We start from the raw sequence: 281,231 nt of genomic DNA, 5'->3' as shown, positions 1-281,231 counted from the left end.
CCTAAGCTCGTCTAGCACTTGTCTTGCCAAATAACTCATTTGAAAAAAATATAAAGGTGAAGGGTAAGCAATAACCATCATCACCTATTGAGGAGAATATGTAATATGCAATCAAGCGTGTTGTCTTACCCACACTAGAAAATATGATCAATAATATCAAATCTCTATAGCATAGTGCCATATCACATCATCCCTTTACGTGTTATTATATTCTTCGTCAAATGTAACTCACCACGTGATCTCTAATGACCATTTCGCCCTAATGTTTCCATTTGCAGTTTACATTTATTCATCGGGCTAATGCAACACTAAATCTCTCATGCTCCATGAACAACCTCAGATAAATCCGTATATCACCATATATACTCATCAAAGCATTTACAGCAAAATCATACATGCTTGATTTGAAATAGATAGATATTTAAAATAGATAAATCACATGATATCTCATGATTTTCATAAATCAAAAAATAAAAATGTTTTGAAACACATTACATAAACCATTCACCTCGATCGATAGCTAAAACATTGGCAAGACAAGCCTACTAACAATTTTCCACATAATCAACTCACTAACCCTAAATTCTCTTTCCTTTTTCTCTCTCTCTCTCTATAAACTCTATATACATACATACATATATATATATATATATATATATATATTCATGCATGCAAAACTACTACAACAAATGCATGCAACGCGAGAAGTTGTAAAGAGATGGTATGAATAAAATTTGAAGTGGTGATGCTATTTATAGGAGACATAGGTCGGCCATGTTGGTGAATATGCACTTGAGGTGTCGAATGGCTAGAGCAAAGACATGAGGACATGACACTTAGGAAGGGAGGTAAAGCTGGACATAATTTGTAAGCAGGATGTGTCTAAATGCATGCAAATAAGATGGGGAAATTTACACGCACTTAAATTAAATGGATTACTACATATTTGTAATGAGATCAAATTAAGTTATGTAAGTGTTATGTAAAACGTTAGTTATCAAGATAACACGTCAAGGAATGAGAGTGTGGCTAATACATGTGTCTAAAATATCACAAAACTTTTTAATTAGAACTCCAAAGTAAATAAATATAATTTAAAATACGGGATTTCACATTTCTGTTATTTGGTCACGTTGCTGGCGGCGGAACAAGCAGTAGGCTGCTAGGTTTTCTGTTGTGTGTTCATTCTTACGGTTTGCAGTTTCTTTGTAATTGGGCTTTCGTTTATGTAAATTTATTGTGACGGTAATGAAGTTTACCTTTAACAGAGAAAAACAAAAAAAAAATCGAGATCAAAATTCCCCAAATGAAAATTGTCACACCAACAATCCCCAAATCTGATAAGCATACATGCATATCGGGGAAGCTAACCTGCAGGTTAGGCACCGACGACGACGAGACACCCCATCAAAATCCAGAGCCAGATATGAAAAAAATTGAGGTGTGCTTGAGGTTCGGTATTTGTTCACTCCCACCATGCAAAATCAATCCCTTTTTTTAAAGCTAGTTTAACCCAAGAAAATTACCCTTCAATTGATTTTTATTTTTTTTGGGATCTAATTACCCTTCTATTAATGTGTCAAATTTTACAGGAAGATTCATCAAAGGGAAAAAAATGTACCCAAAAAAATAAGGGAAGGCAACGAAGACTTTTCCGAAAACGAAAAAAATTATTTCCGGTGCTGGGAGTCGAACCCAGAAGATCAAATTATCCAAGATATTAATTTGCTACACCGGATGAGTTCGTTAATGCTAGAAATATAACATATTTAAAGATAATCGATTAGGGTAAAACTAGTACTTAGATATCCATAGGCAAGGAAAATTCTTCTACATGGCGGATTGTATGCGGCAACTAGACTTGACAAATGAGTCATGTTTGTCGTTTTCATGTCATATTCATTTGCTTAATAAATTGTGTCGTGTCAAATCTGTTATTTTAATAATTCTTTTACAAATAATCCGATAACGACTCGACTCATTAACGGATTGTGTCATTTTGTGTTGGGTTAATGGTTGAGTAAGAAATTTTCATGCCTAATGTCTAGGCTGGAAAACGGATCGTGTTCATGTTGTTTACGTGTAATACTCATTATCTTAACGAATGACTCAATAACGACTCGATTTGTTAACAGGTTTTTAATGGGTGACTCGATAACGATTTGATTCTTTAACGGGGTTCTTAATAGGTGACTCGATGCCAACCTCACTTATTAACGGGTTTATTCGAAACCTATTATTTTCATATTTTGTCAGGTTAATGGGTTGTGTAAGAAATTGGCAGTAACTCTCGTATCATTCTTTTTAGAATGCTAATAATAACATCTAAAGCCCCAGTTTGTGGTATAGATGAGATTGGGCCTTCAAGAGCTTTGGAGTTTTCTAGCTATTTCATTTTTCTTTTCGGTTGGAAGCTTGGGCGTTCTCATTCTCGAGCTTTGCTCATTTGTACATTTTTTTCCACATGTAAACAATTATCAATTAGTTAAATCTCAACTGTTCATTCGTGAAGAAAAATGTGCAGAGAAATATTTCCATTCTCATATATGGGATGAAATGAGATATCTTTTGTTTTCTTTTTGCTCCCAAATGTATTTTAACTATATTTATATATTAAACTTAACAACAGTCATCCGGTGCAGAAAACTAAAAACTTGGAATATTTGTTGACTTCTGGGTTGAACTCGGAGTGTTGGAAAATACTTCTTGTTTTTTACAAAATTTTAGGGCAATTTGATAAAATATTGTTTTTATTTTTCATTTTTTTTAAACTAAAACTTGCAAAAAAAAAAAAAAAAAAAAAAAACACGAAAATTGAGAACTAAAAAAAATTAGGCGCCTGTTTAGTTTGATTTCACAAAACAAGTTTTGAATGGCTGTTTTGTAAAATGGAAATGACAAACAGAATTTTGCCTTTTTATAATTTGCAAATGCATATGGTTGTTTAATCTAAGAATGATTTTTTTGAAAAAAGGAAACATTAAAAATATGTTCAGTACCAATATCTAAAATTTGAAGAAATGTAAGAAAAATTGACCATTTATAAAAGTTACGGGAGATTGATCATAATATCGACGATGAAGTACAAGTTCAAAGGAAAACCGACGGAAAGATCCTTTTGTAATCTAAATGATACTGGATAGCTTGAACTAAACTTCATACACCATTGAGAAAAGAAGTCGGAACTTTCGTGCTATAAGCCAAGAGAAGGTAAAGCCAAGCAGTCCCCCATTTGTGCAGAGACATCCCTCCCTTCGGCTTTTTCTCCACCACCAAAAGTAATCCGTCAATATCCAAACTATGGATGAGCATCGCCGCCTCCACCAACCCACTTCCGATTCCTGGCTTCTCACTTACATGCACCTCAACACGTTCCCCCTTACCTGTCCATCGAGCAGAACCCCCACCCCCACCACCTGCTCGTTTCCAACTAACCCAGTCGACTCCGCAAAGTCTCACATTTCCTCACCATTTCGTCCGCATTCGCACCCACGTGAAGACCAAGTTTGGATAAATCATCTCGAATCCTCCGCCCTTTGAATTTCACAAATTGGACACGTCAAGATTTTGCCATCGACACTAGTCACCTTGCATGTAATGTGCATGGACAAATGTACAAATTTACATGCACGCTCGGCCTTTAATCTTGTATAAATACGCGAACCCTTTGAGCCATTCAACCCACAGGAGCATAAAATTAAAGAAAATTAGCAAAAATGGTGATCAATTCGAAAGCTTGGCTTCCTTTCCTGTTGTTGGTTTCTTCTCTTTTCCTTGCTTTCTCTCCGTCTTTCACTCTTGCAGAGCAAGATACAGACCAGCAATGTCAAAGAGAATGTAAGGACTTCCAGAGCCTTCCAATCCAATCCACGTGTTTGTCCCGATGCAAGAATATGGGGCCCTGGTCGGGTCCTCCGGTTGCTGGCGAAATGGTGTGGTACAGCCAATCTCATGGTCAGGAATGCCGACAGGAGTGTGAGAAGCAGGGAGCTCGGGTTCCGCTGGAACATTGTCAAAGGCAGTGCATGCAGCAACGGAAATTCAAGCAGTGCCACGAACAATGCCAACAGACCATTCAATCGCCGGAGATATGCCAGAAGATTTGCCGCCAGCATATCGAGGGAGGACAAGGTGAGGAGTTACAAAGTTATGTTTCTAACCATCACGAGCTGCAGCAGTGTCAGCAGCGTTGCCAGTCACTGCGCGGCCGAAAGCAGCACCAGTGTTTACAAGAATGCCAAGATCAAATGAGGCAACATGGTCATCAGCAATGCCAGCAGCGCTGCCAATCACAGCGTGGCCAAAAGCAGCATCAGTGTCTGCAAGAGTGCCAAGATCAAATGAGGCAACAAGGGCAGCAAGGACAAGATCAAATGAGGCAACAAGGACAACAATATGGGCAACAGCAATGTCAGCAGCGTTGCCAGTCGCAGCGCGGCCAACAGCAGCACCTGTGTCTGCAAAAGTGTCAAGACCAAATGAGGCAACATGGACAACAAGGACAACAAGAACAAGAGCGCGAGCAGATGAAGAGAATATGCCAGCAACATTGTGAGATGCAGCAAGGGAGTGGTGGGGGGCAGCAATGCCAAAGACAGTGTGAGCAGCAAGTTGAACAGCTAGAGGAACAATTTGAACAATGCCACAAGCGGTGCCAGGGCCAAGAACATGGCCAAGAACAGCAATGTCTAAGTACGTGCATACAGGAGATCAAAGATCAGCAACGAAGGCAAGAACAAGGGCAAGGGAAAGGACAAGGCAGTGGAGACAACGGAGTAGAGGATGAAGACCTAAATGGCAAGTCCAGACAGCGTTACGATCAGTGCATGGAGAGTTGCAGCAGACAACAACAGGGTCAAGGAGAACAAGAGCAGTGCCCAAGGCAGTGCAGGGAACAATTTGAACAGGAGAAGGGGCAGTACCAGCAGTGCAAGCAGGGCTGTGAAAGGTCATCGCAACATGATGATGAAAGACGACAATGCAAAGAACAGTGCAAACAACAGAGAGAGCAGCAGCACCAAGGAGGAGGAGGAGGAGGTAATGAAGTAGAGGATGATGAGGAACTAAATGGCTCAGGTTATGGCGGTGCCAAAGAGCGATACGAGCAGTGCAAGCAAAGCTGCAAGAGTCAACAGCAGAGCCAGGGACAACAAGAGCAATGCCCAAAACAGTGCAAGAAACAATTTGAACAGGAGAAACAGCAATTCAAGCAGTGCAAGAAGGGTTGTGAAAAGCAAGCACAGGATGATGATCAGAAAAAACAATGTAAACTACAGTGCGCACAGCAAGGACAGCAGCAGCAGGGCGGCAGCACAGGAGGAGTTCGTCTGAACCGATATGGACAAGGAGAAGAGGAGCAGATGATGGGGGATCAGAGGAACAATCCCTTCTACTTTCCATCACAGATGTTTCAGTCGCGGTTCCAGTCCAATGAAGGCGGTCTTCAGGTACTTGAGAGGTTTGGAAAGAGTGAGCTTCTTCGTGGCATTAAGAACTACCGCTTGGCCATCTTTGAGGCAATGCCTAACACTTTTGTTCTCCCACACCATTGTGATGCTGAAGCGATTTTCGTTGTTCTCAATGGTGAGTTAGTCCTCCATTAACAATCATTTTTCTTATATGAAGCTATTTTATCATAAGCTCTAATTAACAATCATTTTTCTTATATGAATCTATTTTACCATAAGCTCTAAGATCCTCGTATTTTTCGTTGCTTTGCAATTTCAGGACAGTGTACCTGTACTCTTCTGTTGAAAGACAGAAGGGAGTCCTTCAACATGGAGCATGGAGATGTGATCAGAGTTCGTGCAGGGACTACTATTTACTTAACTAACAATAACAATGATGAACCTCTTCACATTGCAAAGCTCATCCGCTCTGTTAACAGTCCTGGACGATTTGAGGTAACCAAAATCCCCACTTCATTTCATCAAAATATTAGCTTTGGTAATTTTTATTTTTGCTTGTTTGAGCCATTAAATACCCCCAAACCCAATTAAAATTCAAACAAACACTTGAATTTTGTTTTGGTTTTAATATTTGGGGTTGGTAATTTATGTCATTGCTTTAACTTTCTTCAGGAATTCTTCCCTGCTGGTTCTGGAAATCCCGAGTCATACTTCAGCGTTTTTAGCAATGACATTCTTGAATCTGCCTTCAATGTAAGTTATAACTTGATTTAATTTGTTCACATAGATTAATTAGGCTCTAATTTACAACTATTAATTATTTGATTAGACCCCAAGAAAAGAGCTGGAGCAGGGCTTTAGACAACAAAGGGGCCAACAAGGGGGCCAAGGCATGGTCATGAGAGCCCCAAAGGAGCAAATTGAGGCATTGAGTCAGCGTGCTTCTTCGGCCAGGCGTGAAGGACGCCGACAGTCTGAGGCTCCGTTCAATCTGAGACAACTAAAACCTGTGCACTCCAACAACTACGGCCAGCTCTTTGAGGCTCGCCCTGAAGAGTTCAATCAGTTCCAGGACATGGACGTCTCAGTCAGTTGCATTGAGATGAACCAAGTAATTCACCATTAATCCCAAAAAAAATTAATTAAACGGAAATTAGCTGCAACGAAAAAAATACAAAATCTTAATTGTTTAAATGATTAATACTTTTTTTATGTGTCAACTATATCTAGCCTAATTTGATGATTTCAGCCATAATGATTTATAAAATTGTGATGTCAGCTAATTTGCTTCAGTATACTAATGTGGATTATTACCTGTGGGTAATGAAAATCTTATCAATTTTTTGCAGCAAACTATGATGGTGCCACACTTCAATTCAAAAGCTACATTCCTCATATATGTTGTGGAAGGAAATGTACGTGTCGAAATGGGGTGCCCCCACTTGGCAAGCCAAATGAAAGGCCAAGAGACGATGGAGCAACAGGAGCAGGGAGAACAAAGTGGAAGGTTCATGAAGGTCAATGCTCAACTATCACCTGGTGATGCTTTTGTTATCCCAGCTGGTCATCCTGTTGCCTTTGTTACCCAGAGCGGCAACCAAAACCAAAACATCCGAATCCTGGGATTCGGACTCAATGCCCAATACAGCATGAGGAACTTCCTTGCAGGTAAATTAATCAAGTCAGAAACAGTATATTTACACTAAAGGGTGTAGGAGTCACATAATAATTAGGCATCGAACTCGTCATCTACCTAAAACCTCTATTTTGGTGTATGAGTCAAACTGATTTGATAATTAAAACCATTGGGCATGTTTAACTGTATAGCTAATTGTGGTTTGTTGAAAATGCAGGGCAAAAGGACAACATAATGCAGCAGATGGATAGGGAGGCTAAGCAGCTGGCATTTGGGCAAGACATGGAAAAAATATTTGGGAAGCAGCAGGAATCGTACTTTGTGCCAGCTCATAAGGGAAGAAGAGGGAAAAGCCATCCTTTGGCTTCTATTTTGGAGTTTGCTGGCATAATCTAATTAACTTGTTTAATTAAGCTATCTCGGAATAATAGTACGGAAGGAGGTATGAATGGAGTGTGATATTTGAGCCATTTCAAAAAATAAAATAAATTAGAAGTTCTTTTTGTTTGGAGTAACACCGTTGAGTAGACCTAGCATTCGTGTCGTATTTTTTGTGTTCGTGTCATACTCGATAGCTTAACGGATCGTGTTGTGTAATACCTGTTTAAGTAAACATGTAATATGATTCGATCCGAAATCAACTCATTAATATTATCAAGTAATATGATATGATCCGTTATCCGTTAAAAAAAAAAATATTTTAAATCAATAAAAATGAAAATGAAAAACATAATTTGATCCAAAAAAATGTAAAACATAATACTAAATTAATGTATACATATTAAATTTCGGAGTTGATCCCTTCATGAAAGTTGTAAAGTTTTTCATTACAAGTGATTACATTTTTCACACTTCTACAATAATTTTATTAATTTTGCACTCAAATAAAAAATACTGTTCATGAGATTTGGAGGGTTTTAAAAATTTAAACGACCATGTAACCATCGTTTAAGCATTGAGGTTGCAATTATGAACGTTTATTATGCTTTCACATCTTTCATACTTATACATTTTGAACTCCCTTAAAAATACTATTTATGAGAGTTAAAAATACTATTCATGAGAGTTTGTATGGTTTTAAAAATTCAAACGATCATATACCCATTCTCAAAGCGTAGATGATGCGACTACAAGCGTTTGCATATTTTTTCATATTTTTCACACGTTTAAATTAATTATTATAATTTTTTTTAATGTGTTTGGTATTTTTAAATTACTCGATATTTTTATTTTTAATGTGTTTTATAATTTTTAATTTCAATATTTTCTTATACTATACCATAAAATAAATAAATAAATAAAAATTAAATTTTAAAATTTATATAGTGTAACAGCCCGTCCCGAGAATTTTAAAAACGTACGCGTGAAAAGACGATTTTGCCCCTAGTTCGATTTCTTTACGTTTTGTGTTATGTTTTTGAGTTTTGTTGGCATGTTTTGGGCCACACACATTCTCCCACACTCCACACCCTTTTCTCCCTATTCCTGCACCCTGTCCCGAGCCCCATTCCTTTCCCATTTTCCTTGAAACGTACGGACACACACACAAACACACTAAACCTCCACAGATCAAAGAAACCAAGCACATATCCAGGCTCGTGAGGCTTGTAGGAGTCCAACCATACCCATTTCAGGTAAGAATACCTTCGTTTTCACGTAGAACTCGGGATGTCCGATTTTGGTACTGTTCATGCACACGTAATTTCTCATGTTTTTGGGAATTTCAAGCTTGTAGGAAGCTTGGTGAGGTACCTAGGAGGCTCGGGGTGGTTCGTTTGAAGGTTTTGGACGTCGGGATAGTGAGTTTCGAGTTTGGCCGGAGTTAGGGGGATTTTCCAGGTGAGATTTCGTGGATTTTAGCACTTGAAAGTAGTATGATTTTGTTCCTCTCGTTGTAAGCTTCATTTTGGTACCAATTTTGTGAAATCTGGTTAAAAAACGAAGGAGATATCACGATTTGAAAATTTCCCGATTTTCCGGCGCCGGAGTCTCACCGGAGAAGACGACGGAATATTCCGTCAAAACTGACGGAATATTCCTAACGCCGTTGACGGAATCTGTTAGGGATAACAGAATATTCCTGACGGCGTCAATTGACGCCGTCAGCGTGCCAGGCACGTGCCTGCGAGTGGCCGTGCCTTGGCAGGCGCGTGGGGGCGCGTGCGGCGGTGAAAAATTATTTTAAAAATATGGGGATGATCCTGAGGTTGAGTAGATCACGTTGGTGTATTCATACACCCCATTTGAGCATTGTATGAGAAGTTATTTCTAAAGGTTGGTTATGTGTTTTAAAATTAACGTTTTTGTAGTTGTTTCGCATATAGGTAAATCCTATCCCGAGAACGAGCATGGTCACTCGAGGCAGGGGGGCTACGACCCTTCCACATACCAGTGAGTGGGCTTTTGGTTTTCCGTATATACCTATATACTTATATTTTTCCCAGAAAGTGATTTTAAGACGTTTATTCGTTATATGCCATATTTATATTGCCGGTTGTTATGCATGATTAGTTACATTGTAAATTGTTTACATATATGTATATTTGGTGCTGCGGACGCGCAGGTAAGTGCCAGGTAAGTATTATTCATGTTTATATTCAGTAGTGATTTGAGATGCTTAGAGAGCTCATAACCTGCACCCCCGGTGTTAGTGCTCCCACCCAGAGTTGGGCCCAGTCCCTCACGTGATGTTCACCTCCCGCACCACACGCTCAACTTGGATCCAAGTTAGGTGCACAGTCCTGTCGTACAGACCACTTTAGGTGGTTCCGACTCGTAGGTGACTCGCGATTATTCGCCCAGCCTTCACGTGATCGTAGCACTTGAGCGTATATATATGTATTACATCTAGGCCTGTCGTATAGACCACTTTAGGTGGTTCCGACTCGTGTGCAGGTCTAGTTAGTGAGATTGAGATTTGAGCTCTAGATTCAGCCATACAGGTCACGTTAGGTGACTCCGGCTGCCAGACTATATGATAGTGATATGATTATACCTGAGCACTTGCATTTCATTTTGAGGCTTTGGTATGGCATATTCTTGAGCATGATTGGTATATATATATATGTATATCTATTTTCTGGGAAGTATACAAGTTTTACGGCGAGGGGTTAGAACTTATGTATTAAATGGTTTTCGAAAAGCTTTGTTTTTGCCCATTCACGCTTTTGTTTTGCGCCCCTCCAGGTTCTAGTTGGCTAGCAGGTTTGGTGGTTTCCCAGAGGATTTTCCCGACATTTCTGACAGACGATCACCAGCGTAGGGCCACCTTTGGGTGTACTGTTGTTGCGTCTTTTTCTTTTGGACTACTTTAGGCTTTATGCTCTGAACTTAGCGTCACACTTACGCTTGCATTTGTTATTACTTTATGTAAAACCAGTTTTATTTATTCGTATTACTATTTCCATTATTATTTTATTAGCTTCCGCACTGTGCACATGGTTACGTCACTTCCACGTGACGGCCAGCATGCCCTGATCTAGGTCGGGGTGTGTCATATAGAATAATAATAGAAGAATAATTAATAAATAATATATACATATTCATTATATCTATTGCATTTTATAGTAAGTTTTTTTTAGTAGTTCAAAAATTAAAATCATCAAAATAACTTTTTTCTTATCGTGTAGAAACAGGTTACTCGCGTGTCACTCTCGTGTAAACCTGTTAAGGACCCGTTATTAACGGGTTGTTATCATGTGACCCGATAATGACTCGGTTAGCTATCTTGTTGACCCGAAGCCCGTTATTTTCATGTCGTTTACGTGTTGTGTTAATGGGTCGTGTAAGAAATTGTCAGTTCTACCATAGAGGTTAAATTTGTAGACAAAATTTTCAAACTAAATGGTGTATTATTAATAGGAAATGAGTATATTTATCAACGCTTAAGTAATAGTCAAATCATTAATTTTCATTTTGTTTAGTTTACAAATTTTGTCTACAAATTTAATGTTTAATATCGTTTAGTTTTCAAAATTTTGTCAACAAATTTAGTGTTCCTACCAATACATTTTGATTGAATTAAGCAGATCAAATTGTATCAAAGTGCTTTTGTGAAACAGGCCCTAAAGTTTAAAAGCAGATAGCATTTGGGTAGTGATTTTCACAACTCTTCTATTTTTTAATTCATTTTTCTGTCCGTTGGATTTTTTTTATTTATTTGGTCCAAAAATTAGAAAGGGAAAAGTGAAGAAAGAACGATTCTTTTTTATTTAGAGTGCTACTAACCCCATTCTATTGTCCTATTTTTCTACCCATATTTTAATAAAATAAAGGAGATGATACACCCACCCACAAACTGTGACATCCCGTCCCGGAAATACCGAAATGTACGTATGAAATTACAATTTTACCCCTAGTGTGCTTTCGTCACGTTTTGGTTGTTTGTTGTGTTGTGGCATGTGTTTGGAACCTCACACACTCCCACACACACGGGGACACTATCCTTCTCTCTCTCCCTCTGTCTTCTCTCTCTCCCGAGTCCTCTATCCTTCTTCTTCTTCCTAAAAGCGTACGGACCAACACACATACCCCTCAAACCGTGACAGATCGAGGAAACTAAGGACACCATTCAACTCGTGAGGTCGAGGCGAGCACAACCATACCATTTTCAGGTAGGAACCTCAACGTTTTCACGTCGAATTCACAAGCCCCGATTTATGTACTGTTCATGCAAAATTTATACGTTGAGTTTTTGGGATTTCTAAGCTCATAGGTAGCTTGGTGGTGTCCCAAGGAGCCTCGGAGTGCTTCGTTGGACGAAATTGGACGTCGGAATCGTCCTACTCGAAGTTGGCCGGTTTTGGTTGTTTGCACAGGTAAGATTTCGTAATTTTTAGCCTTTAAAAGTGGTCCAACGTGATTCTTCTAGTCTAGGGCTTTCTTTTGGTCCAAGAATCATAGAAAATGGTTGAGAAACGAAGGAGATTAGTAAGTTTAAAGTTTTTCCCAGTTTCCGGCGACCGGAGTCCGGCGAGGGTAGGCCGGAGAAGAAAGGGGAATATTCCGTCAAGTTTGACGGAATATTCCTAACGGCAGTGACGGTATCCGGTTAGATTTGACGGAATATTCCGTTAGTTTAACGGAATATTCCTGACGGCGTCTGTTGACACCGTCAGTGTGCCTGGCACGTGGCCGCGCGTGGGGGGCGCGTAGGTCCGTGCCTGTGCTGGCGCGTGGGGGCGCGTGCGGGGTCCAAAAATTATTTTAAAAATATGGTTGTGATCCTGAGGTTGTGTAGAGCACGTTGGTATATTCATTTGTCCATTTTGAGCAATGTATGAGAAGTTATTACGAGAAACGGGTTATGTGCTTTAAAGTTAACGTTTTTATAGTTGTTTCGCATTTAGGTGACACGTACCAAGAGGACGAGCGTGCACACGCGAGGCAGGGGGGCTACGACCCTTCTACATACCAGTGAGTGGGCTTTTGTTTTCCGTATATATACCTATATACATTTATATTCCCAGAAATTTATTTAAAAAGGGTTATTTGCCTTATGCCATGCATGTTATTATTATCGTTTATGCATCATCACATTTATTAGTAGTGGCATGCATATACATATTTATATGTGGGTGCTGTGGAGGCATAGGTAAGTGCCAGGTAAGCGTTAATTAACGATTGCATTAATTAGTGGTTAGAGATGCTTAGAGAGCTCATAACCTGCACCCCCGGTGTTAGTGCTCCCGCCCAGAGTAGGGCACAGTCATTCACGTGTTGTTCACCTCCCGCACCATACGCTCAGCTTGGATCCAAGCTAGGTGCATAGGCCTGTCGTACAGACCACTATAGGTGGTTCCGACTCGTAGGTGACCCGCGATTATTCGCACAGCCTTCACGTGATCGTAGCACTAGAGCGTATATATATGTTACACCCAGGCTTGTCGTACAGACCACTTTAGGTGGTTCCGACTCGTGGGCAGGTTTAGATATTGAGATTGAGATTTGAGCTCTAGATGCAGCCGTACAGGTCACGTTAGGTGACTCCGGCTGCCAGATTACATGATATTGATATGGTTATACCTGGGCACTTGCATATCACTTTGAGATTGTGGCATGGCATATCTTGAGCATGATTGGTATACCCTTGAGCATGTTTTGCATGTTTACACATACGTATATATGTTTATTTTCTGGGAAGTATACAGGTTTTACGGCGAGGGGTTAGAAAGTATTTTGTAAATGGTTTTAGAATGAATTGTTTTTGCCCACTCACGCTTTTGTTTTGCGCCCCTCCAGGTTCTAGTTGCTTAGCCGTTGCGGTGGTTTCCCTTGTGAGCTTTTCGGCGTTCTGACAGACACTCCACATTGTAGGGTCGCCTTCGGGCGTACTACTGTTGTCGTTTTATTTGGACTGCTATAGACCTGCTCTGAATTTGTATCGCACTAACTAGCACTCATTCTAGTACTTGTATGCTAGTTTTTAATTATTCGTACTTTTATATTACTACTTCTTAGCTTCCGCACGTGCACATGGCTACGTCACCTTTGTGTGACGGCCAGCACGCTCCGATCTCGGTCGGGGTGTGTCAGTTTGGTATCAGAGCCTAGGTTTGGCAGTCCTGTGTCCTTGTGAGTATTCTAATAATTTTGGTGTCTTCTGTCAGAACTATGCCGCCTCGTCGGGAACCCCGTCGCTCTTCTGAGCCTAGTTTCCCCGATATTACTCAGTTGGGGGAAGCTTTTGCTACAGCCCTTCAGGCAGTGATGCGCCCTCCCCAGAGGACTCCTCTGGAGACGATGTACAATCTGAAGTTGGATAAGTTTAAGGGCAGTGAGGGACCCGAGAGTGCAGAGCGCTGGCTAGAACACATAGAGAAGACTTTCCGGGTGCTACATAATCAGGGGAACTTGCCTATGGAGAGGTGGGTCGAGACGACCGCTTGGTTTCTGGATACGGAGTCGGCAGCTTGGTGGGAGCAGGAGCTTCGTAGGTTGACTCCGGATCAGAGGATTGATTGGAACGTGTGTACGGGGTTGTTTAGGAGAAGATATGTACCCCCTGAGTACATTGACCGCAAGAAGCAGGAGTTTTCCGAACTGAAACAGCGGAAGATGTCAGCGAATGAGTACTACCGTAAGTTTATGGACTTGTCCCGTTATCACCCTGATGTCGCTGGTAATCCGGCGGAGATGCTCCGTCTTTTCCGTCTGGGCACCAGGAAGAAGTGGCGTTCTATGGCGTCTACGGTCCACAGCGAGACTTATCGGGACTTCTATGAGATACTACTGAGGATCGAGGACTCCGAGAATATGTCGAGCGATACTGATGAAGAGAAGGACGGCAACCAGAAGAAAGATGACAAAGGCAAAGGTCAGGCATCGCTCGGGGCCCGTCAGACTCAGAGCTTCAAGAGAGGTGGAGCTAGTTCTAGTTCTTCGAGTGGTGGCTTCAGTGCCACTGGGCAGGGTCGTGGAGGTAGATTTTCTGGTGGCGCTAGAGGCCAGAGGCAGGGCGATGGTGGGCGAGGCAGAGCCCCTATTTGCCGCAGGTGTAACAACCGACATTTCGGTGAGTGTAGACGTGGTAGCAACGGTTGTTTCACATGTGGACAGGTGGGACATAGAGCGGCAAATTGTCCCCAGGGTCAGCAGCAGCAGAAACCACAGCAGACCTTTATGCCACCGCCTGCACCACTCCAGCAGATCCAGGGTCCTAGTAGTTACGGCCAGGCGGGTCGAGGTGGTGCTTACCACTATCAGGGTGATGCTGTCCCTTATGCTCCGGGGCAGTATCAATACCCTCAGGATCCCTATTCCCAGGGTGGCTATCCCCAGTATTCGGGCGGCTATATGCCGTATCCTCCAGCCCCAGCGGGTGGTTCACAGTGGTATCAGGGAGGACAGTATCAGCAGGGGGAGATTGCCACTAGCAGTGCAGGATCTTCGAGACAGTCAGGCCAGCCCAGCCAGGGGCGTGGTGCTCAGGGACGCGGTGTTCAGGCGAGCCGAGGCCGCGGCGGGCGTCAGCAGGGACAGGGGCGTCTTCACAATATTTCTCTGCAGGACGCTCAGAACAACCCAGACTTGATTATGGGTACGTTGAACATTCTTGGTTGTTTTGCTAGAGTCTTAATTGATTGTGGAGCTACCCATTCCGTAATTTCTCATACATTTGCTCAAGCGACGCAACCTCGCCCCACACCCCTAGGGTATGATTTAGAGTTTGTTATGCCTAGGGGAGAGAGTTGCGTTGTAGATTGTGTGTACCCGGGGTGTCCAGTGATCGTAGAGGGTGTTGCTTTGTCAGCCGATCTTATCCCGTTAGATATTGTGGACTTTGATGTGATTCTGGGCACGGATTGGTTGCACTTCTATCGTGCCAACATTGACTGTTATGGAAAAGTGGTTACGTTTCACCGACCTGGACTACCTGTGGTTACCTTCGTGGGTGAGCAGAGTGGGGTGAGATATGGCGTTATTTCGGCGCTACGAGCGAAAAAGTTGTTAACTAAGGGTTGTCAGGGGTATCTGGCTCATGTGGTGCTGGATGAGGTTGTTACTAGCAGAATAGAGGATGTGAGAGTGGTCAGACACTTCCCTGATGTATTTCCTGAGGATTTACCAGGGTTACCCCCAGATCGAGACGTAGAGTTCACCATTGAGTTGATTCCAGGTACCAATCCTATTTCTTTAACTCCTTATCGTATGGCTCATGCGGAGTTAAGGGAATTGAAAGTTCAGCTGCAAGAGTTAGTAGATAAGGGATTTATCCAGCCTAGTACTTCGCCTTGGGGTGCTCCAGTGTTGTTTGTGAGGAAGAAGGATGGAACTTAGAGACTGTGCATCGACTACAGGCAACTCAATCGGGTGACGATTAAAAACCGTTATCCATTGCCTCGTATCGATGATTTGTTCGATCAGCTGAGAGGTGCTTGCGTGTTCTCTAAGATAGACTTGAGGTCTGGTTACTATCAGCTGAAGATCAGTAGGGATGATGTCCCTAAGACGGCGTTCAAGACTCGTTACGGTCATTACGAGTTTCTGGTTATGCCATTTGGGTTGACGAATGCACCAGCCGCCTTTATGGATTTGATGAACCGAGTATTCCAGCCTTACTTGGATAGATTCGTCATTGTCTTCATTGACGATATTCTGGTGTATTCTAAGTCGAAAGCGGAGCATGTTCGACATCTTACTTTGGTGTTGAAAAGGTTGAGGGAACACCAGTTATATGCTAAGTTTAGCAAGTGCCAGTTCTGGTTAGACCAAGTTGCGTTCTTGGGACACGTCATTTCTGCTCAGGGTATTTTGGTTGACCCTCAGAAGGTTGCAGCGGTAGAGAGTTGGGAGCAACCGAGAACCGTCACCGAGGTGAGAAGTTTCCTTGGTTTGGCAGGGTATTATCGGAGATTCGTTAAGGATTTTTCGGTGATTGCCTTACCACTGACGAGGTTAACAAGGAAGGATGTCAAATTTGAGTGGGATGATAGGTGCGAGCGGAGTTTCCAACAGTTGAAGCATTGTCTCACTCATGCACCTGTTTTGGCACTCCCAGACGATAGCGGTGATTTCGAGGTTTATAGCGATGCTTCCTTGAATGGTTTGGGATGTGTGTTGATGCAGCATGGTAGGGTGATTGCTTATGCTTCGCGGCAGTTGAAACCTCATGAGAGGAATTACCCTACACATGATTTGGAGTTGGCTGCTATCATTTTTGCGTTAAAGTTGTGGAGGCACTATCTTTACGGAGAAAAGTGCAGGATCTTTACGGATCACAAGAGTCTCCAGTATCTCTTTACTCAGAAGGAACTCAATCTTCGTCAGCGGAGGTGGTTGGAGTTGCTCAGCGATTACGATTGCACGATTGATTATCATCCTGGTCGTGCGAACGTAGTGGCTGATGCACTTAGCAGGAAGTCACAGGGCCGTATTAATGCGTTGTACGCTAGTCGTGCTCCTCTTTTGGTGGACTTGCGTACTACGGGGGTAAGGCTAGAAGCCGAAGATCGAGATGTGGCATTACTTGCTAATTTCCAAGTTAGGCCGATACTTGTTGATCGGGTGCTTGAAGCCCAAGTAACTGATCAGGAGACTCAAGAACTTATTCAAGCTCGAGAGCAAGGAAGGAGGCGAGACCTCAGAGTTCGTGATTCGGATGGCATGTTGATGCTAGAAGGTAGAATGTTCGTGCCTAAGAGTGTGGAGTTGAAGAAGGAAATTCTCGATGAAGCACATATCTCGGCTTATGCCATGCATCCAGGAGCTACGAAAATGTATCATACCATTCGACCATTTTATTATTGGCCGGGTATGAAGAGGGAGATAGCCGAGTATGTGAGCAGATGTGCTGTTTGTCAGCAAGTTAAAGCAGAAAGGAAGAAGCCGTTTGGGTTGTTGCAGCCGCTTCCCGTTCCAGAGTGGAAATGGGAAAATATCACCATGGATTTTGTGTACAAGCTCCCGCGTACACATAATGGCTTTGACGGCATTTGGGTGATCGTCGATCGACTCACTAAGTCGGCTCATTTTATTCCTGTGAGAGAGAAGTATTCTCTGAGCCGTTTAGCGGAGTTGTTCATTTCGAAGGTTGTGAAGTACCACGGTGTCCCAGTGAGTATTGTTTCGGATCGAGATCCACGATTTACGTCGAAGTTTTGGGTAGCTTTCCAGGAAGCTTTGGGCACGAGATTACTTTACAGCACGGCGTACCATCCACAGACAGACGGACAGTCAGAAAGAACTATTCAGACCTTGGAGGATATGCTGCGAGCTTCGGTGTTGCAGTTTGGTGACGCTTGGCACCAAAGATTGGATTTGATGGAATTTGCCTACAACAACAGTTTTCATTCGAGCATTGGCATGGCGCCATTTGAGGCCTTGTATGGCAGAGCTTGTCGCACACCGTTATGTTGGTCAGAGGTTGGAGAAAGAGTTTTAGTGGGTCCAGAGATTGTCGAGGAGACTACTCAGAATGTTCAGGTGATTAAGTCTAACCTGAAAGCAGCTCAGGACAGGCAGAAGAGTCTAGCGGATCGGCATGCTACGGACAGAACATATGAGGTCGGAGATTGGGTATTTCTGAAGCTTTCACCGTGGAGAGGTGTTGTGCGGTTCGGAAAGAAGGGGAAACTGAGTCCTAGGTACATCGGACCATACATGGTCACCGAACGAGTTGGTGAGGTAGCTTACAGGTTGGAGTTGCCTCCGGAGTTGGCTAGAGTGCATAATGTTTTTCACGTGTCTATGCTCCGACACTATGTTGCTGATCCATCTCACGTGATACCTCCTCAACCGCTTGAGATTAACCCAGATCTGACGTATGATGAGGAACCGGTGACGATCATTGATTGGAAAGAGAAGGTTTTGAGGAACAAGACAGTGAATTTAGTGAAGGTTTTGTGGAGGAACCATTCAGTTGAGGAAGCTACGTGGGAGACAGAAGATCGGATGAGGGATTTGTATCCCCGGTTGTTCTTTGACCACTAGGGGTTGTTATTTGGTTGTTTTGAATTTCGGGACGAAATTCTTTTAAGGTGGGAAGGTTGTGACATCCCGTCCCGGAAATACCGAAATGTACGTATGAAATTACAATTTTACCCCTAGTGTGCTTTCGTCACGTTTTGGTTGTTTGTTGTGTTGTGGCATGTGTTTGGAACCTCACACACTCCCACACACACACGGACACTATCCTTCTCTCTCTCCCTCTGTCTTTTCTCTCTCCCGAGTCCTCTATCCTTCTTCTTCTTCCTAAAAACGTACGGACCAACACACATACCCCTCAAACCGTGACAGATCGAGGAAACTAAGGACACCATTCAACTCGTGAGGTCGAGGCGAGCACAACCATACCATTTTCAGGTAGGAACCTCAACGTTTTCACGTCGAATTCACAAGCCCCGATTTATGTACTGTTCATGCAAAATTTATACGTTGAGTTTTTGGGATTTCTAAGCTCATAGGTAGCTTGGTGGTGTCCCAAGGAGCCTCGGAGTGCTTCGTTGGACGAAATTGGACGTCGGAATCGTCCTACTCGAAGTTGGCCGGTTTTGGTTGTTTGCACAGGTAAGATTTCGTAATTTTTAGCCTTTAAAAGTGGTCCAACGTGATTCTTCTAGTCTAGGGCTTTCTTTTGGTCCAAGAATCATAGAAAATGGTTGAGAAACGAAGGAGATTAGTAAGTTTAAAGTTTTTCCCAGTTTCCGGCGACCGGAGTCCGGCGAGGGTAGGCCGGAGAAGAAAGGGGAATATTCCGTCAAGTTTGACGGAATATTCCTAACGGCAGTGACGGTATCCGGTTAGATTTGACGGAATATTCCGTTAGTTTAACGGAATATTCCTGACGGCGTCTGTTGACACCGTCAGTGTGCCTGGCACGTGGCCGCGCGTGGGGGGCGCGTAGGTCCGTGCCTGTGCTGGCGCGTGGGGGCGCGTGCGGGGTCCAAAAATTATTTTAAAAATATGGTTGTGATCCTGAGGTTGTGTAGAGCACGTTGGTATATTCATTTGTCCATTTTGAGCAATGTATGAGAAGTTATTACGAGAAACGGGTTATGTGCTTTAAAGTTAACGTTTTTATAGTTGTTTCGCATTTAGGTGACACGTACCCAGAGGACGAGCGTGCACACGCGAGGCAGGGGGGCTACGACCCTTCTACATACCAGTGAGTGGGCTTTTGTTTTCCGTATATATACCTATATACATTTATATTCCCAGAAATTTATTTAAAAAGGGTTATTTGCCTTATGCCATGCATGTTATTATTATCGTTTATGCATCATCACATTTATTAGTAGTGGCATGCATATACATATTTATATGTGGGTGCTGTGGAGGCATAGGTAAGTGCCAGGTAAGCGTTAATTAACGATTGCATTAATTAGTGGTTAGAGATGTTTAGAGAGCTCATAACCTGCACCCCCGGTGTTAGTGCTCCCGCCCAGAGTAGGGCACAGTCCTTCACGTGTTGTTCACCTCCCGCACCATACGCTCAGCTTGGATCCAAGCTAGGTGCATAGGCCTGTCGTACAGACCACTATAGGTGGTTCCGACTCGTAGGTGACCCGCGATTATTCGCACAGCCTTCACGTGATCGTAGCACTAGAGCGTATATATATGTTACACCCAGGCTTGTCGTACAGACCACTTTAGGTGGTTCCGACTCGTGGGCAGGTTTAGATATTGAGATTGAGATTTGAGCTCTAGATGCAGCCGTACAGGTCACGTTAGGTGACTCCGGCTGCCAGATTACATGATATTGATATGGTTATACCTGGGCACTTGCATATCACTTTGAGATTGTGGCATGGCATATCTTGAGCATGATTGGTATACCCTTGAGCATGTTTTGCATGTTTACACATACGTATATATGTTTATTTTCTGGGAAGTATACAGGTTTTACGGCGAGGGGTTAGAAAGTATTTTGTAAATGGTTTTAGAATGAATTGTTTTTGCCCACTCACGCTTTTGTTTTGCGCCCCTCCAGGTTCTAGTTGCTTAGCCGTTGCGGTGGTTTCCCTTGTGAGCTTTTCGGCGTTCTGACAGACACTCCACATTGTAGGGTCGCCTTCGGGCGTACTACTGTTGTCGTTTTATTTGGACTGCTATAGACCTGCTCTGAATTTGTATCGCACTAACTAGCACTCATTCTAGTACTTGTATGCTAGTTTTTAATTATTCGTACTTTTATATTACTACTTCTTAGCTTCCGCACGTGCACATGGCTACGTCACCTTTGTGTGACGGCCAGCACGCTCCGATCTCGGTCGGGGTGTGTCACAAACACTATTTCTCCACCCACTTTTTAATGATACTTTTAATGACAACTCTAACATTTTGCAAAATGACTTATAAGGCCATCTTTAACTATTTTATTCTTTTATTTTTGTATTAAATTCTAAAAAATAGAAGGAACAAAAACATGAGCTCATCAAGTTGAAACCACCGCACACAGCACCAACCAAGTTGAATCCACCGTTTTCCTCATCTTTTATGTCAATTCCTTCCCATCCATTCAAAATCTTCATCAAACACCATAGACCTATTACAATTACCTTAAGAAACCTTACTCCTTTTCTTTTTCTCTCATACCCATTTATAGTTTCGGCAATCCGTGTGGAACTGTGCTCAGTTCATCTAATTGATGTGGTTTTGATACCCATCTTCTATGATTAGTCATCTACTTGAGTTGTAATTGTAGAGATCGACTACGAGGTCGAATGAGGATGTTGCTCATCCTCATAGTCTTGATTAAATTAGAGATAGAGTTGGTTGACAGTGAGAAGGGGGTTCCTTGCTGTTGAGTGGGTGGATGTGTAGCGGTTGCTAATTTTCTTTGTAAGGGATAGTTTAGGAATATCAGTGAATGGGAAAGAGTGTTTTTCATTTTTACCTTTTGAGTGGGCTGGGGAAATAGGATTGTGGAGTGGACCTAGTAGCTCTCCTTATTTATTTAATACAAAAGTAAAAAAATAAAGAAGCGATCAATGTATAAATCAATTTCCTGAGCAGTTTACCACATTAGCAAACCCTAGCAAGAGTTCCACGTTAGCCCGTTTCATAACCAAGGCTCCTGCCCAAATTTTCACAACCCTGGTCACGAGTGTGCCGACGAGGACGTCGGGCCCCTAAGGGGGGTGGATTGTGACATCTCACATCACCCAAGGGAGTGATCCTTATATGTATATTCCCATCCCTACCTAGCACGAGGCTTTTTGGGAGCTCACTAACTTCGGGTTCCGTAGGAACTCCGAAGTTAAACGAGAAGGGGGCTAGAGCAATCCCATGATGGGTGACCCACTGGGAAGTTGCTTGTGAGTTCCCAAAAACAAAGCCGTGAGGGCGTGGTCGGGGCCCAAAACGGACAATATCGTGCTACGGTCTTAGAGCAGGCCCGGGAAGTGGTCCTTCCCGGGCCAGGATGTGAGGCTCTTTGGCTTCTTGCTTCATCATCTCTCCTTTTACGCTTCTCATCCTCTTCCTCTTCCATCTCATTTTTCCCCACCTGGAGATTGAACATTTCTTCCCCTTGCTTAAACAGTTCTTTCTCTTGCTCATCGATTTCCCACAACATCCTTGAAGAAGAGATTGTAAGAAGGAAGCAGAAACTATGAATAATAATAGAGATTTGATTTTGGTGTGTGATTTCTTAGGATGGATGGTGTTAAATGGAGGAAAAAGAAAGGATTAGGTTGTAGATAATGTCACGTGGCATGCCATCATTCATTAAAAATCTGATCGAAATCTATCCTTAAAGATTGTACACAGATCGTGACACGTGGCACGACGTGATTAGTTAAAAATCTTATCGGAAATCTATCCTCAACGATTCTGAAAAGATAACGACACGTGGCACAACGGCACTGGATAAAAATCTTATCGAAATCTGTCACCAAAAATTATCTTTTCGGATAATGACACGTAGCACAACGAAAATGATTAAAAATCTTATTTGAAATTACAAATAAAATTATTTAGTTAGAAATAGAGATACAAAAGGCAATTAATGTTTATTAAAGACAATTATTGTTCATTAAGGGGCATTCATACACTGGAGCTGCTCTTGTATGCCAACTGCCCTCTACAAATTAAATACTACTGTAAGTTCATCTACTCTCTCTCACGTGAGGATCAAGAGGTGTCACACGCCAATCACTTTCGTCAGATAGTTAGGACACTAGTCGCCTTGCATGTAATGTGCATAGCCAAATGTGCGAATATGCATGCATGCTCAGCCTCTCTTATATGCACTTGATGAACGCTCTTTCGACGTCATATGTGCTAGAGCAAGTAGCAACCATGTCGATCCTCAGAGCTAGGCAGTTCCCTTTGTTCTTGCTTCTAATTTCAACTCTTTTCCTAGCCTCCTCCTCAGTCAATGATCATGATCAGGAATGCCAGCGGTCAATTTGCAGAGGCATTTTCCGTAACTCGCTAAAATCCCGTCAGGAAGAAGATCCTCGAACGGAATACTTTTATTGCTGGCAAAGTTGCCAAACCAGTGAGGATACTGAAGAGTGTGAAGCGGCGTGTCGAGAGCGATTAGACGAGCAATTAGAGAAACAATCCCAAAAGGAACAAGGCGGAGAAGATCAGGATGAGAAGCCGACTAGTAATCCCAACCCTTACTACTTCCCTAAATCTACGTTATTGAATCGGTTTGGGGCTGAAGAAGGTGGCTATGTTGTCCTTAACAGCCTTACCAGGCTCTCTCCATTCCTTCGCGGCAGAATTAAAAACTACCGCTTGGCCTTGTTTCTGACTGCGCCTGGAACTTTTGTTCTCCCTTACCACATTGATGCTGAATCAGCCTTTGTTGTTTCCGCCGGTGAGTTCTTCTATATATCGTATGATCTACACAATTATTGTGGTATAATGCGACATAATATTGTTTTGGCATTTGCCCGATATTAATACGCAATGACAAGAGAGGTCACATTTTTATATCGTATTAGTGTATTATTTGATGTGGTAAGTGACTTGTTCATGTCAATTAATAGATTTGCCACAATCACATGGTATATCAATGTAGTCTAAATAAGTGGTATCGCTAGCATTAAGTCAAAAAAATAATCTATGAATCAAAATCCTAACAGTGAGCTGAACATTCTGAATGCTATAAAGCTACTATTATTTTTTAGTTCAATATATTCAACTCATAATAAATATGATGCCTATACAACAAAAGATAAGAGAGAGAAAGATGTAACTACTCATAAAATAAAGTAAAGAAACCGTAAACGAGTCTCATATTTAATATTTAAAACTCAAATATATGTGTCAAGTTCACAGTGTCTGATTTATATATAAATGTCAAATTCACCAAAATCACTGCAGAAATATACCACATTGATATATCATTCACTGTAATAAATTTATCAAGTATACGTCTGGCTTTTGTTCTGTTTAATTGTTTTGGAATCGCATTTAGGAAAGGGCACTCTCACTTTTGTTGTGAAGAACAAGAAAGAGTCGTTCAAGATTGAAGAAGGAGATGTGATTAGAGTTCCAGGTGGGGCTACCACCTACTTAATTAACGATCATAGTAGTGAACATCTTAGCCTCGTACAGCTCATTCGGCCAGTCAACATACCTGACCTATTTGAGGTAATATCAAATCATGCGCATCCCTTCGTTTTGTTTTTTTCCCCCTCCTTTTTTGAATTTCTAAGCTAGCTAGTTAGAAAACCATATGAAATTTAAAGTTTTTATACAGAAATTTAAATTTAAATTTTGTTCTATTCTCGTTTAGGAAGAAAAAAATTGTAACAGTAACTGCTGTGTATATTGGCGGCAGGAATTCTTCCCTGGTGGTTATAAAATTCGCAATCGAGAAGACTATAGCATTTTGGATGATGTCGAGTCATACTACAGCGTTTTCAGCAATGACATTCTTGAAGTGGCCTTTAATGTAATATAGAATGATCAATTCTCACAGTGACATGACCGTTTTCTGGTTTTCTAGTTTCCTTTTTATTTGAATTTGAAATTTGATTCATACTAATTTGTTAGTTCCAATTAATATATAAACGTTTGATTATGATTAGACTCCAAGAGAGCAGCTAGAGAAGGCCTTAGGACAGCAGAGGCCGGAGGGAATGATCATAAAAGCCTCAAAAGAGCAACTCAAGGCATTGAGTAAACAAGATCCATCATGGTGGCGCAAACTAGTCCCTTGGTGGTCATCTGAGGACACTGATTTAAAATTCAACCTGCAAAGGCAGAAGCCTTTGCATTCCAATAACTATGGCAAGTTCTATGAGGCTTCCCCTCAGGAGTTCAACCAGCTTCTAGACGTGAATGTCTCAGTCGTTATCGTTGATATCAACTCGGTAAAGCAAAATTTAAAAAAAAAAAAATCCCACTAGAAATTGAAATTTATATACGCATATGATATCATCATTAATTTAGAGTTTTTATTGAAAATATTTTTCGGTACCTTGGACCAGTGTCTCAACTCGGTACCTAAATTATAGTGTGTCCAAATTTAGTGCCCAAATTACCACTTCTAATTTTTGTTAGAACAGTTTACAGATCTTATCAGGGAATTTTGTGTATTTGTCCTCGTTGGTTATCCTTGAGGACATATGAGATACACTAAGGAAAAGTGTGTCAACAATGTGTCAAGTTTGTGCGTATAAATAGCAGTAGTGAAATTAAAATTCTATGAATTATTTTTGCAGGAAACTATGATGGTGCCACACTACAATTCCAAAGCAACATATTTGATGATGGTGGTAAGTGGAACGGGATGGTTTGAAATGGCATCCCCACAGTTCACACTCCCAGGGAGTGAAGAAGAGATTGAGTACCAAGAAGACCAGGGTGAACAGAGTGGAATGTACACCAAGGTGAGTGGAAAACTATCACTCGGTGATGTCTTTGTGGTTCCAGCAGGTCGTCCTGTTGTTTTTGTTTCCCGAAACAATGATGAGAGCAACAACCAAAATCAGAATCTGAGAATTGTGGGATTCGGAATCAATGCCCCAAACAACATTAGGAACTTCCTTGCAGGTAAACGAGTCGATACACAGCATTACTTGGGTGTGTGTATAATGCTTTTTGAAAAGTAGCCTAAGTTTTTAAATCTTATACACTTTGGGCCCATTTTTTCAACTGTTAGAATTTTAACCGGGGTTTTCGAGCACCCCCGAGACATGGATGCTTCGAGTGATTATATACCTAAATCTTGGAAAAAAGTGGCTATAAGTCTTTAGGCCTCGTTTGGCTGGTAGTATTTTACTAGATTCAATGCATGTTGAACGATAAATGGTCGTCAACTTAATTTCAATCTTGTCCAAGGTTCCGTCCTATTTAATTCTTTTTCTACCTTCAACTTGAACAAGGTTCGAAAAGTTGATAGCTGCGTTTTGAATCAACATATATTGAATTTAGTGGTTTATTTGGTCCAATCCAATATGCCACCAAATTAAACAAGGCCTTATATAATGTTCTAAAGAAAGGGTTAACTTTTCAAAAAGTCCCTTGTATGTACTCTGCTTGTACGTTAAACATGCAGGCCAAGAGGACAACATAATGAAAATGATGGAGAGTGAGGCCAAGCAGCTGACATTTGGGAAAGAGATGGAACAGTTATTGAGCAATCAGAAGCAATCTTATTTCGTGCCACTGTCAACCCAGAAGAGCGAAGAAGGAAGAAACCACTCCTCACCTGACTGGCTTCAATTCAAGACTAAGCAGTGATAGTAATTATAGTATCCACTTTGACGCAATCCAAATGTATGTAGAGCACCAGTACTAGTATGCTGAGCTAGGATTTTCAATTAGCTAGGCTCATGTGTGAGCCTCTTATTTAAAAAAAAAAAAATGCTAAATAAATAAATGTGACTAGCTCATAAACTACCATAAAAATAAGAGTGACGGCTCATGTTCTGTAGTGTTGGTTTTCATCAAAGGAAGAGGATCCTTGGATCCATTTTGTGGGGATCTTAGAGATTCCCACATCTTAGCTGTTCATTGGACATCGTCCGGTCAGTTTTCGTCAGATACTATTTGTGTTTAATTTTAAATAAAAAAAGTCAAATAATTTTTGACAGCACGATACATGATGAATGGATCCTCAAAAAGTGGATCCGGATGGAAGCTAATTCTTTCATCGAAGATTAATACGAGGTGGATGTTGTAGTACTTGGCCGTGTTACTTATTCTTGGTCTCTCAGTTTTTTGCGAAATCTCGAATTATCATGTTATGTAGTTTCAGATTTTTGTTTGCAAGTATCTTTCTATGGGTCATGTTCTTCATTTGTATTAAACCTTGTATTGGCCTCTTTTATTAATGAAATATAACGTGGGATGTTGGATTGGAGAGCCATCAGGGGTGCTCCTTGTAAAATTGGTTTATAGCTACTCCGAGGTTTAAGGGCAGTTTGGGAAATAGAGGGTGAAAAATTTAAATTTGAAAAGGTTTTTTAGCAAAATTGATCCATGAGATTTGCATAAATCCTAACTTTGGTTCATTAGATTTGAAATCAATAGAAATGGTCTTGAGTTTCTACCACCAACATTTTGGTATTTCCGTGAAAAATTCTATTAAATAAGAATCAAAATGACAAAAATACTCTCAATTTAATAAATAATAGGCTAAAATGATTTGTGAGAAATTGAGAGTATTTTTGTCATTTTGATCCTTATTTAATAGAGATTTTTCATGGAATGACAAAAATGATTCATGGTAGACAAACTCATGGACCACTTCTATCAATTTTAAATCTTAGGACTAAAGTGAGGAGTTATTCCAATCTTATAGACCATTTTGGCTAAAAAGCCATTTGAAAATAGAGTGTTGGTAGCATGCTAGATAAATTCTAGTTGATGAGCGAATCAGACAATATATATCTTCATCAATTAGTGTTTAAAATTGCTTACTTTACATTAATATAGGGCAGATCTTATCATTGGTGTTTTACTTATACAAACACACCAAAGTAGCACCAATGTTATTGAAAAGCACTGCCTTCGTTCTTCTTCCAATCCTCTTTCTAGTTGCTGTGCCGTCGCCAAGCATTTAGAAACGGCCAAGTTCTGTGCTTTCTTTTACTTGCTTCTGGCCCTTTTTCTATTCACCTCAGGAAATTGTGTACTTTTTTGTTATAAGTTTATAGGTAATAAACATGATTATAGATGAATGAGACAACATAATTTGTATTATCAATGGATCATCATTAAGCATATTGATCGTAATTAGTCGACCTTATAAAGTGTTCTGCTATCATATATAGTTCTCTCATATTAAACTATGAGTAAGAACTATCGATCCAGTAAAATCACATGATTTGTATTCATAGGTTTACATGTTTCATATCTAATCTGTGTGTACGTGCTCTCCCTATCTCTTTCTTCTAATGAATAAGATACAATACAACAGCAGCTGCAATAGCAACTGTGTATGCATAAACATATATATATATATATATATATATATATATAGGAAATGTTATTCGTGTTGTGCGGAAGCTTCAAATATGAAACCAAAGCTAATACGGTAAAATATGACAAGACAAATAATCCAAAAAAAACACAAGGATTTATACTGGTTCGGCGTAAGCCTACATCCAGTTCCGAGACGGCGAGGAAATTCCACTAATGTCAAAAGGAGATTACAAATAGAGTTTTAACTCTCAAACCCAATAGCCCACATACACCCAATAGCTCTCAGTCTCTCAAAAAACAAATGGAGAAGATGGAAACATATACCAAATTCCTTCTCTCCCAAAAGCCACAAAATGTAGCACAAATATCTTTGATTGAGTGATCACTAACAAAAGGGGATTACAAACAAATGGGGATTACAAACAAATGGGAAGGAGCAGCACTGTTTCAAATGAGAGAGCCGAATTCTCTCTCCTCTGCTCTCCTTGCTCTCTGTATTCAGCTCAAAACATAAAATGAGCTTCACTCTTTCTACTCACCTTCCTTAGCTTTCTATCTCTTTCTCTTCTCTATAATTAGGCTGCAAAGGCAACCACCAAAACATAAAGGACCAAAACCCACGGGTGTAGAAGAGAAAGAAAACCTTTTCCTTTTTTTCTTCCCTAAAACAAGGTAAGGTGTTGTCCACCTTTTTCGCCGAAAGTTATATTGTCTTGTTGTCCACTTGGTCACAAATCCAACAATTCGTACTTCAAAAATCTCGTTCTACACTCCTCACAAGTGTATTTTTCTTTGCTGATATAGAAAGTTTGGAGTATAGAATGAGATTTTTTTAGTGCTAATAACAATTCCCTTAATATAGAGAGAGAGAGAGAGAGAGAGAGAGAGAGAGAGAGAGAGAGAGAGAGAGAGAGAGGTGATTGTGTGGTGTTTTGCTTGAAAGAGGTGAAAGAGATAGGAAGCAACAGAGACATGGTTTTGGTTTTGTGGAATAGTGGGGAAACTAAGAGAATTAAGAAAGAGAGAGAGAGAGAGAGAGTCGGAGGGTTTGATTTTTTGAGCCATTTAGCTCTTAACCGTCATTAGAGATGACGTAAAATGAACGTAGGAAAATAATTAACACTCCTAACCTTGCTAGCCCGCATACCGGGCCATATAAGCGGATTTGGACACATAGATTAAAACTTGAGCCCGGCCCAATAACGGCCTCTGAATGAGTGAACTTGTTCCTCAAGTTGCCTCCACTGCTATTACCTCCAAATTTTTTAACCCAAGAGCAGAATACAGTGTACCCCAGCTCCAAAGAAATCAGAAAACCCAGAGAGAGAGATCGAAACTCGACAAGCCAGCAGATCAACAAGCAATGGAGTCCATCTTCGGTTTGGTAGGCGATGGCTTCGCTGTCGTGGCAGCGGACACTTCAGCCGTGCACAGCATACTGGTCCACAAGTCCAACGAAGACAAGATCATGGTGCTCGATTCCCACAAGCTCGTCGCTGCTAGCGGCGAGCCCGGCGACAGGTTCAAAATATTTTCTTTTTAATTTTCGTTTCTGGGATTCGGTTTGATTGTCGATTATCGTGTTCTGGAATCTGAATCCTGATTGAGATTTTTTTTTTTGAATATTTTGGGGAAATTAGGGTTCAGTTCACCGAATACATACAGAAGAACGTGGCATTGTACCAGTTCCGGAACGGGATTCCGTTGACCACCGCTGCTGCTGCCAATTTCACCCGCGGTGAGCTCGCCACTGCCTTGCGAAAGGTATGGGCTTTTTCTTGGATACGTTAAATAAACTTTTGGGGTATATGGTTTGGTTGATTGGATTTTTTACCAGTATTAGGGATCTGGTGTTTAGGTTAGTAATCTTATATTTTTTTTAGGGGTTTTCCCCTCCTGCAAGTTTAGGGTTTTTGTTGAGTTATGGTAATTGGGGTTTAGTTAGAATGAAACAAAGTGGAAGTTAACTACATGATGCGGGTTCAAACCGAAAAAAGATTAAATATGTGAATAGGGTAAATGTTTTATTTTGTGCACATTGTTTTGGTTTGATTGGGGTTTAGGTATAACTTGAGTAAATCTCGCAATGGTATGCTTTAATTGACAGTCACATAAGAGGTAATTTACCGAGTTAAAGTTATATTGCCAAGATAAGTGATCAGAGACTGAAAATTTGTGTGTCAAATAATCTGGTAGTGATGCATGTAGGTTCTGTAGATGCTAGTTATATGACGATACAATCTGGGTTGACAAGAGTTATGAATCTAATTAGGCATGCTAAAAAATACTAAAATTCCTGAATCAATACTAAAATTCTAGTGACTTCTTGCCTTCAAGTCCAACCCTATTAGTCTGCAGAATATCCTACCAATCCTTCTTCCCATATGTTTTATACATTAAACCTCCTTTTGAATTACTGCTTACGTATGAGTTCAAACAATATTGCATCTACATTCTAGAACTTTATCTCATGGATGTTCATACCTTTTCATCAAACGCTTGGAATGTTAAGGGCAAATCTGGAAGTTACAAGTAATTATGTATGCTTCTTATTTTTTTTAGGCTGTTCCTAGGCGAAAGTATTATTCAGGAAAAAGTGAATATGCTTACGTAATATTCCCAAAGTTATGTAGTCAACTTGTGTTCCTCAAGCAGGCTTTACCGGTGTTATAGGCACTACCAGTTCACTTCTCATGGGTAAGGTTGAAAGTGACATGGCTCTAACCTCATAAACAAGGGGGGTTGTGCTTAAAATCTCAAGGGTGATTACATCGTGCTATGATTTTCCTTATTGAGTCGCAAACCTTTGCTTTATTGATTTTGTGAATTGTAACAATTCATAGTTATCCATTTTCTTTGTCCGGTTCAAAGTCCACTTGGAATTTTCATGTACAATTAATTTATTTTGTTGTTCATCAAGAAGAAAACGGCTAAGTTTATCCTTAGAGGGATGTTTTTGACTTTACCTTCAGAGAGAATTCAGTTGTTATGAATGAGTGATAGATGCTGGGATGAGATTGTATTAGTAGATAGAGTTAAATAGTTGATAGTTGATATTTTCTTTCTTTTCTGGTTTTTAAAAATTTGATTTTGCAGAATCCATACATGGTGAACATCTTGATGGCTGGTTTTGACAAGGAGGCTGGGGCATCCCTTTACTACATCGATTACATTGCCACTCTTCACAAGGTTGAGAAGGGAGCCTTTGGATATGGGTCGTACTTTGCACTCTCGCTGATGGACAGGCACTACCACAGTGGCATGTCCGTGGAGGAAGCAATTGACTTGGTCGACAAGTGCATCATTGAGATCCGGTCAAGGCTGGTGGTGGCTCCCCCAAACTTTGTGATCAAGATTGTTGACAAGGACGGGGCAAGGGAATATGCATGGCGAGAGTCCATCAGGGATGCCGGTGTTGCTGCTGCATGATTGATCATTTAAAAGCATCACCTGACTTGTGTTTATTATACTTTTAAACTTTTGTTGGCTAAATTTTCCTTTGCTCTAGTAAGTGAATCTGATGCCCCTCCAGAACCTATCGAAAATGCTCACAGTAGCTGTCTTCTTTGAACTTGTGATGTGAATGCTGCTGGAATACTTGTATTTTGGAAGGAGAAATGGTCTTTTAAAAGTGAGTTTCATTTGTAATGACTGGTTATTTGTTATCATTTATTTACTTTTCCTTTTGACAAAATGACCAGTTCCGGGCCGTCTGGCTACAAATTATTTGCTACTTAGTGAAAACAAATTCTTTGCAAAGCAAGGATAAGACTACGGATGATGGACATTCTCCCGACCCTCAAGCAGAGAGTTTTGTTGGCTTTGGGGTCGTCCTTTACTATGAATCCCTAGAGGCTAGCTAGAACTATTCGAGCAGGATTTGTGATGCCAATTTCAAGTAGAACTACAATTTGTTCGTTGTTTATGCGGGAAAGACAAAAGTTGATTTTATAAGTTGTGCGGATGAAACTTAAATGAGAGTGGGTGAATTTCAGCACACTTCATTGCTCAACTAACACAGGTTGTCATCTCAAAATTTATATGTGAATGTACAATTTTTCATGAATGCCAATGTGACAGGGTAACTGCACAAGTTTCCTGATCAAGTCAGTACACGAAATGCCGAAAGGGCGTTGAAGTTTTCATGTAAAGTCTCAATGAATGTAGGAAGCATCAGATGAATGTCTGAACAAGAAAGCTCACAATGGCAGGTAGAATCCAAGAGTTGCTCAAGTACACTTGCTTCATTGCAGCTGAAATCCTTGCTGGTTCTACCGCTGAGCTTGGCGGAGTTGGCGATCTGTTTCCCCGCGGAATGCTTGAATTGTATGCTGGTTCTGGTGCTAAGTTCATGCGAGGAGATGAAGCATTGTCCACAGAATCAAAACCTGCAAAATAATAGTAAAAATGGGATTTTTAGGGTTCTTGCTAAATCAAAGGTTTCTGCATTGCATCTTTGACCAAAAAAAAAAAAAATCCAAGAAAATCATGGGGTGAGCGGGACTAAAACTACCTGAAGGAGGAGGACTTGAAATCACTGAAATTGTTGAGCTGCGGAGAGGAGGGAGTTCTGGTGATCCTGTTGCAGTTACGCAACAAAATTGGAATTTGAGAACCAAAATTTCTTTAAAATTCACATCATGGCGTCAAGAATTAAAATAAGTTTGGTAATTTCTGCATCGATATATAGAACCCTAATTTGGCCAGAAGAAAATGTTCAAGAAAATTGAAGAACCTGAGCAGAGAGACTCCAAATATTGTGCACTTGCGTTTGTGGAAATGTCTCTGAGAGGGCAAGTGGAAGACAGAGACAGAACGCGACTCCCGTTTACTGGAAACCCCAGCATCGGAGGATCCTGGACCAGGTAACAAAGGCAGAGCGCGCCGCCGGACTCCATCGACAGCGAGAACGCGTCGCAGCACTTGGGTGGGGGTGAGTCGGAGAGGTTGTTTGGCGGAGACGACACGTAAGGCAGGCACGGCGAGAATCTCACGAGCTCGTCGGCGCAACTAGGTGGCGGAGACGGCGGCGGTTCTGCTGATTCCAAGCCGAGAATGACGAGCGTCAAGGCTAGGAGGATGGCCATGAGAGGAGGAGGAGCAGTAGTGGTGGTCATCATGCTTGAGAGTTTGAGAGAGAAATGGCGGGAACAGAGGAATTCTGATAATTCCAGAAGTGCCCTTTTCTGGTTTGTGTGAATTGGGATTGAGTGAGTAGGCAGTTAATAACGAAGAGAGCGTGATCTATAACTGCCCAAGCTTAGCCTTTTGGCGGCATTTAGAATTTTTCTTTTAACAAACTGTGTAGCTAAACAACTCCAATCTATTAAAAGGAATTGACTTCCGGTTCATGAGACGGGCACATTGTCTTGGCCGACTGACATATATGCAGTAACACGATCTTTTTTAGCATTGCTCAACAAGAAATTGATAGAAGTATCAAACTACTCATTATTCGAAAAATTACAATATTCACCAATTTATTGTAGCGAAGGAAATGGAGAATTCATTAAAGCTTAATACAATGCTTGTTCCCCAGCTTTTATATAAATGCTTACAAATTCTCAAATTTGCAGATAACCACATGGTTACAGATTCGAACTTCGAATCCGTCTACTTAGAGTTCAACAGAAAGAAACCGAAATCATTTTTCATTACGGACAAGCGATAACCATATGAGTTATGACTCATTTCATCAAGCACTTCACTCTTCTCTCCGCACAGAACTTCAAGAACGTTGGAATCAATTGCATCTCAACATTCTTTCATTAAGGGCGGAGTGAGTAGTGAGTGATCGATGCAACCTCTCACACGAAAACAGAAAAAATTATGTCATCCGTTCATGAGTCTCCAAGTAATTTACTGAAACTGAATTTTTGAAAGGATCCCAAATAAAACGAAACAAATATCTATTTCACTAATACAATAAATAATCACCAATACATGGCTTACAATGATCTGAAGTAGCAAAAAACAAGAATCACACTCACAATCATACAACAATGTACGAAAGAATATGTATAGAGATGAACATAACATAATCAGCCTAGAAAAACTTGAAAGCTAGAACGCCGGATGCCAATAGCAGAAGAGAAGGCGAGTAAGAGGGCGTGGCAGCTGATGGAGTCAGAACCGGGCGGCTCCCAGTAGTTGCAGTTGGAGCTGCAGAGCCCCCTGTTGTAGATGGTGGAGTTAAACCTTGTGTGTTGTCGGATTCCGGTGACTCAGCTGATGAGGTGGGTTCTGGGACAGAGGAAGCTGCTCAACAGAAAGCATGTTGCGAGGCATATCAATATTAAGAACCGTCACCAATTTGAACGCTTTAACATTACAAAGCTTCTTCGAAAATGTACTCATTTAAGAAAATACCTGTTGGAGCAGATGGTGAAGCTCCAGGAGAAAGAGTTGGCGACAGGGAGCCTGCCAAATTCAATTAGACAGCATTAGTTCACCTACTAACAACCATACAATATATGAAAATGTTCACTCGTCAGACAGTCCAACATTGTTATGATATTACATTGTCAAGCTCAAACAATATCGTAACATGTCCGACTGACTGACAAGGCAATATTAACCTAAAATTACAAACCGTCAGACTAAATGGTACCTGGAGCAGGACTGGGTGCACCAGCGGCTGCACAAGCATCGTATGTTCATGTTAGTATTCATATAGAAAATTACACATAATTAAACATGTTGATAATACTGAAAAAGCATGTCAAAATTACAAGAGTTTTAAATTAACCTTGGCATTGGAGAGGGACACCGGGGATGTTGCAGGCACGAGGAAGAGAGAGGGCTAGAGTCCGGTTGATTGGCAACTGGAAGGGAACGCTTCCAGTCACAAGGAGGCACACACAGTCCCTGCTAGTACTTGTGACGGATTTTAGCGAATTGCAGCAGGATGCGGTTGGTGATGTACCATTGGCGCTGCTATTAGTGAGATAACTCATGCAAGGGGACAAGCTAGAAATCATGTTGGCGGTGCAAGGGGAGCTGACTTGGGCGGAGACTGGCAGAGCCAGGACCAGAGCCACTGCCATTGCCATAACTAGACGGGGGAACGGCATGAAAATCTCCATAGTATCTGATATTTTGTGTCGAAATCGGAAGGAAATTTGTGGTTCCGTAGGAGCTGGAAATGTGTACAACTTTATGGTGAATTGTGAATCATGAGTTGTGTTTGTAAGTGAGAAGGGTGAGAGAATTTATAAGGGATTAAGGAGAAGTGGAGGGAAGAAGGAAACGTGAATATTTGGAGTTGGTTTTTGGAGATCAACTACCTTAACGAACTATGTGGAAAAAATGGGGTTTTTGAGTAGGTGGGATTAGTATTATGTGGCATATTTATGAAGCATATTTTGACTTGCATTTGGGCAGAGACTTGTTGACTAAGAAACGTCCAAGCCTGGGTTTTATTATATGGCTTCATATGGTTGGTTCATAGCTCAAATCTGTTAGAAATAGAATCATACTAATAGGAACATAAAGAATGAAAGTGTGACCAAAATTAAGTAACACCAAGTGAAAAGAGGTGTGCATTGGATCCATGCAAAACAATCATTCCAAACCTTCCACTTTTAGAGAGATTCTCTCATATAATCGACGGTTATCAATATGTGTTTATTTCACGTAGTACATGGTCTAATCATGTGATTTGGGATATAGAACATAATAGGGTATTAAATTAATGGTAATTATTTTGCTCCAATTTCAATCATGTGGTGTGTGAGAGATTGACACATAATGATAAACAAGTTACATAAAAAATTTTGCCTCAATTTCAGTCATTGTTATTATCTGACTTCTCATTAATCATTAATACAAGGACTCCCGAAAATTGAGAGCCAAAACTAAGCCAATTATGCTACTTGTACACAATTAGGAATCAACAAAAGAATTACCTATGAACATGTTGCTATTTCGTTTAGCAGATTTTTAAATTTTCATGAAAAGAGAAGAATCATTTAATTATAAAAAAGGATATGTAAAAGAAATAATTTTTCACGCCCCGATTCCAATATAAGTCCAAGATTGACACGTGACGACAGGACAGTAATTGTAGCGATACAACAAATAATTGTCATATTCTGAAAATTTAATCTTGAAACATGACTAAATTTATGAGCTAGATTGCGTAGTACTAATAAATTCCTTTTATTGCATCGCTGCAACTAACCTTTAGGTTCGATTGCCTGCGTATCCTATGACGGGATCAAGCCATTCGTAGTGCACCCTTTTGTTAAAGCCCAAAACATCTTATATTTACAATGACTTCCAAAATTTATCATGGCCTTATCTAGCAGGAAAACTTAGAGTTCCAGAATCACTCAATGGAACTAAATGTATAAATCAATAGATTTTAGACTACTCAACATAACAGAAGTAGGATCTCGTACCAACTCAACAAAATCCATAGGAATATAGGGTTTTAGACCAATTCAATGGAACCGAATTAGAAGTGGAATTCTGGACCAACTCAAAAGAATTCAGAGGAATATAGGGTTCTGAACTAACTCAATGGAACCAGATCGAAAGTGCGATTCCGGTCCAACTCAATGGAATCCAAAGGAATATAGGGTTCTAGACCAACTCAACAAAATCAAATCGGAAGTGAGATTCCAGACCAACTCAATGGAATCGAATTGGAAGTGGATTTCTAAACCAACTCAACGGAATCTAGAGGAATATAGGTTTGCTAACCAACTCAACGGAATCAAATGGGAAGTGTGATTCTAGACCAACTCAACGGAATCCAAATGAATATAGGGTTGCAGACTAACTCAACGGAACTACCCCAAGAATGTGTATGGTCCCTCAATGCGGATTAACCAAGCAAAACCATATGCATAAAACTAATAGTGTGGCCCCCCAATACATATTAACAAAGTAGGACCATATCCAATAACACTAGGTAGTGATCCCCCAATACGGATTTACCAAGCAAAGTCACGCCTAGTATGCACATGGTTCCCAGTGCAAATTAACTAGGCAAAACCATGAGTGTCAACTAATAGTATGGTCTCCCAATGATGATTAACCAGGCAAGACCATCTATGTACCACACTGCTACATGGTATAGTCTCATTTTCACACATCATGCATCATATGTCATTCATTTCCATAGTGAACACATACCACTAATGGTTTCACGTATCAACCAAGTATGATCTAATCATAAGAAGTACAGTACACTGAATACTCATACATACTAGTTCTACTGAAATTCTAATAGATTTATTAACTCATCATCATATAGTAGCAATCACACATTATCAACTCTCTCTTGGAAGCATAATAAGCACGTAAATCTTAGTAAGGTGCCACTTGCACACGAATCAAGATGCATCTTTCAAGATGACACATTGATTAAGGTACGCCCATTAGGCTCTGATAGGTATCTAATAATACTAACTTCAACATTCAAGAATGTTTCGAAACATGTTGACTGAAAGTTAACCTTGAGTCAACGGGGTCAACGATACGATCAACAACCCTATGTAATCAATTTTGAAGGATTGGCACATTAGATTTTCGATCCATAAATTCCTAAAAGCATAAAATAATATGCACAATAACACACTAAAATTTCCTAACGATCCAACGGTCGAATCTTTGCCTACAACAAAGGTCAAGTGGAGGCCATTTACAAAAGTAGGCTCTACCAACTGAATCACATCCACCGGAAATTAAAAACTGATTAGAACATCGAAATTAGCCTTGGAAAGCAAAGTCGGGTTACTGGCCATGCAGCGTCGCTCGTGGCGGCCAAGCCTCATACCGCCGCCGTTGCTGCTCAACTGCATGATCAGGGGTGGGGATCTCTTCCTGGGCTTAAGAGCTATCAACTTGTGGTGATAGTTGGCATCGGGGTGGACGGCGACGACAAGTTCCAGTCGAGACAACTCGAAGCCGTCGAGCTCCACCTGTTGGAAACAGAGGCCAAACATGGTCGAATTGGGGTGAGTTGTGCTCGTGGTGATGAGAGGAGTCTAGTGGCCTAGTAAACTCGCCCAGGAGGCAGGTCGAGTTTGCTGCAATAGGGTGATCCCAGTCGACTCACGAGTCAATTCGCCAGAAATAGGAAGGCTCCCCAAAAAATATGGGGCCTTCTATAATTCTATTTACAGAGGTCTCAATGATCATTTTTGCCCCAACTTTAGTCATTTGTAAATTTATCGTTACAACTCCGTTTCACGAATGGTTTTAGCCTATATCTTCGTAGGATCGAGCTCTATCCAAAAATACTAAGAATGACCACGAGAGATCTACAAATGTTTATTGACTATTCACAAAAATTCAAACTTTGTAACTATGTAATTGAAACTCTATAATTATTGAAAAATAATAACTTTGAAATACAAAAAAAAAAAAGAGTAGAATTGGCTTCAACAATCATTTTCCTGTTACAGGCTTAGGAGAAGGACTTAGGGTTCACCAAAATGCTGTGCCCTCGTTCAATAAGACATTTCCTTTTATATGTATTATTGTATCACGAGGCCACAATAATAGGGAAATCGTTCCACATTTGCTATTCAAGCAAAGGGGTCGAATAATCGTATGACGAGTAACTTTTTACTGACCAGCATGCGAGCATAGATATGCTGTGAGAAGCATGCAAATACAGGATAAGAGTAATTCACCTTACCTCATCTCGTGGACAGGAGCAAATACAGGATAAGAGTAGTTCACCATACCTCATCTCATGGACAGGTGTTAAACTTTCTTCATTGTTCACAATCATAAGCTCAGATCAACTTTCCTTGTTCTACAAGCTACCAAAAATATCGTCATTGTCAAACAAATCATGCGCAATATTCTAAAAAGAAAAAGAAATGTAGTTACCATTGTCTCCAAAATCTCTTTCAAATATAGCATCTGGGCAATTTAAGAAGTAATTATCTTAACAAATTTCTCTTTCAAGGGCGAAGTAATTATGTTAACAAGTATTTATTTGAAGGGCTTGTTATCTTAACTTAAGAGTATATATCAGTTTTTAAGTTTGACGTGTTTTGCGATTCACTTTCCTAATATTACTCGTATAGAGAAAATAAAAGATAAAAGTACTTTAGCCAACAATGATTGATTGAGTTGGTAAATATTGTTCTCTTAGATAGAATAAAGTATGGCTTTGAGTTTCGCTATCGGCCATCTCTCTTGTGGTATGACCTTCTACGAGGCTCATTTGGTGCCTATTACTTGGATTTAATAAATTATAATTTAAGATCTATTTGAACGTAGAAGTAAATGAATATTTTTTATTTTGAAGGGATTAAAATGGATTAGACACAAAATAAACTTATTCTTCTAAAATTATGTGTGTGCCATTTGCGAGGATTGGAAGGAGAAGCTTTCTCATGTCACCAACTCACAATGTGTCAATGGTTCATTGTAATTTAATTTTTTCAAACACGTGGTAAGTATTTATTGGAGATAACGTCACTGAGACTAAAATTTGGTTGCATGAGAGGTATAAGTTTCTTTCATGTTTAATTCGACGTACTTTACAAATACAGTGAGTTATCCAGTAAATACAAAACAACTCATCCTTGAATATCTAAAAGTTGTAAGTTGGGATCTAATCTATGCCAAAAACGGTAGAAGTTGGTAACCCAATAACCGACCTTCGTACTATTCCATAGCCAGCTAAGCCATACAACAATTGAATCAAATTATTAAATCTAAAGCTTCATAACAAAATGAAGAACCTTTTGTGACATAATACAAGTATGAATAGTTAGGTTACCAATTAAGCCAACAATTTTTAGGTTACCAATTAGGCCAACATTTTTTAGGTTACCAATTAAGCCAACATTTTTGTCCTCTTTCTTCATCTCCCACACCCCCCCCCCCCCCCCCCCCCCCCCCCCCCCCCCCTACAAAAAGCCCCATACTTCTCCCCACCAAACAAATCAAAACACTCAAATCCCAGTTCAGATATACCACAGCTTCCCAATCACTTCCCACACAAACCCAAAAAAACTTATATTCCAATGGCACAAAAGTTTGAGATGTCTCTAGTCCTTGTTCTAGTGACCATGTTCTTGGCAAGGGCAGCAGCCCAGTCTAGTTGCACAAACGTGATCATCAGCATGTCACCCTGCCTCAATTACATTACTGGCAACTCCTCCACCCCTTCTTCCGGGTGCTGCTCGCAGCTCGCCAGCGTTGTCGCTTCCTCCCCACAGTGTTTGTGTGAGGTCCTTAATGGCGGTGGATCATCGCTAGGGATCAATGTGAACCAGACTCAGGCTCTGGCATTGCCTGGTGCTTGCAATGTCCAGACTCCACCACTCAGCAAGTGCAATGGTAAGCCTGCATATGATCAATGTCTTATGTCGGTGTTTTGAGTGAATCCTACATCAGAGAATTGAAGCTTTCCCTAATAGCATAAATGATCTTGGGCCTCTCACCCTATTAATTTCGGTTGGATGCTCACATTCTAATGATTGGTTTTAATCTTCTTCTAATAACTTGAATACCGCTATATTTGCGCAGCTGCTTCTCCGGCTGGCTCTCCAACAGGAGCAGCAGACTCTCCTAATGAAGGTCCTAGCACAAAACAGTTCATATGATTCTTTTAGTTGCGAATGAATCTGTTGAAATTTTGATCCTCTGCTCCATCTGTGAGGTTGACGCTAAATTTTTGTATTGGTGTTCATATCGTGCAGGAACCGGTTCAAAAACTGTACCATCGACTCAAGGCGGCATGTCGGACGGGTACTCCATCAAGATGTCCACTCCGACTCAACTCTTTCTTCTCTTGGCTACAGCATACGCTACCTTCACAATGTGCTGATTTTCTTTCTGTTGGTCTAACTTTTCGAGTAATACACATAATATGTTTCTGTTGGCCAAGCTTTTTGAGTTAAACGCATAATACCGTTTGTGATTATTAACGTATTGGAGTATTATTTTGAATTCAGTTGTTAGATTATAGATGTATCCATTGTAACCTCAGAGAGGTTGATATGGTATTTGTACTAGTCCCTTCTTTGATACTAAATGCTTTCTGGCTTTTGAGTGAAAAACAAAAAGAATAACTTTTAACAAAAAAACTTCCGATCACTTTAACGAAAAACCATATTTTTATATTAAAAAGTCAATCATGTACTATTCTTTTTACCTTTTATTTTGTCATTTTCATTAAAACTCAAAGTTTTCAAACCCTTTTCATTAGTTTTCCCAATCAAAAAACACTATCGACGATCTTCTGCTACAATCAACTGAATTAGAATTATGATCATAAACATCAATCACAATATACAAATAGGCTTTTCAATCTCCGTCCTCGCGGATATACACATCACTTCCACGACGAGCGTTTGCTGTATAACGCAGTTTGTCCCCCTAGATGGCTGGAGATGTTGGACCTGTATACCTTCCGACTAGTTTGCAAATATGTGAAGATACTGCATTCGATGAATGTCACCCAGAGTCTTGCACAACCTCAGATAAAGAAGGTTCAATAGCGCGGACCACTGTTTCTCAATCAGTTTTAGATGGACTGGGAAACCCTCTGCATATCTGCAATGGTCGGGCAAAGGTTTGCTTAACATTGCAAATATGTAAAACAACAAGTCCATCTTCAAGTATCTATCCTCAGCCATTCTCCTTGCCAACCCTGGATATTCAGCCAAGCATCTCCATGTACTCTTAGATTGATATAGTCTCATCACTCCTCAGAAAAAAAGTGAAACGTTACATATCCTAAAAAATCCTCAACATTTTGATAGCAAAACTTAAAAGTTGAAGGAGCACAAAAGCGCAACCTGCACCAACATGACTGCTATAATCTCTTTCTTCCGCAACTTGATGCACATCAAGAATGTGATCTTGACCGCACAAATTCTTCTAATCTGTCCCACACCTCCAATGCCGCAGCTCTATCTTGATGTCGTTTATTCTTGCTAATCTGCACATTTAGAAGACAGTTCAATATTGACCAACAACAAAACAAAAAACAAGAATGAAGTGGAACACTGATTCTAATGACAAAAGCAAGACCCTAACTAGCATAACTATCTAAAAACAAAGAAGCAAGGAAGCTCAAGATGGCAAAAATAGCTCACCGAGATGATCTTCACATTCCACTGCTTCACAATCTTTGCTGACTCCACGCTATCATCTTCGAACCGCATGAAAAACCCCATAACTGCATCACAACACCACATACACAAACAACACATGAAATCAGCTACAATGAACTTTCAAAGGTCACATAAAATAAATTCAGAAAGCTAAAATCTCAATGACCCAGATAACAATTTCTCAATGCAATTAAAATCAGAACTGAAAGTTTTCACTTACTCTTATTGAAAATCTCAACATGATCCTTGAAAGGCCAATCCTTGAACTGCCACTCCTTCCCCAACACGAAAACCGCCACAACCCGGTCCCAATCCTCTGCCTTCAACGCCGAGGGCTTATCCCTAACCTCATAAGCAGTCACCACCCGATCCCTATCCCTGCTAAACTTTTTCTGCACCGTCACGCAGTCCGGCTTCGCCCCTTTCATCTGCTTCACCTTCACATCAGTGGGTATATAAACCCCATCTTCCAAAAACTCCTTCACATTGTAAATCGTGATCAGCGTCTGAAAAGCACTGGGCACCAAAATTATGGGCACACCTTCCCCAATTTTACCCCCCTTGAGGTGCAATTTGGGCTTCGGGTTCGGGTCGTAACCCGATTCGTCTCCGAACCCGGTCATGCCCCTCTCGTCGGAACCCATTAGTCTACTCTTCGCCACCAGCCCATCCTTCCTCTGCTGGGACTCAATACGCTGTCGTTCCTCTTCTCGCTTCGTCGCCGAGGTCAAAACGGCGTAAAAGTTCCTACCTTTACACTCCAGCAATCCCTCCCGGTCCTTCAACGGGCGCTCGCTGGAGCAAATCAACGACATGCAGTCCACCGGCGTCTCGATTTGAGTAAAAACCCTAGAATCCGAGGCGTCGTAATCGCCGTTGTCGCTGCTGGCGGAATCGAGGGTGGTAGAGATTTTGGTGAGGTGGACGGCGTCGTTTTGGGGAGGGAGGAGGAACTCGATGGAGTCGGAGGAGGAGATCTTTCCGGTGAGGTAGTCGAGGAGGGGCTTGCGGTCGGGGAAAGTGACGGAGGGGATGCCCTGGGTGCGGGCGCACTGGATGTAGTCGGTGTGCTTGATATGGTGGTTGTTGACGTAATAAAGGAGGGTTTCGAGGGTGTAGAGATTGCCTTGCTTGGAGCGGTAGGCGGTCTCTGCGTGGCAGGGGAAGCTGTAGTCGGAGCCGAACCGGAACTCGTCGTTGATCCGGACGATCTTGTCGAGCTCACCGCGGATTGTGAAGTCCCGGAGGGCCGAGAGCGGGTCCATAGAGGATGATGCAGTTTGCTTGCTGCTGCTGTAGTGGAAAGTGATCTGAGTGATCACTGAAACACTCGACTCTATCGATGTCGGAGAGTAAACGAGAAGTTATCTGGTTTGGGATTTGAGGTTTGGGCTTCCCTTCGTGTATATAGGGCTTCTGTGTAGAGTGAGATTTTATGTATTGGGCCTTGGATTATATCCTATAGAGGAATGGATTTGGAAATATGGTGGTCGTGAACACTATAAATAAACAATTCCCTTCTCTTTTGCTTTTTCTTTTTCGATCGTATTACTTTATCAGAGTGTTAATAACGACTTTCTATTTTATTTTATTTTTTATAAAAGAAGTTTCCTCAAATGTTAGAATTTTTGTTGATATGCATATTTACCACTTCGAATTTTAAATTTTTTTTATTATCACTTAGACTTTGCATTATGTTGCAATGTACCACGTACTGTTAAATTTTTTTTATTAATTGATGATGTGGCCAACACAAAACCTACATCTTGGCTGTGTGGGATTGCTAAGTAACTGACGAAATAAATATATAAAGCAATGGAGCCATCATAGTATTTTTGAACTACTCCAAAAACAATAATAAGGGTGGTTATTAGATCATTTACCAACCTGAGTTGATAGACTCTATATTTAATTTAATTTATTTGATATTTAAGCAACGTAAAAACGAATTTCATTATAAAGCCGTATGCAATGCGTAAAAGATGCATGTACAGTTGTTCAATTATATATTTTATTATTCTTTATCTCTTCACCTTATCATCATGCGAGATAGAATTAACATTTATTATGTTATATCATCAGGGTAATGATCCATCAACCTGCTAGTTCTTTTTATAAGGCACATACAGAAGAATTTATCTTGGAAGCGGAAGATTTTTTGAAGCTGCGTGAAACTGTCAAAAGGATTATGTACAATGGACAGGCAAACCCTTATGGGTTGTATTCGAAGATATGGAAAGAGATGTTTTTATGTCATCAAAAGAAGCCCAAGGTCATGGAATTGTTGATCTTGTAGCAACTGAATAAAAAAGAAAAAATAACAAAAATTTCAAACAAATTGGTGATTTGAGATTTTATCTTCTTACCGGATTTAATATTCTATTCATTAATCTATTAATATAGAAATAAAACAATTCATAATCATCCGGTTAAGATCGAACTAAACTAGCCCATTATGTATATGATTCAATATACCAACTATTAAACAACTTATTAGAAACTCAAGACAACCAATCAGAAATCTCACGAAATCCCCCACTCTTGGGGGATGTCCACAATGACGAGGAACATGTACTATGATGTATGTGAGACTCGTTCAGAACATGGGTTAGGACAAAAGAAAGAAAACAATTGATCCAATATCAATGATTCGTACCAGTAAATAGACTAGAAGGGAAGAACTCCATTCAATATGTAAAAATTAAAAAAGATCTATCCTTCTATTGTGGAATCAAATGTATGTTTCCGTTGGTGCAAATCTAATCAACTTCGTTTTAAATTTAAGATGAGAAAGAATTCTCCATTGATAGCAAATGATATCCATTAAGCAGGGGGAACTATTTTAAAAAGCAAAAACATTATCCCTTACTCTTGCAAGAATGGACTAACAGAGTCAGCTACTCAACTAATCTTCATAATTAAATACCGTTACTGTATAAGTAGATCTCATTGTGAAAGACCTCGTACTGGATAATTATGCGTAGAGCTAAAAAGTGTGAACTGTACAATTTAACAATAACATTTATTAAATGAAAGAATGGCTCCGGAGTATAAAGAGGAACTCACCGTTTAAGAAGTAACCATATAAACGGTGGAAACCACTATATCCGTTTATATTTACTACTTTTATGTGTTTTTGATACCTAATATCAATACAATTTTTTTTCTAGGCATTTCACCTAGAAAATAAAAAATTGTGGTCGGGAAGGTTATAGTAGCAAAAGCCATTGGAATTTTAATTTTATACATTGGAAGAATCGTTTCGTTATTAATAGACTAGGATACGGGAAGGGAATAACTGAAAGAAAGGAAATTGATTAGTTATTCATTAAAGTTTCCTTTATTCAATGACTAGAATTAAACGAGGGTATATAGCTTGAAGATGTAGAACAAAAATTCGTTTATTTGCATCAACCTTTCGAGGGGCTCATTCAAGACATACTCGTACTATTACCCAACAAAAAATAAGAGCTTTGGTTTCAACTCATCGGGATAGAGGTAGACAAAAGAGAGATTTTTGTCAGTTGTGGATCACTCGAATAAATGCAGTAATTCGTAGAATAAAGTATACTTCGGTTATAATTAATTTATACACAATCTGTACAAGAGACGGTTACATTTTAATCGTAAAATACTTGCACAATTAGCTATATTAAATAAGAGTTGTCTTTATATAATTTCCAATGAGATCATAAAATAAAGAGATTGGAAGGGATCCGTTGGAAGAGTTTAAATGGAGTTCCCAGGAGAATGAAATCTAGGAAGGTAGAGTAGAAATTAGTATGATAAAATATGATAAGGTCATCAAAATGAAGAAAGATGTTAAATAAAAAAATATTTATTCCTCTTCTCTCATTTTTTTTTTCTTACGACAGGACAATTCGATTTTACAATTTTCCGAACAAAAAAAAAAGTCAATCCGCATTTGAGTTTGGATTGAAATTTTATTTTGATTCAATTCAATTGAAGAGTCAACGTTATTTTTTTTTTCTAGTTCTAAGATCAGCAGCTCTAGCGGTTGACTCGCTTCTTTCAAATTGTTTCTCATTATTAAGAAAAGGTAACTGAGATAAAATACAAGCTTGTTTTATAGCAATTGTACTTAATCGTTGTTGTTTTAAGGTCAATCTATTCACCCATCTAGATAATATTTTTTCTTGTCCGCTAATAAATTGATTAATTAAACTCCTGTTTATATAATCAATTCGAAAAGATCGCTTGGATTTATCCATGGTTTGTTTATTCCTTATATTGAAAATCCCAATCCTATTTCTTAATTCTACATTGTGGAGCCAAAAATAATCACAAAACTGTGGAGGTGACATGTGGATTTTTGGACAAGAAGGACAAAATTACTCTCGAGGCACCTTGGGATTCCCACACCCATGCAAAAGATAATAACAGCTCAATCAAGGAAGAGTCAAAAGTGATCAATGTGGTATTTATTTAAATCCCTCTCATCACTCCTCATCAATCCCTTATTGATTTTATTCAAAAGGTAACTCCCAAAAGTTTCTATTTAATTTAGGAATAATTACCATGTTAATTGCAATTTGCTACCCACCATATATGGTCGACCACTCATCATCCTAAGGGCCGGCCTCTCTCCTATAAATAGCCCTATTATCCCACTAAAAAGCTAAGTCATTTGCTACCCATAAACTCCCAAACACATTCTTTTCAGAACTCTAACTTTGGCATCGAAAATTCTTTGGCAAAAGCCCCTCCCCCCTCCCCTAATTTATTGTGGGCCCATGAGGCTTTTGGCCTTAATCTTAGGTGTTATTATTTTGCAGGTGCATTTTCGTCAAAGGAGATGATGGCAGAAATTTGCATCCACAAATTGGTGCTTTCATTGAGAGTTTAATTCACACGCTCGAAGAAAAATGGTATCAAAAGTCCCATAGCATAAAGAACAAGAGGAATTCACAGTCAGGTTTCTCTTGACCCCTTGCTCATTTTGCTTTTCTGTGCAGCGTTTCTTGCCATCAAAGTTTGGTCTAGACCCATCGCGTATGGGGCATGCACTTGAACCACAAACGTTGATGATCTCCATGGTTTGTTTAGTCACTCTTATGGATGAAGCTGATATCGCAACATACACGATCAAGACGATAGATGATCCACAAACGTTGAACAAAACATTGTACCTTCGTCCACCTGAAAACGCACTCACACAGAAACAATTGGTCGAAATGTGGGAGAACCTTCTCGGAAAGAAACTAGTAAAGATCACCATATCTAAACAAGACTTTCTTGCTTCTATAAAAGGTATCTAATCATTTGAAATCAGTTGTGTTCAAGAAAATTACTAACATATATTCATTCGTACGTGCTTAATTAATGTCTCTAGGGAAGAGTTGAAAATTATTACAATAATTTAAGGAAGATGAGAGTTTTGAACTCAAGACATATAAGTAAAAATCCAACATCTTATCCACTAGGATACTAAACTACATGCTTGATCGAAACATTAAAATAACCGACACCACTTAGTGCTAAGAATTTAGATTTGAACTCTCGGATTGTGTGATGTTCAAAATCAATGGTTTACAATCTAACACCATTTAGTTGGGGTACTTTTAGTTCTCAAAATTATAGGATGTTAATCTGTCAGCGACACTGAACGGGATCAATGAACATTCATAGCTACTTGTGGTTAGTCAGCATTTGAGAGTTTTATTTTTATGTACTAGTTTGATTTTGTTCTCTACCTGAAATATTATGTTTCAGGTATGGACTATGCAAGTAAGGTAGGTGTCGGGCATTTTTACCACATTTTCTATGAAAGCGATCTGACGAACTTTGAAATCAAGGGAGAAGGAGTAGAAGAAACTTCAAAGCTTTACCCAGAAGTGAAATATACACGCATTGATGAATACTTAAAAGTATATGCATGATACCAATCCAATGTGTTTAATAATAGTTTGTAAAAAAGTATAATATATATTGTACTTGTTGTGCTAGGATAGCACCAAAATCTTTTGGAACCAACTCAAGCTAGCCCACAGGAAATTTATCAAATGAAAATGCAAGAACAAAATATAAAAGACACAAAGATTTTAACGAGGTTCCTCCACAGTCAGTGTAACTGGAGTACGTCCTCGGAGCAGTAGGAGCTCACCCAATAATCCACTATCAACCAAATGGGAGTTTACAAAGTGTTGGCAATCTCACAACCCAAATAACCCAATACACCCAAAAGCTCTCACACACCAAAGAAACAAATAGAAAAAGAAATATAATGAATAATTTCTTCTCTAACCAAAGAGAGGAGCACTTTCTTCTTCTCTTCAAAGAGAGGCTGCGGCACCTCTATTTCTTCTTCTCTGTTTTTCTGGTGCACTCCTCTCTACTCTATGCCCTCTCTCTAAAAGTACAAGCTCTTATCAAGTTGCAAAAGAAGAAGCGGAATAAAAAACAATTCCAAACCAAAACTCACGGGTTTTGGAGACAACCAAAATATTTTTTCTTTTTACTTTTCCCCAAAACAAGGAAGGTGTTTCCCACCTTCTTTTGTTTATAATTTTTATAGCCAAAGTAGTTTGGATTGTTGTGTAGCCGAAAGCAATGCAAGTTGGCCACTATCCAACAATCTCCACCTTGGCCAAATTCCGAAAAACGCCATGACAAGCCAACCAACACAATTGATACACAACATTCCCAATCACTAGCAAGAGAACAACTAATGCCGAGCCAAATGCTCCAAAACTCCTACTGCTCAACGCCTTCTTTAAATAGGCAAAATGCGAGCCAAGTTCAAGCAATGAACAAACTTGGCTACACCAACAACCTTAGTCAACATATCAGCGGGGTTGTCTTTAGTTGGAATCTTTTGGAGAATGCTTTCTCCTTCACCAACAACTTCACGAACAAAGTGATAATGTACATCTATGTGCTTGGTCCTCGCATGATGAACCTGATACTTAGCCAAATAAATGGCACTCTGACTATCACAATGCACCTCCACCTGCTTCTGATCAACCCCCAAATCTCTAATCAGCCCATGTATCCAAATGGCCTCCTTTATAGCTTCAGCAACTGCCATATATTCAGCCTCTGTAGTAGACAAAGCAACAGACGACTGCAAAATGGACCTCCAACAAACTAGCCCTTTAGCCATAGTAAATATATAGCCTGTAGTAGACTTCCTTCCATCCAGATCACCTGCATAATCTGAATCAACATAACCAACTGCAAAATGACCAATACCAGAGTCATCTCTCTCAAAGCATAAACCAACGTCTCAAGTACCATGGAGATATCTCAATATCCATTTAGCTACTTGCCAATGCTCTTTACCTGGATTATGCATATATCGACTCACCATGCCAACTGCATGAGCAATATCCGGTCTAGAGCATACCATTGCATACATCAAACTACCAACCAAATTTGCATATGGTATATTTTTCATTTGCAGCTTCTCCTTATCAGCTTTAGGACAGTGTAGAGAACTCAATTTAAAATGAGGAGCCAAAGGGGTACTAACCGGTTTAGTTGAATCATGAACTCCAAACTTCCGAATTAACTTCTCAAGGTATTGTCTTTGATTCAAACAAACCAAACCCTTCTCTCTGTCTCTAGTGATCTCCATGCCAAGGATCTTTTTTGCTTCACCAAGATCCTTCATCTCGAACTCATTTTTCATTTGCTTCTTCAATTTCTCAATCTCTTCAACATTATTTGAGGCAATCAACATATCATCAACATATATCAACAAATAAATGAAAGACCCATCTTGCAACTTCTTGAAGTACACACAATGATCATATTGACTTCTAGAATAATTTTGGCCTCTCATAAATTTATCAAACCTCAAATACCATTGTCTTGGAGATTGCTTCAAGCCATAAAGTGATTTCTTCAACTTGCAAAACAAATTCTCTTTCCCTTTCACTTTATACCCATCCGGTTGACACATATAGATCTCTTCATTCAAATCACCATGTAGGAAAGCCGTCTTCACATCGAGTTGCACAAGTTCAAGATCATATTGTGCAACAAGAGCTAACATAATGCGAATTGAGGAGTGCTTCACAACTGGAGAAAAGATTTCATTGTAGTCAATGCCCTCCTTTTGTGCATACCCTTTAGCAACTAATCTTGCTTTGAATCTGACATTGCTTTTCTCAGCAACATCTTCCTTCTTGGCATACACCCATTTGCAACCAATAGCTTTCTTACCCTTAGGCAATTTAGCTAACTCCCAAGTCTTGTTTTTCATGAGAGAATTCATCTCGTCGCCCATGGCATTGCACCACTTCTCCTTTTCTTCACTCTCAATGGCTTCCTCAAAATTGGATGGAATCTCATTAGTGATAATAGGAAGAGCAAAAGCAACATAGTCACTATACCGAGCTGGCTTGGTAATTTGTCTTTTTCCTCTGTTCTTGGCAATAGACTCTTGAGATGAAACTTGCTCTTCAACTTGAATAGAATCTTCAAGTTCAACTTCTTCAACATCCTCATGGTCTCCCACTTCTTCACTTGTAGTGGCTTCGACATCAGCAGAAATAGGATTTGAAGTACTAGAGGCAACTTTCTCAAGCTCCACCTGTTGGACATCTTTCACATTCTTTTCAGAGTCTCTGAACATATTTTCTTCATCAAATGTCACATCTCTGCTGATTACAAGTTTCTTCATCTCCGGGCACCATAACCTGTAACCTTTGACACCACTACTAAAACCAAGAAAGATAGCCTTTTTGGCTCTAGGATCAAGTTTATTTTCAGTTACATGAAAATAAGCAGGTGAACCAAAAATACGAATATAATTATAATCATTAGAAGGTTTTCCAGTCCATACCTCCATTGGCGTCTTACCCTGAACAGCAGCTGAGGGTAATCGGTTGATGATGTGACATGCATAAGTAACTGCCTCTGCCCAAAACGACTTGCTCAAACCCGACTGAGACAACATGCATCTAACCTTCTCAAGCAAGGTTCGATTCAATCTTTCTGCAACTCCATTTTGTTGTGGAGTTCCACGGACACTAAAATGTCTCACAATCCCTTCCTCTTTGCAAACTTTAAAGAAAGGGTCGGATGTGTATTCACCACCATTATCCGATCTCAAAATCTTAATCTTTCTCCCAGTCTGGTTCTCAACCATTTTCTTCCAACCCAAGAAAATGCTCAACACCTCACTCTTGTGCTTCATAGTGTAGACCCAAGACCTTCTTGAATAATCATTAACAAAGGTCACGAACCAATGTCTACCACTCAAAGAGGGAGTCTTTGTAGGACCCCAAACATCTGAATGCACATAATCAAGAATGCCCTTCGTCTGATGTACAGCAGTACCAAACTTCACTCTAGTTTGCTTCCCCAAGACACAATGCTCACAGAAATCAAGCTTACAAGTCGTGGCACCTTTTAGAAGACCTTATTTCACAAGCCCTTGTAGAGCTTTCTCACCGGCATGGCCTAATCTCATATGCCACAATCTAGTAGTATCAGAATCGGATGTGCCCATATTTTCTGAGACTACAGATGCTTCACCTGTCACAGTGCTTCCTTGCAATAAATACAAATGGCCACATCGAGGAGCTTTCATCACAACAAGTGCACCATAAGTCACCTTCAATGTCTACCCATCTAAATGAAACCTGAAGCCCTTGGCTTCCAAAGTTCCCAAAGAAATAAGATTTTTCTTCAAATTCGGTACATACCGAACACCTGTCAACTCTTTAACCATGCCATCATGCAACTTCAAACGAACTGTACCAATCCCTTTTGTTGTGCAAGGATTGTCATCTCCCATGAATACAACACCGCCATCAAACTCTTTCAAGCTTGAAAACCAATCCTTGTGAGGAGTCATATGATGAGTACAACCCGTATCCAACACCCACTTAGTAGCACAATCAAATGATGAGGAAGTGGTTAAAGCAAAATTAGAAAAATCTGTTTCAACCTCAGCAACATTAGCTTCAGAACTTTCTTTGCCTTTGGTCTTCAATCTAGGACAATCTTTCTTCCAATGGCCCTTATTACGACAAAAGGCACATTCATCCATTTCCAAAGGTTTTCTACCTTTAGAGTTTCCTCTAGGTCGAGACTGTGATTTTTTCCTGCTAGAAGAGGATCTCCTCTCCGATGATCTACCTCTAACAAATAAAGCTTCAGAGGTACTATCATGATTTTTATCTCCATGCCTCATTTCATAATTCATCAAGGCATTTGACACATCTTCAAATTTCACAGTTTCTTTACCATGCATAATAGTGGTAACAAAATGCTCATAAGAGTCCGGCAAGGAATTCAACAATATTAAGGCCTTATCTTCATCCTTAATATCCTCATCTAAATTTAACAAGTCGGCAATCAACTTATTAAAAGCATCAAGGTGTCTAATCATTTTTGTACCTTCTTTGTATTGGAAGCGGTAGAGCTTTTTCTTCAAGTGTAGCCGGTTCTCTGCACTCTTCGTCATATACTTGTCTTCCAATTTTTGCCACAACACACTTGCCAAAGTCTCCCGCATCACAAAATACTTCTGAGTTTTTGCAAGGCACAACCGAATTGAAGAGCAAGCCCACAAATTTAATTTCTCCCATTCCGGCTTCGACATAGCTTCCGGCTTCTCTCCCAAAGCGGCAAGTAGATCTTGTTGAGCCAACACATCTTTGACCTCACATTGCCACATCCCAAAGTTGTTTGTGCCATCAAACTTTTCAACTTCGAACTTTGCATTTTGCACCGTAGTTCTTGCAAATCCGGAGCTGCTTCCAAAAGGATTCTCATCTTGCCCGTCTGACATTTTTGGCAATTAGACAGTACCCAAGAGCAACCAGTGCTCTGATACCATTTGTTGTGCTAGGATAGCACCAAAATCTTTTGGAACCAACTCAAGCTAGCCCACAGGAAATTTATCAAATGAAAATGCAAGAACAAAATATAAAAGACACAAAGATTTTAACGAGGTTCCTCCACAGTCAGTGTAACTGGAGTACGTCCTCGGAGCAGTAGGAGCTCACCTAATAATCCACTATCAACCAAATGGGAGTTTACAAAGTGTTGGCAATCTCACAACCCAAATAACCCAATACACCCAAAAGCTCTCACACACCAAAGAAACAAATAGAGAAAGAAATATAATGAATAATTTCTTCTCTAACCAAAGAGAGGAGCACTTTCTTCTTCTCTTCAAAGAGGGGCTGCGGCACCTCTATTTCTTCTTCTCTGTTTTTCTGGTGCACTCCTCTCTACTCTCTGCCCTCTCTCTAAAAGTACAAGCTCTTATCAAGTTGCAAAAAAAGAAGCCGAATAAAAAACAATTCCAAACCAAAACTCACGGGTTTTGGAGACAACCAAAATATTTTTTCTTTTTACTTTTCCCCAAAACAAGGAAGGTGTTTCCCACCTTCTTTTGTTTATAATTTTTATAGCCAAAGTAGTTTGGATTGTTGTGTAGCCGAAAGCAATGCAAGTTGGCCACTATCCAACAGTACTCTAATAGGATATTCCACTTTTTATGAAGCACGACTAGAAAGGGACGACACCCTTAGGACTAGTTTTGTATTGCTCTATTTAACATTAAAAAAAAAAAATGCATGTTTTTGCTTTGCTGTGAAAATTAATAAACCAGTTGAGTGTTTGATAAACTTTTTGTGTAAAATCAATTTTTCGAGTCTTTGGTAAAATTTTATATGAAATTGCTATAACTATAGTAAATGACTAAAAATGATATGATTTTGGATGGGGTAAATTAACATTTGACCTTTTGAACTAGTACTCTAGTTGAAATTGACCTTTGAACTATTTTTTTTAGTAAATTAACCCCCTAAACTATTTGAAATCAACTAATTGACCCCTTGTCGATAGATTTCATCCACTGTTTGGTGAAATTCAAGGGAAAATTAGTTTTTTCTTCATAAATTCTTACTTGTCAACTATAATTACCAATAACTTATGATATTTGAAAACAAAATAATGTATAATACCAATATGAGATGGTCTGTTATGTAAATGTTTCTTTTCTTTTTTTTTTTATGTTTTCTCATTATGCTATATGTTTTTGAATTATTCTGTGTCTATGTTTCAAAATTTTATTGATGGTTAGAGCTGTCAAGTAACAATTGATGATAAATGACTAATTTGCCCTTGAATTTGACTGAATTGATTCCGCAATCTAATGGCAAAAGGTTAATTGACTGATTTTAAATAGTTCAAGGGGATAATTTACCAAAAAACATAGTTTAAGGAGTCAATTTCAACAGAATTGATAATTCAAGAGGTCAAACCGTAATTTACTCTTTTGGATGTAAAAAGATAATTTATTTTATTGTTTATTCATAATTGTTTTAACTGTTATGACTATTTATAATCTTCACGTACATATTTAGAATCAAAATACCAAATCCCCTCCATCCAAATAAACACCCAGATCTCCTGGTCTACTTCGACAAGGGCACCACGCCCTCGACAGGAGGTTCAGCCCAGATGAATTATGCAACTTGTTGGGTCTCTGATAGAGGCTTTCACTCTCAAAGTTCAGCTGCACGCTCTTCCCATCACCCTCAGAAATTGTCACATTGGAATCCATACTCTACGTCACGCTCTGAGTCTTCATGTTTGCATAGGAGAGAGAGCTCTCACTTCAATAACTTCACACTGCTTCCCTGAGATCAAGGAAACCCTCGAAGGAAACGACACCGAGAAGATCAAATCCCTGAAGAATGCCATCATGCTCTTCCTCAACGGTCTGGGTCTGGGTTTTGCCTAGAGAAATTAGGCGAAGAAGACAAATTAAATCATGAAATTATAGCCTCTTAATTCATCCTTTGAGAATAATATGTCTGTGTTTCTCCACTTACGATTAATGAATCTTTATCGTCCAGACATAAGAATCAGAACTGTTCATTCTCTTCATCATTATTTGAAGATCATATCTGCAAAAAATTATTTAATTTGAAGTTTTTTTAATTATTCATATACATGAAATAAATCGACGATTCATCATGATAATGTTGTTTGTTACTAAAACCGTTAATTGGTTTAAGACATAATAGATGATTAAACGATCTCAAATTAAATAATTTTTTCTCTATGTAATTATTAAATAATGATAAGAAGAATGAACTATTCTGATTATAATGTTCGAACTATAAAAATTTGTTAAATCATAAATGTGGAAGGAGTGAAAACATGAACATTATCATTATAATATAAAAGGTGGATTCATGAAATACCATTACATTTTTACTAATTAAAATCATAAATACATATCAGATAGAACATTCATAATTGTCCTATTACTTTTATTGGGTACAAATACATCAAGTTTGCCAATCTGTAGAGAGAAGACTGAAAATCACCATGTCCCTACTCCTTCCCTTCAACATACAATATTTTCTCAGCACACCTTCTCTCCGAAAGCCCACCTTCTCAAGTAACCTTTGCGATCCCACATTGTCCACATCAACAAGAGCTTCAAGTCTATCCAAATGTGTCCACTCTTTGAATATTGTATCAGCCACCAATTTCACAGCCTGGGATGCAATTCCCTTGCCCCAGTACTGGGACCCCAAAACATATCCAAGTTCACCTCTGCACCGATTATTGCCCGGGAAAGCGGTAACCGAAATGGCACCGATTGGCCTGTTGTCAAGGCAGATTGCTCTAAACCAGGGGTGGGGGACGACAACATCCTTGATAAAGTTTAAGGCTTCTTCTTTGGAAGCATAGGGTTCCCAAGTGCAGAAAACTGTGACTTTCTCATCTGTGCCCCATACCATGAAATCATCAATATCCGCGAGATCCAACGGCCTCAGTGTTATCTTGGACAGGTCAATCTCAGTGCCTTCTCTTCCATTTGACATCGCAGAACTTCCCTCCATATGAACAATTCTCAATATATTTATTCACTTTTGAGCATTGTCTGAAGAGCATCTGGGTTTTAGTATGCATAAAAAGTGAGGGCACAAGAAGTTGCTTGGAGATAACGTTGGATTAAATGGAAGAGGGTCCAGCTGGGTTCCTTGCTGGTCAATTACCTTTGAGTGGCGAGCAAGAATTGGACGAACTGCCACAAATAGTACGGGTACTTGTGGCCGCCTTGGTTGACCAAGTAACAAGGCACCACTAGGCAAGTGGCTACACAAGTTGGGGCCACCTCTGGGTAATTGCTCATCTGTGGAGAAGACATTTTTGTTATTATTGTGTTATGCAAGATGGGATGGAATGCAGTGAGATGAAATAGTTAGCGTGACAAAATAGCGTGGCACATGTTGTTCTTGGAATGGATTTGGTCCAATTTTTTGTACCACACTCTCCTCCCATGGAACAAACCTGTTCCACTGTGAAACACAAAATTATAATTTTCTTGGACAAAATATCCGTTCTCTTTTGCAATAATTCTACCCCACAAATAAAAAAAAGATCCTCGCCGAATCCTTTTTCTAGGGATTCCAGAGATTCCATGATCATGTCTGTTCATTGTACATCAGCTGCATTGTCGTATAATTGTCGTATAATTGGGTACAGTGTTGACTTGCCTTCATGGGATTTACTGAAAAACAACTTCAGCTGCATTGGCCTTAATATTTCAGAATCATAAAATTAACAAACTATAGTGTGGCATAGGCCTTAACTATAGTATCATGGGATTTTACCCACTCACACCATGGGATCACCTTTTGTGGATTTTACCTATTCACAACATGGAATACCCTTTGTGGGATTTACCGTCAACAACTTCAACAAACTTAATCTTTTTAAGAAACATAAAACCGGACTTATAGTAGATACATGTTGCAATTAAGCTTGTTAAACTTGATATTATAGGTTGTTTGTGCATTGTCAGCAATTAACTTCGCTTACAGTGAGGCATGGAAATCTATGGTGGTATAGCTTCAACATAGAAAATATTACTGAGTAAGTCAATAACTGGACCAATTACAGATGGGAAGTGGATATCTTCCTCAAAAGACTAGTCTTAGCATACAACTGCTAATAAGCTATAAAATTTAATGAGGCAATGGACAACCAGGCAATTAGGTGAAATTCCTTTGCTTGTGGTTGGTGAAATTGGATATCTCAGAGGGAAAGATGTATGCACGGGATCACAATTGCCAAGTAATCACTTGAACAAGATTCCCCTGTTATAGTCTAAGTCACCAAAAATCTTGTTGCTTGAGCTTTCATTTTCTCTTGGGAGTTTTAACGAAAAGTCCATGGTACTGTTTACTTTAACGAAAAACCACATTTTTACACTAAAATGTCAATCCTGGTACTATTCATCTTACCCTTTATTTTGTCCTTATCATTAAAACTCAAAGTTTTCAAGCCATTTTCATTAGTTTTCTTTTTTCTTTTCATAAAAGCATTAAACTGTGTAACTATGTTTGCAGAAAAAGCAATACCAGTGTTTATGGTTCCTTGAAGATATCGAATAATTCTCTTGACAACCCCAAAATGGATATCAAAAAGGCAATATATGACCTAGTGAAGGTCATATATTGTAAGGAACCCAATATGCTTCTATAAGTAGTTAGATCCGTCAAAACTTATCCTTCTGAATGAAGCATTTGATGATGAGGTTTACAGGGAGTATTAGCAGGTTTACATGAGTCCATTCCTGCTTTGTGAACCAAATCCTTAATGTATTTGGACTGATTAACAAAAACAACATCTCCATTATTATCTTTATATTGAACCTGTGAACCCAAAGAATAGGTAAGCTGCCCCATGTGTTTTAACTCAAATACCTCAGAGAGCTCTTGAATCACCTTTTGTATCTTCATAGGATTGGAACCAGTTAAATTATATCATAAACATATAATAACAGTACGATGTTATCCAATTCATCCCTCTTTACAAACAGACTTGTGTCAGAAGCTGATGTATGAGATCCCAAAACTGCCAAATAGCTTGTAAATTTTGAATTTCAAGCCCTTGGGGCCTGTTTCAAGCCATATAATGACTTGATAATTTACAAACATGAGAAATGTGAGATGGATCAACAAACCTTTGTGGTTGCTTCATGTAGACCTCTTCTTGTAAATCTGCATGCAAAAAGGCATTCTTTATGTCTAATTGTCTAAGATTCCAATGATTCATGGCAGCTAAAGCTATAATAATTCTGACAGTGGTATGCCTCACAACAAGACTAAAGGTGTCCAAGTAGTCAATCCCATGTTCTTGAGAAAAACCTTGAGCTAAAAGTCTTGCTTTATACCTTGAAACACTGCCGTCTGAATTTTTCTTCACTTTGTACACCCATTTGCTTCCTACAATTACTTTATTTTCGGGAGGTGAGACCAATACCCAAGTCCTTTGAGCTCTAAATGAATCATACTCCTCCTGCATTTCTTTTTGCCATTGTGGTATAGTTGCAACTTTTCTAAATGTTGCAGGTTCTAATGCATGAATAATCTCATATCTAAAGAGTAACCTCAAGTGAAAGGTTCTTCTTCAATGATTTGAAGTGAAAGAAGTTCAGGACAATATGCTAATAATGCAGCATAATTTCTTCTCTCAATTGTACTACTCTTCAATCTAGTAACCATTGAATGACTAGATGGTGCATTATGTTGAATCAGATCAGACTAATATAAATTTGGAAGAATTACCTCAAGTTGAGAATATGAGTGGACATGCAGCAATGATTGTGAACTAGAGTGATGATTTATAGGAGAGTGATGATGTGAAGAACTCTGAGAATTATGCAAATGAGTGCTACTAGTTGAATTAACTTCCCTATCACTAATTGGAAGTCTATGTATACTGCTATTACTTAAAATATTCAAGGTATCAACCAAATTCTCACTTTCACCATTTCCATGAACATTGTGAATACTTGGATTTAAACCAGTATCATTATCTAATACATTTATAGAGCTAATTGCTTGAGAATTATTCTGTAACTCTGTAGCAAACATAACTCTTTCTCTTGGAACTTGTAATTGAACTAAACAAGTGAGTGAGGAGACCTGTGAACTATTAAAGGGTCCTTATGTTTTTTAACTTGTCTGAATGGATATATATCTTCATCATGTATTACATGCCATGACAAAATGAACTTTTTGGTCTTGATATCATAACAAATAACTCCCTTGTAGCCATGAGCAAAACCAAGAAACACACATGGAGTTAATCCTGGCTCTAGTTTATTCTTGTTAAATGGTCTCGGTAATAGATATACTGCAATACCAAAAACTTTAAGATGCTTAATCTCAGGTATACTACCAAACATAACTTGATAAAGAGACTGCATATTTAAATTTCTACATGGCATTCTGTTGATCCAGAATGCAGCATAAGAACATGCATGATACCAAAATACTGAAGAATTTTGTGCACTGATAACAAACTAATAGCTGTCTCAATTAAATGTATATGCTTCCTTTTAGCAAGACCATTTTGCTGGGGTGTATAAGGACAAGAAACTTGGTGTATAATCCATTTTATATCCAAAAATTGTCTAAACACATTGCTCATATACCCTCCTCCACCATTTGATTGAAAGTATTTAATTGACACATTAAACTGATTCTCAATAAAGGCATGACACTTGATAAAGATTGTAAAAGCATCTGATTTATTAACCATTGGAAAAATCCATACAAATTGAGAGCAATCATCAACAAAGCTTATGTAGTACCTATAACCCTCAATAGACTTCTATGGTGAAGGACCCCATACATCTGAGTGTATCCTTTCAAACACAACAATTGACCTATTTTGTCTTACATGAAATGGCAATTTACTCATTTTTCCTTGAATACAAGCAGTACATATAGATGGACACAAATCTACACTAGTTGATACTTCAGCATTATTCAACATGACACTAAGAACCTCTTCAGATGGATGACCCAACCTTTTATGCCAAACTGTAGTCTTTATGTTCTTTCCAACAAATGCTGCATACCTTCCAAAACTTGTAGCTTTTGACCTTGAGAACACTGTTATCGATATCTTGAATAGCTCCCCATCATCACTCTTTCCTTGGTACACAATCATTCGAGTTGCCTTGTCTTGTATAAAAAAAGATCAAGTCATCATATACAAACCAACAACCATTATCTCTACATAATTTCTTAACAGACAACAGGTTCATTGTAATTCTTGGCACATGTAACACATTATGTAGAATTAATGACTTTTGTTGAGTTTTGATAAAAGAAGAACCAATATTCTGAACATGCAAACCTTCTCCATTACCAACAATTATTTTGGCATCACCATTATAAGGATTAATTTGATTTAGGATCTATACTTAATGTCATATGGTGAGTTGCACATGTGTCAACTACCCATGTATCATCAGCTGAAAAACCATGGATATTTGGATCTTCAATTGTGTCAATTGAACCTTAGGCAGCCATATTAGCAAGAGAAGTTGGGGGTGCACTTCCTTGATATGATAAATTATTCCTGTGAAAGCATTCTAAAGCCCTATGTCCTCTTTTCCCACAAATTTAACAAACCAAGAAACCACCAGAAGATTGACTATATCAGCTTTGTGAAAGCAATTTGGTGCTATAAGACCTTTTTCTAAAGCAAATTTGACACTCATGAGGTACATATGTCTTATGATCATTGGTTGCCATATAATCACTGCCATGTCAGACGAAGTTGTTAGAATATTTGTTAGGCTGTTAAGGATTTGTTAGTTGGTTAATTAGTTATAAGTAAGTTTTTATTGTGTTCAATATATTAGGATTTGTAACTCACGAATGTAATTAGTTAGTCGTATTTTTAGAAATACGGAGCATCATTTCTCTCTAAACTTCTCTCTAGTTGTTCATCTTTCTCAATTCTTCAAATTTTTTTATTTTCCTCAATGACTAACATGGTATCTAGTTAACATGGTATCAGAGCCACCAGGCTCACACCATGGTATCTGGTGGTTCCACTTTTCATTAGTTTTCATCTTTTTGTAGTTTAGTTTCTCTCAGATCTTCATTGGGTATTCCGATAATTTCTTCAGTGTTTCCGCAATCGTTCTGTAACTTCTGGGTTAATTTTCCTTCTGGAATTTTCGAGTCTTGAATTCGGAATTTTTCAGATTTTCATCAAGGTATTATGGCTTGGGTTCTTGAAATTAAAGGGTCACGACTAGCTCCAAAGTCATCATAGTCCATCAATGGCTTCCATCTTCATCATGATACGAATTGTGTTCGTATGCCATCGTGCGTTATCTGTTAGGAATCAAGTTCTGTTCAGGGAAGAAAACTCAATCGACCAGCAATTTTCATTTCTTGCTCGTCTGGGTAACTGCTGCCATGTGATCTGAATGATGTTGGCTAATGGATTCTTGCATATCACATGTTAGATCTATGCGTCAATAAAATTTCAGAAAGGTGATAAATTTGGAGTTTTGGGTATGATTTCGTTGTGAATTCTTGGTTCAATTTCATGTTCTTGCTTTAATTTCTTGATCGAGCTATCAATAATGGATGAAGTTTTTAGACACAAAGCCTCTTCTTTGAAAAAGATTGAAGTTGTAGGCACGAAGTTATTCATAGTGTAATGGACTTTTGCTCTTTTCTGTGATAATCTTTTCATTGTACTTTCTCTGTCTCTTCTTCCAATTTTCTAGATCTACAGTTGGGTTATTGATGTAAGTAAATATTGATGGTATTTTCGCACACCAGGTGTTCGACGATTTGCTTCAGCAATGACTTATTGCATCTTCATCGTTATTCTTCATGATGCTACTTCAATTGGTTCAGTTTTTCTGTTGTATCTTGAATCTTGGTGAGATTGGATGTGGGCTTTATGATCTAAAGCACATCAAAGTTTTCAATTGTTTGTTAATTTTGAGGACATGAAATCCTTATGGAGCAATTAAGTTTTGTAGGCACCAAAGGTTTGATGACATTTGTTTCTAACTACGAACAACAATTTGGGTAGTTTTCGGTTCCACATTTTGAGACTTTTGGTGGTTATGGAGAATCAACTCTGTAAGTGTGCAGGATACGTCTTGTTTTATGTGTATGTTATGAACAAAATATGAGTGGAATGCTTTTGCAAAGGTGTCTGGTAGGACTTTATGCAATTGTGATTGCAGCACCATTTGCATTTACATTGGGCCTCTTGGCATCCTTATTCATCATCATCCTTGCAATCAGGGAGTATATAGGAACATATGCAGCTCTTGTTTTATGCTAAAGTTATACCACTACAAATTCCAAGCCTCTTCGGAAGTGAATTTAATCTCTAACAGAACACAAACTAGCCTATAAGATCAAGTCTAACAAGCTTAGTTACAGCATGTATCTACTGTAAGTCTGATTTTATGTTTCTTAAAAAGATGAAGTTTGTAGAAGTTGATGCTAAATCCCACGAAAGGTAATTTTGTGTTGTGATTCCGTGTTTGAATAGGTAAAAATCCACAAAGGGCGATCCCGTGGTGTGAGTGGGTAAAATCCCATGATACTATAGTTAAGGCCGATGCCACACTATAGTTTGTTAATTTTCAGATTTTGAAATATTAAGGTCAATGCCGTTGAAGTTGTTTTTCGGTAAATCCCACGAAGGGTAATTCCGCGTAGAAGTTGATATACCGGCATGTGGATGTGTTCCAACTCCTTTATAGAAGGCTGTTCTTTGTGAAGCTCATGTTAAAGGCAGAGAAGTACAAGGTTGGCAGAGGATTTCTTGTTTATGTGCATTTTAATTGTTTGGAGAATTGGTTCCTTTATTCAGTTTTGGAATTTTGAGAACCAAGGGTGGCAGAGATGCAAGGATAAGGCAAATAAATGAAATTGCTATTAACACGAATGCAATGATAGGGCGACATCAACACTCTGATGATAGCATCAAGGAACCAAAATAGCTATCATTGCACTTTGATGCAGGGGTATTCTGATGGGTGGTGTTCTTATGAAGGGTACTTTGAAGATTTTTGCACTTATGTTTCTTTAAACAGATGTCTCAAATTGCAAGAGTCAACAATTTATCTCAAGCTTGGTTCCTAGCCTAAGATTGAGGGGGGATGAAGACAGCTGTCTTATGATCATTGGTTGTCATATAATCACTGCCATGTCAGCCAAAGTTGTTAGAATATTTGTTAGGCTGTTAAGGATTTGTTAGTTGGTTAAATAATTACAAGTAAGCTTTTACTGTGTTCAATATATTAGGATTTGTAACTCACAAATGTAATTAATTAGTCTCATTTCTCTCGAAACTTCTCTTTAGTTATTCATCTTTCTCAATTCTTCATTGTTCTTTGATTTTCCTCAAAGTAGTTAACAAGTTGAGAATAAAGGGTCTCAAAGGGTTTTAGAGAAAGTTGGGTTTGTGAAAGAAGGTTTGTTAAGGAAGTAAGGTTATTCCAAATATGAGATTAGAGATATGTTTACCTACTGCTTCTTATCAACTGATAAGAATTTTTGTGATTGGTCTGTTTAAAATGTTTGAGAGCATCTTAATGATTATGTCTCTTACTTTGAGGAACATTTTGTTGCATTAAGAATCTTGCTGTATACATTGTGGTGGATCAAACTAATAATTGAATCAACCCCCTTGAAAAATGTTTACAGGATGAAAGTTTGAAAAATGGAAGAAAAGTTTCGGATGTTTTCTATGTGGGTTGAGGAGTTCGTGTGTTGTAGGTGTGTGTTCATCTGGGTTGTGAATGAAGGAAGGCCTTCATTTATACACAAATTGGTTTGCTAGGCTAAAAAAAAAAAAAAAATTAAAAAAAAAAAAAACTAATAAAAAGAGCTTGAAAACTTTGAGTTTTAATGATAAGGACAAAATAAAGGGTAAAGTGAATAGTACCATCATTGACTTTTTAGTGTAAAAATTTGATTTTTCGTTAAAATGAATAGTACCGTGAACTTTTTGTTAAAACTCCTAATAAAAATGCTTTTAAAACAGTGTGCAGTTATTTACAATTGTTTCTAAAAGTGGCTGTCAATGTTACTGTTTTTTAATGTAAAAATATAATCTTTGCGACCACATTCATATGATGCTTCCTAATTCGACCACTTCATACTTTTGTTTGATGTCATCTTTGGATGACAGACTTCATTTGATATTGATTGAATATTCTATATGATTATTTTGAGAATTATAAAATTTGTATATTCTGATGATTAAAAGTGTGTAATTTTGAATGTTTTTATTAGTTTCCAAAAAAAAAAAGAGGTGGAAAAACAGTAAATCCGAGGACAATTTTCTACTTGCAATGTTAATGTGGACAATAACCCTTTTGTTGGGTTTTCGTGTATATAGTTTCTGCTGGTGTCTCATCTTCATCGTATCATAATAACCTCTTACGTAGGGTTGATATATATGGACCCCCGAGCTTAGCTAGCCCTGTATATCATCATTCCTCGAATTAAATCGTCCACAAAGATGCTGACGTGAATGCAAATAATACGGATTAGGGACCATATCATCTCGTTGAATAATTATTACACAATCCACTCCTGTCCACTCTACGGACGATAATGTATTTGGTCATGTGGATTGTGGAGCTTGATCATACATTCAGAGTCTCAGACACAGAGAGAGAGATATATATATAAAATTTTGGATAAAAATGAGGACTAGTTATAATTTATAGGGCCCATTTTACGTCGAATCAACGGTACCTAAGTGTAATTAAGCTAATTAAAATTGTCACGATAAAATTATCCTCGTAAAAATTCAATTTAATCTGAAACCATTTGTCTATTTAATTATCACTGTGGAATTCTAATGTTTCTAAGAGAATTAAGTGTTCGTCAATTTTTTGTACTCAATTTGATGCCTTAAATATTTCTGATTTGACTAATATATCGCAAAGATGATATATGAGTTGCAACTTAAAAAATAAACAGTTCGGATTATTAAGGATCGGTGTGGTGTGGGTTCGACAACTAATCCTCATTTTTATTAAAAAAAAATTCAAAGATTTCTAAGAAACATTGAAATTTCATAGTGATAATTAAATAGACAAATGGTTTCGAATTGAATTGAATTTTTGCTATGATAATCTATGAATCGAAATTTACAAAATAGGTGGTTCAGATCCTTGAAGTTCAGAAAGGATTCCACAGTTATTTCCAATTTTTTTTTAAAAAATTTGGATCCCTGTACATCCTACCCTTGTTGAGTGGACAAGACAGTTACAGCATTAGGATTTAGGAAAAGAACTCTATCCCTGACAAGGAAACCCCACCCCTCCCAATCTCAGCAATAACTTTACTTAACAAGGATGTGATTTGGGTCCCCTTCCTTCATATCATATTTGTCTCTGTTTCGTCAAAAAGCACAATCAAACTTCTCAAGAATCTAACAAAAGTACCTAACTAGGGTTACTTCGTGAAGGGAAGTTTGAGGTACGTAACCCAAAAAGGAAGAAAGATGAAGTAATTGTGCTTATAGTCTGCCATTAAGTAAGGTTACGGTTGTTTAGTGACATGATATTCATTTTTCAGAATTATCACCTTTTTTTTTTCAATTTTAGTTAATTTTATTTGCATTTCAATTTTGGATAATGTTATTAGCATTTCTGATTTGGTTAATAGTACTATAAAACCTGACTATTCCACAAATTTTAGAGTGAAAACCATTTCTGTTTCAATTCTTTCATTTTGATTTTTATTTTTATTTTGCGCTAGAGATAGAAAATAAGTCTATATCAAAAAAAAGAAGAACAAAGAAGGGTATAGGAAGGTAAAAAGAAGAAACGAAAGATAATATATGAAACAAAAACTTGAGATTAAAAACAACTTATTCGTTTTCCGTTTTGTTTTGTGTACCATTGATTATTGGACAACCCTACTTAACCAATCCTATTGTACGTGATAAACATGATGTAAATGAGTTGACGAGGAAAGAAGGGGTTGTTGTTCTTTCACTTTCATTCTGCTTGTGAATTGATGAGATTGATCACTAAATGTTTGATCGTGCAAGTTGCATCATCGATCAAATTTTGCAAAGTCTAAGTTGTTAACTGTTTTTTTTTTTTTTTTTTTTTTGGTTTTAGTGGCAAACACACAAGATCAACAAAATCTAAGTGTCATTTGTGCAAATTTTTATATGATGCCATCCTTTTGTTTTTTAAGTAATCTTGATTAAGGACCAAGGATTGAATGTCCTACCAGTTGACGTGTTCTGATCATTGTTTGATTGTATTTTTATTTGTACAAGATTATTTGTGAGGATATGCTCCAAAAAAAAAAATATATATATATTTGTCAGGATTATTTACATTTATTTATTATAAAATTATTTCACTTCATCACGTGGTGAAGCTAATTCTGCATTAGATATTGTGACGAAAGCATAACAGATTTTTCCTTAGTCGAATTTCAAAAGTTTTCCTTCAGAAGGTCACTGTTCAAAATTTCAAATAAAATTTATGAACATTCGTTGTCTGTTGGCGTAAGGTCGTCTTGCTCAGCAAATAAGAAGAAAATAACATAAATATTTTCGTATTTATGTACCATTTCTCATAATTTGCACTAGATGAAAGTTTTTTATTTTTCTTTTAACATTACCTTTTACTTAATAATGAAGAAAAATAAGTAACTATGTTTCGTCAATTGTCATCATATGCACTCATTAATTAAGCAGCATCATTTCAAAGGGGGCCCACCAGTCTCGTTCTGCCCCCGTTTAATGAAGCAGGTAAGGTAAACTCTCTTTTCCTCTTTTTGTAAATGGGCCAATAGTATTAATCCAATCAATTCAATATCATTAATGGGCCAAACTATTGCCGGATAACAATACTTGATGAGGTGGAGGCCCATATCTGTGGGCCCAATCTAGGCTCTTTAACTTTAGTTAAGTGGGACCCGCATTGGGTTTACGTAGTTAGCTCAGCATTCGGCAGTCGGGACACTTGGGGTTCCGACTGTTCACAACTCCGCAGAACCTCCCGTGAACTCCCACACCGTTAATCCTCCCTCCTTAGAGCTGGTGAGTACCATAAGTCCCGGTATGCGATTCTTATTATTTATTTGTATCATTATTTATGGAAAATTATATAAAATGTGCGTCTTATTTTTATAGGGATGATATTGTAATCATAAATTGCTTGTAAAAATAACCAATAATGTAGGAAGTGATGAGTAAAATTGTTGGCCATAATAAAATGCGATTGGTGGTTTAAGAAAACCCACTGATTTTTACGAAAATATTTTCACTCACTATCTTATTTATTATTATTTTAACGATTTTAATTTTTAAAATCAATGTAAAAGGACACAAATTTTAAAATTTAAATATACCTAATAATAAGCAATGGATAGCAAAAATGTACCCACTATCCTGCATAGTATACCCACACGATTCTTTATATTCAAGCCCAACAACCCACAAATCCCACGAGCTCCCTCTCGCGCTCCCCACTCTCTCTCTCTCACTGACTTTCTCTCTCTAACTTTCTATCTGCAACTCCACTTCGATTTTTCAGGTTGATGATGGGAAACTGATTTAGTGCGCAAATATAGAGAGGAGAGAGAGAAGAACACACATAAGTTCTGGGTTTTATTCATCTGTCATTTGATTTTCTAATCCCGGATTGCTTCTCGTTTGCTTCCAAATCCTGAATCATTTCTTCTGATGCAAAAACCAATTATGCTGAGGCCAAAAATACCAACAAAAAATATATAAAAAGTAATAAAAAGCTGAGCAGCACCAACAAAAGAAGGAACAAAAATACAAACTTTCTTTGTTTTCTGATGCGGTGATGCATGCACGTCCTGTCCCTTGATCATGACTCTTGAGGGTCCGTTTGCATGTCGGTTCTGAGCTTTACGGGATTCCTTCTTTTTCCTTTCTTCTTTCTCTTCCGATTCACAGGGTGAAACTTTTGAGAGAATAAACGCAGGAAACTCGCTCAGGAAGTGAGCTTTTTTTGCTCTGTTTTCAGAGATATGGAGGTCACAGAGTTGTAGCAGCAGAGAGATAATAGTTTCATGAAATCTTTTCTGCAGTTGCTGGGTTCTGGGTTTTTTCATCCGTTCTCTAATACCACAGAGCTTAAAAGTCAGCAACTTTCTGCCATTTTCTAGAGCTTCAAATCTTGTGAGTGATTTACTTGGTAAAAATCATGTTAAAGTTGTAATTTTGGGGGCATTTTGTAATTACTATTTCATGTTTTGCAGAGGGATTTTTACAGGAATTTTGAAGAACCAGAGCAAGCAACCGAGCTCCAATGGCGGAAACCAGCTCTCTTCTTTCTCCCAGAGAAAAACATACGAAACCCACTTCCTCTCTCTTCGCGAATCCGAGATTGTTCACCAGCTTCACCTCGAAATCGGTCTCCGAAACTGACGCCGTGATGAGCCCAACCTCCATCCTCGAAACGAAGCCATTTTTGGGCCTCCGAAACCCCTTCTGGTCCGAATCGAACACCCCCAGAACCCCGGAGCCCGAATCCAGACGCATCCACTGGGACAAATTGGACTCCAAAGGCATCGGCCTCGCCATCGTCGACGCTCTCAACGACTCCGACCCGAAACCGTCAAAGCCCCAAACCCGAATGGTGATTTTCGGGTCGCAGCTCAAGATCCAAATCCCTCCTCTGCAACCCTACCCTTCCGAATCACCGAAGTATCCGGCCGATTTTGGCAACAAGACGGAGAATTCCCATCTGGGTTCTTCCTCCTCCGTCTCGTCTCAGTCGCCGGAGAAGACATCGCCGTTCGAATCAGCGAGTTCCGGGCTCGAGACGATGAATTCGACCCGGGTTTTCACTAGCTGTCTCACTGTCAGTGAAATGGAGCTCTCAGAGGATTACACGTGTGTGATTTCCCACGGTCCGAACCCGAAAACCACGCACATCTTTGACAATTGCATTGTGGAGAGCTCCGATGGCGTCCCGGAGTTTTCTCCCGGCAGGAAGTCAAACGGGTCAAGCTATCTGTCTGAGAGTTTTCTCAGCTTCTGTGACAATTGCAAGAAGAATCTTGGCCACGGCAAAGATATTTTCATGTACAGGTTGGTTCAATATTCTTTTCCCTTGTTCTTTGTTTTTTCGAGTATTCTTTTCGAAAACTGGTAAAAACCATCATTTTTTCAAATCTTACTGGTTGAAATAATTGATATTTCACATGTATGTAATATTTTATCGATGTGTTGCCAATATTTGATGAATACCTGCCGATCTTAATTTTGAATTTGATTTCTGATCGATTTTTCGTTTTTCTCTTTTGAATTTTATCATATGATTCATATTCTGTTAGATTTTCTCACAAAACGCTTAACAATTTTAATCCGTTAACGTTATTTTTTGTTTGAAAAAAATTATAAATTGATAATATAATACAAATTATGGATAGGTATGACTACCCATATTAGAAAAGCATTTACAGATCCAAATTATGCAGGGTATCTTCTGCTATAAAATAAAATAAAACCCATCTAATCCCTTTCAACCAACCATTAAATTTTCTCATTTTATATTCACTTCAATCATGCAATTCATTTCGGTATTCTGTAGCAAAAAGTCTTTAACCATTTTAATTATACGTACGATGTTCCACTCTAATCTAAACTACGAAAAAAGTGACTCAAAACTTGGCTCGAGCTGCACTAACTCGGGTGCAAAGGAAACACACTACATTAGCTAACTTGGCTACGCCGAGATTTGTGTGTCTACATCTACTATTTTCAAGCATTCCATTTAAGTGCTGAAATTGTGTTTGCAGGGGTGAGAAGGCGTTCTGCAGCCGTGAGTGCCGTTACCAGGAGATGTTGTTGGAGGAGGGAGCGGATAAACTGGAAGCTTGAACCTTTGAGTAGCTGATTGTAATGTCCATGGAATTGTTCCTGACACTTCGCTGAAAAAGCTTCAGCAGGGAGAGGGTCCCTTTTATTTTCTATTTTTATTATTTTCTATTTTTCTTTTGGAGATAAATAATAGGGAGGGAAAGAAAGTCTTTTGAGTCATCAAATATAGTCCATGAATTGAAGATACATGTAAGACAATATGGTACTTGAATTTTCTGGGAAAATGTATCTTTTCTTTTTCTCTTTTCACTTACTTTTTTGGTTTATTTTTAGGTGATGCTATTCACACAACTGTCTTTATTTTTTACACACTTATTTTAATTTTTAGCCTTCAGATTCAAAAAATTGAAGAAAATCAAATAAAATAAATTAATAAAAAAGTATTGAAGGTAATAAGGAGTACGAATAGCACCACCTTTTTTTCTAAGCTTTCCCCTAAATTTTCTTCTTTTTGGTACTTTGCTTTATGCTTCCTCTCCTTGTAGAGTTGTATAGGGAATGAATAAAAGATGTTGTAGAGCTGAATTTTGTTGAATTGTGATAGGATTTTTACCACAAGCAAATAGGGTTAAAATCACTGAAAATACTTGCAAGAATACAAGGTAATTGTAGTATAATTGCTCATGCAAGGTCGTTGTCCACAAAGATTGTTTGATTAATTCATAATTAAATCAACTCTTAATTAACTATTGAAACAGATTTTTATCAAAGATTTAAGATTTTTGAGTTTGAAAATGTTGAATTAACAATTAGAGAACCTCGAAGTTGGAAAATAAAGGTAGCAAACATAAAAACGTTTTTTAATTAAAACAATTTAGGGAAAAACTAGGGTTAAGCCGTCACCGTTACAATCCTATGCAATTCTATCAATTACTTATAAATTTCCACATCCATGCTTTGAAGGTTAGGTTTTCCTAACGCATATTTTCCTTGTGATGTTCAAGCGAAAACGTATATCTAACATGCAATCCATCTGTGATGTTCAGATTAAATATAAACATGCAAGACTCATTAAACTTCGTGAAAACCTTTTGAAAAACCATGCAACCCTTAAGAGCGTGATGTTCGCCTTAAGTGAACTTACAATTACTAATCACAAGAAGCCCTCCTCAATTTCAGGGTGATGTTCCAACAGAAATTGCATCAAATAACTTGTCTAAATACCCTAATGGTGATCAATCATTAAAATATATAGATAGATTTAATCGTGGTGATTAATAATTCAAAGCAAACATGCATCCATTCATAAGCAAATTAATAAAATTACATATTCATGCTACAGTTCATGGCCTAACCCTAACAAATGAATTAGTTACGCATATTCATAATAAAAATCAAAGGAAATATCATTCCAATGAGTCAAAGGAATGAAAACACCTTAAATTAGAAAATATCCACGAACCCTAGCAATCCTCCTTTGTCTCCTCTTTTCCTTTTTCTATTTCAGAACGGCCAAGCAATCTCCTTGCTGAGCCCCCTCCACAAACCCTAAAACATAGGTCTCTTATTCCAACTAGGAAAGTAAATAATAAAAATAAAATACTTAGAAAATAAAATCCTAATTAAACTAGGAAAACTGCAAGGGAACTGTCCAGCCACGTTTTAGCCTCAGAAATCCTCCAAATCCGGCCCATAATAGCTTGTTTTAAAGATCGGGACGTTCTGAACACATCTCCAGAAGGCCACGAACCCATCCGAGGTCATCTTGGACTTCAAAAATGCAATTCAAGCCCAAAACGTCACTATTCCAACACTGCACATTGCTCATTTATTTTATCGCCAGAAAATAACCGCTTGGTAGAAAATTCTGATATTTTGATACGATCAAGCCAAGTGACTCACGAACATCCTCCAACTAGAATTACTCCAAAATTCGTCCATTTAATTATGTTTTCCTCCAGAGGAAGTCGAAAGTCCTAAATTAGAAATACAATTCAAAGTATCAAAATTCTTTCAAAATATTAACCAAAATATACCAAGAATAGGGTTAAATATATACTATAAAATCTGCTCATCAAATTGTTAATATTCAATAATGTTGTTCGTTTAAGAAGTGGTATTCCTCTTCATATGTAAGTAAGAGGTCTTAAGTTCAATTCTCTCTAAATGTGAATTTGAACCACATATTGTTAGTCCATTATAAGGCTAAGCACATCCACTTTCTTTTTAGTGTAGATAATATCGTTTATTCAACAAAAAAATAATAATAATAAAAGAAGTGTTTGTCAAAAAGCACTTGAATTTTTAATAAACATTTTATTGTGTGTTAAATAAAAGCACTTTCAATAAAAGCTCTATGGATGAGGCGTTTTTGGCAAAAATGCAGGTCAAAGTGCTTTATCTATCTTGGCTCATTTGACAGTGATTTCTTGTGCATTGAACAAAAGTGCTTTTACTTGGAAGTACTTTTAAAATAACTGAAAGTGCTTTTAAAGAAAAGGTTTTTGGGTTTCAAATGCATGTGAAGTGATTCCTGGAAGAAGCACTAGTTATGTGCTTTCAAGAAGCACTTCAAGTGTTTTTCTGTGAGTCACTGGGATTTTTACTAAGGATTGGTTCAAAAAATATTTTTACTAAAAACGCTTTCAATCATTTTAAAAGCACTTCCAAAAGAAGTCAGAAACGTTTATAAAAAAAAGGTTACAAGTAGAAGTACTTTTTGTAATACCTTGAAAATTTAAATGTATGAATTGGATATTCATAATTATGAATATGTGGAGAAAATAAAAAATAAATCGATTTATGGTTATGAAAATTTAATTGAGAAATTTTAAAATTTTGTTTCCGGAAATTATTATAATTTACGTATTTGTATTATTGAGATTTTATATTATTTTTTTAAATTTTATATTAATTTATTGAATTTAGATTTTAATTAAACTAGTACCAAAGAGTGAAGTTTTGAAATTAATTACTTAAAATTCATAGACCATTCAAGGTCACAATTTATATTTCCAAATAGAGCTCGATCTCACGAACGTGTAGGCACAAACCGTTCATGAAACAGAGTCATAACGAAAGAGTTATTCACGTTTAAAGTTAGAGACATTTTTGTAATTTTGGCTTAATCTAGAAGGCTCTAGGTTTCTGAAGCCATTATCTGTGATGACACGTGGATGGTTGAGATGAAAAGAAAAGAAGAGAAAAAGAGAGAATGAAGAGAAAGGATGGGGGAGGAGGGACCAATCGGGAAAAGAAGAAAGGAGGGGAAATGAGGGAGGGGAGAAGGAGGGGAACTCGGACCCCTCTTCGACCCGGTTCCACCTTTCGACCAACCCGACCATATCTTATGATTTCAGCCACCGTTGACAACAAGACTGGTGCCAAAATGATCCTTACAAGACTAGTGCCAAAATGATCCTTACTTTGAACCCAGTCGTTCTCTCTCCCATTCCCACCCGAAAAACTGACGAAAATGGATCGATTTTAGGAGGACCCGCACAGTGGGGTGCGGCGAGTTTAGCCTCGAATCACCAAAACTTGGAGTTAACTCCATCCATCTCCACCACTATTAGAGTTCCCTTGAGGCCTAGAACAAAGCCCAAACAACTATAGGGATGGTGGAGCACCGGAGGTTACGGATTGAAGCCACCGATTCTTAGGGTTTCCGGCAGGTTTGAGTGAAATTGGGGTATTTCCCAGCCAAATTAGACTTAGCCATAGGTATGAAAATTTCTCCCCTCACTGAGATCTACTTGCTTGTAAAATTTGGTAATTTTTGGAAATAATTAAATTTTCCGGCAAGTCGGGGCGGCTGACTGCCACCTGCAGCAGCGAGTGGCCAATGAGCCGATGCTATTTTTTATTTTTTTTAATGTGAATTTTGATATTCCAATTATGTATTTGGTATCCATTTGATGTGTTTCGATTATTAACATGAATGTTGGATTTTTCAATTAATTAAATAATTTCGAAATTGGTTTGAAATTGAAATGTGAACTATGAAAGGCTTGATCTGGCTCAAGGGTATGTAGTTAGTCTAACAGGGTTAGATGCAGCCTTAAATAATTGAGAATTAATATTTAGTTGGAAAACTTGATCTAAGAGAAGAAAGTGGTGATAAATTGAAAATATAATTGTATGTGTTGGTAAGAGAATTATGGTATAGATCATGTGTGGGATTAAGGAATTTAATTAAAGAATCACGATTAATGGTAGTTAAATAAACAAGAGTTTAGTTTGGGCCTATCACCGATATTTTTTTCCGAAATAAATATTTCGAGGCAGGGCATTTCAAATGGTATTAGAGCAAATGATCCTACTTTACAATGTGAGATAATATTGATGGTTGTGGATATGAATTGTGAATTGTATTGATATTGCACTATTTCATAAGTTCTTGACTAATGATGAATTTATGTGAAATGCCTATATTGTGAATCACTATGAAGTGAATTGAATTGAGTAGGAGTAGAAAATTTTAAAATGTCATATTTTATGTATAGCTTTAAGAATGAGCATTTGGTTTAAAGTTCCGGATTAATCTTGAATGAAGTTGATATTATGTTATGTATTATGAAAAATTTGAATGTTAGGATGATTGTGAAATTAAGACAAGTATATGGAAAAGTCGTATTATACCTGTGCAATTGAGAAATATTGATTTGGGCAGAAATGGCCCAAGGATGATGAATTGGGTGAAAAGGCCTGTGGATGTTGATTAGGGCGGAAAAGGCCTGTAAATGTTGACTTGCGCGAGAAGGCCCATGGAATGGGAGGAATGTCTGATTGGGCAAAATGGCCCATGGCCCATGGATGTGGATTTGGGTGGAATGACCCATAGAATGTGGAAAAGTGGTTGAATGGGCATAAAGACCGAGTGTTTCTGTGAGAAAAGCTCCGTGTGTGGGCTATGAGAATGAGTTATCAATAGGATGTGTGGAAAGGCATAATTGTTGGGTATATTACGATTCTTTCTAGGCTGCTAGTCACTTGTTGGAACAGAAAGAAAATCGTGATAAAATCTTTGTTTGACCAATGATGATTATGCTTAGGAATTATTTATATTTGTATGGCCAATGATAATGATGGATGGAAATTTTAATATTTATGAAAGTCATGGTGGTTTATCGAATGGGAATGAAATTATAAACTGTGGTTATGGTTTGATCATTATAATTGGAACGGTGAAAAGATCATGAAGATTTTTTTTCATTTATTATTGGTGGACATGAATGAAAATATGGAATGAGCTTTTGAGTTCATTTAATATAAACGTTTTCCCAGTTGAGTTTTTATGTTTGATGAAAAGAATTGATGGGAAAGGTTTATAACTACAAATTCGATTGGTTTGGTTGCCATAGTTATGAGTTGTCATTGTTGGATTTGATATTGCAAACAAAACTGATGACGAGCACGTATTCTCGTGGCTTTGTGGTTAATAAGGTTTAGTTTTGTTGGCCAATAGAGTTGTAATATATTTAAATTTCTCTTCCTTGGTTGATGGAATGTGAATAGTACTCTGGAAGTTCAAGTCACTCGTTTATTCGATATGTGACTGCACTTTGAAACAATTTAAAAGAGAATCAATTGAAAGAAAGATTTGAAAAAAAAAAAAAAAAAAAATTCTGATGTTTGGTATCGCCCGTGAGTGCGGTTAGAAATTTTGAGGTAGAATCATTGTAACGGCGATGTATAGCCAGTGATGGTACGTGGTTTACCAATGATTGTGGTCATTATGCTAGTATTATCTAGCCAATGGTAGATATGGTTTGTGTGACATCCCGTCCCGGGATTATTAAAACGTACTAGTGAAATGACATTTTAGCCCCTAGTTCGTTTCGTTATTTTGTTGGTGGGTGGTGTGGTGTTGGCATGTGTTGGGCCACACACACACACACACACACACACACACATACACTGTCCCTATCTCCCTCTCCCTCTGTCTTCTCCCTGTCTCTCTCTCCCCCGAGCTCCCATTTCCACTGTAAACGTACGGACACACACCAAGAACCATTATACCGTAGCAGATCGAGGAAACCAAGGGTGCAGTTGTGATCGTGAGGTCGAGGGGAGCACGAATATACCCTTTTCAGGTAAGAACATCGACGTTTTCACGTCGATTTCTTAAACTCCGATTTGAGTACTGTTCATGCAACATTAATTTACTTAGTTTTTGGACATTTGAAGCTTGTAGATGTGTTGGTGAGGTCCCAAGGAGCTTGGGAGTGCATCGTTGGACGGATTTGGACGTCGAAATCACGAACTGTAAGTTTGGCCGAATTTTCATATTTTGGAAAGTTTGATTCCGTTGTTTTTAGGCTCTAAAACTAGTCCAACGTGGTAGTTGAGGTTTAGGGCTTCATTTTGGTATAAAATACGTGAAAAATGGATGAAAAACGACGGAGAATAGTGAGTTTTAAACTTTCCCAGTTTTCCGGTGGCTGGAGTCCGGCGAGGTTAGATCGGAGAAGAAAGAAGAATATTCCGTTAAGTTTAACGGAATATTCCTAACGGCAGTGACGGCGTCAGTTAGGTTTAACGGAATATTCTGTCAGTTTAACGGAATATTCCTGACGGCGTCTGTTGACACCGTCAGTGTGCATGGCACGTGGCCGCGCGTGGGGGGCGCGTAGGTCCGTGCCTTGGCCGGCGCGTGGGGGCGCGTGCGGCGGAGGAAAATTATTCTAAAAATATGGTTGTGATCCTGAGGTTGTGTAGAGCACGTTGGTATATTCATTTGTCCATTTTGAGCAATGTATGAGAAGTTATTACGAGAAGTTGGTTATGTGCTTTAAAGTTAACGTTTTTATAGTTGTTTCGCATCTAGGTGACACGTACCCCGAGGACGAGCGTGCACACGCGAGGCAGGGGGGCTACGACCCTTCTACATACCAGTGAGTGGGCTTTTGTTTTCCGTATATACCTATATACATTTATATTCCCAGAAATTGATTTAAAAAGGGTTATTTGCCTTATGCCAAGCATGTTATTATTATCGTTTATGCATCATTGCACGCATTAGTAGTGGCATACATATATATGCATATTGGGTGCTGTGGACGCACAGGTAAGTGGTATTCATATTTACTTTCAGCAGTAGTTTGAGAGACTTAGCGAGCTCATAACCTGCACCCCCGGTGTTAGTGCTCCCGCCCAGAGTAGGGCACAGTCCTTCACGTGATGTTCACCTCCCGCACCACACGCTCAGCTTGGATCCAAGTTAGGTGCATAGGCTTGTCGTACAGACCACATTAGGTGGTTCCGACTCGTAGGTGACTCGCGATTATTCGCACAGCCTTCACGTGATCGTAGCACTAGAGCGTATATATATGTTACACCCAGGCCTGTCGTACAGACCACCTTGAGTGGTTCCGACTCGTGGGCAGGTTCAGTTATAGAGTTGAGATTTGAGCTCTAGATGCAGCCGTACAGGTCACGTTAGGTGACTCCGGCTGCCAGATGTTATGATGTTGATATGATTTATACCTGGGCACTTACATTCATTATGAGGCTTTGGCATGGCATATCTTGAGCATGATTGGCATACCCTTGAGCATGTTTGGCATGTTTATACATACGTTTATATGTTTATTTTCTGGGAAGTATACAGGTTTTACGGCGAGGGGTTAGAATGTATTTTGCTAAATGGTTTTCAAAGAGCTTTGTTTTTGCCCACTCACGCTTTTGTTTTGCGCCCCTCCAGGTTCTAGTTGCTTAGCCGTTGCGGTGGTTTCCCCTGAGGGCTTTCCGGCGTTTCTGACAGACACTCCCCATTGTAGGGTCACCGTCGGGCGTACTACTGTTGTCTTTTTCGTTTGGGCTGCTATAGACCTGCTCTGAAATTGTATCTCACTTACTAGCACTTGTTTTAGTACCTTGTATGCTAGTTTTTAATTACTCGTACTTTTATATTACTACTTTATTAGCTTCCGCACGTGCACATGGCTACGTCACCTTTGTGTGACGGCCAGCACGCTCCGATCTCGGTCGGGGTGTGTCAGTTTGATTTATGGTATTTATTTAGCCAATGAGAATTATGGCTTGACGTTTGATATTATTTTTGCCAATGTGTATGGCTAGAAATTCTGATATTTATTCTGCCAATGAATGTGGGTGGGAATCTGAGAATGTGGGTGAGAATCACGATTATTATTCGTTGGTTTCTTATTTTTGAAGCCTGAATAAAATCGTAGACTGAGATTATGATTTTATTCACCATTAAAGGAATGGTGGGAATAGTTCTAATTCCTTTTCGTATCTTGATGGTTGAAATCTCGAGAACCAGATTTATTTTAACGGGAGGTGAATGTAATACCCTGAAAATTTAAATATATGAATATGGATATTCATAATTATGAATATGTGGAGAAAATAAAAAATAAATCGATTTATGGTTATTAAAATTTAATCGAGGAATTTTAAAATTTTGTTTCAAAAAATTATTATAATTTATATATTTGTATTATTGAGATTTTATATTATTTTTTCGAGAATTTATATTAATTTATTTGAATTTAGATTTTAATTAAACTAGTTACGAAGAGTGAAGTTTGGAAATTAATTATTTAAAATCCGTAGACCGTTCGAGGTCACAATTTATATTTTATAATAGAGCTCAATCTCGAACGCGTAGGCACAAACTGTTTATGAAACGGAGTTATAACGAAAGAGTTATTAACATTTATAGTTAGGGACATGTAATTTTGGCTTGATCTAAAAGGCTCCAGATTTCTGAAGCCATTATCTGTGATGGCACGTGGAAGGATGAGATGAAAAGAAAAGAAGAGAAAAGGAGAGCATGGAGAGAAGATGGGGGATGAGGGACCAATCGGGAAGAGAAGAAAAGAGGGGAAAAGAGGGAGGGTAGAAAGAGGGGAACTCGGCCCCCTTTCGACCCGCATGGTGGGGTGCAACGGGTTTGGCTTCGAATCACCAAAACTTGAAGCTAACTCCATCCATCTCCACCACCATTAGACTTCCCTTGAGGCTTGGAACAAAGCCCAAACAACTATAGGGACGGCAAAGCATCGGAGGTGACAGATTGAAGCCATCCATTCTTAGGGTTTTCTGGGGGGTTTGAGTGAAATTGGGGCCTTTCCCCGCCAAATTGGACTTGGCCACATGTATGAAAATTGCTACCCTCATTGAGATCTACTTGTGTGTAAAATATGGTAATTTTTGGAAACAGTTAAATTTTTCAGCGAGTCCAGGCGGCCGACCGCCACTCGCGGCGATGCGTGGCCACTGAGTTGACGTTGTTTTTTTTTTTTTTTTTTTTTGTGAATTTTGATATTCCAATTACGTATTTGGTATCCATTTGATGTGTTTCGATTACTAACACGAATGTTGAATTTTTTTATTAATTGAATAATTTTGGAATTGGTTTGAAATTGAAATGTGAACTACGAAAGGCTTGATCTCGCTCAAGGGTACGTAGGTAGTCTAACAAGGTTAGATGCAGCCTTAAATAATCGAGAATTAATCTTTTGTTTGAAAATTTGATCTAAGAGAAGAAAATGGTGATAAATTGAAAATATAATCATATTTGTTGGTATGAAAATTATGGTTATAGATCATGTGTGGGATTAAGGAATTTAATTAAAGAATTGCGATTAATGGTATTTAAAGAAACAAGAGTTTAGTTAGGGCCTATCACCAATATCATTTTTTGAAATAAATATTTCGGGACGGGGCGTTACACTTTTAACATAATGTTCATCAAATGCACCTATAGTTTGTTCGTGTTGGCCAGGATCATGATGTGTGACTAATTAGAGCTTACATGATCTCTTTTCACTATGTCCAAAGTGCTAATGATCTCGATTGAAGTAGATTATTTTCTAACTATAAACGGTGTCTGTTTCTACCAAAACGGTCTAGGCGGCCACCTAGGCACTGGGCAGGTAGGAACCGAGGCGATTTCGTGCAAAATGGATGGAAAAATCGGGGTGGCTCTAGGCGGCCGCCTAGGCAGTGCTAGGTGGCTGGGCGGTTTTTTTTTTTTGAAATTTAAAAAATAAAAAAAATAAAAAACTTAAGTTCTAAGTATCTTACATTACTATATTTCCTTATTTTTCTCCTATTTTGCATTTTATATTGTTTTAAATTGTGAACTTGTTGTACATGTGTCATCCTACATTACAATACTCCTCACTATGGCTATATGGCATATATGCACTTAATGCGTTTTTAAACTTCAGACTTCCTTGTTGGATACTCTTTTTTTATTTTATCATTCTTTTATTATCTTATTCATGGATTTCATACAAGTATAATTTTTTGTAAGTGTCAATATGCATTTATTTACAAGATATACAACAAATTTAATTAAATTAACCTAGGCCGCCTAGGCACCCGTCTAACCACCTAGGCGTTAGGCGCTAGCCCACTACCCGACTAGCGCCTAACGTTTTTTAGAACCTTGGTTTTTACACATACGATCACTTATTATCATTTTTTAATCACTTCGAACTTTATCGATTAGATACTTCCGGTGGCTTTGATTAGCGCACTAACGTAAGAGTGCATACTTTAGGGAAAAAGTAATGTGACTGATTTGAAGGGAATAATTCTGTATAAAACAAACTTTTATTTTAAAAAAAGTACCAAATTCAAGGGAAATTAGGCTTAGTAGCCCCTTTACAAATCTATCAACCAAAAATAGCACTGCTATTAAAATACAATTTCTTTTCGTTTTTTTTCAAGAAAATACTTTCAAGTTAAAAACATCGTGTTGATAATGTATTTTTTTTAAGGTAATAAAGGATTTCATTGATAATAGATGGAAAAAAAAAAAACAATATAGAGACCATGAAAAAGAATGTGACTCGAAAAAAACTTCATGCCATTTAAACCACATGGTAAAACCCTCGAGGGAGAAAAAAGAGCCACCTATGCTAATAACAAAACATATAACGTTCCAATATTATTATCAGACAACAAACACATTAATCATGAAGAATCTACATCATTCCAAAAAGATACACCTCAATGATTAAGACTATAGCGAGCCACTCCATGTGCCACTGTGTTTGCCTGTTGATAATGAGAAATATGTGTTTCGACGACTCTACCGCTTAGTCAATTTTGTTCCACTTAATCCCTGTTTCATGGCCACATATCTTTCTGGCTAAAGAATAGGAAACCTTTCTCTTGTTACATGAATCCAATTTTCATTTCATCCGGAAAAAAATCATCTTTTTCTCAACAATGTCTCATTTGATCCAATATCGTTCCTTTAGATAGGAACAATTTTGATGAATACTGATAACTCCTGGATGGAGTAATAGAACAAAAAAATACATTAGATAATTTGTGTCTAGAACGCATTTTGAGAGCATAATTAACTTCGGTTGTTGTATTTGTAAAAGAGCTAATAAGCACACTTTTCCCTAAATTCAAAGCATAACAATAAGACACTAGGCAACTACCTTTCTAGGTAAGACTTTTGTATTTATTTGCAAAATAGGCTTGATTTTGATTTTATATCACGACTCTTGATACCCCTTCACATGTATTGCAACTCTTCATCACAACACTTCATTTTAGTCACATTTCTTATTAAATTCAAGTTGCCTTGTCTAAATCATGACAATTGGTTCACATTTCTTAACCAACAACATTATTTTATATAAACCAAAAAACCAAAAAATGGAAATAATGTTTTATATTGGGTAATTATACCTATAAATTAAGGATATTAAAGATCCTTTCAGGACACGAGATAAGCACTAAATATTGTTTAAGATCATCTATTTATGTTTTTATCGCTTATATTTTTCTTATATTTAAATTATATCGTTTCAAAATCTTATTTTGAACAATATTCTAAATTCTCAAAAATTAAACTCAAAATGCTTAATCCTCACATCCAACGAGGACAACATCCCCTTGGACATATGAGACAAAAAAAAAAAAAAAAAAAAAAGAGGATCATATTTCCTTAAAAACTTATCAAAGTGCTCTCTCTTATATTATTTAGGTGGGATATGAACGTGGGTGTATTATTTCTATATTTTAATTTTAAGATTCTTTACCAAAATAAATATACAATATATAAAGATGAAATTATTATTTCTTATGTTAAAATCTAGAAGCCAAGACTATGTTGGTTGTATATTGAAAACGAGAGTCGGGGCAATTTTGCTTGCTTCATCACTCATCACATCTCCAACACCAATCAATATGAATAACCAATTACTTTATACTTTATGTAATGTCACATAAAACGAGAGTGTGACATTTCGGAGAAAAACAAATAAAGTTGACAATGAGCTTATAGCAAACGACTCCCCATGTATAACTTGAGGTAGTAAAACCTTCCATATTTGAATCAGTATATAAACGTACACGTAACGAGTGTTATACTTTCTCTCGTGTGACTTTCTAGCATGCGAATAATTACTATGTGAGGGAGGTCGGTGTATTCACTGCCATGAATTCATAATGCTAAAAGCATTACCTTACCTCCCTCACTTTTTAACCTACCCTAGGCTTGTTACTAATAACTAATAAGTTTTACATGTTCGTCATCATATTCTTTCTTTACCAACGCAAGTGTCCATTTGGTATGTAGCTCACAAGGATAGTATGTAGCTCATTTGGTATGAAAGTGTCCATTTGGTATCTAGCTCACAAGGATAGTCTCGACCAACGCAAGTTTCTCGCTTAGGTCTAAGGCTTTAAACCCTCAAGTTGTACCCAAAATTAAAACATATGGTGATTTTACACCCGATTATGATCAACTTTGTAAAAAAAAAAAAAAAAAGAGATCTAAAATGAAGAAAAATTATCATAATCAACGAGAGTTGTGACTAGCAGCCTAATACCTAATAAATCGGTCAATCAACGTCAATAACTCCATGATAAGAGAATGCAATTTAATTGGGCCTGGATCCGGAACTTTTAATAATTATTGGGTCAAGGTGGCCCAAAGGAATTTTGTTTGGGCCGTGGCTGATCTACTGAAGCACTCGTGGCGGGAAAGTAAAGCCGAACGTGTACATTTGTTGGCCGGAAAAACCCAATCATAGGGGTAATTACGTCATTCCAAATATCCAAATAAATAAAAAAAATTAAAATCATAACCGGAAGAAAGAGCGTATGAAAGTAGACTTTAATGGAGTCACCAACCTTTTGTTCAATCTCAATCTTGCCCTCGGGAAGTTCAGTTTTGTCCTCGCACTCTTTCGCTTCACCTCCTCCACTCTGCTTCGTCCCTCGGATCCGCCGGAGGCCCTGCACTCTCCTGTCCGGCGCCCACAGAAGAGCTCGCCACCGACGTAGAGCCCGCCGGAAGCTTCCTCCGGAGAACGACATGTCCGTCGCCGTCCCCATGCCCTCGCCCACTCGCCGGCTCGACTTGGACGACGAGCCGTTCCTCAATTCCAGGATTAGTATGTCTCTCTGTTTCTTAAAATTTAATTCCGTTTATTGAAACGTTACAGTGATTATTCATCAATTAAAGTGTAATTATGAATAGATGTGTATGTTTTTACAATTGGGTTTTAGCTAAATGTGATAAAAATTGAAGCTTTACTTAGTTTTGGTTCAATACGATGAGGTGCAGGAGAAAGGGATGTGTTGATAACTGATAGGGAAAGGGCGGCAATCATGTCTTCTCCAAGCAAGAACAAACATAGAAAGAGCAGTGTGAAATTTTTCGGGGTTGAATTGTGCCCTGACAATGTGGCTGTTGCCATGGTGTACTTTGTTCAAGGTGTTCTAGGACTTTCAAGGCTTGCTGTCAGTTTTTATTTAAAAGACGATTTGCATCTCGACCCGGCTGAGGTACATTTACAATCACACTTTCCGTTGTTTTTTGGAACTGGTTTGCTTTACATTTGTAGCTGTAGTTATTAAAAGTGGCATGCTTGATTAACTGTGAACGTAAGAGGACATTGGGATGCACTGATTGGTAAAGAATTTATTTTGAGGATTCTGATTAGTATGAAAAGGGTGCTAACCCTGTTACGGATAATGGGATTCTAGTATGTCTCTGGTGTTTATAGTTTTGGTTTTTGACAAATTTATATGGGTTTGACTAGACAGCTGTGATTAGCGGCTTTTCTGCGTTGCCATGGCTGATTAAACCTGTATACGGTTTTATTAGGTGTGAATCTATTTGCTATCTCTATCTCATTTTGTGATCCCTTAGTTAACTTACTGCATTCTGCTATTGTTGTTTTTGAACAATTTTTCGGTCCTGGCAGCGATTCTGTGCCACTATTTGGCTACCGAAGGAGGTCGTACTTGATTTTGTCAGGGCTTCTTGGTGCAGTATCCTGGAGCTTGATGGCCACTGTTGTTGATAGCAAATTCAGCGTTGCTTTCTGCATAATTCTTGGATCACTTTCTGTTGCCTTCTCAGACGTGGTAAGTATCTACTAGCTAGTGTCGTATTAGGTTTGATGTGATGGAAGGTATATCTTCTTACGTGTCACAATACGTGCCTAACTTAGTTTTTCTGCCAGAATTTGAAGTTGACCATTTATTTAGATTGTTTTCTACATGGAACCTCTGACAAAAATTAGATTATGTTTTGAAATTAAAAAAATTAAAAAATTAAAATCTATATATATGTATGTATATATAAAATATAGAGAGCGAATTAGAGATATTAGGAAATAAAAACATTAAAATGCTCCCCAAGTGAATATATTTTAGGAGGTTTTGATCCTTAGTTCTCTCCTTTGAGATACAAATAAGAGAACATTTTTAAAATTGGGGAGAAAAAAAATCCTTAAAATGATTCCAGAGGAAGAAAGAGTCAAGACTCAAGAGTAACTGGTTTAATTTTAGGAATGAATTTAGGTGAATTGTTTTCATTTTTCAAAAGTTTCAATTTCAGAATCACAACCTCTAGTTTGAAATAATGATTGCCTCTTTGTTTAGTTCAGTTTCTTGATTCTGTGACATACTTTATAAACCATGTCAAAACTGATGTATGGTGTAGGTTGTAGATTCCATGGTTGTGGAGAGGGCTCGTGGTGAGTCACAAAGCATGTCAGGTTCTCTTCAGTCTTTGTGTTGGGGATCTTCTGCTTTTGGTGGAATTGTGAGTTCTTATTTTAGCGGCTCCTTGGTGGATGCTTATGGTGTAAGGTACACAAAGTTTCTGTTGAGAATGCAGTTTCCTATTGCTGATAATCATCTGAAGCAGTCTTTTGTTTCTTTTTTCAATTTTTTATATTTCAGATTTGTTTTTGGTGTCACGGCTTTGCTACCACTGATGACATCTGCAGTTGCTATTATTGTGAATGAGCAGCCTGTAATTGATGCAGCAAAGGGGCAAAATTTTCCTCTGGCTGGTCAAAGCTTGCTTGAAAGCTGGAAACAGAATGTTCTTCAGTTAAGGGATGCTGTTAGGCAACCCAATGTATTTTTTCCGACGCTGTTTATTTTCCTTTGGCAGGCAACCCCTCACTCAGAGTCTGCCATGTTTTACTTCACGTACGTGCAACTTATGAGCGCAGTCATTATTCTTTATTTTGTAAAGGTGTGGGTGTTTCATGGTTGCTTGCAATTTGTTTCAATAAATGCTAACAAGGGTTTTTCTCTGTTTGTTTTCAGCACAAATAAACTTGGTTTTACTCCAGAATTCCTTGGACGTGTCAAGCTTGTTACCTCAATAGCGTCATTGCTTGGTGTTGGACTGTATAATGGATTTTTGAAAACTGTTTCACTGCAGAAGACTTTTCTAGTAACAACTGTTTTTGGTTCAGCTATTGGGTTGACTCAGGTTTGTTATACGAGTTAATTTCTTTAGACTTCCTGCATTAACTGCGCCTAATGTAATTAATGTGTAATTGTTATTGATCTTATGTCTCAGGTTCTCCTTGTTACGGGATTAAACCAAAAATTTGGTATAAGTAATGAGTGGTTTGCAATGGGGGATTCATTGGTTATAACAGTTCTTAGTCAGGTACACTATCGAAACAGGTGTAGTGGTGATTTTTTCAGTGCCCTGTAATTTGTTAGAAATTGTTTCATTTCCTTGGATGCTTGCATTCTGATTATAGCATGACAATTTGGTCGAATGCAGCTTCAAGCCTTGGAAATAGATAGACAAATAAATCAAACTGATGAAATCACTCTTAGAAAGATTTAAGCCTGCAACTTCTATACGTGGTTCCGTTGTCTTTAACAATGTTTCATTCTTGATATATTCAATCTAATTGTAACGACATGCATGATAGGAGATATATTTATTTCTCATTGTGTGCAGAACTGATTTTGATATATTCAAACTAATCACAATATTTCGTTGCAGGCTTCTTTCATGCCTGTTCTTGTGCTGGCTGCTAGATTATGTCCAGAGGGAGTGGAAGCAACACTTTTCGCAACCCTCATGTCCATATCAAATGCAGGCAGTGTTTTTGGGGGGCTGATGGGTGCTGGTCTGACCCAACTCTTGGGTGTAACCAAGGACCAATATGATAACTTGTCCCTTTTGATCATCTTGTGCAATCTCAGCTCCTTGTTGCCTTTACCACTCCTTGGCCTCCTTCCGAGGGATCATCCTGAGGTGAAGCCAGAGGAGAGTGGATCGGATATTGAGATGAAATCTAGTTGAGTTTTGGTTGTTTGCCGCAACCTCATCCTGTCAGTGGTTGCATTTCCCCTTTGATGTGTTCCTTGATCCCAAGCTAACTTGTAAGTTTTTGCCTCGTATCTTAGCGTACACATAAACAAGAAAAAAACTATAGGGTTTTGTAAATATGACATGTTAGTAGTATAGATCGATCATTGCTTCTCTGTTTGAAATGATTTAATTCGTGCTAAGCGCTCGTATAATTTTTCAATCGAATTGGTTAGTTGAATTCTGTTTTCTCGAATCTAAAATCGTAAGCAGAAATATTCTTATCAGGGTTGGAGTTTAGATAGCATCCTTATGTAAGACTCACAAGGCAGCAGAATAAAACAGAAACTCAAGTGGAGTTCGCACAGACCTGTTAATCGATTACTCAAAAGTTTAAGAAGAAAACTGTAGCAAAAAGTGAACGGTTTCGCTATCTCAAGTGTATGAATCTAATGGTCTTTGCCAAATGGAGTGCAGGTTTAGTTGGAATAATGTTCCAAATGAGATAGGGGTCAGGATTGAAGATCAAGTAGTACCAAAAAGTGAACGAATTTGCTATCTTCCATTTATTTTGCAAATGAACGGAGAATTAATTGAAGATCTCAACCATAAATACAAATTTGATGAACGCTAAAATTTGAGAAAGACAAACAAGGGAATGATTCTGATGATAAGAGGAGAGGCATAAATTAGTTTGGTATTCTGTTTGGGTTCTTAATTATATGAACCACTAAAGAATTAATGTAACGACCTGTCCCTACTTTTCACTGTGATTTCTTTTATGTTGGTGTGAGTTGATGATTTTATCCTTTTTGAACAAAAGTGGAATTTGACGTGGACGTTGTTTTCGGCTTTCAGTTTCATTTTCCTGGTTTAGTACTTGATTAGTACTCGTCGTCACGAATGCGTAGACGCGAGTTAGACTCGAATTAGATTTGTAACGAAAAAGTTATGTTCCGTTAAAGTACTTTAATTATGGGTATTTTTGTACGCGCGCGTACAAATTTATCAATGCTTGAAACATTGTAGGGAGGTAGATTTTGTACATTAAAAATTGTACAAAATCCACCAATCCCTTCCTTAATTGGTGGATCTGGTTCCCTGCACCAATCAAATCCCTCCAATCCCTCTCCACCACTCACATCTCTTCCATCTCTTACCTCACCAATCAGGAACTCCCTCTCACTGTCATTTTCAGAAAGCAACTCTCTCTCTTATCTCTCTCTCCCTGAACCATCTTCATCTCTGCAACAAGGATGAACCACCCTCAAACCTTATCAACGTGATCTTAAAACCATACCTTCGAACTCATCTCACCATCACGAACACAATCATACCCTTGGATCGTGGTTTTACTGAGTTTTGGACGTCGAACTCGGAAGGTCCGACTCGACTCAGTTTTCCCCTAACGAGTTGTGAACAAGTTACGAGTTTTTAGGAAGTCTAAGGGTCTCCACTCAACTCCCTAAGGTCTTTAGTGAAGGTTTGGGGAAGCTTTGACGTGAAACAACCCAGTTTCAAGAAGTTGAGTTTTTGGCCAAACCTTTCGAGCCAATTTCAGTCCTTTTCCCATCCATTGTTTGGACTTCCAAAAGGTATAAACCGATTCTACACTTCATAAGCTTCATTTCCATATAAATTTTGTGAAAAATAGTTGAGAAATGAAGAAGATATGAAGGTTTGAAATTTTACCCAGAAACTGGCAAAAATTTCCAGATTCCGGCGAGTTTGGACAGTGGTGATTGGCGATGACCACCGGAGAAGACAACGAAATATTCCATCAAAGTTGACGGAATATTCTAACTGCGTTAGGTAACGCCGTTAAACTCTGTTAGTTATTTAACGGTATATTCCATCAAGCTGACGGAATATTCCTGACGGACGTTAGGGCCTTGCTTGCGCGTGGTGGCGTGTATGGCCGTGCCTTAGCAAGCGTGTAGCGACGCATCCGGCCTTCGATTGACCTTTTGTCAATTTCTGTAGGTTCATGACATGGAGTATATCGATTTTGTATATTCAAACCCTATGTTTGAGCAATCTACGGAGGTTTTATTTAAGTTTCCGTTTATGTGTTATTAAACTAATTAAATTAGTAATTTCACATTTAGGGGAAACGTATCCTGAGAGTGTACGGGGTCAAGTAAGGCTCGAAGGCTTCGTTTCGACTGCATAACTGTGAGTGGGCAATTTGTTTTTGTACCTATATATAGTTATAGTTTCCATAAATGCGTATTTATTCCATTTTTACGCTTATATTGCCAAGTATCGTTATTGTGATATTAAATTTGATAAATGCTGCTATATGGTTAGGATATTACTATCATGACATTCATACATATTTGTACATGCTCATCTTGTTGCACCCCGGTGTTAGTACTCTGCCTAGGGCCAGGGTTAGTCCTTCACGTGTATGTTCACATCTGCACCATTCATTCGCCTTGGATCCAAGTTAGGTGCCAGTCATGTCGTACAGATTGCATTAGGCAATTCCAACTCGTATGTGACCGCGCCTTAGCACCAGTCTTCACGTGATCATAGTACTAAAGCGTATTGATTACACCCAGTCCTGTGGTACAGGTTGCATTATGCAATTCTGACTCGTGTGCTAGCATAGATAGATGAGCAATTGATTATACTTGATTATCACACGATTATATTATTGTGGCATTTGATATATCAAGACTTGGCATATTTATTGTTATATTGTTGTTGTACTGTTGTTACATACTTACGTAGTATGTTTTAAGAAAATTATACTTATTTTACAGCAAGGGGTTACTATATTCGAAAATAAAGGTTTTCTTACAAACGTTGTTTTGCTGACCCACTCAACTTTGTTTTTCGCCCCTCTAGGTTTAGTATCTGTGCTTACGTGTAAACAAGGATTCCGGAAAATCTCAGGAGATGGTTATCTTCAATGGTATAACCCTTATCCTATTTACTATACTGTCTTATACTCTGACATCACATGTGAAATGGGTTCAATCCCGCTCACCCGTGCACTCTTTTGATTAGGCACTTTTATGTTTAAATTTATTCACATCTTTTTTCTTTTTTTTTTTCCACTACACTACACTTTATGATTTCGTCACCCTCAAGGTGTCGGCCAGCACAACTCGATTTGGAGTCTAAGTGGACATTCCGGATCAGGGTGTGTCAATTAAAAATAATTATGACTATATGATCAAATATAATATATATAAGTTTGAAATATGAAATTTGAATAATATATGGCTTATGCATTTGGAGTGTCTCATAAAATTGAAGGGTAAGAAGTAGGTTGTTTGGCCTAAAAAACTAGAGCTGCAAGTGCCTTTACCAGAAAAAGAATTGCAATTGCCAAATTATTGATTTGATGAGGCATTGGGTGAGCAGACAAGAATTCTAGGTATAAATGTGACTGCCATGTGAAGCAAATTAATTTTTTAACTAAACTCCACCTCCCCCTATGAAATATATACATAACCATATATATAGAGGGCTTTCAGGCAAGGGATATCCATTTAAAAAAAAAAATTGAGGATTATTTGTGAGTCTCACATTACATCAAACTTCAACGATCTGAACCATTTATTTTTCAAGCTGTACCTCTTAGATCATCTTTACAAAATATTAGGCAAATTGAAAATATCTTAGACATCTAATTGAGTTCGAAGAAATTGATGAACACCTTGTTCTATAAGAAACAATAAAATTTCATTGTAATAATTAAATAGGAAAATGGTTTTAGATTGAATTGAATTTTTGCAAAGATGATCTAGGTATCAAGATTTACAAAATAGACGGTTCAAATTGTTAAAGTTTATTAAGTACTAGGTCTAATATTTGGCTTCCCTTGTCAAAAATTGTAAATGTTACCACACATGCTCATAATTTAGAGTTAGGATATAATGTTGATTTGAGATTTTTACTAGGATTGAACTTGTCAAGGCACTAGCCTTATACACTACAAAAGGTTTGAATCATACATTTGCATTTGCATATCAAGCTTATTTTTCCAGATTCTTTTTGTTTAGTGCAGTTGTCTAGTTAGAAATTTTGTCTATTATCCAGATGTATAGGCACGCAAATTAAGATAGCTCACATGGGCCATCTGACACTTTTTCCCGAAAATGGATTTTCAGCCCTAGATCTTTCTATATTGATTTTGCACTTGACACGTGACTTTTCATCCCCTATCTTTGTTTGAAAATCAACCCTCTTTATAATGCCATGCTAAGGTTCATTTGTTGTTGGGGTTTGAGATTGGAAAAGTTTTTGAGAGTTTTATTTTCATCTCCATCTCATATCTCCTAGGAGCATCAAACATATTTTATGAGTAATGTTCTTCACTAAATATTTCTAAACCTATCTTCGAATTTGCTTGCTTAAATTTATTTTATATGCTCATTTGTTTTGGCTAGGAGTTTTACAATTTAGAAAAAGTTGATTTTAGCTTTGAGCTACCTCTTGTATTCTTACTTGAAAACCCTAGCCACAAAATCACACTCATGCACTAAATACCCACATCCTTGCATATTTGTAACATCCCACATTGCCCAGGGAAGTGGATCCCCTAAGCCTTATGTGTATATTCTCATCTCTACCTAGCACGAGACTTTTTGGGAGAACACTGGCTTCAGATTCCATAGGAACTCGGAAGTTAAGTGCGTTCGCGCGAGAGCAATCGTAAGATGGGTGACCCATTGGGAAGTTGCTCATGAGTTCCCATAAACAAAACCGTGAGGGTGTGGTCAGTGCCCAAAGCGGACAATATCGTGCTATGGTGGAGTCGAGTCCGGGATGTAACAATTTGGTATCAGAGCCAATCCTTGGCCGGAAGTGTGTCAACGAGGACGTTGGGCCCCGAAGGGGGGTGGATTGTAACATCCCACATCTCCCAAGGGAGTGGATCCTCTAAGCCTTATATGTATATTCCCATTTCTACCTAGCACAAGGCCTTTTGGGAGCTCACTGGCTTCGGATTCCATAGGAACTTCAAAGTTAAGCGAGTTCGCGCGAGAGTAATCCCATGATGGGTGACCCGTTGGGAAGTTGCTCGTGAGTTCCTAGAAACAAAATCGTGAGGGCATGGTCGGGGTCCAAAGCGGACAATATCGTGCTACAGTGGAGTCAAGTCTGGGATGTGGTGGAGCTCGGGTCGGGATGTGACAATATTAGGGTAGCATTGTTTTGTGATTTTGATTTCTGTTTTAGGTCAAGTTTTTCTAAGTTTCAAATTTGTAAACTGACCTGTTTTGGATTCTCATCAGTTTCATCTTTCAAGTGTTTGACTAGTGAAACTAACAAGACATCGAATCCAGACTTGCATATCATTGTCATATCATCATATGCATAGTTTGTGTGTTGGTCTCGGTGCCACAAGGTGAAAAGTTTAGGATAAGCTGCCATTTTGTGAAAACTGGAGACAACACTATTTCAGTGCCACAAGGTGAAGAGCTCAGGAGGAGCTGCCACTTTATAAAGACAGAAGGAATCCATCTAGTGTAAGGCAAGGTTGCACAAAGGTAAAGTTGCTCCGTAGATGGGGATCTAGGAATTGAGCTTGTGTGGTCTTTGTGTGAACCTTGATTATACTAGTGGATTGGACTCAGTGGAGAGTCCCTGGTTTTGTAATCTAGAGGTGGGTTTTTCTGGCCAAAAAACTTCCTTGTATTCTATACTATACATAGCATTCTTTATGAACAAATAACCATTGCTAGAGATAAACGTTGAAAAGTTTGCTAGTATTGACACGTTGTTAACCAAGTAAACATAACTCAAGAATCAAGGTTAAAACATAACTGAAGATCACATTGTCTTGTTTTAGCTTTATAAGTTTGCTTGGTTTATATGCTTGTGGACACCTAACAATCTGTACTCAGTTGACTAGTACGTTTGACCAGTCAGTACAGTTGATTTCAAAGTTTACACTGCATATTATGAGCAATGAAATGAATTGTTGTTGACTAAGATAACTTTTAGTGAACTAAGTTTGATTCGTAGATTTGCATTTGTTTAACTGATACGAATCTATACTTAGTTGACTGGTGAGCTTGACTAGTCAATCCAACATGATTTAATTCATAATTGCTTTGTCATTGCTGTTTGCATAATGAACTGATATGTAAATGTGTTCAAGCATATGAATTATTGTCGTGAAACTAATTTGGGCAGACTTTGATTAGTTGAACTTATTGGCCAATTAGGTTTTACTCCTACAACCGCACTTTTTATCACCGACTAACCTGTAACTAGCTGACTAGCTCATTTGACTAGTCTACTATGAACAATTAAGTTTTTATTTGTAGGAGATTCCGCCTAATACCCGATTTCAAAGTTCGATGTAGAGTGGGTCTCACAATTAATCCTTAATTTTTTTTTTTCAAAAAATAGGCCACATTACATCGAACTTCAATAATCCGAATCATCTATTTCTTGAGTTGCACTTTATAGACCATCCTTACAAAATCTTAGCCGAATCGGAAATGTTTGAGACAACTACCTAAGTTCAAAGAAATTGACGAACACTATGTTCTAAGAAACATTGAGATTTCATTATGACAATCAAAGGAGTAAATGGTTTCGGATTGAATTGAATTGAATTTTTGCATAAATGATCTATGAATCGAGACTTATAAAATAGAAGGTTCAACTCGTTGAAGTTTGACGTATAATGGGTCCCACAACTAGTTCCTATTTTTAGCAAAAAATAAGGATCCTTTTGGATAAAGACAATGGGAAACCAAACAAGAACCCCCATGTGATTACTCATTGACCTCAAAACAATGTATAGATATAGGCATAAATAACCCCTAATTAAGTAGGAATATTTATACACGATAAGTTAATACAACTTGTTAAAATAATGTACTAAGGGTATCTAAAACCCAATACAAAGGACATGTTAAGGTTATGCCTTGAGATGAAGAAGACAAATTGATTAGGTAAAACATCCTCCACTCCTAAGTGGCTTGTCTACTTTGTCAAGCTAACACTTAGCCGAGAAGCCATGACTTACATTAGGATATCATACTAAAATGAAACCTTACGAAGAATCTAGGCCATCATTATTATATATTAATTGATGAAATACTCGTTGGAACGTATACATAAAAGGTTTTCAATTCATGGATCTCTCGGTTTGAGAAATTAAATTAATAGACCGGTCATAGTACACAATATAGCTTTCGGTCTTGCCTTCGTATATGTATACTCGAATTTGTCACAGTACTCCATGTCAAGCACTTCCTTTGACTCTTTTTCAAAGTTAAGGGATATTGTCTGATCACATATTATTAGAATCAATCGTACATTCATTAAAAAAAAAAACATTTAATTCGAGTGCATGCTCTTAATCATTCACTCAAAAATTTTGAGCTATAAGCTCTTTGTGTGCAGAGCAAAAATACTGATTTAGGACATTAACCAATCACTCCGCATATATTTGTATTACCTAAACTATATAAAGGTCACATTTAACTAATCTGAAACTCATGAATGAAGTGATCAGTTGGTCATATATGTGTTGGAAGTATGCCCACAAAACCACTCGTTTGATGTAATAGCTTTTGGAATACTTATTGTGTTAAACTATTATATGTTTAATGAAGGGCAAAGCTTATTGTTAATCATTATTTATTGTATTATGTGTTTAAGCAATAAGGGAATCCAAGGAATGTATTTAATCTAAAAGAGAAGTGATCTAAGTAAGTTAGATTAACGAGATCTTCCTTTTATGTTCATTCCTAAAACGTTCCTAGCCATAGGATTGTCAATTGGGCATTGACAATCCACTAAGGTTAGTATGTGTTATGTTAACTCAAGCGTGAGTATGACTAAGCTTAAGTCATTTAGTGTTGAACACTGAGACAAACACATAGGTACTCAAAAGATAATTGAGTACATTGAACAACGATAAAAAAGGAGTTCGAACATACATGTCATGTAAGAACTCTTAAGTTGCAATATGCAAAGTAGTCCTTTGACCTGAGGCATCATAGATGTCTAATGGTTAGGTCTTTGATCTTTGATCATGTCAAAGGCATTCCATCGAGAGTGTCCATGGCATTGTTGGGGTCAAGCTATCTAATCATGTAGGCATATGAATGCACAACAAGGGATCTCTAACTTTCCATGGTGGAGGGAAAATACTTTGAGATATGATTCGGGAGTCTTTGGCCAAAGCATACGAATATGACTTAGGATGTTTGTTCCAAATCATATTCAATTGAATCATATAGAGAAGTATCACATTGGATAGTAGACATAAAACAAACTTTCACTCAAACAATGTGATTAAGAGTATTATATTAGAGAAGGACCGTATTGTGTTGTAATTGTAACTGGATAGGTTCTCTAACCACTTCTACTTAGCTTGGGTAGCAATGGCATACTGCTAGGTGTCACTCATGGTTTGTGGAAGCCCTGAGGATTAGCAAACACTAATCTTCATCAAGGGGAGAATTGAAATGTAGTTTTAATTCATAATCGATCGTTAAGAGTAACAATCACCCACTGCCTCGCTAATTGAAACCTAATGGATCGTACACTGAGTAAGGATGAAAGTGAAGAAATATAAATGAGATGGATAAGCAATGAAATAGTTTAATTGAGAATGGTCAAAATTAATGAATTAGTTAATTAATCTTATGAAAGGTTCGTATTGGGCTTCTAAGTTGGTTTTGGGTTTCGGGGCCCAAAAAGGTTTTTGGTCCACAGGACCCATTGAGTTTAGGTTGTGTGACAACTAAAACTAAATGGAAATTAGCCCAATAACTAAGTCAAAAACCGGCCATAAAGTGAGTGGATGCAAACTTGGCTTAATTTCAAGTTTGCCACTCACATGTGAGGTGGTATAAAGGTAACTTTATAGCCATTCTCTCACTAGGGTTTTCTTGAGGCAAAGCAGAGAAACCTTTTCTCTCTTTTTCTATATAGAGGCCGGCCACTTAAGGGAAGGATAGCAAGCAATCTTTCTTCCTCTAAGTCATCCATTTCATCTTCACACCTCATCCTTGGTGTGGAGACTTAGGGCACGTTTGTTTGGCCGCCTTAAGTTTCGCTGGACTGGACTACTTAGCTAGAATCAGTAGTCCTATGTTTGGTGTAAATTGGGATTGTGTTTAATGGGATTAAGCCGGACTCGTGCCGACTAAATCCTTCGCTAGGTGGGCTTAGCGTGAACCACCAAAAACGAGGGGATTCGTAGTCCCGCTTCTGTTCTTCGCTTCACCTCATGTTGCTTTGCTTCGCCCCAGGCTTGAACGACAACTTGCCTTCCCTTTCTCTGACTCTCTCTCTCTCTCTCTCCTTCTCCCTTTTCTCTATCTCAGAAGATCTTCAAGTCTACAATATTGGGTTTGATAGAAATGAATCCAAGAAATCCAAGCCATCGCTGTCTCTTACTTCCCCGACTCCACAATCCCCGACTCCGCCGCTCCACATACTTACGGCTCCGATTGAATCCACGGACTTGGAAAGCTTTCTCCAGTTGGAATCTTGCACTTAACAAAAACTTGAAAAACCAAGCTCGATTCTTTGTTTTGCAGAAATTTTTTTGGCAATTATTGGAAAAAAGAGAGAAGGAAAGGAATGCGTGGGATGGAGAGAACGAGGGAGAAAATGATGGACGCTTCCAGAGAGAGGGAGAGTTTTATTAGAATAAAAAAGATAGAATTAATTAATATAATATTGTAGTTTGTTACTATCTTTCTTTTTAGTCCGACATTGCACCAAATGCTTCACTAAGTCAGTCCAGCTTAATCTAGTCTAAGCCAGTCCAGCTTAGTCCCTGAAGCTAATCCAGTCCGAGATAGTCCGATGTAACAAACGCACCCTTAGAGACACCAAACCTTTGGTGTTCTTGGAGATCCTTTCCTCACATCCTCATGGAGCAAAGGAGTATCAAAGGGAAGAAAATCACAAGGAAGATCTAAGGAGCTAAGAGGTGACTTGAAGGCCTTCCACTTAGGGTGAATCCCTTGTGTAAATAAGGATGAGCTTCAAGGGTAATGAATCTCAAAATCCTTCATTCTCTTTAATGTTGTTAAAGAGTCTTGTGGTTCACCATTAACTAGGCTTTGAAAGTCATGGGTTTGAGAATTGTTTTTTAATGCATGCCTACTTTAAAGTGTTATTAGTTTGCTTATGTATTCAAATGTTCTCACATGTTCTTAGCTAGGACAAAAAAATTTCCTTCAATATGTACAAAAAGAGTCAGTTATAACCCAAATGCATGGCTATATATATCTACTAATTCCTTCTTGCTCAAGCAACAATTAGGATATTCAGTACTAGAAATTATCATTTGCCCAACGAATTATATTTCGTTAGACAAAGTAATTTGATCTAACGGAGTAAAGTGGTTCATCGAGCAAAAGTGACCAATGTTTTAGTTTTTTAGAGCCCTTTCCCTGATGAACATAGTTCGATGGGAAAACTTTTCTTTGTTGGACAGTTTTTTCACACCAAGGGAAAAAATTAACGCGTAATATGCCACCATTTGTGCAACAAACCCTTCAAGGTTCGTCGCACAAAGGTATATTTTATGATTTAAGGTTTAGGGTTTACTTTTTGTCAGGCAAATGTGAGGGACATTTTGGCATATTCAATTCCTTTAATGATTTTCACAATCTGCAAAATCAATTTCAGCAATCCAACTGCCAATGTAGTTGGTATACACTCTGAGATGGCATACGCCAAAGATACCTAAATGCAGGTTTTCAGGATTATGTAACGAGGCGAAATCCTTCAACGGTTGAAAATGTATCATCACAATGTAACTGTTAATTTGGTTCCGATTTTGATGATTTTTTAGAACTACATTCCTCGATCCCAAAAGAATACAATGAACGAATCTGATCATCAATTTAGAATATTTAAACTAGTGGTTACCACAAAATCTTACGTCTACTTAATAGAAGTATAGAATAAACTCTAAGCGTTTTTTGAATCCATTGTTTTCACAGGATACGCAGTCTACAAAACTAATTTCCACGATCCAACAGTCAAACTTGTTTGAATATAGTACGAGATCGCATAGCCAAAAATCACCAAAAACAAACTTTCAAGGATTAGGTAAGGAGACAAAATTCTTCAATGGTTAAAAACGTATCATCACGATTTAACGGCAATACGACTTTTGATTTTGATGACTTTTTTTCAAGGACGTTAATTGAGAGTAAAACGACACTGAATTGACCTAATCATCAAATTTGATGATAGTTTAACTGTTTAAAATTAAACAAAAAATAAGGAAAATAAATAAATTTTTTATGTTTGCCTGACAAACTATTGTAGCTCGTTGGGCAAAAGTAATTTCCCCCCAAATTAAAGAATTTGCTTGATGAAATATTTTAAAATTTCGTCGAGCAAAAGCAATTTCCCACCATGTTTCCGTCAAAAATTAAGTTGGGCGTACATTTTTAAGTGACCTGTTCTCTCTCTCTCTCTCTCTCTCTCTCTCTCTCTCTGTACTCTCTCTCACCATGCTCTCACTCTCTCTCTTCCCCAATAACCAAAGGTATGCTTGCTCATATGTTTCATTTATATCATTTGCATGTGTGAGATCTTGGGTTTTGATGAAATATGTGAAATATGTGAAAATTATAGGAACATTGTGAAATGTTGTGAAATTGAAGGAAATTTATGAAATATTTTAGAAAATAAATGAAATTTGTAGGAGAGAAATGAAATTTGAAGTAAATAAATGAATTTTATGAAATAATGTCATGTTATGAAATATTGTTTGTAAAATTGTGGTCGATTGCAGCCCACTGCACCAGCGAGCAAGCCTAAAAGTCAACACCTTGTTGACTCATGACATGGTTGCCATTATTCGCACCAAGTGCCCTATGCTTGCCCTAGGTGCAGGAGGAGATGGTGAGACAGATCTCAGTAAGTATGAATTTTTTTAAAATTTTTAATTTTCTTATTACTTTTACTTATTTAATTTATTCTTTTAAACAATACACTTGTTTTTTTTTTCTTCTCTATTTCAGGTCAACTTCTCCATTGACATGGAACACCCGGGTGTGTTCAAGTACATAAACAAGGTGTGGATTGGATGGTACAAGGAGTGGAAGTATGACTTGCATGTGTACTACCAGACTTGTGCATCTCCTACTGAAGCTCTTACTGATCCACGTAGAGTTTGCAGAGAGGATGGTCGAGTGAGAGTGGTTGTGCGGTCGTTTTTAGAACTCCAAATTTCAAGTAATTAAGTTTTATTTTTTATTTTTTTAATTATTATTTTTAATTTCATTCCAATTTTACGTTTTTCAAAATTAAAATTTTTTTAATTCACATCGAAAATTGACAACAAATAAGGCTAATCAGGAGGTGAAGCCATACCTTCATCACTCTGATTCTCAACCCCTCACTTATAGGGTCAAGGAACATCATGAGAAGGGTGCGTTTTTCCTAGAAGTCAAGACTTGGAGGGATATGCATGCCAATTATGGCAACCATGTGGCTAACAACATTTACATAAGTATTCTGTTCAAAATTGTAATCTTAAAATTCTAAAATTATGATCGATACTCTTTATTTGTTTATTTTTATTTGGTAGTTTTCTACGTTGCAGAAGAAAGACGAAGTACCTTGTCAACCTCTTGAAGCACCAGTTGGACACACTAATGTAGAAGCTGATACGTGATCCAGAGGTTGTCTACAATTGCCAATGGACAGGGTTTGGCAACGGAAAGGCAAAGAGATATGCGGCCTAAAAGCGGGTCTGGTTGGAGACTTCGGAGGATCTTCTACATCTAGCTTTTAGACTCCAAGCCGGACGCTTTCCAAACTCCAACACTGGGAGATGGAGTTAGTAGACCAGTGCAAGTGAAAAGAAGCTTAATGCCAACAAGAGGAGGAGTTTCGACGGTAGGTTGCCATCCCACCAGCCTAGTGGTTAGTTTAGCATATTTTACTGCGAATAATTTAGTTTTAATATAACTATATTGTAATTTTATTTTTAATATAATTAAAACTAAATAATTAATTGAAATTTCAATTTTTTGTATTAAAAAATTAAAACGTTTGCCCGACAAATTTTTTCGTTGAGCATGTATTTTGTATTGTTTAATTTTTTTTTTCTTTAAAGTAATTGCCTTTGCCTGTTAACTTTTTCTTTGGGCAAAATATTTTCTATTTTTTTTATTTTTTTTGACGTCTGGATGCTCAACGAAATGACGTCGTTAGGCAAGTTTCATTCTTCGGGTTAAAGGTCAGCGCACTTTACTTGAGAAATATATTTCATCGGGCAACGTGTATTGCCCGATGGAGTACTATAATTTGTTGAGCAATCCCTTTAATGACGGGTTTTACACGATAGACATTGCACGATGAAATGTTGTTAGGTAAATAAAAAGATGACGAAACCTTATTTAGCCCAACAAAACTATTTCGTTTGGAAAGAAATTTTTTATAGTGATTAGAATTGGGTCATATCTTGTGATCAACCCCACAAACAATATCAGTTGCGGTTGGAAAAACTATGGTGGCCATTAGAATTGCCGGACATCTACCAGACAAGTACTCTCATGACTAGGACTAGTCTTTATCTGGCCACGGTTTTAGGGCAAACTGAGGCTCTTCATTTGGGCAACCCCACATGCTTGGCCATGGCTTGTCCATCCACCTTCGGTTTCGTAGGACCATGGGACCTATAATATAGACATAGAATACTATTTTTTTTTTTTTTGAAAAAATAAAAAGGGGACCAGCTGGTAGCTTCGCCATAACAATCCACCTTTTCGGAGGCTAGAAAAGACTCACAAAGGCATTTCAACCTTTCTCTGGTCTCCATCGTATGATTTATCAGTGCTAAGAAACAGGCACGTCGGCCGTGTACGATATGAGCCTAAAATTTGTTCCCAATTATTAGGCTACCCCGTGATAGTTATAGACCGAGAATACTTGGCTCTATATTGAATGCAGTCATCTTATTCCACAGTCTCTTTTTAATGATTAAATGTGTTTTTTAACTATGTGAGAAAAATTCTCTCTCAAGGGTTTGAGAGATATTGCAAACCCTAATTTTTGTATTTTTCTTAGGGAAAAAAATCCTACTTCCTCAAGAGATAATTGGAGCAACAACCATTGAATTTTAATTCAATTGGAGCTTTGTTTTGGTCCTTAAACTAAAATCTTGTGAGTGATGCCGTGATGGTCATTGAACTTAATGTAGAGCAATGGTAAATTTGGCTAACTCCTTTAAACTTTTCATCTGTTTTTGTCCTTTTAAACTCTTTATTTTGGATGAAATTTCTAACGGTATTATCATTGTTGTGACAAGTTCAGAGACCAAGACTCATGAATTTTAGAACTAAAATTGAGCCAAAATTCAAGAACCATTGCTCTAATTTTCTCTTGTTTCAAGAATAGAACGTTCCAAAACTATTGTGAGCAATGTGGGCTCTCTCAAGCCTCTCATGGATGTATTGTGAAGATGCATTGTCAAGGACGAGATGTGAAATTCATATATTTGGAAAGAAATTGAAATATCTGGATTAATTCAGCGAGATAGCGTGTGAACACATATGCTGATGGATTTCATCCGATGAAAGAAATAGATTAATTGGATGAAATCAACACTAAGTGTAGATAAAGACTTCTCTTGCCAAAAAGTTAGATACCACTGAGTCATGGGATAACTTTATTTACAACACTCATCAAGATCATATTGTTCTATTTCTCTAAGGTACATATGTAAGTTTTCCCTCATACAGAGTTAAGTATATGTTGTAAGTCAATAATGATTGATGGATGGAATTGACGCAAATCTACATATCTAAATCATGACGTGATAACATGGTACGTCCCATATGAAGAATAGATACTCCTACGATACTTTTAGTGAAAAATGTATTACAAAAGTTCAGATGCAGGTCATGTACTATGTATCTATCAGTTGAAGGACAAGACGTATACGTACGTACGTACATGTCACCGAGGTTGCAATCATTATACTGTAGAAATGTACAAATCAAAATTAAAGTTATTAATTGTGACGTTTTCCTTTATAATTAAAACATGTGCATATTCTAGCCTTCTAGGTTTGGTTGAGGCTGTTAGGCTTAGCTTGGATATATGAAAACCCATCTGGCTCACCAGTGAAATCTTCAGTTGCGTGGCGATTCAGTGTGCTTATTGCCAACATTGCTTAAGATGCACTAGTCCATGATTAAGTCGTAAGATTTCTGGGCAGACACTTGCACGTAAGTAAGTGTTTTTATTCAATGATTCCAATTATTGATATGGTTTCTTTCTTATGGACTATTATTACGATCTAAATCCAATTGATTAGTTGTATGTGGTCCATATCACTTGATAATATATCTTTATATGGCAAATTACTAGAGGATAAGATGATCATGTGCGATTAAGATTAGAAATTATTACCGATCTGCTTTGCATTTTCATATAAATAGGGTCATGTTTCAGTACTTAATTATATATCATTACCTTACAACAACTCAAATTAATCAAAATATGATAATAAAAAAGATGGTCAGTAAGGATCTGATTTGATCATTTATGCACAAATGAAAATTTTGGAGTGCGAGAATAACAAAAGAAAACCCTTTTGAAAAGTTTTTCTTAACTTCATTGGACGGAATGATGAAAGTAACGGTCTTTGTAATTAGTATGGATAAAGATGGCTGCCAGAATTTGCAAACTTGCAAGGATGAGCTGTTTTGGAGGTTAATCACGTCATGGAACCGAGTTTCAGTTTTATTGATGTTACTATATATTTACAAAAACGTTTGCCATATATTTAAAAATACACTGACTATCAATTGAATAATTGTCATGTGGTGAGATGGTGACATAAGAGAATCTCTCATGTGCGTAGAAGGAGGGCAAATGAAACTAGCACTTAAGTTGGCTGAGTATTTCCCTCTAAGGTCACTCACTTTTCTCACCCTTGTATAGTTTGGGATTCATAACTTTTGATGGTTATAGTTTATGAAATTAATAAAAACGATCTTAAAGTTGCAGATTACATGATGAAAAAAAAAAATTTGTCATGGAAGCTTGTAGTGCTCATTTTTATACCGTTAAAGAATTTGACATTAAAAAAGGTCAAAAATATATTATTTGATTTTGTGGTTTCACATTACATTGATATGACGCTCATATAGTAAATTACGTACCCACCGAGAACTACACAAAAAAACAAGGGTATTTGCCTCTACAGTTTAACAAACAGATGAACACTATTATATTAACGATTTGTAACTTTGTGGTTGCTTTTTTCTTTCGAGAAAATGACCAAAAAGAGTGCAAAATGCACTTAACCCTTAATTTGTTATTGCATTATTATTTCGTAGTTTTATTCTATTGGTGACGTAGGTTTAAATTGTATCTTGACTTTCATAAATGGAGGCCATCATATTTCTCTAATTTTTAAGTTGCAACAAATTTGATCGTATCCAACTCATAACGTTCAAGCTCAAATTTAATTTATAAAATCTTCGTTTTGATAAATTTTCAGTCTCAAAGCTTATGACAATTACAAATTATGCGACTTTCGATACTGAAAAACTTTTATCCAATAAATAAATAAATGTTTGAACATCTACAGATTTGTTTTCATGTTACTATATACTCTCCAGTTAAAATAATGTTAACATCACTTTCCTTTTGTAATTAAACTCTGCAAATTAATAATACATGCTAGTGTAAAATCGACCAATTATTATCCACTACGTACGTGGCTAAGTTAGTGAACCCTAAAGCCAAATCAAGTCAACGTTACATGACGGGAAAAAAATCATCTACTACAACAGAAGTGATGGCAGCTTTGGAGCTTGCCAAGAACGTACCTTCAGAACCACCAGCATACGACGTTAACAAATCTTGATCATAGACATTGCTTCCTTCTCAATGATGCCATGACACAGTTGCATGGGATCACCAACCCCAGAAAAAATAAAATAAAATTGTTGACAAAGATTTGCAGCGCAGATTGGCCAATGAGCATGTCAACAATGCATCACAAATGTTATACATTTTACAACATAAATTAATTAATTAATTCCTTTAGGTGGGATTTGTTGGAGGAAAACACAAAAAAAAGGAGGAAAAGGTTGTTTGAATTATTGCAATAATGGCTGAATAGTGATCAAGAATGATCAAGTTTCATGTATGATCACATTCAATTCTGACGGCCAAAGGATGAAAGGTAAATTTTTGTCATGAATAGTGGAAATCATTAGGAACGGGTTAGAAAGAGAGGTCTGGTTACAATACTATGTCTCACTTAGTTATACGAATTTTATGCAAATTCCAGCTGTTGCAAGATCCATTATAACCTTATATTGAAGATTTAAATCATATGACATAGTACCTTAAATTTTTTGAGTAATTTGCTGTGTGACATGTACCCTTTTCATGAAGTATGATACAACCTATCACATGTCGGGTACTTACTGTCACATCCCGGCTCGGGGCGGATCACTTCCTAGGACCGCTCCACCACCGTAGCACGATATTGTCCGCTTTGGGCTTACCATTCCCTCACGGTTTTGTTTTTTGGGAACTCACGAGCAACTTCTCAGTGGGTCACACATCATGGGATTGCTCTAGCCCCCTTCTCGCTTAACTTCGGAGTTCTTACGGAACCCGAAGCCAGTGAGCTCCCAAAAGACCTCGTGCTTGGTAGGGATGAGAATATACATATAAAGATCACGCCCGTAAACGATGTGGGATGTCACACTTATTGGTGCCCACATTACGTAGGATATTACAAAACCAAATACATGAATTTTGAATGTAGTTAATAACCTAAATTCGCAACATCTCATCTACTGCCATGTTAGCTTCACGAAACACATTTTGTAACTGTTGAACAATAAATTTCCTAGCAATATGCAAATGTTAAATATTGTTGTAAGCAGCCTCCAAGTAGGTGGATCATTTGTTTTTAACAAATTGATTAAAACTTGTGAATCTCCCCTAGTACAAAGAGAAGAAATTTCTGATCTTTTGGCTCAATTTTGTTGGTGAGAGGCTCTTCACATAACTCTTGATGGTAAAATTCTTCCAATAAAAATGTTGTCTTATATTATTGTAATGGAGAGAGTCATCGTGAAAGAACTTATGTATGCGATAGTCTTTTTTAAGAATCTCTCGTCACCACCAGTTGAGAGGAGGAAGGATGTACACATGCACAGTGAGCACACGCACAATCATAAACCCCAATAATGCACATCTTCATCAAATCATTGGCCGTTGAACAACCCATGGCCTCTTGGTCAACAAAGCATGATGCTGATGTTGGCCTTATTACTATAGTAAGCTCTAAATTCACACATGAAAGTCAGATGGTCAGCAGTCAACACGTTCATGGAACCAAGGTAACCAAACAAACTACCTAAATTAATAATTCCAAGCCTGATTCGTCAGCCAAAAGTTGAGGGAGCTAAGTGAAGCCACATCTAATACAAGGAAATTATTTCAACCCATTTCAACCGAAAGTAACTGTCAAACTACCAAAAAGCTACAAACATAAGTTATATACACAACCCCAAAACCTACAAATTAACATTGTTTATTTCTGGGGGGATAAGAATAAGTATTTGAATATGATAGAAAGGGCCAGGTTTGAGGACCCCTCCGACCACTCTTGTCTTATTTCCCACTGCCCCATGTTCCTTAGAACATGGAGGAAATTATGGCAGTTTTCCTTACCCTGGTCTTATAAGAGCTCTCTCCCCCGCCCCCCACCGGCCCCCCTCTTTCCCCTCTCTTTCCTCTCTCCGTCTCTCTCATCTCCTGAATTCCTAATAACCAATAGAAAAGGAAAATCCTAACCATAAAAGCTCTCGTAAATCAAACACTTCACAGTTTATGAAGCAACCAAGCGAGCAACACATCTCAATAGAGAAAACAAATGAAAAGAAATCCCACTTTCTACCCCATCATTGCAATCCAATCCAACAAATAAAAACATCTCACTTTTCTCTTGAATCCCTTCACAATTCATCAGAGCCTTGCTACTCAGCTAAGCAGAAAACAAAGGAAAAAAGAAAAAGAATGGAGATTGAGATGGTGAGGTGTGAGTGTTGTGGACTAAAAGAGGATTGCACGCAAGACTACATCACACAAGTGAAGGCAAAGTTTGATGGGAAATGGCTGTGTGGGTTGTGCTCGGAAGCAGTGAGAGATGAGGTTGGCAAAGGCAGCAAGCAGCCATTTGGCATGGAGGAAGCTGTGAAGGCACACATGTCATTTTGTGGTAAATTCAAATCCAACCCTGCAGTGAGAGTGGCAGATGGGATGAGGCAGATGCTTAGGAGAAGGTCAGACATGTCATCTTCTTCTTCATCGCCAAAAAAGTACACAAGATCAGCAAGCACATCCCAAGTGGGCGATTCATCATCTTTCTCATGAACTAATTGCAACCATACTTCTTGCTGGGTTGGAATAATTAATATAATATGAAGGTAGTGGAATTTTGATTTGTTATGTTCCATTTGATATGGGATATGTTTTACTCTTCTTTCCTTGGTTGGAAAAACAAATTGTCAGGGAAAATCTTAACCTTTTAACTTTTCCCACTAAATAAGACTCAACATGTATTACCTACTGCATGACTTTTCCCACTATAATATTCAGCGAATGGGGAATAAAATTTCAACCATCTTTTATCATCAAGAGTACCATAATGTTGCTTAAGCTACACTTGGCACGTATGAATACCATTAGAGTCCTTCCTTGATTGAAAATACAAGGAAGCCATCTCAAAAACATGCTAGGATCAGTTATTCACGAGCATCAATCTAATTAACCGTCCTAGATCATCCATTTTTAGATAGAACATAATTTGTCTTCTATAACATTATGTTTAACTCTTCTCTTATACATATTCCACCAGTATGCTTAACTCTTCTCTTATACATATTCCCCCAGTTTCGCATGAAGAAGAATTGTGTGGGACAGTAAGCTGATTAAGATCGCGAATATTATATGAACGATGATGCCATGCACATATATATATGTAACATATATAAAGGTGGATTTTTTTGCCAAATTACCGTGCCAACCGAATTATCAACCGTATCATATTGATCTTGTACCAATTGGTAATGGCACAGTAATGTACCAAACCGAAGTTTTCTGATACGGTATTGGTATTCAATACTATTACCACGGTATTACCGTACCGTATCGGAAAAAAAAACATATATATAGTGATTAGTACATGAAATATATATAAAACAGTATATATTTAATGAGTGTCAATTACATGAAATATGATGGGATTTGTGTTGGTGTGTAACCGCCTGTGCTTGTTGCCTGTAGTTTTTTGCTGTCAGTGCTTGCTAGCTGCTTGCTTCAAGTATGGTTAAATCATCTGAAGGGTATGAATTAATTATAGAGTTATATTATTCTGCATCTAAAATATGAGATAAGGGCATAAAAATTGAAAAAAGTGGGCCTTGAATTGGGTTGATGAAAAAAAATTTTCTTCAGATTTTTGGTCCAAAAAAGGATCCAAAACAAAGTTGTAATTACCATTACCATACTATGTCAACCGAACTATTTGACATATCAAACTTCAGTAATACCAAGAGTTTAGTATGGTAATTGCTACGGTGCTTTTGATACGGTAACCATACCAAAATCACCTCTAAACATATATGATGAAACAGTTGGTATATAAATATGTAAAATGTACATGTTAATAGTTAAAGAATCGTAAGTTCATATGATCTAATTAATCTAGTCTCTTGAGACATACTATAGTTAATTGCGGCACAATTAGGTTTAGGATCGGTCGAGTCCAGATGTGATCTGTTACCGGGCTTATTCAAGTGTCAGTGTATGCTTAACTGACTATCGTATTCCTTCGTTAGCAAAGATCGATGCCATGTCTGACCTGAATTGTCAGCTCCTTGGTACGACGTCGCATGCAGCATATATATCATATGAATCTGATAGCAAAGGTTTTTGTGCGGCGTGCAGGAAACCCTGCATTTCTCAATAAAAAGGAGCAAATTGCAGTGTATGTAAAACACATATGTAGACATATGGTACCAATTAATTATTATTTAGTTCTATTCGTGATATTGCGATTTGATATTGGGCTTGTTTTTATAGTTTTTTTGTTTTGTTTTTAACCAGCAATTACAAAGCAAGCGTGCCACAACTAGCCTTCATTTTACTAATGTTCAAATGAACAAATATGTTACGCTTTGTCACATCAATATAGTGCAAGTCAAGGGCCCTTTGATGCTTTAAATAATGAATGCAAGGCACGCCTCAATTCGGAAACTAAAGCCAAGTCTGGAATTAAGGTGTGAATCGCATCTCAAATATAGAATATGCAATTTTCGTAATTCAGATGTGACAAAAATAAAATAATAAGAGAAAAACCTCAAAACAACTAACAACAAACAAACTAAACTTGAGTTTATTTTTAAACAAACTAAACTTGAGTTTATTTTTACTTTACAATTCATATCCTTCGTCTTTTCAGAATACAATCTTTTCAAAATACAAAAAGCAACCAACTCTAGTATGGAACTCTTGTTCCTTATTTAAACAAACCTTAATTTACAACATAAGAGAACACTCGAATTTACATTATAAAATTTCCTTAAGACTTCCAGCGAAAGAAGACTACTTTTCAAGTCTCACTTGTTATAAGGGGTGAGCTACTAGCTTAGTAGGACAATAACTACAATGCATTTAACACAATGGAAGCAATGATGATGCATGAATATAATATTTCCTTAGCGTCCTAATTTTGTTAAGCTAGTTAACAAATAATCTCATTTTTTGGGGCTAGTTTGGTATTGATGTGTTTTGAAAAAAAAAAAAATGCTTCTACTATGTTGTGAGAGTAAGTAATTGTGTAATAAAACAATAAAGTGTTTAGTAAACTATAGTTGTAAAAGTGTTTTTAGCATTAAAAAAACAAAAAAAGAAGAAGAAGAAAAGCAATATCATTGTGTTTGATAAATTTTTATATGAAATAGCTATGATGGTATAAAATGACAAAAAGGACATAATATTAATTTAATTGTTTTGGAAAATAAAAATCAATTGTTAAATATGGAAGATGGCTATCAGAATCTTGAGCCAGGAGAAAAAGAGCGAGCGAGGAGTTCAGGAATGGTGGCAACCAGTAGGAGAGGGGTTATCGCGTGAAACATTTTTGTTTACCATCGTATGTATATTTATTATATACTTAATTATCTGTCATGTATTCTTTTACTTAATTTTAATTAATTTCTTACAAAATTAAAAAAGTAACATGTAAAAGTTAACTAGAGTTAGTTGAACGGACACATAACAAATAATTAAGCACATGATAAGCATACATCATAGTTATAATAGTGAGCAAAAATGCTCTTGTTACCACCTGTGGCGGCTGACGAAGTTATGACTTAGCATCTGCGAACTTCTTTGTTTATTCTTTTTGGGAAGAGATCCTCTCCGGATCTCTCCCACCAAAATCACACAATCAATTAATTCGGACCTTTGAAATTTGATCTAACGATGACAAACATGAAGTCCCTTTAAAAGTTATAATAATTTTAACCGTTAGATCAAATTTTACGGATCCGAATTAATTGATTGTATGACTTTGGTGAGAGAGATCTGATGACCCCTCCCCATTCATTTTTTGGTAGTATTTATTTGTTAATTTAATAAAAGTTAACAGAGTTGAGTTAAGGTTAAGGGGTTGTACACATGTCAATAAATGAGAGGAGACACATGTAGGAGACATCAAATTTGGAGACAGCAAACCGTTGACCAAGGGTTGGGTTTAACAAATTAACTCCCACCTGATCATGCCATGCCATATATGGCCGTTGGGGATTCGAATTTTAAAAACCATATCTCTCCCCACACAGCATAGTTGTGAACGCTTCAAAGACCATGTCAACGAAACAAAGCCTTTCTCCTAAACCCCGAGACGCTCAAGCTGCCATGAAATCCGCCCTCTCATCGTCTCCGTCGACGACAACGACATCATCCTCAGTGAAATCGAGCACCACCACCGCCATGGATGACGACGGATCTGAAAACCGCGACAGCTGCTACTACCCAGGATGCCGAAAAGATGCCAACTGCAACTGCGAAATGTGCTTGGCCAGTATCAATGCCACTCTCGATCTCATGCCCTTCAGCATCCAGAAAACCTCGCTCACCAAGTTCTCATCTTCAAGGCCCAAGAACAACCCGAGTGTCAAACGCACTCCCATCGCTTTCGAAGCTTCGATTTTGTCCACACCCACTTCGGGCACTCCTCCGATTCCTATGTCTCCGGAGCTTAAACCGGCTGCAAGATTGAAATCGAAGGAGAAGGTTAAGAATAGGGAGAGAAAAAGGGGTTTTGGGTGTGAAATTTGGAGATTGATTTTGGGTTTAAGCTTGGTTTATGTGGGGTTTTCTAATATGGTTTCAGGGGCTTTAAAACCTATTCTCTTGCCGGAGATTGTGAGAAATGTTGGTGAAAAATCTTGGGTTGTGGATGATTTGAATGGCAGGCTGAGGTTCTTGCAGAAAGAGATGCAGGGTCTTGTTCCGGGCAGAGTTTCGAATTGCAGCTGTCCTAATTCTATTTGGGATATTAGTCAGGTACTAGTAATCACACATTTCCTTTAAAAGTTCAATCAGCATTATTTGGTAACCAACTTGAAATTTCTGTTTTAAAACTCAGACTGGTTATATGATGACATGTTAGGATGGTTTGCTTCTGAGCTCACATTGCACGTTGTACAAATCTGCAATCGAGGAGGTGAGAATATGGGGATGGCCTTTGCAGACAGCCGGGTTGCTCACGAGTGGGTTTTCTTCCCGGTCTTTCACAATCTTATCCGGCAGAGTCACAGAGGTAATGCTAAAAACTTTTGAGCTAGATGAAATTTCTGTTAGCATCATATTGTCATGATGTACAAACATATGCTACTTCCTTACCTCTTTTTTTGTTGTTGATGAGAAGTGGTCGGATGGAAAGGTTGGCAGCTATGTGATTCGGGAGCCAAACACTTCCTGGGTGCAGAGAAGTTGGGGTGCCTCAGCTGTGCGGCTAGATCCGAATACATGGATTCTTGAGTATCGGTGGAGCACGACATTTGATAACCAAAGATTGGTTTCAGCAGCACTAGCCTTCTTTAAGAATATGATCTCCAGAAAGCTTGGAAAGATGCAGCAGAAGTTTTGGATCTTATCTACTTTTGGCAACAACCAGTACGTTGAAAGTTCTGCAAACTACAACATCAAAATCCCAACCTAAGGAGACTAAGGGGACATCATCGGAGGTGCACTGTCTTCCCTCAGCAGCTATCCGGATCTCATGTCTTGTGAGAAGCTTCGAAAAAATGTTCCCTTCGTTATGTGGTGTTGCGTAACCTGTTGAGCTTAATCGTTAATTTGATCTCGAGCTGTATATATGTACTAATCGGGAAATTGTTGTTTTCCTGATTTTGATTAACTAGCAACAAACTAGGTTCTGTTTGGCTATAGGAATCCATATAGATAGCATCTCAAACTGTTCTAAATGAAAAGCTTCTTTCGTGTTTCGGCAAACAAAATCTCTTTTTCAACATGGCTCCAAATGACATTGCAGCTGAAGAGTTTTTACCTTACTACGTCCTTCCTCTTGAAATACTGCATTTGAGTTTTTCTCCGTTCGACCTGCAAATTTCCAGAAAATACAATTCCCGGGAAGTGTTTGTAAATATTGGAGGCCATAAACACGTTAATCAACGAAAAGTAATCATATTATTTATTTTCTTAATACCTATATTGATTTGTTTCAGTGAATATTTTCGTATCCACATTTTAATAAATAGTTGTACAATGATATTTAATCTCAGACGGAATACAGTTACCAATAGTCTTTACAAGAGCATAAACCATGTTTGTAGTGATGAAACCTAGTCCTATCTCTGACAATAATCTCTCTCTCATACACCTTTGAAGCCAACTTCATGAAAGTATGGCAGTCTTCGCAAATCCGGAGATTCTTAACTATGTGAATGCTTGAACCTTGCTTCTTACTTATCAAACCGTAAGAAAGAGCCAACTTCTCACTGTGCAAGAGAATCGCTTCCTTCTTTTCTTCCTCTTCTAAATCAAACAAAACGCAACTCGTGTTGGGAGTATAACCAACCCGCTTCACCTCACTAACTACCTCATCTAATTTTTCATAGATCTGATCTGCTTGTTTATGATTTCTATCTGCCATTAAAAACTCGTGTACCTCGTTGTTTAGTTCTATCCTGCTATACCCCCTCTCCTTAGATATACCACTGCTTTTCATTGTTTTCCTCACAATGCCAACATCTTCCCATCTTCCTTGTTTTGCGTAAATGTTTGATAACGCCACAAGGGCTCCATCATGGTCTGGTTCCAGCTCAAGAAGCTGTCTTGCAGCATATTCTCCTAATTCAGTCTCACCATGAATCTGACAAGCAGCCATCAAAGATCCCCAAATGACAACATTCGGTGCAAAGGGCATTGCCTCTATAACCTCAAGAGCTTCTCTCAAAAGACCGGCACGACCAAAGAGGTCAACCATGCATCCATAGTGCTCATGTTTCGGAGTGATGTTGTATTCATCAATCATCGATTCAAAGACTCTTCTACCCTCCTCAACTAACCCCATATGGCTACAAGCATAAAGCACGCCCACAAATGTAACCCCATTTGGCTCAAAATTTTCATCTTTCATTTGATTGAAGAAGTTTAGTGCATTACTAGCCTCCCCATGTATCGCAAAGGCGCTAATCATAGTGGTCCAAGATATCACATTTCTTCTTCTCATGTTCTCAAACACCTCTGTTGCTTTTTCCAGGTTCCCGCATTTGGCATACATATCAATCAGCGCATTGTTGACAGACAAAACTCTGCCAAATCCATTCTTGTCAACATATAAATGAACCCACTTAGCTTGATCCAGTGCACCAAGATGACCGCAAGCTGAAATGACACTCAACATGGTCACTGGATCAGGTCTTAACCCCGAAGCTTCCATTTCAGCAAACAATCTAAGAGCCTCTTGAGGTCGATCACTTTCTGCATAACCAGATATCATGGCGCTCCAGCAGACCAAGTCCTTCTCAACAATTTGGTCAAAAATCAAACGTGCATCTTCAACCCGTCCCAGTTTTGAATACCCAGAAACCATTGCGGTTGCAACTACGAAATTTTTTTGTGATGTCTTGTCAAACAACTGCTGAGCCAAGTCCATAGAGCCACTACCTGCATACATGGCGATAAGTGCGCTCCGTAAATGAGAGTCAACCACAATATCATTCTCCATAATGAAGTCATGGATTGCTTTCCCATAAGCCAACTTTCCAGCATGACCACAAGCTGAAAGAATGGCAGAAAGTATCATCTCATCTGGATCTGGCTCCGCATTAGAGTTCTTCATCTCTTCAAACAAGCGGAATGCAGTGTCGAAATGGCCACTCTGACAGTACCTGTTTGTGAAATTTCCCGGGTTACAATTTTAACAAATTGTTGAAATAATATACAGCTGAAAATCCTTCAAAAAAATTGTTTTCCTGAGTAAATTAAAGCCATAATTCTTGGGATTCTCGAAACCATTAATAAGATAATCACATTGTTTAACTTGAAAACATCAGACCAAATCATACCCGTTAATCATAATACTCCAGGCAACCACATCTCTGCGAGACATTTTATCAAACACCAACCGTGCATCCATGATCCTCCCACAAGCGGCATACATTCTGACCAACCCGGTCTCCACAAACGGGTCCGAATGAAAACCCAACTTCCAAGCTACACCGTGAATCTCCATCCCTTCACTCAAAGCCGAAGCTCTGGCCACCGCCTTCAGCAGCGGCGGAATGCTGAACCTGTCCACCCCCACATCCTCCCTCCTCATCCTCTCATACACCAAAAGGGCCTTATCGGGCTCAGCGCATCGTGAGAACTCGCGCAGGAGCTTGTTGCACAGATGGATTTGGGGTTTGGGGATTTGGTTGAAGATGGAAAGAGGGTAGTGGAGGCTCAGCGAGAGGGTGCAGGAGGAGAGGAGGAGATTGCAAAGGAGGGAGTCGGGGCGGTCGAGGTTGGATTTTAGGATTTGAGCGTGGACTTGTTTGAGGTGGGTGAGGCTTCTGGCGGAGGATACGGCGGTGGAGAGGGTTGCGGGTGTGTTAGGGTACGGGTTCGGGTGGGGAGGGAGGGCTAGGGTGGTGTGGGGAAGGCTGGACATTGTGTTTGGGAGGTGAGAAAATGAAGGAAAATGGTTGGTTTGAGTGGTTTCTCACTTCTCAGGACTTCTTCACCATTGAAATTTGTTGAAAGTTCTGGGTTTGGAGGTGGGGATGAAAGAAATGGAGGGAAACACAGCCGCAGAGGCACTTTTCTGTTGAAATTAAATATAGGGAAATTGCATTAACGTCCCTGTATTCGCTCGAATTTTAACTCTAGATCATGTAGCTTATTTGTTTTTCATTTTCATCACAATAGCATTCAGTTAACACCATTATTCTAATCCGTTGAATAAGGTAACGACTTCAAAATCGTAGAAAATTTCAGTTTATAACAAGTTTTAAATGGTACAAAAATTTTGATGATGGATAACATGTAAAGAAAATGGAGCGGGGAGTGATGGGTTTTTCAATTTATTTATTTATTGGTAATATGTAAAATAATGGTGTGATCAAAGTGTTGCAAGAGAATCCCTTTTTATATAGGGAGTTAAAATGTAAAACAAAAAACTATATTGAACAAAAGTGAAATTTGAATAAACTACAGACCCCATTACTGCAAATGCAAAAAAATTAAGAGAACTTTAACGAAAAACTCTCGATACTGTTTATTTTAACAAAAAGAACTATATTTTTACACTAAAAAGTCAATCATGGTACTATTCACTTTACCTTTTGATTTATTCTTATCGTTAAAACTCAAAGTTTTCAAATTTTTTTCATTAATTTTCTCAAAAATTAATCATGCGACTACAGTACCAAACGACAAGTCGTTTCTATTCATGCGCGTCTTTGTAAATCCGATGCTTTTATACATACATACATACATACACACACACACATATATATATATGTGTGGAATTGTGAAAAATACACGCGAAGTGAGGAATGCACAGTAATGCCAATACCATTTCTGGTATAACGGAGGAAACTTAATGATCTGAAAGCCCAAAACAACAAAATGGGAGAAGCTTTGTTCGAGCTGGAGCAACATCTCAGGTACAAACAGGTAAAAATTTTCACTCCCATTTCACAAATTTCGCAAATTTCAGGCGCCAAAATCCTCGATACCGTAATCCCAATTCAGGATTACCGAAATGGTACCCAAAATTACATCAATTGCTAACCTTGCTGCACCAACTGTGTGTTTTAGGTCAAATTGACCCCTGAAGAAATTAAGCTTCTTTTTACGTGCAAGTCCAAAGCTGTCAGGGAGTTTACGTTCGGAGGTCTTGCTGCTGCTACCGTTGCCTGGACAGGTCTGTCTCTATCTAATTTGTCAATTTTCTTGTTCTGGGTTCTTGTCTTTTTTTTTTTTTTTTTTTTTTTTTTTTTTGGTGAATTTTTATCTTCCAACTATGTTTTCTGTATATTTCAATTCATTGGGAGGTCGGAATTTTCAATTGTATGATAGTGATAATGGTACAGTCAAGACTTTTTCGATACTTCATCCAATTCCACACACATTTTGGATTCACATTCAGCAGAAGCTGCAAACCCCGACTTTTTAATTTTCAATTGTATGATAGTGATAATGGTACAGTCAAGGTTTTTTCGATATTATCCAATTCCACACACATTTCGGATTCACATTCAGTAAAAGCTTCAAACCCCACTTTTGATTCGGTGATTTTATGTTACGAGAGTTTGTATTGGTTTCGGATAGAGAAACGTGGGTTTCTCATTATTTGGATTGAGAGTTTACATTGGGTCATTTTCAGTTACAACAATGTGGATTGGTTTTGGATAGAGAAACATTGGTTCTCTGGTATTTCGAGTTTTCGTTGTTCCATGGTTTTAAGGTAGTTATCATGAGTCGTTTACAGATTGCCGCACGTATGTTCAAATGAAAAAGGATATGTACTGCGTACACTGTACAAATATGTTGGCTTTCCCTGCTTGGAAAATAACAATCCATAGCATTAAAGTTAATACATTTTTCCGTCCTGTTCTTTTTTCTTCTTTTCCTAATTATGCACTTTTTGAAACAGTACAAGGGAAAGGATATCAGCTGTGCAATTGATATTATATGATTCACAGAATTGTAATCTTACACGTTTCCTGGAGCTTTTATGAATATTTACCGTCTGCAAATCACTTTTATACTCATTTATAATCATTCGAGTGAGCAAGCTGGTGAAAAGTTGTAGGATTCTTTAATAAACAGTTATCTTAATTTTTTTATTCCATTTAATTTACATTTAGAGGTTCTTCTTTTGGGGTTCAATAACGATTCCAGTTTTGTTTATTGTAAGTTTGGATGGTTATTACTTCGTTTCTCATTGTCCTTTATTTATATGTTTCATTCTTTTAACAATCTCAATGTTTTTATCCAGCATCAAAGAAGCTGAATAAGTTTGTTCGACTTAACCTTTCAGGAGGTGAGTTAAACTCTCTCTCTCTCTCTCTCTCTCTCTCTCTCTCTATATATATATATATATATATATATATATGAATCATAGCTACCTATCAAATTCTCCTATGAACAAGTTTTATGCTTCTGCAGGAGCTGCTGCTATATTTGGACTATGGATCTTCTCGAGGTCCTTAAACTCATGTGTTGACCATATTCTTTCTCAGGATGGAAGTCGATTGCAGGCAGAGTTAGCAACTATGTATGTCACCTTACTTCTTTTTATGATTTTTGATGAATTCACTCTGTGCAATTTTCTAGAAACACTGATTTTCTTCTGGTATGCATGAATAGAACATGTTAGCTGCCCATGGTTGGTGATGTCAGATATCCAAAGATCTTTAGCCATCTTGGTGTGGATCTATTCTTCATGAGTTGTAATTAGGAGTTATTAATTTGAAAATTTTAGGTTCATTGTCTTTCGTCCGACAAAAAAAAAAATTTCTTTCTTACACTTATCGAATTGAAGTCAGATGTCAGAGTACATTTATCTATTCACGAAAACTTCACTTCTGTATATGACTAGTGTCTGCCCTTTCTTCACATCTCTGGCATGCCTTTGTTTACTTGGATAGTTGGATTTTGTATGTAATTATCTGAATATATATGGGACATGTACTGTACATCTATTTATCCAGGAAAATAAATGCACTTTAGTATATGACCGATATCTTGTTTTCAACTAACTTTAATTGGAATTCTTGAATTATTGAACTATGAACTGTGATTCAAATAACAGAATGGTGAAAAAGTATCAGAATGATCCTTCTATGATGCGGCTTATCTCTAAACAGTTCTACTCTGAGAAAGTTTTTGATGATGCGAACTCAGATCAACCAACACTGAGGTGGCGTTATCGGAATTATTTTAGTGATAACATTACCCATGGTCGAAGAACAGATTACAGCGACCCTCAAGGTGATTCAGAACAGGCTTCCCATGGCGACCATCAGAGTGCTTCTGACAGTGATTCCCGGAACATCCAGAATGACTCCGACAAAAAACGTTTTGCTCCTAAACAAGTTCCTGTAAGAATACTTATCTAGTAATTTCCTTTCTTAGAAATGGTTGCATTAAATTACTGATGAGTTTAGTTTTAGGGTAGTGCTATTCACGCACCCCTTTTACCTCCCATACACCTTTGTTAATTTTTGTCCATTGATCTTCTTCAATTCATTCGATCCGACAGCAAGAAATTGGGAGGGGTGTGTGAGAGGTAAAAATGGGTGTGTGGATAGCATCACCCCAGTTTTATAAGTAGCCATAGTAGTGCAGAAGAATATTTTGGAATTTAGATATAGCAGAAACTTGTCACTGTTGAGGAATGTCTACGTAAAATAGTTTGTAAATTATAAACTTTACTGTTCATATAGTTGAACATTATACCCACCAAATGCATGTGAACCATTACATGGTAATGGTACAGAAAACCTATCCTACCCAGATCAAATTTGCGTGCCAAAGAAAGTATCATGCCGTGTGCCTATACCGGTAGCAAACCTTACTTCTTAGGTGATATAGATTTAGATCTTTTTTGCAGGCTTGTCTTCAGAAAAGTTACATGATGAAATCAACAGTGAATAGTACTATTGTAGGGGATCATTTGTACTCTGCACCTCCCGACAGGATTCTCGCTCTTACCCGTTGTCTATGTAGATACCTTAATAATGATGAGGACGTTATTCTATAATTTCATGGCAACTCTTCCATTCTGACGCCATCTCTATTTGTAGATGAACTCTAATGTTGATTCAATGGTCGACCCTTTTGATTGTGTGTTTGGTAATACAAGCAGCGAGGAGATTCTTCTTCCAAGTACCTCTAGCACTGACAGTCCCACAAAAGTACGTACTCATAAACATAGAAGATCTCACCGTAGGCGTCGTATGCACCATGAGGAAGACGTACTAAAAATGCAACACATGTAACAGTAAGTTTAATGTGGTTGAGCAGCGGAGAAGATGAAAGGTGAAATGTGAAAGGTGAAAGGTGAGAGCTTAATTGCTCTTTTAGTTGTTTTGTGTTTGTCAAACTTCTCCAGGAAGAGAGCGTATCTGTCTGAATTTACAACGGTATCAGGCAAGTTTACTGTGATCTACTTTTCACCGCTGTTTAATTATCGATGAATCATTAGTTAAGTTTGGGCTCCTTATGCACTTGAACAACAATAAATAAGTGGCGGGTTTTTTTTTTTTTTTTTTAGTACAAGCGACATTAAAATACGTGGTTAGTTTTATCATTTGGTTGGAAAGACGTTTTATTCACAAGCGAAAGAAGCGCCACAAGATCACACAACGCATAGTCAGGGAGAATTGTTGTGTGCATTAGGGATGGGCAAAATACCCATGGGTTTGGGTAACCGCGGTTACCCGTCAATTTAAAGTTCATGGTTACGGTTATGGGTAACCGTTTAGACGAATAAACGGTTATGGGTATAATCGTTTATCCGTGAAATTTAAATGAATGGTTATTGGTATTGCCCACGGTTATAACGGGTATCTATCGGTTATGGGTATTACCCGTAATTATACGGGTATTCATTTACCCATTTAATTTAATATATGTCAAAATAAAAAAAATAAAAATTATCGCGGGGATTTTGAGGGTTTTAGAAGCGGGCTCTCTCTCTCTCTCCCTCCCTCCCTCCTCTAGTCCGGACCCTCTTCATCTTTACGTTCACATGTTAGAACGTGTCTTATACTGACGACAAAGAACTCTCTCTCTCTCTCTCTCTCTCTCTCTCTCTCTCTCTCTCTCTCTCTCTCTCTCTCTCTCCCCTCTAGTCCAGACCCTTTTCATCTTTACGTTCACATGTTAGAACATGTCTTATATTGACGACAAAGAAAAAGAGTCCAGTTATAACTGGTGATGGGCCTGTTAAACATGGTGCATATAGTTTTGATGAAGGTAATGCTAGGAAAGAGCTAGCTTATATGATTATCTTACATGAGTATCCTTTATCTACGGTGGACCACTTGGGTTTTAAGAGGTTTAGCAATTCATTGCAACCCTTATTTAAGGCTATTTCTTGAATTACTATCAAGAGGGATATTATGAAAGTATTTGAATCATCAAGTATTCAAGATAATGACTACTTTTTGTTTTTAAAAAGCTTTACTTTGTAATCATATGGATGATAATTAAAGACTTGCTCGGGTGTAGCAGAAAAATATCGTTCGTAAACTATTATTTCAATTATTAGAATTGTATGGGGACTTAAATGATTAAAATAGGGAAATGCATGCTAAAATATACCTATAACGGTGTTTAATTGTCAGAAAACGAAAATTATGACAAATTTTTCTTTTGTAATTTTCAAGTTGTTAAAAAAAAACATGTAGACGGGTGAAAAAAAGGGTAAATGGGTAAAAAAAATGATAAATGGGTAAATGGTTATGGTTATGGTTAAATGGGTAAATGGTTATAGTTAAATGGGTACACGGTTATGGGTATGGATCGTTTATAAACGGTTATGGTTATAGGTATAACCGTTTCTACAATTACCCAACGGGTAAATGCTTATGTGGGTATGAACATAAATGATTATGGGTAAATAACCGCGGTTACTCGTCCGCCATAACAATTGCCCATCTCTAGTGTGCATCCACCATCTTTAAGTGGATTGCTGGTAAGCAGATCTTGAATTTTATGGTCAACAAATGTCCCCAAAAATACTCTCTAATCTCTAGAGTAATTTCAAAGATAATAAAAAATAAAAAATAAACAAGGAAAAAAAAAACAAATCCATACGTGCTGGTTTTGAGTTTCAATAGCCAATGGTGGTTTTGTTTGTCACCGAGCACCATGTCTCTGTCTGCATTTGATCCAAAACTTCATAGGGACAATAAATTAAGATTGTTTTGTTTTAGTTGGCCACCTCTTCTGCGAAGGGTCGAGGAACCTTCATTCTGTCTTTATACAATGCGTATAATTTTGCTCACCACCTCATCCTTTAATTGAGTTTAAGTTTCGAGAATTATTCAGTAGATTAATTAAATCATATTCATCTAACGACAATTATTACAGTGGTGACGTTCAAAACCGCTTTAAGTCGATGAGTAAATATACAACCTTATATAATTACATAGAATATGCACACATCAAAAATGTCTTGTATTTTCTAATTTCTTTGATAAAAGAACTCATGCAAAGTCGATCGATTTTAAATTTGTATAAAGCCACATTAGACAAGGGTGGAGGAGGGAAGGTAACTTCTAAGAAGTTGCCAACGAATATTGGAGAGGGAATGTCCCTTTCTTCCTTGGTCTTATAAATAAGAAGATTGCATGATATATGGAATCACTTGTTTTTTTGTCAATTTGGTTTTCTCAATCATATATTGTATTGTTGTTGTTATAATTATAAATTATAATAGATCCTAGGTTTAGGATTTGGAGTGAGGAATTAGAGATCTTTGTATATAGTTGTATCATCAACACGGAATGTCATAATCACATTATAATGGTTGCATGTTTGTTACTTTCCCTTCTTTTGCTTCTCAATCTAGAAAATAATAGTAAGCAGTCATTTCCAATTGTTCTTCTCACAAGGACATGTTGGTACGCATAAATCACTCGTGCTCCACTAAAAATAAATCATAAGAAATCCCAAAACATGTTCACAAAGTTGGTTATGAAAAAAAAAAAAAAAAAACAAAACAAACAAACATGTTTACGAAGATGTGACATAATAAAACGAAAACATGCAAACAAAAGGATTTCACAAATTGGGTCATGAGTCATGAGCTTAGAGGGCGACTTACAATTACTAAGAAATTACACCCTATGCATCTGTATTATTATATAATTACAGAAAGAATAATTTGTTTTTTTTACTTTTGTCAAATCACACCAAAAAAGCTATAAATAGTTTGAATGGTCCAAAATAATTGCAAAAAAAGACGACCAAAATTGGGATTACAGTAAAACTCCAAGGATGAAACCGAAACCATCTTGCCTTTTATATATTTAGCTGTGATTCCCCCCAAATTCCAATGGGCTCTGCAGCCACTTTGCTTACCCAGAAAGGGAGATTTCCGTAACACCCTTTTGCAATTTCAAACCCCATTATCTCATTATTAGAGAGAAATTGGGAAAATTCAATTCAATTCAATCTAATCCAATTCAATTTCAATCCTATCCAATTTCTAGGGTTAGAGTATTTCTCACCAAGCAAAACCCAAGAAATTCCCAAATCAAATTTCCCACCAATCCTTTATGATTCCTCCGTTTGGTAAAAACAACCACCCAATCAGGATTCTGATTCCCACCCAAGGTTGGACTGCCTTTTCCAGAAGAAGGGCATCTTTCATCTTTCTATTAATCCTGTCCCAATCCCTCTATTTCTTCTGCACAACCACCGCCACTGCCGCCGCTGCCGCCGTAGCTGCCACTGAAACCGCCCAAACCATGAAGGTCCACCCCATGCCCAGGAAGCGCAACATCACCGTCCAATACAGCTCAAGAAACTCACTTTCTCAAGCGCAGGCACTTTTGGGTCCTAACCACAAGAAGCTCCGCCGTCTCCCCCATGTCTTCAGCCGGGTCCTGGAGCTCCCCTTTCGATCCGACGCCGACGTTCTGGTCCAGGAGAACCCCGATTGCTTCCGATTTGTCGCCGAAGCCGATAATATCGGCGACGACGTCAGGACCCATACCGTCGAAATCCATCCCGGGGTGACCAAAATCGTCGTTCGGGAAAGTGGGTCGGTGGAATTAACGTTGGACGAGCTCGAACTCGATATGTGGAGGTTTAGGCTGCCGGAATCGACTCGGCCCGAGCTGGCCAGCGCGGTTTTTGTTGACGGGGAGCTTATCGTGACGGTGCCGAAGGCCGAGGGGGTGGGGAATTCGGACGGTGGTGATGGTGGCGGAGAGGTTTGGGGCGGTGGCGACGGGAATGGGGGCGGGGGTTTCAGAGGAGGTATGGGTAACCGCCTTGTGCTTGTACAGTAATTATCTCTGTTTTTTTTTTTAACCTTTTTACTTCTTTGGGCTATAATTTTAGTTGTTCCAATTAAATTGGATTTAGCTTGCAACCCTTTTGAGGCTGTTGTTGGTGGAACTAGTTGTTATATGCTGCTTGTTGAATGAAAGAAATGTTGGTTTTGGCGACGATGATGCAATGGTGTTCTTATTGGTATTTTTTTGGCATGTGGTTTTACGCCCGTTGTGATTTTCACACTCCCGTTTTCTTCGTTTGACACCGCTCTCCTTGTTTCTGTTCCTTGATTCTCGTTTCATTTAATGCAAGAGAAGCGCAGGAGCGAAAAGGGGAGTATGGAACTCACTTCCCATTTTCTGCTGATCATGTTGGTTGTACGATTGAATTTTTAATTCTAAATTATGGTCATGAGATATGTGTGCTTTTCTAGTTCATTGTGCTCGTCCTTTTTCTCTTCTCCTTTAGTTGTTCTTACTTGGCTTTTTGATTTCCCCTAGTATTATATGAATGCTGTGTGACCGAACTAGAGAGTGTTGCAAACTTAAAATCAAATCTCTTTTTGTGTTTCCTGTGAAGAGATTATTCGTTTAGCTAGAGATCGAAAGATTATTCATGTCCCATGTTGTCTATACTCTTTCAACTTAAAAATTCAACCATATCCGTTGTTTAGCCGGAATTGTTCTGTAGTTCTCTTAAGCGGGGTTTAGCTAGTCGACCTTAGTTCTGGAGATTCTTTTGTTCAATTTCAACTGCCTGTGAAAACCAATTTTGGAAATTTTGATGGAAGTTATCTGCCTTTATTCCAATACCAAGAGCCCGGCAATTCCTTGATGGTTATAAAATGAACATCTCTCTGCTTTTCTTACTTCTTCTCTGATGTTTCTTTTGTGACGATGTCTCTCATTTTCGTGATGATCATCGGCTGAGTACTATTGATGAGTCGCCTCGAAGATTTTTGCAGTCGAATTTTATTTCATCTGATTCTCCCGCTTGATACGCTCCGCCCCTTTCTTTCATGCTTTTTTTATCCCCTCCATGCTGAGCCTCAGCTAGTATGGATTTGGCATAATGTCGGATTTCCTGGCTGAGGTCTTCCCTGATTGTGGGACAGCGGTGATGTCTCGGTCGGAGATTGAAAACTGGGTTGTTGTTCTAGTCTCCTTCTAAGAGTTGCATGGCTTCGGCATTGTGTGATATGTTTGCCCATTTGTTCCACTATATGTTATCCATTTAGTCAGTAAAATAAAAATGATGAAAAAAGTAAGGATTTGAAGTCATATGTGGATGCAGAATCACCCCTTTACTATGTCCTCAAGTAAATATGCAGCTGTTAACTTATCAATATACTGGCACAGTGTTTACATGGAACTTCATAACCTCACAGAAGTTGAATGCCCTCCCGACGGCGAATACTGTCGTCCTTTCTGGTTCGCAGAATTAAACAATCGTCCTCATTCGCCGGAGATGGTGATTGGATCCCGTGTTTGAAAACGCCGGAAAACGGTAATTGAGAAATTACCTTTTTGCATTTTCTTGGTTGGTTTATACATTAATGATTAATGTAAATCAAAATTTTTTAAAAGTCGAAGATATGTCCTACGAGTATTAATCAACTGAATGTATACCCAAGACATCATCTAGGGGTCATTTAAGTAGCAAAAATACCCAAGGAAAAAGGCTCAATGTTGCATATGGTATGTTTTGACTAAATTTTAACGAAAAAGCTGGGGCCGTCTAATAAAAACAATTTAGTTTGGATGGTATTTGCAGACCTAGTTATTCAAAACTTTGGGCCAAATCTAGTGCATCTTGTCGTTGAGTAGCTGGGAATGAACAAGTAAATTGGGGAATCGATCATACCAACTCACATGCATCGGATCCTTTCACAATTCCGAAGTTAAGCGAGTTTGTAAGAGAGTAGAACTAGGATGGGTGACCTTCTGAAAAGTCATCGTGTTGCGTCCCCCCACAAATGTTCACCAAAAAAAAAACACAAACAAGTAAATTGGAAAGAGAGATGAGGTTAAAGAATTTGGTAACCCAAGGCATTCCAAAGAAACTATTTTCCTGCATTTTGCATACATTATAGAGGAAATGAAAATGAAGCTTGGGTAGTTAACTGTAAAGAGGAAAGTTATGGGATGCCATTTGTGCAATTTTTTCTTCAAGGATAAATAAATTGATCCTTCTGCCTTCATCCTTGTGGGATCATATGATAACGAGGATAGATTATTTGCAGGCTAATTATGGCTAATAATTAATTGTTTGCGTGCAGTTTGTTAACTGAATTTTAATGCTTTTGTGATTAGGAGTCAAATTTGACTCCAACGCCAATTTTTTTTTATATGGATTTTAATGGCGGGTCGCTTATTCCGCTAGTATTTAAGCGAAAAAAATTTTGTTTCAATAATTTTTTTTTTTAAATAAATTCAATAATTTTTTTTTTTAAATAAATACAATAATTTAAGAGAACTTTAACGAAAAGCTCCTGGTACTGTTTACTTTAACGAAAAACCACATTTTTACACTAAAAAGTCAATCATGGTACTATTCACTTTACCATTTATTTTGTCATTTTTATTAAAACTCAAAGTTTTCATGCCATTTTCTTTAGTTTTCCTATAATTTAAAGCTCTACATTTATAAGAAAATAATATTTGACAATTTAATTGGAGAAACACAAATTTGACATAAAACTTCAGATTGCCACATCAGCCATCAATTATAATTGATTGTTATAATTTGACATTTCCATTGAAGATGGCCTAATGGTTCCCATCCAAGTATTCGTCATGTACAATCATCAATTGTTCTGCCACCTGCTAGATCAAATTAACTCCAAAAAATGATAATTAAAATAATTATAATACTTAAGTATTTACTAGTGAATGCTCTATATATCGTACTTTTGATTTTAGCCCAACGATAGTTTAACTTATGTTTTACTGTTTTAAAAATAATAGAAATGGTATTTAATTTTTCTTGTGAATATTTCTACTCACCGCTCTTAAGTGACGGTGATGCTCACCACCCTATTTATTGCGTTGGATAAGTTTAAATTTTAAAATATATGTACTAGATAGACTTAAATCTCAAAATTTATATTCATACAACAATGATAAATAAAATGAGAGTGGTGAGCAAAAATGCATTCAATTTTCGTGGACTTTAAAAAACAAGAAGCACGTGACATCTTTTGATTGAGTCACAATAAAAAGTGAGTATATAAGGTACTCATTAGTGAGTACCTAAGTATTATCCGATAAGATTTGAGTCTAGTTAGATAAAAATGGAAATATATATTAAAAGGAAATCACATCCCTACCGATGATCATGATCATATACAGGAACATCTATTACTTATGTAATGCTATCTCAACATTAATCAAAGCGGCCTATCTATTCTAATTAAGTAGTGTAATTATTTACAAATCATATGAGATAGTAGTATTGTAGTACATATAAATGATTCATATATACCTCCTCGATGCTTCCATCCTCAATATCTGTGTTGAAAGAGAGAAGCATACGTTCGTGGAGCAAATTTTCTAGATCTTCCACGTACCGTGGCGCTGCACATTAACACGTATATTGTGGAAATATTCCCTTCTCAGACAATCTAACTTTACAGCGATAATAACCATAAAGATTTTATAAGTTATACGTAAGTGATGCATCGGATAAAAAGAAAGAACCTTTAGATTGAGAGAACCAAGAGAGAATATCGGCAGAGAGTTGTTGAGCTTTGTGGGTGGAGTCGCGGCCACCCCATTGGTTCTGGACGGCCATTTCTAGGCCATTCCATTGTGACAAAACCATCGACACGCCTTCTCTCAAACGATCATGGTCATGGGACCTTTCTACGATAGATGATGATGAAGTTGTTATCACACGTCCACCGTTGATGGATCCCATGGCTTAAGTACTAGGCTGTCTCCACCCTGCTCGATCAAAATAACCTAACAAAAGTTTCTCTCTTTCTCTGGACGATGATCGAGGAGTGCAAAGAGAATAAAAAAGGAGGAGGCTTGTAGTTGAGTTTTGAGAGAGAGAGAGAGAGAGAGAGAGAGAGAGAGAGAGAGAGCGAAATGTGTGGACTGAAGAGAGAGATTCGGAAAAAGTGTGAGATGTAGGAAACGGAACAACTTATAAATAGTTTGGCATTTTTTGTCTGAGGCCTTAGTGAGCATATTACCCACATGGATTTTTCTTGTGTGATGCTTTGTAATAATACAGAGCTTATTAAGTCGATTTTTACTTAAATAAGGAAATTCGTTTGTGTGCATGAGTTGGCCTTAACCAGCCTGGTTAATTAATTAATTGATTATTCATGTCCAAATCTGATGATAGGTGCGTTGTATTATGCTAACTAATTAGCTTTTCTTTTCAATTAGGCCAAACTGAAACTTTGTATGATCTCCTTTGTGAAAGTTTAAGAGATATGACAACAATTTAGTGTTGAAAAATTAAAAGATGACACACGTTTCTTATTTTCAAAGTTGAAGAAAAATTAAATAACATATGCAATATCATTTTACAACAATAAAACATTATATGTTAGTATATCATTGGGTCAAATTTAAAAAATAAGTATATAAAGTATTCACTAATGAGTATCTAAATATTATTCAACAATTTATAAAGAGAAAATGACAAGATTGACAAACTCTATTCATTTTTTGAAAACTTTCTTGTTTGTCAAATTTATTACGTGTTGTCACTTATACAATTTAACAATTTAAAATGATACTCACATTATTTACTCAAATTATAACATGTGAGCAGTTATCAATATTTGGACTCTAATTAAACTCGAGTTATATTATATGAATTAAGTCACCATATTAGTGTATGCCATGTAAAGCATAAAATAGTGCATACAAATAAGAAAAATTTTATTTGTACCCATAAAAGCTTCTTTCTACACCCAACTTTCACTTATATATTTTTAATTAAACTATCAATGTCTCTTTAAACCCAAATTTACTACCTAAACTATCTTCACAAACCTTATCTATACACTCAGTGGCGAAGCTACGTAAGGGCGAGGAGGGGTGGCCGCCCCTTCCCTCGCCGTAAATCAAGTCCAGGAGCTGTGTTTCGCCCCTCTAGTCCGGTCGAAAGTGGTTGTTGGTGCAGTGGTTCTGTCTGTGTTCATCTGGATCTGGGTTTGTTGCTAGTGCGCAGCTCTACTACGTTTGGTTTTATATATTTTTTTTTTCAAAAGCCAGGCCAAACGACACCGTTGGTCCTAGTTAAAAATTTTCCTTTAATGCAACGACATCGTTTGGGTATAGAATTGAAAAATAAAATTAATTAGATAGCAGCAGAACAGATCCCAGCAAGCAGAACAGATCTCATTGGCCCCCTCATTCCCCTGCTACCAGACATTAAGGCTTTGTTGATGCACAAAATCAATGAGGACTTTGGCACAACAGAAAGTGTCAAGTTTGTGACATTCGCTCGATTGCTCTGGTCACCTAGTGATGATGATATGTAAAGAGGTAGAGATAGGGAAGCAAACACAAGATGTACGTGGTTTGCCCTAAGTTTGGCTACGTCCACGGAGTAGAGTAGTTCTCATTAATAGTGAAGGGTTTACACAAATACGTAAGTTTAAGCATAATTATCATTATTGGGTTCTAATGACTAGTTTAAGTACAATAATGACATTAGCCCCTCATTGTAGGAGAAAAGTCTTCTTTTATAGTTGAGGTGAGTCTCCAGCTTTTGTTCATGACCAATGTGGGACTCTATGAGCCTTATTTTGATGTTGACATGTGTCGTGCTGTGATTGGCCTCCTGGTTGGAGGGAAACTCTTGTGCTTCGGCAATGGTGTCTCAGCATGAACCCCTCAATAGGTCCTTGAAGGTATGACGTTGACCGATGCTCGGTAGTTTCAGGATTGGTCAAGTATGGTACAAACAGGCTTCAACTTCAAGCTTTTTAGCCATCCAAGCCGCAAGCAACCAGCCTCCAGCCGCCATTTTTGGCCCCTTTCTTTTAGATGAAGTTTTTAATTTCCAAATTTATATTAGCCTTAACCCTAATTGCTTATTTAACTTGAAATTTTTTTCATTTTATATAGAATCATAGAGTAATTAATCAATATGGTTATTAATTATTGATTATGAATATGAAATCTTATAATTATTGAGGAATAAACTTGTTATTTAAAGTAAAAATTGAATTCTTGATTATTGACTAATTGATCATTGATATTGATTAATTGAATTAAATTTTGTTTCATGAATAATTTATATGATATTGGTATTGATTAAGAATCTAAGACTTTCTTTTTTCCCATAGTATACAATTATGTAATGAAATGATACTATAAGAAACAATGCTTAAACCCTCCAAATATTCCAAGTGGTCATCCTTCAAATATTTTACGTAGTCCTCTTCGACTATTCTGGGTAGTTCCCAACAAAGTGAGGACACTGAGTTTGATGAAATATTGGCTAATCTTTTTTAACCTTGCACTCTTTTAAGTTCGCCCTAACGTGCCATTTAGTGCTACGGTCTAGTGGTATTTCTTTTCACTTCTACGTGAGAGGACTTAGGTTCGATTCTTGCTAAAGGCAAATTTGAACTACATTATTGCTAGCAAATTGTCAGGCTGAGCCCACTCCCCTACCCTCTTAGTGTAAATAATATCGTTTGTTCAAAAAGAAAAAGAAAAATTACCCCTCCCTCTTACAATTCTTGGCTTTGCCACTGTATACACTCATTTAAAAAAATAAAAAACCAACTTCTTTGGCTCCTCAGTGAATCTATTGCGCAAATAGACTGCAGACTCGATTGGTGAGCCTCCACTCCGACCCCCGGGCAAAAAGGAGTTACGATTATAAAGTAAAACTGCCCTCGCTATATATATAATGTAAAGTTTTATTTGTAAATTTATCTAACTGCTACATAAAAGATAAATCACATTGTTATAATTCTGAGGCATCTGCTACCATAGGACATTGTAACGGCACCCCAAAGGTTAAGGTGTTCTCAAGTAAAATTCTTATTTTTCGTCCATATGGCATATGGTAGTTGACGTGTCATCAAACTAGCATATATTTTAGCAAAAAAGGGATCAATTATGTGCTACATAAGAAAACAACAAAAGTTAATTCACAATAAAACAACAAAAGTTAATTCACAATGATGTAAACAATTAGGTTTATGAAGTGGCCAATGAAGTTGTATGTAGCTGTACCAGGAGTAAAGTTTGGGATTGGATGCCGGTATCAATGAGGTGAGACTTAATTAGGGGTAAGAATTTGTGTGGATCGACATGCATGGCTGCCGTTTTGGTGATTGCAGTGGTGGTTATGGCGGAGGATGCAGCGGACCAGGCTGTTTTGAGTTTTCATTTGTTTCGGTCTTAACCTTTGGTCGGACCACTGTTGTTTGTTTGTGTATTTTGTGTTTGGTCCTTTTTGTTGTAAAATTTGGTCCTCTGTGTTGTAAAGTTTGTTGTTGGTAATGTATGTTACCCTTGATAAAAAATAAAAAAAAATTTATAACTTTAAGGGTCTGTTTGGAATTCCATCTAGAAAGGCTAAATTGTTATAAACATTGTATTAAAGTGTGACTGTGTAAACCCCAGATTAGATTTGATACTAGTTATTCTTCCCTATTAGGACTTGTATTCCTTAGAGAAGAAGGATTCTTCCCTCCCTTATTACTATAAATAAAGGCACTGCGTAGGGGGAATAACACATCCTCCTACTGCTGCGCTTAGGAATCTGACGTGGAAGCTTTTTGCATCAAACCAATTCATCAATATCATCACGCAATCAAGTTCTTCAAAAACAACGGTTTTTATCTCGATATTTTTGCAGCTTTGATAGTGTAAACATTCGCTATAATGCATGACCCAACTTTACATTTTTCGAATTTTAGATTCTACATAAATTGTGTATGTATTATATCCATAATTATTTAATTACGTCAATTGATATTGCCATGAATTGTATCAAATACATGTACAAGCATTGAATTATATGTTGAATATGCATGAAATTATATTAATCTATAATTTGGAAATTGAAAAAAAAAAAATTAAAAATTAGGATTCCAAGAAACCCATCCTATCGCTACCATACTGCGAGCCACTGCTTTTTAGCCGCATCGCGTCAAGCCACTAGCACTAGGCCTGCAGCCTACGTGGCTGCGCCATGTCAAGAGACCACAAGCAAGAGCCAAGGGCTCCAAGTTTAAAACCCAGAACCTAGACGCCTTTCATGGCGTCTCCACCGTTGCAGGTTAGCATGCAGCTAAACCTTGCCCATGGGTCATCGTCCCCTGACAAACTTTTGACCAAGATTCTTTCGAATCTCATTGGATTTTTTGAAATTCTGGTTTAAATACTCTATGATTTTGGTTGAAATGTTGAGATTTCCTTATCTCTATTTATATTTCAATTTTTTTAATGTTGAAAATCCAATAGTCCATATGAAAGAACAGTTGGAAATCCAAGGGTCTGCAAGGGCTCTGGACTATGTACATGGGTTGGCCCCATTGTGGCATTTCCAATAACAAACGGGTGCAATGCCTAGGTGGAAGTTGTAGAGGCAAGTGAAAGGGCCAATGCCCTTGGCCCAATCACCCTCTCATTTTGGGACCGATGGAGATGATTTTTTCGGTTGAGACTTGCTAGAGATGCTCTATAGACTCATCAATTGGAGGCAATATTTCTTCAAGTTCCTATATGCAATCGCGTAGCTAGAAATTATTTGGTGAGTAGGCTATGTTAAAATTATTACTACGAAATCAAATTTTTAATCCTATGTTGCCTACATAAAGTTATATAATAGTAAAGAGAATTGTCATTAGCAACCCTAAAATCTTATTGGGCACTCCAAACTTTCTCTAATTAAAAAGAAAAATACACTTGTGTGGAGTGTAGAATGAGATTTTTGGAGTGCTAATAACAGTTCCCATAGTAAAAACTTGAATGTCGTAATTTGAAGCAAGAATTTTATGTTTTGTTAGCCAGGTTTCTACCCTTCAAAGCTTTCAAGTGAATAAAATAAGGAACCATTTGTGATATGAAAGTTTTAATTTATTACTATTGAATATAATATTGGTTAAAGTGATGAGTTTATTTAACATTTATTAGCTCTTATTATTCTTAAAAATAGTCTTACTAATAAAAAAATTCACTTGTTAAGTGAAATATGAAAATTAAAAATTATAAACTAACCAAAAAATTAATATTTTTAAACTTGAAGAACCAAATTCTCCCTATGTTATAGCCTAGGAGAGCCTTGTACTTGGCTCCGCCCTTGCCTAAATGAGTTATCATGTGGTAGTTGGACCCATTGGAGATGTTCTTAGAAAATCCAGCCCCACATGCTCTTTTTTTTCCCCTAATAAATTGTATTATCAACACTAAAGACGAGGGATGGGCTTAGCATTATAATGAGTAAATAATAAAATGATTTAAATCTGAAACCTCTTACTTACAAATAAAAAAAAAAAAAAACCACTAGACATGGCAGACCCACATGCTTTTAAACGTAACTAGTTCGTAACCTCTCGCGCCGCGCATCCAAACTTACTGACTTAACTGAACTGAACGCACAGCCGCCGCAACAATTCACTTCGTTCAAAAAACCCAGTGAAAAAATTTCACAAACGCATGCTCGGATATGTTGAATTTGGAGCTCGGGAGACAGTTTCATGGGTTTGTTATGCGATGTGGTTTTGGAAAAGATGTGTCAATTTTAAATGGGCTTGTTGACTTTTACGGGAAGTGACAGGAGGTTGGGTGTTCAATGATGGTTTTTGATGGAATTGGTCAGCGGAACGATGTTTCTTGGTGCTCTATGGTGGCTGCTTGTGTGCAGAATGATGAGGAGGAGAAGGCATGCGAGTTATTTTTGCGGGCAAGGGAATAAGGCGTTAAGCCAACTGACTTCATGGTTTCGAGTGTTCTAAGCGCTTGTGCTGGGGTTGCGTGGATTGAACAGGGTAGGTCAGTTCACGCAGTTGCAGTGAAAGCGTGTGTGGAGGGAAATGTATTTGTTGGGAGTGCACTTGTTGACATGTATGGAAAATATGAGAGCATAGAAGATGCCGAGCGTGCCTTTGATGAGATGCCTTTGTGGAACTTGATCACTTGGAACGCAATGGTAGGTGCATATGCGCATCAAGGACATGCTGACATGGCTTTGGCATTGTTCGAGGAAATGTGCGCCTGAAGTCATGAGGTTAAACCAAATTATGTTTCATTGGTCTGTGTATTATCAGCATGTAGCAGAGCAGGGACCGTGCAAAGGGGGATGCAGATTTTTTGAGTCAATGAAAGCTAAGTATGGAATTGAACCAGGGGCAGAGCATTATACTTGTGTTGTGGACTTGCTAGGCCGAGCTGGTGTGGTAGAGCGAGCTTATGAGTTTATTCCAAAGATGCCAATTTGTCCAACGGTTTCCATTTAGGGTAGGAAGCCAGAATTGGGGAAGATTGCAGCTGACAAGTTATTTGAACTCGATCCTAAAGACTCTGTCACTCTGGCAACAATGTGGTGATTTCTAACATGTTTGCAGCTGCTGGAAGGTACTAAAACTCCCGTTGCAATAGAATCCTACACACTTTGTGGCGTTTATTGCCCTTTTTCTTTAGACAAATTGATTTGTATTTGGCAATGAATCAAAGCAGGTGGGAAGAAGCAACGCTTGTGAGAAAAAAGATGAAGGATGTGGGGATAAAAAAGGGTGCAGGCTACAGTTGGATCGCAGTCAAGAATGCAGTCCATGTCTTCCAAGCAAAGGACACCTCCCACGAAAGGAATTTGGAGATTCAGGCAATGCTAACCGAGTTGTGGAGGAAAATGGACGAAGCTGGGTACATCGCCGACACCAATTTTGCGCCGTTTGATTTAGAGAAAGAAAAAGTATCAGAAGTTTGACAAACAAAAAAAAAATAGGGGTAGCAAATTAATTTAGCAAGTGGCCCGCCCTTGCACTACAAGGTGGGTTCAAACCCCGCCGACTCCCTAATCTAATATCTAATCTAACAAATTAATCTATTGTTTGACAAACAAAAAAATATATAATAAATACCTAACATTTTTGTTCAAAAAAAAAACATTAAAATAGGGTTATTTTAGGCATCTAAAAACTTTTAAATGTGTAAAGTCAAACATAATTAATGAATTTGCTGATGTGGAATCTAGTCAATGAGTTTTGTTTAAGTAAAAATCTTATGTCGGATTTTATGTGGGAAAAATTAAATTTCAGGGGCTAAAAACATATTTTCATTATAATTTGCACCAACTAAGTAGCCCCAATTAATATATATGTGTATGCATTAGTCTCTTTATTAATCACCCTCTTAATAATTGACTGCACATTGACCCTCTCCCAAGAAAGGACAATAATTCACATGGATGTAGGGAGGGGGAAGCGACGCCGTTATATTTCCATGAGTAAAGAATAATCCAAAAGGATAAAAGTAAGTGTGGGAATGTGGGAGTTAGTTGGTTTCCTGGAAGAGGAAAAGCATGCATTTACATGACTGAGACCCACAATCGTCCGCAAGTCCCATGCATCATGCATGGCCGTAAGCGAATAATAACATGCAGGTGACGGCAGTGGGTGTAATGCAGTACTAGTGTCCCCGGCCGGTTGCGTGCATATGCTTCCCTGCAGCGTTGTTTGCGTTGCTCCATAGTCTCCAACTGGCATCTCATGATGGCTTTGTTTCTTCACAATAAATCAATCAAATCATTCATGGAATTGGTTTTATCATCGCATGGTGGAGATGTAATATTTGGTATCATTCACGCATTTTGCTCCATATATGTAATTTTATAGTTGGTATATGCATTATGCGTGTACCTAAGCATTATTCATGTACCTTCTAGGAATCATGTGTGATTTTCTTATTTGAAATTTTCTTTTGAGAAGAGGGAACCAAAGCAAAGCTAGGTCCCAATGTTGAATATATGATGCTGAAATGTAAAAGCAAAGAGTGCTTATGCCTCGCTTGAACCCGAAACAGTAATTGACCATATTGACACACACATAACTCTCACTCGGTACAAGGGCCAACACCATAGGATGGCGTAACATTTCTCTCTCTCCCTCTCTGTACGAAATAAGTTTGAATTGAGTGAACACTTGATCAAATTGATTTTTTCCTGAATGCCACAATTGGGATGATGATTAACTACATGCAACTCCAGGTCTTCCATTTTAGCTGTTTAAAATTTTATTTTATTATGTTTTTAATAAATGAATGATGCTTTGAGCTGTAGATATTGAACCATGCAGTCCTGAGCGTCAATCAGCAAATGGACTAGTAGTGAGGAGCGCCATTGTAACTTTTGTTTACAGTTACTCAAATATGGTAGACCGGAAGTGACCTTTTCAAAGTGAGCATAGAAAGTTGGCCAAAAGCAAGAAAAAGTATTCCATCTTCGAACAGGGGTTAAACCCATGTTAGGTCTGCAACTTTGCAAGGATAAAAGGACCTTCTATGTTTGACTAAAAGTCACATAAATGATTGGTTCCACTCTCACTATTCATACCAAGAATTAATATTTAGTTTTCTTGCAAGTAAAGTTTGAAATCGATCTATGAAAAGGAATTTTCTTAATAATATAGGGAATACAAGTCAAATGGTGTTTTATTTTATGTATCATAATAAGAGTGGACAAATTGATTGATATTGTCCCACTTTTATGGTATATTAATCATAAATAAATTCTAATATTATAATTTGAATTGAATAATAACCTCATGTGGATGTGTTACTGAAAAATTGCTCAATGAAACAGCTCAAAGTATTGCTTCAAGAATTTTTTTTGCATAAATATTGGAATTCTCAACAGTGTAAGATCCCACGTCGTTCGGGGGAGAGAAGGTGATGTGCCTTACATGTACATGTCCACCTCCTTATAGTAAGACATGTTTGGGGTGGAAACCCAAGAACAAATCCGTGAGGGAGTGGCCCAAAGCGGACAATGTCTTACTATGCGGACTAGGATGTGACAATTTGGTATCAGAGCCACTCCCCGGCCGGAAGTGTGCCAACGAGGACGTCTGGCCCCTAAGGGGGGGTGGATTGTAAGATCCCACATCGCCTGGAAGAGGGGAAGTGATGTGCCTTATATGTACAAACCCACCTCCTTATAGTAAGACGTGTTTTGGGTGGAAACCCAAGAACAAATTTGTGAGGACGTGACCCAAAGCAGACAATGTCTTACTATGCAGATTGGGATGTGACAAACGGTCCCACCCATATCATTATGATCATTAGTAAATCTAATTGTATACAAGTAATCTTATTGTTATTGATAAAAGTTTAATGTTTCTTCAAGTAATGTAAAATTTCCAATTAAGGGTGGTTGTAAGACCTTGAAATTAAGCTAAAATTGAAATTGATTAATTACCTATCATAACTCTCTCTTAGTAAGCTTTTCTTTTCTTGTTATAAATTGTTTGGCATCGCCATCCCACACCGAACATTCCTTGAGACAAAGCACATAGTAGCGAATAGTACGTAGTCTCCAAATATATAGGCCTCGTTTGGCAGCTCGGACTGTACTGACTATTTCTGTCGGATAGGATAAATAGCCACCGGATAGTACTGACTAAATTAGTCGGGTGTTTGGTGCAGTATCGGACTAGCGATCGTATTATTTATACTGTGTTTGATATTATACTAGATAGGAGGCATCAAACTTTAAAAAAAAAAAAAAATTTAAATGAAATCATTTTTTTGTTCCCAGGTCTCTCCGCACCCCCCAAACACCCTCCCTCTCTCTCCCTTCTTCTTCCCCGACGATAGAAGAATCCCAAATAATTGTTCCCCAGCTCTCTCCGCCACACCCCCCAAACTCCCTCCCTTTCTCTCCCATATTCTTCTTCCCCGACTAAATAATCCGGACGTTTTGGTTGGTTTTATTAAGCGGGTGTATACCGTATTATCCTATCCGACCGGTTAAATTAATCCGGTGCTTATTTAGTACGAGTGAACGCCAAACACCCGGGTCCGTATAACTAATCCTATCCGATCCTTTATCCGATGTGCCAAACAGGGCCATAGTATTTATTGCAACTGGAATAAATGAAATCTCTGTGTATCCCACTTTAGCGCGGTGGAAGGATATGTGAATCCTTTACTAGAATTTGAGTTTTAATGTAAATTTGTAACATCAAGTAGGTGTTACCATTTCAAGCTAAATTCTAAGTGGCCACTTTGTATGTAAAACAATAAATAAAAAGATGAATCTGGTTGATGGTCAATCAAGTTAGCATAAAGATTGAATGAGGTCACGGACATTTCATGTTGTGGATGTAGATTAGACTTCGCCAAAGTAGTTGCAAGTATATGAGAAAATTTGCAATAGTGTGCGTGTATATGTATAGCTCGCTGAGATAAGATTGTTTTGTATCATATAAATCATGTACTAATAAATTAATTAACATATATAATCTAAGTTAATTAATAACTCGTTTGGATATGCTTTTAAAATGACTGAAAGCGTTTTTGGTGAAAATGTTTTTAGAACCAAACCCTAGAAAAAGCACTTAAAGTGCTTCCTAGAAAAAACACATAATTTGTGATTCTTGCAAAAAACACTTTAAGAGCTTTTGGAATCCAAAAATATTTTCTTCAAAAAACGCTTTTAGTTATTATAAAAGCACATCCAAACTAGCCCATACAATTTTACATGAAAGCTTCTATATGGTTAACCTATATATACTCGTTCGTGTGCACTATAGCACTGCTTATATCCAAGGCTTTCACCCAACAAAAAAGAGCGAAGTTTTTCTTGCCATTCTAAAAGTAGAATTATTATGATGAGTAATATAATGATAATCACACAAACTAATCACGTTGTTGACCATCTTTCTAGTACAGATGAATTCATATACAACATTATAAAGGGCTTATTTTTTAATAGAGAGAGACGATGAATAAAGTGATCAGTTTTATACTTCTTGTAGCATTATTGTTGTCAATATGATATTAAATGAAGAAATAGAACAAAACAAAGAGAGAACCTTTGTTGTTTGGTAGGACCAAGAAAGAGAGAACAAAACACAAGAAAATCTCACGATTCTCACCTCCCTTCCCTCCCTGTCTTTAAGGACTTTTGTAGCGTGCTCTCTCTCTCTCTCACCAAAAGAAAGCCAACTTATAAGGATTCCACCGTTTATTTCATCTCCAACTCTCATTCAGCTAACCCATATCCCATAACTCTCAACAATAAACAACACACCCTCCTCTCGCTCATCTTCCTCTCCTATCTCTTAAACAATGTCAAAAATCATAGGCAAGAGCTTCCCCCTCTGCTTCCCCAATTTCATCAAATGCCTACCTACAATCCAAGCTCCGCCAGATCACGCCTCAAACGAATTAGACCACGAAAACCAGCCACCACGTTGCTCCACCACCAACACCTCATGTACATCGCTGATCATCAAGAACTTCAACTCCCTCTATAATGACTTCAACTTGATCAACTCATCATCAGACAACTCAACCTCCAAATCCCCCACAGCCTCCTCCTCCGCCGATGATGATCATTTCTACTCCTCCTCCGACTCAGACTCTGACCAGTACTCCCCTCCCGACTTTGCCACCATCTTCGCCTCTCAACGATTCTTCTTCTCCTCCCCGGGACAATCCAACTCCATCGTCGAGTCTCCAGACACCACCACAAAACCCAAGTCGTCTCAGAAAAGAATGTTGGTCACCAAAGGCGTGCGCGTTTCCAAGTATTCCTCAAACCCTTACATGGATTTTCGGCTTTCAATGGAGGAAATGCTCGAAGCGAGTCGAGATCATATATCGGCAGGTGAATCAGGTGATCATGTTCATCATAGTACAAGCGATGACATGGAGTATTTACATGAGCTTCTCTTTTGCTACCTTTCGCTCAATCCGAAACACGCCCACAAGGACATTATCAATGCCTTCACCGACCTTCTCATCTGCCTACTGTGTGCTGAAGATTCATCACCACCAGCTTTGGTGGCCGATGACCGTCAAGAACAACCAGAAACTCATTAGCGGCGGCGAGACTAATTAACATTTTGCTCGTCTCTTTCAATGAATGTTTCATGTTTTATGTATGAGGACAAAGGAAAATACGTATTTTGATGATCACAAAACCAAGGAAGGCGTGGGATATGTTGAAGTCTCGAAATGTATGTTTATATATTTTTCTTGTAGTATTTCTTGATTATGTTATGTAAAAAAACGTTTTTAGGTTAACAATGTACTTTTTTGTGGTTGAATGTTCGTCACTGGGGCAATGGTATTGGTGACAAGAAAAGTATGGTTTACATTATTGGCCCTGTGGTGGTCCTTCTAAAATTAAGTCCCTGCATGTAAGGGGAGTTATCCACAAGTAACAACAAGGAGACTAAGTATTTCTTAATTAAAGGTATAAAGGATTTGAATAATTAACCACATCAAAGTTTTTCTTTTATCTCGAAATTTTATCCCACTTAGTTTTCTTTGAAAAAGTTATTTATCGGCCCACATCGTTACTGTGTAAGGCCTTCCTGTTGATTTGTTGCTTTTAAAAGTTTTGTATTTTAGATAGAAATGTTGTTGTTGTTCTTATTTATACTTTATGCTCCGTCATTATGTAATTAGGCCGTATGTCCTTTTTTAAAAGACATAACTATAGTCTTTTATTTTTGCATTTAAGTATGGATAATTTTTATACTATGCTATCTATATAATCTTGATGAGGAATAAAACATCTTTTTAAATTAAAAAATATATATCACATCAAACTATCAAAAATAAAGTTTAATTTCTAAAGAAATAAGTTGTTATCTTCTGCCACCCCTAAAACATGCATGAATGGGATGAAATATGGAACAATGCTGCCCAAGGAGAGTGATACATGTGTAGCCAATTAGGGGTGATTATGTATATTTTATTCAACACAGAACGTCTACTAGCATGCGTGAATTGAACACTAAATTAATTATTAACGAGTTAAAGCTTAAGAAAACAAAAACAAAAAAAACATTTGCGTGTTGGAATTGATCACATCTTAACATGAAACAGTGAAGACGTGGTTTGCTAACACAGGCTAGTGAAAAACAAGAAATGATACAATAAGCATCACACCATTCATTTCTCGCCCGTGTAGCCAACCATTGGACACATCAATAAAAGTTTTATCAACCGTAGTTTTAACAAACTCTTACTCCAAACTAAGGTGCTGAAGATTACAAGTCATGATGTATTTAATAGGATATAGATTATAAAATCTGTTCTGGCTGATCCGAAAGTAATTCGATTATAAAATGAATATAGATATGAATTGGGCTGATCCGATCCTATAATAATCGACCCGATCCTATAATATAATTTTGATCTGACTTAATGTAACATATGTACATTAGAATCCCTAAATGACAAGGATTTATTATCATTACTATATTTTGTAATTATATTAGGATTATTTCTTCATAAGGGTGTTATCAAACCTTTATATACATTGTAATTTTTACACACAATTAATCTAAGGAGTCATTATTCTACAGTATACTCTCTTTTTTTTATGGTATTCTACTATATACTTGATTTTTGTATTATTTATACTTTTGTGTAATGGTAATTTAAGTTTTTTATGCAATAAAAATACATTTATATCCTATTTTCTTATTATGCAACGTGAAAGTTTTGTTACTTAGTACTACGGTCTATTGATATTCATCTTCACTGGTAACTGAGAGATCTAAAGTTTCTCGCTAAACCAAAAGTTGAACCAAATTAGCCCATGCAAGGTATAGCTCATTCCCCCACCCTTTACTATAGAGAATGACAAATATTTTTATAAAAACAAAAATTGAAAGTTTTAGTTAAATATATAAAATAAATAAATAAATAAAAAATCTTAATGATATTTTAATTTTTACTAATTTTAAATTAAATTCGATAGGGATTTGATTCGATACAAATCCAATACTAATCGGATATGAATCAACTTGTCAGATCTGAATTTGTTAATCCGATTATGAATGGGCCGATTTGAATTCGACTCGTTTGCATAGGTCACATTACAAGACTGTTTTTCGGAAAAGAAGGTAACAAAACTTTAGTCGGCTTGGAACGTCAGTTATATATGGGGCTTACTCAAAGCTTTATTAAAATGAAGATAAGAGTTATGGATGCAGCCAAGAAAAATTGCATGCTTTGATTGGACACTTGGGCGGATCGATCACGCATGACAATGATACATATATTATAGCTAAATCCAAAAGAATTAAATCATAAAAAATAAGGTCCACTCTGTAAGCTGTGTACAAATATTTAGCAGAAGCATTGAGCAACCCAAAGCTTACAAGTGGCACAACAAGGTTGGACCAGCATCCTCTCCTAATCTAAGGATGAGGATTCTCATAACCAAGAGATGTGGACCGTTGGATTTTTATCCAACGGTTATAATTATTATAACTTTAAAGAAACCCTCATGTTTGTAGCCGTTGGATAAAAATCCAACTGCCCACATCCCTTGATCATGAGGATTCTCATCCTTAGATTAGGAGAGGATGCTAGTCCAACAAGGTTAATTTTGATCAGTGTGGTTATACTGTTTTTTAAGCATAATCGAGAGATGGGGGGACAAAGTAAAGAGGATCCAAAGAAAGTATACCCCAACAACTACAAGAAAAGAAGGAAATATTGCTTTCTTATTATTTTATACTATACACTTATTCCATTGGTTGGTTTAGGTAAGGTTAACACCAGACCATTTGTCTTAAGTGTATGATCTGCATCATTTTAAGACGGAAATTATTCCGCTCCTTACATGTAATACTAATTCATCTTTTAAAAACGATATGACACTATTTTCTTTCTAATCAGCACCATTCATTTTAATATGAATAGAAAAAAAATTATGGTTCATTGTGAAGATATAATTTGTTACTAAAATAGTCGATTTGTTCGACATATATGATTAATCAAACAATTTTTAAATTGCATAAATTTTTATAAGAGGTATTTGTTGATTTGTTCCCTGAACTTGTATGAAGCTGCCAATTCCCTTTCCCCATAACTTTAATTTTAGTCGATTACTCCCTTGAACATTTATAATTAGCCAATTTTCTCCTTAAACTTTAATTTTAGTTGATTACCCCCTGAACTTTTATAAATGGCCAATTCCAGCCTAGTGTTAAAAAAAATTCATTCACTTTTTCATCAATCCAATTATCCATTCTTTTTGCCCTCATACAATTGTCATGTGTTGTTTCCGTGATCAAGATGGATGAAAATTTGGATGAAAATTTTTAAAATCTAAAGCCATGGGGGAAATTAGCTATTTATAAAAGTTCAGAGAGTAATTGGCTAAAATTGAAGTTCAAAAGGAAAATTGGCTAATTATAAAAATTCAAATGGGTAATCGGTTAAAATTAAAGTTCATGAGGGGATTAACAGCTCCATACAAGTTCAGATGAAAAATCAATAAATATGCTTTTTTTATAAGTATGTTTAATAAATAATAATAAAGAGAATTAACATAATACAAAAGTTAACACCAGACCATATGTCTTGAGTTAATAATTTGTTACTAAAATAGTCGATTTGTTCGATACTTTAATTTCACGATTTCCAGCATGTGCATTAGGTTGTAGGTGGAGATGAGCAGAACTGAAAAATAATAAAATGTAAACTGAATTAAGGCCAAGTTGGAGAGAGAGAGGCATAAACGACAAGGCCAAATTAATACACACACACACACACACAATCATGTAGGAGAATCTTCATGACACTGCCTAGCTAATTAGCTATATATGCTGTTCTTAATTTTACTTTTCAGAAAAAGGTTTGTTTAATTATTTGGACAAAAATACAAAAAGAGGGACAAGATCAAGATTCTTTGTGACAATTTTAATTAGTCATGCTTGTAATTAACAATTGGGGAATATGGTAGACATTAGAATCCATGTTGTGCTTAGATATGATAAAAAGTTGAGAACCATATGCATACACACATAGAATATTATTAAGTCAAAGTTTGCATGTTTTAGCATTCAAAACAACTTCATATCACGTCCAAAAAGAAAATTTCATAATTTCATGATGGATAAAATTGAAGGAAGGAGAGGTATTACTTTAAAATCAATTGCCAATGAGAGAGTGAAGTCCTTGCGAGATTGAAGGAATTAACCTCAATTTTCTTCACATTTTCACAAACTCTCGTGTTTGATGAATTATTGAGTCTAACATAAACTCAAATTTTAATTGAGGGAAGTAAAGTATATGTGGTTGTTAGCCTCAAATATTGTATGCATGAACTCCAAAATAAGTCTGTTGCATTCTAGGTCAATTAATGAACTTATCTCGTTGGATGTTAGTTATATTCATCACACATAAGATGATATATGAATGTGGTCTATATTAGAGTGCACTTGGGACTGAAAACTAAAATGTAAACACAGACAAAACCAGACTGCACCAAACAATTTAGTTTTTGCGATTTTGAAACAGTTTTGGTTTGAAACCGAACCGAAAACTAAAATATCAATTTGTTTTCAGTTCCTAATATTTGGAACCAAACCGTATGATATAAAAAATATTTAATTTAATTAGAAAATTAGGTGTTGGGATTTAATTGTTTATTTGGTGGAGTCCATACATGAATTTGGATTTGGATACTTGAATTTTAGTATAGTGGATATTGGTTGCTGGGATTTATCTTTTCCTTTTGATTTTAAAGCAAACTCTAAAGGAATTTCCTTGAATTTTAGTATAGTAGTTATCAATTTTGGTTTTACTTACTGTAACTTATGCTTCTATCCTGTTTGGAAGCCAAATCAAACTAAAAAAAAACTATGAAATAAAATTTATAAAAAAAAAAGGTTGGGAACTCCAAATCGAAATTAAAACCGTTTAAAATTGAACCGAATCAAAATTGAATAGTTCGGTTTCACTTTGATTTCTACTGTCGTACCAAACTGAACTACCACAATAAATTTTGATTTTGATTTCAGTTTACTCCAAAATTGAACCGCACCAAACCCTACCCATCCCTCTAACTATATGGTATCTCTATCATTAGTCAATCAAAAAAAAAAAAAAAAACAAAACGGAAGACTACAAACTTGGAGAAACAACCAAACACTAAATGTAGAAGATGATAATATTGTACATTTTGACAATCAAATAATACAAAAAGAATGCAATAGCAGGAGAGCAGGAATAGTGTTGTGAGGATTGTCGGGTTATGGATGTTCACATCACATCTCAATCAACTCGACTCAATGTTATGGATGATCACATCACATCTCAATCAACTCTACTCGATGATTTTCTTAGGGATCTTTCCCATGGACCCCATGATTTGGATTAAATGTCTAAACTCCACACATGCAATATACCTGTATATGTATAGTACACATACGTATATATCATTAGCTTTTAGCAAGTATTCCGCTCCACTGGTCATCAAGCGAGACATGTTATTACTCGCATATATACCACACACATATACTACATATGTTTTAGGCAACTTTAACGAAAAACTCTCAGTACTATTCATTTTAACGAAAAATCACATTTTTCACTAAAAAGTCAATCCTGGTACTATACATTTTACCCTTTATTTTGTCTTTATCGTTAAAACTCAAAGTTTTCAAATTCTTTTCATTAGTTTTTCTTTATGTTTTATCCACTTGTAACTCAAAATGAGCCTAAAAACCTATAGGTGATAGGCGATATTTGATGAATATACGTATTATATATATCCGCAATTTACGGGTAATAACTGATCCCAATCCATGAACGTGGAGCATGTCCCTTCAAAAGGAGGTACAATATATCTATAGTTGTACAGAAAACCCCCAATGCAGTTAGAGGTAGACTCATTAACTGTATAGTAAAGTAGTTTGTATTAGTCTTATTTAAACAGCTAGCACTGCCACACAGAGAGAGAGAGGAGAGAGGAGAGAGGGACTGTTGGAGGCTATGCCAATGGAGGATGCACTTCCATTCAAATACAGCAAAGTATCTGACAAAACTTGAATTTGCTTCAATATCCTTTGCTTTTTTTTGTTGTCTGACTCTGATGGAAGCTATTTACATGTCCTGCAGTTTCATGAATCGTGGCTATAATTGTACGTTTGGTTTTCGTCGGAAATGGCATGGAGAAATCTTCTGTCGCTTCTCCTGTAGGCCATGCATCTTGTTTGCATGCATCAAGACACTTCTCACGTTGCATATGCTACAGTATCACGTCAAATCGAAGCCGGCACAAGCGTTTGTGAAGTGAGTTATGCATGGCTCGTATAAATGTTCAGAAAAGGGTGCAGGGTGCTAAAACTTGAAGGGCGGTACCTCTTTCAACTCGTGAAAAGTGATACGGTTTCTTACAAGTCCTCCCACAGTTTGACCCTTCTTCTATGTGAGACTTTACCATTCAAATCCCACAACTCCGGCAACTACTATTATTGACTTTTGAATCTCGAAAATACGAATAATTTCAATAGTGCATGATATATATATTTTTTTTTGTTTTTTGTTTTTATTTTTTATTTTTTATTTTTATGTTGTTGATTGTTGTTCGGTGTTTTACCTTTAAAATAAAATGTTTCTTGATGATTAACACATATCGAGTGGTGTCACCGGTTACTTTTAATCGAATTCAGACTTGAATTACAAATTAACACAATGTAACCTGTTAAGATATCGAGTTAACGTAAACACGAGTCCTTTGAAGCTCAACTTCCATGTAATGCACAAAAAAATGTGTGCCGTGCGACCAAAGTTTGGGCCTGAAGGGCTCAGCTTAACAGGATAGAACAGAAAAACTGAACTCTGGGCTCCAAAACAGAGCCCAAGTACGACCCGACCCAGTAAATAAGTACCCATGATGGACCCCACAAACCTAAAATTCCTAGTGAAAATAATGAGAAAAAAAAACCCTAAAATCCGCCATCATCCAAATTCAGTCTGACCAGGTACCAGTACCACCACCCAGAAACACCAAAACATGGCTCTACGCATGTTCGTACAGTTCCCGGTTACCTCACCTTTCCCGCCACCCACAAAATCCGGTCACCTGAACTCATCCGTACGGTTGAAACCTCCATGTGCCGGTAGCCACTCAACTCCCCTATCCCAACCCAGACGGCCCGTAACACAGAAGAACAGAAGGCAATCATTTCTCAAAGCCGTCGACGAAAGCCAGGCGAATTCTGAGTCCGGCGCCGAATCGGTGAGCACCCAAGACAAAGAATCGGCCGCGGAAGGAGAATCGGCCGCTAGTCAACCCGTCGAGTTGAGCGAGTTGGGGAAGGAGATCAAGGCGGCGATGCAGAAGAGGAAGGAGGAGAAAGAGGGGGACTTTTTGAGCGGAGTGGTGGAGGAGGTAAGGGAGATCGAGTGGCCGGCGTTCGCTAAGGTGTTGGGGACCACCGGGGTGGTTCTTGCGGTCATTGCCGGTTCCAGCGTCGTGTTACTCACTGTCAATGCCATTTTGGCTGAGTTTTCCGATCAGGTTTTCGCGGGGAGAGGGGTTCAGGATTTTTTCAGCTGAGAGTGAGAGATGTGAGAATGTTAGGTTCATGGGCCCGCAGACCCGACCCGGCCCATATGGTGTGTTTATGGAAAGAGAGAATCAAATACTCAATAGCATTCCTTGTATAATTTGTATTATTCAAAATTGACTAAATCATGATTTGTCGGCCTTGCTCTCTTTTTTTCAAATTGTCGCAATTTAACTCGTGTAGTTTACTAATTGTTATAATTTAACTCGTGTAGTTTACTAATTGTTATAATTTAACTCGTGTAATTTACTAATTGTTGCAATTCGAGGACAAGCTTAATTTTATCGGCTTTTCCAGCATAATTTAAACGTGCAGTGCTAGTTTCATTCATAGATTGACGGAATTTACTTACTGTCCTTGCACCGCAACAATTAACAAATTAACATAGATTAAATTGCAATAATTGAAACCAAAGTAGAACTTCACTAAAATTACCGAGATAAAAAAACTCATACTTTCGCCTTAAAATTTTGTGCTTTCGCCCTTAAATTCTTACGAAAGAAAGAGAAGCATAGTTAAATAGGGTACAATGTACATACTCTCAATAATTCAGTGCCATAATTGTAATTTGCTAACCATTCTACCACCTGATACGCTTGAAAAACACATCTAAGAAGTTCGCGACAACAAAACAAAGGTGGTGGAAGACCATTAAAAGTACAATCCTCATCATTCATCCGCTTCCACCGGCAGGGCCAACCAGGACTCCCTGAGCAGTCCCTTCTTTCCTAGCGCTATCATCCTTCTCCTCACCCTGCTCCTTCCGTATCCTGATCTTGTACTTAGCCTCAAAATCAGAGATTTCCTTTTTCTTCTTCTCCAATGCCTCATTCAGCCTGGCAATAACCTCCTCAATACCTTCTTTGTTGCGCTGCACGGCTGGCAGGACCTCCTTGATGGTTCTCTCCACCAGAACACCTCCAATCATCCGGTAGCATCGCCTGGACGGATCAAGTGGCTGGATGGCATTGATGACCAGTGAGTGCTCGCTCGCTTCCATCTCTAGCTCAGTAATTTTCGAGTAGATTTGGTTGAGCTCAGACCTCATATCAGCAAACTTATTTGCAACGGCTTGTTCATTTACATATTCCTTTTGATCCCTTTCAGCTCTACTAGTGGCCATGATTCCCTACAAATGATGGAGCAACGAAATTCAAGAGTAGGAAGAATTGACGCAAACACAATTTCACTAGCTAAGATAGATCAAAACAAAAGGGCATACAGTATATCACATTTAGCAGAAACCCCATAGCTTCTGCTTCTTGGTTATTGTAATGTACACAATTTATTAAAAGAAACAAACATTAAAATTGCAGCTGCATCTACATTAGTCATACACACCGTTCATATGCTCCTTGGGTAATGCAAACCGACTGCATTTAGTTAAGGGAGAAAAATTAACCTCAAAGCTAAAACAGAATGTTACAACTGGGTAACAATTTTTTAACATGATAGACCACCGGTGAGTTTATTTAATATGAGTTTTGTTCCAGTTGCAACTATAATTGGTGTGACTATCCCCAACTAAGGATGCAAAATGACAGCAACCCTCCACGGCAAATTTTATATTGTTGACTAATCTATATCCAGCACACTTGCACTACATATACACATACGTAAAATCTGCTGTCAACTTATCATAAACTCCTTGATCAAATCTTGTTATCTCACGGAAACAATATGTGGTAGCAGTTATTGAAGAGAAAACATCTAAGTAATCAATGTATTCCGTGAATCTTCTATAGTATGCTTCCACTACATATGCACATACATAGAATCTGCTGTTAGCAACTCCTCGACCACATGATTTTTTCCAAATGTTACATATCAAGGCAAACAATGGCCTGGATGAGCATGACTACTATGTTTGAAACATTGAGTTACACACTTTGGATCTTTGAACTTGTTCGCTGGTAATAACTTAACTAGGAATTTTAGTCGAGTCTATCTTTAACCCTAAAGTATCTTGAACTGGAATTTGAAGCTGTACATAATAACCAGAATAAAAAATGTTTCAAAAATAATTGGTTCAACCAATTTATTAACAAACAGTTCTTTACTAAACCTAAAAGCATCGAAATCACTTAGCTGTTCCCATATCTCTACCTAGATCAAAATGAAGTCGGAATAAAGAAGCAGGTTACAACTACACTTTCTTCTTGAAGAGTAAATTTCCCCTCCCTGTCCTACGATTTTTCTGAACATACCAAACCCAACCATGCATACTGAAATTGACACAGTGCAATATATAAACAGGGAAATCCAACAAAAAAAACATAAGCTAAAATCCACTAGCAATCTGGAATCCATCACAAGTAGATCGAAATATCACCACAATGGTGTATGAATTCCATTTTCAAATTCTATACAAGCTCAGAAAACATATATATGCAATAACCGGGCATTGGTTTTTCAATATCTTTAAATTTTTCAAGAACTTGAAGAATTTTTTTGATGTCGATTGTATAGTTTTTCATAAATTCACATATAATATGACACTTACCAATGTTTGATGCGAAAAATGTTGTTTCTTTGTCTACTTTATGCAGTTTCAGGAGGCCGAATCCAGAACCAGAGTTCGAATCGAATACAACAATAAAACTTAGGGCTATTCCTGCAGATACTGAAAAGTCATAACCATCTAATATTCCAACTTAAACACAAAATCGTAGCTACCCAAACACTCCCTTTTCTCCTTATTCAGATCACGGCAACACAAACCTTCACCAAACAAAATCCGTGTTCTTAGCGCAGTTAAACCCAATCAGTTATTAATTTTGATTAAATTTAACAGAAATCAGAGGTTTCGAAACCCTATGATCCTACTTCAAATGAGAAGAAGGCGAAGTAAACATCCATGGCGAAGAAAGCGTACCTGAGTGGTGGCGCGGAGAAACTGTTGAGAAGACGGCTGCTCCGTAGACGTCAGGGAGAGTGGCAGCGAAGGAGGAAGCGAATGACGAAGCAAAGCTGCTCAAATGCGGTTCGGCACAGCGAGTATTTTACTAGTTTATTTGGCTTAATTGCACAAATACCCCGTGTAGTTTACTCAATTATCACTTTCATACTTATATTTGTTGTATTTTCATTCTTCTATCTTCAACTCCAAATAGCACCGTTACTCATAGGACGTTTTATGAGTACGGTGACGTGAGTCACCCCGGTGTACGTGTTGTAATAAGAGAGAAGATGATACAGTCAATATGTTATACTTATGGGTGTATTAATAAACCAACGTGTTAAAATTTGAAAGAAACAATAACATCACGTAACCGTGTTTCAGATCTACAAATGTATTTTCATGTTCTTATAGCGCTCATCAAGAATTTAAGCGTCTCCAATGACATATCCTAGGTCATATCATATAATAGTGTAGTTAGAATACCAACTCATGACCATAAAAGATCATGGACATGAAATAGATTATTTATTGCATTATATCTAAAAGGTTCACAAAAAGAAATGAAAGTGATGTTCAAATTCAGTAACTCAATAAAAACACGAAGGATAAGTCTATACACATGTCAAACTATAATTAGTCAAGTGTTGCTGCATAAAAAATTAACATGTAAAAACTCATATGCATACAGCTAGCATAACCTTTTGCCACATTATATCCATTGAAAATACTCACAAAAATAAATGAAACCTCCATTGATGATGATATTTTGAACTCGTCATTCCTGAAACCTAACAAAATTCCACATGACAAGTCATTTTTAAACCAATTTTGAACATGGAAAGTACCTTGTGCATCTCTGGCCAAGAAATACTTTGCCAGTTCCATCACATATGGAAGTCCCTTGAATCCCTCCAAGATGATGGTCTTGAGGTGCAAAGACAAACAAACATGCACGAAAGCCGGTGGATTGAACTGCCCGCTTCTTTGTTCCAATTTGCCAAGACTAAGATCGAGACGAATATGTTGTAGATTAGGTGCTCTGTGGAACACGTTTATTAGAAATTTGCAGTCAAACACATTTATTAGACATTATTAAATGCAGGCAAATTGCAATCATCATATTCATCAGGAGCTACAAGAGACAAGTATTCAGCACTGGAAAACTCTCTTTACTAATGAAGTGAATAGCCCAACGCTACCTCTGAGTTATTTCAGGAGTAGAGATGTTCAAATCCGGACCGTCTTTTGGAAAATATCCCCTTAGTTCCAAATCTTCAAGGACGGGGTGTTCGGGCCGGATTTGTCCCTCGCATAGCTCCCCGGGGCTTTTGCCTGTCAAGCAAGGTTTGTTACTTGGTGTGTTGCAATATGAATTTGCTGTTAGTTTATAATGTGCCTTTTGTGGGGCCTTTGTTAGGCCTTGAGGCTAACAATCAAGACTAACATAGATTTGATCATGCCACTATTATCTTTGTATAACAGATTGTTGTATAAGTGTGAATTAAGTTTATTACTTGCGCCACAAGTTACTTAGACTTCTTGATTATCAATGGATTGTCATATATGGATTAAGTATGTATAAAGTTCTTTTTCTTGCCTTGTAAACAAGGACTTTTAACTCGTGATATTGTATGTTCAAGATGAAGGGGATTCAGGGTCATTCCAACCATTACAATTAACTTTAAAGGAGTTAAAGTTCATTACTTTAGCCAGATTGATCATAAGTGAAGTTTGAACAAAAGATCGTTGAAAATGATTTGAAAACACAATGAGACATGCATTAAACAACAGATTTACTTTATATTAACACAAACAAAAGAGACCCGGACAAGGTTCAACTTCTTGCAACCATTTATCTTTATGTTTACAAGGGTTTGTAGGCTCTGGGGAATGAAAAGTACATAGGTTTTATGATAGATACGTATTTATTACAATTGTTACCCTATTATTTATATTTGTTAGTGTCTAATTCAGACTATTGTGAGTAAATTACTTTAGTTTTGTAATTTATAAGGAATAGGATGCTTATTGTTAAAAGTGGAATTTAACATGGTCTTAGCACATTCGTTACAATTTATGTATGCTATTAACATTGGCTTCATTTATTTAATTACTTGTTATTTTATTATTAGGTTGAAGGCTATTAGGTTTTGGGTAATCTTATTTATTTGGAGTTGACTTACAAATGAGGCTTTTCAACTTTACACACAAGGAATTACTATTGCAAATTGAATTCCAATCGGTGGCTCCAAGGATTGGCAACCGACAAGTTAGGAGAAAATATTTGTGAGATCAAGGAATAAAATCCTCAATTTTATTAGAAGAATGGGATCCTACGAATTGGAAAGGAGCAGTATATAAAGATAGGAAGCAAAGGCTTCGATTGGGGGGGGTGGGGGGGGGGTGTTGGGGAGGATCTCCGACTTCTTCTTCTAGCATGAAACAGAGAGAGCAGGGGTAGAGCGGCAACGATTTGGTTCTTTTTCTCTAGTTTTATTTTATGCAAAATTTCCTTCTTAGAATTACTATGAATTCTTTGTTCATGGGGCTCTAAACTCATAGTTAAGGCTAAGAGGAAGCCCTAATTATGATTACTCTAGTTATTTGATTGTTTAATTCATGGATTTCAGATTGATAATTAGTTTTCATTCACTAGTGGAATTGCAATTTTGATATTTGGTTCTTTGTGCTTGACCATAGCCTAGGACTTTGATATTGAAATTATTTGCATATGAATTTATTTCTGACCATGAATTGGATTCTATTGATGCTTTGTGAATAAGAATCATGACCATATATTTTGATCTGACCGTAGACGAATATTGTATGTTCAAGATGAAGGGGGTTCAGGGCCATTCCAACCATTACAATTAACTTTAAAGGAGTAAAAGTTCACTAGTATCGTTGGAAATGATTTGAAAACACAATGAGATTTGCATTAAACAACATATCTACTTTATATGAACATAAACAAAAGAGACTCGGGTAAGATTTAACCTTATCGGGCAAGGCTTAACGTTTTGCAACTAATTCTCTTTGTGTTTACAAAGGTTTGTAGGCTTTGGGGAATGAAAAGTACATAGGTTTTACTATAGGGAATCGATACTACAACGCTAGGGGAAGGTAGCATAGCTTTTAAACTTGACAAAAGATGGCTTTCTATGGGGATCTATGACTAAAAGAGCAGAGTCTGGACAAAACACAGTTTTCTGGGTATAAGCTTGTCTGAGAGCGAAGTTTGGATGTCTTTTGATTGATTGGTTGAGTGTCCCTATCTTTGGTATCCCTTTCTGCTTTTATAGACATTTTAGCTCGACTGTCCAAGCTTTGCCTTTAGCTAATGGCTTTTGGAAGGTGATGAGTCATCACTTATTTACTCATCCATGCCCTTGAAAAATTCTTTTTGCTAGGGTGAGCTGCCCTCTGTGGCCTATGCCTTACTGAAATGGTTTCCAATTCTTCTCGGGCCTATCGACTTGTTCGAGCCCAATCTCCCTTTGCTTTTGCATTCTTGGGCTTCATCATTATAAAGCCCAATGTTAAATATTAATCCAAACACGGGGCAGTTAGAGACAAGCTTTCTGAGTGAGGCAATACTTGCAGAAGTATGAGCTATAACATAGAGGCACTTAAGACTTGGGAAACAAACTGATGCAGGGGAATCATGGGTAATACAATTTGAGTCCACCTTCAGAACCACCGTGTTTTCCTCGTGAAAATGCTTTGAGGCATTGTGAACTCTTAACTTCCCGATGTTATAAAGTTCAAAAACATAAAAACAGGGATAAAGTTGAACAACATTGCTCCTGATGGCAGTGCAAATCCAACCATGCATAAGAGAGATAGCTTCATCTCTAAAATACAAACAGTTACAATGAAGACGAAATTTTTTTATGACAGATGAGTTACGTAACGAAAGTATACGCTCCAGATTTTCGATTGAGGTTCAAAAAAATCTCCATAAGTCCATACATCTCTCCATCTTTTAGACAATGTAGAGGCCCAAACAAATGCATCTGGTAAATCACTAATTCTGTCTTTAGCTCATGCAGTTTGATGTTTTGATTTTGTATCCATGCTGCTTGTATTGTCTTGTTTTTCTCATTCTATTTCTGTTCTGGAATAGAAATATAAGCTAAACAAAATATTTCATAATTCCACTCTTTATTCTTCCCTATATATAGGTATTAATAGAGAACAACCTACAAGTCTAACTGAATAGTTAACCTTAACCTAAAATTTGTTGAATATAAACAAACTTAAGTACTACGGTATGTGGTATTCTTCTTCACTTGTAACTTTTAAGTGAAAGGTGATTTGAACTATATTATTGGTAGCCCATTAGTGTAAATAATGTCAATTGTTCAAAAAAAAAAAAAAAAAACCTTAACTCTTAATAAAATAATATAAGATAAAATCTCTAAGTAAATAAAACCATTCCCCTTTTATATTTTCCAGACACTCTCTCAATCACTTATTCGGAGGATCACATATAAAAGTTCACAAACTAGACATATGATTTAAATCATAGTTCCATCATTCATAATTTATAGAACAAATAACAATACAAGTTATAATTGTCCACAAACGCTACATTATAAGTTCATTTTCAATGGAAGAAAAAAGACATTACTCTCAATGTAAGCTATTATGCTATTATTCAACCATTGATCTCCTATTTGGTTACGCAATAAAAAGAGCAACTTCGCTTTGGGGCATTTTATTAAGTAGTTGGTGGGCATGCATAGAGAGTAGCTCGACTATTTAGACAAACTCCAACCCCTTGGAGTAAGTCCTAAATTTTTCTTTCTATTCCCCACCCTCCCCCCCCCCCCCCCCAAAAAAAAAAAAAACCCCAATTTCTTTCCAACCCTTGTTCTAAAATTAGGTTAAGCGTTAAAATCCCAAAAAAACTCAAATACTAGCCAAGATTTAGCCCAAAATTAGTAGTTGAGCCCATTGTGAGACCAACTCTAACCCTTGGAGCAAGTCCACCACCCCAACCCCCCCCCCCCCCCCCCCCCCCAAAAAAAAATCAAATTTCTTTCCAACCCTTGTTAAGTGTTAGAACCTCAACTCTAACCCTTGGAGCAAGTCCACCAACCCACCCCACAAAAAAAATCAAATTTCTTTCCAACCCTTGTTAAGCGTTAGAACCTTAAAAAACTCAAATACCAGCCAAGATTTAGCCCAAAATTAGTAGTGGAGCCCACATCTGAGACCAACTCCAACCCTTGGAGCAAGTCCTAAATTTTTCCTTTTATTCCCCCTTTCTTTCCAACCTTTGTTCTAAAATTGGGTTGAGTTTTAGAACCTAAAAAAAAACTCAAATACCAGCCAAGATTTAGCCCAAAATTAGTGGTAGAATCCACATGTGATAGTGGAACAAAGAGAGTGAATTGGACTTGCCCAGCCCAGCACGCGCACACTTACCCAGCCCACCTCTCCAGATCCCTTCCTTCTAATCCACCAAATCAGGAAATTTGTGTCATTTAAATTTGATCCAACGGCTACAAACAGAGGATCACTTTAAAAGTTATAATTACTTCAACTGTTGGATCAAATTTCAATAATACACATTTTCTGATTTGATGGATTATTAAGAAGTAATTCAGAGAGGATCCTTTTCCATTTGAATGACCTATAAAAAAGGTGACATTGTCCACACATTTTACTGTTTATATATATATTAAATTGTTATCCGTTGAATTGATTGAATTTAATTAATAAAAATTTTGACGTGTCTGATTAAAATTTAACAAGCATTTTTCCTCGAAAATAAAAGGAATGGAAGAGAAAATGCTCGATTTAAAGGAGAAGGTTAACCTCCTATTCCTACTCCTTTCAATTATTTTCTCTTACTTATTATTTTTTGTCTTATTATTTTTATAAAAGGATCAATATCGACGTAACTTAATCGTGATGGTTGAAATAAGTCGGAGGAAGGGCAGATAGACTTAAAAGGGTAGAGAATTCTCCTTCGGTTTAAAAGGGGAATGCTTCCTACGTTCAACTCGTTGCACTTCCCCGCTTTCGAACCCACCCAAATCCGCCACACCTCTGCCCTCCCCCTTCACCGTTATTCTCACTCAACTGTTGTGCTCCCAAATAGCTTTGAAATTCAGGAAATTCAAGCGCTGAAATCGCCGTCGACGCCATCCAAATCCGGATTTCGCAACTCAATTGTTGTTAAATTTCTGAACGATTCACCAAATCAAACAAATTCAAGTCGAAGTTCACAAAACGGAGCTTAGAGATATTTGAGATTGCGACGGAAGCTCGGCCGATACTTGCCGCCAAACAAACCCCAATACCATTCATAAGGTATCAGTTTCTTTCTAAGCATTGATTTTTTTTCGTTAAATTCGATAAGTTAATTCTGTTTTTGGCTGATTAGGGTTTTTGAATCTTCATATGTTCATGTGAATATCGTATTGTGTTTTTTTTCCCGAAAATTTAAGTAAAGTTGACGAAGTTTGATGCTTTTTCATCGTTATATTATCAGTTTACCAAAGACGCCTGATATTTTGGATTTTATAATGTAGTTTGGTTTTCAAAGTTATTTGGGTTGTTTATGTGGTTTGATTTCTTTGATTTTCTGTAATTTCAGGGGTGGAGTTTCGTGGTTATGGAAGTGGAGTACAATCGAGATGACTCTCCGACCAGAGAGCACCGGGATGAAGGGACATATGATGATTTAGAGGAGAATGCGAATGATAAATCAAGCAGGCACCGGAGCAAGGATAGGAAGAAGAGTGGCCGAGGGGAAGAGAAGGATGATAGAAGTAAAGACCGAGAACGATCAAGGAGTGATGTTGTAAAGGAAAGAGAGAAAGAATCTAAAGAGTTGGAAAAGGATCGAGTATCTAGCAAGGAAAGGAGTAAGGATGATAGAGATGACCGGTATAAGGATAAGAGTAGAGATAATAAGGTGAAGGAGAAAGATTATGATCGAGAGAGTCATAGAGAAAAAGAGCATGATAGGGGGAAAGATAGAAATAGAAAGGATAGAGGGAAGGAAAAAGAACGGGAGAAGGAGAGAGAGGTAGAGAAGGATAGTGATCGAGGACGAGAGAAAGAGAGGGGGAATAGGGATAAGGACAGGGAAAGGGAAAAGGAAAGGGACAAGGCAAAAGAAAAGGAAAGAGAAAAAGAGAGAGAAAAACTTAAAGATCGAGAGAAAGGAAGGGACAGCTATAAAGATACCGATAGGGAGAGGGTGAAAGACAAGTATAGGGAAAAAGAGAGGGAGTTGGATCAAGATAAGGATAAATCAAGAGACAGAGTAAGCAGGAGAAGCCTTGAAAAAGATGATAAAGCGAAGCTAAATGGTGATGACAATAGGGATAAAGACATTCTTAAGCAGGGGAAGGTTTCCCATAATGCCGAGGACGAACGGCATACTGACAGCTTATCAAGCAGAACACATCTATCAGCATCGGAGCTTGAGGAACGCATCTTGAAGTAAGTACATCTTCATTTGTGTTCTCCTTATGCCATATTTTATTTATGTTGTCAACCTTTTTCATTGTTTGAATTATTTCCGCTCCATCTCCCATTTTGCATTAAGCATTATTGCATCTCGTTGCTTTTTGTTGGGAACCGAAGAAGTTGGATGTTGGAGTATTCAAGCATATAAAGTGATCTTATGGGCAACCTGAACTTGTCTGTGACGTACAATATGCATAATATTCTTGGGCTATGTGCTTCGAAGTTAATAATAAGCAGAATGAAATATGCAAAAGCATACTGGCTGTTTATTAAAAAAAAAAAATAGAATCAACATCTCCTAAAGGATGAAAACAATTCATTGTCATCCATTTGGTTTATTGTGTCAAAGTAAATGACATCACTTGAAGAGAAATGTGATTGTAGTATGTTAGCATTGTTCTATTTGAAGTTTGAACCAACTATCAATTACTTATTGACAACTTTGCTTGGTAGATTGTATCTTGTGATTTTGGTAGGTATTCTAGTTATATCCTGATATTGCCTGCAATTTTCTCTGGAGTCACTTTGTCCTTCACACAACTTCAGTTATAAATATGGTTGTTCAGTTTGCTTAGGAGTTATTTGTGCTTGACACAATTGTGGTTACAACTTATGATGGTTCCTTTTTTTATTTTTTGCATTCTTTTTTTCTGGACTTGCTGCCTTTTATTTTGAATGTAGCCGAATGATGGATGTTATGGGAGAGTGGGTCTGTTCTTTCTGAATTTTGCAACTACATGGGTTCTACTTGAATCTAATTTGAACAATCAAAGATTGTAACATTCTTGCAGATGGTGGCAATATAATTATATTGATTTCTATACATAGATGTATTTAAACACTTATTTTAAGGACATTGCCATGTAACATGTGTATATTTCTTTGCTTTGGCTACAAATGAGTTATATTGGGTTTGCTTTATTCTCAGGACCAAGGAAGAGAGATTAAAGAAGAAAACAGAAGATGTTCCTGAGGTTTTAGGATGGGTTAGTAGGAGTCGTAAGATCGAGGAGAAAAGGAATGCAGAAAAGCGGAAAGCTATACAGCTTTCTAAGATTTTCGAGGAACAGGTCAGTTTGATAGTGTTCCTGTTGTTTGTGTTTACGCTTGTTGATTTTATAATTACCATTCATATAATTTTGATTATTCTCAGGACAATATTGGTCAAGGAGAAAGTGAAGATGAGGAGACAGCCCAGGATCCCACTCGTAAGATTCCTTCTCACTTGAGATATGTTTTTAATATTCGGAATAGAAGCTAAGGGTCTCTGGGACATCAACAGGAATTTGAATTTAGTTGTTTTTTCATTTTATATTTGAGCACATATAATATGTGGGGCTATGATTAAGGTAGAATGTATATTTTATGTAGAACTTGTAGAGTTACAAAATTTGTTTGACACCTGAGCACAAAATAAAAAGTACACCAACCTTGAGGACTTTTGTCTGTATGCCTCTAGAGGGTTGATTCAGTATTCTGACAGTAGCACCAGCTCTTGATACATGGTTTCTATATCTGTAACTATGAGCCAACAGTTGCAAGTTGTGGGCTCTAATATTGTTGATATTACTTTTTAGAGTTTGGTTCACTTTTTCAGTTGACTTGTCAATAATGTCTGAATGACTTAGTTAGAATCTATGACGCTTTTTCTGTGTTTCTTGGTTGATTGATATCACCTTACTCTGAATACCTGTTTACAGATGATCTAGCTGGTGTTAAAGTTCTTCATGGCCTTGACAAAGTAATGGAAGGCGGGGCAGTTGTTTTAACACTCAAAGATCAGAATATTCTGGCCGATGGTGACATTAATGAAGGTAAAGAAATTTTGAGTTACTTTATTTTCCTCGTGCCCACTGCCTCTTGTAGGCATGGATGTTTTAATTTTATATTGTTTAATAGAGGTTTTTGTTTCAATGTAACAGACATTGATATGCTTGAGAATGTGGAAATTGGAGAGCAGAAGCAGCGAGACGAGGCTTATAAGGCAGCAAAGAAGAAAACGGGGGTTTATGTTGATAAGTATGTTAACCATAATTATAAAGTGATAAAAGTTTTGATTTGCCAAAAGCAACTTAATTGTTGGGTGACATTGTCTATTCTACCCATCTAGTATAATCTGGAATTTTTCCACATATCTCATTGCCCACACTGGTTGGTATTAACTATATGTATGTGTTATGGTGTATCAGGTTTAATGACGACCCTGCTGCAGAGAAGAAAATGCTTCCGCAATACGATGATACAACCCCAGACGAGGTGAATATATCATGGTTTCCCCTACTGTTCAGTTTATACCCAGTGTTTTCCCTTGTTCATGTACATTAGTTTGAAACATTGAGTATGGAACATGGTTGTGATATGTGAATTTATGTTTATTTTCAGGGGTTAACTTTAGATGAAAGAGGACGCTTTACTGGCGAAGCAGAAAAGAAACTTGAAGAGGTACTATTTTCTTTCTCGTCATAATTTTGTAAGCGGTAATAAAAAAGGAGAATAGGATTTCAGGGCATTTGGTGCAGTGAATTGAATTGGTGTTCTCATAGGTGGTGCTTTCTGCTTTTTGGTTTGTTCCCTATCTTTTGAGCTATGATCCTTTGAAGTTTATGGTGTGATCTTACTGCTTTTAGATAAAGGCAAAGAAACAAAAAAGAAAATGAAAAGAATAACAGTTGCCTTTTTTCTTTCTGCTAGCTACGTAAGAGGATACAGGGTACTCGCACGAAGAACCGCGTTGAAGATCTCAACATGTCTGGGAAGATTACATCTGATTTCTATACTCAAGATGAAATGCTTCAGTTTAAAAAACCTAAGAAAAAGAAATCCTTGCGGAAGAGGGAGAAGCTAGACTTAGATGCCCTTGAAGCAGAAGCAGTATCTGCAGGGTTGGGTGTTGAAGACCTTGGTTCTAGGAATGATGCAAAGAGGCGTGCCAGTAAAGAGGAGCAAGAAAGATTGGAAGCTGAAAGGAGAAATAGTGCATACCAGTTGGCTTATGCTAGAGCAGATGAGGCATCTAAATCATTGCGACTGGAACAAACTCTTTCTGTTAAACGAGAGGAAGATGAAACTCCTGTCTTCGCAGATGATGATAATGATGATCTGTATAAATCCTTAGAGAAAGCAAGGAAATTGGCTCTTAAAAAGAAAGAGGAGGAAAAAGCTGTATCTGGTCCACAAGCAGTTGCTCTCCTTGCCACCACCACTGCCAGCAGTCAGACTGCAGATGAGCAAATCCCCTCAACTGGAGAGGCACAGGATAACAAGGTTGTCTTCACCGAGATGGAAGAGTTTGTCTGGGGCCTCCAGCTTGATGGAGGTATCTTCTATCATTGTGTTTTCGCTTTTTCAACCTTGGGGTAATGTGTAATTGATTTTCTATTGGCTGAGGATGGGGAGTCCTTCCCTTCCCATCTTAGACATCATGTCATACTGGTCATCATCTTATAGTTAGCAGGTGGCCATCTTCCTATTCCACCAAATTCCAGATCGTTAATTATGAATGTCCTGTTGAGGGGTATGATGTTGCGACTTTTTACATGCCAATTAGATCTTTGTTTTTCTGCTTTAAATTTGTTTAATGGTGTGTCAAGTTGTGAGCCTTCTGCAAGCTTTACAATGTTGTTTTCAAGGAGGTTTTGATTATAACCTTCTAAACTTGTGAAATTTTTGAATGTCCTGGCGCTACATCACAGTTTCATCTATAATAGAAAATGAAATGACTTTTATCCTTTGTTGTACCTTTTCAGAATCCCACAAGCCTGAAAGTGAAGATGTTTTTATGCAAGAAGATGAACCCGAAGTAACTCATGAAGAAAAAATGGATGAACCTGGTGGATGGACTGAAGTTAACGATATGGGTGAAGACAAACAACCTGCGAATGAGGATAAGGAGGAGATAGTTCTTGATGAAACAATCCATGAAGTTGCAGTTGGGAAGGGCTTATCAGGTGTACTGAAGCTGCTTAAAGATCGAGGAACCCTTAAAGAAGGTATTGACTGGGGTGGTAGAAACATGGACAAGAAAAAGAGCAAACTGTTTGGTATTGTAGATGATGATGATGAGGAGCAGCCAAAGGAGACCCATACATCACGTCAAAAAAAGGAAGAACAAAGGGATACTCGTTCATCCTCTTCCAGCTATCAAAAGGATACTCGTGCACCTAAAGTCTATCAGGAAAAGGATATTCGCATTGAGAGAACTGATGAATTTGGCCGAACTGTAAGTACTTCTGTTCAGTTCTTTTACAGTTAATTTGTTTTTATGGTTTGACATGGTTACATTGTGGTGAATCTGGTCATAGAGTTATATTATATTAGCCTTGGTCATTTGATAATTTCTTATGCCTTTTACACGGGCTCAATTATAGGGTTGGATGTGTTGCTCTTTAAAAGCTGAGTAGTAGCCAAGAATATGTATGTTCTGATCTTTGTTTCATTAGTGATAGTATATTAGCTACATTCAATTTGAATATTCCTGTGCTTATTCCACGAAGAAGTTTTGGGTTTGGAAAGCTGTGGTGCATGCATTATTTTGTATGTTTTTATCTTTGCTTCATCGGTGATCATGTAGTATTATTATTATGTGCTGCTAACGCATTCCTTGTTTTCACCAGTTGACTTCCAAGGAAGCCTTTAGGATACTTTCTCATAAGTTCCATGGGAAGGGGCCTGGAAAGATGAAGCAAGAAAAGCGCATGAAGCAATACCAGGAAGAACTAAAGTTGAAGCAGATGAAGAGTTCAGATACGCCATCACTGTCTGCAGAGAGGATGAGGGACACTCAAGCTCGCTTGCAGACACCATATCTTGTCCTCAGTGGCCATGTTAAACCAGGGTATGCTTTTCAATCATTTCATTCAACTCATTTTGTTTTTAGTTTTGGATCAATTATTGCTAGTTTCAGTAGGATTCGACTACTACAGCTTTAAACAAGAAAATCAGTAAAGTAGGCTTGGAGTTGGTATATGTGAGATATTCATATGTTAAAATGGTGATTAACAACTTTAAGAAATGACTCAATTAATTCTCGAAATTTTAAACACTTATCTGAATATCTTAATTTAAAGAATTGAATAAGAAACATGAGCTGTGGTATATGCTTCCCTGCTTTATCCTTTCTGTCTTTATTCAACATTAGAATTCCCAATTGATTTACCCTTTTCCCCCCTTTGTTCTCATGTTTCCAGGCAAACTAGTGATCCCAGAAGTGGTTTTGCAACAGTGGAGAGGGATCTCCCTGGAAGCTTGACCCCAATGCTTGGTGACAGAAAGGTGAGTGAACTTGTACAGTTCTTTGCCCTGGTTTCTTGATGTTGATCTATATAAAATTCTTCTAGATGATATATTATGTAGTGTACTGTCTTACGTGTAGCAGGTGCTGATAGTTTGTAGTAGAATATCTCTGTTCATTCACTTTTGCCGTTCTTTTCTCTCCCCTTTTTTTTTCATTCATTTCCATAGAAACAATAATTCTTATCTTTTTTTCTCAGGTTGAACATTTCTTAGGAATAAAGCGCAAAGCTGAGCCTGAAAGTTCAGACACACCAAAGAGGCCTAAAACTTGAAGTTGACGTTGGTTGAATTTTGGAGTTGACCTTCAACATTTTCAATTCCTTAGCCCCTGTACGTACTGTATCCTAACGGGCAAGTGGCTGCCATGTGTTGGTATTGTTCCGCTACTACAGACCGTACAAAAACTTATTTTTGACAGAGCTGTGGAGAGAATTTTCAAGGTAGGCTCTGATGGTTTCGACAGTATTAAAAGAGATGTTATTTTCTGCTCTGAGAATTTATACGTAAAACTATTTCTTCCTTGAACAGGGTGTTCTGTTTGGTGCCCAAGGATTTCATTTGATCTGAGGTGTGACTGGACCTTGGAGTTAGACGAGAATAGAATCGTGGTTTGGAGTTTCTCTAGTATGCATCAATGTATGCGATACATTGTTCAATCAAAGAGCTAGATGAAGAGCTAGATTCAGATGAAATTATCGTATATGACCCACAGTGCAGTGTGTTGCATCTAGTGTGGGGTGGTGGCTGCATTGTTCTCAATAGGTTCATAAATAGAATGTGGCTACACCACTCGTTAAAGTGCGAGGAGAAACCACAACTCCGGTAGCAATACCGTCAGATATCGGAGATAACACCATTTCTACTTGCTTGCAGGCTAGTAGCTCGTTGGTGACTGTACATGGTGGAGGTGAAAACTTTTAGACCAAGAAGAAAAATTAAGTCTCGAATCCTCCACAATCCTTCAAATACTTGCTCTTGATTTTAGAGTGTTACCAGAGCATCTTGCATGCTAATCCTCCCGTGGCGTTTCTGCAGGACAAGCTAGAGCCAGTCTCAGAACGAATGATATGCAATTCCTCATGCTATCGACTCCATTTGGTTGGGATAAAGTTTTGTTGTTGTACATATGAACGGTTGAGATTCGAGATTTAGTTAAATAGTGCGCGGGCGAATTGTCAAGCCAACTAAACACCACATCGTACACGCTTTTTTCACCTCTACATTCTCTTAGCCATTAGATTGAATAACACGAACGAATAATTATTAAGGGGCAAAATTAAGCATGTGCAGAAATCACTTTACTAAATAAATTCCTTATATCCTCTGTTACTAAGAAATTAATTTTATTGAAGGCTCAGAAGGAGACCTTTAGAATTCTTTTGTGAAGGAACAAACAAGTGATGATACGACTAAGAAGTTAATTTAGTCGTTGCAGATGCAACGAGAAAAGGTACGAGAAAATGGATTTGTAACTGCCAAACCCCAGAGAACAGACCAGGGCTCAAAACACAACCAGATTATCCTAGTTTTAACTCAAGAAGCGAGACAATTCCGAACCACTGGCCGAAACTTGAAGCAGCCAGAAATTGAGGAATCAGCTCAGGGCTCGAAAGTCATGCTTTCAGCTTCCCGTCTCACCGACTCAAACAACACAGAGGAGAGATACCTCTCCCCAAAGCTTGGAAATATCACCTACAATGCATAGACGTATACTAGGAGTTGGACAAAATGCTAATACAAGGTCTATGTAACTGAAGGGGAGTGATCCAACTTACAACAATGAGCTTTCCAGCATTTTCTGGTCTCTTTGCAATTTTAATTGCAGCCGCGGCAGCAGCTCCAGATGATATTCCCACCTGGAACAGATAATCAGACGCTTGTAATTCAATGCAAAAGCTGTAAAACGGTGATTGACTAACTACTGATTTTTTTTAGGTTAAGAACTTACAAGCAAACCCTCTTTATGTGCGAGACGCTTTGCAGTTTCAATTGCTTCATCACTTGATATCTGCAACACATCACAGATTTATAAACCGGAAGCAGTAATAGCTGTTAGAAACAAACTAACAAGCTGTGGTTTGTCCAAAGTTCTTTGCAGAGTTAAAGGCATTCCATATGAAAAATCAATGGCCGTGTTTACACCAGCTCACAGAAGTGCTGGCCATTCATACATTCGTCCATCAAAACACTACCAAAGACAAAATAACCGGCTTGAGTTCCATTTCCAAAAATGAGTGTATCACAAATAACAATATAACGATTTATATCAATTAAGAAAAAAAAAAAAAAAAACCTTTGAGCCTTACTTGAATGACTTCATCGATGATATTGACTTCCAAAACACCCGGGATAAAACCAGCTCCTATTCCTTGGATCTTGTGTGGACCTTTACATTAGAAGGAGCATAATAATTAGCATCAACAATGTGCAAGCAAAAACTAGAATTGCCCATCATAAACAAATAAGATAAGTGTGCTTTATGTAAAAGATTGAGGGAAACCTAAATTTTGTACGCCATGTACGATAGAATTAGGGTTTAGGAACAATTTTCACTCAAACAAACTTTCTAGTTAATAAATCAGAAGTCAACTGAAAGTTGCAAGCCAGAAGCTACAGAAAATAAGAGTCTTAAAACATTCTGTCAGTAACAGAAGCAAAAGATTCATTCTACCGAAGTAGTAACTGAGTACCCCACAACGAAACTCCTCTCTATGCTACCAGTCACATCTGAGATCAGTACTCTAACTGTTTATTACGGCCCTATCTCCATCAGAAACCCAATTACATTTGTAAGGCCGAAAATCTTAAATGAAATTACGAACAAAATTTTCTCTAAACTGGTGAAAAGGCCAGTAAATAGATTGCACGCGTGGATTATGCAAGGCATACAAATAATCTCAGAGCAGCATTGCAGTATAACTCACCAGGCTTTCCTCCAGTTAGGACAGGACTTTCAACCGGTTCCACACCATACAGCTAACATTAAGAAATAAAAATGAACAAAATAAGACAAACTAAAAGAGCATCAAAATATGAAGAAAGTACAGACTATTGTTCAGGTCTTCTTCAAAAGAAGCTCATAAATAAATATACTTAAGAACCCTTTAGATTAAACTTTAAGATGCGAGCTAACCTTTATGTCAGGATTCTTCTCCTTTAGAAACTTCCCTGCACCTGTTATAGTTCCACCTGTACCTATCCCAGAAACAAAAGCATCTACTTTCCCTCCTGAACCTTCCCATATCTCTGGTCCAGTGGTTTCATAATGTATCTGCAATAAAAAAAATCAAATCACTTTTTCCGAGCACAATATACCTTTTGTTTTTCATCAAGTTGCGTCAGCTTTATACGATATAGATGATTGAGTAGATACCTTAGGGTTGGCCGGATTTTCAAACTGCTGAAGAATGTAGGCATTAGGTGTCTTTGCCAATATCTCTTCAGCCTTTTGAACAGCCCCTTTCATGCCCTTTGCAGGATCTGTGAGAACCAACTCAGCTCCAAAAGCCCGGAGGATGATTCTTCTTTCAAGACTCATTGAAGCAGGCATTGTAATGATAAGTTTGTAATGCTTAGCTGCTGCCATGAAGGCTAATCCTATCCCAGTATTACCACTTGTTGGCTCGATGAGGACACTCTTCAGAAAACACCATCCAACCAAAGTCAGATTCAATGAAAATCAGTCAGATCATAGTTCCCATCAAATAAAAATCCCATATCATCTTTCTTTCATTGTACCAACATCGCATAGGAAGCTTGTAATATTGGTAAAAAATTTTAGTAGTTTTACTAAATGTAGACTATTATCAAATTTTTGCAAACATTTCTAATGCAAAAAATCCTCTCCAATCAGTCCACTCATGTTTTCAGCTAAAACTTCCTGTGAGAAAGCGTAGTTGAATCTTTTTCATCATTAGAAATAGACATAAAATGCCTGCTAGTGGAGAAACCAAGAACAGTAAACGAGGAAGGTGGTTGCGTCCTCTCTTTCATGCACAAATTCTTCAAAACATTACACTCCTACCCAACAAGTTTCCCTATTAAATAACTAACCTGCCCAGGTGTGATAAGGCCCTTCGCCTCAGCATCTGCAATCATACTATAGCCAATCCTGCATTGTTTTTTCAATAATTAGGAACCACAACAGAAATCAGAGCAAAACCGCAACACTTTCAGGTATAGCTTCCGTGAAATCAGCAATCGTACAAGAAAATGATCAAGTAGTAAGCTATACAACTAAAACGCCTACATACCTGTCTTTTACACTGGAGCAGGGCTCCATCATTTCCAATTTGGCAGCGATTTGAGCAACACAACCTTCCACGACTTGGTTCAGATACACCAACGGGGTTTTCCCAATTAACTATTAACAACGAAACAGATGTTTCCGGCACATGAACATAAACAAACCATTGAAAACACCATACTCTAGTACACATAAAACTCGGATATTCGACAACTTACTTCAGTAACATCTTTGGCAATGCCGGCCTTCTCGACTGCCATTTTGCTTCTTTTACAGATTACTGCAACCAAAAACACACCCGGTACTTAAAATTTATTCCTAACCACAATTACAATAAATTTTAATTCTTCATGGAATAAAAATAATAAGTCAGAAAAATTTAACACAATCATTTGCAAAAATAAGGAAAGGACCGCTAAGCTATCAACTAAAAGATTAAAGAATATTTTCTTGAATATGTTTCAAATTTCAATTACTGCAACCAAAAACACACCTGATACTTAAAATTTGTTCCTTACCACAATTACAATAAATTTTAATTCTTCATGGAATTAAAAAAAAAATTATTCATTAAAAAATAAAGTCAGAAAAATCTAACACAATCATTTAGCAAAAATAAGGAAACGACTGCTACGTTATCAACTAAAGGATTAAAGAGTATATTCTTGAAATGTTTCAAATTTCAATTACTTTTTCTAATGATTTTCGTAATCTGATTATGATCAGGGTTTAATTTGGAAGAAAAAAAACCCAGAAAATGAGTTTAATTTGGAGAATGATGAGCTGAGTGTGGATGTGATGAGTGAAAGAAAAACAGTTTAAAAGCTATGATTAACACTTAATTAAGAGAGAAAGATTGAGAATTTCACCAGGAGAATGACAGATAATCACCACCTCACATCCGACGAACACGCCTTGTGAAGAAGAAGATCAAGATGCAATGAAGCTGCGAGAAATCATTTATATATATATATATATATTGGCTCAGAAATATGACGTCATAAATACTATTATCGTTTTCTTATGGTTCTATGTTGAATCTAGCCTGCTTTTAGGTATTCCTACTTAACATGGTATCGTATTAGGCAGCAAGCTTCCAAAGTACAATTTGAGATTCGATCTGACCAATTTATGTCCCTACAAAAAATTTGCACATCCAATTTATGACATCTGCCAATCAGCTTTTTTTTGTGGTTAAATTAAATTAGCATATAGGCACACACAAAGTATGTGAGAAAATTTTTTATTTTTGTTTTTTAAATAGAATGAGAGAGGAAGAGAGTGATAGAGAATGTGGGAGTGAGAATTTTTTTTTTCTTTTAAATTAGAGATATTTTAATATTACATATAGGTGAGGTTAAAAATAAAAAATAAAAAATAAAAAAAAAAGCAAAATTTAGTTTGTGAAATTACATTTCTGCCCCATATTTCTTATTCATGTTCTGTTTTAATTAGAGGGTTAAACTAGTAATTTCATAAGATTTTGGTTGACAATGAGTGCTTTATTAATTAGTAAAGATAGATTAATGGGTAAATTACATTGTACCCCCTCAGGTTTAGAGTCTATTACAATTGCATACAACATCTTCAAAACATTGCACTTTCATACCTTAACTACTACTTTATTTCAATATAGTACCTTCATACCACTTCTCTCTCTTCACCTTCCTGGCCCACCTTCTCCCTTCTCCCTTCTCCACTCTCTCCTCCACTATTTAAATAAATAAATAACCAAACAAACCTAGAAACTCATCTTCTCCCTCCCCTCCCGACCCCCATCACCTTCACCGAGCCCAAACCCCTCCACCTCCGATGTTCTTCACCGCCACGATGTCCAACCCTCTCCTCCTTACACCCTTCCTTCACATCAAATATGAAACAAACCCAAAAACCTTCCCCTTCTCCCCCGACCCACCTCCCTTTTCTCCCATCACCTTTGCAGCCCCCAGACCACTCCTCCCTCTTCCCCTTCCCAACCCACCTTCTCCCTCCTCCACTCTCTTCATCTCCCCTTCCCTAGCCGAGACCCACCGTCGAACCAAAACCCAAATCCTTCTGTCTGAACCATTTATAGAGCCCCGCTTCCAACTCCTTCCCTTCCTCAGCCCCCTTCCCCCACCGCCACTCTCAACCCCTCACCTCCCTCTCTTTCGCTATCTCCGACATCTCCGTCTCTCTCTCTCTCTCGTTATTTTGCATTTACTCGCTTTTTTTTTTTTTTTTTTTTTTTGGGATTCTTTCTAATTTGGCTTATGGGTTGGTGGGTTTGTTTCATATTTGATGTGAAGGGTCGGGATTTGGGAGTCCTGATTAGGCCCAAACAAGCGGCGAAGAGAGTGGGTCTATGGGGAGAGAGAAGGGAGGGTGGTCGGAGTGGGCCCAGTTGCGGTGAGTAAGTGGAGGAGGGGTGTAAGGAGGAGAGGGTTGGACTTCGTGGCGGTGAAGAGCATCGGAGGTGGAGGGGTTTGGGCTCGGTGAAGGTGATGGGGGTCAGGAGGGGAGGGAGAAGATGAGTTTCTAGGTTTGTTTGGTTTTTTTTTTTTAATTTTTTTTTAATTTAAATAGTGGAGGAGATAGTGGAGAAGGGAGAAGGTGGGTCAGGAACGTGAAGAGGGAGGAGTGGTCTGGGGGCTGCGATGGTGATGGGAAAAGATGGAGGTAGGTCGGGGTGGGGGGGTGGGGGAAGGTTTTTGGGTTTGTTTGCAGGGGTGGGGGTTGCGCAAAGGTGGGTTTCAAATTGGGTTTTATTTTTCTTTTTTTTTAAGGGTAAATTATTAAAATTTTTGCCATGTGGCACACATTTGGCAACCACGTGGCATAACTGTGCTCGCGTCAGCTCTTAACGGATCAATGGATAGAAAATGTAATTGAGGTACTATATTGAAATAAAATAGTAGATGAGGTATTAAAATGAAATGTTTTGAAAATGTTGTATGCGATTGTAATAGACCTCAAACCTGAGGGGGTACAATGTAATTTACCCTAGATTAAATGACAAAGTTTTAAACACATGATTATATACTATTAAAAAAAATACAAAAATCACATTTGATGTATCTATTTGATAACCATTTTGTTTTTATATTCGTTGAAAATCAAAAACTGATTTGCTGACTTTTTTTTTTTTAATCTTTATTTTTATGAAAACTGTTCTTTTTAAAATTTGGCTTTTAACTTTTAATTTTTAGTAAAAACATAAAACTAAAAGTAATTATTAAATGAATTTCAATTTAAAAATACATAAAGAGTTTAAAATTAAAAATAAAATAATTACACACCTAAATTAAAAGCAAAAATAAAAATAAAAGTTTACAAACCCATTAGCCCATCTGCCCATGCCTCATAATAAAAAAATAACAAAAACATCAAAAACCTTATCCTCCTTCCACACCATAAACAACACAAAAACTGCCCCTCATTTCCCACCCCAAAAGACAAAACCCAACACACCATGGCAACTCTTCACGCCACTGCATCCCCTTCTTTCACCCTCCCAAAACATGTTCACTCCACCAAACTCTCCGCTTCGTTCCGGCTCAATCTCCGGCCTCGCCACCGCTCACGGGGGTCCTACTCTTCCGCCGTCCGATCCTACAAGGTGGTGGTGGAGCACGAGGGCCAGTCTACCGACCTTGAAGTAGAACCTGATGAGACAATACTAGAGAAGGCATTGGACTCTGGCCTCTCTGTGCCGCATGACTGCAAGCTCGGCGTGTGCATGACTTGCCCTGCCAGGCTTCTCAACGGCACGGTCGACCAGAGCGAAGGAATGCTGAGCGACGATGTGGTGGAAGGCGGGTACACATTGCTGTGCGTGTCGTACCCGAAATCGGATTGTCACATTCGGACAATCCCGGAAGATGAGCTGCTGTCGCTGCAATTAGCAACTGCTAATGACTGAAATTTTTTGGATTTTGGCAACTGGGGAATTGGCACATGTTTGTATTGAGTTGAGTTGTGGGTTGTTGAATACGGGTGATTTCTGTTTTGTTTTGTCACTCATGATGTGTGTTGTGTGCTGCTAATGTTTTTGTTTTAAGCCTCTAGATCGAATAGCCATTGACTTTGACTCTTGACAAGACGATATTCTAAATTATTCTAAACTACGGGGAGGAGACTTGAACATGGATGCAAGGGTTGAACACACTGCCTGCGAAATTGGTCTAAACCACTCTAATATATAGGGAGGGAGATCCGAACGGATCACACTAACCTGACTAATTGTAACTGGCATAACCCACATGTGCGTTAGACGGCATCCTAGAATAAGAGATGATAAATACACTAAATTTCTCCGGCTCCATTGCAAAACTTTGATTACGAAACATTGCATAGACAGTGCAGAAAGAGAGAAAAAACTGGTGATTATAGTACGATGAAGAGAAAGTTACACTAATAGTTATGCAAGAGACCAAAAGTTTGTTTAAACGATGGTAGGGGCTCAAGTGGCCGCAGTCCAATCTTTGAACTTCTCTCGTGCGGTGTTGGCTGGGGAAAAAGAGGAGGGAAAGGCTACCAAGTAACTTACATAGTCAGGGCAGTTGCTGCAAGTCCTCAATTCTCAGCACAGGAGAGCAGGGCAGTCCCCTCTCCTAGCTCGAAAGAAAGTAATTCCCAAGCTGAGAGTTTTCATTGTTGAAATTGTCTCAGCCAGCTTCTTTGACTCATACCATGAATCAAATTCACCACCAGGATAGCTATCAGAACATGGTAATTTCAAGCAAAAAATTATGATCAAGGCGCTGATTGCAACTAGGAGGGCTTGATCAGAAAAGAAAACCACCTGCTCCTAAGCTGCATACGAGGAACTAGGTTTCTTCCTGTTTATTTGCTTTAATTTCACCTTCACATGAATCCCACTGTCAATGATAGACTGAAGCACAATTTGAAGCTTACCCTCCAATCTCTCCCCTTTCCTTGGTGTGTAAATCACATCATGGATATCATCATCTAATGCCCTCTGCGCGAGAATTTCCCCCACAGCAGCACAAGCAGCTGCATTCCTAGTCGAACCAAGGTCAAATTTCATATCCTTTGATATGGAATGTGCCACAACGACAACCTTACTGGTGACTCGATGAATGATGCACGCACGAGCAGAAGCCTTTGATATAAAAATGTCCAGGCAAAAGGGCTCATGGAAAGGACCCGTCAGCTGATTATAAGTCGGAGTCCTCAGCTTCTTCTTCCCAACAGGAGTGTACAATTCATCAAGTGGAGAATCGTCCACAATTCTAGTTTGCTTCTTGCTTCTGGAGGGCAATTCACAACTTGGGTTGTCTCTTTTGCTATCATTTAACTCATTTCCCTTCCTTTGACTTTCCTTTGGGTTGTCTCTTTTGCTATCATTTAACTCATTTCCCTTCCTTTGACTTTCCTTTGGGTCATCCTTTTGCTTAGAAGACTTCTTCCTACGATGGAAGTCGAAATTGTACTCTTCAAACTCCTTGGAATCTCGGTCAAGCTTAAAGAAGAGACTGCCGCGAATTCTCATGTTGTCAATGTCATCAAAATCCGGATCACCTTCAACAGCTGCTCTGCAACTGTCAATTGGCTCATCAACCACTTCATCCGATAACGCATTTGAGTCCAATGCAGACCCCTGCATTCCTCCCCCTGCCAATGCCAACCCGGACGAAACCTGCCACGCAGCATCATCAACAAGCTGAACACCATAACTGTCTGAATGAGGTTTAGAATCATCCGAGGGTAACAACGGAGAGAGATGAAAGCTAGTAAAGTAATTGGGAGCCTTTCTTGAATGATCAGGTACGGGAATTATGGTAGTGGTGGTTGGCTTGCAGCAAAAGTTAGGAGCAGCCCTTGAAAGGAAATGCGGAGATAGTGCTGAAGCAAATGTGATTCCTCTCCTTAAGAACATCATAGTAAAAGAGTAACTTGGGTCTCGTATTGTATCTCGATTTAAGCAAGAGAGTTCTCTAAGGAGCAAATCATCAAACAGTTGGCAGGCATTTACTGCTATACCTCGTTTCAGCAAACCATCAAGAGAGTTCTCTCATAATTGTTGTCCCACCCAGCTGCGATGAAGAGCTCTCTCTCTCTCTCTCTCTCTCTCTCTCTCTCTCTCAACTGGTCACGTGGACAGTCCTAGGACCCAGGTCTTATGGAGGAAGGGACACGCCATTAGATGTTCAAACCTTCAGACGAATGCCATTTAGAAGGAAAGGTGGCATCCGTTACTACCAGCAACGGGCATCAATCCAACCAAACCCGCCGATTTGGATTGTTTAGTTTTCATCTTGAGCTTTTGTAAACCCGACCTAAGCCGATTTGAATTATGGTGCCTGATTTATTTGATTTTGTCGAAATAAAAAGTCGAACGATTTAAATTGTAATGAATTGTTTTGTTATGATTTTTGATCTCTCTTGGAAAAAAACACCGACTTAAGCATTATTATTTATATGATTTTATTTTACACTGGTTTAGTTTCGTTTGATAATGTAATTGATTTGGTTATGGTTTTAGAGGGAAACTGGTCCAATCAAGACCATGCCCACTCCACCGTACAAGGACGCTCAAGGGGAAACACTCGCAGCAGCTCGGTGCACCGCGCACTCATTGAACACACGTAGGGAGCTTTCTTAACCGACCGACGGTGACCGCGTCACCGGACTGCGAGACACGACACAACCAAGAAACATAGAATGCGGGTGAGAAAACCAAATGGATTCAAGGAATAAGAATGCAAAAGAAAATAGGCAAATAAAGCTCACGCGGATGATTTCGAAGAAACAGAATGAAATCGATTTTGCAAAACAGATTCAGGGCAGAGAAACTGCAATATCAGCAAAACCATAATGCTTTCTCCTCGTTCAGGTTTTAACCGGAAACAAGCGCATCCCCATCACTAACCTCAAAACCTATATAACAGCGGCGATATGCGGAGTCACAAAAGATAAAGGCCCTCCAAACATGAAGCTTAGAGAGCGCCCTAGAGAATCGAAGAGAACACCAAAGAGAGGGACAAATAGAGAGAGAGCCATAGAGACCACCACAGAGAAGCAGTAAATAGTCTTTCTACAACTAAACTGAGAGCAGTGGCGGTACGGTGGGTCGATGTTTTAAGTCATCCTAACAACTTTTTCACAATGACCTACTACTACAGTTTGATCAACATTAGAAATACAACTTCCCACCATGACAAAGCAAGAAGCACGACGAAATATCATGATTAACACACACATCGCTACCATTTAAACGGTTAGTGATTACAAACAAGCCATTATAAAAGTTGATGAGATCTGGAGTCATCATATCAGTGGTTACCGTCTTCAAACGAGTTTTGTCATGTCTATCGGTAGTAAGCCTGCTGATAAGCTGGTACCATACCGTTGCCATAAGCCCCATAGGCGGGATAGTTCATCGGAGCTCCAGGGTATGATCCGGCAGGAGGAGGGGCTGCTTCAGGCGAGTATGCATAAGGGGTTGGTGGGCTTCTGCTGCCATACATGGTGGGTGGGGAATGGTACGGTGAGAACCCAGCAGGATACTGGCCATGGGATGGAGACATGACAAATGTAGGAGGAGTTGTAGGGAAAGAAGACACATATGCATTCATCAAGCGTCCTGCCTTGGCTGGAGGCATGGGACCACCGTTGTTCGCTCGTGTTCGCTTGTTGGCTGGGACTACAACTGGCCTTTTCTTCTCTGGTTTCACCTTCTCTAGCTGTTCAAGGCGCTTCTTGAGGTTTTCTGGAGGAAATTCTGTCTCTAAGTTATAATCTTCAATGCACTTGACGACAGCCCGAAGCGCTGACAGCTCTTTGCGTCCAGCTAGGTTCTGCATAACAAAAGATTACTGATCAAAGAAAGTGCAGGTTTTTACAGGTTTAGTTGTTTCTACAAATAATGAGGGAAGCAAACTTAAGTTCATGCACTTCTAGGGGCATTTTTCAAAAAAAATTCAGAAAGCCCACAAGGACGTTTATAATTGCACAATGCCTTATCATGTAGACATCCATCGCAAATACCATCATGCCTAATTAGAAAAATTATTAACAATTTGAAGATAAGGGCGCACCAAATACTCCAAATACCTTACATTTATTTCTATATGAACTGCCTGCATTATTGGTGACAAAACAAATTCTTATTGCATCTTGACCACTTAATTGATGCATAAAGGATTCATATTCCAACCAAACAGAAGAGTTTATTGTCCCAAAACTTGTCAAACTATATAGATGTTCCAACAATAAGATAAAACCGACATGGATACACACTATGGGAGCAAACCTGATGAAATAACTAGTAAGAATTGTGGGGAAGAAATTTGATCATGTTCAAAACGGAGAGTGGAAAGAAAGAAATACGGTGAAAATGTATAATTCAGCTCTTTTGTCTTTAGGCTTGATATATAAGAGAGAAATATGGTGAAAACATATAATTATACTCTTTTTCTAGGCTTGATATATATACATTGACCTTTTGTTCACACGTAATTAGTAAAGCGTAAGATGTTAACATCCTGCATATCTTTTAGATGGCTGTCATTCTCTCCATTATAGGAGAGAGTGTTTTTGTGAGGGCGGGGGAGTTCCCGCTCCTACTTTATACACAAACAAAAAGGTATAAGTTCCTCTGACATTCCTTTTCTTTCTTGTCTCTTTCTCTCCTCCCAATCATTTGAGAAGGGGGGAATGGGAAAAAGGAACTTTGAGGGAAATGACAAGGAAGTTGTGGAAAACAGAAGGCGACACGCACACATGCACAAAAACTCTCCATGCAGAAAGAAAGTGAAGAGAAAACCAAAAACATGAAAGAACCGGACACCACTTTGCGATGCATATTCAGGACTCAAAGTAACGACATAAGAGATCAAGAACAAGAATAGGATGCAGTGATTAAAATAATACCGCAGCTCGCCCAGCATTATTGGGATCTTCCAAAATAGAGGCTGCAGCCTTCTTAGCATCTTTCAGAAAAGCTTTCAGTAGAGGAACAGGAGGAAATTTGTGCACAAGTCCAACTTCATAGGTGAAATGCACCGCATCAAGCTGTTGTCCCCTGCTGATCAATTCTTCAATCATATCTGCACATAGTAACAACCCCAAACGTTAAAAATTGGAGAATGCTGCACTCTTATTGTACACATAACGAACCATACCAAAACAGTCCCAAGTAACACAGATAGCAAGATGGAACAGAAAAATATCTTTACGAAACTACTACAAGGTCAATGAATATGCCATCATATTGTTAAAATCATTGGAAAAAGAATATTAACGATTCAAAGTTAACTAGATGATTTAGCTCTGGATTGTTCACAAAACATGTACACATACAACACCGGTTATCCACAGTTTCTACCGTCCACATGTTCTGATTTTAAAGATAGGTCAGAGTTTCGAATTAAAAATTATTTGGGATACAGATACAGTCATGTGTGGGTTTTGTTTCTTACTGAAAAATATAATATAAAAAACATACACCAGTCAAATCTCATGTAGGTAAACATTACACTGGGAACACCTGAAGACTAATGTTGATAACAAGAATCTAGTTAAAAATTCTACAAATTTGGAAAGAGTGGAAATTTCGACATAGAAGCCGCTGTCGAGAAATAAAATGACGTTATCAATCACATTTGTCTCATTCAAAATTTACTAACCACGTAGAAAAATCACCACTTCCTCATCCTATATATATAGAGATTATAAAGCCTTGACACATTTTCAATAAACTATAAGCAACACCAAGCAATGGCAAAAGAACTGCATAGAAAATGTAGCAAATACACGATCAAAGAAAAGCAACAAGTTAGAGCATTAGGGAACTCACCGGGCATTTGCTTGGCGAGGCCAAGCGAAACGGCGAGCTTTGGCATCTGCTTGCGCCAGGCTGAGCTAACCACAAGCTTTCTGTACAAATCAACATCCTCCTCCTTCACAATCCCGAAAGTCACCAAATGCTGCAGGAACGTGTGCACATCAGGAGTCTTCACGTTCTCTATGCCGCCTCTCTCCTCCAAGCTGGCTTTCCAAGTCTCGGCCATCTCCGTGGCGCGTTGCTTCACGCTCCGCGTCACCAGAAGCCTTTTTCTCCCGATCTTCGGGTCCACCACCACCGGAATCAGCGACTCCAGCAACAGAACGCAGGCCCAGCCCAAATCGTTTCCCCTATCGCTCCTCTCCAGTCTCTTGTCCACAGGAAACACCTCCGATATCGCCTCCAGCACGAACCTCGCCGGATCGACACAATCGCCCAAAGCCACAGGCATCTGCGACCTCAGACCCTCCAATTCCTTCTTCCTCGCTGTCACGAACCTCCAGAGCCCTCCAGAATCCATCTTCAAGCACAACGACTTGAGATTCATCAGCAATCCCTCGCCGTCGTCCACCTCCCCGTACTCATCGTCGCTGCGGCCTCTCTTCAACACCTTGAGCGCCGACTCCTTGGTCTTCTCGACCTTCCCGAGCGCGATCTCGAAGCTGTCCCTGATCGTGACCTCGCGCTGCTCGAGCTCGTCGAGCGACACCTTGGTCTCTTGCTCCAGAGTCTGGATTTTGAGCTTGATGGCCTCGGATTTCTTCAGGAGGTTCTGCTCGAGGGACGAGAAGTGGTCGGAGAGCTCCTTCCAGAGGAGAGTGCAGCTGGTCATGAGAGAGGTCTGCCGCTGGAACTCGTCGAAGCTCGGCGGAGTCAACTCAGTCAACTCGCCGGGATCGGGGATCGACCCCATGATCGTCGTACGGTGCAGCACAGCGGCCAAAGGGGAAGAAGATATGGTAGAGAGAGAAAGGAGAAACCCTAGAATTCGGAGGGTAGAGAGAGAGAGAAAGCAAAAGCAAAAGCTTGAGCTGTGAGCTTAAGCTAAAGCTAGGCAGCCGGTGGACAGGAGAAAGAAGAAGACATTGAGCTGACGTGGGTGGGGAATGGATCGACACGTGTAGATGCGTCACAAAAAGGTGGCTAGAATGCGCTGGCGGGCGGGAGAAGGCGCTAGAGTGAGCGGGAGGGGGAGGGTGCGCAGGATTAGGGGGTTGGTAAAGTCGGAGTAGGGGGCGATGCTGACGTAGGATGAGGGGGTGTTTGGATGATGGGATTGTGCTTTCTCGGAAACCGAAGTGGGATCAAGGGAGAAAAAGCTGGGGTAGAAGGTGGGGGTGGGGCAGGCCCACTGAGAGCAACACATGGGGATGGGAATAGAGGAATAGGAATGGGATTGGATAGAGAGGATGAGTCAGATAAAGTGAAAGACATATGCCGGGTTATGTAGTCCTGCATGTGAACAAACAATGACCGCATGCGCGTCCTGATCCTCATCAGTCAGTCATCAGTCGCACATTCACTATCTACGGTTTACAATACTGGTATTATTTAAGTATTAATTATTGTGTGCTGGTGCATCATATAATTTATAAATTTAATTTACAAACTTAATTTATCTAACAATTTTTTTTTATACATCATTTATTTCATACATTCACGGCTTAATCGGTTAAATATAGTGAGATATATAATAATTTATAATTTCTTTTATTTATTGAACATTTGACCCATTAGATAATACCTATATAAAGTAAAATCATGTTCCATAACCGCCTCCTAAATTTAAAGTTGGTCTATGCATTGTCACTTACTACAATTTAATGATATTTCTTTTCATTTGTAAGTGAGAAACTTGATGTTCGATTTTCGCCAAAGGCGAATTTAAACTATATTATTGCTAGCTCATTGTGAGGCTAAACTCATCTCCTCTGCTTAGTATAAATAATATCAAGTTGGTTTATGCATTTCCATCGTGGTTTAAAATTAGTTATGAGTAAATAATTTGTTAATTAAAGTTGTTAAGTATAACAAAATGTGCTCCAAATCTTGATTCCTGCATTAAAAAATTTCGTTAACTTGATTAAGTGGAAGAACATACAATGAGCCCCGCAAAACTTAAATCATAACTTAGCTTTGATTCATAAATTAGTTTAGAATTTTTAACTTCATGGACATATATTTAAATTGGATACGAGACCCATGTGTGCTCAGTATTAACAAAAAATTATGGAAGTAAGCAGTAGAGACCAATAATGTGACATCCCACATCGTCCAGGGGAGTGATCCTTATATGTATATTCTCATCCCTACCTAGCACGAGGCCTTTTGGGAGCTCACTGGCTTCAGGTTCCGTTGGAACTCCGAAGTTAAGCGAGAAGGGGGCTAGAGCAATCCCATGATGGGTGACCCACTGGGAAGTTGTTCGTGAGTTCCCAAAAACAAAACCGTGAGGGAATGGTAAGCCCAAAGCGGACAATTTCGTGCTATGGTAGTGGACTGGGCCCGGGAAATGATTCGCCCCGGGCCGGGATGTGACAATTTGGTATCAAAGCCTAACCCTGGTCGCGTGTGTGCCGACGAGGACGTCGGGCCCCTAAGGGGGGTGGATTGTGATATCCCACATCGCCCAGGGGAGTGATCCTTATATGTATAATCCCACATCGGCCAGGGGAGTGATCCTTATATGTATATTCTCATCCCTACCTAGCACGAGGCCTTTTGGGAGCTCACTGGCTTCAGCTTCCATGGGAACTCCGAAGTTAAGCGAGTAGCGCGCGAGAGCATTCCTAGGATGGGTGACCCATCGGGAAGTTCTCGTGTGAGTTCCTAAAAACAAAACCGTGAGGGCGTGGTCGGGGCCCAAAACGGACAATATTGTGCTATGGTGGTGGAGCAGGCCTGGGAAGTGGAACCCCTGGGTTGGGATGTGACAAATAATGCACTTTTTTTTTTAATTTTAAAGACCTCAATTAGCAGATTTTTAGTTCATAATTGTAAATTAAGGTGAATGTTCAATAACAAGTTCTCAAATATTCTCTATCTCAATGCACATTAAGTTGAACAAAAGAACTCTAGAATACATCAATCTACGACATAAAGCACCGCTATAGCATCATTGACACAAAACACCACTCTAGCAGTGTACTCATATTATGTAAGTTAATTTTTCTTATTAATGATAGTAACACCATCACATAGGGATTTGAATTCTCTTATCTCACATTTCTCTCCTCTCATCCCCTCGTTTTAATTTAGACCATTCAAAAGATCAATAAAGCACATGTATATCAGTGCGCCACATTTTTTTTAACAAACAATATTATCTACACTAAGGGGAGTGAGATTGGTCTCACAATGACCTAGCAATAATATAGTTCAAATTCATCTTTGACAAAAATCGAATCTAAAATCTCTTATTTACAAATAAAGTGAAATACTATTAAACTATAACTAATACTAAGTGACAATCAGTGCGTCGCATAGTAAAGTGCAACAATCCAAATATGAATATGATTGTACTCGTGATGTTAGGGTATGGGAGGGAAGATTCCTTCTCTGTCGCATATTATTACTACTTTACAGGGTTTATATTTTAGAATAAAATATCAATAAATTGAGTGTAAATTCGTTGTATAATGAACATGCAGACGAAGGATTCAATGAATCAAGATTGAGGACAGATTTTTCGTACGTAGAAAATATATAAAATGTTGAAACACAAGTAACTGAATACTTGAAAAAATAAAATTTTCAACTTGTATTATAACACTAACCCCTAATTTAGTACTAAGGTGATTTTGAAAAAAATAACTATAAAAAAAGCTGTGAGCTTTTTTATATTTGGTAAACATTCAGTTTCAGTTTTTTTTCACAATTTTGGATGAAAAAAAACCAAAAACACAAAGCTGCAAAACTCAACTTTGAAAAATCAACTTTTATTCACATCTGTTTTAGTTTTACATAAAAATTTATCAAACACTATCATACTGCTTTTTTTTTTTTTCAAAAGAACTTTTACAAAAAGGTTTATCAAACACTCTGCTGCTTTATTTCACAACTGATTATTCTCACAGCACAGCAGAAACAATTTTTTTCAAAACAAGCAATACCTAACCAACTCTAAATATTTGTGTATCAGGCCGTGTTTCACCCAAATGAAAAAGAGTTCTCAAGCTTGAGTAGTGGGAACGAGAACTTCACCGTGACGCGTTCACCGCAACCTTTGCGCGTCACGTGATTAACTTGTAAAAGGGTGCATTGAACACGTGACAGTGAAGTCCATGGCAAATGTTCTGAGCAATAATTCAACCAACATCTTTGCCATTAACATACCAAACAAGTTAAACAAAGAGACTCAACTACAACTTAGTAATAAGACAATTACTATTCACCCAAAAAAGTTAGTTAACAATCATTTGCTTGCTGTGACTCTCTGTCTGTCATACAATTTGTTCAGTCCAGAAACCATACTTTGCTACACTGAATTCTCTTCTTTTATGTCCCCATACAGCAAACCTGTAGCGGCAAAAACTCTGTCCAAGAATGATCGGGCGGGCATTCAGACAGTCTTCACGCCTTGCGACATTAGAGAATGCTGCCCATATATTAGCATTACACACACCTGCTTCCATCACCTACGACGCCATGAGATGCCTGAACCCGAAAAAGGAAAAGAAAAGGCCATGAGGAGGATCATATGGTCTTCAAGTGAATAAATGGCACATGTATTGAAGCAAACTACAATACCTTGAATGCGATCAGGAATCTACTTGGATGATTTGTGTTCCCGAAGGCTTTCAATCACGACCTTCTTTCTTGTGTCAAAATCCACTTTGTCAAGATCATAAGCAGTTCCGAGATAGGCATATAGGATCCTCTTCTTCTCCCGCGTCTTTTCGTCAAACTTCACAAGGTTTGGATTCATTTCATCATCCTTACTGCCGAGCATTGGGGGCTGTACACGAGCCCAGCCCCTGCGTCCATGATTTTCCTTCTCAAAGAACTCTGCCATTCGAATGGCGTCCTTAAGGCCTGCTTCGTCACCGGAAAACTTAACCAGAGTCATACCCAAATGACCATCTCTACCGTACAAGGATTTCGACTTCCCACTTCCAAATCCAAGATCTGTTTGCAAGAAATTCCATGAGAAAACATGTAACTTGTCAAAAGGACCTACTTTTTTTATAAATACGTTGAAGCCCTTACAATTATCAAAGGTAAGAATGGAATCTCCATAATCAATCCACGTGAAATGTCATGATAATGGCTGCCAACAGCCATAGAAGGCACAGCTTCAGAATACAAAATCCAAAGTGACATAAAGAACCCCCTATGGCCCTATCCGTTCGATGACCACCAGACCAATGTCAAAATGCTCCAACATGGTTCAAGGTTAATATACCATATGGAAGTGTGACTCAATGAACTGAAGTTACCAAACATATATAAAAGAGAAGCGTAGAGTCTCAAACGCTTATATACCAGAGTAATTACAATATGATAGACTGCAAATATCAATTGTAACATGCATAAGCATAAAAGATCCAGTAAAACGAGGATAAACTATCAAAAACCAAACAAGAAAAAAGTTAGTATCATATGTTAATGGCAACACCGCTTTTTCACCCATACTTTCCTTGACTGGGTTCCAAATCCCAATGCATCACCTGAAATTCCTAGTATAATGCAGCACGCAACAAGGAACTCTCCAACCAAGGCTAAGGTCACCATCCTAATTATACAACTGGCGTCATGTTGAACTTGAAATAAAAAAGCTAAGCACATGTACAAACCGAAATCTTATATTATGGGAGATCTGAGAGAACATTGCTCGTTATGCCAAACAGTGCCCCTTCTTGGTTGTCTCAGTTCAGTAAGAGGTTTATCCAATTTGCCACTTTTGGCTGAACTAGCTTGACGTTCTAGTACATGGACTTGAAGGATCTGAAGTTTATCATGTAGGATGACAAAATGTGCCAATAATGAGGGGCAAAAGATGTGATAACAGGTCCAAACCACTTAAAAACAATGGTTTTCAATTAGGTTACAGGTTTAGGTGAGGCATGAAAAGTTGTGACAGTCAGCAGACAGTAGAAAAAATTATTCAAATTGAAAGAGTTGTAATTCAGATGTAACCAAGACATTAGCAAACTACAACTAGCTACTTAGCCTTTAGAATTCTTTGTGCTTCATGACCTTTAACATTGGAAGCCCCAAGATCCTGGTAAATTTTCTTTGTTTTTTTTGGGAAGAAACGATGACAATTTATTAAAACAAAAACACGAAATACAAAATAGTGGATAAGAAATCCACCATCTAGCAAAACTAACTAAGCTCTCAAGCAAATCTAGCAAAATAGTGGATAAGAAACCCTGGTAATCCTAACTAGCTTCCCTCATTCTTAACCAACACTACGAGCGGTTGTACAGGTATGAGGAAAAGCCAAGCTTATGCATAAGATTATTTCATTCACCACACAAAATTTAAAATGAATAAATCAAATCAAGCAGGAAGGGCTGTAAAGAAAATGAAACTATTAAAAGTTAGTACAACAGTCTGGCTCAACTGAGATAAATTAATTAAATTTTGACTGAACTGGATCCCAGAGGTTAGTTATTGCATGTCCAAAGTCACTAGATCACAAAAATTAGGAATTTTTTGGTCCAAAGTAAAAGCAAGAAAATGATTAACAATGTCAAACTGATCCAAGAGAAAAGGCAGGGGGTCGTAGCAGATTGAAAAAGGATGATTATGACTTGACTTAGACATCAACAACAAAAGGAGTACATGATACCTACCATCCCAAACAAGAGAACAAACCATAGGTAGAACCATTTAAAAATAAAGAATGAGATTCATCCAATCAAAATTCCTCCCAGGTGATCAGAAAGCAATGCAATAATAATAAAGTACATAAACTAGGAACCCTGCATTAGGTTCCGTTCATGAGATGCTCATCTCAACCATACTTTAATTGCCACATGGAGAACACAAGTATCGCACATAAAAGAAGATTATATGGAACGACTAATCTCCGCATCATATAATCCCTGCAAACTACAGTTGCAAATGCATTCTAAATATGCCACTAAGCTCTATATAAAGCCATTCCAGTATGATAAAAAAAGTTCCAGATAAATATATCTATTATGAAGGGAGGCACTAATACTAATTCACATGAACCAGCTAGACCCTCCCCTTCCACACTCAATCAAATCAACTGGAAAGGGTGACGGTAAAACTAGAGGTACTAGCATGACTCTGGCTTTTCTTTTCATCTCACCTCCCTGTAAGCCCTTTGAATATCATTGCAAGATACTATGGCTTAAACTTTTTGTAAACATTGGTATTTTTTGCCAAATTATTTAACTTAACTACCCAGGAGGAGGGCAACCTAGCAGTAATATTCTATGAAATACACATGCTGCATGCTGTATCTAAGAAAGGTTGTTCACTCCATCCAATATAGATGTTCAACCTATTAAATTGGCATCCAAATATACTATATGCATTTTCAGATTCAAAGGGCGGGCTTGCAGCTAAAATAGGATGCACGCAGAGCACGTACTTGGCCTGGGACCAACCTCTCCAATGAACATTCTGATAGAAAGAGCATAAAGAATTAGCAAATATGAACTATGAAGGAGTACTATACCTCTAATATTACTATCCATTGCTTTATTGCCCAAACCCTCCATGCGGCCATCTTTACTCTTTCCTGTAACCGTATTATGAATTATCACCACAGGTGGCCACATAATCAGATCATCCACATTTGCTGCTGCTGCTTCAGCAGAAAGAAACTGATACGCTTTTGAGTTATCCGGGGGCTTCAAGTAGTCCCACCCCATTAGAACACACAAAGCCTTGTGTAACCCCAAGTGATCCACGCGCATGTCAGCACTATCAGAGTTGTAACTGTGCATGATGAGACTATGCATATCCGGAAAATCTTTCGAGGACCTGAAATAATGCATATCAAGGGAATTGAACAATATATTTCAGGTTTACCTCTTAGATAGCATTACGACCCTACAACTTCGAACTCAACAGGGCAACGAAGAAGATGCATTTACCAAGGATATCCTAGTGAGCTGATATAATTATATCACGATATATAAACATTCATTTTCTTAGTTCCATCAGATGATAATACTAAGGTATTTTCACTTAATGTAAGACCCTGACAAAAGGTAAATAATTTATAACAAAAAAGGATAATTTGGTAAGCTTGAGTATACACAATAAATTTGTAAACACAAGGCTGATAGATAACAATATAATTAGATGGGGGAACTGTAGCACTATATAACAACGGAGTAATTACTGCACATAAGAAGCCAAAAAATGCACCTATTGTAACTAATGAAAACTAGATTCTCTAGCACGCCAGTGGCATTTAATTTCCACTACTAATGCAAAAATTTCAGAGGGGGGAAAAGAAAACAACAAATATCGACATCAACATCAAAATAGCAACTTTAAATTCTCATGTAATCCTTACGTAAGCAAAATTGGCCTCTAAACTTTGCACAAAACTTAGGCTACAGTAAACTCTATCAAACAGACTAGGTCAACTGAGCCACACACACCATTAACTGGTATTCAATTCAACAAATGCAAAGTAATAGTTTAAGTCCTTGCATTCATATTATTTCAACCTACAAAATTGTCTGTTTGACTCATACACAAAGAAAGTCCTAGTGTTCTAGTAAATGAATCATGTGGAATAATCCATATGAATGTGATAGCATGTGGTCTAGGTTTAAAAATTATACGGAACAAAAAAGATAGAGGTAGTAGTACTTGAAGAGAATCAATTAGAAGAGGTTCTTGTAAAGTTCACACAAGAAACATACCACTGAATATAAGTCAAACCACATGAATGCAAAGCTAACCGCAAGAAAACCCAACTTATTGAAATGGGACAAAAACATGTGTAAAGAAGAAAATAGTAAAAAAGATGTAACCCAACAAAGTCCTTTACGACTTAGTTTCAAGACAGAACTTGGATGTCAACAAGGGCATCAACCAATCTGAACCTGTCAGTAACAGAATGTCGAGAGGTATCTGATTCTTTAGAGTGGGGAAACAGAAAGCAGATGTATGCATATGGAATCCTTATCAATAAAATAAGCTCAAAAGCATTTTCTACATGATCCATGCCTTGCACATTTCCATATTTATTTCTGCCAGTGACAGGATAGAAAGCACTAAGTTTGAAAGGGAAGTTATGGTTTATGCTGCGTAACCAATGCCATTCCACTATATCCACTAACCAACAAATGAACAGAAGCTGAGCAAACAAGAACAGAATATGGAACCAAGTGACATCTAGTAAACCACGTCACAAACAAGTATTAAATAGCAATTGTAAAACAGCCTCCCATTCCCCACAATACAAGGTAATTAAAAAGAAACAAGTTCTTCTCAAAAAGAGCAAGCAAATATATACTTGCAGGCAAAACAGTTACCAGTACTTAGAAGCCTGGTAATGTAGGAAACTAAATAATATAGGAACAAGGTTACCCATTGCTCCTCAGTAATGATGCAGAATAATCTTAATTCCATAACAAATAGGAAACCAAATGATACTATCCTAGGTATTACTCTGCATCATCTGAGACCATAGGAAAAAAAAAGAAGAAGATAGTATCGGATATTAGCAAATAAATTCATCCTGGAATAGCAAGCATACCAGTTTGTACACTGATGCACCATGAATACAATTCAAAGTATAAGCTCTTATTAACCACCGAAATCCTGCTGAGTAACAAAAATGCACATGTGCATTGGCTTCCTTGTATACATTTTGTCACATTCCCACAAGGAACAAATTGGATTCCAATGATTCCAAAACACCAAAACAAAGATCCAATCGAACAAATTCAGCCTCTAGACTTCAATAGCTCATAAAGAATGAGCTAGTGCCCATTTTGCAACAAGTTAGGCAGCACTCGTAACAATCTAAAAACAACTGCACAAAACACAACCAACACTCTTATGGGAACAGAGCATGGGTCAAATCAAATGGACACGCCCTACTTCCATTCAGTTGCACTGAATAATCAGGGATCTAAGCTGGGATGGACTAAGACTTGCCCGAGTCAAATAAGAGCCAGCTCAGCCCATCTGAATCTTAGCCTGACCTGACAAAGTCGGTAACACCAAAACAAAAGCTCATCTCAATCAGCTTTAGGCTAAACCAACCAGGTCGCTTGAGCTACCATCCAACTAATAGTCCTAAAACCTACCAATCATCACAGCCAAATACGTCCAAACCTTTAGGAATACTCAGCAACCACCTTCACTATAAACGATGATAAGATAATATGGGCATATACTGATAGTAAGGTCATACGTAAATAACAAGTTGTTCTTAAACAATAAGTAAAGGACTGATGGTTCTCCAAACGCCATCGGAGTCTAGATTTCTAAAGGGAAATCTAAGAAAAGCATAACATGCAAAGTAAACGAACTTTGGGAGCCACTCGTTCTCTCCTCTTTGTTGGTGCTTTCCAGGAGGTAATAGACTATTTAATCTATAAATAGAAAATATACATCCCGTTACGCAGCAATTAAAGGACCCAATGATACTCCAAACTTCGTTGGAGCATAGATCTCTAAAACAAATCTGCGAAAAGCCTAAAGTACTAAGACTCTTCCTAATCCTAAGCAAACATTCACAATGCCCACAGCACAGTAATGACAAACATATAGTGCTCCTGCAAATCATTCATGAATTTTTCACATATGCACGCAACTTCCTAATATTCTCACAAACCTACTTATCATTTTAAAGGATATCAAACAAACTTTTTGACTTTGCATTAAATGGCTTGCATCAGGTCACCATCAGATGCCCACACAACAATATACTTACCAACTCTATACGAATTTACATAGCAAAGAAACATCATATGTGTGTACGCACCAATGTATTAAAAGTGTGAGGCATGGGTGAGGCATCCGAGGGATAGCCCGGCCTAGGCATGAGGCAAAGCCTCACAGGACCTAAATTTTTTAATATATGTACACATATATTATATTAAAAAAAAGAAGAAGATTATTAATCAATAATCACCCTGAGCACACACATATATACATATATTATATTATATTTTATATATACATATAATAGAGGATGAAAAGCACAATGAGCACACATAACAATGCACGTAGACAGAACACACGTCCATTATAAAAAAATAGAAAGAAGAAAAAAAGGCAGAGAGACGATAGTGCAAGGAAGAGGTATGAGGCAGTTAAAACCCTACCCAAAATGAGGTCTCCTAGGCGGTTCCGGCGACGCCTTCCGCCCACTCCCTCAAAACAAAGGTGGCAACCCTCACGCCCAGCCTCAGAGGACGCCAAGGTGCGCCCTGAGGCGAGCCTTTTAAAACATTGGTACGCACACAAGTCTTAACTTATAATTATCACTAATGATAACCGATGAACTAGAAATTCACATCAGAAACGCATTAAAGCTTCTAACCTATCGACATTACATCCATTGAACTCTTTGACATGGCCTTGCAGCCTTCAAAGCCAAATAAGCACACTTCGCTATAATTTTCACTTGATAGTTGAGATATAGAATTGCAGACCTCAAAGATTAGTCTAACTTATCAAACAACTCAGACCATCAGTATCAAAAAAGTTTGGTCGGTAAAGTTCAGAGATGATAGAATAGATTCTACAACTAACTTCAGTTCCATATAGGGGCTAAAAAACCAAGACATGAAAAAACCTCCTTGAAGATACACTATAAACAGAAGCACCATGCAACAAGCTGTTGCTTAGAAACTGAAGCAATACGCAAGATTTCAGAAACCTACAATGAAGTCTTGTACAAAACAAGTGCAACCCTTGTAATTACAAAAGGGAATTCAATTCTCGCTTTGAAGGATATAACCAGTCTTCATTATCAACCAAATGTGAAATGACTTTTCCTTGAAGCCTACCACAGCACATAGCACAAAGCGCATATCCTCGTGCAAGCATGTCTTAAACATTAGGTGGGAGGTACTATATCCTAGAAGAAGATAATTTCACGCAAAAGCAGAGTAAAAAAACATTTATGAGAAGTCAACATGGCTATCCTTCAACTTCACCAAATAGCTAATACCAAATATAGAGTGCCAAGAACAACAATAAAAACACCATAATCAGTAACCCCTACTTGCATTTGAAAACGAACTCTATATACATACAACTTACATCTCTTAAGACAAATTCTCGCTCTCAAGTCTAACTAGACCGTATTTGACCTCACTATAATCCTTCAAATTGAATGCATTGTAAGCACCGAATCTAACTTATGAACGAAAAGTTTCCTAAAGCTCCAAAAAGGTTTCTTGCTCCCATTTGATAAGAATAATGCTTAAATACTGCTAGTTGAATACTGATGGCTTCTTATGGCAAAGGGAAGAACAAAAATGAAAAAGTTTAACAGCTAGAATAGTTCGTGTCCCAAGTATAAATTAACGATACCCAACTCAACGAAAGAAAATCAATACTAATAACGAACATAATCGAAGAAGAGAAATATAGTTAAAGCAATTAATTTGCACAAGACCTGACACAAGCAAGACAATGCAGACGGCCTTGCTTCCCATCCTCCAAGTAAGTCTTCCTCTGCTGCGTGTTCTCATGAATCAGCTTCACAAAGTTAAGAAACGCCTTCTTCAACGCAGTCTGATCAACTTGAAGATGCTTCAGACCCACATTCTCACCTCCGCCACCACCGCCTTGCCTAAACCCCACACTCTCATGACCTCCACCACCACCACCAACCCTCATGTACTTGTTAGCCCTCCCCTCATCGCCGCCCGCTTCCCGCCGAAAGGGACTACTCGTTGCCCGACCTCCTCCGGGACCCCCCGAAAACCCATTTGGATTCCCATACTGCATAAGTTGCTGCCGACGCATTGCCAATTCTTCTGCCTTATCCCTCTGCTCCTTTTCTCCGCTGTACTTCCTCTTAGCGGGCCCTTCTGCAGGCCCACGCCCGTCGAGCCCGAGCGAATTCCAGTAATCCGGACCCGGCCCGCCCGATCCACCCGGACCAAATGGCATGAACCGGCCAGGCGGGTTCATGGGTGGGGGGAAGTCTTGATAATCGGGCGGGAGAGCGAAGTAGGATCGAGCACTACCATCGGCAAGAACAAAAGTCCGGCGCTCGAGCATGTGGAAATCGTATACCGGGGGAGGTGGTGGGCCGAAAGCAGCCGGGTCGGAGAAGGGGAATGGAGCGGTTCCGGGAGAGGGGCCAGGCGGGTGCTTGGGATGGGCGGGGCTCGGTTTTGGGGATGGGCCGGTTTTGGTCTTGGAGGATTTGGGATCGGGTGGGTTTTTGTTGTTGGTGATGGTGGTGGTGCTGGGGGTGGCGGTGGGGGCGGTGGCGTTGGCGGAGGATTCCCAGCGCGATTTGCGGCTGGAGGCGGAGGAAGAAGATGGCTTGTGGAGTGATGGGCCCTTGGGATGGGGACCTCCAGCCATCCTGGGGTTAGGGATTTGGAGGAAAATAAATAAATTAAATAGGAGAAGAAGGGGAGAGAGAGAGAGAGAGAGAGAGAGAGAGAGAGAATTGAGAGTGTGAAAGTGGGAGAGGAGGAATGAGGAAGACGATGCTTCCTGTCGCTGGGAGTTTATTTTATAAGTTTTGTTTTTACGGATGCGCAATGGGGCCTTTTGCTTCGAATCTTCCATACTCGGAAAAGCCTTTGTACGTGTTTGACAGACTTTTCTCCTTAATTGTTTCAGTAATGCTATTTTTAACATGTTTTTATACTACATTTATATACTATTTTATATAGTATTTGATATGGTCAGTCCCATCATTTAAATTAATCAGAATTTAATTTAAATTAAAAACATTTAATAAAACAATAATTAAAAAAAAAAAAACTGGAAGTAAATGATGATTGTGGCATATGAGAAGTTTTCTCCTTCCTTCTTTCACGTTATTTATTTCATCCCATTTTTTTCACATTAGTGTGGACTACCACTGTCACATTTCCTTCTTTCACACTATTTTTTTCATCCCATTTTTTTTCACATTAGTGTGGACTACCACTGTCACATCCCAGCCCGGGCCCCTACCACATTCCGAGCTCGACTCCACTGTAGAACGATATTGTCCTCTTTGAACCTCGACCATGCCCTCACAGTTTTGTTTCTGAGAACTCACACGAGAACTTCCCAGTGGGTCACCCATCTTGGGATTGCTCTCGCGTGAACTCGCTTAACTTCGGAGTTTCTACGGAACCCGAAGCCAGTGAGTTCCCAAAGGGCCTCATGCTAGGTAGAGATGGGAATATACATATAAGGCTTACAGGATCCACTCCCCTGGGCGATGGGATGTAACAATCCACCCCCCTTAGGGGCCCCATGTCCTCGTCGGCACACCACGGCCAAGGTTAGGCTTTGATACCAAATTGTCACATCCTGGCCCTGGCCCCCACCACATCTCGGGCACGACTCCACCATAGCATGATATTGTCCGCTTTGGGCCCTGACCACGCCCTCACGGTTTTGTTTATGGGGACTCACACGAGAACTTCCCAGTGGGTCACCCATCCTAGGATTGCTCACGCGCGAACTTGCTTAACTTCGGAGTTCCTATGGAACCTGAAGCCAGTGAGCTCTCAAAAGGCCTCGTGCTAGGTAGAGATGGGAATATACATATAAGGCTTATAAGATCCACTCCCCTGGACAATGTGGGATGTAACCACGCTAATACTTTTGTATCCATTTCACACTACTCACACCAGAAGCCATTTTTTTTTTCACCCAAGTACAAAAACCCCATCTCTCATCATCGAGTAAAAAAGCTCCACCACCTCTGGTCTCTAAGACATGCATCGATCATGACCGACCAAGAGTACAAATTTCTCTCACGCATTGCGTAGAACACCTTGCGCGCATCATCCAAAAACCAGCATTTCGTATACATGCTCACCAACTTCGTCTCAACAAATGGGTTCAATTCCTCAACTACATCAATACACTCATGGATCTTCTGACCCAGTTGAATAGAATTGGTGTCAATGCAAGATTGAAGTAAATTCATGTAAGTAATGGAAGTTACCTTTGACCCACTTTTGGCAATGGAGTCAAGAACAGTGACGGCCTCGTGAACTCACCATTCCTGCGGAGGTAATTCAAGTGAGAGTAGTGTGAATTTGGAGGGTTTTTCTAGAAAAAAAAAAGAGGGAAATTGTGGATGTGAAAAGTGCAAGAAAGGGTGGTGTGGATGTAAATTTCCGCCTTCTTCTTCTTGGACAAAATTGCACCTACAAAACAAATAACACCTTAAGTCAAGGCCAAGAGCCTCACACGTCCACGATGAATTGGGGGGGGGGGGAGGGGGAGGGTGTAAGGGAGTTGGAATTGAGTTTTGGAGAAAATGAGGGTGTTTATATAGGGATGTGGTCGACCACCTTGGGAAGAGATGGACCAGCCACTTGGATGGTTTTGTGGGTGAAGTTCATGATTTGTGTTTAATTAGCAAAACAATTTATCAATTACCTAGCTAATTAATATAATAAAAATGAATGATTTAAGGGTTACCTTGTGGAGAAGATATGATGAGTGATGAATAAAATAGGTTATAAATATATACCTATCTGGGCACTTTTTTACTTGATTGAGGGATGATTGTCCCACCGCTTGTGCGTAGAAATCCCGGTGTGCCTCAAAAGTAATCTTGTCTTTTCACCCAAAAATCCTTGTGTCGCCTCCGTATTTTTCTTGATTATTATTGGCTCCATAAATGCCCCCACACCTGATGGGCTGCTCGTAGGAAAGGGCAGCAGGTGTAGAGATCTCCAACTTTGATGCAGATTCTTACTTGGACTTGGAATTAGATTCTTCTAGGAAAAGGAAATAAATCGCCTCCAAAGCATATTTAAGCCTACATTAAGTAGGGGATTAAATCAACTTCGGAAGGTAATTATTTGTCCTTATAAGAAAGAGAGAAAACTAGAGGATATTTATCCCTCATTCCCTAGCACTCTTCTTTGCTTGCCTGTGCAAAGAACCGTCTTCCATTGATTTCTTTGTCTTCTCCATGCCGCACCAATGTAAGAAAAACTTAATTCTCCTTGTCTTCTTACTGGGTAGTGTTGCCACAGGACAGCTGTCGGAGTGGTGCAGCACGTCGGCTAGCAGGGGCCAGGAGTCAGCTTGGCATGGCCCAAGGAGGTGGTGTGGTAGTGGCCACTACTTGTGCTGCTCAGCTTGATTGAAGCCAAGGATTGGCTCGGCATGGGCTGAGGTTTGGGCTGCCTCGTTTAGGCTACTTGCCAAAAATGAGGAAACTGCTTGAGTTTGATTTCTCAGCTGCCGTAGATGGAGCAATTAAGGATGGGGCTATTAAAGATGAAGTGTCGGCTGAGCGAACTGTTGAGTGCAAAGTGGTTGCTGCCCCCTGATCATTTGCTGCCTAGTTAGTCTTTAAGCATTCGATCTTTTGAGCTATATAGTCTTCTCGCACTGGAGAGCTTACCCAGATGGGTGTCGGAGAATTAGTTTACCTTCTCGCACTGGAAAGCTTACCCATATGGGTGTCGGGGAATTGATTTACCCTCTCGCACTGAAGAGCAATTAGTTTAACCTCTCATACTAGAGAGCTTACCCATATGGGTGTCAAGGAATTAGTTTACCCTCTCGCACTGAAGAGCAATTAGTTTAACCTTTCATACTGGAGAGCTTACCCATATGGGTGTCGGGGAATTGGTTTACCCTATCGTACTTGAGAGCAATTAGTTTACTTTCTCTCACTAAAGAACTTATCCATATGGGTGTCGGGGGATTGGCTTACCCTCTCGCATTAAAGAGCATATAAGTCGTTGTCGTGAGTGCAGCTGAGGAAAGTTGAACTATTAGATAACTGAAATAATCCTTAGCCTGCAAGGTCTTGTTTGGCGAACTGTTTGAGACTTTGAATTGCTTGTGGAACCTGCGTAAGGGTGTAAGCGTAGTGAACTGTTCCCAGAATTATTGTGTCATCATTAGGTGTTTCGTCGTGTGCCTTAGCACGATTGAGAGTTATTGTGCAAGATTGGCACAGTTATGAGCCATGATGATAGATCAATGGCTGCCGGAAGCTGTGGAACAAGTAGGCACGACTGTGAAAGCAAAGTTGGGGCTGGCTTGGGCCAGGTTGTACGCAGCAGGAGGAATTAAACCACTAGGTTCGTGATGCTGGGTTACTGGTGATGTATTGCTTTAGTATGGAATCATCTGGAGTGTTGAGAACAAGCCCTGCCCCCGATTCTTGGTAGTTGGGCTGGTATGTCATTCTGGTACTCGTTTGCCCCCGGCGCGCCATTAGGCTAAGCTACTACCTTTGTTGAAACAGAAGTAATCTTTGTATTCAACAATCTATGTGGGATAGTCTTGTATGCTTGATCTTGTCATTGAAAGATGACTCGCTTATATTAGTCATGTCTCATCGGAACACCTTGTTAGCAACTTCATTGCGCTGGAAATCACGCAATCACTTAGTCGGGAGCTTCTCTACTTCTTCCTGAATTTACCTTTGTTGCGGGTAGTGGAGCTCTCGGCTGTCCCCAATCGTGACTTGCTGGTCTAGGCTGCTTTTCCATGTGTTCGGTTCGTCTATGCCACAGTTGCATGCGGTATATTCCTAGTAGGCGAGCGGGTAACTTGCAGGCTGCTGGTTAAACTTGAGCAGTATTGAATGACCGTTTTTTTTCGTCTAATGTGCTGCCTACTCCGATGTGAGGTGGAGGTTGCTCTTTGCGGGCCTTGCAGCGAATGAACACTTCACCTGGAAGGTTGCTCATGTTGATTATCGGAGTGTGGCCCCAATCGTGAGTGTATGTTCATCTATGGGCCTAACTAAGAGTGCATGCTCCTCCACGCACTAAGACGAGAGTATATGTTATCTCAGGAGCCTAGTCGGGAGTGTACTCCGTCAGAACGCTTGGTTCGTGACTGGTTAAGTGGCTACTTATTGGGACACTATTAGAGAGGTTCATCGTATGCCCTTATCCTACTTTGGGACACCCCGTCTAGGGCACGTTGCATCTCGTACGCTGCAAGAGCTGATTCACCAAGGTTGTCTTTTGTGTGAGAGCGCTTGTCAACTCTATGACTTGTCGAGACAAGTGTTGTTTGCCATTCGGGTTAGAAGAGTTTGGATGAAATACATATCCTTGAGTAGTGGAAGTGTAATGAACTCTAGGTGCGAGATTTGAGCTGGGATGTCAAATTTGCCGAGAAATGTGGTGAAATGCCCCTGGTTCAATCATAGGCCCAAAAATTTAAAGCAGGGATGGTTGAACTAATCTTGGATGATTTGGGCTACTTGGAAGGCCACTAGAGTTGGTTGGGCCTCAGATTAGACCGTGGGAGCGGGTCGGGCAGTTGGTGTGGATTGCTCCGTGTGCAATGCATGTAGGCTCTGGGCTTGGGCTCTGCTTGAGACCGCACTGGGCTCGCACTGGCCTTGGGCTCACGAGCGCTATGTTGATTCTCATGTCGCAGTTGCTTAGGCTTACGCTGTTGAGGTAGTGGCTCGGGCCAGCTCGCATTGGGCCTGCCTCGGCTGCCTTGCAGAATAGGCTACAGATTGGGATGTGCGCCAAGTAAATGAGGCTTGGGTCTGTACTGCTGGAGCAGCAGTTTGGGCTGCTTCTAATGCCTAGGTTTGTTGCTGCAAAGTGGTGTGGGCCTGGGCTTGTGGTTGCCTCGCTACTCATCATGGGCTTGCTGCCATGGAGCTGACCTACTCCCCACTGCCACGATGGTCCCCGTGGCTGCCATGGTGGTGGTGCTCCATGATGGCAAAGTTGATCATTTTGCCATAGCTTTGACCTCGTGGATCGTCGTGGTGGGGCTACGTCTCGTCCTCCATCATTTGATCTGGATCTTTGAATGTAGGAAGTTTCGTTCGTTGTGGTTTTCGATTTCCAGTCGTTGTATTTTTTCCTCACCTTTATTAAAAGAATTAAAACATTCTAGGAATAAGAAAGTATGAAAAAATTACGAGCGAACGAGAAACGAGAAACTTTGAATGTAAGAGTTTTCTTCGAGCATGTGAATCAAACTCTGAATGAAAACATCAATTTATGGATGGAAATTTTCACCTTATTTTTTTATTTTTGGACAAAATTGCACTTACAAAACAAATAACACCTTAAGTCAAGGTCAAGAGCCTCACGCGCCCACGATGAATTGGGTGGGGGGGATGGCTTTGGCCAAAGAACCTCTGATGTCAAAGTTAAAATTTTGAGGGGAAAATGTTTGGAGAATTTAGAGAATTTTGCAAGGGAGTTGTAATTGAGTTTTGGAGAAAATGAGGGTGTTTATATAGGGGTGTGATCGGCCACCATGGGAGGAGATGGATCGGCCACTTGGATGGTTTTGTAGGTGAAGTTCATGATTTGTGATTAATTAGCAAAATAATTAATATAATAAAAAATGAATGATTTAGGGGTTACCTTGTGGAGAATATATGATGAGGCGATGGATGAAATAGGTTATAAATAAATACCTGTTTGGGCACTTTTGACTTGATTAAGGGATGATTGCCCACTGTTTGCGAGTAAAAATCCCGGTGTGTCTTGAGGGTAATCTTGTCTTTTTCATCCAAAAATCCATGTGTCGCCTTCATTTTTTTCTTGATTATTTTTGTCTCCACAGGTGGTAGTCCACATTAACATGAAAAAAATTGGGATGAAAAAAAATTGGCGTGAAAGAACTAGCGTGGAAGAAGAAATAGCAAGATTAAATGGGGAAGGAATGAGAAGACTTTTTGTATATCACAATTACCATTTTATTCCAGTTTTTTGTAATTATGTGTTTATTAAATGTTTTTAATTTAAATTAAATTCTGATTGATTTAAATGATATGGTTGTTTACATCAGATGTCACATAATGTGATATATAAATATGATATAAAAACATGGTATGAATAACATTACTCTATTTCTTTTTTCATTTTTTTAATGGCATTACAAACTAATAGTATTTTGAGAGGTACGATAGCGTTAGTCAGTTGTTATTGCATTTCCAATGCTAACACAACTAATTATGAGGACTCATTCAAGGGTTTAAGGTTTAGGAAGAATTAGTGATGTGTCAGCAACGGTGAGAGTGGTGAGAGAGGTGGTGATGACAGCGGTGGTGGTGGTAGTGGTAATAGTGGCAATGGTGGTGGTATTACGGGGTGTGGCAGTTAGGGTGTAAAGGTAACAAGGGTTGTACGGGTGGCGGCATAGTAAATAGTGCGGTTATGGTTGTGGGTGTAGATGTAATGTGAAATCCCGTCCCCGAATTTCATTGTTTAAAATTATGTATGTCATATTTAGTATTTTTATTCGTAGTTCCAACGCATTTGTATTTGCGGTGTATAATTTTTTTTCGATAAGTAAAATGACGAAAACGCCCTTAATGGGCTAAACGGGATTTTTCATGGACATATTTGATCCTTTCATGATTTTTCAGATTTGTTTACAAATTTGGATAGTATGTGTCAATACAAACACATGGGCGTAAACGGAGTGTAATTTGGAGTTCTAATGAATGAGTTATAAATGAACGAAGTTAGGGGCGTAATGGTCATTTAATTATTAATCTGGAAGGCTCCAAATTTGTTGGACCTTTGATCTGGTGCCACGTGTGTGGTTAGGGTGGAATGAAGATGAGAGAAATGAGGGGGAAAACTGCCCGATGAGAGAAAAAAAGGAAAATAGGGGAAAAGAATGAGGAGAGAAGAAGAGGTACTGAATCTCAAAACCCTTGACCTGATGACCCGTTTCCTCCATAATTTACGACGCTGATTTCGGCATTTTTTTTTGTGATCAGCATCATCTAAGCTTCCATTTTCACCCAAACTCGACGACAATTGGACACGATTTCATGACAAACAATCGTCGTCTTCTACGGCATCCACGGCGGAGATCCATCGCTTTGGCAAGCTTCACTGTTAATGAACACCACCAAAAGACTCCTCTCAACCCCAAGAGCAAGGCCCAAGCATTAGATGAGGCGTCGGAGTTCGTTTTGGTGATGAATTGAAGCTCAGATTTTTCAGGGTTTCCGACGCTTCAAGGGATTTTCCTGCCACTTCCTGGCTGAACTAGGCTTCGACCCAGGTATTAAAAATGTTCCTCTCCTTGAGTTGTACATTTCTGCAAAATTTGGTGAATTTTAGTGTTTGTTAGAATTTGAGGTTTTCGTTTGCCAGAAACCACCACCCATGGTGGCGCGTGGCTAGTAGGCCGACGCTGCCTTTTAAAGTTAAATTTGATGTTCTAATTTCAGATATGATATCTTTTTGATGTGATTCTATAGTTTGAACTCAGTATTGAATTATGTCACTTGATCATTATATGAATTGATGATTCGACTGTTGGATCGTCACCAAACTTTAATAGATTATTGTACGTAATATTTAAGGACTTAGGAACTCATGGATTGGGAATCCGACGTACTGATCTTTCCAAATTGGATTTCCAAGTTTGTAAAATCAAACGTTGACCTCCACTTAATCTTAACGATTGGTAGAGATCTAATCGATGAATCGTAATGAAATTTTAGTATGTTGTTCTAGAAGAGTAGTAAGACTCTAAGGAAGTTATGAATCAAAAATATGATAGGCGGATCTTTCAGTTTAGATTTCTAGGGTTGTGGACCCTACCTTTGACCTTGGTCAACAATTGGCTTTTTAGTCAACTAGCCCAAGTTCTTCTAGCGTGTTGCTGATCTTAGAGTGTTGTTGAGATTCCATGGAACTTATTGGGCTCAGCATGATGATGTGTCTTCCTCGATTGACGTGCACCTCGATTTACGTACTAATGACATAACATTATGTTATGCTTGTTTATTTTATATGATTTGACTTATGTATTGAACTTGTTGTGGAGTGTGGTTGATCTGTATGTTTGGCCTAATGTAATGAAATGTGAGGGCTAGTAGTTGACCATGAACCCATTGTCATGGGGTTTGTTGCTTCGAGACTTGTTTCACATATTGTATCATTATTTCATTTCTCGTTTCGTTGAGTCGTTCTAATTGTGTACCTAGTGCTTTGTTCCATTTCTTGTTTCGTTGAGCTTTTGTATTTTGAGTACTTGTTTCATGTCTTGTGCTTCGAGTGTTGTTATATTCCTTGGACTTCCGCTCGGTTCCATTGAGTGATTCGGAACTGGGTTTCTGCTGGGGTTCCGTTGAGTGGTTCGGTTCCCTGCTCCATGTGGATTCTGTTGAGTGGTTCGGAATCCCTCGTGTTCAACGATTTTGTTGAATGGTCCAGGATCGTATCCAGCTTGGATTTCATTGAGTGGTCTATATCTATTGTACTATGCGATTCCGTTGAGTGGTCCAAAATCATATCCACTCGAATTCCGTTGAGAGGTCTGGAATCCCTTCTACTCCGCGATTCCGTTGAGTGGTTCGAAATCGTGTCCTGATTTGGATTCTGTTGATTGGTCCGGAATCCCCTTTGGTGTCTTGGTTCCATTGAGTGTTTCGAAACCCGATGTTGATGGATTTCTTTGAGTGGTCTGAAATCGCATCATTTGACTTGTTGGTTCCTTGGATTTGATTTCAACTTTAGAGATGTAGGCTTCGGCCGAACCGTGTCGCTCTAGCCTTGCATTTCGGTATATGGTATGTGTTATTGATTGATGTGATTGTGGAATGATGTTGGTTATGATTGTTGTCATTATGATTAGACTCGTTGACCAATATGGCTAGAGATTTATGTTGCGCTTTGTCGAATGTTCGTCGTGATGTTGCATGCCTGTTGTGTGGTATTAAGTTGAGACATAGTGATTTAAGTGATGATTGTTCGAGTGTAGTGAAGGACGAACTACAAATAGCTTGACCCCTGTTTAGGGTACATAGGCAGTCTAACGAGAAGGTTAGATGCAACCATAAAGTATACGAAAATTACTACGCAATTCGAATCTTGAATTATGCTTTGTACGTATCCCCGAAGGTGGGGTCGGTTGGATATACGGATACTTGATGACATCACGTGTCGATCCTAGATGTATGTCGGGATCGGGCATGACATGTGGTCGTAGTGGTGGCGGAGGCGCGAACATTGGCGACGGGGACAACAAGACTAGTGGCAATTGTGATGGCAGTGGTAATGGTAGTAGTGGTAGTGGTAGTGGTGTTATAAGGTTAGTATTTGTAATGGTAGGTGGTGGCAGTAGTGGTAGTGGTAGTGGTGTTATAAGGTTAGTATTTGTAATGGTAGGTGGTGGCAGTTCCTTTGTTCTCCAAGAGATAAAATAAGTTAAAAAATTAAACACTGCCATTTTTACAAACTAATGATGGTATTACAAGAATTAAAAATATTAATTAAAATTTTTATTCCGCTTTTTATTAAAGCAAAAGCAGCCTATAAGCCATGACTTTTAAAATAAAGAAATATTTTACTTTTACTAAACATTTTTTTATTGTTGAGATTTAATATAAAGAAAAACAATAGGAAACAAGCCTTACTAATTCAGACCGAAGAGAGAGATTATTACAATGCGTAAGACCGATATTGGTCTTTCATGGAGATGTGCATGATGACTTTTTTAGACATTTTAGAAAGAGCGCCTGAAGTTTAATGCGAGTTCCAAAATAGTTGTAAGCAAATTTCTTCCAATTGTGAGTCTCGCGTACGATGAACTAGTAATCTAACATTCTGGTTGGAAAGAAGCAGATTTTGACATCGAACTTCAAATCCCACCTCAAACATCAAATCTTTTTCTGGCGGTCTACACTTGACATTCAAGTCCCAAAATTGAGAGTTGATTCAAGACTTGACATCCAAGTCTAAAGTTTTGAGTTTCGGAACAAGGTCGGAAGGTCCGAATATCAAACCGGGTTGAGGACTCAAACGAAATACTGTTGATAGAACAGATAACTGAGAATATCAACTTAACATGGAGAATCGAATTCCATTGCATAGCATACCGTCCTCAAACACAAAGATGAAGCAGTCTAAATCAAGGAATATAAATAAAAGACAGCTAGACATACTGCATTAATCCATCAAAACTGAAGTCGATCGAGGCTAAACACTAGAGGGTATTTTAAAAAGTAACACAACTTTCGCAACATGACATCCGGGACAGGTGGTACAATTCTTCAACGCTTCTTGGAGACACCAACAGTCTTTCCCCTGCGGCCAGTGGTCTTGGTGTGCTGTCCACGCACACGAAGGCCCCAGTAGTGTCGAAGACCACGGTGATTCCTGCACATCAAGAACATCAAGAAACAAACATCAGTCACTCTCCAGGCACAACAAACTTTAAAAAGATCTCAATATGTAATACATATATATATGCTCAAAGACATTTGAAACAAGCATCAAGTAAAAAACCGACAGATAAATACTTATATCAGAGGAATGTCCTTGTCCTGTGCTTCAACAAAGGGGAAGAAGATTCTATAAAGCCGAAAAGCCAGATATAGTTGACTACCACAGAATGAGATTGGGTAGAGAGAGTGGCTGTAAGCCACTGCCAAACAAACTGTGTCAAACCGATTTGCGTCGATCACAGTACAGCCACAATGTACATGTAACCTCTAAGCCTTCGTGATACTCAACTAACTAATAACTGAACAAAAGTCAAAGCTTACAATTTGTAATTCTTGAAAGAGTATGCAATAGTCTTCTTAAATGGCAGGATTTAAGATGATGTTGTTAGCCTTCTATGATTTAGGAGAAAGAGCCAGCACAACGTAGAAAAAATGTCAACTACTGAACAATACCGCCAACCAATCATATGGTATGATAAAAACTTTAGCACCACAAACATACATGACTCAGAACAATTAAGATGACGAACAGTTCTCAATCGACAAAAATGCATAACAATAGAACTGGTATAGAACTTCAACTATCGAAACAATGAGCATACCAACTTACCAAACAAGAACAATATCATAAACTCAAAACAAGAATACAACTGGTACTGAACAACAAGAGAATTGACTAGAAACCAGACCTGATCTTCTTCAAGCGCTCAAGGTCATCCCTGAGCTTCATGTCCAAAGCATTGGAGACCACCTGGGAGTATTTACCATCCTTGTAGTCCTTCTTTCTGTTCAAGAACCAGTCAGGGATCTTGAACTGGCGGGGGTTTGCCACAATAGTCATCAGATTGTCAAGCTCGGCAGCAGATAGCTCACCAGCCCTGCAGTGTTGCCCAATTAGACCCATATACACAAATTATAATTTTGTGTGCACAAAACAATGAACTAGATTGTCATAAGCATAAATCATACAGTAATAGAAACATGACAAAAAAAAAAAAAACAAAGGAACGCTTTTCGCGAACCCACATCACTGATTAGTGGCATAAGGGACAATATTAGGTGAATCCAAATATTGCATTTGCAAATAAAATCAGCTCAAATATTACAATTGCAAACAAACATTCAACCCGACTTTTAGAACTGGAAATAAATCATACATTCCAGCTATAAAATCATGCAATTTTTTTGTCAAAACAAACTAAATTCATGCTAAATCAAATGGCGGTACACAAGTTAGATAATTTCTACGATCATAAATTAGAGCAATAAACAAATCCCAACTAAATTGACTGCATTTGCATACAAAAAATAGACCTCCGAAATGATTAATCAAATCGAATAAATAGATCTATGATTTTTTTTCCGAAAATAGATAAAACTAGCTAAGAAAAAACGAACCTTTTGTTCATGTCGACATCGGCCTTCTTGCAGACGATGTTGGCGAAACGTCTGCCGATACCCTTGATGGAGGTAAGGGCGAACATGATCTTCTGCTTTCCATCCACGTTGGTATTCAGCACACGCAGAATATGCTGGAACTCCTCATTTGCGACGAGAGACTGCAAAACAAAGGAAAATCCGATTAAGATTTAGGGTTGAAGATTGAAGACGAAGGGAGACGTCGAAGCGAGTGGATCGAATCGGAGCGAGTAACTAACCATGGCTGCGACCTTAGGGCTTGGCGGCTCTTTGCTCTCTGTAACTCTGCGTGCGTGTGTGTAAGAGTGTGGGCGCGCCGTGTGAGAGGGGGCTTGTGAAGAAGAAGATGGTTTTTAAAGCATCAGATTTAAGCGAGTTCGTAATGCCTAAAACCCTAGATGGTAATTATATGCTGCGGCGAACCCCTACGTGCATTATTTAGTGATGATTTTCTAGCCGTCGATTTATTATACTTTGCTCATTGAACATTTGGCCCTAATAATGCATTGGCACTCAGCTTATTTAATTCACTCAAATGAATAATGATTGACCCTAATAAACAGTAATTGGCCAAATGTAACTCCACCCTTAAAAAATGCATTGGCACAAATGCATCTCCACACCTAAAAAATGTGCTGGCACCCAGTTCATTTAAAATATTATTAATTTTTTTTATAAAATAATAATTAAAAATTTTAGTTTTGATTTCGTATATAATTTTTAATCAATATTGTCATGCCACGTGTCATTATCCGAAAGTACTATGTTGTGGATAGATTTTTGATAAGATTTTCAACCAATCCCGACACGCCACATGTCACTATCTGATTACTATAACTTAGACAAGATTTCGGATTAGGATTATTTTTCCTCCTCTTTCCATCCCTTCTTCTCACATTCTCTAATTTTGTCTTTCTCTTGCCATAAAAAATTAGTATAAGATGTTCACATGGCTTAACCGTGACCGTTCAAATATAAGAGGAGGGAAGGGGAAGGAAAAAAAGAGGGGAGAGAATCCTACTCCCAAGATTTCAATAAGATTTTCAACCAATCTTGTCATGCCACGTGTCATTATTCGAACGTGCTCTTTTGTGAGTAATTTGAACCTAGCATTGACACAACGTAACATCTTCGATGAGCTTCCACGTAGCCATTTTTTTCACAAAAAAAAGTATATGAAAGCTTTGATTGAAAGTGTTGAAAATATTGAAATGTGGTGTAAGGTGGAAAATGATGGTTAGGTATTTATAGAAAAAAATAATAATTTTTTTAATTTTTTTTAATGTATTTTTAAACAATTTTTAATAAGTTAATTAATCTGGACTGTTGGATTTGAAAAAGATTCAAATCCAATAGCCCAAATGTGGACATGTGGCCAACGATCATAGTTCTAATTGTTTTGTATTTTTTTTTCCGTTTTTTGGGGCAAAACAGTGGATCGTTGATCTTAAGATCGGATGGCCCAGAACGCGTCACGTCACTAGCCGTTGGGTTTTAATATTTTTTTTTTTACCGTTTGAAATCCAACAGTCCAGAAAACAAGCTGTTGGAAATCCAATGGCCTAGAATGAGCCACGTGGCTTCTCCCCGCTGTACTTTCCCTGTCGCCAATGCGCGCCCACTCGCACGCATATCCCACACACTTGATGTAAAAAAAAATCAGTAGGCCTATGCGACGTCATGTTGACGCTAGCGTGACATCACATAGGCGAGGCCTTTGGTCAACATGTCTTGGGCTGGTCTAGAAGCTGGCTTGGGCTAGGTGCTAGCCTATTAAGCTCGGCTGGAGTGATTTTTGGGGGTGCCGGCCTCTTTTTTGGACTTTAGGCCAACCTAAAAAATTGGGCTGGAGTTGCTCTAAAGTACTACAATTTCACCCCACAGTTTTTTAATTATTCTTTGGTACCCCAAATTTTTATTGGCAATTACAATGGCATGTAGACTTTGTAGCAAATCTTTGGCCTATTGCAATTCAAGAGAAAATACTTGGTATGGTTGTCTTATTAGAGTAATTTTCACATATGAGGCTATATTTGATTGTTAAACTAAAATATATGAAGATTATATCCTTGTATAAAGAGTGGTTTTTCAAATGGTGTGGTCATAACAACCCAACACAAAATTTTCTCCTACTGATCGACTGCAACAAAAAAAAATTTTTGCCAACATGATTTTTTATATTGCCTCGTCAAAACAGAGTGTAAAGGATTTTAAAGATTCAGTTTAGCTAATGTTGTCGCTCTCGCTTCATTCTTAAACTTTTTATAAAATGGTAGACAAATACGATTCTCTTTATAATAGCAGAATTGTTAAAATAACTAGACATCAAATAGTTATTATGAAATTTTGCCAGTGTTTAGTGTTTAGGCTCTATAGCCAATTTTGCAAAAGTTTATGGGTGCAAATATAAAAGCATCAATGGGAGCAATCAAATTACCATTGTACCCTTCACGTTTATCAAAATATCTTGACGTGTCCCATTGGATAAAAATCCACCGGCAACAAGATAAACCAGGAGACGCACAGTTTGGAAGCAAGAAGCTGAGGCAGAAACTCCACAAGCTGCTCCCACTGAAGGTGAAATTCTGTGCGGATATGGCTCTTCTCGCATTTGGTTGAGATTAGTTGAAGAAGAAGAATATGGCTGTTTTCGCAGAAAAGATCTGCCTCCCTGTAATTTTCAGGACGAGGGAAAATAATACCTTCAAACCTGCCAAACTGTGTAAGTTTGTTTCATATATCTGCTGTTTCTGTACCAATTGAATTGTAGTTAGGCTGCAGTTCTCCGGGAAATATACGCGAATGAGACTGTTTACAAACTTTAACCGCCACGGGGTAGCCCAGTGGTTGCGGACGAATTCCATCCTCGTATTCCACACGTCCTGATGTGGAAGATAGGATTGAAATGGAGAACTTAGTTCTTCTTACAGAAATGGTTACCCAAAAACTCCTCACGTCATTTTTTTTATTGATATATGACTGCATAATGCTTCCTTGTGCAAGGCCCGAGTTAAACTCAATAGCCAGCTTTCTCTCTTTTGACTATTGTTTTGCAACATCACAGATAAAGTGCAGTACAGGTGTGAGCTACCCTCTCAAGAAGCTTTATCAAGTCGCCGGCATTTTGTAACCGGTGCTGGTGCGTCCATTGCAACAGCTTTAACCATCAGCAATGTCTTAGCACCATCGCCGGTTTGGGCTGATGACAAGTCAAATGGCGAAGAGGAAAATGATGGAGTTATAGGTGCTCTTAAAACGCTGTTCGATCCCAATGAGAAAACAAAGTCCGGGAAAGTGTTGCCAAAGGCTTACTTGAAGTCGGCAAAAGAGGTTGTGAAGACACTGCGTGAATCGCTGAACGAAGACACCAAGGATAATGCTAAATTTCGACGAACTGCAGATGCAGCAAAGGAATCGATTCGAGAGTATTTGAGCACTTGGAGAGGACAACAAGAGGTGGCTCAAGAGGTGTCTATAGCTAATTAGTTTGTGTGTATGTTCGAGGAAATGGAATGGAATTGTCGTATTAGTTGATTGATCGCTAAGAATAATCAAAGTCTTTTCGGTTCACTTTTGCAGGAATCTTACGTTGAGATAGAGAAAGCAATAAGATCGTTGGCCGGATTTTACTCCAAGGCAGGGCCATCTGCTCCACTGCCTGAACAAGTCAAGTCTGAAATATTGAATGACTTGAACACAGCTGAAGAGTTTTTGTGACGGCATTGCCTTTATTCGGGGCATCAGAGATCGATGTTGCTTCCTCTCTTATGTATACTTGGGTAATATATGGTGGAAGCCTAGAAGGAATGTTGGGATATGTTTAATTTGTACCATTGTTTTCTCCAGTTTTATGTGAATGGTGTGTAAATCATATTCCTCTTTTCTTTCTTTGCTGATTTTCCAGTTTTCCGTAGCTTGGCGGAATATGTTTCATCTTGTTTTAACTTCAAGTTACCTTCATGGTTTGTTTCAAACCTTGTCCGAATGCTTCCAACTTTTACGAATACGTGCAGCTCAAGAACTATTATTTGTGGGAAGCTCAAACGTTGCCTCAAATCTGTTGTAGTTGTGGGTGTTTGATTTATTTATCCACTTCCTCCTCCATACAGGATGTCCAGAAAAAGAGTCCCTTTGAAGCTGCATTATATCTTATCACAAACAATGGGCATTACTTGTGGAGAAAACAATGGTGTGGAGTCGGTAAAATGCTTTCATCGTTCTTGGAATTGGTGTAGTGAAATGCCGAACTATGAAGCTCGCGTGAATATTTTGGGTTGGTTTTGCAACAGGCTCAATATATAGGCAGAGAATGTTTATGCAACAGGCTCAATGTAGTCAATGTCTGTAAATTATCAATATCATTCATTTTTCATATATCTTGGCCATAAAAGAATCTACAAACACACGTAAAGGATCAAATAAGCCGTGTTTGTTTGCAGTTTTGGTTGATGTTCGCTGCTTCGAAACAGAAAGAAAGTTGCAGGATGATACATTCTGTAGACGTACCACTGATGATTCATGATCAGAGACACCAGCACATTTGGTTCTGACTTTGTTCAAATTTGAGTGTTGTTCAAAATTGGTGCAGAAAAGAATAGTGCATTTGGCATTAGGTTAAAATTGAAGTAACCTTTCAAACCAGGAAATAACTGACTATATTGATGGGAAGATGAGCGCTTGTTACACTCGCTTTAAGCATCTACCTCGGCATGGACGGCTTTATGGAACGGTAGGCCTCGCGCGCCATTGGCGTTGGCTCTATCGTTTTTTCTTGTTTTTGGGAGATTCATTGAATTAAAATTGGTTTATTTTTGGTAAATTGTTGGTAACTAACTGCTAGAATGGTCTTTCTAATCTTTTCTTTGTTTGTTGTTTTACTCCTAATTGGGATAGAGAATTTGAGTTCCTAAATTCATTTTGTGTTACAAGCAAGTCACGTAACTTAACTTGATGGAAAATTAGTTGGATATAATAGCCCAAAAATCATTATTTAGAAACTTAATTTTTCTTCAGATAGCAATTTAAGAACTAAATCAGCACTTACTCTTTAATATTGAAAGAATTTTGAGATTTAGTGTTCAGATTTCCTCTTAATATCACTCATATCACATTCCAAACCAAACTAGATATAACAAAATTTTACTTATAATTACAACTAATTAAGCTCCATGGCACGATATTATTGGGAAGCCAGACCACTCCTTTGATATTAATTTTTGGTCAATATGGCTGATTCAATCGTACACACAGACAATCATTTAATTCAAACGGGAGCACTATAGCACCATTCCTCTGCTCTCTGTGAAAGTATTTTTATATGTAACGGGTATATCGTGACTGTTATATTCCGACTCAATCATATAATGTTATGTAAATATAAACTTACACATGACATTGGGTTATCGATCCTGAAAATCACTGTGTTGGAATACCCGTTGCACATAAGTCATTTTCCTCATTTGAACCAGCTGGAACCAAAATCACATATCCTTCCTTTTAATTCATCTTTCAGGCGTCATTTTTTTTTTTCACTGAAAAAAGAACTGAAAAATTCCTCTCAAGGTCTCTCCTTTGTTTCCTCCAAATACTAAAAGCTCCAGTCGCAGCAGCTACAAATCCATTCCACCGGAAGCGTTTTCAGGTTTGTTTCTTTTCTCTTCTCTTCTTGTTGGTTTGGTTAATCATTTACTTATTTTGTAGCGTTTTGTTTGGGATTTATGTTTTGTTGAATAAAATCAAAAGCTCTCTCCTTTTCTAAAGTTTTTTGCTCAAAAGCTTTCCATTTTTTATGTTTTTGCACCAAAGTTGTCGCCTTTCCTGTGTCTTTGCTCTAATCCTCTCTCATTTTCTTTGTTTTTTTTTTTGTCACAAATTCTCTCCTTTTCTTAGTTTTTGCTCAAAAGCTCTCTCATTTCTTAGTTTTTTGTCACTAATTCTCTCCTCTTCTTGGTTTTTGCTCAAAAGCCCTCTCATTTTCTTAGGTTTTTTTGTCACTAATTCTCTCCTTTGGTTTTTCCCAAGACTGTTCTCATTTTCTCGTTGATTTTGCCCAAAAGAGTTCTCATTTTCTTAGTTTTCAGTCACTAATTCTCTCATTTTCTTAGTTTTTGCTCAAAAGCTTTCATTTTCTGTGTTTTTTCTCCCAAGTTCTCTCATTTTCTTTGGTTTTGCCCGTAAGTGTTGTCAAGTTCTCTGCTTTTTTTTTCTCACAAGCATCAGGTGTGTATTTTCATCATCTTGTTTGGTTATACATTTAGTTTCCAGATCTTGCTAAAAGATTTGAGATTATCCCGTTTGTTCAATGAGTTAGGGTTTATATGGATTTACAGTGCTGACATAAAGCTCTCTCCTTTTCTTTGTTTTTGCATACAAGTTGTCTCCTTTTCTTAGTTTCTGGTGACAAAGCTCTCTTCTTTCACTAGTTTTTGGCTGACAAACTTCTCCTTTTCTTTGTTTTCGGTCACAAGTTCCTCTCCTTTTCAGCAATGGCGTCTTCCTCCAAGACCACCAGCAACCTCTCTCTGAGCGACTTGGAGCAGTTGGACGATATGAAATACGCCCCCAAAGACTACGACCAAATCCTCCAGAACATGTTGACCCAAGAAAGCATGTGTGCACAGACAATCAAGATGATTGTTGAATCGACCAGATACGGCCTCAACCTTGACGTGGCCACTGAGATCGGGTCCCAGGCCGGCAACAGTGGTATTGTTCCCAAGGTTGTCCCCCTCACAGCCGTCATGGACTACTATGCCAGTGCCGGAAGAACCAGTGATGCTTTCAAAGTGTTTCTGAAGATGTTAGCAAACGGGATAACCCCCAATGCGTACACCTATACCGTGATCATCAAGGCACTTGCTTCTTGCTCCCCCAGGGACCCTAATTTTCCACATTTCGTTAAGTTTGCGAAGATGTACTTTGTGGAAATGTTGGACAAGGGATTGCAGCCAACTCCTGGCACCTACATTGCCTTGTCTGAGAAACTTGACGAGGGCAGAGATAGAAAGGAGTTTGGAGAGCTGATTAAAGCTAAGGGGTTTGTGCTTCCTCCAGATGATTTTCATACGGCTGAGAGGGATCAGGAAATTCCATTTATCACTGAAGGCCTAGTTGAAGCTGCTTTTCGTCAAAGGAAGGTGTTTGAAGATGCAACCAAAGACACTAATGATAAGGAAATGCAACAAACATTTGAAAAGATGCGCACCAATTGGATTGTGGAAGAAGCATGGAGAATGTATCATGGTTTGTTAAAGGACAGCCAAGTTGATCAAGCCAATGAATTCTATAAACAGAACAAGAGGGGAATAATTCCCGACGTGGCCATCCACACTGTCGTGATTGAGGCCTACGCCAAAGCCGGGAAGGCTAAGGGTGCTCTCAAGGCTTACAAGCACATGTTGGCCAATGGGGTCGACCCCAATTTGTACACTTACAGTGTACTGATCAAGGCACTGACTGCTGACCTGGATTTCGTTCTGACTGCCAGGAAATACTTTCTGGAGATGTTGGACAAGGGAATACTACCCAATAGTGATATCTATGAAGCCGTGTCCAAGGGAGCTAAGGCAGAGGACAGGGAGTACATGGAGTTTGCTGACGCTGTGCTAGCTAAGGGGATAAAAGTCTTAAAGGAGAAAGATGGTGAGTACAGCCAAGTTCTGTTGTGTACTGATTGATCGCTATGCTATGTAGTTAGCAACTGATTTCGATCCATATAAAAAAGGGAGTCTGCCTAATGTAGCTGGTTTAGTCCTTCACTCAATTCCAGATTTCGTTCCAGATTATCTAACTTACTTGCTGTCATTGTTTAACATGCCATTGCAATATCTGATTGCACCCATTTTTGCAGTATCAGGCAAAGAAGGCGACCCAGAAGACTTGGGAACAATCTTGCTCATGTTAGAATGTGGGATCCCATGTAAGGCTGAATCGTACAATATGATCATCAGGATGCTCGCCTTCCATAATCCTTGCCCCTCTGCTGTTCAGTATGCCAAGAAGTACTTTCTACAAATGCTTGAGAAGGGAATGCAGCCTGATTCCGGTACCTATACCCTCGTGATGGAGGCCATTGCCTGCCAATCGGACAACAAGGCGAAGGGGATAGAGGAGGCCAGAGAGTTTATGAAGCAAATTAAAGATAAGGGTCTTTTGCTTGACAATCCGAGTTATTTTGAGTTCCACGACCACCTTGAAGATGCAGTTGATACATTCAGGATGTTCGAATATGCCACCAGAACCGATGACGAGGAGATGAAAGAAATCTTCTTGAAGTGGCGCACCGATCGAGAGGCAGTCATGAAATTTGGATTTGATATGCTCAGTGGTCTGGTAGATGACGGCTATGGGGATGAGGCCTTTGAGCTTTTTGAGCCGGTCTTTGAAACAGGCATATATCCCCCCATTGTCATGCACACAGCTATCATCCAGGCCTATGTTGCTGCTGGCAAGATGAAGGGAGCTTTCGAGGCCTACCTTCGCATGTTAGCGGCTAAGATCACTCCCAACTTCTACACTTATAGTGTCCTCATCAAGGCACTCTCTGCTGATCCTAACTTGTTTAAGTCTGCCAAGGTTAACTTGCTGGATATGATGAAGAAGAAAATGCATCCTAACGCGGGTACCTACACAGCAGTGTTTGAGGGCTTTGCTCGGCAGGGGGACAAGGGAGTGGAGGAGGGAAGGGAGTTTCTGAATGAGATGAAGGGCAATGGATTTGAGCCTGACGAGGGCGCTGTGAGGGAGGTGCTGAGAGGAAGAAAAGGTGAAGTGGTCGAAGGGGTCATGGAAATTCTGTTTGACAAGTCTCACCTGCCTTGTGTTTCTGCTTTGACAAACAGGTTTCAGAACATCATGCAGTGAATATGGTTGGCCTGCTGTTGTTGTTATGTTGTCTGATGCAGAAAGTTTAGTGTAATTGCTGCTGGTACCATTAAGATTAGTAATTCCAGATATGCTTTCGTATTGACTGTTGCAACTAATCGCTTAATTATGATGTAATGAACAAGTTTAGTGTTCTCTAATCAAAACCATATTCCTGTTCTCTTTCATTACTCATGTTCAGGCTTGTAGAATTTTAATTCTGATCTTCGTTCTGTTTAGTCGAGCAAGAGATAACCGCGTTACGCCAAGGAGTTACTTTCAGTTCTAATGGAGAGTTTTGATTCCTAGTTTTCATGTGTGAATTATTGAATGTATGTGGAGACATTGGTTGCAAAGTGATTCTGTTTGTATCCTAAATTTATTAAAAGGTGTAGTAATCATTACTTTGGATAGCACCGTTACAACTTTCATCCAAAATAAAACATTTTTTGTCTTACAAAATAAAACATTTTAAAGGGAAATAAGAGACAAAAGTTGTAACCTCAAAAGGATCATTGTTTCACATTGTGACAAGTTCTGGACCAATACTCTTGGACTTTTGATTCAGAGAGCAAAGCTTGACTAAAATTGATGGACTAACGCTCCAATTTCCCATTCGTACCATTTGTGTGAAGCTAGCAAAAATATTTTAATAGTTGTATGTGTATGCACTAGCATGAGCTAATATAGCAAATAATAGCCCGATTGCTTATGTCACATCATCATTTAACGAAAAGTTTAATGTATATAATATCGCGTTTACTGTTGTTATCGAGGTTTGATGCTGGAATGCCTCCCCTAATCGTTTGTATCACATTCCAAACCAAAATGGATATCAATTCATTTACACGCACTACAATGACAACAACATCTGCTGCTCCATGAATTCAAACCCTAGCAGGCTAGCACCATACCACCCACCATTGCTCTACTCTGTGCGTGTTTGTATTGTTGAATCATAATGCCTTACATGTGGGAGTAAAGTTGCATTTAACAAGTACGATGTAACCGTGACGTTTTGGAACAATAACAATGTACTTTGTGGAAACGTTGGACAAGGGATTGCAGCCAACTCCTGGCACCCACATAAGCTATATCCTTTGGAAAATCGGAGTATTGGAAGTCGGAAGACTGATCTGTTAACATAAGCTATACCATAGAAAACAAATCATCCGTCGTTTCCTTAATTGTTATGCTGCTCCTTTCCCTTCACATTTCATAGAAAACAAAGTGTTTGCTTTCAGTTTCGGAACAAACTAAACTCTTAATAAATCAAAATCTTTGGTTTTGTTCCTACATAGAATCAACAACACGGAAAAGTTTATTCCAATTATAATGTTACATATACAACAATGATCTGCCATGTAGACATAGACCAACAATGTGGCATCCGTCACCGGAACCATTGACACTCTGGTAAATCTGATGATCATTTTACTTGCGGCTTAACATGGAAGACGGGATATGAAGCATCAAGAGCGTGACAAGACACCTTTCGAACTGCGCAGAATAGGCTCCACAAAGTTGAGATTGAGTTTCATATGCCAAAGAGTAAACAACGTTGACCAACATGGTTGATTAACCAAAGTGCATTTAAAAGAATTAATGGAATTTTGTCCAAAAAAAAACAAATTAATTAATGCAATAAACCATCCATTCAAAGACTATTACTCATTTTCAATTGAGATAAGTTCATTTCAAACCTTGGCACGGTCCCCAGGCGACGTGGGTCAGATTCTGTTGCTTGTCGGAGAGCCCTTGCAAATGCTTTGAAGGTTGCCTCAATAATATGGTGAGAATTTCTTCCAGCAAGCTGTGCCCAACCAAAAGAAGAAAACTGTCAGAAACAAGAAACTGGAGCTATTTGAAAACTTACACCCTGCTAGTTGATGAAATCAAAATAAAAACCATAAATGGTGTAGTTACTGACAAGCATAGAATTACAAGTATAAAAACTCAATAAATCATGCAGAGTCTATGCTCAAAGTACAGATATCAAATCATGCACAATGAGATGGCAATTCAGTCGTTGAAGTTCACTTCTAGTCCGAGAACACACAAATATTTGGATGATTCAAGATTTTTAAGCAGCTCTGTATGTTACCTGCCGGATGTGGAGTGTCATACCAGAAGTATTCACCAAAGACTGGAAAAAATGTTCCACCAGCTATGAAAAGGACAGTTCCAACAACAATTAGTAAATTGGAATGCCTAATATTTCCAAAAATAAATAGAAAGAAAAGATCTCATGTAGCTCCATAGAGTAACATATATTAAATCAATATCTCCAGCCATGCTTTACAGATGGATAACATATGCAGCAGGAATTTGAAGCCTAAGTCTTAAAGTAAACTACCTGAGTGTCATATGTGCCAACCCTCTCGGTGGGTATCTGGAGATCATAACTCAAATGTGGCCGGCCAGATAAATCCTGAATAAAAACTTCCAGTTAGGTAAATATTTCTCACTTTTTGAATAAACAAGGACAGTTGAATCTTATATATATAGCACTCTGATACTACTGTTAACTGGCGCAAGAGTCAACTCTAGTATGTGAAATCAAGTTATCATGATGAAGCTCAACCCTAAGGATAATCTACTCAGTTTCATCATATTGTTTGGCGTCAAACCTTATCCGGAAATAACCAAAATCTCCGAAGGGGTCATTTATTGCCTATGAGCCTTAAGTTTATATTTTGTAATGCATAAGTTGTTTTTAATCAACCTGTCATACCAACTGATAGCATTTAATTTGTTCTTAAACATTCAAATGAGTATAAATGTTTCTCTTAAGATTTTAACATCACTAACTAATCTTACAGAAATGATGACGTAGAGCATACCAGTGAGACATGTATGAGTGCTTCATCAAGTGGAGCAGAGAAGTCACCAAACCTGTTGATTCCTTTTCTATCGCCAAGTGCTTGAAGCAAAGCCTGCAGACCAAGCAAAAATAGCTTAATCAGCTGCCTACTCTGAGACACAGAGGAATCCAAAAAGTGAAGCTGGCAGACAATAGATTCTGAATTTTCCAAAGAAAACATCAAGATGCCTGCTTTCTACCGTACCGTTCCTATAGCAAGAGCAACATCTTCATTTGTGTGATGATCATCAATGTGGATGTCACCGGTAGCCTTTACATGCACATCCAGCAACCCGTGCGAAGCAAGTTGCTGAAATAAACAAGTAAAAACAAAAAATAAAAATGCACCACAAAAACAAAAACATAAAGCACTCAACTTTCTTCTCTAAGACCATCTTCAATGGTTGGGCTAAAAGTCAAATTTTTTAGCCCGAAAAATTTAGCTTTTAGCCCAAAAACAGCTTTTCTACTCCAACCATTCCACCCTAAAATTTTAACTCGAGATTATTAAAGAATGAATTTAGGCTTTTTTTTTTGTTAAATTATTATTTTTTTTAAAAATAAATATGTAAACTATCGTAAATTAATTTTATGAACATTTTAATCTCAAAAAATTTAAATTCCGATAAATATTGGGTAGAGTCCACCCCGATTTCTGGGCTAAATTTCGGGGGGAATTTGGCATTGGTTTAGCATTTAGCATTTAGCTCAAAATATCTCCTTGGGTTGAAGTGCGTTTGGGGGGAAATTTTGAGGGGTAATTTGGCTTTTAGCCCACCATTAGAGTTGGTCTAAACAGCGAGAATAAGTTTAGTTAAGCGTAATAACGAAAAAACGCGGTTTCAGGTATCCAAAATTACTTTTTCTACTATCAAAATCAATCCAAAACAAACCAAACACGATTAATACATCAATGCCTTTCACCAAAGATTGAATTTTGAGCAATAATTATGAGAGCTAAGAGAAAAAGAATACTGACATCCAACATATGATCAAGAAACGGAATCCCAGTACTGGATTCAGCGATTCCAGTGCCGTCCAGGTTGATCTTGACCGAGACATTGGTCTCTTTAGTCACCCTCTTGACCTCCCCAATTCGAGCCCCTGCAAAAATTGCACCAGCGATTAGGAATCTCATTAAATTCCTATACCCAGTTTAGCGATTGAGATTAGGATTAGGGTTAGGGTTTACCTGAGTTAATTGGGGTTGGGGTATCGGTGAGAGTGGAGCCGTTGTTTTCGGCCAGGGAGGCGCGCGGCGGAGCTGCTCTCTGAGAGTCCATGGCTTTGAGCTTTAAGCGGTGGAGGTGGTTTGGTTTTAGTGAAGAAAGTGATGGCCGGTGAGACGGCGGTGCGGGTGTGAGATTCGGACGAGAAACCGCGAAGGTAACCCGCCGTTTTAGTGGCGTAGGTGAAGAGGTTGGAATACTGGGTGGCGCGGAGAGTGATAGCTCCGTTTTGTGAAACGGATCGGATCCTCACTCCTTTTTGTTAGGAGACTTTTGTAGTGAAATTCAAATGTTTTGAAGTAGAAAAAAATAAAAATAATTTTAAAGTAAAAACAAAAGAATAAGAAAATAGACGCGGTTTAATGGTTATTTTATTCCTGTGTGCTTTCTGTCTTTCATGGCTAATAATGTATTTTTTGTTTGAACAAAAAAGTTGTTTGTTTGATATTATTGAAATTATTTTAAAAGCAGCTTTTAAAAAAGTTGGGTTAAAATTGTGTTTGGTAAATGAAAAAAAACAAAAGAAAGTGTTTTTGGTCAAAATTAAGGATCCAAAACAGAATAAGCAGTTCTACCCTTACTATTGAAAGCAACGATTTTTTTTTTTTTCATAGCACATCAACCCCAAACTACTCCTAAGACTCATTAAAAGCACTTTGGGATTCTCTAAAAGCACTTTTAGGTAATGAGGCGCTTTATAAAGAAGTGCTTTAAGTGTGTCATTAAAACACACTTGAATTTAATAGAAAGCTGGCTCATTTGAGCGTGCTTATGTAAGAAGCACTTATGCTTATAACTATTTTTTGTGTAAGTTTTTTTGTCAAATGTAATCAGAAGGATTCTTATCACAATTGGTTCTTGAAATTGAACATTTTAATCAAAATGGTCCGTGAAATACATAATTCATAAATTTGGTCCTTGAAAATGAATCTCGCAAATCAATTTGGTACTTGAAAATAAATCTCGCAAATCAATTTGGTCATTCCGTTGCCTTTCTCTTAAACTTTCTATTAGTGTGTTGATGTGGCATACGATGAATCCCACCTATCTAATCATATAGTGCCACAGGAATTAATTTTTAATTTTCTTAAAAAAAAATTGGTTTTATGATTAGTCTACGTGACACCATAAGATTGGACAGGTGAAATCCATTGTGTGCCACTTTAGCACACTAACAAAAAGTTCAACGAAAACACCAAATTGATTAGCAAAATTTATTTTCAATGACCAAATTGATGGATTCTCTATTTCAGGACCATTTTGGTCTAATTTTGAAGATCAATTGTGATAAAAACCTAATCAGAAACATTTTTAGCTGTGATAAATACTTTTATCTAATAAACCAAGTTTAAAAAGCTCAGTTCCCACCACAACAATCAAAGGAGATAACAATGGAATCAGTCAACAGGAAGGCTCGCCTCAATTCAATCCTTCAGTTGTTTGAATATTTTGAATTCAAACAGATTGTGTGTTAATATTTTGAATTTGTATTTTCTATAATTTATCTTTTGGTTTGTTTTGAAGAGTGTGTTCTTCACTCAAACTCTACTTGTAAAGTTCCATATAAATGTTAAATCAATATAAGCTCATCATCGAGCACTATTCTTATATGGTAGTCTCACGATAAATTTATTTCTCAAATACAATGGCTTCTTCCGTTGCCCTTACCAATGTTTCTACCTTTCTTCCTCTGAAACTTGATCGTCACAATTATCCTTTGTGGCGTGCACAATTTGTTTCATTACTTAAAAGTCGAAGTCTGATGCCATTTGTTGATGGCACTTTTCAATGTCCACCTACTTTCTTACTAGATGATGAAGGTCAACTCACTGACACCATCAACCGTCTCTTCGAATCATGGATCCAGCAAGACCAGATGGTACTTTCTTGGCTCACCAATTCTCTTTCTCTCCTTGTTATTCATGTTATCGTAAAATGCATCAATGTTGCCGAGGCCTGGAAAGGTATGCACCCTTATCTCACAATTGAGCTATTCAACTTTGTGGGGAACTTCTAAATCTTTGTCGTGATGATCTTAGTATTGCTGATTTTTTTGATAAAATCAATACTTTGGCTAATCAGTTAGCTTTATTTGGTTCTCTTATGGTTGACACTAATTTAATTGCCACGATAATGAATAATGTTGGACCCTTGTATGAGAACAGTGTGGCATCCATATAAGCGCGAGAAACGCCTATCTCTTATGCAGCTTTGGAAGCACTGCTGCTCAGTGCTGAAACTCGCCATGTAACAACCCGTCCCGAGATTTACGGAACAAAAAGGGTATTTTTATAATTTCACTATGTTTAGGGTACTTTCCTTTAAAAATTGTTTTTGGATCTTAGTTTGTGTGCCAAGAGGGCCCATTACTTTTGGGTTTGTCTCCCAGTCCCAATCACTCTCCCTTACCTTTCCCTCTCACAACTCTCTTTTCCTCTCGGCTCTCTTTATCTTAGTCCCCTCGGAGGGTTTTTCTCACCAACAAACAACACCACAACAACAACATCAATATCTCCATTAACACCCTAGTGAGCTTAGAATCGAAAGAGAACATCCCGAACCCCTCATTTTCTCTCGGCCTACACTGTTCACCGAAGTTCTCCGGCGAGTTTCCTCTTCTTCCGGAAAAAGTAAGCCTTAAACCTCGCCCAAAAGTTGTAGATCATGTCTTATTGTATGTTGGGAAGTGGTTTTAAGAAGTGTTGTCGATGTTTGGACGTAGGAACCTCACGGGGGAAAACTTCCCCAATTTTCTGACTAGCACTGCCTCTTTCAGGGCAATTTCTGGCCAAACCATGGCGAGTTGGCCGGCATGCAAGGTATCAATCTCTTCATCTCACTGAGTACAACTTTCCTTTTTGTTTCACCCAATTTCGTTGACTATTGAAGAAGTTATATCCATTTGAATCTTACCCAATTTCCGGCGACCTCTACGGCTTTTGAGGCACTTTTTGGCCAAACCACGACGAGTTAGACCTCGTGTGAGGTGCATTCTCTTTGTCTCGTCGAGAGCTATGATTTTCATTTTTGAATCACTTGATTTCGTTGAGTATTGACAAAGTTATGAGCATTTAAAATTTGTCTAGTTTCCGGCCGAATTCCGACATTCTCTTTCGAATGGGTCCAGCAACCCACAATTGGAACTTAGGTCGGGTTTTCAAGCCCCAAAACCCCTTCGAACCAGGTCTTTGGGCTGAACAAATTAGGGTTTTCGACCCCTTGAAAAACTAACCCAACCCTTATTTTTTTTCTTTTGTTTTTATTCTTGGTGTGTTAAATTAAAGGCCTTGGGCTTTTTCTACGAAGGCCCTAAACCCAAACCCAATTTCCCATTTTAATTTCCTAGGGGCCTTTGGGCCGGCCTATGATCCCAGCCCAATTTCAAACCCAAACCCCTTAGCCCTTAGCCTAAACCCATTAACCAATGATCCTAGGGCCCAACCCCTTAACCTAAACCCAACCCACCTAAAAGTCTAAGCCCAAACCCAGTTGACCTTTGACCCGGGTTGACTTGACCCGTTGACCGACCCGAATCCGTTGACTTTGACTGACCGTGACTTTGGCTTTGACCGGTCAAGGGTCAACGTTGACTTTTTAGGTTTTCGTTCGATAGGCTAATTTCGATGTCCTGAACTCGTTTTCGATGTCCGTTTTCCCAAAATATGTCGTTTGAGTAGAGTTTGACTAAATGTACCATTTATATGCTTAGGGGCAATTTATTGTGACATTATGTCTCCGCTAATTGCGTGGCTCTTCGGCGGTTAAGTATCTGTGAGTGGACCCCTTTTAAAAATGCATGTTTTGATAGTAGAAATGCATACATGAAAAGCATGATTTGATGACTATGTTTTATGAAATATTTTATGAGATAACATGCTTACTGAGGTTACTTTGAATTATTACTATGTTTCCTATAACCCGTGTTCTTATAGAATATCTGATGGATGACGATATGATATTTAGAACATGTTTAGAACTCCTCTTTATAGTATAGATGATGGATGACTTTATACTATGAAGTTGCTTTTCAATATATGTATGTTCAATGGTTTTATTATATATGAAGTGTGTTGATAAACATGAAACCATTGAACATACATATATTGATATATGCGTTACTTTATAGTATGAAGTTGTTTTATGATATATAGGACCCATTCTTTTATTCATTCAATTTTCTATTATTTCTTTTAGTGTTCTAGTTAGTTGTATACTCTGAACACGTTCCTTAAATGTATATTCATTATTCTTTTATATTTATAAGTCTTATCTACCCTTTGTTTTCAATATTTGCACTTAATAAATGGCTTTCGTCACCTTTGGGTGTCAGCCAACACATGTTTATCCTGGTATTCGGGGAATATTGGGATCGGGGCATGTCACGCCATCTCACCTTCACTTTGTCTAGCAATACTCTAGTTCCTGCCATGGCTGCTAATCGTGGACGCAGGGTCACTGCACTTGCAGATTTTGCGTGTGGAGGAGGACGTGCTGCTGTCCCTCATCGCGATAGTTTTGTGCCCCATCAGGCTTGCCCCAATGCTCATGCTGGTCTTCATCAAGGATGTTCCAATGGTTTTCTTCTTGGTGCGGGTCATTCTTTTGTTTACAGACCACTACTCAAATGCCAGATTTGTCGCTTAAATGGGCACTCTGTTATTGGCTGCAACAACAACATGAATACTTCCTATGAAGGACGTGTTCCCAATGCTCTCCTCACGACACTTGCTGCTCAGTCTAATCGTGTACCCCAAGCACCCAATGTTCCCACAAGCTGGCTTCTGGACTCTCGAGGCAACACTCACATAACAAATGATCTTGGCTAATTTACAAATGCACATGAGTACACAGGCACAAATCAAGTCAATGACGTTAATGGTGGCCAATGTTTGCAAATTTCCAACATAGGAACTTCCTACATTCACTTTCCCACTCACTCTTATACTCTCTATAATACCTTATATTGTCCTGATACCTCTCAAAATATCTTATCTATCAACCAATTTTCCTATGACAATGATTGTTTTTTTGTACTTTACCCTAATTTTTTTCGTGTTCAGGATATCCGATTGAGGATGACTCTTTTATCAGGTCGAAGTAACAATGGGGTTTGTCCATATGCATGTTTCAATTCTAATAAAAGACATGGAATGTTTTCGTGCATGGGAGTTAGAGTTGATGATCATGTTTGGCACTCTAGACTTGGTCATCCATCGTCATTTATCTTGAAGCATTTAGTACTAGTAAAGTGCCTCTTACTAGGCACCATCTCAATTCTGTATGCCATTCATGCACTTTGGGAAAAAGCAAGAAATTGCCATTTTCAGTATGAAATTCAATTTCACATTTTCCTTTACAACTTATTCATTCTGATATATGGACATCCCCAACTTTGTCAATTTCTGGATTTCAACATTATGTGATTTTCATTGATGATTATTCGCGATATACATGGTTATATCTTTTAAAATTAAAATCCGATGTTTTCTTGACATTTATTAAATTTAAAACTGAAATGGAGAATAATTTCAACGAAAAATCCAAACTTTTCAAACAGATGGTGGAGGAGAATATATAAACAAAAATTTCAAACATTATTTAAAAACACATGGCATTCATCATCAATATACATGCCCTCACCATCCTGAACATACCGAAAACACTGTCATTTGGTTGAAAGCGGCCTCACTCTTCTTGTTCATGTGTCCATGCCTCAAACTTATTGGACCGAGGCTTTACATACTGCTAATTTTTTGATTAATCGACTGCCAACTAAAGTTTTGAAATTAATTTCTCCATACACAAAGTTGTTTCACCGAGAACCATCATATGATTTTTTTAAAGGTTTTTGGGTGTGCTTGCTTTCCTTATTTACGTCCATACATGCCAAATAAATTGCATTTTCATTCCAAGAAATACATTTTCTTAGGTTGTTCAGAAAATCAATTAGGGTACAGGTGTCTTGATCCATCCACAGATCGTGTTTTCATGTCTAAGCATGTTGTTTTTGATGAAAATTGTTTTCCATTTCATGAAAAATCCAGTTTTACTCCCGCAACGTCCTCTCTGCATGATAGTAGTCCTATTGCACTTGGGACACCTGCATTAATTTTTAATTCACCACCAACTTCGCCAGTCCTTGTCCCTACTTCATCTCAAACTTCCTTCATCCACTCTATCTCAGAAACACACCTAACCTCTTTAGCCTCTACCACACAACCTTTACCCCCTATTTACTCTCCCATTAGTTTGCCTTTAAAACCATCACATCCTAACCCGCTACCCTCCCCTCGTTTGACACCCTTAGTCTTTCCAGGTTCCACATCTACCCATACCATGGTTATACGTGCAAAAGCTGGAACTTACAAACCTAATCCTAAGTATGCCCGTACTTCCACCATTAGTGCATTGTCTGAACCTACATGCTACAGTTAAGCTAATAAATTTCAGGAATGGAGAACAAACATGGCTGATGAATTCAACGCTCTTCCATGAAAGACCTTGGTCCTTTGAATTATTTTCTGTGCTTGGAGGTTAATCGCTCCAGCAATGGTATTCATCTCTCTCGGTCCAAGTATATTTTGGATTTGCTCAAATGTACACATATGGTGGATTGCAAACCAGTTTCAACTCCTGCCATCAGTGGCAAATGCCTCAGTTTGTATGATGGAGAGCAATTACAGGACATCACTGAATTCAGGAGTGTAGTGGGTGCCCTACACTATCTCACCTTCACATGTCCTGATATCGCATTCTCCATTAATCAGGTTTGCCAGTTTATGCATAAACCCACCACTACACACTGGATTGTTGTTAAAAGAATTCTTCACTATTTTCACTACCTTTGCCGATTCTGACTATGCTGGTGATCCCGACGATCGCAAATCAACTGGAGGGTATTGCATTTTTCTTGGTCCAAACCTTGTGTCCTGGAGTTCCAAGAAACAAAAGGGAGTGCCTCGCTTAAGCACGAAGTCTGAATACAGGCAACTCACCATCACTACAGCCACCATTTCATGGTTTCACAAGCTATTCAAAGATTTGCATCTTCAGCTTTCTCCTCCAAAAGTATGGTGTGAAAATATTTCATCGATCTCCCAGACTTCCAACCCAGTCTTCTATGCCCGAACACGACATGTCAAAGTTGATTATCATTATATTCGAGAAAAGGTCACACGCCATGAGCTGCAGGTTGGTTATGTTGCCACGCAAGATCAACTTGCAGATTTCTTGACAAAAGGATTGTTTCAATCTCTCCAAGCTTCCCGTTCGCCAGTGAACGCTCAGCTTGCGGGGGTGTGATAAACCAAGTTTGAAAAGCTCAGTTCCCGCCACAACAATCAAAGGAGATAACAATGGAATCAGTCAACAGGAAGGCTTGCCTCAATCTAATCTTTAGCTGTTTGAATATTTTGAATTCAAACAGATTGTACGTTAATATTTTGAAATAGTATTTTCTGTAATTTATCTTTTGGTTTGTTTTGACGAGTTTGTTCTTCACTCAAACTCTACTTGTAAAGTTCTATATAAACGTTAAATCAATACAAGCTCATCATCGAGCACAATTCTTATATTATCCTTTAAAAAAACAAGCTCAAATAAAACGGTTTACGAATAAGGGAAATTGTCAAGTTCCACGGTTCAAAGGAAAAGAAAATAAATTTCATCAACCACAATAATTTGACAAGTGAGCATTTTGGTAGAATTTTACCCTCTACTTTGCAAAATTTAAATAATACGATCCACATATGAACTGAAACTATCATATCACGTATTATATTACACTTCCAAATTCAAACCATATCACCAGACATACTGTTCTTCCACCACCTCGAAATTATGACTGCAATTCCCACAACTCTCAACCTTCGCCTAATCAAAACTTGCTCTTCTTCCACATCTCTGAGCCTTTCCGTTAATTAAACCGCACCACTTCTCTTCTTGAACCTCCGCCTCTTGATATCTCCGTCGACACTGGAGCCGGCGGCAAAAGACCCCATAGAGGTAAGGGGCTACGCCGGTGGACATGTCCATTGCCTCCCTCCATTTCTAACTCTTACTCAAATCCAAATAGAGAAATAATTTTTCGTTACATGCACCAACGTCGCTTTACTTAAATAAACTAATGGACAAGCAGCCGGCTGTTGCCTGTTGGGTTGCAGGAGACATCTAATTATACATATCCACACAGCCGGACAAATGACCCCAAATTGTGCGCTTGACCACGAGCAGGGTCTTGCAATGCAGTGCATCAACGGTTGATAGCCATCCATGAGAGCACGGGAGGCCATCGCTAGCACAACTCCGAATCAAATTGCAAAAGATGATAAAAGGGCAGCTCATATAATAATTCCACAACATGCCTAACCAAAGCAGGTAGTTTGAGGTAACAATGTAACATGAATGACTTAGTTTGACAACAAAAATTAACACCGCCTTGACAAGAGTAGCTAAATGAACAAAACTTGGAACAGTTTGAAGTAAAAAAGAAACAACCCTGTATGCACAGAAATAAGTGCTCCTATGAACCTACGAGCAATGCGAAAACTCCGTCCAATAAATCTACAGATCCAATGAGTGCTTCAGACATTTTATGGAAACTCATCATCAAATGCACGGGAACAACTCTGTTCGATAGCAGATCACCTTTCTCCTCTTCATTCAAATTTTGAATGAGAAGCTCATCTGAGCTAAGAAGCTGACAATACATAAACTCGATGCTTCTAAACAGGTGGACAATCAAAACTGCAGCTGAGGTGTGTTGTCTGCTGCAGCGGCACTGGGAACAAAGCTTAAAATGATATGACAGAATCCGCTGAATAATCTTCTGAAACCACCTACGCCATGTCATGAGCTGACATCGGAGAAAGCCCAAACCTCTCTCATCAAGCAGATCCAGAGGCGCACACAATGAAGCAGCATCGGTATATTACAAGACATTCAATGTGGCGTTCGACAGCAGTACCATCCATTTTGACTTAATAATACATGACACCGTCCTAGATGCAACATCGCACATCTTGAAACTTCCCAAGGATAAAAAATAATCTTCAAGTCCACTTAATTTGAACTATAACCTTAAAACCATACTAAAACAAGGCAAAAGGTTTCAAATTCCTTGTAGTTGTAATCAATTAGGATCCGAGTCAGGCATTGCCCTTACCTCCAATGCCCTGCAGAATTGTGAAGAAATGAGAGGTTCCCGCATTGAGAGATATTTGTGGATCGCCATACTGAACTCAGCAGAGATTTCGTAGATATATCAAACAGAAACAGATTCAGCTTTCCCAGAATCAGCCTTGGAACCATCACTAGATGCATGAGGAATGCTCTTTTCACACTGCATTGCATCAGACGCGACTTCTGAAGCCACATATGATTCGTCTTTTGCCTTGCTATCAAGTTGAATATTTAAATCACAATTGTTGAGCAAGGAACTCTCACTAGCACCACAGAAACTGGAATCTTGATTTCCGTTAACCTCCTCAGCATGGTTCTTGGCGAAAGTTTCTCCTGAAGAAGGAATAGGCTGAGGACAGGAAGCATCAACATTCTCTTCATGGGAATCATCCAAAGCACTTTCTTCCAAAGATTTTGAAGAATTCTCTTTCAGAGAAGAATCTGAAACTGATTCTATTTCCACCTTTTCATCATGGCTTATGTAAGGGCAAGACTGGTAGTTGACATCAGAAGCATACTCCACTGACCTGGTACCTGGATTGGAGTCCGAAGATGTGGCCCCCTTGGTTGAAACCTGGATGTTATGTTCATTCGAATTATCCGACGACCTACTACTCATCATGGAAGTGTCATTCAAAGAAACAGCAGCATCTTGAGAGGTAAACTGCATTTTATCTTCAACAGGAGAATCCAGCACTGGCTCATCTTCTGCCGCTAGAACCTCACCAGGACCCTGAGAGGTAGACTGCATTTTATCTTCAAGAGGAGAATCCAGCACTGGCTCATCTTCTGTCGCTAGAGCCTCACCAGTTCCCTGAGAGATAGACTGCATTTTATCTTCATCAGGAGAATCCAGCACCTGCTCATCTTCTGTTGCTAGAGCCTCACCAGGACCCTGAGAGGCAGACTGCATTTTATTTTCAACAGGAGAATCCAGCGCTGGCTCATCTTCTATCACTGAAGCCTCACCAGGACCCTGGCAGGTAGACTGCATTTTATCTTTAACATGAGAATCCACCACTGGCTCATCTTCTATCGCTGGAGCCTCACCAGGACCCTGAGAGGTAGACTGAATTTTATCTTCACCAGGAGAATCCAGCACTGGCTTATCTTCTGTTGCAACAGCCTTGTGGCTTGTATCAACAGGGTATTCCTTGTCCAAAGTAGATCGAGGTAATTCGGCCCCCAAAAGAGAGTCAGGAGATACACTCCTCTCAGTGGAATCTAAATTTTTATGTTCATCAGAACCATCTAAAGAACCACTCATCACAGGACTATCATTGAAGGAGACACCGAGACATTGAGAACCAGAAACCATAGCAGCAGCTTCATCAACTGTTTCATTAATATGAGGCAAACTGGTTTCATCAGATCCATGATGATCAATAGTAGCAGGTGAACCACTATCTGATTTGCTTCCGCTCCCATGCTTTATTAAATCCTTGCCTTTGCATTCTAATTGCTTTATGCCTGTTGCAAAGGAAAAAAACAAGGATCGACAAATAAATCAATGTCAAAGAATAGGCTAATATTGTGATTAAGGAAGAGCAAATAACAAGTTTAAAAGATAACCTGGGTCTGCTGTCCCGTTCCCCTCATTTTCTTGATCCACTAGCAACTTCTGTAGCATGTCTATTCCAGGGAATACAAGCATATTCATTGACCTCATTTCTTGCTTGAATGATTCCTCAACAGGAATAAAACCAAAAACTTCTGTCCATGTATGCATGAGTTCAGCAATTGCAGGGATAACCAATTTCTCAACCTTGAGAGAGCATAGAGCCTTCAAAATGGAAAGAACAAGACCAATCAAAAGCCTTTTAGAAAACACAGCATGTAACACCACAACGGAGAGCTGGAATTATTTTGAATATCTTTTTCATGCAATTAAAACTACCAAAATGGCACGGCTCACATAGCTTACCGATTCAATGGCACAAAAAAGCCGACGGCACATCCCTTGTCGCCTATATATGTGGCGAGTTCCGATGTATGGCATCTCTGCTAACTTTGTACCATGAAACCTAACCAGAAGCAGATTTCATAATTTATAAGAATTTGTTTTCATGACAATTGAAAAGCGAACCATAGATTGCCATTACCAATTTGAGAGGTCTTCCCTCATATAGTTATAGATAGCAAACAGTGTAATGGTCTGAATCCATTGTCACGCATGCATAAAATATATGGTTCTTTAAAATAAAATCTGAAGTGGGCCCCACAATGTATCCCTCAACTAAGGTAATTCGAGGGATCCCTCAATGGAACGGTATATAATTATATACACAAGGACTTTCTTAAGGGCTATCAAGGTCAACTGTAATTGGAGTGAGATCCAATATAGAATTATTGACAACAATATCAACAACATATTATTGATATTTGTACAGCCGTTGATATTCTTTCAATCAGCTGTCAACGTGTTACTGATATGTTATTGACATGGATGCCGCTATCGCTACCCTTGAGTGAGATTGCGCTCAAGAAGGGGTTCGCATACACACACACACACACACTACACATACACACACACCAACACGCATATGCTATTGTAAAGGGCACCCTGTTTGTCAATCAAATATACTAAAAATCAAACATATACCAGTAATATTTGAAAAAAAAAGTACTAAAAAGAGATTCCAAAAGGCTGATGTAACCATCAATTACTTCAATTTCCATTATTTCCTACTTTTACACCTCTTCATACACTAACTCATATGTCTAATATAATCCTTCTGATAAAATGTAAAAATAACCCATGGCCCATGACTCTTTGGAGAAACTGAAAAAAAGGTTAGACCGGGGCAATCCATAAAATGGAAGTAAAAACGCAAACACGCAGCCTAAGAATGAAAAACTGCATGCATAACAAGTTAACAACTAAGATATAAATAGCTATCAAATATGAGAATGTACCTGATTGATGCAGCAGAAATTATTTCATCGCCTCTCTCTAAAATAGCGGTGTAGAAGCCACTGTAGTTCAGTCGATTGAAGTTTGATCTAAGAAGAAAATGGGCCAAAACAATTCATTTGTCAAAAAACCAACAGCCTTAAAAAATAAAAATAAAAATCATATAACAGCATGCTTGGTACCGAGTTTGCAATTTTCAATTAACCTTGGAAAGCCAAGCACATTATCAATTGTAAATGTAACACAACACAACATATACAGACATTTATCTAGAACTTCAAAAATTTAAGATCCCCACCTTCAATCAGGTGTGTCAAGGTCCAGATAAGGTAACCAGGTCTTATTCATGAAAATCAAATAGTTGAAAAGAAAACTTTCTGAGCTGTCAACTAAATCAACAATGGAGATCAGCACTTACCCACAATTATAAAGAACATTATGAATTAAATTGATGCCGCTCCTCCTGTCAACAATAGGCAAAAAGCATTCATCCATAACAGTCAAAGCAACAGCTAGCTTAGAATTGCATTCGATCCTTTGAGGGAACCCTTCATCTTCATCAGTTCTATGAACGAGTGTCCATGAAAATCCTGATTCTAGTTCATGTTTAACCCCAAGATACTTCTTCAAATTCTCAAAGAGCTAAAGAGCAACAAAATTAAAGTTAAAGTCAGTGCCTAAAAGGGACAGCACAAAAGTTATAAGAGGTTGCATGGGAAGAAAAATGCCATTTGTACATCAATCTAAAACATATGAAATTTTGTCAAGGAAGTTGGAACAAGGTCATAACAGGAAAAAAAAAACACGATTATTTCACAAACAGTTTACCGACCTCTACATTTTTATAACACTTCATAAATTGACATTTAGGTAATTCATAAAGAAAAACTTAAACCTTTGCTTAATTTAAAAAACACCTTCATGGCTAACAAGGATAAAATGTCAATATTTATGGAAATCTGCTCATTCGTATTTGTAGAAATATCAGCACTGATGGAAACATTTGTGACAAAACAAGGAGAAATTTCTTTAAATATGAAAATTGTGCATAAACTTTAAGTTCAATGTTGCATCAATTCTGTGGTAATCAAATCCCCAGTTACTGAAAAGCAAGAGCATTTTAAATCTTCACTCGGTAACCAGACATCAAGAAGGCATTCATTTTCTTCCTCTGTTTTCTACTTTAGTACTTCTTCCTCTACTTTTGTTCACGCTGGATGTGGTAGTTGGGTTTCTAGGGGCAAAGAAAAAGCTACCCTTGATCCTTCTACAATTTCGGCTATATCCGATGGAAATATCATTGACATCACAAAAACACATCCATCTTACTCACGTTTTGAGCTCGAAACCAAAATTAGATTATACATGTTCCCTAATTCCCGGAACTTGGACAGCCCTCTAGGGAAAGAAATCAACCCTGAAATCCTGATATATCAATTTTACCATCTTTGGCAGGACGACATCTTATCTTGTGACTGTTGATGTTTGCATAGAGGTTATATTTTACATCCATTTAATTCTCGAGAGTAAGAACTGCGGCTGCTATAGAGATGAAAAGGAATCTCCCTGGGGGCAATTAATGCTGACCAGGGATAAGCAGGAGAGGATTTGGCCAATGGCAATGACAATTACTATGACTAATAATGCTTGATATTTTTCAAGGTGACGAACCACATGCATTGTGGTCAACTTACGTGACTGACCTAAATAAATGGGAAGCCGGAATTTATTAGAAAATTTAGGTATTACCCCCCAAGTGGGCATCATTAGTTTATAATTTCATATCCTAAGAACCTCGGTATTTACAGTCACACCTCACATGCATACATCAATTATCAAGTCAATAAAATTTCAGGAACCGCAAAGAAGTGATACCTCTCTGCATTTCTGCCCACAGAAGGAAGAGTCTAAACTAGGAGAAGCAGCAGGACTACCATCCATCTCCTGACAGCATGATGTGTGACCTGCAAAAGCAGAAAATCATTATTCAAGCAGTGAATCTGAAAGCAGTGGAAAGAAAAGAAATTATATAAGCAGATGCTAAAAATTTCAGAAGCAAGGAAACAAATGATGAGTACATTTTTTCCCACAGAGGCTGCAAGTGAGTAGTGCATCAACAGTTATATCATCCTCTTCCACAACATTCTCATTTGCTACCCCACAAAACTTGCATGTACAATTTGGACAGTGCCAATCACCAGGAGGAAGCATCTGCAATGAGAACAAAAGTATTAATACCTAATTATGAGTGTACAATCAGAATGAAATCATTTTGCAAATTCACAAAACTACAAATAAAAATAAGGTGACAAACACTAACACTGTGTTTTAGCTCACATCTATAGTAAACTGGATCAATGTATCCACAACTTGGTGACACAGAACACATCTAAACAAGATTTTCCTTTCCAAAATTTACATGCAATGTCATTGAACTGATGATGTAGTACTCAGAACAACCAAAATTACACTTGAAACACAAAAGCTCAACCATAAGAGCAAAGTAGTTTAAGCATGACTGCACAAAGGCAGTCTCCCTCTCCAAACATATATGAGTTACAATCCTGATAAAGAGCATCAGAAGTGTTTGGAGCTAACTCAGATCATTCAATCTCTCCCTCCATTGATCCATAAAATTCATATATTAATCTCCCACTAGTGTCAAGACTTACAGACAAGCATTTCCCATGCCACAAAAACATACAACCAATGCCACAATGCATATACAAACTTAAAGATGTTACTACAATCTCTAACCTTTTCTTTCAAAAGTAAACCTCGCTTCATCGGACTTAGGCCTGGTTTGGTACTGAGGTGATTCTGAAAAAAGCTGGTATCAAAAAAAGCTAGGAGCTGTTTTTGTGTTTGGTAAACATTCAGCTTCAGCTTTTTTTCACAGTTTTGGGTGAAAAAAAGCCAAAAACAAGAAGCTGCAAAACCCAGCTTTGAAAAACTGGCTTTTTTTCACATCTGTTTTACATAAAAGTTTACCAAACACTATAATACTGCCTTTTTTTTTTTTCAAAAGCACTTTTACAAAAAAGTTTACCAAACACTATAATACTGCCTTTTTTTTTTTTTTTCAAAAGCACTTTTACAAAAAAGTTTACCAAACACTCTGTTGCTTTATTTCACAGCTGCTTATTCTCACAGCACAGCAGAAGCAGCTTTTTTTCAAAGCACAGCAATACCAAACCAGCCCTTAATATGTAGAAGGGAAAAAATAACCCAATGGCCCAAAATATATCACAAAAGAAAAGATTTACAGAACATGGACTGGTGAAAATACAGAAAGCGCCAATATATGCTGCACTCTGCAGAGAAATAATGCGACATACCTGTATATTCAAGCAGCTCTGATGAAATGTTGATGGACAGCCATCGCAACAGATCAAATCCCCGCCATCCCCACAGATGCCACAAGTATCATCATCTGGATCGTCACCATCGACTTCTACAGAGTGGAAACCAATGCGTTCAATATCCTTTTGTCTATTCCATGCATCTAACTGACACTGCAGAAGGGAAACACCTGAGTCCAAACATATATTTTGAAATGGCTGGCGCAACTTGCTTCCTGCATGAATCTCAAATTTTGAAGTTGTGAGGATTTTACTACAGCAACCACAGTGAATGCCATCTCTTGTAATCCACCCCTCCAGCATTACTTTAGTCCTTCGGCGATTCATATACTGCACCTTTTGGCTCAACTGCACAGTTCCAGAGTCAACCAGCCAGGAAAGCAAAGTCCGTTTCCCAGTATATGGAACAAAGCCATCACTTTCGGAGTTAACCCCATATTTTGAACCACGAACCAACAAAGTACACCTTCCAAGCTTTCTACTTTTCCTTCCATGTGGCATATGCGAACTTGATCCTGAAGACGGCTTTTCAATACCTTCATGTAGATGATTTGAGTTCACACTGGCCAAACCATTTTCACTCTTAAACGTCTTACCACCCTGCTTTAAGTAGGTGCTTAGTTTATCCTCATAACTAACACTATCCACGCTCCCTTGATCACGCTTGATACTTGTCGATCTTTTCATACGGACTCCTCTCACATTCTCATCCTCATCATCAACCCTTTGTTTCCTTTTCATTTCTTTCTCAATCTTCTTTCGAGTTTTCCTTGTTAATTGGCTAAGTATATCATCAGTTATAGGTGAAACCCCACTAGGTTTAGCCTCATTTTCCTCCTCATCCAACTGCTTTTGAAGCGCATCATAAGCCTTAATGATGGACCAGTAAGCTGTACCTGCTGGGTTAATGTACACAGCATCTAGATAGTCTCTGTTCCTTCTAGGCCTATAATCTATTGTCCAACCTGCACTCAGCAGCATCTCCCGTATTCGTTCACGTAGTTTTTGCTTCTCCGTGCCACTACCACGTTTAACTTTACCTTCTTTGATTCTGGTTGGAGGAGTCTTTTCACATGAAGGACCACCTTCATCTTTGCAAACCACCCTCTTCCGAGGTTTAGAGGCTTTGACACTCTTTGGTCCTCGTTTCAGTGATGTATCACTATCCTCTGAATCCCAATCGGAGCCTTTACTGTTCAAAGACGGCAATGATTTTCGTACATTCGGATGGTTTTTCAATGGCCTAACAACTGAAACTGGTTTCTCAGGAAGCTTTGGTTCCGAGTAAAAAGGAGGGATAATAGCATTTTTCACAATATCCACACTCCTCAGAGCCTTTCTATTTTCTTCAGATTTGCGAAAATTCTCCAGTGGCCCACCCGCATTCTTTTTCTTCTTCACCATGACCTTCAAAACACCATTTTTACCCTGTAGCCTAATGGATTCCTCTGATTGACCCGTGAACTTGTCTCTCAATAAGGGTAGCTGAGCTCCATCCCTATTCATCTCAAACCTTCGCCTGTCAGTATGATCTCCTCGGTTCAAGCTACTCGTCCTGTCAAAGTACAAATTCTTCCTCTTGTCAACTACATGTCTACTTGAACCAGTTTCGCATTCCCTCTTAATGCCACTTAGTGGCACAGGAATCGCTCCTGAAAACCTTCTTCCCCCAAACTCACCTACCCCATCACTGAACCGTTTCCTTCTCGAAATCTCCTCATCATACTCATCAAATTCATACACCTCCAACTTACTTCTCTTTCCACCACTCTCATCCAAGTAACTTTTACCAAGCATGCCATCCTCACTACGCCTAACCGGATCCAATCTCTCCCGCTTTTGACCAAACTCACTATTTTCAGCAATGCCCTTATCTACAGCTCTTAAACCATTGCAAACCCGTATAGTTTCAGGTCCCACCTTTCTACGAGGAGGAGCCAATATCTCATCACTAGACCCCGATTCGCTCAATACCAACCTCGACCTCTTCTTCTCTTTCGGCTCGAAAACCTTACGAGCACTCGAAGGACCAACAGCGCCACTCAATTTCTCCGGTTTCTTCCTAACAATTAAGCAACCTGAAGAATTTTTCTTCACCAAAACCCCAGAAGGGCCAACAGATCTCACACCTTCGTCCATCTACATCAACCTCCCGAAACAAACAAACAAAAAAAAAAAAAAAAAAAACCCTAATTCCAAAGCCCCGCCCTTCAATTCATCCCAAATTCAGCAAAATCCGATACAGAATCCTTAATTCTGTCACAGCAAAAATCCCCTAATCAAAACACACCAGATCTGAACCAAAATATCCTAAATGCTTCTACTTTAATCTCACGGAACCCAAATACGACACCGTTCAATTGAAAGAGCAAAGGAAGATTTCACGAAAATCTTACCTCGCCGGAGAGCCCTGGAACTCCGTCACCGGAACTCCGCCGATTGAAGACGTCCGATCGCCGTCGCAATTCTCCCAATCACATAAAGATAGGTAGGGTCAGACGGAGAGAGATAGAGAGAGAGAGGGGGCTGGGTTTGGATTGTAAATATATGCAATTGCCACTTTGTAAATTCCAAAATCAGAGACTTTCTTCTCTGTATTTATTTTATAATTTCCATTTTTTCTCCCTTTTTTTTTTTCCCTTTTTTTTTCTGCAGATTTTGCATTTATGCGTCTACATTAATTTTCCCAGATTTCCCTCCAAATCTTCACACAAGTCTCAGGCGCTACTGCATGAACGGTGTATGATGCGTCCACGTCAGACGAGTCTATAGCGTCACTGGGTCGGATAGATGACGTGGTGGAATTCCGGTGGGAGAGGTACACGGGATTGGAAACTGTTTTTACAGAGTTTGAATTCGGACTTCACTTTGTTGTTTTGGGAAACGGACTTCCTCCTCGTCCATTAAGTTTAAGAATTCGGATCATTAAAATTTGATTCAACGAATACTAAAAATTATAATAACTTTAACCGTTGGAGATGATCTATTTCCATTGTTTTGGGTCCTACTGGTCAAAATTGGAACTCTAACTCAAGTTCAAATTCCTACTGATTTATTTTGTTGGATCCATCAGCACTGTTTTAACATACCGTTTAACTTGAGAACTAAAGTATGATATGTGCAGTCTTATGTCAAAAAGTAAAAAATTAACGTGTCATCCACGAGCGCTGGAGATCTTTACATGAATTACGCTATAGGGAAAAAAATATTAACTAAATAAACACACTTGTCAGATAGAAACAAAAAAATATATGACTAACGTCATGCGGATATCAAACATGTTTACTAACGCAAGACTGAGCTTAAATTGCATGAGCATTTAGGCGGGCATGGATTGCCTCACCACTTGCCCTCCTAAAGTTGGCATCCGGAATGGGTGAAAGTGCTCTACAGCTTTTCTCATTTATTTTTTATTTTTTATTTTCTGAACCTTTATAACCATGTTTTGGTAAGAACAAAGAATTTGCAAGGCTGCTTTAGTTTGATTTTTGGGTTAAACTCTGTTTACTACCTCATGTTTTGTGATTTTCAAAATTTAGTATATCAAGTTTTTTTCGTCCTAGAGTCATACCTAAATTGTAAATTTTGGGACAGTCTCATACATTCGTCAGTCAAACTGTTAAATCTTCCATTAACTGATGATATGGCACACACGTGAACAATAATTGAGCGCTACGTGTCAATAAGGATCCCATGTGGATATTAAAAAAAAAAAAAAAAAAAGATGTTCTTCTCCTTCGAACATCTTCTTCTTCTCCCTTCCTTCTCTAAATCTCAGCTGACCCAACATCTAAAATCAAAGCAGAACCACCCAACCTAGATCCCACGCGCCCTCGCCTCCTCCACTTCCATCTCTCTCCTCTTCTTCTCTCTCCAACCTTCCAAATTTGTTTCTTCAACGGCTCCGAGTCAGAGCCAATTTAAAAACCCATTTTTTTCCCAAAAACTTATCAATCGTTTCAGATTTGAAGATTTTGAAGATTTTGATTAAGGAGAAATTCAATTTTACCTCTCGAAGTCCCGCTGGTTTTCTTGCATTTTCTGGGCTTTCGATTTCATTTCCAGGGACAAAGTGAGCGTGGTGCAGAGAGAGGCGGAGGGTAAAGGAGCGAAGCTTGTGGGATGAAGATCATTTTTGGGATGGTTGGGTTGCTCGGGGGTTGAAGGAGGGAGAAGGTTGGATTTGCACATGGGTGGAGGCCGAGAAGGGAGGGATGCACGGGGTTGAGGAAGAACAATGTTTTTTTTTTTTTTTTTTTTTTTTTGTAATTTTGTAATTTTTTTAATATCCACGTTGGATCTTTATTGATACGTGGCGTCCAATCATTGTCCACATGGGTGCTACATCATCAGTTAATGGAAGACTTAACAGTTTGACTAACGGACGTATGAGACTGTCCCAAAATTTACACTTTAGGTATGACTCTAGGACGAAAAAAAATTGATGTACTAAATGTTGAAAACCACGAAACATGAGGGTAATAAACAGAGTTTAATCCTTGATTTTTTTTTTCTGTCTTATCATCGTGGTGTACGAGGTTGATTAATATAATTTAACCTTAAAGTATTTCGATAGATTAAGGCCTGGTTTGGTACTGAGGTGATTCTGAAAAAAGTTGGTATCAAAAAAAGCTAGGAGCTGTTTTTGTGTTTGGTAAATATTTAGTTTCAGCTTTTTTTCACAGTTTTGGGTGAAAAAAAAGCCAAAAACAAGAAGCTGCAAAACCTAGCTTTGAAAAACCAGCTTTTTTCACATCTGTTTGACATAAAAGTTTACCAAACACTATTGCTTTTTTTTTTTTTTTCAAAAGCACTTTTACAAAAAAGTTTATCAAACACTCTACTGCTTTATTTCACAGCTGCTTATTCTCACAGCACAGCAGAAGCAATTTTTTTTCAAAACACAGCAATACCAAACTAGCCCTAATTGTCAAAATAGTAATGAAGAAAAAGAAAAATACTCGTTTCCCAAACACTTGTATCGTCAAGCACATTAGTTTGCGAAACAAACAAAATGATATCACTATGATGTTGCTTCACTTTAGTTTTCTTCTTCTGCCATAGTTTGTCGAATGCCCTAACAAAGATGACAAAAACAATCAGAAACAGACCTAATAGTTATGTACTCCAAAATTGCAAATGTCTTCAAGGTATAACGAGAAAGTGTACGTATAGACTAGATAAGCATATAACACTGGCACATTACAATCAAGCGAAATTCTATGGTTGGAACTAGGAATTTGATTGCCATGTAAACATTTTCTTAAGAATTAACGTGTTCCTGCTATACAGACAAACTCTGATGAGCAAAAATAACAAGTGGAAAAGAAGTAGAACCTAAGCCCGGACGTAACCACAGAGGGTGAAAGTGGCGAACTGGCCAGTGTAGTTGCCATTCTCGTCTAGATGTCCGATGTTAATCTTAAAAGATAACCAATGCTCTATGATAAATATAAACTCAGAATTGTTGTAAGCTCAACTCAATAATTATGAGCTAGCTTTCTCATTCATTATATAGACTTTACAGTGATAAGGTTGTTACACTTTGAGATAAATACAAGTAGTTTAAATGTATACAAAATCTATCAAACGAACTGTTGAACAGATAGATAGAGTTTTGATGAGGATGGATTGTGCTTGAGAGATGTCTGCGGATCAAGTTGATCTTCATTCAAACAGGTTTGTTATGGATTTGAGTGGGAGAGAGAACTTTGAATTGTTGATGACGTGGATTGTGGATTTAGGTTTGCAAATTGAACTAGACTGGGCTTATCACTACCTCATAAGTTGACGGGACGTTGACAAACTAGAAGTTTGGAGGTGAGATAGTTGAAACGCTAAGAAGATAACCCTTTGGTTAGAAAATTTGCTATTTGATCAGTGATTTGTCACACCCTAATCAGAGTATTAACTTAAAACTCTAATTAAGGCATGATTCACAATTTAATATGGAATAAAATCTTTAAGAACAGATTAATCCATAGTTAAATAGTGAAGAAAGAAAAGGAAAAAAAAATTATTTAGAAGATATAAATCTGTTAAAACATAATTCACATTTATTCACCAAGAGATAATTCTCAAGTTTTACAAAGTACACTTTACATAAATTTACATAAAGCTTCTTGTTCCTTATTCAAACAAAAGAGCTAACACCCCCAAGCTCTTTGTTTTATTTCTATTTACACATATCATACAACAAGTAACATCTCTAGCACATGACTTAATTCTCTAGTTCCGAACCAGCACAAATTTAATTAGGGTGAGCATAAAACTCAGTAGGGAGATAATACCTCAACATACATATCTATACATATATATATATATATATATATATATATATATATATATATATAACCATGAGTATATTATTTTTATGTAGTTAAAACACATTAGAAAAATGATATGTATGAATGCACAAAGTTTCTCTCTTCAAACCTTATTAACTTGAACCCAAACACCATATTTTCCTTTTGTTAGTGCTCTTACCTAATTCCCTTTCGCCAATCCCGTATTACCCTTAAATTATTGTGCACTTTGGGGCTAGCCTGAGACCTGGTACCTGCCAAGAATTAGGCTCAACTACACAAAAGCCTTCCTCAATGCTCATTTCCCTATCTCCTTCACAAGAATCTCAACTCAAGGTAATCAGTTCATTGTTTAACAAATGAATGAAAAACATGTATCTCAATCCATCCAAGTAATCGTATAGGCAATGAGTTTATGAATCCAACCACATAGATAAATATCAATCAATGCGTAATAATCAGATAATAAAAGAATAAATATTTATGAGGTTTCCCTAGCACCCCCTACCTGGTTCCAAAGCTACAATGTAAGTCCACATAACTGCCAAACTGATCAAGTATCTTGATCTAACTCGTGAGTTCCTATTCAACGTATAAACTATCAGTATTTAAGCATGCAGTATAACTCGTATTATAAATAGACTTTGTAGAATACATACTTTAATAAGTATGTATAATAATATCCCAAACAAAACGTACTTCAGTTTTCTAGTAAAAATAGTTTTAAAACTAAGAGTTTTTGTATGGTGGAAATTTGTTATGCAAAATTAATATTGGATATCTGTACGAATCCACCAATAATATCTAAATATATTATTACAATCAGAACTCGTTTCCAACACCAAAATTTGTTTATTGACTTGGATGACTAGTTCAAAAGTTTCATGTTTTAAAAATTCACCTTGAAATCCCTTCCTTCATACCAATCCATAACCAAAACCTCAACATAAAAGACTCTTTCTTTTGAGTTTATGAAAGCTTTCTGTTTTAAACAGTAACATAACATAAGTATATTTTGAAATCAAAGGGAAACTGAACATTCTATAATAAAATTATAAGGGTTTTTGGCTGAAAGAGATTGACTATTGATTAACCAACCTCTTCAAAGCCCCCCTAAAATAAAAATGAAACAAATAAAAGGAATGAGAAGCCTAACCAAAAGAAAAATACTTCAACTCTTAGCACCCATTTTCCTTCACTAGCCTTCTGAAACTATAAAGCTTTTTGTCTGGCATTTCTATTACTGTTGATTCTCAAGAGAACTATTGACTCCCTATTTATACAGGTTTTTGTTTCTTTTTAACTGGCTAAAAACCCGCACTTATCCTTAACAATCATGATACCTAACTCTAGACTCTTCACCACCTGCTTCTTAGACCTCCACCTCCTGCTTCCATAGACTCCACAAGTTCTCATGGGACTAACACTCGGGTGACACAAGCCACCAAGCCACAGAAATTGAACACCTCCTGCTTGCTAGCAGTAAGAGGAGGATTTACCTGACTACCCACATGGTAACTAGATTGAGATGAAAATCCTAGCAAATGAAAATAACACACCTCCTAATTTCAAATTCCTACATGGTGGTAAGAGAGAGAGAAGCATGTAAAACACAACTCAATGTATAGTCATAAGGAAACAAAAACAAACTTACCTCATGAACTGCTTGTTGGCTACTCCAATTTGACTCTAGAAAAGTATGGAATTAAAGACTCAAAGACAAAAACTTATTTCTTTCTTATGAAATTCGAAGAGAGAAAAAGCTAGGGCTTCTTTTTCCCCTTTCCAGACTAAAGATAAGGAGATTGTGAACTCCTTATTCGGGTTGTCGTCCAGAAGAAAGAAAAATAAAAAAAAATAAAGTAATAACAAATTGTATTTGTCCCCCTTTTTTTTTTTAGATGTATATAGGTATAATATATATATAATGAATCTAAAAAATATGAACCAATTTACATATTAGTCTAATTATATAGATTAGAGAGTTAAATCAAACACTTGCACTACTAACTAATTAAAAAAAAATTCGGGTTATCACAGACTGCAACATATCCAACTTCAAGTTCTTGTCTAATGACTTTTTCTCAAATGTAGTGATAATCCACTCCAACATTTCTCATGGGTGCCTGATAAACAAGATTGGAGGCAACATCAATTGCACTAATGTTATCGCACTAGAGACGAGGAAAAGGAAGATAAAGATGCAGGTCTCTGAAAATGTTGTGAAACCATGACAAGTGCACTGAAGTATATGCAAATTGACGATACTTTGCTTCAGTACTGGATCGCGAGACTCCACACTGCTTTTTCGAACTCCATGAAACTAAAGTTGTTACCAAGAAAGGTGTAGTGACCACCAATAAACGGGCAATCATCAAGATCATAAACCATCAATCATCATGATCACCGATATAATCAGCATCCATAACAGCAATGAGATGAAGAGAACTCGGTGTATAAACAATGCCATGATCATGTGTTCCCTTTAAATAACAGAGTATTCATTTCACTGCAGCCTAGTGAGCAATGGTTGGAGAGTGCATGCACTGGATTTATGGCAAAAGCGATGTCTGGGTGTGTGAACAACAGGTATTTGAGTGCTCCCACAACACTATGAAATGTCGTGCCATTAGAGAGAGATTCCCTTTCATACAAACTTAAACGTTTCCCACTAGATACTGGTGTGGAGAGGGGTTTAACATCAGTCATATTCATTTTCTTGAGATGATCTAGAATGTATTTAGACTGAGTAAGATACATATAAGAAGCAATGTGTTGAACATCCATTCCCAAAAAATAGTGTAAGGGCCTAAGATCTTTCATGGAGAACTTTTGTCTAAGTTGTTGGATGAACTGAGCAAGTTGAGCATTATTGTTACATGTGATCAATATATCAACATAGATTAATAGATAAATCATCGTTGATCTATTAAAATATGTGAATAAGGAGGGGTCGGTCTGAGAAGCAGTAAACCCAAGGTCTTCAAGATGATGAGAAAAACATTGAAACCAAGCACAAGATGCTTGTTTCAAACCATATAGGGATCGGCAAAGTCGACAAACATGTGACGGAAATTGTTGATCAATAAAACCAGCAGGTTATCTCATGTAAACCTCCTCAGTCAAATTGCCATGGAGAAAGACATTTTGCACATCCAGTTGTTGAATCGGCCATTGGAAGTGAAGGGCAATAGACAGAACAAGACGTATAGTGGCATGAGTGACCACTGGACTCTCCCCAAAATCAATTCCTTCTTGTTGATGAAAATCATTGGCAATGAGTCTAGCCTTGAATCTTTCAATAGAACCGTGAGACTTGCATTTAATACAATAAACCCACTTGTTAGGAATGACGTTCATGGAAGGATGAAAGAGGACAAAGACCCATGTGCCTGTGCGCTGGAGTGTATTGAACTCATCAGCCATAACATGTCGCCACTTAGGAAATTTATTTGCCTGAGAAAAACATTTTGGCTCAAACAAAATATTAGTAGCAACATTAAGACAAGAATACTTTGGGTTTGGTTTTCGAATGCCATCACGAGCTCTTGTAACCATTCCATGAGAGGATTATTGAATTGGTCCGACCAGCAGATACATTGGCAATTTCCATGGTCATGGGATAAGGGAGAAAGATGTATTGGTGGGATTGGAAGGGTTGGGCTGGGGTAAAAGGTGTGGCGGTGTGGTTTGGCTTATAATGGTGTGGGAATTAGGATTAAGATGTGAATTTGGGATTAGATTAGGTTGTGGTGTGATGGCTGAAATAATGGGTAGAGGTGGTGTTGTATTAGGATTAGGATTGGGAGGATAGAACGATGGGTTGTAGGGGCCAATGTTTAGGATAATCTCTGGGGTATTGCTTGGCAATGACATCTCCCCAAAGTGGGCAACACTTGTCCAAGCAATTCCAAACCCTAAAAATGGCGCCGAAAAGTGTTTTACCTTACACTAAGAGGCATACCGAAAAGATGTTGAGAGAGCTTTTGGTATTCTACAAGCACGGTGGAAGATCATCAAGAAACCAGCAAGAGGGTGGAGTCAAGAAAATTTGGACTCCATCATGATGTCTTGCATCATATTACACAACATGATTGTGGAGGATGAACGAGATGTGTATATTGATGGAGAGTTTGATGACGACCAGGAGGATCCAAATAGGTCAAGAAGGGCTCGTGCAAAAATATATGATGGGTGATAAACAAAAAGGTTATGTTTCTAATTAATGGAAAAATACTTGCAAAAATATCCTATCGTCTCTCAAGATTATGGTTTCCACTTCTATAAACAAAAAGGTAAACCATCGTCTCTGAATTGTAGGCATGTCAGCCTTGCAAACGATCAATTGCTCAAATTTCATTTTGTTTCTAATTAATTTTGAATGGGTGATAAGCTTCTTGCTCAAGCCTTCAGTGTTGGTCCTCTTTCAGGATGCAAGCTCATCAGAAAGGACAAGGTACATCACGTGATTCAGGTTCTTCTGAATCATTATATGTGATTTTGTCTTTGTTCGCTTTTGAAGATTATGTTTTTTAAATCCTGAATATTTCGTGTATATAGATTCTCCAATATTTTTTCTTATTTAACGTTTGCTTTTTCAGGTATGTTGCCTGTTGGCATGCTTCCCTTGTTTCAGATGGGAGTCGACTCAATCAGTAAGCCATTTGTTTCGATCTTTGGTCTCTATGATTTGTCCTCACGAATTTACATTATTCTCCCAATAGGTAAGACTAGAAATATTACTCCTTGCATACTATAGAACTATCCTGACATTTTTGAGTGTTCAATATTATTTGTTTAAGGAGCATATTGCGAGAAATCGTATTTATGAGGAAGGTGTGTTCATTGAGTTTGTAGTTTTTAGAGAGCATATGTCTGGGAAGAAGGAAGAAATTAGGAAGAGACTGACTAATTGTAAGGATGGTTGAAGGGCTTATGCTGAGATTTTCTACGAGTCCAGAGGAATTCTAAAAGACCAAGAACAAGCTCTTCTCCATTTGGAGAGCATTCAACTTCAAGGAAAAGATTTACTTATTCTGCTGTAAATAGTAAGATGACGTTTACCATGTGTTCGAGTGTTCTATTGTGATGATAAAATTTCTAAACATATATCGAACCAACAAGGCTGTGGTGGTGGGAATAATCGTTCTAAGGTATGTATTTCATTTAGATAGTATGTATTTCATTTAGATAGTATGTATTTCATTTACTCTTTGTCACCAATGCGTATTTTCTTTTTGCAAAATACTTTGTCAACAAACAAAGTACAACAGAAGAAAAAATTGACTAGAGATGCAAATCTACACAACTGCCAAATGTAAAGGAGAAAGAGGATTAACATGGATTCACCTCTAAAATATTAGGGTATAAGATTAAAAATTAAATTGTCTTTTTTATGCGATCCACTTTTGAATCGTCCAAAAAAGATTTCTCAATAGTATATTGTTTTCATCATTTTTCTCCCAATGAGTTGCTCATAGTTTTAAATCAAAATTGGTGGAATGGTGCGTTGTTTTAGTTCCATAATCCATTTGAAAATCCTTTTCTTCTTTTGCAGAGAGTTGGACATCAATCACGACAAGATTTTGTGGAACTATATATGGGGTTTTGCTTGCAAATAGTTGAAAAACGATCACGCGCTAGCTTTTGAGGGTACAGACTACAGTGTAAATAAATAAGCCAGTATCATGACTTCGATGACTTATGCAGTATAGTAGATGTGTATCCTTAGGAGGGTGAAAAATAATTTTGAATTCGCGTAAGTTGGAAAAGATTCAATAGCCTTATATGGCAAAAAGTTCTATGACCAATTTGCGAAAACTTCCAACATACGTTCATAAAAAATAACAAAAATTGCACAATTTGCATCTCTAAATAATATACAAATAATGCTAATATTTGATTTTAACCAAAAACATTAAATTTTCAACAGGACGAAACGATATGAGTTCATGATATGTTTTGCTGTCAAGTGTATCAAGGTCAATTGAAGTTCTTGGATTGTTTTTACACTTTTTATTTAGCTTTTAGTTGCAACTACATTATAAGGTTCTTCTATGTTATTTATTACTTTTTTTCTTTTACATATTCTATGTAAAATACTTTAAATTCCTGCCTGTATTATTAAAGATGATAATCGCCTTTATTTTATGTTGCTATACATTGAACCGATCATCACATATAAATACATCTAAAATATGTAAGTCGTGCGTAACGCTCCGTGATTGAAAAAATACCTTTCACAGGTGTCTGAGGGCATGCAGAAAGGCTAGTGTCGTTTAATGGCTTAGGAAGTTATAGGAAAAAAAATAGAATTTAAAAATTTTGTAAAAAAAAAAAAAAATTCAAAAATAACTGCTAGCTGGCTGCTTTGGGCCAACTGATTAACCCCCTTTGGCCTTTTTTGTCTAGTAAGGCCCACAAACCCTTTGGCTTGACCTTCGGTTGGAAATAGCCTTAGTTATCATGCGTTGCTCTTTCCTTTCTGTACGGTTACCTTTACTTTTCACGATTTTTCTGATGGGCTGAACTGATGATACTTGACCCGCTCAACATGGGAAAGCTTGCTTTGTGAAGCACTTTTAAAAGAGACTGATCAGAAATGGAATCTGTCTACGTGTGAAAGTGCTGACTGTACAAGCACTTTTTCTATAACTCGTAAGACAAAAAGCCGTTTTCATCTTGCACGCGAGGGGATGGTCCGGATGGATGCAACCATGCATACATTGGTTACCAAACTGAAAAGAAAGGTTGATACACTTGAGTTTGCATAATGCATTTATGATCTAAATTATTGTTTACTTATATAGATCTTCTATTTGTGTTGGCAATGGCAAATTCATGATTTTTTTTGTAGTGAGACAAGATTAGAGACGTTCAAACATTGATTTTCAAGACAAGGCCGTAAGTTTTTTACTACCATAATATCTAATCTCTAAAATAATTCTAGCCCAATAAGTATTTTGTCGAACATCTTACCCCAATGACATATCCTCACAGAGTACATTAATGTAATGTGATGCAACTTTAAGGATAGGGATAGTAAAAAATGGCCAACATGGGCAATAGCTTTCACTTGTCTTGACATAGTCGTTGTAGTATAGTGGTAAGTATTCCCACCTGTCACGCAAGTGACCGAGTTCGATCACCGGCAACGGTGTCAAAAACTTGATGTGTATTTAAACTAACCTAAATAATATATTAACTTAAACCAAATTAAACTCACAAGTGCACGAATCAATTGTAGAAATAAATGCAAATACGAGGTCGATCCCACAAAGATTGCTTTTAATACCAATTCAACTAATTGATTACGAAAAATAATTAGAACTTCAACTTAAAATTAAACCAGGAATGTGAATAACAAAAACACACAACGAATGATAGTCTAAAAGGAATTAATGTGATGAAAGCCTAAGGTCATCAATCCACCAATAACAATCATATTCCCTTTTCTTCAAGCCGATTACTATCCAATTACCATGCCAATATTTAAGGTTGTTCTTTCTAAGGTATGAATTAATCTGTGGTCAGACATCAACTCGTGTGTCTATATGTGACAACTATATCTTATTGGTTAGGCATACAGTTAAACACATAAAAACCCATTATGCACTGAAGAATTATATCAACCAAGTAGGACTAGTTTGATATTGGTCATCCTCACTAGTTTGTCTACTCTTCTTAATCTTAGTTCCAATAAACCTAATTGATTGGTCATCTTTTTTCAAGTCATTTTCATTAGTTTTCCTAATTATCTAGAAACAAGTTCACAATGATGGCCAGTCACAAGAACATTCGAAACTAGAATAAATTAAGCACAAGGATTAAGAACTAAACATGGCATGTAATCAGATAATAATCAACAAGATACTTCGGGAATAATCATGTCATGACTTCATCATAAACCTTAGAAAAGTAGTTTAGTTACACATAGTCATAATAAAAATCACAAAAGAAGTCATGGAAAAGATAAAACCCAGAAAAGAATGGTAAGAGCACACTAAGCTTTTCTCCTTCACTTTCGAAGATTCCTCTGTAATCTCGTTCTACCTTTAGATAGCCTAAGGCCCTCTATTTATTCTAGTAAAACCCTCAAAAGTCTGATAAAAACTATCCTAAAAGAAAACAAACTCCTAAATAATTAATGACACAAACTAGGAAAGAATCCTTCTTGACTTGGGAAACACGTCTTCTGTCTTGCACGTCCGTTTTGGGGTCGATTTATCTTCTGAAAAATTCTGTAAAAATATGGGAAACGTAGCTTTATCTCTTATCTTTCCAAGCATATCTTGCATGCCACTAGAAAAAGTTGGGAAAGTCTCCAAATCTTCATTCTCTTACAGCTGCGCAGTTCTTACGGGAAAACTACTTCTGTGGGATTAACTTTGAAAACTGGAACGTTTGGCTTCATGGAAAATTATGAATTTGGACACAACGATATTCAGCCTCTTAGCTTTCTTCTCCAATTGGCCTTGCATCAAAACTCCTCCTGAAAGTCGAACTATCACCAAAAACATCCGGCATGCGCAGATTAGCTGAAACTGAGAAAAGGAAAGTAATAAGGCTCTTTCATAATCAATTCCTTAACAAGACATTGGGATAAATGATATGAAAATGTGATAAATAATGCACCTATCAATGGGCAATAGCTTTCACTTGTCCTAACCTAGTGTACATCCGCCACTGAATACTAGAATCGCACATAGAAAGTTGTTATTATTTTTTATATTCAACATCAACGTAACTTTGAAATAGTCTTGAATATACTTACAACCAATAATCATTTGGTGTAGTGATACCCGATTCGAAGGAAATCCTCGTTCTCAATTATCATAGTAGAAGTTGACAACTTGGTGAGGCCAAAATTCACATGGCACTGCAGTGACGTCCATGGTATTTAAACCAGTCGAGCTATGGTAGACTCTCAGCTGGACCATTCTACTTTTGTTCTGTAAAACCACCAACCATCCCAAAGCCGGGAGAGGATACTCTCTGGATCCACTTTATGGGGATCCTAGGGCATCTTAGCCATTCATCGTATATCTTATAGACAATTTTCACCAAGTACTATTTGTATTTAATTTTAAATAAAAAAATCAAATGATTTCTGACTGCATGATACATGATAATTGGCTAAGATATTCCCTAGGATCCCCACAATTTGGATCCGGATGGGATCCAAATCCCCCAAAGCCGCCCAAAGTGGTATTTTTTAGGAGCTTTTACCTTATGTAAAGAAGAAAAAGAAAAGGGAGGTTGGGTTGAGAAAAAGGAAGTAGATCATGAATAACACACCAAATTGTAGTTGTTGCCTGTTGGTACACTGACCTAGTATTCTAAGTTATATATACATTGCTAACTCATTCTCAAACGGCTTAAGCTTTTGTAATCCAATGCCATCATAATGAGTGAGAAGCAGATTACAATTTGTCAAGGTGCTACGTAAACTATTTACATTGCCGGACCATTCCCTTAAGTTTTAAGCTTTTGTGATCTGTATACGTTGTTGGTACATTCTCAGACGGTTCAAGCCCTTGTGATCTATATACATTGTTGACACCTCCCCAAATAGCTTAAGCTCTTGTGGGTACTTGGAGTAAGTATTAGGAATAATTATTAGGAAGCTTGCCTTATTGACGAGAAGAACTTGCATGTTACGAGGCATATTCATTTTAAAGGCATTCTATAGACCAGAAAGAAATGTCTCAAGTAGTTTACTCCCATCACATATGCAAATACATCATGGAAAGAATAATTTTGGCTGGCAAGTCATTATAACACACACCATCACTGATGCACTGCCATCTGCAGTCATCATAAATCACAGAATCCTCCTCCTTTAACTCTTTATCTCCTTCCTTCTGAGAGACATGAGACAGAAATTCATGGAATCTAGCTTTGTTACTTTCATGTTAGAGAGTAATGTACATAAATTCAACTTTTTTTATTATTTTTTTATCTGAGAATTGTTTCCGTCTGAGAACAAAACCTACAAGCTGTAAATTACATCTCCGCTTGTACAAATAATATCAATCACAACGCGTTTTTTCGTATCGGCGAAAAGAGACAGCTGCTGGCATTATTTGAGGTTGTGGTGTGAACCTGGTGACAGAATTAGAGAAGTTGGCAGGGCTTAAACATCTGTAGCATCAACCGGTAGAGAAGTTGCACGGTGAAGAGAGTGCGGAAGCAACGCACTAGCGTAGAAACTCTTTGCAGTGACGATTTGTTCAGGACTATAAGCCCCATCAAATGCCTCATGATTTTGGGCACCAGGGTTTGCTAAATGTTTCTTTTCGGCATCCACTGGAAAATATGTAAAATGCTTCCCGGAGCAAAACGGTTTCAAGGAAGGTTTTTTGTTTTCTTTGGTCCGCTGGGGCGATGCCAAGGAGATTGAAGCTCCATTTGTTTCCCTGTGTTCTGAGTGGTCTGAATTTGGACTTAGGCTTGAAGCTTTCGGTTTAGCTCCAAGCTGTTGATCCCTAATCTCCCTCAACTGCATTTGATACGTTGCTTTGAGCCATCTTAGTTCTTGACGAAGCTCATTCTCATAATCATCTAACGGATCATTAGTGGCTGAAAGTTTCTCTGAGATAGAATTTCTTGCTTTCGAGCTGCTCTGATTGTCCATGGTTATGATTCTCTCTTCCTTTCCAAAGTTTGTTGCATCCAATGTTTCATGATTTTCATCGCATTGGGTGTCTCTCGAATCTCCTGAACCTTGTGAGCTTAATTCCGGTCCTTCTCTTTGAGCCCAGATATCGGCATAGTGCAAGCCATCAGAATGGTTTGATGTTCTAGGTGCACCTTCTGTAAGACTTTGCTCTGAGCCTTCAACTTGGTAGGTGATTTCTTCGAAACGTCCATGGACAGCAGCTGATCCGTGTTTTGAGCACTGAAGAACTTGGAGGTGATTGACGCCTGGAATATCTGATGATGCATAATCCAAAATGGAACCATATGAAGCACAATTTTGGCAAAAACTTGCATTATTCCAATGGGGAATTTCTTCCATGCCATGTCCCCCAATCCATTCCGGTACCAAGCTAGCAATTTCACCATCAATCATCTCTGCTATTTTTGTAACATCTTGGTCTGTGATATCAAGCTCAGAAACCATCTCTCTAGCAACACTCAATGCCGTGTCATTCTCAGTATCAAAAGGGAAGTAGATGTTTCGGATGCGGCCTGCAGAGAAAAGGAACCTTTAGTTTCATTTCAAAATTTACAGCAAACCACAGAGATGATATTTAGAATACTTGAGAAGTTAGACTGAAACTTTCACCTTCTTTATCTGCAATTCTGAGCCTTAAAAAGATGCCATCGTCTTCTCTCCGCCTCCCTTTGATTGTGAGGTCAACATCTCCCAAATGCTCGTCCTCTTGACAAGCTAAGAGATCAATTTCGCTCAATCTGTAATCAACCGGATTGTAATCCAAATCATTTTCAGTTTCGTAACCAAGATAATTTCCATACCCGTTGCTCAAAGAGCTGTTACTTTGGTGAAGTGCAGAGTGAGGTTGCCTTAAGAGAGGCCCTATTTCATACATATCCCTTTGATACTCTATTGGCCTTAAATCGTATCCGTACTCATCAACCTGGAGAAAAGGATCTCTCAAAAGCTCCCTAGCAGAAAGCCTACGAGACACGGTCACCAAGCATTTCTCAACAAAACACCGCACCTCAGGATCCTTTACTTTGAATAGGGCTTCTGGTTTTTTCCCCTATATCGAAAATTAAATACATAAATCACTTGAAAGAAACAAAAACCAATCTGGAAAAGTAACTTGAGAGTTTTGAGTTCCTACAGTGATAACTTTCTTATAGATTTGAGCAGGATGAGTGCATTCACTGTATGGATATTCAAAGGTAACCATCTCCAAGATGCACATCCCAAGAGAATAAATGTCAACTAACTCATTGTATTCCTCTTCGTAAACCTCTGGAGCCATGAACTCCGGTGTTCCTGAGCAAGGGGAAAGAAAGCAAAGAAAAAGAGAGAAACAAAACAAAGATGAGTTGATCTGAAAGTGTAAAAACTACCAACCACCTCAAATTGTCAAGCAATTCTATATATTCTAATCACTGAAAATACTTTAAGCCAAATAGAAATAACTTACCAACACAACGATCAGCGTGGGATTTACGGAGGACAGCAGCGAGGCCAAGATCACCAATCTTGACCTCACCTTGGTTCCCATTGATGAAAATGTTGTCACACTTGAGATCTCTGTGAATCACAGGAGGGTCATGGCTGTGAAGATAGAGAAGCCCTTTCAAAATCTGCTTACACCAATGCTTCACTGCTCTTATGTTAACTCTCTTGTGTTTTAACCTATACCTACACACAAAAACAATCCAAAAAAATTACCCCACATGGAATAATCAACAAAAAATTTATATACTCAGACAAAAAAAAAGGTTAAAATTGAAACTTACTGTCTGAGAGTACCAGAAGTAAACATCTCAGTAACAAAGTTAATGTTTCTTTTGGCAGTATCAACCCAGGAAGAGTAAAATTTCATGATATTGCTGTGTTTCAAGGTTTTGAGCAGATGAATTTCGCGGTATAGCCTCTCGAGATCCTCAGGGTTTCTCAGAAAATCATAAAGCTTTACTTGATTCCATGCCACTTCAATCCCTTCATACTCATCAAAGGCCCTATAACTGCAAAAACCAACACATAAACATGAACAGAAAAACATATTTCTGCATAAAAATTCAAACCTGGGCATTAAAATGAAAAGGGTTTTGAGTTTAACCACATAAAAATTCAAATTTGGGAAATATATTGAGAAGGCTTTCAGATTAAACCACATAAAAACTCAAGTTGGGCATTAATCTGAAAAGGGTTTTGATTAAACCACATAAAAATTCAAAGTTGTGCAGTAATATGAAAAGGGTATTGAAACCATACACTGTTTTTGAAGCTCCTTTGCCTAGAACTTCATTGTACTGCAGAAAAAGCAGCAAACTTGGAGTCAAAAACTAAACTCTAAACGTACCCAAGTAACAAAATTCTAAATTCTAAACGAAAAATGAAAATAAATGAGAGGAAATGAGAACAGGAGCTTACTCTTCCATATCTTCCAGTAGGATCAACCTCTACAAACTCAGAGAAATCCTCTTCAGAAGCAGTAGCACTATTCATTCCTTTTTTTCTACTTTTAGGTATTAATTTCTCTATGTTAAATTACTTCTTCACACCATGCATATCAAATGTTTCTTGTTATCTCAATCAATACAGAGTCACAGGTATACATACATACATACATACATACATACATATATATATATATATAGAGACTGAGAGAGACAGAGAGAGGGAGGAGAAGAAGAAGAGTCATCCAATGCTAATGGAGACTGAAATGGTGATGAATATTAATAATAAAAAGATGGAGGAAAGAAATTGGAATAATTGTTGTTGTTTATTGTGGAGGGAAAAAGAGGAAAGCAAAGAGCCTTGGAGAGTCCATCAGGAGGACAAAGATAATCGCCAACGGCAACTAGCCTTCATTAGGGTGCAATTTGGGTCAGACCAATCCGAATCCGTCCATATTTAATTCAACTCTAAACCCAAATAAGTAGGTCTTTTTTAGTTATAACACGTCCGAACTCAACCCAATTTCAACCCGTTCATTGATTGGGTTGAGTTGGATTTATCATTTGCTCGTCCATCTCCAATCCAATCCAACCCAACTAACCAAACTCAATTTAACGAAATTGAAGCCCATATCAATTAATGCTCATACTAAACCCAATGAGCCAAGTCCAAAACCAATGCCCCTTCTAATATTTTTTAATAAATCACCCGTTATAATTTCTTAAGCTTTTAGGGAATAAGATGATTTGATTAATCACCCCATATTCGCAGTCTTTAAATCCTAAAACTTTATAGTAGATTGATTTATGAAATTAAAGTTACCTAGCTTTGATGCTACTTGGCTTAATTTTTTTAGGAATTCTTAGAAACTAAGTTGTTACAAGATTAAACTTGAAAAAGTTGAACAATCCGAACTCAACCCAAGTAAACCCGAGCCCAAATGCAACCCAACCTGAACCTGAGCCCGAATTATAAAAGTTAGGTTAGAATTGGGTTGACCTTCTAATCCGCTCAAATTGCACCCCTACCCTCCACAAACAACAAGGCAAATATTTTCACCATTCAATTCGACTTCCAAAGAAGGGTAATGTTTGTGTCACCGACTCAAATGAAGAGGGATGTTTATTATCTTATTTATTTCTGTTAAATAATTTTAAAATTTAAAATTTATGCAGAGAATAAACATAAATTTTAAAATTTAAACTTATTTCATAAGAATAAGTAAACAACACTTAAAAAGACGGTGAGCAAATACACCAGAAATAAAAACAAAACCTGACAAAAGAAAACAAATCCCCATCGCTTTCACCTCCCTCCCTCTCTCTCTTCACGAGCTGCTGTTAAAACTTTTAAAACCAAATACGCGCTGGACATGGACCAACCAACCAAGCTCCACAACCTTTTGTTTATATATATTTAGGCTTATTTTTGCAACGTTTTTAGACTTTATTTTAATATCATTTTGTTCCTGTAACATAAAATTTATTACTTTACTTTTTAAAAGTCAAAATTTTGTTCCACTTTGACTCATGGGATTCTCTTCTCCCTTTGAAATTTATAGGTCATCTTCTAAAACAAATGTGAGACCCAACATCCAATAAAACTATGTCATATGTGTAATAAATTTGATTACAAATCTTTATTATGTGTTAACATTCAATAATCAGATAATATTAAGTTTAACAAAAATTGAAGAGATGAAAAAAATTAAAAAATAAATTGATTAACTTGGCAAACCCAATTCAAACTCACATAAGAAATTAACAGATCTAAGACACAGTGAAGTGAATTTTGAGTTTTATAAAGACGACTTTACTTTCAAGTTTTAGAGCAAAATGAGTTTAAATCGGGTTCTAGGCAATAAGGTGAAGCGAACCTTGTGTCTAATAAAGTAAAGTCACAACTTTTAAGTTACAAAGAGTAAAGTGAGATTAAAATTGAGTTTTTTAGGGTGTAACTACAAATTAATCTATTTTTTTAACATTTGTTATGGAAGCGATGTCAACACATTCTTATTTTGCTTACCTCTATTTATTTTTGTCTCTTTTTTTTCTTTAATAATAGGTAGTTTTAAATGGTATGAAAAATGAATGGCTGAGATTGAAAATAAAAGATGTTTATGAAATTTAAATCTAACCGCTAAAATCTATAGCACTGAATGTTACATATTATTACTTTTTTTTTTTAGGGGACAACTGATTGTAAGCTACGGTTATCCACTAATTTCGGGGGGAATGTTACATATTGTTGAAGACACACCCTTTTTTTATTAAATGTAAACACTAGAAATCAATGAAACTATTTGGACATACAAAACTGAAAGTATATGTATTGTTTTGATGAGTGTGATTTAATCTATGTGCTACACAAATCTCAAAACTAATACTCATCCAACGATAGTTAATACTTAATGCAGCGAGAAGATATGGTGAGTATTTGCTCACCACAAAATTGACACACTATAAAGTTGAGCTTCATCATTATGTATTGATTTTACCTGCGTTAATAAGTGTCAATTTTGTTTTTAAATAACCTTTTTGGCCAAAAACAAATAAAAGTGTACAAGAAGAGATAAATAGTGTGTGAAAGTCTCTGATGCAGTGGACAAAACACGAGTTGGATGATTAATAAGTTCGAACACCGATTCTCGAATGATGAGTGGAAGTTAAATAAAAAACACACAAACTTTGTAACTTTTATTGTGAATTCGCTAATCGTCAAAGACAATATCGAATTTCACAAGTCTTAAACCTCTTGTTGATTCACCAAGAATGCCAAAAATAATACGTGCATCACTACTAGAGTTTCATTAACTCATTAAGTTAACCCCAATTACTCTACCGCACTAACATATATTTATTACATTAAATAAAGATTGAGTCATCCTGCACCTTTCTCACTGGTGAAATCTTCCAAGAATAATGTTTCAACTTCCATTGTCCTCGTTAAAACTAAGGTTTTCCGCTCCAATCAAACAAATATTCAGAAGGGTAATGCTAGGGAGACTAAATTTGTAAACTAGATCTTGTAAACCAAATGACATGGAAGTTGATGATTGAATTATTACTTAAGCGTTGATTAATGTGCTTATTTCTATTAGTGACACATCATTTAATTTAAATATTTAATCTACCTAGCATTATCCTATTCAAAAATCCTGAATATCCTTGAACCGCGAAGCTCACGCTACATAGTCAATCTTGCAATGCATAATTTCTTCATATTTGTCTTCATCTTGCTTACAATATCAACCAAATGCTTGGAATAATAAAATTTGAAACTTTCAACCCCAATCAAATCGACAACTTCAGAACTATCCAACGTGTGAAACAAGCCATGGGACTCGAATTCCATATTTTCATAGAAAAACTTGAAATTGTAGCCTTCACCTTTTCCAAGGTCACATCAACTTGGAATTGCATCATAGATTTCACATCTCTCACACAACAATGATCAAATACTGGAGGAAGATTTAGATTGAAAAACCTCCATTTATTGAGAGTTGCGACATGTTGGTGTTTCTTTTCTTGATATAGCGTCACTCTTGGATCGAGCTGACACTCTGATACTAGCTGATGCAACGAGCAAAACGTAAATAGATTGATTAATAAATCCGGATACTAATCTTCAATGAAGAATGGATATTAAAACAAAAACACACGAACTTCATAACTTTTCCTTGCAGATTTGTTGATTGTCAAGGACAATACCGAATCTCACAAGTCCTAAACCTCTTGTTGACTCACCAAGAATGTCAAGAAATTTAACACACGAACGTTGTTAATTCTTTATGCGAGAATGGCTAATGATGTCGAGGTGTCTATACCTCGCTAATTCAGTTGGAATGTTCGCGTTGATAGAACAAGAACAAGAATGAGAAAACTCTGGCAAACTGTACTCAATTTTCAACTCAGTTCATCATAATCTTCATCCCCTCTAAAATACAAAATACTCTGGGGTTGGAGTTTTTATAAATAAGAGTATTTTGTATTCTAGACGGGATGAAGATTATGATGAATTGAGTAGAAAATGTGGTCTCCACGGCACTTAATGATTTATCTGATTAAATATTAATTTGGAAGTATTTTCGTTCACCACTGTAAATTATGGTGTATGCTCGTCACCCAATTTATCACCGTCGGATGAGTTTGAATTTCAAAATTCATGTAGTAAATAGACATAAATCTTCAAATTAAAGTTCATCTAACAATGATACATATAGGTGAGCCTTATCACTATTTGAGAGTGGTGAATAAAAATGCACTCTGTTAATTATATAAATCACTTATCACATCACGTAAATACACTAATATGGTATATTTATGTGGTTTTTCTAGCATTATTATTTATACATTTAATTCATAATTATGTAAATGTGATATTTTATGATTTTGTGGTACAAATGAGACAGTGGAACCTTTTCATTTGGGGTAAAATTTTACATTTAAATCACGAAAATCTTGTGAAGACTTCGTAGTTGGAAGATGGTGGTGTGGTGAGGACTCTACTATGGGCCTACATGAAACTTCAAACTATGCTTTCTTCTTTTTTCTTGTCCAGATAGTAGCTTGTTCTATTTGATTGTTGTTTTACTTGACAATATTTAAGAATAATAAAAATGTCTGTGAGTTAAAGTACATTTATGGCGTATTTACTAATCCATAATCAAATTGAGAGGAATTGAATTGAGAGAGAATTGTATTGAAGAGGAATTGAAATGAGGTGGAATCAAAATGAAATTCCTGTTGAAGTTGTTTACTAAAACTGTCTAGAATCGGAGTAAGAATGATGGTGAGTCCATATAAGTTGTTTACTAATTCACTTCAATCGGAATGAAAACTAGGTTGATTACTATATTGCCCTTACATAAATAAATTATTTTCATACTAATTAATTAAATTAAATTCTTAATTAAATTTATATAATAAAATTCATCTATATAAGCATATATAAATAGGTTTTATTTATTTATTAAAAGATAGCAAGAATGATGTTGAGTCCATATAAGTTGTTTACTAATTCACTTCAATCGGAATGAAAACTAAGTTGATGACTAAATTGCCCTTACATAAATAAATTATTTTCATACTAATTAATTCTATTAAATTCTTAATTAAACTTACATAATAAAATTATCTATATAAAAATATATAAATAGGTTTTTTTTTATCTATTAAAAATGACATAATGAGTGTCAAATGAAGGGCAATGTTGGGATAATAAGAAACAAGTGAGGGCATAATAGGAATAAAAGACCCATTCCCGATTCCCTTACCCTTAGGGAATTCAAATACCTCACAAAACTAGGGAATCTCGTTCCTCCAATTTCAGGAATTGAATTCCTTGTTTCGTGTGGGCTCCACCACTTTTTTGATTCCTTAATATTTAGTAAACACCGAAAAACTCCGTAATCGGAATTCAATTCTCTTTCCTTATTCCGATTACCCTTACATAAATATGCCATTAGAAATCATGTTGATTTCTCATAATGATTTTGTTGTAATTTTAATACCGCTTATGAAAAAACACTTATAAACAAAAGTGTTTCTTACAAAAGTATTGTCAAACAGGCCATGTATATTAGGCTCGACTTGGAAATCAAAGGTTAGGCATGGTAAGAAAAAACTGTCGCCTCTCTTATCTCTTGAAGTTGTTGTATCTTTAGTGTAATCATGTTGTATTTATTTTCCTTTTCTTTTGTAAGGATATGGATTCTATATACGGTTAATTGTGGAGCTCTTTCCAACTTGTCCATCATCTTGGTTGTTAAATTTGAATAGGTTCGAACCACCGACAGAGACAGCTAAAGCCCACTGGGGGCAGCTGTACAAACTAAAGTTTTGTGAAGATAAAAAAATTATGATATTATAGAAGGTGCAAATAACATATTGATGATGCTCTAAATGAATCAAATTAACAACTAAGTAAAAAAAAATTTGTTTCTGTGGAATATAAATATTTTGGACTTTTCAACTGTTATTGTCACATCCTAGGCTCGATTCCGTCGTAGCACGATATTGTCCGTTTTGGACCCCGACCATGCCCTCACGGTTTTGTTTCTAGGAACTCACGAGTAACTTCTTAGTGGGTCACCCATCTTGGGATTGCTCTAACCCAAACTCGCTTAACTTCAGAGTTCCGATGGAACCGGAAGCCAGTGAGTTCTCAAAAGACCTCTTGCAATAGGGAAGGGAGCATATACATGTAAGGCCTCGTGTTATAGGAAGGGGAGCATGTACATATAAGGCACATCACCCCCTCTCCGTTGGTCGATGTGGAATCTTACAATCCACCCCACTTAAGGGGAACCCGGCTTCCTCGCTGGCACATCAGTACCAAACGGCAGGGTGGCACATCCCAAGCTCAACTCCGCCATAGCACGATATTATCCGCTTTGGGCTCCGACCACGCACTCACGGTTTTGTTTCTGGGAACTCATGAGCAACTTCCCAATGGGTCACCCATCCTGAGATTGCTCTAGTCCAAACTTGCTTAACTTCGGTGTTCCGATGGAACTCGAAGCCAGTGAGATCCCAAAAAGCCTCGTGCTATAGAGAGAGGAGCATGTACATATAAAGCACATCACCTCCTCTCCGTTGGTCGATGTGAGATCTTACAGTTATATCTTTATTTTTGTATCTTTTTCCTTTTTTAGTACAATGATATATTTTATATTAAGAAGAGTTTGCTAAACCACACAATACGTATCTAATTTAATATCGAATTAAAAGTTTAACAATTAAATTCCATTCTCGAGAAGCACGTAGAAAATCTCAAAATGAATAGATTGCATAGCCTGTGACTTATGATCAAAAGTCGATGCGTCTACTTTTGTGTGAAAGCCTGCACTGAATATTGGTCCCCATGCAATGCCCAATCTGTTAGGTGCGTGATACCATCTAGCAGTAGCTAGTTCGCAACAAATATGTCTAAACTAAAACCTAACCACAACTTGCATGTAATTGAGTATACATGCCATGCATGAGCTGCTGCCGGCAAGAGAGCAGGGACTAAAGAGGCATACTACATGTTCAACCAAGTTCAAGGCTATAAGTTAGGTTTAATTATGGCTTTGCTTTTGCGTTGTAAACTTGTAATCATATTTGGTTTTGGTGTTTTAGCCTGTCAATGAATTTGGAATTTGGGTTTTCATATTATTATCGTTTGGTAGATTGTGAATTTTTCAACTCAGAAATTATGCATACTCTCCTAAATTAGTTTAGCTAAGTTGGTTAGAGTAGTATGTTTACTCCTAGTCTAATATGTTTGTACAAATAAAAAGCTCAAATTATTTTCAATATGAAATCGAAAAGTGAAATCTGAGTTAGGAGATTGTGTATTACTAGAGACTTAACCTAATATTTGAGCTTTTTGTGTTAGGGTTATACGCTAATTTGTGGTTTTTTCAATCGATCGAGTCTGCATTATGGTACTGATATGATCTTATTATTTATTAATTTATTTTATCAATATATATTACTAAAGTTCACGTTAAATTTGATATTTGGATAGGGACGATATAGGTCATGCTAGTTGTCAAACCCTTCTTAGTTTTCCATTAGACAATCTGTGATGTGTCACTAATAGAAGATAAACATATTAATTAATATATAAGTAATAATTCAATAATCAACAATTACGTCATATGGTTTACAAATTTAGTCTAATAGTTGGTTTCCCTTGTATTACCCTTTTGAGAATATGCTAGCAAAAATCTATGGCTTAAAATTGTTCTTGTGTTGATATTCTGTGGTCCCTCGCCATGAAAAATAACTTATATGACACATATACATCATTACGATGACATCCATTCTAATGAAATAAAGATGTACACATGCATATCCTTATTTTATTAACAAAAAGGATCATTCCGCGGTGTACTTGGTGCTATATAAGTTTTTTTCTTCCCTCATTATATAAACATGAATAAATGAAAAAGAAGCATATAAAATTATGAGGACGGGAAGGCCTAAAATATTTTGGTTTACATATTTTTGGGTTTTTCCATTCGGCCGGTCCCCTCCATTTGAACATTGCAGGACGAACTGGAACCAAATGGTCCAAATATCCCACAACACAAACCAGAAAAAATAAATTGGAGCCACATCTTATGGCTTGGAATATATCCAATTTCCACCGGCCAACTGCACTATGATCTATAGCAACTAAAACAAATTGTCAGGTAGATTTGGACGCAACGAAAACTCCACTATATATACTCTGGTGTATTGTATGTACCGAATAAATATGAATTTCAGCATATAATACACGATATATACTAGAAAATTCTAAACGCAATCCAAACCCAAATCTACTTTGCATGCATTTAAATATCCACACAATCTTTGATTTCTGCTTTTCCATATTCGATTTGCATTTTCATATATTTGGACTCGAGTTCAGTATTTTGAGAAATTTGTTTTTTTTTTTTCCTACTTTAGTGAATTTGATAAATATTTCGAGATCAAATGTAACAAAATATCTGCAAACTTGTTCCAAATTTTAAGTAACTAAAATAGAAACCTCTTGACCCTTCTTGGTACTAGATATATTAGATATCCTGCTCCACTCCCCAAGACCCGCAGTGTTGAAAACAGTCCATGAAAATTTGGTTAGAAAAGATAGGAACCTCGATGCTATCTATACTTCTATTTTTATCGTTTTTTTTTCTTTTTTTTTAATCGTGAGATTAATTGAATTAAAAAAATAATAGTTAAAAATTATTAAAAATATATGAGAGGTAAAAATAAGAGTATGAATAGAACTATATCTCCCAGTATATATGTCTTCAATGTTATCCAGAGAGCTGACAGGTGCCTAACATGCATGACCAATTACCAAACTCATGCGTATTTTATTTTACACTGCGAAGTGCCAACAAACAATTTCTTACTGTTTGTTCAAGTCCCATAAAGAAGAAAATAAAAAATATAAAAATAAATTGTTTGATATTGTGAAACTAATTATAAAAGTGGGTGAAAGAGAGGGAATGAGAGAGAGAAGTGCTCAAGTGCATGAGAAATTGTGTGTTCATCTCTTGATTTTGTATCTTTATTTATATTAATCATGATGAGTTTTCTTGACTTACAAGTAATACAAAGACTCTAAGTTATCTTTATGAATCGTTGTTGGAACATCAGCAATGGAAAAAAATCCACATGAGGTTTACGTGATCAATCATGCCCCTCAACTAGAAGCATTTAGGCGATGCTTCGTGTAGAGCTAGAATCTTAGCGTGATTTGAAGATGCAACAACCAACTCTTGTTTGGTTCATCTCCAAGATATTGCAGTATCTCTAACGATAAAGACATAATGAGACCACGCCTTGTGCAGTTTAGATGTTTAACTAGCGTCAGCATAACCAACAAGGTAAACATCATTCTAAGGATTATGGCGATTGGATCCGCTCGAAAATGTGTAGGATAGAATAAGCCCACATCCATTGTACCTTTAAGGTAACACTTGTCCAGTGTCTGCTTGTAATCGCATTGTTATATCTTGCCAAAAGATTCACAAGGAATGAGATGTCTGATCTAGTGCATTGAGTCAAGTACAATAAAGTAACGATTGCACTTAGGTAAGGAACTTCAATTCCAAAACCTCTTCATCCTTATCTTTAGAATGAAATCGATCTTGTTTTACATCCAGAGTTCAGACGACCATGGGAATACTCGAAGGCTTCACTTTATCCTCGTTAAAGGGGCGTAACATGTTATGGATGTAGTTCAATTGGTGAACCAGAATACCATTTGAACAATGCTCTATCTCCAGGCCAAGGAAGTATCAATTTTTTCCAAGATCTTTCATATCAAATTCTGACTTTAGGTGCAAGGCAATTTTCTCAAGCTCCTCTGAAGTCCAAATAAGATTCATGTCATCAACATAGATTGTAAAAATTGCAAATCTGAAATATGGCTTCTTAATGAACAGGAAATGGCATAACTTGTTAATCACATATCCCAGATTGTATTCGCTAAGGCCGTTGTACCACATCTATCCGTATTACTTTAGTCCGTAAAGTGAACGTCTTGATCTGGTATAGAGTGTTATATAGTCGGGAACTATTTGAACTAGTATTGCAAGTCATTCAGGAATTTTCATATAGATATATGTATCTAGGTCTCTACAAAGATATTTTATGGCCACGTCCACGAGCTGCATATTCATTCTTTCGGAAGCCGCTAAACTGAAAAGGTAGCGGAACATTATGATGTCTATTACAAGGGAATAACTCTCTTCGTAGTCAATTCCAAGGCATTAAGATAAGTCTTGCGCCATTAGGTGTGCTTTGTAATGCACTCTTTTATTCTTCTCATTACGAACAAGCACTTGCAGCCAACATTCTTCACATTAGGTGGCGTTGGAAATGTAGGTGCTTAGGCCCAAAATATTGGTGTGGGCCGAGTTAGGAGTTGTTCTCAGCCCGGCAGTATGGTTCTAGAATTATCACAAATTCTAGTGGGCCCAGATTGGTCGAGTCCTAGTATAAGACGGACTGATGGAAAATCGAATCCTAGCATAACAAGGAGTCTCAATGGGATGAGGGTGCTGAGATTTGAGAAATTAATGTGGCCGGATAAAGAGTTTGGTTTAAAGTCCTAATGGAGGAAGGATTGGCCGAGACTTTGTTGGATTAGGATAAAGAATCCTAATCTGAGTATAGTTCTGGTTCGGCCATGACGAGATTAGCTGCTATAAATAAAAAGGGGATGTATCATTATAAGCCCTTCCAATTCAACACACAAACTGCCCTGCGCAAAATCTCGCTCTACGCGAAACCTCTCAACAACCTTAAGATTTTTCTTTTTCGCCAACGCATCTTCAGTTTGGATAAATAGCACTGTGAAAGCAACTGGCGAACATCTTCAGTTTGGATAAACAACACTGTTGCTGTAGAATCAGCCAACCGCGGAGTACCTTCAGTTTGGATAAACAGCACTAGGTCGAGGCTGACTGGTTACCTATCCAAGTCTTGGCCAAAAAGAATTTTCAATTCCTTGTTGGCAGAGATCATCTCATTAGCCTTCTCGGCGAAGTGAAGTGTTACAGAGTTATTGGCATCGGCACATTAAACGCTGAGTTGTTTATGATTGGATATTCATAAGTAAGTTTTAGAGTTCGGCATTCTGACGGCCGAACCACATGCATACATCTCTTTTGAGTATTTGTGTCCGTATAGCTTGGTACTAGTTCGGCGTGCTTATACTCTTATGAATATAATCACCGTGATTAAACCCGATGTCGACAATCCTTGAACTTCGTAGAACTAGCAGCCTTGTCTTCAGGCTTGAAAACCCGAAGGCCAAGACGTGTTCCTTCCTCGGCCGCAGTTGCAAGATCAGGAAGTCAATAACGCGTTCAAAGTAACATCCAAATTTTACTCCTCGACCGAGCTTGGCCGACGAGTTAGCACGCCCCGCACACAACCGAATGACGTAGATAGCTTATTAATTACTTGGCCTACGCGCCACGTAGGCTTGGTAGTTTTTAGGGTCAACATTTTGGCACGCCCGGTGGGACCCTTGTGCTAAAACTACGAAGTTCATGCCTGTTGAAACACGGTCAGTAAAGAAGAAAACAGCCATGGGAAAATCAATCGCTAACCCTACCACCTAGAACCCAGGGCCAGAAGGCTTATCACAGGCACATATTACTGTTGTCGTGACGGGCATACCACCTCAAGGGTCGGACTGGTTTGATTCACAAATTGCCGATCAACGGAAAATTTTTAAAGAAATACTACCCAGTCACTTATGAAATGCAAGAATAAAAGATCATTTCATTAATCTTGAAAAGGGCGTACAAGTAAAGTTACAAAAGATTCCTAAGGCCAAAATCCTAAGGGGTCGAAAGAATGAAGGCCTCAAGAGAGGTTTTTAATTCTAGCCATCTTACTTCACCCATTGTAACCTCGGCCTGTCGCGTCTTCTTGTCAAGTTTCATTTGTTCGATTCACCTCGCACCAGCTGCAAACTTTGTCAACTTAACTTTTTTCGACTCGAAATTCTTCTCGAGGTTGGAAGCAACGCCTGATCTCTGGTATTGAAGTTCTACAATTTGATGGTTAAGTTCGATCAACTGTTTCTTTTGAGTTTTTATTACCTCAAGCTCCGGTCAAAGTGCTTCTTGAACAACCATTGCAGCCTTCAGGTCATCTTCTGCTTGGAGAGCCCTCTCAAAAATAGTAAAATATTCTCAAGTTCCCTCCAAGACCGACGACAAATGAACAATAGATTCGTTGCTCAGTTGACCTTCAGATGCAAGGATGTTCATACACTTTCCTACAGAGTCGAGGGCTTTGCGCTCTAGGGCTAGCGAGGCTGACAGAGAAATGAGCTCTTGTAGTTTAACAAAAATGTTGGCCTCAGTTGCAGTTACAGCAGGTTCGACTGAGGTGGTTGAGGGTCTAGCCGTCCCAGAGTACTTGAGAGGGGAGCGTCGAGCTCGACTTCCCACGAAGGCTGCACACGAAAAGATTTTAGGCAAAAGAAAAATTGTAAGGAATATAGCAGAGAGAATTTGTTTTAAACCTGCTGAGATGAGACTTCAGCCATGTCCCCTGGTTCATTGCTTCAGGATTTCTGAAAGCGTAGAAGTTTTGAGTAGAGGATAACAGAGTATTTATAGGTGTTTAGGTGGAAGAGTAGCTCTTTTTGGAAGGGTAAAAACTACCGGAGGATTTTATGATCATGATTAGAATTCAAAAATCCAGGCGAAGAGATCGAAAAACTCGCTGATTGAGGATGCACGTTTGCATGTGATGACAGATTTAATGGTGAAGAGACATTTCGGTGGTCGCACGTTTCAAGGGTCATTATTACTAGCAGACAAGTAGGCTTAGGAGTCGCCACGTGGCAGGGCATCGAACAAATTAAGATCGTGCAATCGTGTTTTATAAATGTACTTGAGTGATGGGATATTCGGGACTTTTCGTAGTCTTCCAGAGATATGTTGAGGGTTTGATTTCACTTCTTCAAGGTCGAAACACGGCCAAATGGTTTTAGGCCGAAGACCTCATAAGCGAGGGGGCAATGTTTGGGCCCAAAATATTGGTGTAGGTCGAGTAAGGGGTTGTTCTGGGCCCGACAGTATGGTTCTAGAATTATCGCGAATTCTAGTAGGCCATCCAGTTAAGATTGGCCGAGTCCTAGTATGAGACAGACTGATGGAAAGTCGAATCCTAGCATAACAATGAGTCTCAATGGGATGAGGATGTTGAGATTGGAGAAATGAATGTGGCCGGATAAAGAGTTTGGTTCAAAGTCCTAATAGAGGAAAGATTGGCCGAGACTTGGTTGGATTAGGATAAAGAATCCTAATCCGAGTATAATTCTGGTTCGGCCATGACGGGATTGACTGCTATAAATAAGAAGGGGGTGCATCATTCTAAGCTCCTCCAATTCAACACACAAAATGTCCTGCTTAAACTCTCGCTCTACGTGAAACCTCTTAACAACCTTGAGATTTTTCTTTTTCACCAACACATCTTCAGTTTGGACAAACTCTCGCTCTACGCGAAACCTCTCAACAACCTTGAGATTTTTCTTTTTCAACAACGCATCTTCAGTTTGGATAAACAGCACTGTGAAGGCAACCGGCAAACATCTTCAGTTTGGATAAACAGCAATGTTGTCGTAGAATCAGCCGACCGCAGAATACCTTCAGTTTGGATAAACAGCAGTGCGTCGAGGCCGATTAGTTACCTATCCAAGTCTCGGCCAAAAAGGATTTTCTAGTCCTTGTTAGCAGAGGACAATTCCAATAATTCATGGTATGCCATCCTTATCTCCTGCTCATCCCATGCATGATATAACTCACATGGCATATCCCCATTTGACCGACCAAGTGAAAATATTACAGATCCATCCTCAAGTTGAACCCCATCAAGTCTATCATTAGTGAAATTAGACTTCTAACAGCAGTAGACCACATGATAAGATGAAATATAACTATAATCATGTTGGAGAAAAAGTCTATTTGTTGATGTAAAAATATTTTAACATAAACTCCAAGATAATCACTCTGATGGATAACATCTTGACATCAGAATAATTATCGTGAAATTTATTAAGAATATCTGTAATTAACTTTTCATCCGACAGTTAGGAGCTATGCCCACCCAACAACCTTGATTGCACGGGCCGATGATGTAATTTTGGATCCAAACAGGCACATAGTATCTTACGATATCATTCTTTATAAGTTATGGTTCCTCATATTATCTCACATGTTAAAAGGAATATGGTTATTATCTCACTTAGAAAGAAAGCAATAAACTATTTATTCACGCAAATTTGACACTAGTTGATACACTTTTTTTTTTGTAGATTTACACTAATGGACAAGAGACTTAAGCTATGTCATAACAATTCATTTTCAAACTTGCACCACAGGAATCGAACTTAAAACCTTTCATTTATATAAAAAGAGGAATACCACTTGACAGTTAGTAGTGCTAAGTGGTGTTGATACCCTTTCTAATACAAGTAGACTCTACATGTTCATGTAGCAGCTTAATATCATTCAACAAGAGATGTGACTCAAGTCATAAGCTTAGTTTTTGACAAAAAATAAAATAAAAAGAAGTATGGATAATTACCCAACCTCTAGAAGTGATTCTAAATTATTCACAATCTTTCAAAACATTATGTTTTGAAAATTGGACATTATTTAGGTTGCCATCATTAAGTGATGAAGTCAAATGTTAACTGATGACGTGGACAAATGCTAAAAATTGATTTTCATTGATTCGTCATTTTTGGAGCTCTAAATCTCTAAAATTAAATTGACCCGTTTATCCAAGTCAAACCCTAAGTTTTCTTGGCTGATAAGAATCGATTTTGAGATTCAAAACTCCATGCGTGAAAGTGAAAAGATATCGTTTTAGTAGTATCATCACTTAACGCTAGTGATGTAACATATGTTTAGTTTTTAAAACGTTAAATTGTTATTTGAAATATTGTGAAAAGTTAGGAACAAAAATCGCTCTTAAAAGTTGTGTAGTCATCCATATTTAACCCATGAAGTTTAGGGAAAAGCTGGGCTTAAATAGCTGGCTCACAATTTTAAACAAGCCAATTCCTCATAAAGAAATTGTTATGGCCTTGGGCCCATATATATTATAGTACAATGTGAGCCATAAAAAACAAGGTCCATGTTAAGTTGTTCAACAATATGAAATAATCGATCAACAAAAATATCCTTAATCATATTAATACCCTAATTTCATAATTTATTCCATCTTTTAATTTAACACACAACCACCACTCCTTTAGATGATTGGATGTTGAGAATAACTAGGGTAAGTCTTCAATAGTTTTAAAGTTGTCCGACTTTATTTTCATTAGATTAGCAAATAAGTAAAAATAATATTTTTTCGATTCAATCATGATTATTTATTTCTCGACAAGTAGTCTAATCTATTAAAGAAATTTTAAAGTAATTAACTAAGACATACAATCAACTAGTTAACTTTTTCATTTATTTTTTTAATCAACTAGTTAAATTCTTTCCAAAACAATTAAAAAAAATGAAGCAAGTTGCCACAAGCCGCCCTAAGCAGCCTTTTTTGAAGTAGCAGTCAGTGGTCTTTAGTCAGGCCAGCTACAATAATTTATCAAACAACCCAAAAAAGGAGCCGTACGCGGGGAGCTGGTCCAAAAAAAAAAAAAAAAAAAAAATCTTTGAGTGTATGACAAATCTAGAAGTATTTATTTAGGGGTGTGATATCCACACACCTTATTTTACTTCTCACACACCTTTTTAATTTTTAGCCGTCGGATCAGATAAATTGAAGAAGATCAACGGACATAAATTATCAAGGGATGTGAGAAGTAAAATGGGATGTGTGGATAGCACACCCCTTTATTTTTCATATTGGGATTAAAAATATTAAAATATAAATTATACTATTGTGTCCATGTATATATAAACATGGACATTCATCAAAATTAACAAAAAAATTGTTGTACCAAAACATGGGTACATTGTCACATCCTGGCTCGGGGCGGATCACTTCCCGGGCCCGCTCCACCACCGTAGCACGATATTGTCCGCTTTGGGCTTACCATTCCCTCACGGTTTTGTTTTTGGGAACTCACGAGCAACTTCCCAGTGGGTCACCCATCATGGGATTGCTCTAGCCCCCTTCTCGCTTAACTTCGGAGTTCCTACGGAACCCGAAACCAGTGAGCTCCCAAAAGGCCTCGTGCTAGATAGGGATGGGAATATACATTTAAGGATCACTCCCCTGGGCGATGTGGGATGTCACAATCCACCCCCCTCAGGGGCCCGACGTCCTCGTCGGCACATTTCCGGCCAGGGATTGGCTCTGATACCAAATTGTCACATTCCGCCCCGGGCCGGGATGTGACAATTTGGTATGACATCCCACATCGCCCAGGGGAGTGATCCTTAAATGTATATTCCCATCCCTACCTAGCACGAGGCCTTTTGGGAGCTCACTGGTTTCGGGTTCCGTAGGAACTCCGAAGTTAAGCGAGAAGGGGGCTAGAGCAATCCCATGATGGGTGACCCACTGGGAAGTTGCTCGTGAGTTCCCAAAAACAAAACCGTGAGGGAATGGTAAGCCCAAAGCGGACAATATCGTGCTACGGTGGTGGAGCGGGCCCGGGAAGTGATCCGCCCCGGGCCGGGATGTGACATACATTCTTCAAAACAACACAAAAAAAGTAATAGATATTAGGCTTAATAATATTAATAAATTTCTTCGATTAAACTTGACATGAATGCATTCTCAAATGAAAAGAAAAGAATGTACCATATAAGTTTTAAAATGGTTAGAAAAAAATTGAATAGATTATATATATATATATATATATATATAAATGATACATTTAACATATAACAAAGTGGTATATTTAAGAATGAGTACATTTTAAGATTAAAAATTGAAAAAAAAAAAAAAAAAAACATGAATGGGTGCATATACGATAAAAAAAAACTTATTCTAATTTTTTATTTATTTTGGAAATGTTTTGAATTAAAAATTAGTTAGGAGTTTAATAAAGGTGTGAGTATTAAAATTCTAAATCAATTATTAATTTTTATTTTAAAAATATTATGTAACTAACATGTAAATTTAATGCTCGGAATTTCGATTAAAATTTGAAAACTAATAAGGTTTCAGTCAATAAACATTAGTAACTAGAAACCGAATACTAATTTTTCCTTATCTTATAAATTATCCCAATGAATGTCACACATAAAATAAATTATAAAATAATAGCCGCATGTTTACATTTGGTCTGTCATTTTTCTATGGGAAAATTAGAATCCCCTACATTTTTTCTATATCATTTAGATTAAACATCTATACATTTTTTAAATTTGATTAAAGTGCTTTGACCAATAGTCACCTCTATTTTTTAAAATTAAAATAAATTTTGAATTTATTCTTTTATCTGCAGCATGCACTTTTCCTTATTTAGTGGAGATTTTAGTAGTTAAACTATATTTTCTCTTCTTCCAGATATGTTTTTTTATGCAAATATTTAATATTATTTCTTTTTCCAAATGGTTTTTTCTTTTTCAAATAGTTGGTGATCAGCATAAAAGCTCTGTGTAATTTTTTCAATACGAATTATTATTAGGTACAATAAATTACGTATATATTATCTGCGAGTACGTTTGAATTTACAAAAATCATTAATTGATAAGTTTATTTGCAATTTTGGTATGTTTGATTTGATATATATTGTTAATATTGGTACATTATTTTTATTTTGTTACGTTTTATTTTGTACACATTGTGTATTGGTACGTTTATGCTATTCTCAATCCTATTTTCTCTTAACGTATTAAAATAAAAACTCATTTCGGCACATTTGATTTTGGGGGATTTAAAAATATTTTAAACTATTTTGGAAAGAAAATATCTTCAATAGTAGATAATTATTGTTAAATTGTAGCATTATTGTGAAAATAAATTGAACCTAACCAACCTTTTTTTTTTTTTTTTTTTTACAATTATCTCTAATGGAGGAGAGTGTACTCAAAAGGCTAGATTATAAGAAATTTGTTACAATATAATGTGCATATAGCACCAAAATTATGACAAAAAAAAAGTTTAATCAAATCATTAAAAGACATGGATGTTTGATCCAGAAAATTTAAAATTGAGGCGCCTATATCAAAAGATCTATTTTTCTATATGCATGTAAGAAATATTTCCTCCCAACGTAAAAAATTGTAGAGGAATCCAAAAATATTTTTACTACAAATGTTTTCAGTTATTTTAAAAGTACTTTCAAATGAATTTTAAATTACAGTATCTTAAAACATCATTATTGAAATATTCAAGTTGGAATTTTATTTGCTTTCTGCCAAAGATAAAAATTAAAGGGAATTTTAACGAAAAACCTACGGTACTGTTCACTTTAACGAAAAATCACATTTTTACACTAAAATGTCAATCTTGATACTATTCACTTTACCCTTTATTTTATCCTTATCATTAAAAGTCAAAATTTTCAAACCCTTTTCATTAATTTTTCTAAAATTAAAAGTAAAAAATAAGAACTTATATATGATGTGCCTGACGCCGTAACAATTTCATAGTTCATTTTTAACTCTTCCTCCCTCTCACTCTGTCTTCTCCTCCAAAATTCCGAACTTTAACGAAACCAAAATACAGACAAACAAGGAAATGGAAAACACCACTGTCATCTCCGCCGACAAGCCCACCGTGATGGTCACAAACGACGACGGAATCGAAGGCCCTGGCATTCTCGCTCTCGTCCAAGTCCTCGTATCCACCCATCGCTACAATGTCCTCGTCTGTGCCCCCGACTCGTACGTAAAAAAAAAAAGAAGAAGAAAATTAAACATTTAAATACTCTTCACTTCCCCCATTCAAAATACAATCCTTCATTTTTTTTTTTTTTTTCTGATACATAATTCGTATGCATTTGCAGGGAGAAGTCGGCAGTGAGTCACTGCATCACATGGCTCCATCCGATTGCTGCCAACAAAGTGCATATCAATGGAGCAACAGTGTATGCTGTTTCTGGTATGGAAGTTTCAAAACCCCAGAATGTTTTTTCCAATTTTTATACAAAATCATTACTACCATTTCCCCCCAGAAAGTTAAAAAGTAAAAAAGCTTTGTTCTTGCTCAACTTTGTTTGCAGGATCTCCAGCTGATTGTGCTTCTTTGGGTGTTTCCAAAACGCTTTTTCCTTCAATTCCTGACCTGGTAGATATTTCTGACTTCTGCACTCTTTCCTTTGATCATATTTCTTATCTGGGGTTTTGCTGATTGGTAATTAGTAATTACATGTTTTACTGTTTATACATGCAGGTAATTAGTGGCATAAACCAGGGCAGCAACTGCGGTTATCACATGTTAGTAATCTTCTGCTTTCTATTTCCTTACATAATTTGTTGTCTTGATTTAAGATTTTGCCTCAAAATTCTCACAATAAAACATAAAGATGTGTATTTGCGCCAGCTTTGACCAGTGAAACTGAAATGATTATCTTTTAATTGTTGAAACCCAATATAGTTTTACACTAACTATTTGCTTTTGAAAAGGTTTAGGTTTCCAAAAGATGGTAGGGTGAGGAAACTAGAATGATTTTTATTCCAAACACAACTCCTCACAAGGAGGCAATCTTCTCAAATCACAAGGAGGCAATCTTTTCCCAAAATTTTGAGAAGATCTAACATTTTCATGAAATCTAGAAAACACACCTACTAAGTTTTGTTCTCAAGAGTCGCTTACGAATCCAGTTGTTCCTAAAAATTCAAAGTGCTAGTTTTACTTTTCTTGCTTCTTTCAGCCCGTAACAATAGTGACAGAGTTCTTTATTGCAACTGTAGCGTTTACTCTGGAACGGTGGCTGGTGCCCGTGAGGCCTTTCTTAACGGTGTACCTGCTATCTCTATATCATATGATTGGTAAGTATACAGGTTTGATGATTACATTTGCTTGATGAACAATATTTCCTCTGCCCATGTATGACTAATGAATCTTATGGAATTATGGACATTTCAAATTGTTAGGGTCAGTATTTAGTTCCTCTTGTAATTTTATTTTTCCTTTCTTTTTTTCATTTTTTACTATGAGAAAAAGTAAATTCTTGTTTTCTTTACCTATTTTTAATCTCCTATATGAGTATATGACTATATTGAGTACTGGCCGTACAGGGTTAGAGGTAAGAGCAACATTAATGACTTCACACTTGCTGCCGAGGCTTGCTTACCGATCATAAATGGAGTACTGGTGGAATTAAGAAACAAAACCTATCCTCAAACATGTTTCTTGAATGTAGATCTTCCATGTAATGTTGCTAATCATAAGGTAAATTCCGGGGATACATGCTGTGTTCTGTATTATTCCGTATAGCGACCTTCGTCAAATGCAGTTTCTCCTTAACATCTACATTTGCCAACTTGCACGCCTACTTCTCTGTCATATCTCTTTTCTAATGTGCTTGTAGCGAGTCAATTTAAAACTGACTATACTGCACTAGACAAAGCTCAACGATAGGCAAAGTGATATCTCTTTGCTAATGTGTTTCATCCAGGCTATTGCACTGCAGAAGTAATTTGTATCAGTAGCTTTTCTTTCTTTCCTTTCCTTATTCGGCTCTCGTTTTCTTTTCCTCCGACTTCCTTTCAATGCAAGATTTGTACAGTAGGCAGTTTGTTTAATGTTATATGCTTTAATGAGCATTACTCAATTGCACATTAACTTTGGTTTTCTTATAGTGAAATGGATCCCGCTTCCAGTTTTATGACAAGAGTATTAGTCTTTCTATTAAGCATTGATATTAACATGTGGCGTTGCAATATTGTTCTGTTCTTCTCTTGTGCCTTCATAGGGGTATAAGCTGACTAAGCAAGGCAAAAGTATAATAAAAATGGGGTGGAGGCAAGTTACTTCTGACACGGAAGGTGGAAAAATGTTGTCAACAATGGTAAATTCAACTGCATCAGCTGAAAGTGATACATCAACCACGCCAGCTGAAAATCTTTACTTCGCCAGAGAAGTGGGTCCTTTTCTCTATCTTTCTGCTTTATATACTGTATTCTAGGCTGCCCCCCTTTTCCATTTTTTGTTGTTTTGTTTTAAATAAAACTGGATTAGTTATTTACCTCCTTGTCATTTCTTCCGTATAAGCACAATAATTGGCTTGTTGTTAGTTCTTTTGGTTAGGTAATTGATTGAGAAATCTTGAATCCAAACTGATGAAGGAATCAGGTAACCAAAGGGTGCAGTCTTTGGTGTCTCTCTGTTGGTGCTAGTCTAAGTTCTTTAGAAACTGGTCTAGAAACACTCCACCTAGAATTTCTGAGTTTACTCCGTCACTAACATTTCTCTGAAAAAGTTACTTTGCACTTTAGCAGCTGAGAGTTTAAAAATTGCCCAAGGGGCTCTTCTAACTGTGCATCTGGTTGAAACAACTTTCTTTTAATCTGATCCTTTTTGGAGTACATCAACATGGGGTTGTTGAGGGACACGTTCGATTCTTCTGTTCTTCCCTTAAAACGAGTTGCAATTCTTGAATCGAGGTATCTTCAAATACCAGCAAATTTAGGGGGAGAAGGGTGGTCAGGGGCCTTATTTACAAAACTCATATTTAAGCATTGAATGATAAATTTGTAGTGTTAAAGTTGTATCTTTAAAACTGGTTAGCGCTAAATGCCGGGTTATCCATGCTGAAGTTTAAAGTGCTGTAAATTGAGAACTGACTCAATTTGGTTATGTCTGAACATGAGGTGGTAACGATGGTGGCGATACCGATATTAGTTGCGGTTGTTGCCACAAGGATAGTAGGGAGGGAAATTATGGTAATCATGTATAAGGTTTAAACAACATTCAGTTTAACGTTAATTAATATTTTAGATGATGGAAGTAAGGATGATAAAACTTGCTTTCTTTAATATTCTGCATTCAGCAACGTGCAATACTTTCTGAGATATTTTCATGTGTTGGTTTCCTTTCTTTCTCGTTCTTTTGATTGTGGTTGACTTGGGTGAACGAGTAGTACAAATCTGAGCTGTTTAGAACAGCCAAAATTAAAAGGAATATTTTCCTGGTTTGCTTGCGTCATTTCGGGGTAACTCTGTTTCCAATTTTGTAGGTAAGGGGTGCCCAAGTTGATGAGGATGATGACCACTGCTTTCTTCAAGAAGGATATGTGCGTATGTCGTTTTAGTTTCTGCAAATGTATCTTTGTAGTTTGCATGACCATACACTAACACAGTATTCACGATTCATCAGATTACTGTCACTCCTCTTGGTGCCATAACAAATGCTGAGATAGACTGCCACACCTACTTAAAAGAGTGGCTTCCAAAAGTGGTTGAGCGTTCCTCTCCATCAGCTTTATAAAGCTATTAAAGCACCTGGTTAGTATAACACAGTAAGTCTTCCTAAGCTGTTTTTCTTTTATGTATTGTTAATTTTGAACAACCTTGAAATCTTATGTATTTGTGTGATCACACGCGGTCTTGCAACCGTTTTACTAATTAGTATGAAAGCGTTCTATACATTGAGTACTTGAACTTAATTCGTTGCCAATTAAGCCTTCGTGTCACTAAAACGCTTGCAAAGTTCCACAGGTTTAGTTTTAGTGATCACGAGAGTCATTGCGACGTAGTATTTTACTGTTATTGAAAGGAAATACTCGTATGTTCAGGATTTCTGGAGGGAATTTTCACGCTAACGTACGGATCCAGCAAATTTCTGGATGATTCGCTGCTACGGTGCTACTCTGAACAGGGTTTTCAGTTTTACTCTCGACATTATATATGCTAAAACTCAGTTGAGTTTTAGCACTCTTCAGCAATAGTAAAAGAGCGGAAATACTCCTGATTTTTTCGGTCCATTACCATTCTGCTGCCTACTTCTTACAATAAAATACTTGTATTGCCCATGATTGTCACGTGTTGATCATCCTTTGTCCTCTCAGGTTTCTTGTCTATGATCGTTGAGTTGTGGCACAAAGAAAGATAAAATAATTAATTAAAAAATTGACAAAAAATTATTTAAAAAATATGACTTAAATCAAGTCACATGGTTTGTGGCACACAACACAATAAAAAATTATAAAAATATTGAATGCATGGACAAAATAATTATTAAAAAATGTGAGAAACCCACTTGTCCCCATTGCTTTGCCTTTTGATTATTTTTTTTATTTTTTATTTTGCTCGACTTTTTGCCTTCCACACCGAGTCTCCTGCAGTAGGTGGCACGGAACACGATTTGTGGCATAGAACACAATAAAATATTATAAAAACATTTGAATGCAAAGTCTCATGCAGAGTGTGGGCACAAAGAAAGATAAAATAATAACAAAAAAAACTGACAACAAATATTTTAAAAAATGAGTTAATACAGGTTTGTGGCACATAACACAACAAAAAATTATAAAAAATTTTGAATGCATGGAAACCAAATATTAAAAATTGTGAGAAGCCCCGCTATCTTCCACCTTGCCTTTTGTTTGTACCATACTTGACCAATCCCGAAACTACTAAGCACCAGTCAACAGCATACCGTCAAGGACCCACAAGACTTTTCCTCCAACCAGGAGGCCAATCACAATATGACACATGTCGGTATCAGAAGCCAATCATAGCGCGACACACGTGTCAATGTTAGAACAAAACTAGAAACTCTCTTCTATAAAAGGGGATCATTCTCCCACAATAATCCCTAATGTCATTTGTACTAAACCATTCACTAGAACTCACTAAAAGAGAGCTTGAACCTATGTATTTGTGTAAACCCTTCACAACTAATGAGAACTCCTCTACTCCGTGGACGTAACCAATCTAGGTGAACCACGTACATCTTGTGTTGTTTGCTTCCCTGTCTCTATTCATTTACATACTTATCCACACTAATGACCAGAGCAATCTAGCGAAGGTCACAAACTTGACACTTTCTGTTGTACCAAAGTCCTCGCCAATTTTGTACATCAACACCTTTGGTTATTTTATTTTTTTGTTTTGCTCTGCTTTTTGTCTTCCACGTGTTGATCATCGGGGATTTTCTGCTGAGAGGGCTTCTCCCTTTATCTTTCATTTTTATCTCTTTCTTTCCTCAATTTTTCCTTTGCTTTTTCTGCTTCTTTCTTTCGCGTTTTAGCAAACGGTGCTTCGTCTTTTTTTCGTTTGTGTGTCGTCATTGTTATTATGGGTGCATGATTTGGTTCTGTTTTGTATTTTCGGGAAATGGTGTTGTTCGTTTTTCCTAGGTGTTGTGTTGCCATTTTCGCGCTGGTTCTACTTCAGGTATGTCGTTCTTCTTTTCTTTTTATCTTTTTTTTCCCACTTATTTTTGCTTATTTTATGTTCTTGGGTAAATTTGGTGTTTAATTTAGAGCACAGAAAATAGGAAATAATTATTAAAAAATTATGTTTTTGGATGAATTTGATGTTTAAATTAGAGTAGAGAAAATAGGAAATAATAAATAAAGAACGAAAGAGAAATTAAAAAATTTATGCTTTGTTTGACCAGGGTAAATGAAAAATATAGCTCCAACTCCTATCAATAAATTACAATCGTATATAAAGCTAGCGAAGTTAAGAATCCAAATTTACAGGATATGAAAACCATCGATTCCTGGAACTGCTCAAACATAAGCAAAGTACGTGATTTATAATAAGTGACTTTTTCTTTGTTCTTTATTGTGCTACCTAACTGAGTTTTAGTATATGTATAATTTATCATTGTACATTTTTTTTAAATTTTTCTATGATAACAAACAATAAATTTTTTATACCTTCTTAATTTTTTAAACCCATGTATATCTGATGGGAAGAAAAAAAAATATTAAAAAAATGTGATTAAAATTGGGCCACATGATTTGTGGCACAACAAACAATAAAAATTTATACCCGCCCACGTGTCAGTCATCGCCTCAAGGGTAGTATCTCTACCTTTGTTCTTCTTTCTTCCGTTTTCTTTTGAATTTTTCTTTGTTGTTTTTCTTTGCTTCTCCTGCTTTTGGCAGTCGTTTGCTTTCTTTGTTGTCTTTGTTTGCTTCTCCCTCTCTTACCAGTCCTTTTCTTTTGATTTTGAATCGTTCTCAACACCTGAACCAAGTGATCAATCTTATAAATGAAAAAGAGAATCTGTGAGAAGAGCGCTTTTCATTCCTGGTGAACAAAGGTTTGATATCTAATTTCATACTATTCTCAAATATGATGTTTATATTTTTACATCATGTTCTAAAAAAATTCCATGTGTTCACTTCAACTTTCTTAAAATTTACATATCAAACATTTTCAATAATTATAAAAAAATAAAAATAAAAATCATCTTTTCTTCTTTCTGTGAAAAACTATATCAATGTTGCATAATCATTCAACTCAGTGAATCTGAAGAAATTTCAAAAGTTGATCCAAGAGAATATGATGAGGTTCCGATCAAGTTATTAAAAAAAAAAAAAAAAAAAATCACCTCCTACTCAGGCAAAGCCACACAGCAGCACTGGAAACAATGATTAGGTTAGTATGCTTTCAAGTTGTTTTATCTTTCAAGTTATTAAATGTGATACTAAATCCTATCTAAATATGTTCTGTTCTATTCCTCTTTGTTCAAGTTGTTTTATCCATGACAACAAGGGCTGAAGACACCTTTCACTACTCTGATCAAGAATGTTTACCGTGTTTTGTTTATCTATATTAAATCATGTTTAACATGTTTAAAAACCTGTGCATATCTTTTTTTGCCCAAAACTCAACAATATTTTTTGCATCCCCATACAACATCTCCTCATTTTTTGTATGCAAAAGCTGGAACACACTATATTAGATGGGGTTATTAGAGGAAATTCAGTTATTATAATGTTTTTTGTATCTTTATACCGGGAATTTCTATTTTTTGTAACTGAATGTAATCCTCCTGGTCCAGAAATACATATAACTGCTACAATATAATGGATAACTATAATTTGTATCTTTATATTATCTAAATTTAACCTTTTCCAGTTAACGTTTTTCCAAATTCATTGTTGCTATCGTTGTTCCTATTTTGTAACCGAATTTTTTTCATTTTTAACATCTTAACTTCAAACTTGCGGCAACGCGCGGGTATTAAGCACTAGTTGTTTTCAAAATGTCAGTAATGATTATATGAACTTGTTATTATATTGACAGTTGGGAACCCCCATTTTATACAAAATTACTGCCATTCTGTGAATTAATTTGGTAGCAAGTCTCCTCATGACCGTCGTTTAATTTAATTTTTGTAAGGAATGGGGACGTTTTAGCTTTTGTTAAAATTGCCTCTGAAACTTGTAAGCTATTTAACAAAACCTATAAGCCGGAACTATCAACTAGGTACTAGGATTACATGACAATTCCTTCTCCAAGTATAATACAGTGTTTACCATAAAGTAATCATATGAACACTTACCTGTGTTCGATGCCATGTCTAAGTTGCAAGCTAGTCTTCTACTCGCACTACTCAATAATTCCCTTACTGTGTGAATAGGTCTCAGTAGTCTATTAGGGTTTTTCTCGTATGGGAGCAGAGACTACGACTTGATATATGTATCAGTTAGGGTTACACCACTGGCCTATCAACAGTTGTATACCCTTATTAGAGTCCTATCATGATTCAACATCTTTGCATTAAACCTTTATCAGGATTTGTTTAAGTTAGTTGCATGGATATAAGACTCCATAATCCTTATGGAGTAGAGACCAACTGTATCACTTGTACATCAAATAACTCATAAAACAAGTTACTTGTTATCCAAGCAATATCAAACACTCATTGTCATTCACTAGAACTTTACAAAACTTTCTCAGCTCAGCTAAGTTGCTAAGAACAAAGTCAGCAACGAAACTAAATGAGATTGGTGCCAAAAACTTGAAACTCCTACTGTTAGTTTATTACTAGAAATAAGCAACCTAATTAACACCATTTTGGAAGGGAAGTGATTTTGGCACGTACATTTTCTCATCATACACTCCTGCCGATTTTTGGTATTTTGATTGAATAAAATAAAAAGAAAATTAACAGTTATAAACAAATAGGGGTGTTGATAAGGAAAAAAGGAGTGCGTGAATCATTTCTTTCCATATTGCGAGTCTTCAGGGTGAAAGTTTACCATAATTCTAGTTTGAATAGATCCTAGATCTACGGCTAGGCAACTCGTAAATAGGGTTTTTTTTTCCTTCTAAATATCTTTATTTTATTCACACAGAACACCACGTGATAGTGTATGTGTGACATAAATTGCACTAGGTAATTAAAAACTGAGTTTTGCCAATTTATTTCTTTTGTTGTAATAATATGGAGGATATACACTTTCGGAGGGACAAGGATTGTCTACCCTTCCATTTCCGGTGCCCTCCCGTGCCCTTCTGTGTGGTCACGGTTAAGTCACGTTAACATTTTATATTATTTTTTTATAAAGATAATACGACAAAAATAAATAGTAATATAAAATGTTGACGTAACTTAACCGTGACCATACAAACAGAAATGCACGGGAAGGCACCGAAAATGGAAGGCCAGACAACTTTTGTCCCTTTCGAAGACTTGTCATACCCTATAAAATATCTAAAAATCTAGTGAAAAATATTGGTGTGTGTGGAGGATATGCACTTTCGGAGACTTGTCATACCCTATAAAATATCTAAAAATAGAGTGAAAAATATTCGGGTGAACTATTCACACATTCCGTTTTATTTTAAATACTTTTTGTTAATTTTTATTCGTTGATTTTCTTCAATTTATCCGATCCGATAATCGAAAATTAGAAGAATGTGTGAAAAATAAAATGGGTTGTGTGGATATCACATCCCAAAATATTAAGATTAAAGAAAAACTGATAAAAATAATTTAAAAACTTTGAGTTTTAAAAATAAAGACAAAATAAATGGTAAAGTGAATAGTATCAGAATTGACTTTTTAGTGTAAAAATATGATTTTTCATTAAAGTGAATAGTATCGGAAGTTTTTCGTTAAAATTCCTTAAGGTAAACCTCACTTAAATCTCACTTATGACGTGGTGTAGTTACATAAGCCCAGGTGTCTTGCTTCCAACGCATACTTAAATTAAACAACAAAAGAAAAGGATAGAAAAAAATAACGTCTCAATGCCACTTCATCCAAAATTGGTCATCAAACTTTCGAGTCACACATAAGAAAATGACATAAATGATAGGGAAGGGATCCACCAAGTTCTGCTCATCAACTAATTCAAGCCCTTGAAATTTGATCCAACGGCTATAAACAGGAATCCACTTTAAAAGTTATAAAAACTTTAGCCGTTGAATCAAATTTCAAGGATCCGAATTGTTTGATGAAAAGGATTTAGTGGAAGGAATCCGAAGATGATCCATTTCCTGAAAGACATAAAGTAATGACCTAAAGACAATTTTGATTATTGTTTTTTTATTCATCCATGGACTAGGTCGGAGGACACCGAGATTCAATACATTTTCTACTATGCTAAAGGAATTTAGAGTAATGCAAGAAAGATTAAATTTGTAGATTAAATTAGCAAATCAAATTAGGTGTCTCTAATAGAAAAATAGCAAGTTTATCAACAATTAAGTAATAATCCAATCACCAACTTGCATGTCATTTAGTTTACAATATTTAGTCTACAAATTTAGTCTCCCTAGCATTAGTCAAAATTTTAACAAAATTTTATAAATCAAATAATGTGGCTATCGACAATTGGATTATTACTCAAGTGTTGATTAACGTGCTTATTTTTTATGAGTGACAAATCAATTAGTTTGCAAATTTGGTTTCCATCAAAGGAATACATAACAGCATTCTGAAGATAAAAATTTGAAAAAAGAAAAATCCATACAAATAATAGAGTGCATTTTTGCTCACCACCATTTAATGTAATGTATGCTTATCATCATATTTATCACATTTAGATGAGTTTGAATCTTGAGATTTGTGCTTATCTATTACACGAATCTCAAAATTCAAACTCATCTAACTGTGATTAATAGGGTGGTGAGCAAAAATGCTCTCACAAATAATATTGTAATACAAGTAAACACTTTTAATTAATTTTTTTTTTCTTTTCCAAAGGTAGAATTTATTTAAGGGAACTTTAACGTAAAGCTCCCGGTACTATTCACTTTAACAAAAAATCATATTTTTACACTAAAAAATCAATCATGTACTATTCACTTTACCTTTTATTTTGTCCTTATCATTAAAACTCAAAGTTTTCAAACCCTTTTAATTAGTTTTCTTTTTTATTTAAATCATAATCGAATAGAAACATTTACATCCTCAGCTAATATGTTAAACAAAAACTTAGACCTTAATGAATCCCACAAGAAGGAACCAACACACGCCGCCCTTGCATGAGCAGCAAGGTTCCCATCCTGCGAAACATAACAAAAATCAATCAGAGAAAATTTGTTTGCAAAGTACCATACGTTGTGAAGAATAATCTCCAATGAAGTATCAACAACATATTCCCTCTTTTTCATTTGGATGGTGAAACACTTTTAATTAATTGAGTTACAAATTCTTTTTGTATACGCAAAGAATTTGAATTGTTATATTTATCAACAGTCAATTCTAACTCATTTTGGCATTTTATAATTGTTGTACTAACTAACATGTTGTTTGAATAGTCATTTCATTTTAATTTTTTTTTTAAATTGATAATTCGTTTTGAAATACTTTCAGTTTCCAAGTTTTATCTTTTATAAAAACCGAATTTAAAAACTCAAAAAGTAGATTTTACGTTTTAGTTTTTAATTTTCAGTTAAAAAAATAAAATAAAAACAAAATGGTATGAAACAAAACGATTCCTAAAGATGTCTTCTTTATTGATCAAAATCTTTAATTCTTATATTCTATTATTTGTCTTGTCGATCACATTGTAAAGGGATTGTCCACGGCATCCCAAATTTCAAATATAAAACTACACATAAAAATTTCGTCACTACTTTTTCTAGAATCAAAGTCAATAAATCACATTATTTTAGATTGCTTGACATTTTTGTGCAATCATAAACTACTTTAATGATATGATTTTTTATATTTATTTTAGACACGTAAATCATGGAGGGTGTCCCATCCATTCTTTGATCCACAAACTGAAGAAACAAAGAGAACCACCTCAACCACTGCAAATAGACTAAACAACGAAAAGAAACACGCATGGAAGAAACAGAAAACAACTAAAACCAACTGCCCTCTGATTAATTTGTGCATAAACTGCATGTCTGATCGTATTCTCTTGCTGCCTTCATGAATGAAATACGTCGTCGATTCTTTTTAAAGAACCATATATCGTATCTGAATATGTAAAAGAAAGATTCATTCAGCTTTGAAGCCATTCAAAAAACTCCCAAATCACAAGAAAGGCATATTTCAATATTAAATTTACTGGAACGGAAACTGAGGAAAAACCTTTTTACATGTACACCCAGTATCAAAATAAAGTGTATATATATGTGTGTGTGTGTGTGTGTGTGTGTATTTAAATAGTGTATATACTTGTCAGCAGGAAATCTCGCTCACTCATATGAAGAACATTGGAGCCTTCATATATGAATTCATGGTTTTGATGGTGGCAAAGGCAAAGAAGGTGCAGTACGTGTATGTGCATGGGCCTCCACTAGTATTGACCACAGGACATGCACATCCTCATCGGGGCAGGATTTGACATCCTCATACAGAATGTAAATCCCTCTTCCTGCTACAAACAACCACAAAAAGATCCTAGATATTAGTAGTTGCAGTAGATTGTAGATATTAAACATGAGTGTTTGTGTGCGCGCGCGACACAGTTTCCGAAAGAAGAGGTTGATATTGTGCGGAAGGCTCGAAAGTGGTGGGAAATGCAGGTTGTATGCATGAACATGGAACTAGAATGTGTAATTGCGTGTGCACAAGTATGGAGAAAATGTAAGGGTTGGAGAGAGTGATGAGAACTTACTTTTCTTCGGAGCGGAATGGAAGCGAAACCACATCTTCTTAAGAGGAGAGAAGATGGAGTGCAGCCACCCCATTTGGAGAAGAGGATGTGGCGCTCATGTAGGTGAAACCAAATGAGAGAAGAAATAAACAGTAAGAGAAGGGAATGGAATGGAAGATGAAATGTAGGTATTGCTTAGAGAAAGGGTGAAGTTTTTAAAGTCACTGTTTTCTATGACAACGTGTTCACTTCCATTCCCTTTGCAGTGCAGGCCTATCATGTATCACATTTTGCTCTTGGTGCCATGTCTTTGTCACACACACACACACCCTTTTATATCTTATAGCACAAGGAGCCACCCCACCAATCACATTTGCTTTTTCATACACTTCTTAACAAAAATAAACGTTGTCTCTCTCTCTCGTGTTCCTTATGCCTCAAGCAACATTTTCTGATTTCTGCTTACTTTTTTTTGCTTTCACTTTCTGAATGCTTTGTTTATTATTGTCTCGAAATTCTCATCTGATTTAATAAATTTAAAGGCTAGAACTAAATAAAGGTATGCAGAAAAGAAAATGAGTGTGCGGAAATTACTTCCCTTGTTTCTTTTACCATTTTAGGTCACTTTTTGTGTTAAGTAAATCCCCAAGCTTCTCATTGGAGTCTTGTACAAGGCCTGTGTCTTCAGTGCCTCCACCTTTTCCCATACTCCAATTTGGTTGCCTTAGAAGTCTGTCTCAGACCATGGTTTCCTAGCTGATTCATCAACCCTTCGGTTCCACACCATTCTTAATTTGCATTTGATTAGTCCTAATTCTCTAATTAGGAAAGCGACCTTCATGATTGAAGGAACATTCATCATATGATTGATAAGATGAAGAAAACATAATCTCCTACTCTCGTATGTGAGAAATGGCCTTTTGTGCTGCCAGGTTTTTGAGGATTAACCCCTTTTACCATCTTAATCACATATGTTTATGATTAGACAGTCTGTCCCAATCACAAAATTAAGACCATTTCTAATGGAGAGGGTTAAAGGGCTGAAAAAATGAACAATACTTGGCTACTCAATTAGTGCCAATTTATAATTTCGCTTTTATAATCAGAACGGTTCATATTATAAATCACCCTATAAAGATCGCCTCTGCAAAAAATCAATTAAAACTAAGGTCATTTAGTCATACAACCGTATAAAAACAAATAAACTGAATTGGTTAAAGCATTATGAGCCGTCTATATATTTGCTAGAATAAATTGACTCAATTAACGACCTTAGTTTTAATTCAATTTTTGCATAGATAATCTTTACAATGTAATTCATAGTATGAACAGTTCTAATCATAAGCACAAAGCTCTGTGATTCAAACACTAAAAATTTTGAGTAGAAACTCCTACTTATCTTTTAAGTACCTAAGTATTATTCCCAAAATATGGCTTGAACAGGACTGGCCAACCTTAGCTCAAAGGCATGGTTAAAGGAGCATCGGGCTGGCCAACCTTGGCTTGATACCCAGCCCGTTTGCCGGGGCCTAGTCTTCGTGTGCTAGGATTAGGATATCTCTGAGGAGTGACTAGAGGAGGGCAGGAAGTGAATGAAAAAATCTGAAAGGGGACCTTAAATTCTAGGTGAAATTGCAGCCTCTGAAGCTAATCTATGATCAATCAATCAATCCCAATACAACACAATCCCCAGATTCTGTGCGCAGATGCTAAAATTAGAGATCACATTCAAATTTATGATTTTGCAATACAAACAATAACTAAATTCCAAGTATTTGAATTTAGGTTTTCACTTATTTTCCAGGATTT

General features: G+C 37.8%; 31 protein-coding genes, 3 long non-coding RNA genes and 1 pseudogene across 49 annotated transcripts; 20 read left to right on the top strand and 15 right to left on the bottom strand.

Moving 5' to 3' along the window:
• The first annotated feature begins 3,266 nt into the window (after positions 1-3,266).
• LOC137730737 (uncharacterized) lies at positions 3,267-7,559 on the top strand. Its single transcript, XM_068469695.2, has 6 exons — positions 3,267-5,583; positions 5,728-5,903; positions 6,081-6,161; positions 6,238-6,519; positions 6,758-7,076; positions 7,262-7,559. Exons 1-6 carry the CDS (start codon positions 3,717-3,719, stop codon positions 7,438-7,440), a joined length of 2,904 nt encoding a protein of 967 aa, XP_068325796.2. The 5' UTR covers positions 3,267-3,716; the 3' UTR covers positions 7,441-7,559.
• Positions 7,560-19,562: 12,003 nt separating this feature from the next.
• Positions 19,563-20,675, top strand: LOC148689992 (uncharacterized). Its single transcript, XR_015957881.1, has 2 exons — positions 19,563-19,648; positions 20,474-20,675. It is a non-coding gene; the product is annotated as an uncharacterized LOC148689992 (long non-coding RNA).
• A 2,085-nt stretch (positions 20,676-22,760) lies between these two features.
• PAP85 (cupin family protein) lies at positions 22,761-26,463 on the top strand. Its single transcript, XM_068471999.2, has 6 exons — positions 22,761-23,314; positions 23,918-24,093; positions 24,284-24,397; positions 24,534-24,818; positions 25,170-25,500; positions 26,006-26,463. Exons 1-6 carry the CDS (start codon positions 22,786-22,788, stop codon positions 26,188-26,190), a joined length of 1,620 nt encoding a protein of 539 aa, XP_068328100.2. The 5' UTR covers positions 22,761-22,785; the 3' UTR covers positions 26,191-26,463.
• A 2,661-nt stretch (positions 26,464-29,124) lies between these two features.
• PBD1 (20S proteasome beta subunit D1) lies at positions 29,125-31,570 on the top strand. Its single transcript, XM_068470911.2, has 3 exons — positions 29,125-29,397; positions 29,517-29,640; positions 30,973-31,570. Exons 1-3 carry the CDS (start codon positions 29,240-29,242, stop codon positions 31,303-31,305), a joined length of 615 nt encoding a protein of 204 aa, XP_068327012.1. The 5' UTR covers positions 29,125-29,239; the 3' UTR covers positions 31,306-31,570.
• Positions 31,571-31,884: 314 nt separating this feature from the next.
• LOC137732711 (uncharacterized) lies at positions 31,885-33,223 on the bottom strand. Its single transcript, XM_068471998.2, has 3 exons — positions 32,612-33,223; positions 32,390-32,455; positions 31,885-32,264 (listed from the first exon to the last, which is right to left on the bottom strand). Exons 1-3 carry the CDS (start codon positions 32,994-32,996, stop codon positions 32,050-32,052), a joined length of 666 nt encoding a protein of 221 aa, XP_068328099.2. The 5' UTR covers positions 32,997-33,223; the 3' UTR covers positions 31,885-32,049.
• Positions 33,224-33,768: 545 nt separating this feature from the next.
• LOC137730548 (Bifunctional inhibitor/lipid-transfer protein/seed storage 2S albumin superfamily protein) lies at positions 33,769-35,061 on the bottom strand. The gene is made up of 4 exons (XM_068469532.2): positions 34,625-35,061; positions 34,487-34,513; positions 34,246-34,296; positions 33,769-34,134 (listed from the first exon to the last, which is right to left on the bottom strand). The coding sequence occupies exons 1-4, from the start codon at positions 34,959-34,961 to the stop codon at positions 33,923-33,925; spliced, it is 627 nt and encodes a 208-aa protein (XP_068325633.2). The 5' UTR covers positions 34,962-35,061; the 3' UTR covers positions 33,769-33,922.
• A 4,726-nt stretch (positions 35,062-39,787) lies between these two features.
• On the top strand, positions 39,788-40,774 carry LOC137730443 (non-specific lipid transfer protein GPI-anchored 5). Its single transcript, XM_068469431.2, has 3 exons — positions 39,788-40,188; positions 40,378-40,428; positions 40,551-40,774. Exons 1-3 carry the CDS (start codon positions 39,873-39,875, stop codon positions 40,676-40,678), a joined length of 495 nt encoding a protein of 164 aa, XP_068325532.2. The 5' UTR covers positions 39,788-39,872; the 3' UTR covers positions 40,679-40,774.
• Positions 40,775-41,090: 316 nt separating this feature from the next.
• On the bottom strand, positions 41,091-43,373 carry LOC137731570 (protein CDC73 homolog). Its single transcript, XM_068470709.2, has 3 exons — positions 42,190-43,373; positions 41,952-42,034; positions 41,091-41,794 (listed from the first exon to the last, which is right to left on the bottom strand). The coding sequence occupies exons 1-3, from the start codon at positions 43,232-43,234 to the stop codon at positions 41,702-41,704; spliced, it is 1,221 nt and encodes a 406-aa protein (XP_068326810.1). The 5' UTR covers positions 43,235-43,373; the 3' UTR covers positions 41,091-41,701.
• A 23,859-nt stretch (positions 43,374-67,232) lies between these two features.
• On the top strand, positions 67,233-69,905 carry LOC137730969 (NAD(P)H-quinone oxidoreductase subunit, putative (DUF581)). Its single transcript, XM_088687828.1, has 3 exons — positions 67,233-67,949; positions 68,032-68,864; positions 69,575-69,905. Exons 2-3 carry the CDS (start codon positions 68,080-68,082, stop codon positions 69,654-69,656), a joined length of 867 nt encoding a protein of 288 aa, XP_088543954.1. The 5' UTR covers positions 67,233-67,949; positions 68,032-68,079; the 3' UTR covers positions 69,657-69,905.
• Positions 69,906-82,691: 12,786 nt separating this feature from the next.
• Positions 82,692-86,363, top strand: LOC137731471 (folate-biopterin transporter 1, chloroplastic). 2 transcript variants are annotated; one of them, XM_068470586.2, is made up of 9 exons: positions 82,692-82,993; positions 83,167-83,387; positions 83,645-83,709; positions 83,810-83,972; positions 84,553-84,701; positions 84,795-85,049; positions 85,170-85,338; positions 85,429-85,521; positions 85,870-86,363. In XM_068470586.2, exons 1-9 carry the CDS (start codon positions 82,717-82,719, stop codon positions 86,170-86,172), a joined length of 1,695 nt encoding a protein of 564 aa, XP_068326687.2. In that variant the 5' UTR covers positions 82,692-82,716; the 3' UTR covers positions 86,173-86,363. The 2 variants fall into 2 exon arrangements, with proteins under 2 accessions (XP_068326687.2, XP_068326686.2); XM_068470585.2 differs by having other exon boundaries at positions 83,161-83,387.
• An 18,531-nt stretch (positions 86,364-104,894) lies between these two features.
• On the top strand, positions 104,895-106,444 carry LOC137732543 (uncharacterized). The gene is made up of 2 exons (XM_068471864.2): positions 104,895-105,608; positions 106,075-106,444. Exon 1 carries the CDS (start codon positions 105,013-105,015, stop codon positions 105,553-105,555), a length of 543 nt encoding a protein of 180 aa, XP_068327965.2. The 5' UTR covers positions 104,895-105,012; the 3' UTR covers positions 105,556-105,608; positions 106,075-106,444.
• A 2,556-nt stretch (positions 106,445-109,000) lies between these two features.
• LOC137730547 (uncharacterized) lies at positions 109,001-110,711 on the top strand. The gene is made up of 3 exons (XM_068469531.2): positions 109,001-109,755; positions 109,862-110,011; positions 110,120-110,711. The coding sequence occupies exons 1-3, from the start codon at positions 109,054-109,056 to the stop codon at positions 110,411-110,413; spliced, it is 1,146 nt and encodes a 381-aa protein (XP_068325632.2). The 5' UTR covers positions 109,001-109,053; the 3' UTR covers positions 110,414-110,711.
• Positions 110,712-110,881: 170 nt separating this feature from the next.
• LOC137731364 (Pentatricopeptide repeat (PPR) superfamily protein) lies at positions 110,882-113,501 on the bottom strand. 2 transcript variants are annotated; one of them, XM_088687047.1, is made up of 3 exons: positions 113,010-113,501; positions 112,785-112,973; positions 110,882-112,607 (listed from the first exon to the last, which is right to left on the bottom strand). In XM_088687047.1, the coding sequence occupies exons 1-3, from the start codon at positions 113,369-113,371 to the stop codon at positions 111,008-111,010; spliced, it is 2,151 nt and encodes a 716-aa protein (XP_088543173.1). In that variant the 5' UTR covers positions 113,372-113,501; the 3' UTR covers positions 110,882-111,007. The 2 variants fall into 2 exon arrangements, with proteins under 2 accessions (XP_088543173.1, XP_068326570.2); XM_068470469.2 differs by having other exon boundaries at positions 112,785-113,501.
• A 707-nt stretch (positions 113,502-114,208) lies between these two features.
• On the top strand, positions 114,209-117,920 carry LOC137731369 (uncharacterized). Its single transcript, XM_068470474.2, has 6 exons — positions 114,209-114,378; positions 114,523-114,628; positions 115,706-115,750; positions 115,876-115,984; positions 116,522-116,810; positions 117,516-117,920. The coding sequence occupies exons 1-6, from the start codon at positions 114,331-114,333 to the stop codon at positions 117,708-117,710; spliced, it is 792 nt and encodes a 263-aa protein (XP_068326575.2). The 5' UTR covers positions 114,209-114,330; the 3' UTR covers positions 117,711-117,920.
• A 2,811-nt stretch (positions 117,921-120,731) lies between these two features.
• On the top strand, positions 120,732-121,901 carry LOC137731371 (uncharacterized). The gene has a single exon (XM_068470476.2). The coding sequence runs from the start codon at positions 120,999-121,001 to the stop codon at positions 121,734-121,736; it is 738 nt and encodes a 245-aa protein (XP_068326577.2). The 5' UTR covers positions 120,732-120,998; the 3' UTR covers positions 121,737-121,901.
• Positions 121,902-124,398: 2,497 nt separating this feature from the next.
• On the bottom strand, positions 124,399-125,747 carry LOC148689991 (Pre-rRNA-processing protein TSR2, conserved region). Its single transcript, XM_088687055.1, has 3 exons — positions 125,421-125,747; positions 125,206-125,297; positions 124,399-124,544 (listed from the first exon to the last, which is right to left on the bottom strand). The coding sequence occupies exons 1-3, from the start codon at positions 125,638-125,640 to the stop codon at positions 124,491-124,493; spliced, it is 366 nt and encodes a 121-aa protein (XP_088543181.1). The 5' UTR covers positions 125,641-125,747; the 3' UTR covers positions 124,399-124,490.
• Positions 125,748-131,358: 5,611 nt separating this feature from the next.
• LOC137732708 (pentatricopeptide repeat-containing protein At4g14850 pseudogene) lies at positions 131,359-132,636 on the top strand (annotated as a pseudogene).
• Positions 132,637-136,871: 4,235 nt separating this feature from the next.
• LOC137731370 (transcription repressor OFP16-like) lies at positions 136,872-137,980 on the top strand. The gene has a single exon (XM_068470475.2). It carries the CDS (start codon positions 136,998-137,000, stop codon positions 137,751-137,753), a length of 756 nt encoding a protein of 251 aa, XP_068326576.2. The 5' UTR covers positions 136,872-136,997; the 3' UTR covers positions 137,754-137,980.
• Positions 137,981-144,626: 6,646 nt separating this feature from the next.
• LOC137731372 (preprotein translocase subunit SECE1) lies at positions 144,627-145,392 on the top strand. Its single transcript, XM_068470477.2, has one exon. The coding sequence runs from the start codon at positions 144,700-144,702 to the stop codon at positions 145,243-145,245; it is 546 nt and encodes a 181-aa protein (XP_068326578.2). The 5' UTR covers positions 144,627-144,699; the 3' UTR covers positions 145,246-145,392.
• A 303-nt stretch (positions 145,393-145,695) lies between these two features.
• On the bottom strand, positions 145,696-148,271 carry PDF2 (prefoldin 2). 4 transcript variants are annotated; one of them, XM_068470479.2, is made up of 3 exons: positions 148,131-148,271; positions 147,759-147,869; positions 145,696-146,384 (listed from the first exon to the last, which is right to left on the bottom strand). In XM_068470479.2, the coding sequence occupies exon 3, from the start codon at positions 146,376-146,378 to the stop codon at positions 145,929-145,931; it is 450 nt and encodes a 149-aa protein (XP_068326580.1). In that variant the 5' UTR covers positions 146,379-146,384; positions 147,759-147,869; positions 148,131-148,271; the 3' UTR covers positions 145,696-145,928. The 4 variants fall into 4 exon arrangements, with proteins under 4 accessions (XP_068326580.1, XP_068326581.1, XP_068326582.1 ...); XM_068470480.2 differs by having other exon boundaries at positions 147,759-147,976; positions 148,131-148,269; XM_068470481.2 differs by having other exon boundaries at positions 147,759-147,878; positions 148,131-148,259.
• Positions 148,272-154,076: 5,805 nt separating this feature from the next.
• On the top strand, positions 154,077-162,223 carry LOC137731363 (SART-1 family protein DOT2). Its single transcript, XM_068470468.2, has 14 exons — positions 154,077-154,481; positions 154,768-155,621; positions 156,577-156,718; positions 156,802-156,856; positions 157,349-157,462; positions 157,571-157,667; positions 157,838-157,904; positions 158,031-158,090; positions 158,340-158,964; positions 159,395-159,867; positions 160,262-160,482; positions 160,835-160,919; positions 161,138-161,380; positions 161,469-162,223. Exons 2-13 carry the CDS (start codon positions 154,786-154,788, stop codon positions 161,210-161,212), a joined length of 2,850 nt encoding a protein of 949 aa, XP_068326569.2. The 5' UTR covers positions 154,077-154,481; positions 154,768-154,785; the 3' UTR covers positions 161,213-161,380; positions 161,469-162,223.
• Positions 162,224-162,266: 43 nt separating this feature from the next.
• On the bottom strand, positions 162,267-166,284 carry LOC137731368 (cysteine synthase). Of its 5 annotated transcripts, none has more exons than XM_088687052.1 (12): positions 166,056-166,197; positions 165,405-165,466; positions 165,194-165,303; positions 164,994-165,051; positions 164,314-164,577; positions 164,074-164,211; positions 163,865-163,916; positions 163,247-163,326; positions 163,091-163,128; positions 162,889-162,948; positions 162,716-162,796; positions 162,267-162,632 (listed from the first exon to the last, which is right to left on the bottom strand). In XM_088687052.1, the coding sequence occupies exons 2-12, from the start codon at positions 165,444-165,446 to the stop codon at positions 162,629-162,631; spliced, it is 927 nt and encodes a 308-aa protein (XP_088543178.1). In that variant the 5' UTR covers positions 165,447-165,466; positions 166,056-166,197; the 3' UTR covers positions 162,267-162,628. The 5 variants fall into 5 exon arrangements, with proteins under 5 accessions (XP_088543178.1, XP_068326573.2, XP_088543179.1 ...); XM_088687049.1 differs by having other exon boundaries at positions 162,443-162,652; XM_088687050.1 differs by having other exon boundaries at positions 162,443-162,652; positions 163,112-163,128.
• A 2,118-nt stretch (positions 166,285-168,402) lies between these two features.
• On the top strand, positions 168,403-169,265 carry LOC137731374 (ferredoxin C 1, chloroplastic). The gene has a single exon (XM_068470483.2). The coding sequence runs from the start codon at positions 168,638-168,640 to the stop codon at positions 169,085-169,087; it is 450 nt and encodes a 149-aa protein (XP_068326584.2). The 5' UTR covers positions 168,403-168,637; the 3' UTR covers positions 169,088-169,265.
• Positions 169,266-169,466: 201 nt separating this feature from the next.
• LOC137731367 (uncharacterized) lies at positions 169,467-171,463 on the bottom strand. Its single transcript, XM_068470471.2, has one exon. The coding sequence runs from the start codon at positions 171,068-171,070 to the stop codon at positions 169,976-169,978; it is 1,095 nt and encodes a 364-aa protein (XP_068326572.2). The 5' UTR covers positions 171,071-171,463; the 3' UTR covers positions 169,467-169,975.
• A 743-nt stretch (positions 171,464-172,206) lies between these two features.
• On the bottom strand, positions 172,207-176,335 carry LOC137731366 (FRIGIDA-like protein). The gene is made up of 3 exons (XM_068470470.2): positions 174,989-176,335; positions 174,064-174,239; positions 172,207-172,988 (listed from the first exon to the last, which is right to left on the bottom strand). Exons 1-3 carry the CDS (start codon positions 175,887-175,889, stop codon positions 172,500-172,502), a joined length of 1,566 nt encoding a protein of 521 aa, XP_068326571.2. The 5' UTR covers positions 175,890-176,335; the 3' UTR covers positions 172,207-172,499.
• Positions 176,336-179,282: 2,947 nt separating this feature from the next.
• LOC148689990 (RNA recognition motif XS domain protein) lies at positions 179,283-188,673 on the bottom strand. The gene is made up of 4 exons (XM_088687048.1): positions 187,557-188,673; positions 182,634-182,941; positions 179,726-180,103; positions 179,283-179,632 (listed from the first exon to the last, which is right to left on the bottom strand). Exons 1-3 carry the CDS (start codon positions 188,477-188,479, stop codon positions 179,745-179,747), a joined length of 1,590 nt encoding a protein of 529 aa, XP_088543174.1. The 5' UTR covers positions 188,480-188,673; the 3' UTR covers positions 179,283-179,632; positions 179,726-179,744.
• A 10,223-nt stretch (positions 188,674-198,896) lies between these two features.
• On the bottom strand, positions 198,897-201,079 carry LOC137730480 (small ribosomal subunit protein uS13z/uS13y/uS13x). The gene is made up of 4 exons (XM_068469469.2): positions 200,939-201,079; positions 200,679-200,839; positions 199,970-200,158; positions 198,897-199,212 (listed from the first exon to the last, which is right to left on the bottom strand). Exons 1-4 carry the CDS (start codon positions 200,939-200,941, stop codon positions 199,107-199,109), a joined length of 459 nt encoding a protein of 152 aa, XP_068325570.1. The 5' UTR covers positions 200,942-201,079; the 3' UTR covers positions 198,897-199,106.
• A 2,111-nt stretch (positions 201,080-203,190) lies between these two features.
• On the top strand, positions 203,191-205,073 carry LPA19 (photosystem II 11 kDa protein-like protein). Of its 2 annotated transcripts, XR_015957886.1 has the most exons (4): positions 203,191-203,421; positions 203,764-204,167; positions 204,279-204,558; positions 204,809-205,073. XR_015957886.1 is itself a non-coding variant. In XM_068471620.2 (3 exons), the coding sequence occupies exons 1-3, from the start codon at positions 203,340-203,342 to the stop codon at positions 204,414-204,416; spliced, it is 624 nt and encodes a 207-aa protein (XP_068327721.2). In that variant the 5' UTR covers positions 203,191-203,339; the 3' UTR covers positions 204,417-204,587. The 2 variants fall into 2 exon arrangements, 1 of the variants encoding a protein (XP_068327721.2); XM_068471620.2 differs by lacking the exon at positions 204,809-205,073 and having other exon boundaries at positions 204,279-204,587.
• An 834-nt stretch (positions 205,074-205,907) lies between these two features.
• Positions 205,908-209,749, top strand: LOC137732707 (uncharacterized). 2 transcript variants are annotated; one of them, XM_088687965.1, is made up of 3 exons: positions 205,908-206,340; positions 207,167-208,340; positions 208,549-209,749. In XM_088687965.1, the coding sequence occupies exons 2-3, from the start codon at positions 207,185-207,187 to the stop codon at positions 209,559-209,561; spliced, it is 2,169 nt and encodes a 722-aa protein (XP_088544091.1). In that variant the 5' UTR covers positions 205,908-206,340; positions 207,167-207,184; the 3' UTR covers positions 209,562-209,749. The 2 variants fall into 2 exon arrangements, with proteins under 2 accessions (XP_088544091.1, XP_088544092.1); XM_088687966.1 differs by having other exon boundaries at positions 206,088-206,340; positions 207,183-208,340.
• Positions 209,750-210,794: 1,045 nt separating this feature from the next.
• Positions 210,795-213,917, bottom strand: LOC137731986 (imidazoleglycerol-phosphate dehydratase, chloroplastic). The gene is made up of 8 exons (XM_068471260.2): positions 213,617-213,917; positions 213,404-213,528; positions 212,630-212,734; positions 212,405-212,497; positions 211,918-211,992; positions 211,666-211,728; positions 211,265-211,374; positions 210,795-211,061 (listed from the first exon to the last, which is right to left on the bottom strand). Exons 1-8 carry the CDS (start codon positions 213,705-213,707, stop codon positions 211,034-211,036), a joined length of 690 nt encoding a protein of 229 aa, XP_068327361.2. The 5' UTR covers positions 213,708-213,917; the 3' UTR covers positions 210,795-211,033.
• An 8,060-nt stretch (positions 213,918-221,977) lies between these two features.
• LOC137730849 (uncharacterized) lies at positions 221,978-231,783 on the bottom strand. Its single transcript, XM_068469838.2, has 8 exons — positions 229,086-231,783; positions 227,826-227,958; positions 227,623-227,711; positions 226,166-226,389; positions 225,750-225,836; positions 224,758-224,857; positions 224,406-224,616; positions 221,978-224,303 (listed from the first exon to the last, which is right to left on the bottom strand). The coding sequence occupies exons 1-8, from the start codon at positions 231,246-231,248 to the stop codon at positions 222,916-222,918; spliced, it is 4,395 nt and encodes a 1,464-aa protein (XP_068325939.2). The 5' UTR covers positions 231,249-231,783; the 3' UTR covers positions 221,978-222,915.
• Positions 231,784-239,761: 7,978 nt separating this feature from the next.
• On the top strand, positions 239,762-240,417 carry LOC148689989 (uncharacterized). Its single transcript, XR_015957862.1, has 3 exons — positions 239,762-239,870; positions 240,016-240,069; positions 240,272-240,417. It is a non-coding gene; the product is annotated as an uncharacterized LOC148689989 (long non-coding RNA).
• Positions 240,418-245,341: 4,924 nt separating this feature from the next.
• On the bottom strand, positions 245,342-248,991 carry LOC137730932 (putative serine/threonine-protein kinase WNK9). Its single transcript, XM_068469943.2, has 7 exons — positions 248,496-248,991; positions 248,337-248,374; positions 247,859-248,086; positions 247,540-247,760; positions 247,228-247,385; positions 246,705-247,143; positions 245,342-246,607 (listed from the first exon to the last, which is right to left on the bottom strand). The coding sequence occupies exons 1-7, from the start codon at positions 248,568-248,570 to the stop codon at positions 245,550-245,552; spliced, it is 2,217 nt and encodes a 738-aa protein (XP_068326044.2). The 5' UTR covers positions 248,571-248,991; the 3' UTR covers positions 245,342-245,549.
• Positions 248,992-267,104: 18,113 nt separating this feature from the next.
• On the top strand, positions 267,105-271,379 carry LOC137732503 (uncharacterized). Of its 2 annotated transcripts, none has more exons than XM_068471820.2 (10): positions 267,105-267,336; positions 267,459-267,553; positions 267,675-267,739; positions 267,845-267,888; positions 268,366-268,443; positions 268,693-268,846; positions 269,370-269,537; positions 270,633-270,689; positions 270,773-270,900; positions 271,191-271,379. In XM_068471820.2, the coding sequence occupies exons 1-9, from the start codon at positions 267,191-267,193 to the stop codon at positions 270,881-270,883; spliced, it is 918 nt and encodes a 305-aa protein (XP_068327921.2). In that variant the 5' UTR covers positions 267,105-267,190; the 3' UTR covers positions 270,884-270,900; positions 271,191-271,379. The 2 variants fall into 2 exon arrangements, with proteins under 2 accessions (XP_068327921.2, XP_068327920.2); XM_068471819.2 differs by having other exon boundaries at positions 270,773-270,914.
• A 7,057-nt stretch (positions 271,380-278,436) lies between these two features.
• On the bottom strand, positions 278,437-279,658 carry LOC148689988 (uncharacterized). Of its 4 annotated transcripts, none has more exons than XR_015957639.1 (3): positions 279,444-279,658; positions 279,002-279,200; positions 278,437-278,800 (listed from the first exon to the last, which is right to left on the bottom strand). It is a non-coding gene; the product is annotated as an uncharacterized LOC148689988 (long non-coding RNA). The 4 variants fall into 4 exon arrangements; XR_015957641.1 differs by having other exon boundaries at positions 279,026-279,200; XR_015957640.1 differs by lacking the exon at positions 278,437-278,800 and having other exon boundaries at positions 278,858-279,203.
• Positions 279,659-281,231: the final 1,573 nt, after the last annotated feature.

The sequence above is a fragment of the Pyrus communis genome, chromosome 16 (genome assembly GCF_041283825.1).
Source record: "Pyrus communis isolate YQ-2024b chromosome 16, ASM4128382v1, whole genome shotgun sequence".
NCBI classification, from domain to species: Eukaryota; Viridiplantae; Streptophyta; class Magnoliopsida; order Rosales; family Rosaceae; genus Pyrus; species Pyrus communis.
Note: the sequence above shows the minus strand (reverse complement) of the source record. Positions and strands in the feature narration are given on the sequence as shown.

Bases quoted from the DNA above. Each gene is read 5' to 3' on its own strand.
- LOC137731367 (XM_068470471.2), bottom strand. From the start codon at position 171,070: ATGATGTTCTTAAGGAGAGGAATCACATTTGCTTCAGCACTATCTCCG.
- LOC137731374 (XM_068470483.2), top strand. From the start codon at position 168,638: ATGGCAACTCTTCACGCCACTGCATCCCCTTCTTTCACCCTCCCAAAA.
- LOC137730932 (XM_068469943.2), bottom strand. From the start codon at position 248,570: ATGAATAGTGCTACTGCTTCTGAAGAGGATTTCTCTGAGTTTGTAGAG. The intron at 247,761-247,858 runs GTAAGTTTCAAT...TTTTGTGTGTAG, and splicing joins ACTTCTGGTACTCTCAGACA to GTATAGGTTAAAACACAAGA. The intron at 246,608-246,704 runs GTGAAAGTTTCA...TTTTCTCTGCAG, and splicing joins CAGAATTGCAGATAAAGAAG to GCCGCATCCGAAACATCTAC.
- LOC137731570 (XM_068470709.2), bottom strand. From the start codon at position 43,234: ATGGACCCGCTCTCGGCCCTCCGGGACTTCACAATCCGCGGTGAGCTC. The intron at 42,035-42,189 runs GTAAGTGAAAAC...GTTGTGATGCAG, and splicing joins TGTTGAGATTTTCAATAAGA to TTATGGGGTTTTTCATGCGG. The intron at 41,795-41,951 runs GTGAGCTATTTT...CTAAATGTGCAG, and splicing joins GGAATGTGAAGATCATCTCG to ATTAGCAAGAATAAACGACA.
- PDF2 (XM_068470479.2), bottom strand. From the start codon at position 146,378: ATGGCCACTAGTAGAGCTGAAAGGGATCAAAAGGAATATGTAAATGAA.
- LOC137731363 (XM_068470468.2), top strand. From the start codon at position 154,786: ATGGAAGTGGAGTACAATCGAGATGACTCTCCGACCAGAGAGCACCGG. The intron at 155,622-156,576 runs GTAAGTACATCT...CTTTATTCTCAG, and splicing joins CTTGAGGAACGCATCTTGAA to GACCAAGGAAGAGAGATTAA. The intron at 157,668-157,837 runs GTATGTTAACCA...ATGGTGTATCAG, and splicing joins ACGGGGGTTTATGTTGATAA to GTTTAATGACGACCCTGCTG.
- LPA19 (XM_068471620.2), top strand. From the start codon at position 203,340: ATGGCTGTTTTCGCAGAAAAGATCTGCCTCCCTGTAATTTTCAGGACG. The intron at 203,422-203,763 runs GTAAGTTTGTTT...GCAACATCACAG, and splicing joins CTTCAAACCTGCCAAACTGT to ATAAAGTGCAGTACAGGTGT. The intron at 204,168-204,278 runs GTGTCTATAGCT...TCACTTTTGCAG, and splicing joins AACAAGAGGTGGCTCAAGAG to GAATCTTACGTTGAGATAGA.
- LOC137731368 (XM_088687049.1), bottom strand. From the start codon at position 165,446: ATGGCAGTCGAGAAGGCCGGCATTGCCAAAGATGTTACTGAA. The intron at 164,578-164,993 runs GTTAGTTATTTA...TGTTTTCTGAAG, and splicing joins GCCTTATCACACCTGGGCAG to AGTGTCCTCATCGAGCCAAC. The intron at 164,212-164,313 runs GTATCTACTCAA...TTTTTATTGCAG, and splicing joins AAAATCCGGCCAACCCTAAG to ATACATTATGAAACCACTGG.
- LOC148689990 (XM_088687048.1), bottom strand. From the start codon at position 188,479: ATGGCTGGAGGTCCCCATCCCAAGGGCCCATCACTCCACAAGCCATCT. The intron at 182,942-187,556 runs GTCTTGTGCAAA...GCATTATTTCAG, and splicing joins CATTGTCTTGCTTGTGTCAG to GTCCTCGAAAGATTTTCCGG. The intron at 180,104-182,633 runs GTATAGTACTCC...TCTTGCAAACAG, and splicing joins AATGGATAGTAATATTAGAG to ATCTTGGATTTGGAAGTGGG.
- LOC137731372 (XM_068470477.2), top strand. From the start codon at position 144,700: ATGGCTCTACGCATGTTCGTACAGTTCCCGGTTACCTCACCTTTCCCG.
- LOC137730849 (XM_068469838.2), bottom strand. From the start codon at position 231,248: ATGGACGAAGGTGTGAGATCTGTTGGCCCTTCTGGGGTTTTGGTGAAG. The intron at 226,390-227,622 runs GTATCACTTCTT...GTTGCTCTTTAG, and splicing joins GTGGGCAGAAATGCAGAGAG to CTCTTTGAGAATTTGAAGAA. The intron at 224,617-224,757 runs GTAAGCTATGTG...TCCATTTTGAAG, and splicing joins TTTTTTGTGCCATTGAATCG to GCTCTATGCTCTCTCAAGGT.
- LOC137730969 (XM_088687828.1), top strand. From the start codon at position 68,080: ATGGCGGAAACCAGCTCTCTTCTTTCTCCCAGAGAAAAACATACGAAA. The intron at 68,865-69,574 runs GTTGGTTCAATA...TTGTGTTTGCAG, and splicing joins AAAGATATTTTCATGTACAG to GGGTGAGAAGGCGTTCTGCA.
- LOC137732707 (XM_088687965.1), top strand. From the start codon at position 207,185: ATGGCGTCTTCCTCCAAGACCACCAGCAACCTCTCTCTGAGCGACTTG. The intron at 208,341-208,548 runs GTGAGTACAGCC...CCATTTTTGCAG, and splicing joins AGTCTTAAAGGAGAAAGATG to TATCAGGCAAAGAAGGCGAC.
- LOC137730547 (XM_068469531.2), top strand. From the start codon at position 109,054: ATGTCAACGAAACAAAGCCTTTCTCCTAAACCCCGAGACGCTCAAGCT. The intron at 109,756-109,861 runs GTACTAGTAATC...ATGACATGTTAG, and splicing joins CTATTTGGGATATTAGTCAG to GATGGTTTGCTTCTGAGCTC. The intron at 110,012-110,119 runs GTAATGCTAAAA...GTTGATGAGAAG, and splicing joins TATCCGGCAGAGTCACAGAG to TGGTCGGATGGAAAGGTTGG.
- PAP85 (XM_068471999.2), top strand. From the start codon at position 22,786: ATGTCGATCCTCAGAGCTAGGCAGTTCCCTTTGTTCTTGCTTCTAATT. The intron at 23,315-23,917 runs GTGAGTTCTTCT...AATCGCATTTAG, and splicing joins AGCCTTTGTTGTTTCCGCCG to GAAAGGGCACTCTCACTTTT. The intron at 25,501-26,005 runs GTAAACGAGTCG...TTAAACATGCAG, and splicing joins CATTAGGAACTTCCTTGCAG to GCCAAGAGGACAACATAATG.
- LOC137730737 (XM_068469695.2), top strand. From the start codon at position 3,717: ATGGTGATCAATTCGAAAGCTTGGCTTCCTTTCCTGTTGTTGGTTTCT. The intron at 5,584-5,727 runs GTGAGTTAGTCC...TTGCAATTTCAG, and splicing joins GATTTTCGTTGTTCTCAATG to GACAGTGTACCTGTACTCTT. The intron at 6,162-6,237 runs GTAAGTTATAAC...TTATTTGATTAG, and splicing joins TTCTTGAATCTGCCTTCAAT to ACCCCAAGAAAAGAGCTGGA.
- LOC137731371 (XM_068470476.2), top strand. From the start codon at position 120,999: ATGATTCCTCCGTTTGGTAAAAACAACCACCCAATCAGGATTCTGATT.
- LOC137731369 (XM_068470474.2), top strand. From the start codon at position 114,331: ATGGGAGAAGCTTTGTTCGAGCTGGAGCAACATCTCAGGTACAAACAG. The intron at 115,751-115,875 runs GTGAGTTAAACT...ATGCTTCTGCAG, and splicing joins TCGACTTAACCTTTCAGGAG to GAGCTGCTGCTATATTTGGA. The intron at 115,985-116,521 runs GTATGTCACCTT...TTCAAATAACAG, and splicing joins CAGGCAGAGTTAGCAACTAT to AATGGTGAAAAAGTATCAGA.
- LOC137732711 (XM_068471998.2), bottom strand. From the start codon at position 32,996: ATGATGACCACCACTACTGCTCCTCCTCCTCTCATGGCCATCCTCCTA. The intron at 32,456-32,611 runs GTTCTTCAATTT...TAACTGCAACAG, and splicing joins TTTGGAGTCTCTCTGCTCAG to GATCACCAGAACTCCCTCCT. The intron at 32,265-32,389 runs GTAGTTTTAGTC...ATTATTTTGCAG, and splicing joins TTCAAGTCCTCCTCCTTCAG to GTTTTGATTCTGTGGACAAT.
- LOC137732503 (XM_068471820.2), top strand. From the start codon at position 267,191: ATGGAAAACACCACTGTCATCTCCGCCGACAAGCCCACCGTGATGGTC. The intron at 268,444-268,692 runs GTAAGTATACAG...CTGGCCGTACAG, and splicing joins ATCTCTATATCATATGATTG to GGTTAGAGGTAAGAGCAACA. The intron at 269,538-270,632 runs GTGGGTCCTTTT...CCAATTTTGTAG, and splicing joins ATCTTTACTTCGCCAGAGAA to GTAAGGGGTGCCCAAGTTGA.
- LOC148689991 (XM_088687055.1), bottom strand. From the start codon at position 125,640: ATGGGATCCATCAACGGTGGACGTGTGATAACAACTTCATCATCATCT. The intron at 125,298-125,420 runs GTTCTTTCTTTT...GTTAATGTGCAG, and splicing joins TTGGTTCTCTCAATCTAAAG to CGCCACGGTACGTGGAAGAT. The intron at 124,545-125,205 runs GTATATATGAAT...TTGATCTAGCAG, and splicing joins AGGATGGAAGCATCGAGGAG to GTGGCAGAACAATTGATGAT.
- LOC137732543 (XM_068471864.2), top strand. From the start codon at position 105,013: ATGAAGCAACCAAGCGAGCAACACATCTCAATAGAGAAAACAAATGAA.
- LOC137731986 (XM_068471260.2), bottom strand. From the start codon at position 213,707: ATGGACTCTCAGAGAGCAGCTCCGCCGCGCGCCTCCCTGGCCGAAAAC. The intron at 213,529-213,616 runs GTAAACCCTAAC...CAATTTTTGCAG, and splicing joins CCCAACCCCAATTAACTCAG to GGGCTCGAATTGGGGAGGTC. The intron at 211,375-211,665 runs GTAACATACAGA...GGTTGGGCACAG, and splicing joins TGACACTCCACATCCGGCAG to CTTGCTGGAAGAAATTCTCA.
- PBD1 (XM_068470911.2), top strand. From the start codon at position 29,240: ATGGAGTCCATCTTCGGTTTGGTAGGCGATGGCTTCGCTGTCGTGGCA. The intron at 29,398-29,516 runs GTTCAAAATATT...TGGGGAAATTAG, and splicing joins AGCGGCGAGCCCGGCGACAG to GGTTCAGTTCACCGAATACA. The intron at 29,641-30,972 runs GTATGGGCTTTT...TTGATTTTGCAG, and splicing joins TCGCCACTGCCTTGCGAAAG to AATCCATACATGGTGAACAT.
- LOC137730548 (XM_068469532.2), bottom strand. From the start codon at position 34,961: ATGGAGATTTTCATGCCGTTCCCCCGTCTAGTTATGGCAATGGCAGTG. The intron at 34,514-34,624 runs GTTAATTTAAAA...ATGCTTGTGCAG, and splicing joins TGTCCCTCTCCAATGCCAAG to CCGCTGGTGCACCCAGTCCT. The intron at 34,297-34,486 runs GTACCATTTAGT...TGAATTTGGCAG, and splicing joins TGCACCCAGTCCTGCTCCAG to GCTCCCTGTCGCCAACTCTT.
- LOC137730443 (XM_068469431.2), top strand. From the start codon at position 39,873: ATGGCACAAAAGTTTGAGATGTCTCTAGTCCTTGTTCTAGTGACCATG. The intron at 40,189-40,377 runs GTAAGCCTGCAT...ATATTTGCGCAG, and splicing joins ACCACTCAGCAAGTGCAATG to CTGCTTCTCCGGCTGGCTCT. The intron at 40,429-40,550 runs GTCCTAGCACAA...CATATCGTGCAG, and splicing joins AGCAGACTCTCCTAATGAAG to GAACCGGTTCAAAAACTGTA.
- LOC137731366 (XM_068470470.2), bottom strand. From the start codon at position 175,889: ATGGGGTCGATCCCCGATCCCGGCGAGTTGACTGAGTTGACTCCGCCG. The intron at 174,240-174,988 runs GTGAGTTCCCTA...TACTATGTGCAG, and splicing joins CCTCGCCAAGCAAATGCCCG to ATATGATTGAAGAATTGATC. The intron at 172,989-174,063 runs GTATTATTTTAA...TTTGTTATGCAG, and splicing joins ATAATGCTGGGCGAGCTGCG to AACCTAGCTGGACGCAAAGA.
- LOC137731471 (XM_068470585.2), top strand. From the start codon at position 82,717: ATGGAGTCACCAACCTTTTGTTCAATCTCAATCTTGCCCTCGGGAAGT. The intron at 82,994-83,160 runs GTATGTCTCTCT...CAATACGATGAG, and splicing joins GTTCCTCAATTCCAGGATTA to GTGCAGGAGAAAGGGATGTG. The intron at 83,973-84,552 runs GTAAGTATCTAC...TGTATGGTGTAG, and splicing joins CTGTTGCCTTCTCAGACGTG to GTTGTAGATTCCATGGTTGT.
- LOC137730480 (XM_068469469.2), bottom strand. The intron at 200,159-200,678 runs GTTCGTTTTTTC...GCAACACTGCAG, and splicing joins GATGTCGACATGAACAAAAG to GGCTGGTGAGCTATCTGCTG. The intron at 199,213-199,969 runs GTCTGGTTTCTA...CTTGATGTGCAG, and splicing joins GAGCGCTTGAAGAAGATCAG to GAATCACCGTGGTCTTCGAC.
- LOC137731370 (XM_068470475.2), top strand. From the start codon at position 136,998: ATGTCAAAAATCATAGGCAAGAGCTTCCCCCTCTGCTTCCCCAATTTC.
- LOC137731364 (XM_068470469.2), bottom strand. From the start codon at position 113,371: ATGTCCAGCCTTCCCCACACCACCCTAGCCCTCCCTCCCCACCCGAAC. The intron at 112,608-112,784 runs GTATGATTTGGT...TTTCACAAACAG, and splicing joins TGGAGTATTATGATTAACGG to GTACTGTCAGAGTGGCCATT.